This window comes from Pimephales promelas, chromosome 3, assembly GCF_988280905.1.
Source record: "Pimephales promelas chromosome 3, fPimPro1.hap1.1, whole genome shotgun sequence".
In the NCBI taxonomy this organism is placed as follows: Eukaryota; Metazoa; Chordata; class Actinopteri; order Cypriniformes; family Leuciscidae; genus Pimephales; species Pimephales promelas.
Genome location: NC_142771.1, coordinates 40,002,521 through 40,290,878, shown reverse-complemented (window position 1 = coordinate 40,290,878; position 288,358 = coordinate 40,002,521). Strand labels below are relative to the sequence as shown.

Here is a 288,358-nt window from a genome sequence, read left to right as displayed (position 1 = left end):
GCGTATCTCCGCCAGATTGCGTTCGTTACTAGGCAACATATAGACGAATCCGGCGAAACTACCGGAAGTAAGCGGGCGCCATTACTGAGCTGTTGCTGGGTAGCGTTGCGCCATTGCCTCCTATTGTTTTAGTTGCAACTTGCGTCCACTGGAATAAACAGCCCGCGATTTACGACTGTCACTAACGTTACAACGTTACCCCTTGTATAATATCGAGTGGGTAAACAGTTTCCGGTATAAATTGTTTCAATGGTGGCAGTAAAATTTAAATTTTGAAGAGAAAACATTGTGAATACCCCGGGTCGACTGCCCCTGTCTGGAGCCATACGGTTTACAGATTTCCTGGGCGAGTACAAGACGTGGACATTCGCGTATAATAACAATTATTTAATGACATAAGTAAAAAAAATATAATAAATATGTGATATAGTGATCAGCAAAATCTCCTCTCTTGCCATTTGTTCTATTCAATTAACATGCTATGGTCATTAAATGGCTTTCCTGAGCTAAATGTAACGTTATGTGACATAATTGTTTTCCTGCTGTTATATTGACCTCTTCCCATGGTTTAAAAACACTAATTGGTCGATATTATGTATACTTTCTAGCTGTAACGTTACCTTACCCTTGCCTGTTGCAATGTGAAAATGAGATAAATAATGGACACAAATGAAAAACATGAATTTGTTTATTTGATTTCATTCATTTATTTATTTATTGTTGCCAAATGGACAGATCTTTTTATAGTTTCCTCGTTAGCAAATAGCCTAGCTAGCTTGCCAAGCTATTTTCATAAATAACGTTAATCTGTAAGATCGTTTGTACCTTCATCTGTGACTGGAGGCCACTGCAGTCACAGATCAAACCAACAAGTCATTCTGCCTGGCTGTAGCTGTCATCGAGGGTGAGTTCGCGTTATCACCGAGGTTTGTTTACACACCGGTGCACATGTCAGTAATGGCGTCGCCACAAGATGGCAGCCTACACAGAACGCTCGTCGGATTCGTCTATATGCGCGCTGCGTGCACCACTGATCTGTATGACATGTCATTCAGTAGCGCGAACACACAGAAATGGACGGAACATCCTCGGCCACCGTACTAGGTAACCAACAACATCGCGCGAACACATGTGTCGTGATGGAGAAGAAGGTAAGTTGGAAGAAGCTCGTCTAACATATTTAGGCTAGAACATTTAATATGTAGCCCATCGTACATTATTATTGATGCAGTCAAAAACTCTAAAACTACTTTGCAACCAGGCTCAGTTTGGCTATCTTACGTTATCTGAAACTAAGAGAAATGTTAGTGGGTATGGAAAGGAATGAAGATTTACTGATTTTATTTTAAATTATATTATACTGTAATATTAATAGTCTTTCTAGTTACATTAAGGATGTATTACATCAGATTGCTCTGGGTAATATTTAATCATTGTCATAATGTTGCATTTGAATTTTTCAAAGATGTCAGGAAAAAAGCAGAAAGATATTTTGTCATTTTGGGCACCAAAGGGTAAGCCCCCTAAAAAGGTTGCCAGATTAGAGGAGGAGACAGTGGAGATTTGATGTGATTAATTGCTCTGTCATTTATCAGATTTACTAATTGTTATAATTTTAATTTGTTCTGGTTAATTATGAACAATGGGTAAAATTGGGGGGCGGGGATGGGTGGGGCGGGGCTTCATTATGGCTCCTCCCCTAACCGCGTGTGATCTCACTCCAAGCTTTTGCTCAAACTTGAGAACCCTGATTCAATCTCTTACAAAAGAATAAACTCAAACACAATCTCTAACATCATCATAACACTGACAAAAACAGAGAGAGAAAGAAGCACTCAGGATTTCAATACATGAAACTAACAAAGGGAACTAATGATATAACAGGTGAACACAATGACCAATGAAACAATCTGAGAAATGAGTTCTGCTAAGGCTGTGTTTACACGGAAACGATTCTGAAGAGAAAACAGATGGTGACGCAAAAGTGTGTGAAATTCAATGTAGTATGCACTTCAGGCGACTAGGAGTGCATACTATAACAACACCAAGTCCACGCGCCTGTGTACCAAGTGTACAACCTTCACTGTCAAGCAGACTTTTGCGTTTTTACCGTTTACACAGGAACGGAAGATTTCCACTCTGGAGGGTGGTTTCACTTTTTTGCGTTTTTAAGCCTCAAAAATGCCGTCGCCGTGTAAACGAAAGGCACATCCGATAAATTATTTTTACGTTTTCACCCGCGAGCATTCTTGTGTAAACAGGGCCTAAAAATCATATTTTATCGGATGTGGACACTGCTATTAATGAAAGAGAGCAAAATCCCCAAAATAAAAACATAAAACTTCTACCTGCGTTGAGTTGGCCCCCCACCCAACGCAAAACGTCTTCCAAATATGCTCAATTGTTTGTGCTGTAAAAAGTTTTGTTTGTGCTGCTTCTGTTTTTTAGATATTAAAAGTTTTTTTAGGTAAATCTGAGGTTATTTATTAAAGTGTAATTTATGTCTGTGATCAAACCGGAATTTTCAGCATCAAAGGAGACGATGAATCACGGCATCACAGATGAAGTTGACTTGACTTAAAGTGTAATAATATTTGACAATATCAGTGGTATATAAAAAACATCATCCTTGGTATAAGCTTGATATCTTTAAAATAGTCATTATAATAATTAAAGCTGCAAGCAGCATTTAACGGTGTTCAAGCAGTTAAAGGTGCCCTCTGGGATTTAAAATCAAATCATACAACATATTCCATACCAGATGGGGGCAGTATACCTCCAGAAATACCTCCACGGCCACGCGCTCTCTCATGTCTTCAAACAACATGGGCGAGTGCTGTGTTGCTCTGTCTCCCTCGCGCATATTAATCAAATCAATTGACACGATAGTAAAAGGTTGGAAGACCGCAATTTTACGTGCAGCATTTTTAGAGATTTTTACAGATGGAGATTTTTACAGATTAGAGAGTGAGACTAAATGAACAACATCTCAATACTAAATTATAAGGTCCATCTCATAGACAAGCCGGTGCATTTCGACGATATGGGAAAATGAAAGCCCAGGCTATTATTTCTACTTTTATAATATTCGATTTGTTTATATTACATTTTTATCATTAGTTTTAATTAATTTCACAGACAGCATTCCCTGATGTGGACCAAGCTAGCGCCTTTCAGAGCTGCCAACTCTCCCAACACTTTTCACACACTCTCACGCCACACATCAATTCTGTCATGCACAGAAAAGGACACGGAGACCGATGTCAGCTCTCAGATTCTGTTCATTTTATTACGCAATTCAAACAATAAATACAGTTTTGGCGCTTTACACGACAGATCCCTAACACACGTGAACCGATCATCTCTACTAGCTAATGGTAAAAGAACACGAACACTGTTGAAAGATACAGTATGCTACAACTTACCAAAATGTATTCCTCATGCATAATATCGACCAATCATTTTTTTTAACTCTTCCCTGAACTGAAATGTAGTAGTGGGCTGTATTTTCCACACGACTGACGTCAGGTTCAAGTACACACACAAGCTGGCGCGAGCGTGACTTACTCGTGTACTGCAGTTTGGCTGGTGGTAATGTTGCCCGTCCGCATACCGCCTCCCATGGCCGGAACTGGTATTACGACACCTGCCGGGCCGGGGCTAGTAATTTGGCATGCTAATTCAGGTTAATATCTCGGCAGCACTATTACTTGTCAGTTTTTTAATGACATCATCAACCTTATTTCTTCTCAATCTTTTGATGCGTGTAGCTCATTTTTGGGATATTTTAACCTCAATTTTTACAGATGGCACCTTTAAGCCCTTTTAGCACATAAGCATTAAAGGCATTTAGCAAGTATGTAACCACTGACATAATAGATGAAAACCCGTTTACGATTTACCATGATATTAGCATGATTTACCATAGTTTTACCATGTTCCAGTATGATTTACCACAAATCTAGCATGATTTACCATAATTTTACCATTATTTTCCATGCTCTATGCTTTACATGATTTACCCTTGTTCTAGCATTATATACATTTACCATGATTAACCCTAGTTTACCATGATTTACGCTCTGGTATGGTTTACCATGCATCTAGCATGATTTACCATAGTTTACCATGATTTGGGCTGCACAATGCGTTTCAGGGGATTTTTTTATTTTATTTATTTTTTTTATCCTAACAATTACAATAGGTTTTCAGCACTTCGTGCTTGAACACCTAATAACAATGAGACCTTTTTGACGGTTAGAGCGCCACCTATGGTCCGATCTTCACGAAACTTTGCATGCTTCCAAACCATGTTAGGACACATATTCGCATCAATCTTTGTGAAGTTCTTACTTTTCCTTTAGGATTTATTGGATTTTGACTGTATTTTTCCACGGACCACATTCTAAATGACCCTGTTGTAGCCAACTAAATGCAAACTTTTTTGATAATTATTGATTAAGAGAGTCCACAGAATTGTCCTAGACTGGTCTAGTTCCAATCAGACGAAAAACCAGGGACAACACCATCTCACGACCAATTCGTGCGAATTCGACGCATGATTAAAAAGTGGCTAATTCGTACTAATTCGTACGACCTCATTCGTACGATTTGTCTAAACCCACGTGATGGTTAGGTTTAGGGGCGGGGTAAGGGGTAGGTCATTCGTACGAATTCATAAGAATTGGCCAATTCGTAAAATATGTACGATTTAGCAAAATCGTATTAATTCGTACGAGTGAGGTCGTATGAATTGTTACGAATCAGCCACTTTTTAATCATTCGTCGAATTCGTACGACTTGGTCGTGAGATCTGGTTGCCAGGGACTAGTTCTCAAAAGGCCTTACGGCACGATGCGTTTTAGGGGATTTCTTTTTTTTTTTTTAAATACTAACAATTACAGTAGGTTTTAGGTTGCACATGACATATGTTATGTGCCGACACGGCCGCATCGAGACATTATGCATCTACTCAAATCTATGATCGAACTTTCACTGTAAACAGGGAGCGGCGCTTTTGTAAGGGCTGCAAAATGTGTGCCAACCGGGAATGAACAATTCACAAATTAGGTTATTTATATGAATCACTGAGTTGCGGCCACCCCGCAACGTCCGCGTGCCCCGCTCTCACGAGTCTGATTTAGCTTCCGCCGCCCCTCAGCGCCGCGAGGACGAGACCCAGCTCTCACGAGTCATGAATGATTTAGCTTCCGCCGCCCCGCAGCGCCGCAATCGGGCGAGACCGAGGCGCTGCTCTCGCGAGTCATGAGTAGGAAGTTCATTTTAGAGATTTTCTGAGTCATTCGAGTCATTTCGTTTATTTAAGTGGCTTAATGTTATCATTTTAACAGAAATTCCCCGATCACATCCACCTACGCAATGTTGATCATATTCTGAATTAAGAAATCATAATGCAGTAAAAATGATTTACAGGGAACATAAATAATCACTTTACCTTCCGAGTCTTACGTTCATTTGTCACGTGACATACACAATGAACAGATCGTCACATATCTGGGACTAATGCAGCAGGATGTCGAAATAAAATATGGTGGATTATTATTATGATAATAATAATATGATAATAAGAGCGCACCAGGAGCGTTCGCAGCCGAGGAGACCGACTTTCTTGTCATGGCCGTAAAAGACGGAGAACTGACGTTGAATGGGGGTAAGTTATGTCCTTATAGTTATGCATATAGTTATGGCCAAACAGGTCTGATCCATCATTACTACAATTAGCCTGAAAAAATTGGGTAGCCTAAATGCCTAAGCTTGAAGTGTTAATATTTTTCCTTGTTATAATGATTTGCAAAAATAAAAACGGCTGCATCTGTGTTGATGAGAGAATCAAAAGTGTATGCGCGTTGTGCAAGCTACATAATGGCCAAGCATGCTGGTTTTTGTCGGTATACGTTGCAAATCGAGGGGCAGCGAAATTGTTTTTCGCCTAGAGCGGCAGAAGTGCACGCGCCGGTCCTAGCTGTAAACACTGATGATGCGAGCGAAATACTGGAGTGAACATGGCTATAAACGACTTTTGCTTCAGTTTGAAAAAACCCGGAATGTTCTCCGTAACAGAGCGAATTGCATCCCGTGTCTTGTATCCCATTTCTGCGCGGTTGTTTCGATTAACCTACAATGTAAACTCGGCCAGACTCGGCTCGGCTAAGCGTCTACGTCACGGCTCTCAGCCCGCCCTCTGTTCGTTGATTGGCCGGCTGTTTTCAGGCCGGTGGAAAACTGAAATATAGGCCGCTATCTCAGACTGACTACAGGAGCGAAATGAAATTAGCGGAAGTAGGAAGTCTGACGTAGTCAGGTTAAGACTATACTGTATTGGCCTATAAACATACCTATAACATACCTATAACCTATAAACATACACACACAGCCTATGTATAAACACTGCATTATGGTGCTAGTATTTATGACAATATTCATATTAAGTTATTAACAAAACAATATACAGACAAACGATTGAGCCTTTTTGGGGTGAATTTGGAGCAGGTGGGGGGCTTCACCATGGTGAAGTCACAGCCTATAATTCTCTTTCATTCAGTATCTGATATTTTAAACCTGACCCCAGAATGACCTACAAATATTATTTTAAAGGGGTGGTTGACTGCTTTTTTTCTTTGCATGATTGTGTTTATGGGTTGCAATATACCCTGTATTCATGTTTTTTCTTTTAAAAAAGTCTTATTTTTCATAAACTTCACCTTTATTGTAAGCCGCTTTCTCCTCTGTCCCCTGAACGACCGGTCGACTTCCTGAGTCTATGAAACCACTCCCTCAGAAACAGGCAGTGGGCTCAGATTGGCTAGTTTGGGCCAGTGTGTTGGGATTGGCTAAACTGCATAGTGCAACATGACATCATGACTTTTGCGTAAACATATACGCCACTTTCGAGTCAGGTGGCGTGTTATCTCCACGCATTTTCTGCTATCCGCGTGTATCCGCGTGTATGCGTATATGTCTACGCCATTAACGTCCGCGTCATTCCGCGTGTCCGAACACGCAGTCAAATCTCCAGTCATAAATGCCATTAACCCCAGTGACGGTTAAGTTTAGGGATGGGGTTGAGGTAAGTCATATCTTTTTTTTACCTAGGATGGTAAGGGAACAGTCATAAATGCCATTTACCCCAGTGACGGTTAGGTTTAGGGACGGGGTTGAGGTAAGTCATATATTTATATAACGTTAAGTCAACGGCGTTCATAAACACGCTGAAAGGCGATTATGCGTCTTGATAGCACGCCAAAAATGGAAATACGAATTGGCGTGTCATACACACGCTACTTCATGAGATCAGTCTGGCATAGTGCACGTTGTCTGGAAACTTCACGCCCATTACCTTTACGGGTGAATGTTGCATGTGCTGTTCCTGTCAAATGTACATAATGGTGTTGATACTGCTGTATCAGTATGAGCCAGAATCAGACCCAGAACGCGGCGATGAAGAGTCAACCAGAACCTCCCTAAACACTGATCACACTAAACGTTTCTGAATGGTAATTTGCCTATTTTTTTTTTTTACTTTATGCACGTTTGTTTTACACAATAGCATCGACCTGAATGGCTACTAACGTTATACACACAAACAGCGTTGGCACTGGTTTACGTTCTTGATCAAATCGAAAAATAACACCATAAGGTATATACATATACAGTATATATACATGAAAAATACAACAAATTCAGGTCCAAAATGTTTGTACGCGTTTGTCGTAGACACAAATTACTAAGTGGCTATAAAGCCAGCGCTGACATTTGATAAAACTAAAACTTTACGTCTGAAATTATACATACAAATACATTTAAAATGAATAAGTCTTAGCCTATTGTGGCCCAACAACTGCTGCCTCTGGTTTTAAAGTTGGAACTGCTTCATGTTTTAGTAACATTTTCTTGAATCCGGCATTGAATTCGTGGAGATTCTGGAAGCTGTCTTCCGTAAATGTGCAGCACAGAGAGCTAGATTACGATCGTCATTTTCAGGAACATAATCAAACATAAATTGTATCCATTGTTGACGAAGTACAGCGTCCGTGGGAAGCTCGAACACAGAAGACCTGACAGCTGCGTGAACAACACACTCGACGAGCTGGAGCTGCTGAAATATGGCCATGCCCTTTTTTGCATATTCCGGGGGGAGGGTTGATGTAAATGTGTGGGTTAGTGACGTATAAAACCCGCTGTAGTCCCATTCGAGTCGTTTTTGTAGGCATTAAACTTCCTGATTTTTAAAAGACAATATCTCTGCTTACATTGAACTTTCAACGCTGCAACTTTGCAGATACTGTTCATGCACCAACAGCAACATTACACACTATTTAAAATAAAAAAAAGTGAAATCGCAATCAACCACCCATTTAATGTCTAAAAAACTGAAGCAGCACAAACAAAGCAAAACAAAACCATTTTTTAATTTTTTTTTTTTTTTAATTTTTTTATTTACTTTTTTTTATAGTGCTATGGACCATTTTATATGTATGTCCTGAATAAAGATGTGATTGATTGATTGATTGATTGATTGAAAGCTTTTTACAGCCCAAACGATTGAACATATTTCGGCCAACTTCACTCAGGTAAAAGACCTGACACGTAATTTTATACCTTTCTACAATTCCAATGTCTGGAGTCCATAACCTATCTTTTGGCGCTGCTAGTGTCATTATTCCACAATATTTCTCTTGATCCCAGTCCATATTCTCATTTTCCCAAGCCTGGAAGAATACAAAGTTCAAATTTATTCAAAGGACATTATTATGCTTTATATATATATACTGTATATATATATTCATGATAATCAGTTAAAACCTTGTGAAAGAAGGACATTTGGCTTTGAAAACACTTACACTCATCATTTTGACTTGTGTCGAGAAGCTCTGGTCTTTTTCATTCTGTAGATAAAAAAGGTGTTGAGTGATTCTACACCTGCTGGACATTCGTAATGAACCAAATGAGAAGAAAAATCATGCTGGACTCATACCACATCTATGATGGAGGTCACATATAGGTCCACATAAACATAGGTAACAGGGCCCCAGTGCAAAGGCCGCATGCGGGTCGTCTGGACGTTCATATCCAAGCCGAGATGCTCAAAAAGTGCCTTATAAGCTGTAACATGTTCTACATCACTGCAGTTTTCCGCAGCAGAAACCCACACTGTGCAAATGAGACTTTCTGTTACATGCCAGAATACTTTCACCAAGAAACAGTGGCTATTTTTACATGCAATTAAAGGATTAGTTCACTTTTGAAAAAACTTTTGCTGATAATTTACTCACCCCCATGTCATCCAAGATGTCCATGTCTTTCTTTCCTCAGTCGAAAAGAAATTTAGGTTTTTGATGAAAACATTCCAGGTTTTTTCTCCATATAATGGACTTCAATGGGAACCAGACGGTTCAAGGTCCAAAAGATAGTGTTATAACTGTTTCAGATGCAGCTTCAAATGTCTTTAAACGATATCAGACGATGAATAAGGGTCTTATCATGCGAAACGATCGGTTATTTCAAAACTTATTGCAAAAATGTAACTTTTCTAAGGACAAATGCTAGCCTTGCTCTATTCTGTGAGGCGTGTTTGCAACGTCATGTATTACGTAATTACGTTCAAAAGGTCACGGGCGACGTAGCCGAAAGTACAGAGTCAGTGTTTACAAGTTGAACGCATAGGTTGAACGTGCAAACCAACTTAAACGCCGTTTACAAAAAAAGGAATTAAAAGGAAAAACAACGATGTCGGACGATTTTGATTCTGTACTTCCGGCTACGTCGCCCGTGACCTTTTGAACGTAATTACGTATTACGTGACGTTGCAAACGCGCCTCAGAGAATATAGCAAGGCTAGCATTTGTCCTTAGAAAAGTTACATTTTTGGAATAAGTTTTGAAATAACCGATCGTTTCGCATGATAAGACCCTTATTCATCGTCTGGTGTCGTTTAAAGACATTTGAAGCTGCATCTGAAACAGTTATTAACTGTCTTTTGGACCTTGAACCATCCGGTTCCCATTGAAGTCCATTATATGGAGAAAATCCTGGAATGTTTTCATCAAAAACCTTAATTTCTTTTCGACTGAGGAAAGAAAGACATGGACATCTTGGATGACATGGGGGTGAGTAAATTATCAGCAAAAGTTTTTTCAAAAGTGAACTAATCCTTTAAGCTCTGTCTAGGCTCTGTCCCATAGGCTATGGTTTGTGTTGAGCCATTTATTAGTCTGGCTGTTTGATAAGAAAGAGATTTAATGTAGTTCTAATAATCTCTGTGTAGCCGGGTGGTGTTTGAACTTGTAAAAAAGTACTTCCCCTTTAAGAAAAGCGAGCCCCTGATGATGACGTGTTAATAGCGCGCAATGCAGAGAGAAACGGCAAACAGCAGTGCATGAGATTAATCCATCCGTGTGTCGAGTATCATCCTTGATTTAATTGATGCTCTATGTGAGTAAATGTGATGATAATCATTTAATCTAGTGTCATAGGATGTGTTTGTTTCATCTTGTGCATGTGTATTTTGCGGATAGTTCGAGATGATCGAAGATGTTTGATCGCACGTGACTGCATTTTGAAATCTCTATAAAAGAGTTCGGTAAGTCAATTTTCAATGTAAAGTGCATAAGAAATGTGAATAACGTGTATAATATCCTGTGTATGTTATATTTGATTCTTGTGACATGGTGTTTGAAAGCACATGATGAAAATGCTAACAGGGGTTTTGTGTTTGTGTAGGGTGCCACTACCGTGTTTGTGTTTGCTTTGGAAGTGTATTGTTTCACACTGAAAGTGTGCCCTAACATTCGTAAATATTTGACATTGAGAAATTGACACTTTACTAAATTATCTGTTAAGATATTTTTTTGTTAATTATTCATTTTGAGTTTATAGTCTATTTGGTTTAAGCATTACAGTGACCCCGTGTGGGGGATTTGAGTAGTGTGGTTGAGTGATAAATTATCACCTGTGACTTGTTGAACTACTCAGTTTAAAGCATTGAAGATCTTAAAGAACATTTAAACAATTGATTGATTTAATGGAGGAAAAATAAAGCAAGTTGTAAAACGTGGTTCAGTGTCAATTGATTTGTTTTGTTAACTGGCAACAAAATTTGGTACCAGGAGTGGGGTCCTTTTATAAATCTATATTGCCAGTGTCAGTTAAATGTTAGTGGCACACGGGTGAGCAAACACGGTAGTGGTGAAGAGAAGCCTCTGGCGTGGAAGGAGTTTGCGGTCACTGGACGGAGTGTTCGACGCAGAATAGAGACGGTCGTTGGTTTTGGCCAGGACGTGACAGAGCCGACGGAGTGGTGAAGTGCGTTCCCTATCTGATGTAGGCACGGATTGTCCCTTTCAGTTGCCACACTCAAGACTTTGACTTGCAACATGTCTGACTATTCGGAGGGGGAAGAGGACGACATTCGTCTGAAGTTAAGAGAACTGAGTCAAAAGCACGATGAAGCAATGGCCACACTTGAGTCTTTAAAAGGGGGGTGTAATAAGACTTTTGTGTATGTACCCCGAGAACGTCACATCAGCCCATTCACAGGGGACATTGAAAAAGATGGGAGAACAGTAGATGAGTTTATAGATGAGGTTGAGCGTGCTTTAAGAGCCAGAAACATGACACCAAATGATGAGTGTGATTTTGTTATGTCTTTGCTGCGAGGTGCTGCATTAGAAGAGGTTCGATTGCGAAGCAATGTAGACACCGATATATCCACGGATATACTTACTTACCTTAGAGAGGCTTTTACTGATAGGCGCAGCAGTGCCCAACTCCTCCAGGACTTTTATAGTCGTAAGCAGAAAGAGGGGGAGGATGTTCGTGATTTCTCTCATGCACTAGCTCAAGCTCTCAGTCAAATTACCAAGCGTGCACCAGAGGCTGTGGGAGATGAAAAGACGATGTTAAGAGACCAGTTTGTAGAGGGCATCCGAGACCATACCCTCAGACGGGAACTTCGGCGGTATGTAAGAGACAAGCCTGAGTCTTCTATGGTGGAAGTGAGGGAGGAAGCTTATCTATGGGGCTGGGAGGAGCAGTCTGGGAGGGTTCGGACCCCTAAAAGTCGAAGTGCTACATATGGCTCCTACAGTGAGAGTGCACACTGTGCAGAAGTAAAAGCCACGGGCCAAAACCCAGTCACTTTATCCAAAGTAATGGATGTAGTAACTCAACAGGGCAGGCAGATCCTTGAGCTAACCCAGGCAGTTAATAACTTGATGACACAACAACAGGGGGCTGGGGGCCTACGGAATAACACTCGAGCCCAGTTACGATTCACTGAAGATGGTAAGCCCATATGCCTGAAATGTCAAGAAGCCGGGCATATTGCGAGAAATTGTCCCCAGAAACGAAACGCTAAGAGACCTGCATCCCGTTCCATTGAGTCGGGAAATGTGACGCCCGGGTTGCTGTGAGTCGAGCAATCCAGGGCCAACCTGTAGACTCAAGTCAAGAAGAACTGTTGAAGCGGGCAGTGGAGACATGTCCTCAAGTGGATATTAAGGTTCTGGGCGTAGAAGTATCCTGTCTCCTGGACACAGGCAGCCAAGTGAGTACGATATCTGAAAGTTTCTTTCGACAACATTTGGGGGGTGATGATGAAGACATGCTTTCAACTGCTGGATGGCTCAAGCTGACTGCAGCAAACGGGCTGGACATCCCGTACTTAGGATATCTCGAGTTAGAGGTAGAGACGATGGGGAGGAAAATTCCAAATTGCGGCTTCTTAGTAGTAAAGGATCCTCAGCCCTCCTCAAAAGCTGTTTCCTGTATTGTGGGGATGAACATCATTAGTAAGTGCCGGCAAATAGTGCAGTCTGAATTTGAGGCTCCATTTGAAGGGGGGTTAGAGACTGATTGGAGGAACGCGTTCCAGCACACACAGACCTGTGATGTTCCTAAGAGTCGTGTGGCCCGGGTAGCAGGGAGACGTATGGTGCATGTCCCAGCGGGCTCCATATCAACAGTAATGGCAAAAGGGTGGTCGGTGAATGTGAAAGATGAGAGCCAGTGGCTGTTAGAGCCAGCACACTTAGCTTTGCCAGGAGGTGTGCTGGTTATGCCGACTGTGGTAAGCTCCTACAATCACGAGAGCTCAGTCCAAGTTCTTAACCTGTCTAATGAAGATGTGTGGTTGCACCCTAGGACTCGCATCGGTGTTCTGTCTAAAGTGAAGGTGGTGGATAATAACCCAGGACACGAGGTAACATTCCAACGTATTTCTGTGAATGCAGAAGAGATCTCTATGGGGGCCAAATCACCATCAAGGCAAGAGCAGTGGTCTAAAGTGATCTCCCAGCTGGACATTGGAGGTAATTTGGAGCAGCAAGCCGAGTTGAAAGCTTTACTCACCGAATTTGCCGATGTGTTTGCCATAGGGGACGAGGAGCTGGGATTTACAGACAGAGTACAACATGAGATTAACCTGGTGGATGATGTACCGATCAACCTGCCATATCGCAGAGTTCCACCAAACCAGTACAAAGAGGTCAAGGAACACATAGCGCAGCTATTAAGAAAGGGTGTTATTCAGGAGAGTTCAAGCGCCTATGCGTCTCCAGTGGTGCTGGTGAGAAAAACCAACGGCAGTATTAGGTTGTGCGTGGACTACCGCAAACTAAATCTGAAAACCAAACGGGACGCTTTTCCACTGCCAAGAGTGGATGAGAGTTTTGATGTGTTACGAGGTGCCCAGTTTTTCTCAAGCATCGACCTGGCCAGTGGCTATCACCAGGTAGCTGTGGCAGAGAAGGATCGGCCTAAGACAGCCTTTACCACACCATTTGGGCTGTACGAACATCTGAGAATGCCGATGGGGGTGTGCAATGGGCCTGCCACTTTCCAAAGATTAATGCAAACCACCATGAATGATCTCATCTTTCAGATTATGCTGGTATATTTGGATGACATCTTGGTGTTCTCAAAAACGTTTCCTGAGCATTTGGAGAGGTTGCGGACTGTGTTGTCAAGGCTGCAGGAGACCGGACTCAAAGTCAAAGTAGGGAAATGCCACTTTCTACAGTCAACAGTGACGTTCTTGGGACATCAGATATCTGCTGAGGGTATAGCCACTGACCCTAACAAGATCTCTGCTGTGAAGCAGTGGGCAGTGCCCACCACTCTGAAAGCTCTGAGGTCATTCCTCGGTTTCTGCGGGTATTATAGAAGATTTGTCCCGGGCTTCTCAAAAATCGCTGGGCCGCTACATGACTTGGTCAATCAGTGTCTAAATGAAGGACCTCCAGCTAAAGTTAACCAAAAGGTAATCAATGGGTGGAGTCCTGAGTGTCAGGCATCCTTTGATGCTTTGAAGGAAAAACTAACTAGTGCGCCCGTGCTCGGATTTGCTGATTTCTCTGCCCCATTTATCCTTGAGACTGATGCAAGCAATCAGGGCTTAGGAGCCATTCTTCTGCAGCAGCAAGAGGGAAAGAAAAGAGTGATCTCTTATGCGAGCCGAAGGTTGCGGAATGCTGAAAGGAATGACAAAAATTATAGCAGCATGAAGTTGGAGCTGCTTAGCCTCAAGTGGGCAGTTACTGAAAAATTCAGAGGCTACTTGCTGGGTTCCAAATTTACTGTAATCACAGATAATAACCCACTATGTCACCTACACACTGCCAAATTAGGAGCCCTGGAACAGAGATGGGTGGCACAGTTAGCGGCATTTGATTTTGATGTTCAATACCGACCTGGTCGGTGTAATCAAGCTGCAGATGCATTGTCTAGGCAGCCCTTGGCAGGGGAGCCTGTGGTAGACATGGAAGATGCCGAATATGATGACTGTGTGACTATTTGTAGCCTGACACAACGTGGGACTCCTCTTGACGCTGAATTGATTCAAGCTGGAATGGAGAGGTGTGAGGTCCGTCAGATGTGCGCCGTGGAAACACGTGGGTTGGCAAGCACAGAGGCACAGGGGAGTACTGCTATTTGGCCTGGGTATTCTAAGGAGCAGTTGGCCACGTTTCAGACTCAAGATCCAGTTCTGAAGGAGTTCAAGGTCTTTTGGGACCAGAAACGTAAACCTGCAGGCTTGGAAGTAAAAACCCTGTCAAAATCCGTACGCTCGTTGCTGAAGCAGTGGAACCGACTAAGGGAAAAGGAGGGATTGTTGTATCGGGTAGTGGAGGATGTGCGTCACGGAGAGTGTTTCCAACTGTTAGTCCCCGCCTGCTTGAAAACTCAGGTGCTTGAGTCCGTCCATGCTGGTATGGGGCATCAGGGAATTGAAAGGACGCTGCAATTGCTGAAGCCAAGATGTTACTGGGTGGGAATGTATGGGGATGTTGAGCAGTGGATAAAGAATTGTCAGCGCTGTGTTCTCACTAAAATGCCTCAGCCTAGAGTACACCCGCCCATGAAGTCATTCCTTGCTAGCCGGCCTTTAGAAGTCGTGGCCGTGGATTTCACTTTACTGGAGCCAGCCGCTGATGGAAGGGAGAACGTTTTAGTTGTCACTGATGTGTTCACCAAGTTCACGCAAGCTTTTGTAACGCGGGATCAGAAAGCTGACACCACAGCTAAAATTCTTTTGAGGGAGTGGTTCATGAAATTTGGAGTTCCAGAACGGCTACATGCAGATCAGGGGCGCAATTTTGAAAGCGAGGTAATAGCAGAATTGTGCAAGCTGTATGGGGTTAAGAAAAGCCGTACTACTCCCTATCATCCCACTGGAAACGCCCAGTGCGAGCGTTTTAATCGCACTCTACATGAGCTGCTACGAACACTGCCTCCTGAGAGCAAAAGACGGTGGCCTGAACATCTAGCTGAGCTGGTCTATGCATACAACGTAACCCCCCATTCGACAACAGGGTATTCACCTTTCTATCTGTTGTTCGGCGTCGACCCTCATTTGCCTGTGGATGCACTTTTGGGACGAGAATCAGGAGCTAAGCCTACTCATGACTGGTTAGTGGTGCATCAGAGACGGCTGAAGGAGGCTCATGAACGTGCCAAAGTCTATGCTGAGAAAAAAGCAGCAGAGCGAATTGAGCATTCTCAGGATAAAGTGTATTGTCCATCCATTGTGGTTGGCCAGATCGTATACCTGAGGAATCGACCACTGGGAAGGAATAAAATCCAGGACGCTTGGCATTCGACCCAATACCGGGTGATAGAGATTCAAGGGACCACTTATACGGTTGAGCCTGTGGAAGGAGGGCCCATCAAAAGAGTGAATCGGGTGGATCTCAGACCCTGTGTGCATGTCCCTGCTCCAGTTGCCCGCAAGAGGAATGTTGAGTCTAATGTGGAAGTGGATGAAGCTTCAACAATTGATGTGGACGATGAGAGTTTGGAGGAGGGTGTAGTGCTCGTGGAATGTACTGGCCCAAGTGTGGTTGAACGTCTTGTACGGACTGAAACTGAAGCTGAACACGAAATGGAAGCCTCAGAAGTGTCTCCTTCTGATCCTGAGATTCCGGCTGGAATAGAACTTGGGGGAGGGTTTCAGGAGGAAAGTGTTTCTAGTTTGCCCACCCTGCGAAGGAGTACCAGACCTAATGTGGGTCAACATTCAAATCCACACCATGAGCCTAGATCAGCCCTAAATCACAATGTTGTTTCTCAAATGATCGCTAATTTGGGTACCGTATTCTTCAGAGAAGCAGTTAAAGAGCTGAGAAACTCTTACACTGTCACCGAGGCCGTTGACATGTCGGCAGGGGAGAATGTAGCCGGGTGGTGTTTGAACTTGTAAAAAAGTACTTCCCCTTTAAGAAAAGCGAGCCCCTGATGATGACGTGTTAATAGCGCGCAATGCAGAGAGAAACGGCAAACAGCAGTGCATGAGATTAATCCATCCGTGTGTCGAGTATCATCCTTGATTTAATTGATGCTCTATGTGAGTAAATGTGATGATAATCATTTAATCTAGTGTCATAGGATGTGTTTGTTTCATCTTGTGCATGTGTATTTTGCGGATAGTTCGAGATGATCGAAGATGTTTGATCGCACGTGACTGCATTTTGAAATCTCTATAAAAGAGTTCGGTAAGTCAATTTTCAATGTAAAGTGCATAAGAAATGTGAATAACGTGTATAATATCTAGGGATGTCCCGATACCACTTTTTCACTTCCGATACCGATACCGATGCCGCACCTTTGGCTTTTGCCGATACCGATATTAGTCCGATATTTTTTTTTTCGTGGTCCGACGTGCCGTATACGGCCCACAGGGTGGTTTATAGGTTTAACTTTGTGAAAGACAAAACAAAACAAACACAAAAGTAAACATAATACATATCTTTGGAAAGCTGAGAAACTCGTGATTCGAACGACGTAAACCATTTTAAGATACAATCAACACAGCGGGCACAATCTGTCTCTTTGTCAGACCACCAACAGCCAAAACAAACCAACACAAACTGGAAGAAACTCACCAATTAGCCATCTGTTAGTCCACATTCCAACATAAATGGTTTGGTTTCACTGTAAAGCGTCCATACAATCCAATTTGAAGAAGTTTTTAGTCCAAAACAATTGTATATATGAATAAACATCCATGGAATGTAAATAGTAGCATTTCGCGTTAGCCGACAGCGCTATCACAACTTCGACGCACTAATGCTACGTTCACACCGGACGCGAATAGGGCGTCAGGCGCGAATGATTTCAAGTAAGTCAATGCAAGAAAAATTCCTGCGGCGCGAATGAGGCGTGGAGCGCGGCGCGGAAGACGCGAATACGCCTCATTCGCGCGTCAAGTTGGCGCGAATGGCGCGAATTGAGCGTTGTGCATTCACGCGTTTGACGCGAATTCGCGTCTGCCGCCCGAGTTGAAAAATCTGAACTTTGGCGTGAATTCGCGCCGCGTTAACCAATCAGGAGCCTAGCTGCTTGCTCACGTGGTGAAGTGTCTGGATGCTTCAATAAATTATTTTGTTAATATGACTAAATGCATGGTGGGATTATGCACAACAAAGCAAATGTTTCATCACTTAAAACATTATTTCTATATGAAGACATGTTCATTTTGTATTGAATGTTATTCATTCCATATCTAGAAATAGTATTATGTTGTAAAGACAGACATCCCAAGTCTCCCGGAAGTTCCGGGAGTCTCCCGCATATTGATAGCGTCTCCCTGATGCCCGCAAATTAGTTCAAATCTCCCGGAATCTAGAGCGAGACATACTGCGCGCATAACATACATAGCGCGCTATATATATATATATATATCAACATATGTGCATACATTCGTGTCTGGACGTGAGAGAGAGAAAAAAAATCACAGGACAGGTTAATAACTTTTGAAGGCTGGCTCTATTTATTATCAAAACAAAAATAAATGACAGCTAGATTAGATGGATGAGGGGCCGGGCGAGGGTGATCCTCGCTCAGATGCGGCACAACAGGTCATCAAACTGGGCGCGTGACAGGCGGAAGTACCGCTGACAGCGGCCGTCATCCAGCGCAGCTCCTGGAGCGAGCAAATGGTGAAACTCGCCAAACGGTTCGGCTCCGAAGGGTCCGGTGGACACAAATATACGGCGACGATGATCCCCACGCCGCTGTTCTGCTATCCAGAGTAAATACAGAGAGGTAACTCTCTTGATGAATGCTCGGTCGACATAAAAACAATGACCGCCAACGGATTTTGATTCTGACGCGCGTCACGCGCGTAAATTTCGCTTCAAACTTTACGCGCGCCAGTTTCGCTCTCTCTTTGAGTGACAGTTTATCTATCCAGTTGCAATAGAGAATGAAATGACGCTATTTTCTGATAGCCAATGAATTTCTGAAAAGACTGAAATGCAGCTTTTGTGGAATCATCCGATTACATTAGAATCCGTGCGCAAAAGCGAGAGTGATTCTCTGCGCGCGTGTGCTTAAACACAACAATCATCACGTGACAGGCTGCGCCGCTAAACTGGATATCGCTCATATTTTTTTCTCCCCTCCGATCTCCGATCTAGCGTTCTGGGCCGGTATCGGCGCGATACCGATGCCGTGGATCGGATCGGGACATCCCTAATAATATCCTGTGTATGTTATATTTGATTCTTGTGACATGGTGTTTGAAAGCACATGATGAAAATGCTAACAGGGGTTTTGTGTTTGTGTAGGGTGCCACTACCGTGTTTGTGTTTGCTTTGGAAGTGTATTGTTTCACACTGAAAGTGTGCCCTAACATTCGTAAATATTTGACATTGAGAAATTGACACTTTACTAAATTATCTGTTAAGATATTTTTTTGTTAATTATTCATTTTGAGTTTATAGTCTATTTGGTTTAAGCATTACAGTGACCCCGTGTGGGGGATTTGAGTAGTGTGGTTGAGTGATAAATTATCACCTGTGACTTGTTGAACTACTCAGTTTAAAGCATTGAAGATCTTAAAGAACATTTAAACAATTGATTGATTTAATAGAGGAAAAATAAAGCAAGTTGTAAAACGTGGTTCAGTGTCAATTGATTTGTTTTGTTAACTGGCAACATCTGTAATAATCCATACAGCTATATCAGATGACTATTGTTTGGTTTTGCGGAGCTGAGTAAGAACTGATGACGGCACGGCTTGATCTTTGGTTGACCAATCAGCAGAAAGGGGTGTTTTATTCCCATTTAGAAGACAAAAAGAGGCGGGCACTTCAATGATGTATGCTAAGCTATGCTAAAAGCGGTACCGCCAGAACCGGAGATCGGCTGAATGGATTCAAAAACGGTAACTCTGGGGGAGTTGTAAAATTAGCCTATTTCCAAAAAAAGTGGAGTATCCCTTTAAGTATTCTAAGACTGACTGAACACAACACAATTACAGACTATTTCCAACGACTGCAGCAGATTTTAAACACTGACTGTGTGAACTGGACACGACTCGGCGCTCTTGGGCGTGATCAGTCCTAAGTATCAAATTACATTCATAATCAGCCTTACAGTCCCTGGCTTGATCTTTGATCTTTCTTTTTTTTTTTTTTTTTGATAGGGACAATGCTCATTAATCAACAACAATACATGTTGTAAACAAGCCAGAGTTAGCTACTCGTGCTAGTTTTCATCTGCTGTCCCTAGCCAGGTCTTAGCAGGCTGCCTAAAATGCAAAAGTCAGTAAAAAATACATTTAATAAGTACAGTAGTAATATAATAAAATATGAACAGGACATATCAGGATCAATATAAGCCTAAAAAACATAAAGAGCATACACAGGCCATATATAAATATACATACACTCTCTCACCCATACATATACGCAAATAAATGTACACATATACATACGCACATCTCTACATACATTCATACATGTACACAACCCATATACACATACATCCATCCACATATACACATACAAGTGTATTTTAAACCTAAGTATAGGATGTATGCTTACACGTATAAGTGTCCCCAAACCAACACCTATGTTGTTTTTTAAAAGAGAAGAGACTATTACACTCCCTTAACTCTTTGGACAAACTATTCCAGAAAATGGTGGCTCTAATAGAGAAGACTGCATTTCCAAACCTGCTTTGTCTATACTGAACAATGCAGTCCCCTCTATTGACACTTGAGATATTCATATACAGCAAAATCCCCAGTGTTAAATTAAAACTTATGGTGTACATGTAGGTCCAACTACAGGGTGTTACAAATTAAAGGAGTAGTTCATTTTTTTTTTAAACTTTGAAAAGAAATTAAGGTTTTTGATGAAAACGTTCCAGCATTTTTCTCCATATAATGGACTTTACTGGTAGCCAAACGGTTCAAGGTCCAAATAAGAGTTTCAGTGTAAACTGCAAACTGTTCAAAGGGCTTTAAACGACACCAGACGATGAATAAGGGTCTTATCAAGTGAAACGATCGGTTCTTGGTACCCAAAGAAGTCCATTATATGGAGAAAAATCCTGGGTTGTTTTCATCAAAAAACCTTAATTTCTTTTCGACTGAAGAAATAATGTCATGGACATCTTGGATGACATGGGGGTGAGTAAATTATCAGCAAAAGTTTTTTTTTCAAGTGAACTACTCCTTTAACACTGAAGCAGACTTCAAGCCATTACACATTATTGCACTTATTATTACCAGTTTCAAACATTTACACACAGTCTTATTTAGATTTACAGAAGTTTAGATGTTGATGTTTTAAGGAATTTTATTTAATGTCACCATTATGATGATCAGTGTTTCATATAGTTGGACTCTTGACCATTTATTTTGTAATATTAGTTTTTATCTGACTACTCCAACTCTGTGTTCATAAAGCACATTTGTTGTGGCAAGAGAAAATGTGACCTGGGCTGCAATTCCCAAAAGCATTGTGAGCCTAAATTGATTGAACAGACCATTTATTGCTATTATTCTATGATCAAGTTAGGCTTAGGATGCTTTTGAGAAAGGAAGCCCAGGTAATGTTTAGATCAAATCCTTGTAGTGGCCTGATGTATTAAATTAGTATTATAAACTGATTATACAAATGTTTTATTTATATTCATTACATTAGCCAGTTGCAGTAATGCTTTAATGTTGTGAATGATTTAAAATCATACAAGGACATCAATAATCTACATATACATCTCAACAATGGTGACAATCACACAAATGCTTCATGTTGCAGTGCATGATGGGAGCCACTAATACAAATGCACCCACGGCTCACATAATGCATTACAGCATGAATATAATGCAGCTGAATTGTCCTGTAATTTTCATTGTTTTTTCCTGTTTGCTTTTATTTTGCTATTGTTTTGTTAGGGCTTTTTTAGCTTGTTTTGTGATGTTCAGAGTTGATCTGTTTGTCACTTTTTTGTTTATTGTCACCATTGTTGATATTCATATGCTTTGTGTCCAAACACAATAGCTTATGCGCACAAACTATGAGATATGCATTTCTGCACAGTTTCAGGACGTCTCGGTTACGTATGTAACCCTCGTTCCCTGAGTAGGGAACGGAGACGTTACGTCAGAAGTGACGGAGATTGGGGGTTTCGCATAGAAAGCCAATCCTCTTCGAGTATTTAAACACGAGCCAATGGCATGCAATGCCTTGGGGCTGCGGAAATTTGCATAGCGTACTCCGCCCTACTCCGTGAGTATAAAAGGAGGAAGTGAACGCAACCGCAGTATGTCTTCGCTGAGGAGCCAAGACTGAACTCGGCATCTACCCAGCGATACAGCAGAAGTGGCAGGGAGACGTAACGTCTCCGTTCCCTACTCAGGGAACGAGGGTTACATACATAACCGAGACGTTCCCTTTCGTAGTCACTTCGAGTTACGTCAGAAGTGACGGAGATTGGGGGTCTGTGCCATCACGCCAACTTCAGGCTGTCTTCCAGTGCCCTGCGAAAGTCTGAACCCCCGAGCCTTACCTGTTTTCCTTAGGGGATCCGACTTAACACAGGATTACCAAGGTACACTGGGAAACATATCCCGAAGGGGACATGCTACCAGCTGCCTACCGAAGGGAGGACTTACGAATACACATATGGCCACATAGGAACACATATGGAATCACTGGAGCACCAACCGCAGGTGGCTACTAATTTCAGCTCCAGGGGTGGCAGATGGCTTGCCAAGGGAAGACACATGGTCAGAGAGGCTTACAGTGGATAATACACATGAGACGGTTACCAAGGGGGAACCGTACGCATGGAGGCACCTAGCCAGCATCCAGAGCCACAGCAGTGGTGCCCGCATCGTCGGTGCTGGAGGACTCAAGGCTTCAATGGAAGAACTGAGGAAATATCGCACTTATCCAGTCCGGGGAGTGGAGTGGCGAGCAAGCGAAGACACCTGAGCGGATCCAGAACTGGCCGAAACGAGTACGTGAGAGGATACCGGCTCAATTCGCAGATTATAGAATCTGGCGAAGGTGTTGGGTGTCGCCCAGCCTGCAGCTCTGCAGATGTCTGTTAGCGAGGCGCCGTGCGCTAAAGCCCAAGAGGAGGCCACACTCCGAGTGGAATGGGCCGTCACACCAAGGGGGCACGGAAGGCCTTGCTGCTGGTAAGACAAAGCAATGGCATCCACAATCCAGTGGGACAGCCGTTGCTTTGAGAGAGCTCTTCCCTTCTGGCTCCCTCCATGACAGACAAAGAGCTGGTCTGAGGTCCTGAAACACTGCGTTCTGTCGACATAGGTGCGGAGAGCACGTACCGGACAGAGCAGTGCCAAGGCTGGGTCTGCCTCCTCCGGGGGCAGCGCTTGCAGGTTCACCACCTGGTCCCGGAAGGGAGTGGTGGGAACCTTGGGCACATATCCAGGCCGGGGTCTCAGGATCACGTGAGAGTAAGCCGGCCCGAACTCCAGGCACGCTTCGTCAACGGAGAATGCGTGCAGGTCCCCCACCCTCTTGATGGAGGCCAATGCAACCAGGAGCGCTGTCTTCATGGACAGAAACTTTAACTCTACCGATTGCAAAGGCTCAAAGGGATGCCTCTGCAGAGCACTTAAAACTACCGAGAGGTCCCAAGAGGGTACGAGGGGAGGACGAGGCGGATGCAGCCTCCTCGCTCCCCTCAGGAACCTGATGACCAGGTCGTGCTTCCCTAAGGACTTACCTTCCACTGCTTCATGAGAAGCGGCAATGGCCGCGACGTAAACCTTAAGGGTGGAGGGCGACAGCCTGCGCTCCAACCCTTCTTGCAGGAAGGAAAGCACGACACTGATCGAACATCTCCGGGGGTCTTCTCCGCGAGAAGAGCACCAATTGACGAAGAGGTTCCACTTCAACGCATAAAGGTGTCTCGTGGACGACGCTCTTGCGGAAGTGATGGTTGCCGCCACCGCAGGTGGCAGCGAACTCAAACCTGCCTCGTCCCGTCCAGGAGCCACACGTGCAGCCTCCAAAGATCGGGACGAGGGTGCCACAGAGTGCCCCGTCTCTGAGAGAGTAGGTCTGGTCTCAGAGGAATAGGCCAAGGAGGTGCTGTCGCGAGGAGCATGAGATCGGAGAACCACGTCTTGGTGGGCCAGTAGGGGGCTACCAGCAAGACCTGCTCCTCGTCCTCCTTGATCTTGCACAACACCCGTGCAAGGAGGCTCACTGGGGGAAACGCATACTTGCGTGGGCCCCGTGGCCAGCTGTGCGCCAGCGCATCCGAGCCGAGAGTGCCGCGGGTCAGAGAATAAAACTGGGCGCAGTGGGACGAGTCCCGAGAGGCGAACAGGTCTATCTGTGCCTCCCCGAACTCGTCCCAAATCAGCTGGACCGACTGGGGATGGAGTCGCCACTCGCCGGAGATGGGGCGGACCCGGGACAGCTCGTCGGCTGCCCAGTTCCGGTCTCCAGGAATGTAAACTGCACGAAGGGACCTCAGGTGCTTCTGACTCCATATCAAGAGGTGGCGGGCGAGCTGCGACAACTGGCGTGAGCGTAGACCCCCCTGGTGGTTGATGTACGCTACTGCCGTAGTGTTGTCTGAGCGGACAAGCACATGCTGGCCCTTGAGCAACGCTCGGAAGCGGCGAAGGGCGAGCCGTACTGCCAACAGCTCGAGGCAATTGATGTGCATGAGGCGCTGGGCTCCTGTCCAGGAACCGGCGGCTGCATGCCCATTGCACATGGCACCCCAACCCGTGGTAGATGCATCCGTGGAGACAACGAGATGCCTGGAAACTCGCTGAATAGGGACGCCGGTCCGTAAAAAGCTGAGGTTCGACCACGGGAAGAAGGTTCGGCGGCACGCTGGAGTTACTGGAACTCGGAGCGAGCCGCGATGCCATGCCCACCTCGGGACTCGATCGCGAAGCCACAGCTGAAGCGGTCTCATATGAAGCAAACCGAGCGGCGTTGCCGCGGCCGCGGATGCCATATGCCCCAGGAGCCTCTGAAATAGTTTCAGTGGAACCGCACTCTTGCCCTCGAACTGTCGAAGACAAGTCAGCAGTGAGTGCGCGCGCTCGTTCGTGAGCTGCGCGGACATGGCGACCGAGTCTATCTCCATGCCGAGAAAAGAGATCCTCTGCACGGGGCAAAGTTTGCTCTTCTCCCGGTTGACCCGAAGGCCCAAACGGGCTAGGTGCCGGAGCACCAAGTCTCTGTGTTCGCAAAGCTGAGCTCGAGAGTGTGCTAGTATCAGCCAGTCGTCGAGATAATTCAGGATGCGAACCCCGTGTTCGCGAAGGGGAACAAGGGCTGCCTCGACGATCTTCGTGAAGACGCGAGGGGACAGAGCTAACCCGAATGGGAGAACGGCGTACTGATATGCCTGGCCCTCGAAGGCAAACCGAAGAAACGGTCTGTGTCGAGGTAAGATGGACACATGGAAGTACGCGTCCTTCAGGTCGATCGCTGCAAACCAATCCTGATACCGAACACATTCGAAAATGCGTTTGGCCGTGAGCATTTTGAACGGTAGTCGATGGAGAGAATGGTTCAAAATGCGCAGGTCCAGGATCGGTCGTAACCCACCGGTCTTCTTGGGGACAATGAAGTAGGGGCTGTAAAACCCGGACTTCACCTCGGCTGGAGGGACCGTCTCGATTGCACCCTTCGCCAGCAGGGTCGCAATCTCCGCTCTCAGGACTGGGGCATTGCCACCAACTATCGTGGAGCGAACTCCCCTGAAGCGGGGAGGAGACCGTGCGAACTGAATCGCGTAGCCGAATCTGATCGTTCTGATGACCCAGCGGGATATCCCGGGAAGCGCTAGCCAGGCTTCCAGGAAATGAGCCAACGGGGTCATGCGAACCACAGACGTCCCCCCGGAGGGGCAGCGGTGCGGGTCGACTGGCACGCGTGCAGGGGTTACCCCGCTCGGATGCGTCGAAGCCCGCTCCCCGACAGAAGGGACCAGGGAAAGCGGAGCGTTCCACGGGGGTCTGTTCTGCCGGGGGTCTGGCGACAGAGGGGGAAGGGATTGGTGTAGCCCGGGGACGACACACGCACCCTTCCGCGCCCTCAGAGACAGAGAGGAGTGTGTGGGCTGACGCACGGGGGCATCGAGCGCACCCACTCCAGTCTGTGAGCTCAGTGAGGATGTCAAGTCTTTCTTTAACCAGTTCAGGGTGCTGCCCACCCGTGGGTGAGCAGCGGGGAGCTGAGAACAAAAGATTCTCCCCCGGCCCTCCACCGGGGGAAGGAGGGGGCCTGCTACCGCCTCCTGAGAAAGACTCGAGATCGTCACTGAGCGGCCCGTGTCAGGATCTTCGCTTGGCCTGGCGTTTAGCGGGGCGAGCGGCCTGAGGGGGCTGAGACGCCGGCCTGCGGCCTCCTCGACGCCGGGGCCCGGGTGAAGGCTGCTGCTGGGGCCGGGCGGGAGGGAGGGGAGCCGCAGGGGGGCGTCCTCGGCGGCGAGCAGAGGGAGGCACCTGCGCCGATGACTGGGTGGAGGCAGCAGCTGGTCGTCGGGGCAGGATGTGTTTAATGGCCTCCGTCTGCTTCTGGGCGGTGGAGAACTGCTGGGCGAAGTCCTCGACCGCACCGCCGAAAAGGCCAACCTGGGAGAGCGGAGCGTCGAGCAGACGAGTCCGCTCAGCGCTCCGCGTGTCCGCCAGGTTGAGCCAGAGATGGCGCTCCTGAACCACCGAAGTGGCCATCACCTGACCGACGGCGCGAGCGGCCACTTTCGTTGCCCGGAGAGCAAGGTCAGTGGCGGACCGCAGATCTTTAAATGCCGTCGAGTCAGTCCCGCCCTCGTGCATGTCTCTGAGCATCTTCGCTTGGAAGACCTGCAAAGTGCTCATGGCATGCAAAGCGGAAGCCGCCTGTCCCGCCGCTCTATAGGCTCGCGCCGCCATAGCAGACGAGAACCCACAGGCTTTGGATGGGTGCTTAGGAGGACCACGGGTGGAGGCGCTCTGTGGACACAGCTGCATCGCAACAGAGCGCTCCACCGGGGGCATCCCAGTGTACCCACGGGCGGCCCCACCGTCGAGGGGGGGAAAGGCGGGGGAGAGATCGCGCTCTCGAGTGGACAAAGGAGCCCCCCAAGAGCGCGATAACTCCGCATGCAGCTCGGGGAAAAAAGGTATTGGAGTTGGCCGTGGCCTTGCGGCGGCAGCTTTGTCCAGATACCAGTTATCCATCCGCGAGAGATCGGGGCAGGATGGAGGTTTCCATTCTAGCCCGATACTCCCAGCGGCTCGAGACAGCATGGCCGTCAGCTCGGGATCTGACACGGGCAACGCTGGCACTCCCGAAGGGGGCAACGCAGCCGCATCTTCCTCTCCCGAGGACTCAAGCCCGCCTAGTGATGCTGTGATAGACATCACATCATCATCTGGAGCGCTGCTCGAAGCAGCCGGTGCCGCCGAAGAGACAACCGACCGAGTCGCGCTAGCGCTCGCTGGCTCACGCACTGAGGCGGGAGGTGTGGCCCGAGGAATCGTCGGGGCTTTATCCCACACCGTCACCGTTAGATCGCCGGGTCCCCGAGTCGACGGGCCCCCTTCCGTGAAGGAAGCCGATCGAGTAGGGGGGACCGGGGCTCTCACTCTAGTGAGATCATTGAGCCTCGACCTCAGTGTGGAGATGGTCATGCTCCCACAGAAGGAACATGAGTCATCCACGAACGCTGCTGCTGCATGCTGAATGCCCAGGCATACAAAGCAGCGTTCGTGACCATCAGATGACGACAGAAATCTACCACATCCAGAAGGGCACGGGCGAACCATCTTTAAAAAGACGTGCCGCGTGCAGCTCTTTCACTTTCACTTTTATGAGAAAGGAGAAATTCACTCTTTCAGCGCTGAAGCTGCCAGGGAGAAGTGCAAAGTCTGGCAGACCACTGCTCAGATCGCAGGCAATGCAAAATCTCGCTGGGTACCGCCGTCACACCAACACTGAAGAGGACGCTCGTTCTCGAAGAGTCTTGAATCAGCTTTTAGGAGTGAAGAGGTTCTCTTGGCTCCGAAGCGAAAACATACTGCGGTTGCGTTCACTTCCTCCTTTTATACTCACGGAGTAGGGCGGAGTACGCTATGCAAATTTCCGCAGCCCCAAGGCATTGCATGCCATTGGCTCGTGTTTAAATACTCGAAGAGGATTAGCTTTCTATGCGAAACCCCCAATCTCCGTCACTTCTGACGTAACTCGAAGTGACTACGAAAGGGAACCCTAGTTTTCTGTTTGAGCGCTACTTTCTGAACTGGATCACCAGGAACTTTCATTTAACCCCATTTTGCGGCAAAGATCACAGACGGGGCCAGATTATTGTTGTTCGACATTCATCATTCAAATAGAGTTCAAAATAATATTCTTAGAAATGTGATTTGTAAGTTAAATGAGAGATGTGAAACAGTCACCTATATTTGTGTTTTTTTTTTATTTTATAGATTTGTAATGTTGGGCTTTATTATATGTTATATTTAATTTTTTTCAATGCATTTTGCCCAAGTGGAAAAGTTGAAAGATAAAATGTAGGTTTCTTTTAGGATTAACACTCATACGGGTTTAAAAAAAAAGCCTTCTATCACTAAGGGTTAAAACAGCATATAATTAATCACTATTTCCTGGTTATTGCATTGAATTAATCACGTTTGTTGCATTTAAGCAATTCAGATTTCTCTTGGTGTAGTAAAGTTTACTTGAACTTCAATATTTCCAAAATAAAATGTGTTAAAAACATTCAAAAGTTGAGTGCACACATATTGTGTTGTTATGAAAATAATACATTAAGTACTATCAATTTAACCCCACTTGTAATGTCTTTTTTAATTAGAAATTTGTTTGTTTTTAAAAATGTACTTACAGACTGAGGTAGCAGCAAACATTAGGCAGTGTATGTACATGTTCAATATCCCAAGTGTCTCAAATGCTTCTGCTAAATGGTGAGGCTTCACTCTTGAGCCAAGGTTGGCCATATTTAAGCACTGTGAGAAACATGCACGACTTCCCAAAATGGTCAAAATTAAGAATTTTCTATAGAGAATCAATAAGGTTGACATAACACCTGGGGACTCACATCACAGAAAGGAATTATAATGCCTTAAACACATAAAAAGTCAAATATTTGTCTAAATATATGACTATACATAAAACAATCATCTTTGGCGCATTTCTACATGTAACATGAGATGACACTCCTGCAAAAGCTACCGCTCACAGATGACCAAATGACCAAAACTATTATGTGTTGTTTATTCATATTGCTACAGGGCAAAAGACCTGTCAGTTTAATATAATACAGGGGGTTTCAAAGTCAAAGCTCCTTCTGAAATTACACAATGTCCCTCCAGTATTAATTACAAGGGGGTGGCATGAGGACCGTGAGGGGATGGCAACACCAAAGCATTCAATCATTTATACTAAATTTAATATCAAAATATCATCTCTACAAAATCTATGTACTATTATTAAAGACAAAACAGCCACACACAACAATTATCAAGATCCAAATGATCCAGCGATCCAGTAGAAAGTGTCTTCACTGAAAGTATAGGGTTTGGTAAAACAGGCAACAGAAACACGCAAGTGTCAAAATGAACAAATTGATTGAAAAAAGAAAACACTTCCTCTAACTGTTAGATTAAAAGAGCAGTACAAATTGTTTACAAATGTTTTGTGTTGTTAGGCATGTGATCATAATATGTGGGTTTAAAATTGGATTAATGCGTCTCACAGCACTATAGTCTTCATGAAAGGATTATTATGTTACCACAAATCATTAAATATATTACCTTTTATTGAATAACTGCTTTGAAATGGGAATTTTTAAATTGGCGCCACTCTCGCATTGAGACAGGCAGCAGAGACGCAGCAGTGATGATTATATTTATAATACTTTAACATTTAAATCTTTAATAAATTAACAATTATATATATATATATATATATATATATATATATTCGTAAAGGGAAAAGTTACCAACGACCTGTTTGGACAGCCGAACACAACGAATTATGATCCAACCTGTTTCACTTCCCTGTGACTGAAAATTTTCGGTTTTCAATCCAATCAAGTGTTTACATGTCCTTTCAATCAGAATAGAATTTAGAAAAGGTCTAAATCCCGCTATCTGATTTGAAATTCTGATCCCACCCCATTCGAAATTTAGGCCACATTTACACATAGTATTCAAACAAATGTTTCCTTGTCCTACCCTTCGTGTAAACGGGGCATTTCGGATTGAGCTCTATATGAACTCAATAAGGTTTTACATGAAGGCTTTTCAGTTCGATTGGGCAGTCAGTCCGATTACTTGGGTTGGATATCGTTTGAATTTTAACAATTCGATTCTGATTCTACTTATCAATTCCGATTATTAACGATTTCTTATTTCGATTCCAATAAGGCAAAACAATTTTTTTTAAATCATTCACATTTATTTTAAAACTTATCGCAAAACATTTCAATTTAGCTGAATACCATGAACAAAAATCAACAGGTTAAAGAAGACTTGCTCAAGAAACCTTTGTCTATGGTTTGAAAACTCCATATAAAAAAAACAACAACAGCATCCACAACTAATCTGATTATCAACTGCTAAAATAAAAACTAAAAAATCACTTATAATTGGAGTCAGATAAAATTATTCAAATTATTCTGCATTTCCGTAAGGTTTTGGACGAATTTGGTCTGACTATAAGCCTGAAGAAAACGGAAGTTATGTACCAGGAGTTATCAAAAGACACCTATTTAACTATAATCCACGTGTTATTTCAAGTGATTGCAACAATATCCAAGGAGGTGGACCACCGAATTGCCAAAGCCTGTAGCTCCTTCGTAGCCTGGGAAAACCCAGACAACTTCCGGCAAATTTAGATTTGCTCTAAAAGTTAGTCTGACAAAGAGCTCATTCAAACCCATTTCCAGTCTGCAGAAATCACGGCACCAATCAGAAACGTTAGAGCGGGCTTTACACTATGATGACAGCGCTGGGATTTTGAAGCAGATTTTGTAGCCTACATTACAAAGATGGTCGAACCTCACTCGCTCGAATCAGCTATCGCGTCTGTTTTTAAGCGATTTGAATGTTTCCTCTTTGTTAAAAACCGAGCAAAGAACAACACTCGGAGCCGCCGCTCTGAAAACATCATCTCCTTCATCACTCTGATTGGTTTTAGGTCCACCCGCGACGTCCGGTGGTGACGCCCCTCTGGAAATGATTTGTCTATGACGCTTTGCCAGACCATATCTCAGTTACAACTGAGAATGGTCTGGTTTTAACAAGGCTAGCTCCTTCGGCCACCTACAAAAATGTGTCTCTGGAGGAACTGCTCACTGTGCCTGCTAACTAAGATCCAAGTTTACAAGGCAATTGTCCTCTGCACTCTACTGTATGTTTCTGAGTCATGGGTCCAGTCCAGAAAGCACATCCAACTGCTTGAGTCCATCCATCAACGTTGTCTCCATTTCATACATCCTACAATCTCTGACCTTCAAGTAATAAACCATGACCCCATGGGTTTCAACATCAAAAAAGATCAAAAATCGATCAGTTGAAATGGTCATTCAATTTTCATTTTCAGTTTACCAACAACCCCCATTCAACCATATCAGTCCATAGCCCCTGGACTGAGAATTGGGAAATCCCAAATTACCTCACCTCTTGACCCTCTTTTTATTGATGATAAAAATCTCCCTGCCTCCAGTTATCGGTTCCAAAAGAACTTCCGTCAAACAAAAAATCAGTCCTCAACAGTTCCGACATCCCAACCTAGCATTCTCTTTCCACTCCTTAATCATAGGGGCAGGCACCACAGCAGCCCAGAAGGGCCTACCCGAACACCAAATAAATAAAAATGCTTCGACCATTTTGCATCTTACAATGTAGGCTCTCCTGTTTTAATTGCAGAGTGAACTTCCTATTTATACATTTACAAATTGGGGGTCTCTCTCCTTCAAAACGCAGCGGGAGCCCTCCCGGTCGAATTGCATTGTGAGCTTTCCGTTCGGCACTGTGGGGGCTCTTCCTCTCCGAATCACTGTGTGACCGTTCATGTTTTTTACCATCGAGGCTCTCCCATTCGGATTGCAGTGTGGGCCCTCCTACCTGAACAAGCGGACTGGAGGCATCAAGGACTGTCTGTCCCTTGGGCACAGCAGGTCTTCATGTCTTTAAGGGATCTTAACCCCTGTGTCAAAAGGACGGCAGTTCTGCATTTTTTCTATGTACCATAGGCTCCCTCCCAAAAGAAAGAATTGGCTACCCAACGACCCAACCTTTCCTTGCCCCACCTGCTCTAGAGCAAAGGTGGAAAGTCCAGGGGTCAGAAAGTAAAAGTCCAAATCAAAAATCAAAAACTCCAGTGTTAAATGAACTCTCCTGGGAGTATATTTGGATCGAGACTCAAGAGTGTTAAAGTTAATGACATAACTAAGTCTTCGAAGACACCTGATGTTAACAAGCAGAATCACTGAAGGAGAAAATCTATATTTTAGTCACCATTATGGTGATCAGTGTTTGCTTTTGTCGGGCAGTTGACTTTTAAGGAATGATTACCTTAACATTTTGTGCGGCTGTTGTAATTAAATTTTAACAGTCAGATGAACAAAGAGAAAAGGTGATCAGATGTTGTTGGTTATGTTTATTGATGGTGTTATTTTCATTATTATCATTCATTATTGCTATTTTCAAAGCCACGCTGTGTACCTAATGGGGACAGTACATTCTCCACAGATATTTTTGCTCAAAGGCAAAAGGACAAACATGGTTTACAACCTTTTTAACTCCAAGAAATGTCTAAAAAATAATAAAAAAATAATAGTTTTAAAATAAAATAAAACTCTGTCAATACAGCTGTCACCCACCCTATAGTGATGGATCTTTACATAGAATATGACCTGCGAGGAGTCATGTAGTTTGGCCATTCAATGAAGATCTTGCCCTTGAGCGAGACACTTAAGCCCACATTGCTTCAGGGAAATCAATTGTAATCAATTCATGAAAGTTATAAATTGCATTGAATCAACAAACAAATTCCACTTGCCATGGTCATTTGGCAATATATATGAATTATCTAAAATAAATACAAATATGTTCCAACCAAGGAAACATGAAAAATAAATAAATAAATAAATAAATAAAGGTTTGTTTGTTTAGAAACATGTGTGTTTGTAACACACGTTTGATCATCCAGCTGTCAGGTCTTCTGTGTTCGAGCTTCCCAAGGACGCTGTACTTCGTCAACAATGGATACAGTTTATGTTTGATTATGTTCCTAAAAATGATGATGTAATCTAGCTCTCTGTGCTGCGCATTTTACGAAGACCGCTTCCAGAATCTCCACAAGTTCAACACCGGATTCAACAAGAAACTGTTACTACATGAAGCACTTCCAACTTTAAAACCAGAGGCAGCAGTTGTTGGGCCACAACCTGTAAGTAGGCCAAGACTTAATCATTTTAAATGTATTTGCATGTTTAATTTCAGACGTAGCCTTGTGTTTTATTTTTTATCAAATGTCAGCGCTGGCTTTATAGCCACTAGGCTACTAGTTATGCTATTTTGTGTCTACGACAAACGCGTACAAACAATATGGACTAATTTTTTTTATAAGTACTAATTTTGTAAATGTATTTTCATGTATATATGCTTTATGACGTTATTTTCGATTTGATCAAGAACGTAAACCAATGCCAACGCTGTTTGTGTATATAACGTTAGTAGCCAGTCAGTGTAAAACAAACGTGTATAAAGTTTAAAAAAATATAGGCAAATTATCATTCAGAAACGTTTAGTAAGAGCAGTGTGTGGTGAGGTTCTGCTTGCCTCTCTTCATTGCGGCTTTCTCTGTCTGATTCTGCCTCAAACTGATACTGCAGTTCGACACCATTATTTACATCTGGACCGGAGCTCATGACATGCACGTTTCGCCCGTAAAGGTAATGGGCGTTAACCTTCCGGACAATGTGAGCAACAGTTTAGCCAATCACAATACACCGGCCCAAACTAACCAATCTGAGCCCACTGCCTGTTTCTGCGGGAGCGGTTTCATAGAATCAGGAAGTCGACCGCTCGTTCGAGGACAGAGGAGAGCGCGGCTGACAATAAAGGTGAAGTTTATGAAAAATAAGACTTTTAAAAAAAGAAAAAACACAAATACATGTTATATTGCACCCCATAAACACAATCATGCAAAGAATAAAAGCAGTAACCAATTCTCCTATTCCTCTGTCTATCTGATTCCTCTGACCCACGCTGATATAACCTTGTCTGATTGTCCGCAGCCTGCCTCTCGACCTCCTGCCCGTCCCGGATTCTGATTCTCTGCCGCCCACCTCGGCACTAAGGCTGTCCCAGGATACTGAAAGTTCCTGAACCTCCTGCCCGGTTCGACTCACGTCTCAGTCTGCCTCCTATTATTATTATTACCCTGAGTTTACCCTGACTTTTCTGTTTAATAAACTCGTTGCATATGGATCAATCTCGCCCCACTGAGTCATTACAGTTTGCAGTTTTGCAGACTTGGTCTGAAAATTTGTGAATGGTTTTACTGAGTGAGCCTCAAGTTCCACTTTTAGTGTGTAAGCAGTTTAAAAAAAACACTTAGAAATCAAAACAACAAACAAATACATTTTTCACCCTTGCATTTCTATTTATTTTGTAAATATATTTTTTGATTATACACATATTGGTAATTCATCACCATTATTTCTATAGCTTTATACAATACAGATTGTTTTAACAACAGAAACAAATTCAAATTCTACTGAACAGCAGCTACAACAAGCCAAAAGTGTCATTATTCAGCTCAAGTCACAGTGTTGATTCAGTATACACTCTTAGAAGAAAAGGTTCTATATCTATATATTCTATATATTTGGAACCCCTAAAATGCAATGCATGAATGATCACAAAATTCAAGATATGGTGGTTAAAAAATGTAATTAATCAATATCACACAAAGAGTGCCATTTCAGTATTTATCCTCCAAAAATCTGCATGATTAAAATGTGATATTAAGTTACTACAACAGTTTATAATATATATTTATAATAATTTAATAACAACTACAAAATGTTGCAGAATAATGTAATATATGAATGAATAATAGCCTTTAAAGAACCCTTGTGCCAAAAGTGTTCTTTCTTGTCATTATAGAACAATTTTTAGCATAAAATGTCCGTTGGAGTTGAGTAAAGAACCCAATGATACATATATAGAACCCTTTTTTCTAATAACTGAAACATTCATCAATTGTGTGTACATACTGCACAGTGTATTTGTGCACATATATGTACGTGTGACAAACTCCTGTACACCCCACCACATACCAAACAAGCAAAAGACACAAGAGAGCTTTACATTTTTCACAACTGTGTGTATGTGGCAAATCATTTTATGTTTGTGTGTAGAGTTACTGAGCAAAAACATAATTTTTGGATGAATTAAAATAGTTTTAAATTATGTGTTTGCTTTTGCAAGAGATGTATGATGTTTTGCATGTTGTGTGCATGTTTTATAGTTTTGTGTCTGTTTGAAGAAATTTAGCGATAGTTTCAGAAATTGTATATAAGCAATTTGAAAAAGCGATAATATTTTATTGTCTGCTATTTTTCACTTCACTCATTGTGGCCATAACATGGAGAGATCACTGTGAAATCAAAGTGTCGACTGGGTTGTGTGTTATCTCATGTACTGTATTTAATACCATTCCAGAACCCAAAGCTTCCCAAGCACAGACAGAAACACAATAATGGTGATAATGTAAAGAACCAAGGAGGTCACATCTAAGATTCTTGCCACTCTGGTCCAGCTGAAGCTTCTCTGCATCTCGTTCTGATCTATAACTGAGTCTGGAGGGCTCTGCAGGTCTCTCACACCGTCTATGAGAAGAAAAACAAAGCATGACCGTGGATCAATAATTATTGTTGTCAGTATCATCTCATATACAATTCTTCGATTGGGAATTGCTGATAGCTGTGTAGATTCTTACCATCGAATCCAGTAGCAGCTGCTGTGTTTTCTACTGCTGTTCTGCTCTTAGATCCTTTAGCCATCAGATAATTCACAATGATGGTCTCCAAAATGCTGATGCCAATAAGACAGAAAATCCCACTGCAGTAAACCCCTGTGAAGACAGCAAAATACATCATGCCTCTGAAAATACACCCCTGGTACTTTGTTGTTGATGTTCGAATTGTAAGACTTAGGGCCGATCCCAATTCTACCCCTTACCCCTTCACTTTCCCCTTCCCCTCCATTTTGCGCGTCCACGTGAAGGGGTAGGGTTGTCCCAATTCTCTTTTGGTTGGAGGGGGAGGGCTAGGGGGAAGGGCCAGATAGCCCTTCAAACGAAGATTTTTCGGGAGCACACTTCAAACGAAGGGGTATGAGAAGTGTCACTGCTAACCCAGGCTGGCTGCCCAAGCGACAAAGGAGACCCATAAATTTAAGTATTTGTGGCTTTAATAAGTATTGTAACGACAAATAATGATTTGCTTTATGTTACATTCAATATTGTGTTCATATTTACGGTCAGTTTCTTCACAGAAACGTTTGTAAAAAAAATCGCTAAAATTACTGTAGTTTGCTAACGATAGTCCCGCAACATATTTTCGTCGTCTCCGTTTTTTCCTGCGAACTTCACAAGATGCAAGAAAATAGCTGTAACCCACGCGACTGAGATAACTGCAGCTGTCGACGGGATCTTGGAAGTTGTGATAAACATCGGCGCATCTCCTGTGACGTAGGCGCTAGCGACGACTTATAATGACGTTTAACGGAGGCGTAGTGGTGTCCCATTTCTTAGGGGAATATTTTCACCCCTACGCATTGCCACTCTGGGCCAATCCCAATTCTACCCCTTACCCCTTCACTTTCCCCTAGCCCTACCCCTTCGCCTTCCCCTTGACCCTTGAAACAGAGTGGCAATGCGTAGGGGTGAAAATATTCCCCTAAGAAATGGGACACCACTACGCCTCCGTTAAACGTCATTATAAGTCGTCGCTAGAGCGCCTACGTCACAGGAGATGTGCGGATGTTTATGCCGTCGACAGCTGCAGTTCTCAGTCGCGTGGGTTACAGCTATTTTCTTGCATTTATCTTGTGAAGTTCGCAGGAAACAACGGAGACGACGAAAATATGTTGCGGGACTATCGTTAGCAAACTACAGTAATTTTAGCGATTTTTTTACAAACGTTTCTGTGAAGAAAATGTCCGTAAATATGAACACAATATTGAATGTAACATAAAGCAAATCATTATTTGTCGTTACAATACTTATTAAAGCCACAAATACTTAAATTTATCGGTCTCCTTTGTCGCTTGGGCAGCCAGCCTGGGTTAGCAGTGACACTTCTCATACCCCTTCGTTTGAAGTGTGCTCCCGAAAAATCTTCGTTTGAAGGGCTATCTGGCCCTTCCCCCTAGCCCTCCCCCTCCAACCAAAAGAGAATTGGGACAACCCTACCCCTTCACGTGGACGCGCAAAACGGAGGGGAAGGGGAAAGTGAAGGGGTAAGGGGTAGAATTGGGATTGGCCCTCTGTTTCAAGGGTCAAGGGGAAGGTGAAGGGGTAGGGCTAGGGAAAAAGTGAAGGGGTAAGGGGTAGAATTGGGATTGGCCCTTTGTGGGTGTGTATTTTCATCTTACACTGTTAACCCTTTGAACCCCACAGGAAAATCCTGTAGTGTCCACACTAAAAGTAACATTGACGCAGTGTTGCAGCGATATATTTAAGTGAATATGTAAGTGATTGTTGTGATGAATACCTTTAGAACACATTAGTGATGAACAAATTAAAACACATTAGTGTTATCAGCAAAAGTTTTTTTTTTTTTTTAAAGTGAACTACTCCTTTAAATGAAAGACGCCCCACTCTCCCCATACCCAAAGTGCACAGATGGTGTTGTATTTCTTTTGAAGTAGGTTGATGTGCATACTCTTTTTAATAACACAACACAAATATGAAAGGATTTGCGAGCGTTCAACAATAAATCCCTAAATTCACAGATATATTTAAAGGTGGGGTAGGTCGAAATTTTCTTTAAAAAAACAAACTTTTTCCCAAATATGTTAAAACTGTCTATACCAATACATAATTAAAATGTAAGTAGTCTGAAAAAGTCTACCTTTTCTGTCAAAGATACTGGAAAAAGTAGGATCCTCACAACTGTGTTCCTTTCTTGAAAGAAATGATATCTGCGAGAACTTTCAGTCAGGATTTAGACCACATCATAGTACCGAGACAGCTCTCATCAGAGTCACACATGATCTGCTCTTATCATGCGATCATGGTTGTATCTCTCTATTAGTGTTACTCGATCTTAGTGCTGCATTTGACACAATTGACCACAACATTCTTTTAAATAGACTAGAAAACTATGTTGGCATTTGTGGAACTGCATTAGCATGGTTTAAATCATACTTATCTGACCGTTATCAGTTTGTAGCAGTAAATGAAGAGATGTCTTATCGATCACAAGTTCAGTATGGCATACCACAAGGCTCAGACCGCTGCTGTCTCTGTACATGCTACCATTAGGAGATATCATATGCTGATGATACCCAGTTGTATATTTCTTCAAAACCTAACGAAACTTACCAACTCACAAAATTAACGGAATGCATAGCTGATATAAAAAATTGGATGAGTAGTAATTTCATACTACTAAATTCTGAAAAAACAGAGATTCTTCTGAAAAAAAGAAAACTTCCACACGTAACTTACCAACTCTGCAGAACTGTTATCAACAATTGCCTCTGAGTTTGACTGTTTTGCCATTGCTGGAGATTTCAACATTCATATAGATAATGCAGAAAACAATATGGCAAAAGAAATCAAAACTGTTTTAAAAACTTTTGATCTGACTCAGCATGCACACGGTCCCACACACAATCGTGGACACACTCTAGATTTACTTATCAGTACGGGTTTAAACATCTCATCGATTGTGGATTGTTATTAAGGATGTAGCACTGTCTGATCATTTCTGTATTTTCTTTGATATATTGATCTCTCCTGCAGTTGAAGCTAGATCTGTGTCTGTCAAGAAGAGATGCTTAAATGAAAACACTGGTGTGCTATTTATGAAGGCTATATCTTTAAAACCAAGCATATCTGCTGACTCTGTTGATTTTCTCCTTGATTCTTTTAACTCAAAAATTAAGAGTGTAATTGATGATATTGCTCCTGTAAAAGTCAGGAAGAATAGTGGCAGACAAAAAGCACCTTGGAGAAACTCAACAGCAGTGCAAAATATGAAAAGACAATCCAGAAGAGCAGAACGCATGTGGCGGAAGACAAAACTTGTAGTCCATTATAACATCTACAAAGACAGCATCCATGCTTTCAATAGGGAACTAGGCAAAGCTAGACAGACTTTCTTCTCAAATATTATAAACAGCAATATAAACAACACACGCACTCTTTTTGCTACTGTAGAGAGACTGACAACCCCCCCGAGCCAGATTCCCATAGAAATGCTCTCAGAAAGGAAATGCAGTGAGTTTGCTTCTTTATTCTCTGAGAAAATCAATAACATCAGAAAGGTGATCAGCACATCCTTGAGTTGCTCTGGGGTCAGGCAGATCAGACCACAACCTGAGAAAGTAGTTACTATGTCTGATTCCGAAGAAATCGATGGCACAATTTTGGTAGAAACCGTACAGCACCTTAAAACATCCACCTGCGCCCTTGACGCACTTCCCACGTCTTTTTTCAAAAGTGTGTTAAACTGTTTAGAAGCAGATCTCCTAGAACAGAGGTCTCAAACTCGCGGCCCGCGGGCCGCATTTTGTGGCCCCCTACTTGATATTAAAGTTTAATGTTAGTGCGGCCCGCCGTTGCGTTTGCCGCGTTTTTTTATTATTATTATTATTTTTATCCCTTATGGGCTACCATATATAGTCTCGTGACAGCTTACGGTGGGTTTGTTGTCAGTTGTCATAGACAACCACGAAGTACAAATATACTGCGCCTGGAAAAAATGAGCGCGTCGCTTCAATTATGAGCGCGCTCGGCGCTTGATGCGCACCGTATCTGAAACGTACTTGACCGTGCAAAATATGTGAGCGCGATATGTGAACATGCCCAAGGCGAGCTACCACCACCAAATCAGGCCACAGCTAATGATAGCTCGCGAGCGACGTGTTGGATACCCCTGCTCTAAAACAATGTGAGAATAATCATTTTGAGCTTGTAATGTGTTGTGTCTGAAGGCAATGAAAGTTGAACTCGTTCATATTTTGGGCGAACGTGAACTGAACGTAGCGTACTGTATTACTGCCTGATGAACGTTACAGTGAACTTGTTCATTATAGTGTCTGTGAACCGAGGAGCGAGGAGGCGTCGTAAGATCATTTAAAAGGGTTTTATGAGATCGGTGAGGATGGGAAAATCTTACATGTCTGTGCAAACTTTGCCCGTCGATAAAATGATTGTTATCTGTGGTTGTATATGGGCTGTGGCAATAATAATAGCCTATAATAATAAAAAAGAAGCTCGCAGCAACATATGGAAAAAAAGTTAATTTTAACTAGTTCATTTTAAAATTTGTGAACTGAACTTTGAACTAGTTCATGTAATGAACTTGGTCCAACAGGTTGATAAGAAGGTTTGCTTTGATATGTGCAAAGTCAGTAATTTGCCTATACATGTGTAGAAATAATTATTTGTATTTCAAAAGCAATAATTGTTTTTCTAAGTATCATAAAAGGAAATGTGCCTTTTGGAAAAAAAAAACATTTAATATAATAGTGTTGTATAAAGAAAATAAAAAGCAAATTTGACTATCATCACAAAGATGTGTATATGAAAAAGACAAAGTTTGTAAAATTAACTTCAATTGTCAGAAGGACAGCTCATGAAGAACCAATCACGTACAGAAAGGAATGCTCAACTTCAGAGGAACAGTTCAGAAGAAACGTTAATAATAAAGATTGAGAAGATTGGATCAGTTTGGAATACTTAAATACATTTTTTTTTTTTTTGAATACTTGATGCGGCCCGGCCTGACCCAGACTCTATCTCCAGCGGCCCCCAGTTAATTTGAGTTTGAGACCCCTGTCCTAGAAGTAGTAAATGCCTCACTTCGCTCTGGGAGTTTTCCGAACTCCCTGAAAACTGCAGTTGTCAAGCCCCTCCTGAAAAAGAGCAATCTGGATAAGACCATCTTGAGCAATTATAGACCGATCTCAAATCTTCCTTTCATAGGCAAGATCATTGAAAAGGTTGTCTTCAATCAGCTGAACAATTTCTTAAGCTTAAATGGATACTTTGACCATTTTCAATCTGATTTCCAATCGCATCACAGCACAGAGACAGCGCTCATAAAGATAATAAACGATATTCGCTTAAAGCTAGGGTATACGATTTCAAAGATTGTTCATTATTAATATCCTTGTTTAGATGCTGGTTATGGTTATATAGTACAATCCTAACAATATGAATAGAAAAAAGAATTTAAAAAATCCATTCACTCTATTGGCTGTACAGCCGCAGAAAAGTTGACCAATGTAAGCTGTGCAGCCGCACAGCTTATATTGGTCAACTGCTCTCATCCAATCACCAGCTCCACTTGAAACTCCGCTTGGCGCTCACGTCTCCAACCCAACCGCACCCGCCCCCGCCCCCCTCCGTGCGTGAGCAAACAGCTGACAGACTGTCTACGGTAGCTAGCTAGTAGCGTCAGATCAGCAATGCATAAAGCAATGGATAAAAAATATAAACAACAGCAAGCGGCCCCTGCTTGCCTCTACTGTAAAGTTTGGACGAAAGAGAAAGTCTGTGGAGGAAAGATCAGAGATTAAATAGAAATGTGAAGAACGCCGGACTCTAAGTAGGATAAATATAGCGTCCTTCATTGACCATTGGAGAAAGCTTCAGGGAGATCTGGGACTGAAAACGACGCTGACACGGGATGACTTTTTGTTGAGCAGGTAAACATTTATTTATTCTTTTATGGTGTGACGTGTTACGTGGCTTTTTATCAGTTTGACAACTTGCTCATGCTGCCGGTCGGCATTGGAATGTTAGCCGTTTAGCATCGCCTATCACGGGTCAAAGTAATTATATTTCTTGTTCGAGGTTTCTGTTCGAGCCGATCGGAATTTGAACAAGATGCGCTGCGTGCTGCAATAACAATTACTGAAAACCTTAGCAATACTAGTAGTATTATAATGGTGGTGGGGAGTTTAGAACATTTCATGTGTTGCTAATCTTGCGTTGACGTGAACTCAAATGTGACATACGTTAAACCGTGCCCTCAGTTTTTGCAATCTGTACCCACAAATTCATAAACCGTGCCCACGCTTTCGCAATCCGTATGGGTTTGTAATCCGGACTCACGGGTTTGTGGCTCGTCCCCCAGAGTGTGCCGCATGATTCACAACACAGTCTCATGAAGATGCGTATCTCCTGTTTAGATGCGGGATGCATTGCATTGTTTTTAAAATCCTTTTTTAAAATGGATCATTTCTTGCATTTAAAAAAAAAAAAATACATTTAGGATACTTTTATCTTTAAAGTAAATTTTTAGAGGAAAAAGCTCAGTACTATAATAAGCGAAAATAATAATAATAATAATAATAATAATAATAATAATAACACAGTTCAAAAACTGTAAAAGGTTTGGTTATAAGTTATAAATTATTTTATGTTAAATATATTACTGTCGTCGGTTAACTCATTCATAGTAGCCTAGTAATGCAAATAAAAATGCATTTAGGCTACAGGCCTATTTTAGAAGACGCTTTTATCCACAAAAAAGAACAAAGCAATTCGTCAAACGTCAGTCTTAGACAATAATAATAGGCTACGATTCTAACAAACAAACACAGGTTTTAACGTATATCCAACTGTTTGTGTGCATGTCACTGCCGCGGCCGCAAACACTTGCATGTTCCTATCAACAGTGGAACAATTTAAAATAATCTAGCATTTCTGGTCATACGGAAAAAAAATACATAATACATTATTTGCAACTACTTTATTTGTGTAAACTCACAATAACAAGAAAACGTCGTTATTTTTCAGACACATGCCTATAAATCACCTATAAATCATCTCTCACATGCTCTTCTCATTTAGCACTGCGGGCAAAATATAGTTTTTAGAAAGCAAAATCTATTTTTTTTTCATAGTATTAATTTGCGAATATTTTAAATGTTTAATAAAGGCAAAAAGTCAGCCTATGCGTCAAAATCTTGTGTTTAGGCCTATATTTGTGACATTCTCAGCCCTGTTTTATTATTGTCTAACTAGTAGGCCTATTATGACTGACATTTGACGAATTGCTTTGTTTCTTTTTTTTTTTTTTATAAAAGCGTCTTATAAATATGTAGCCTAAATGTAATAATAATAGCATATTATTATTAGGCCTATTATTTGCGTTTATAACTTCAAATGAGTTCAATTAAGACAGGAATATGTAAAACAATTATGAATGTTTTATTTTTATAGACCTATAACTTTGTGTTTGTCTTAGGCTATATTTATTTATTTATTTTTTTTGTAAGTGAAGTCCTTTTAAAAACAATGCATCCCGCATCTAAACAGGAGGCCTGGTTGAATCATGCGGCACATTCTCGGGGACGAGCCACAAATCCGCGAGTCCGGATTACACACCCGTGAGTAGCCTACGGATTGCAAAAGCGTGGACACGGTTTATGAATTTGTGGGTACATATTTCAAAAACTGAGGGCACGGTTTACAAATCTGAGAGCAGGGAATAGGAACTCGTGGCTACGGTTTATTAATCCGTGGGCACGAATTGTTAAACCGAGGGAACAGTTTGAGAATCCAGTGAGTAGCCTACAGTTTATAAATTGAAGGGACGGATTGCAAAAGCTACCTATTTAAGCTTCAAGAACGGTAGGATAAACATAAAAGCTGTCGGCCAACAGCATGTAACGAGGTTCGATCTTGCGTCGTTTGGAGGTACATGAGGTTGAGGATGATGCGTTAACCACACAGCTATCGCTGGACTGCTGATGCGCTGTCGTCTTATACGATTGTAAAGCCTCATTGATGTAGCCTAATATGTTTTGACTGCAATGTTTTAAGGTTTCATTATTTTTTCAATTTAATTTCAGTATTGTGATTCATTAATTAATTTAACTACGTTTCACTTGAATTAATCTGCTACCATTTTTCAATCGCTCTGAAAGAGCCGCGGCGCAGCTGAAGATTACACAAAAAACGGACACTTTTTAAAGTCTGTGATTGTAGCGCCTCTTAGCGGCCAAAGGCAGCAAATACACCTCAACTTTTACCGCCGCGGCAAACCTGCGGCGGTAAAAATCACATTCTGGTTGTCTACCTACTGTAACACACTATAGACTTCCTAAATTCAAAAATAGGCTTCATAGCTTAGACCTGCAACACGTCCTGTAAATCCTGATGTACTTGGTACCTCAAAGAAGGATGGCGTCTACGCTAATATCAGTTTCTCTGTTTATCCTGATGGTGGACCTGCGCCTGGACCCATCCCGACTCATCCTTAAGTGCCGGCCTCATCGAGACGACAGCCATCGGCACTGATCCTCAACATCTCGTCTCCAAACCGGCGTGATTACTTCGACTTCCAAACAGATGGAAATGAACAATTCTCTTAATGTTTCGATCCAATTTGTTTTGTAATCACTGTTCCTTTGTTGGCCAGAGGAGAAGGGGCTCGTTCTTCGTACGTTGCTTAAAACATCCGAGATCAAATGAGAGATCTAAGATGATATCATCGTGCTAATCATGATCCGGCTAATTGGGTTCTTCGAACACACCTGTTGTTTATGATTAGTATCGCTGGATTGAGTTATCTGAGATAACTGCGCGTTCTCGCGTTGGTTTAAAAGGGGACATGTATCGATAGCAGAACCAGTGATCAGCAGCGCTGCTATTGGCTGTTCAGCATGGCCAAAGAACACGCCCAGTTTTTCTCCCAAGCAGAGCAAGCGCTTTTAATGCAAGGTTATGCCGAATTTCAGTCTTTAATTAAAACGCCAGGGAACACCTCAAAGTGTGCAAAAGCCAGGAAAGAGTGCTGGAAAAACTAGAAGACAAATTAAATGCGTTTGTGGTGACCATGTTAGATGTTTTAATAACTTATTATTATTTTATTTTTATTTTCATAATTTCATAATTACTTTGTTCATTGTAATGTCGAGTCACCACACTATAATAATGGACATGGTCAAAGTGAAGTACAAAAATATTCTACTTAATGGTAATTTTAGGCCTTATAGGCCTACTAGTCTCTTTTAAAAAGGCACTGTTAAATAAATGATTGTCTGTTTATAAAAGCAACCAGGAAAAAGGCTGAGAAAAAAATAATAATGATGCTCCTGACCCCCGGCAGAACAGCTGACCCTTGGGTTGAATGTGAATTGCCCTGTTGTGAAGGGCATCCCTGGGTTCAGTTCTTCCAGACCCACATCAGGGACCAGTAGCAGCAACACCTTCATCACTGGGAAATGAGATTTAAATGATCTTTGTACACTATGAAATAATTTGTTGCTGCATTAAATGAAGTAGACCTATAATCCAAATTGGCTGGTTTAGTCATTTCAACTGTTAAATCTTGAGTAATGATAAATTGTGTCTTGTGAAAGTAAAAACTGATAAACTTATGTTAATGTAAAAAATATTTTGCCATGAGCTATCAATCACATTGCACTGGAGAGTGAAGAAAACTTCTCAGATGACTGTCCTTTGGAGGAAGTACTTTAATTTAATTGATGGCTTTAATTGATTTCTACTTGTGCCTATGCCTATTATTTCTGACAGGAGTCCACATGTACAGAAAGGCCTAAGAGTCTGCACACAGCAGTGATACAGGGGTGGGCAGTGTAGAGACAACTTTTGCTTTTTATTTGTTGCATGAGGCATGTGTGTGACACAAACGACACAGGGTTAAATTCGTTCCCTATATGAGTCTTCAACAGAAAATAGAGTATTTTGAAAAAACAAAAATCAGGGGGAGAAACAGAACTTGACTAAGAAAAAATTGCACTAGAAATAGAGTTGCTTCAAAATAAACTTCAGAGTAAAATCACACAGAGTACTATTGCTGACGTTGCATAATATCTTTTAAAAAGATGACTGAATAACTGGCTTTTCTTTACAAAGAACAATTGAAATAAAACTCTAAGCAAATAGAGTTTTGCAAATTTGTCTTGTCTTTTATTTTAGGCTTAATTAAACATTTTTTTTTTCTTTTTCTGATGTTGGCAGTGTTGTGTAATATGGCACATGCAATGTCACAGGCCCTGTCAGGTGCAACCCTCAGGCTTTTTAGACCCTGAAATCTTCCCTTTAGTTGGCCAAAGCTCATGTCATTGTGGCAAAAAAAAAAAAAAAAAACTTAGAGCACTACTTTGTGAATGGCACAACAGAAAGCTTATCAAGTTCTCCGCATCTCCAATAGTGTAAAGGAAGCCACTCGCAAATAATTTTAGGGCAATGCAAACATTTTGTACTGTTGTTGAAGCCCGACATCGAATCAAACATTAATGTGCATTTCCAACAAAATAATAATGTATTTAAACAACACCCTCACGACGATCGTTTCACGAGAAAACTAAAATAAATCTCAGAAATTAGGCTACACTATCGCACTGCGCTGAAGGACTTCCCGTATCAGCCGCGATCTAATCCTGTTTACATGAAATAAGCCTGCTCGCGAGCAGGTTCAAGCTGACGGACTTGTTGCTATGACAGCAAGTCCAGGATGAGTGTCGAAGAACCAAACGATCCAAGATCATGGCAAATCGCCAACAATCAAATCCAGCTAACTGAGTTAGCGACGTACGAAGAACGAGCCCCTGGCCCCGACTGAGCCTGGGTTCTCCCAAGGTTTTTTTTGTCCATTCAATCACCTGATGGAATTTTGGTTCCTTGCCACTGTTGCCTTGTTTTTGGCTTGCTTAGTTGGGGACATTTAATATTCAACAATATTATTGATCTGTGTTGTATTATTTTCATGTTATCACTGTGAAGCTGCTTTGATACAATCTGTATTGTAAAAAGCGCTATTTAAATAAATGTGACTTGACTTGACATAGACTGTTTAAACAAATTTGGGAAAAAGATTTTTAGAAAATTTCTACCTACCCCACCTTTAATTTATTATGAGAATACTGTCGTTTTAATAATGAATACTGTTGTTTTAATTATGAATACTGAGAATACTGTTGTTTTAATGTTTCATATTTCATAAGATGTGTTACCTTGACTTGAGCCTTAGTTATAGGATTGCATTATTAACAAGATGACAATCATGTCTATGTGAGACTCACCAATCAGAGGGATTTTATCAGCTGTAGAGGGCAGTGTGTCACTAAGAATCAGCAGAAACACAGAAATAGACAGCAGTAAAGTCACTTTAAAGCTCAGCTTGTCTGATCCACTTGAGTCAATGAAGAAGGAGGCCACATCCAGCACAAGGAAGAAACATACTGGTAGGATAATGTTGGTAAAATACAGTAGAGGTCTCCTTTTAATTGTGATCTGCCATGAAGAGAAAACACATCAAAATGCACCAATCAAATAAAAAAAAAGAAAATTTACATTTTTACTGCAATCATGAGATTGACTGCACAGTAAAAAAAAAAAATAAATAAAAGGTAACACTTTATTTGAAGGGGTGTGCATAAGATTGACATGACACTGTCATAAACATGACATAACACCTGTCATGAACATGAAGGAGTCTTTCTGAATGTTTATGACTGTTGTCATTAAGTGTCATTCGGTAAATTATGACACTTTTAATACAGAGTTTACATTGTTTAAAATGTCTTTGTTATGACAACTTGACATTAACAAAGACAGAAATGTCTTGATTATGACAACTGTTTGCCAGTTCTGGGCCACAACCCAGCAAACAGAATTTTGTTATAAGAATGTTCTCTAAATATTCAGTGTTGGTTCTGGGAACATGAAAAATGTCCAGTTTTCTTGATGTTGGAGGAACGTGTTTAAAAGGTATGATGTTCCTCAAACGTTCATTAAATTAAATTTTCTATTAAAAATTCAACATGATTTCTAACATTCCAACATAAAAATATCCAGTTTCCTCAAGGTTACTACACAGCCAAAACTCAAGAGTATTAATATATTAATTTGAGTGTTAAATAAACACTGAAGAGTGTTAAAGTTAATGTGCTAATTAAGTTATTGATTGAGTGATGACTGAGCATTATTAAAGACACCTGATAATAACAAGCAGAATCACTGAAGAAGAAAACTCAAATTTTAGTCACCATTATGGTTATCAGTGTTTGGTTTAGTTTGGCAGTTGACCTTTACATGTTTAACTTTACATTTTGTTTGGCTGCAGTACATGAGTTATGACTGCCAGATGAACAAAGTGATCTGATGGTGTTGGTTTTGTTATAACATAATCATTATTTCACAATCTTATGACCTGAATCACTGAACTCAAGTAGTCCTAATCTCTGATTAGAATGTATATTGGTCATTACAGAATCAAAGTGATTTAACTGAGAAGTTCCAGGTTGTTTAATATAAAGTTAATGATTTAGGCACACACAGACATATAGATTCAGTGTATGAATCTCCACAATGGTGACAAAAAGAATATTCGATTAGGAAAAGGAGATTCGTAAGACAATTCAGATCATAATTTATTCATACCGCAATGTATGATGGGAGCTATGAATGAGTTTTGATTTGTGGCACCCAGAATGCACTGCAATATGCTTTATTATTGTCACCATTGTTGATAATCACAGGCTGATTATTGATATCTGTTTACCCAAACAAAATTCCATTTTCAATAACTTTTGATCAAAACAATTTTAAAGAAATCTTTTGGATTATATTGAAAAATCTGGATTTTATGCTATTAAATCAGATTGATTCTGTAATGACTAATATAAATTCTAATCAGAGATTAGGACTGCTTGAGCTAAGTGATTCCAGTCATATGATTGTGAAATAACAATTATATTAGAACATAACCAACACCATCAGATTACTTTTTCTCTTTGTTCATCTGGCAGTCATAACTCATATACGGCAACCAAACAAACTCTAAAGATAAACATGTAAAGGTCAACTGCCCAACTAAACCAAACACTGATCTCCATAATGGTGACTAAAATTTGAGTTTTCTTCTTCAGTGATTCTGCTTGTTATCATCAGGTGTCTTCAATAATGCTCAATCACCACTCAATAACTTAATTAGCACAACACTCAAATTTTAACACTTTAACACTCTTGAGTCTTTAACACTCTTGGGTTTTTGCTGTGGAGTAACATTCAGTAAACTGGACATTTTTATGTTCTTGGAATGTTAGAAATGAACATCACAATCATGTTGAATTTTTAATTGAAAAGTTTAATGAACGTTTGAGGAACATTATACCTTTTAAAACACGTTCCTCTAACATCAAGAAAACTGGACATTTTTCATGTTCCCAGGACCAACACTGAATATTTAGAGAACGTTCTTATAACAAAATTCTGTTAGATGGGTTTAAGCCTGGTAACAAGCAGAATCACTGAAAAAAAAGATGAAGTGCTGAATGAGAAGAGCCATGTCTCTGGAACCTATTAGAGAGAGTATAGGGGGCACAAGCCATCAAACTGAAAGTGACAGGTTTATTGCCCCCCATAAAAATAAGCCCCGCCCCTTTTTACCCCTCCCATTTATGGACTGTACGTACACCGTTGGAAAATTCCCACGGTCTCCCCTCCTCTTTCCGCCCCCACCATCCCTTCACCACCACCCCACTTCTGGACTGGTCACGTGATTGTGGGAAAATTTTCCCACGAACCGGACCCCATCCCATCCGACCAGGGTTCGGCCTGTACAGCGGTTGTACACCTGTCTTGTTCGATGTAAAAATGTACAAAATTTGTGGAAAAACAATACATTTTCAATCTTTAAGGACGACATAAAACAAAGATAGGTTTAGTGATTTTTATTAAAAGAAAAAATCTTTTACACAAACTTGAAGTTGTACAAACAAATATTACAAGTTTCAAATACAATAACGTTGTAATATATTTTAGTGTTCTATTAAAAAAGTTTTCTAAAATACATTTTTAGTGTTTCATTAAAAATACATGGCTTCATATAAATTTTATGTTAAAAACCTTTAAAACAGTTTAAAAATGTATTAAAAAGTCAAAGATCGACCATTTTACAGAAAAAAGTCAAACAAGTGGGTTTTTTCATTACAGAAAACTGTTTTTCTAAACCATTATTTTTAAAAAGACTTACGTTTTACAGTGTTTAAAACCATTTTTAGTCAATTTATATCATTAAGTTCACGAGCAACATTATCATCTAATAAAATTTTTTAAAGGGATTCATCGGAGGAAGTTACGTTTGTCCATTCTGCTTCAAGGCACATAAAGACAAGAGAACACACAAATGCAAATACGTATGTAATATTTGCTGTACAAGCGAATGTCGCACGCATGCCACAAGCTATTAACATTGCCCAGACTGTCTCAGGTATTGTAGAAATATCTTCTGCAACAGAACGCATAAAGAATCGCTCGTAACCAGTGAACAATCTCAATGTCAGTCCTTTAATTATTGCTCAAAATGTCACACTCTTTATAATGTACCAAAAGGAGGTGATAAGTTAAAGTGTCACAAATGCACCCCAAAGCGATGCGTACATTGTCACGAAATTTTGACCAGTGAGGGAAGTCATGATTGTTACATCCAACCTCTAAAGTCTGAAACGTGTGATGAAAAATACATTTATTATGATTTTGAGACAATGTATCAGGATGATAAACACGTGGCTAATTTTGTATGTGCAATGACACAGACAGGCGAGACGTTTGAAGCTGGAGGAACAGATTGCGCGGCACGTCTGATTTAACATTTCAGAAGACCAAAATACAGTGATTACACATTCATAGCTCACAATAGTTCAGGGTTTGATTCTTATATTCTCGCAGACCATCTAACCAACGAGGGGATAACTCCAAAGGTTATCATGCAGGGTTGCCGCATTTTGTACATGTACGATGCGGCGTTTAGACAAAGATACGTGGACAGTTTCCAGTTTTTCCCATTTTCGCTCAAAGCGGCCCCCGAGGCGTTAAACCTGAAGGTAAATGATAAGGGGTATTTTCCGCATCATTTCAACAGATTGGAGAATACCAATTATGTTGGCCCCTACCCCGCAAAAGAGTTTTACGGTTACGAGACGATGAGTCAAGCCGAACGCACTAAATTTAATCACTGGTATGCGAGTGTATCGAACCGTGTCTTTGACTTCAAAAAAGAGCTTGCTTTTTACTGTCGGAATGACGTTGTGATCCTTCGAGAGGCATGTAAGAGATATCGAGAGGAGTTCCTTGAAATCACAAACATTGATCCGTTTAAATCCATTACACTAGCGGGAACATGCATGAAAACATTTAAAACTAATTTTCTCACCCGTGACACCCTGGCCTTGACACATAGTCACGCATACATTAATCAATACAAGACATACTCAAACGCATCAATTCAATGGCTACATTTTCATGCACGTAAGAGCGGCGTACCTGTGCAGCATGCGTTAAACCACGGAGAACAAGCCTTTGGGCCTTATCATGTTGACGGTTATTATGAGTCTGTTGAAGGGGTAAAAACAGCTTTGGAATTCCTGGGCTGTTTTTACCACGGACATGATTGTCGATATAATTCGGAGGAAATTCAACCCCTGTCAAAAGTATCTTTTGGTACCCTCAGAAGGCAATCGGATGAAAAGATAGAAACACTACGTAAAGTGTATTCCTTACGAGTGATTACTATGTGGGAGTGCCGCTGGGAGCACATGAAACAAACAGACCCCGCTGTGATTGAGTTTATGGGTTCTTACGAAGCGCCTGAGAGACTTAGGCCACGAGATGCGTTATACGGAGGCCGCACAAACGCGTATAAACTATATCATGAAACAGCTGATGATGAACGAGTGGCTTATTATGATTTCACATCGCTCTATCCGTACGTACAGGCGAGTAAGACTTATCCTATCGGACATCCGAAGATTATTTTTGAGGGTTTTGAAGAAATAGATCATTATTTCGGATTAATAAAAGCGACAGTTTTACCTCCACGAAAACTCTATCACCCGGTTCTGCCTTACAGATGTCACGGTAAACTAATGTTTCCTCTGTGTAGATCTTGCGCTGAAAATCGCGGCCAGACGACCCAATGCATCCATACAGACAACGAGAGGTCTATTAACGGGACATGGGTCTCCGCGGAATTACAACGAGCTATCCGTCATGGGTATCAGATATTGAAAATTGATGAGGTCGGGCATTTTGATAATACATCGGACACTTTGTTCAGCGGATATGTCAACACTTTTCTCAAATTCAAACAAGAAGCGTCGGGGTTCCCCTCTCATGTAGTGACAGATGCGGACAAACAGGCTTATGTCGATGATTATCTGGATAAACAAGGCGTTCAGTTAGACATCACTAAAATAAAGCATAACCCCGCAAAACAAGCTATAACAAAGCTTATTATGAACAGTCTGTGGGGTCGGTTCTGTCTCAGGACTCATTTGCCGACCACAGAGCTTTTGTCAGATGGAGAGGAGTTCACACAGCGTCTATTTAGCAGAGCGCATGTGATAAAACATTTCTCATTTGTATCTGATTCAGTGGCATTGATTCAGTGGTCCACACCAGAGCAAGATCCGTGCCCAACACGCGGCGTTAATGTGTTTATTGGCGCTTTCACCACAGCTTACGCACGACTCGAGCTGTATAATCTTTTGGATAAATTAGGCGAACGTGTGTTGTACGTGGATACAGATTCTGTGATCTTTGTATCAAAAAACGGCTCGTGGATTCCCGAGACCAGATCTTATCTTGGTCAGCTCACGAGCGAATTAGAACCCAACGATACGATTTCGGTTTTTGTTTCTTCGGGTCCGAAGTCATATGGGATTCAGACGACAAACGGGCAAACGTGTCTCAAAGCGAAAGGTATTACACTCAACGCAAATAATACAGAGATAGTCACATTACAAAGCTTGATAGGACTCGTGTGCACGTACGTAGAGAATGGTGACACGCAGGAGCTGGTGCCACAATCCTCGATCATCACACGTGATAAGAGGCATTTTACGCTGCGTAATAGAACGATCGTGAAGAGGTTAAAGATTGTGTATGACAAAAGAATAATATTACCAGATTATAGGACACTACCCTATGGGTATTAGTGATATTTTGTGAAATATGCATGAATCAAGTGTTTTGACTGCAGACTGCAGCATCCATTTTCAGGAATTGTTAGTGGTCCACAATGACATAAGACTTATTTGTAAAGAGTCTAATGTATAATTCAGGCAAAAATGTGCTCTGTGAAGTTTGATAATTATGTGTATATTTATACATGTTTATACACTTTTTATGTGATGTTCTGTTACATGCTTTTGATAATAAAATTCATTGAAAACACTTCAAAGAAATTGAACGATTCATTACCCACCAGGTAAAAGACCCCCTATTCATTTTTCCACACTAAATCTATCTGAACAATAAGTCTTAAAGCATATTATTTAATAATTTAAAAATCCAAGATAAGCAACAGATAGGTGTTTTGGGTCGCCACATGCCCCCATTTATTGAGACTTACCAGGATGGAACTAGTCTTCCTTTCAGCTACCTACTAATAGATTATAAAACACAGACTCCTGAAAGATTTCGACTCAGAACAGATTTACTGTCTGACTATCCTGTGATCTACGTTCAGAAAGGTGTTTAAAATGAGTTCGAGACTTTCCAGAAATCTTTACCTTTTTAAAGTTATTATACAGGAGCACACCCAAACAACGAAAGGCTATTTTGCATTCGTCAAAATAGACAAAAAGAAAAAAGATCAATATTGCAAGAAAAGACGTATGATTAACCAATGATTATCAGAAGTTTACAATTGTTAAATATCTCCACATATGCCTACGTCCTTTTAAAGTTGTATTAAATATTTCGACCATATTCACTTTTAAATCAGTGACTGTTGCAAGGTGATGTTTTTATTTTATTTTATTTTTTACTGTTGAAAATCTTTATTGAAGAACTCTGTACCCTTATCTGTTTGTAACTTTGCAAGGACATGACACCTCTCTCAAAATAGACGTAAAAGTTTTAACCACAACAGACCTCGTTTTTCCAAAGGTTTGGTCCATATGTAATTGCTGAACACATCAATAACCGTAATAATATATTTTAATACCATAGTTATATTTCCAAAACCCATATCAACTAAGTCTGTTTGAAACTATTGATCTTCCCCCATAAACGACAGCGCTTATATTTTATTGACTGACCAGCCTTTCACTTTATCAGCTAATCTTACCACATGCTGCTGCAGCGTGGTGTGTTTTTAACCCCAGAGTTCGTGGGGTCATAGTAAATCTTTTTTTTTTTTTTTTTCATGTTGATACAGTGATTTTTCAGAGAAGAATGAATCATGTTAAAAAAGTTGTTGAGATTTTTTATTTATTTATATTACAAACATACATGATAAATATATCATTAAACACCGAAATATATTTTTCGTTTTCATACATACTTTTTATTTCAGTTAATTAAAAACACAAGGAATAAAACCACAGAGGTTTTTACAAAACACACACTTTTTAGTTTTACATATGATTTAAAGAAATGTTTGGCAATCCAGGAGCTGCAGCAGTTTCCCATCTTCAAACCGAGGTTTCAGCATCAACGTGTTTCCACTTCTCGACAGCCGTGCAGATATTTTCCTCACAGCTTTCATCGACGAGTTTCTGTCTGATAGACCCCAGATGTTCCACAATGTAGATCTCATCTTTGAGCTCAAACAAAATGGTCTCCACAGCTCCCTGGATAATTTGCAGGTGTGGGGTAGCCCCATACAGATTCAAAGCCTGAGCTAAGATAGTTTTCAGCTCAGGCTTGAGGAGTTTCAGACGGATCTCGTCAAAACAACCGTAAAAATAATACGGTGTAGGCTCAAACAGACACGAGTGTCTTGTTTGGGACGGATGGTCTACGGTACATCCAACGCAATCCTTCTTCATTTGCTTATCAATCAGATATTCCAGTATGATGGCAACAGTTGCTTTAATAATCCTGTGTCCTACATCCCCTATACACACATCCGGTTTGTCCGCTGACGCGTCACCGCTCACGCAGGTTAAAGGGGGTGGATCCGGTGCGAATGCACCTGCTCCGTAACTTGTGAGGAATGCGAGATTGTGAAATCCAAGTTCCGTACAAAATTTATTCAGCCAGTCGATGTTTCTTTGTGTACATCCGCTCGCTACATCCGATAATCCCAAACCCTGTGATAATCCGTTTGACTGATAATGGTTTAGAAAAACAGTTTTCTGTAATGAAAAAACCCACTTGTTTGACTTTTTTCTGTAAAATGGTCGATCTTTGACTTTTTAATACATTTTTAAACTGTTTTAAAGTTTTTTAACATAAAATGTATATGAAGCCATGTATTTTTAATGAAACACTAAAAATGTATTTTAGAAAACTTTTTAATAGAACACTAAAATATATTACAACGTTATTGTATTTGAAACTTGTAATATTTGTTTGTACAACTTCAAGTCTGTGTAAAAGATTTTTTCTTTTAATAAAAATCACTAAACCTATCTTTGTTTTATGTCGTCCTTAAAGATTGAAAATGTATTGTTTTTCCACCAATTTTGTACATTTTTACATCGAACAAGACAGGTGTACAACCGCTGTACAGGCCGAACCCTGGTCGGATGGGATGGGGTCCATTTCGTGGGAAAATTTTCCCACAATCACGTGACCAGTCCAGAAGTGGGGTGGTGGTGAAGGGATGGTGGGGGCGGAAAGAGGAGGGGAGACCGTGGGAATTTTCCAACGGTGTACGTACAGTCCATAAATGGGAGGGGTAAAAAGGGGCGGGGCTTATTTTTATGGGGGGCAATAAACCTGTCACTTTCAGTTTGATGGCTTGTGCCCCCTATACTCTCTCTCCTATTTATAGGTGATTTATAGGCTAATGATTAGGGCTGGGCGATATATCTCACTCACGATATTGTTATGTCCATCTAATCAGTAAAGCCGGTTCCTTGATTAGTAGTAAATCACCTTCACCTGCTTTCAGATGGAGCGGCATTTACTACAAAGAGCCGTAGTTCACTGACAAGCTGAGCCATATCGCATTAATATCGAGGACGTATCTCCAGCGATATTTAATACGATATGGCTCAGCTTCTCAGCTTGTTTAAACTAATTCATCTGAATAAGTTTAATTTTTCAGATCACAACATGATTATGTCAAAACATAACCAACACTACCAGATCACACTTTTATTTGTTCATTTGACTGTTATTAATCAATAACAGCAGACAAACAAAATTTAAAGTGAAAGTATAAGGGTCAAGAGTTCAACTAAAGCAAACACTGATCGCCATAACGGTGGCTTACAATTTGTGATTTTTTCCTTCAGTGATTCTGCTTGTTAACATCAGGTGTCTTCAATAATGCTCAATCATCACTAAATTAATCACTTAATTATCTAATTAACTTTAACACTATTGAGTGTTAATTTAACACTCATATCTGCATCATATCTTCCATCTGAAAGCAGGTGAAGGAGATTTACTACTAATCAAGGAACCGGCTTTACTGACGAGATGCTTATAACAATATCGTGCGATATATCGCCCAGCCCTAATTTTGGCACATATTTTTCTATTTGGTTTGATCATATTCACTTAATGTTTTAAACTGTGCTCTGTACCTGATATGTCAGCTGACTGCTGTTAATCCACAAGAAAGTGTTGTTAGAGGGAGTCGTGTTTATACTGAGGAGCTCCCACTCTCCCTGGGCCTGAAAGGCCTTCTTTGACTCAAGGGTCAGCAGATCAGGCCGCCAATAGCCTGATTCTATTACAAGCTCATTTACTGTGGGAATAGAATTGTATTAATTCAATTAAAGTGAAATTGTTTATAGATCATGTTATCTTACATTTAAGTGTTTGTCAAACTGGTTCATGAGTTTCAGATGTACCTGAATGTGCTGAAGATAGAAGTGTTATATTGCAGCTTTGGATATCAAAGGGAAACCTGTACAAGTTCATCTTACAGGCCGTGGTCAGAGCTAAAACATCAGATGAGATTGTGAAGCCAAAGCAGACCAACTGCACATATGGAGACTCCTTTGTTCCAAACTCTGTCTTAATGCTAAATGGATAAAATAATAATCATTGTACGGTTGTAATATATAGCACAAAAGATGAGGAAGTAACAGTTTCAATTTCAATTTCTTTCAAAACTGGAAGAATAAACTCAAACACAATCTCTAATATCATCATAACACTGACAAAAACACAGAGAGAAGAAGCACTCAGGGTTTCAATACATGAAACTAACAAAGAGAAATAATGATATAACAGGTGAACACAATGACCAATGAAATAATCTGAGAAATTAGTTCTGCTAAATTTGCAGTTTTCAACAGAACAATCAGATACAACAGAGCAGAGAAAGACTAAAGTAAACAAAAAACAAAAAACGTCTGGCAGAAATAAAGTCAATCTGGTTAGTAATAAGTGAAGCTGGCAATGCTGTTTGTGAAGTTGTTCAATCCGATCTTGAGAGGACGATCATTTTCTTTCATTTTAAATTGTATTCAAAACACTGTAAAATTACAAATAATATCTGCAAATTAAAAATGTAGCTGATATTTTATTGTTACATTAAAGACAAATTCCAGTCATTCACATTTTACAGACTATTTTACAGAAATTGATTGTATTTTTCATGCAGTATTTTTTCTGTTTTCTTAAATTACATAAAAATGTATGTAAAATTACAAATAGAATCTGTAATTAAACAGAAACAAACCAGTTAATTGATTACTGTCATGATTCTGCCATCATGTCTTAGATTTTTCCTGGTCTTGTGGCAGGATCATGACAGACCCATGTTTTGTGTCCAAGCGCATGGCCTGTGTGGGCCATGTGCTTGTGTTGTCTCGTTACATAACCCCGCCCTCTTGTTATCCTCGTCTTGTCATTATTGTCTAGTCAGTGTCACCTGTCCTCGTCATTAGTGTTCCCCATTTAATCCCCTTGTGTTTGCTCTCCTGTGTCGATTCATTGTTTGACATGGTCATACTTTGCGTTTGTATCTATCTGTGAGTAACCTGTTGAGCGTCTTGTCTACAAGAAGAGTTAGTTCCTGTCTTAGTTGTTAGTTTATAGTCTGAGTCTAGTGTGTCCTACCCTGTCTTGTTTTGCCCCATCGTGGGTTTTGCTTTCTGTTTTGTCCTTAAATAAATCCTTTGTTCATCATCTGCTGTCTGCGCCTGGGTTCTCTATCCGTCCACATAACAGATTACATGACTGGCAGCTCAAAAAAACTGTATCATTAAAGTAAAACGTCATAAATTAAATAAACTGAAAAACACTGTTATGTAAAGGTCTTTCCTGCATTATTATGATCAAATACCTTTATTGTAGAAAAAAAAGCATTGAAAAATGGTCAAATAACTGGCAGCAAAGGCTGCCAAAAAAAAAAAAAAAACAACATAAAATTAAAGTAAAATATTCCAATTTAAATAAACTGAAAAAACACTGTTATTTCACAGGTTACAAACTTTATTATTTTCCATAAAAAATCAACTTCTAAGCATCTGGTAATTATCAGTAAGAATATTAGTATGCAATAAATAAAGTCTGGATTGTAATAAGTGAGGATGCAGAGATCTTGAGAGTTCTGTTAGTGTTTAATGTTCTGTTGGGATGTAAATTGTTTCTGTATGATGTGTTTTGTTGGTCACCATTGTGTTGAAGAGTAGAGCCTGTGCTTCAGTTCAGGATGAGTAGAATAACACTGATGAAATGCTGCATGTTGCTTTATCTAACTGACAGTAACTGTGTAGTTGCTGATGCAGTGACATATAGTCACAGTAAATCATGCACCACTTACATGTTTCTTATAGCCTGATTTCGTCATACTCATTTTCTAGTCAAAATGTGAGTATGAAACTGCTCCATAGGGCTCTGATTATGAGGCGTGTCTTAACCCTGCTATTAAAGAAAGAGCAAAATCCCCAAAATAAAAACATAAAAGTTCTACCTGCGTTAAGTTACCCTTAGTTCCCTTTCGTAGTCACTTCGAGTTTCGCATAGAAAGCCAATCCTCTTCGAGTATTTAAAAACGAGCCAATGGCATGCAATGCCTTGGGGCTGCGGAATTTTGCATAGCGTACTCCGCCCTACTCCGTGAGTATAAAAGGAGGAAGTGAACGCAACCGCAGTATGTTTTCGCTTCGGAGCCAAGAGATTTCTTCACTCCTGAAAGCCACTCTCACTGATTCAAGACTCTTCGAGACGAGCGTCCTCTTCAGTGTTGGTGTGACGGCGGTACCCAGCGAGATTCTGCAGTGGTCTGCCAGACTTTGCGCTTCTCCCTGGTCGCCTCAGCGCTGAAAGAGTGAATTTCCTCCTCTCTAAGTGAAAGAGCTGCACGCGGCACATCTTTTTAAAGACGACTCGCCCGTGTTCTTCTGGGTGCGGTCGTTTCGCGTCATTTTCTGATGGTCGCGATCGCTGCTCTGTGCGCCTGGGCTTTCAGCATGCAGTAGCAGCGTTCGTGGATGACTCATGTTCCTTCTGAATGGGAACATGAGCATCTCTACACTGTGATCTAGACTCAATGATCTGATAAAGTGAGAGTCCCCGTGTCTGTTACTCGTTCTGCTTCTAAAAATAGAAGCTCTTCGACTCGCGGATAGGGTGATATGACGGTGAATGTGTGGCACAACCCCCGACGCTAGTCCTCAGGCCACACCCACCGCTCCAGTGTTAGAGCCAGTGAGCGCTGTATCGCTTCAGGCGTCTGCCTCTTTGCAGGTACCGTCTGTTTCGTTCAGCGCTCCAGAGGATGATGCGATGACGATCGCAGCATCACAAGGCGGCTTGACTCCTCAGGAAGTGAGGATGCGGCTGCGTTGCCTCCCTCGGGAGAGTCAACGTCGCTGTGTCTGATCCCGCGATGACGGCCATGCTATCTCGGGCCTCCGTGAGCATCGGGTGGGGGTGGAACTCCGCCCTGTCCCGATCTCTCGCGGCTGGATAATTGGTTCTTGGGTAACGCTGCCGCCTTACGGCCACGGCCAACCCCAATTTCCTTTTTCCCCGAGTTGCATGCGGAACTGACACGCGCTTGAAAAAAAAAAAAAAAGCCCGAGTGCGTGCTTCAGTTTCCCCGTCCTTTCCTCCCCTCGGCAACGCGGTTGCCTGTGGGTACGCTGGGACTCCCCCGGTGGAACGCTCTGTGCGATGCAGCTGCGTCCGCAGGGCGCGTCCTCCCGCGGTGTTCCCAGATGCCCATCCAAAGCCTATGGGTTCTCGTCGTCTATGGCGGCGCGATCCGGTAGAGCGGCGGGACAGGCGGCCTCCGCCCTGCATATGATGAGCACCTGCTCAGGAATGTGCACGAGGAGGGGACGGATCAAGCGAGCTGCGAGCCTGCCGCCGACCTCGCTCTCAAACGGGCGACGGAAGCGGCCGCTCGCTCCCTTGGTCAGGTGATGTCCACTACTGTGGTCCAGGAGCATCATAAAAAGATAAATGTTTCGGCGTGCGGTCCGGGACTTCGTCCAGCAGTTCTCGACCGCCTAGGAGCAGACGGAGGCGGGTTTACACTTCTGCCCCGACGGCCAGCTGCTCCCTCCACCCAGCCGTCGGCTCAGACGCCTCCGCTTGCTCGCCGCCGAAGACGCCCCCCTGCGGCTCCCTTCCCTCCCACGCGGCCCCAGCAGCAGCCTTCAGCCGGTTCACATCGTGGAGGAGGCCACAGGTAAGCGTCACAGCCCCCTCAGGCCGCGTGCCCCGCTAACGCCAGGCGAAGCGATGTTCCTGAGACGGGCTGCTCAGTGATAGTGTCACGGTTTTTTCACAGGAGGCGGTAGCAGGGCCCCTCCTTCCCCCGGTGGAGGGCCGGTGGAGAATCTTTTGTTTAGCTAGCTCCTCGCTGCTCACCCACGAGTGAGCAGCGCCTTGAGCTGGTTGAAGAAAAACTGACACTATTATTGAGCACACAGACTGGAATGAGCGTGCACGACGTCCTAGTGCGTCGCCCCGCTCATTCCTCTCTGTCTCTGAGGGTGCGGATGGGAGCATGTGTCGTCTCTCGACAACACCACTCCCCTCCCCCTCTATCGCCAGACCCCCGGAAGAACAGACCCCCGTGGAACGTGCGTCCTTCCCTGGTCTCTTCTGTCGGGGAACGGGGCTCGACTGTGCATCTGCACGGGGTAACTCCTGTGCGCATGCCGGTCTCCCTGTACCGCTGCCCCTCCGGGGGGACGTCTGTGGTTCGCATGACTGGTTCAGTTCCTGGGAGCTTGGCTAGAGCTCCTCGACCTGTCCCGCTGCGTTATCAGAACAATCAGATTCGGCTACGCGACTCAGTTCGCGAGGTCTCCTCCCCGTTTCAGGGGAGTTCGCTCCACGGTGGTCGGTGGTTATGCCCCGATCATGAGAGCGGAGATTGCGACCCTGCTGGCGAAGGGTGCAATCGAGACGGTCCCTCCAGCCGAGGTGAGGTCCGGGTTTACAGCCCATACTTCACTGTCCCCAAGAGGACCGGTGGGTTACGACCGATCCTGGATCTGCGCATTTTGAGCCACCGTTCAGAATGCTCACAGCCAACGCATTTTCGAATGTGTCCGGCCGCAGGATTGGTTTGCAGCGATTGACCTGAAGGATGCGTACTTCATGTCTCCATTTTGCCTCGACACAGACCGCTCTCGGTTTGCCTCGAGGCCAGGCATCAGTACACGGTTCTCCCTTTCGGGTTAGCTCTGTCGCCTCGCGTCTTCACGAAGATCGTCGAGGCAGCCCTTGTTCCCTTCGCGAACACGGGGTTCGCATCCTGAATTATCTCGACGATTGGCTGATACTGGCACACTCTCAAGAACAGCTTTGCAAACACAGAGACCTGGTGCTCCGGCACCTAGCCCGTCTGGGCCTTCGGATCAACCGGGAAAAGAGCAAACTTTGCCCCGTGCAGAGGATCTCTTTTCTCGGCATGGAGATAGACTCGGTCGCCATGTCCGCGCAGCTCGCGAACGAGCGTGCACACTCACTGCTGACTTGTCTTCGACAGTTCGAGGGCAAGAGTGTGGTTCCACTGAAACTTTTCAGAGGCTCCTGGGGCATATGGAGCAACGCCGCTCGGTTTGCTTCATATGAGACCGCTTCAGCTGTGGCTTCGCGATCGAGTCCCGAGGTGGGCATGGCATCGCGGCTCGCTCCGAGTTCCAGTGACTCCAGCGTGCCGCCAAACCTTCCCCGTGGTCGAACCTCAGCTTTTTACGGGCCGGTGCCCTCTTCAGCGAGTTTCCAGGCATCTCGTTGTCTCCACGGATGCTTCTACCACGGGTTGGCGTGCCATGTGCAATGGGCATGCAGCCGCGGGTTCCTGGACAGGACCCCAGCGCCTCATGCACGTCAATTGCCTCGAGCTGCTGGCAGTACGCTGGCCCTGCACCGCTTTCGAGCACTGCTCAGGGGTCAACACGTACTTGTCCCTCCAGACAACACCGCTGCAGTAGCGTACATCCACCTCCGGGATGGTCTACGCTCACGCCGGTTGTCACAGCTCGCCCGCCACCTCCTGATATGGAGTCAGAAGCACCTGAGGTCCCTTCGTGCAGTGTACATTCCAGGAGACCGGAACCTGGCGGCCGTCGAGCGGTCACAGGTCCGCCTTATCTCCAGTGAATGGCGACTCCATCCCCAGTCGGCCCAGCTGATTGGGACCAGTTCGGGGAGGCACAGATACTTCTGCTCGCCTCCCGGGTCTCTCCCCACTGCGCCCAGTTTTTTCCCTGTCCAAGTATGCGTTTTCCCCAGTGAGCCTTCTTGCACGGGTGTTGTGCAAGATCAAGGAGGACGAGGAGCAGGTCTTGCTGGTAGCCCCTATTGGCCCACCAAGACGTGGTTCTCTGAACTCATGTTCCTCGCGACAGCACCTCCTTGGCCTATTCCTCTGAGGCAAGATCTACTCACTCAGAGACGGGGCACTCTATGGCACCCTCGTCCCGGTCTTGGTGGCTACACGTGTGGCTCCTGGACGGGACGGGGCAGGGTTGAGTTCGTTGCCACCTGCGGTGGCGGCAACCATCACTTCCGCTAGAGCGTCGTCCTCGTGACACCTTTACGCGTTGAAGTGTAACCTCTTCGTCAATTGGTGCTCTTCTCGCGGAGAAGACCCCCGGAGATGTTCGATCAGTGACGTGCTTCCTTCCTGCAAGAAGGGTTGGAGCGTAGGCTGTCGCCCTCCACCCTTAGGGTTCATGTCGCGGCCTTTGCCGCGTCTCATGATGCAGTGGAAGGTAAGTATACGGGAAGCATGACCTGGTCACCAGATTCCTGAGGGGATCGTGGAGGCGAAATCCGCCTCACCCTCCCCTCGTGCCCTCTTGGGACCTCTCAGTAGATATAAGTGCTCTGCAGAGGCCTCCCCTAGAGCCTTTGCAATCGGTAGAGTTAAGTTCTGTCCTATGGGCAGTTGGCATTGGCCTCCTTAAGAGGGTGGGGGACCTGCACGCATTCTCCGTTGACGAAGCGTGCCTGGAGTTTTGGGCCGGCTTTCTCTCACGTGATCTTGAGACCCCGGCCTGGATATGTGCCCAAGGTTCCCACCACTCCCTTCCGGGACCAGGTGGTGAACCTGCAAGCGCTGCCCCTGGAGGAGGCAGACCCAGCCTTGGCACTGCTCTGTCCAGTACGTGCACTCCGCACCTATGTCGACAGAACGCGGTGTTCAGGACCTCAGACCAGCTCTTGTCTGTCATGGGGGGAGCCAGAAGGGAAGGGCTCTCTCAAAGCAACGGCTGTCTCACTGGATAGTGGACGCCATTGCTTTGTCTTGCCAGCAGCAAAAAGTTGTGTCAGCATTGCGATTCTTAGTATGCACGTTTAAACACAATTTAAACAATGTAAGTTACTCCACGCATTACAAGTTGCTCAAGCAAGTGGTCAAATATTTCCTATATTAAAATCGCAAATAATTTAAATTAAAACTTGAAATTGACAAAAGCAGCCGACTTGCCTTTTCGTTTGCATCTTAATTTTAAAACAATAGATCTTGCATGTCACAAAACTTATTTTTCCACCTCCACGATCGAGACGAGTTCATTCTGTCGCCTGGTTGAAGTAAATTGTAGTTCCCATTCAGGGAACTTCGAGCTGCGTGTAAATGCCGTGGGAACGCCTCTGCGTGATGAGTCATGAAGCACGTATGAAATCTGTCCAATGGCGAGACGGAACGTCATAGGCGGGGTGACGTATCGACCAGGAAACTATAAAGCATCCCCGAAACACAAGCGCAACAGCTTCTGAGTCTTCAGCAAAGCGCTCTATGTATGAATCATTGTCTGTCTAAGAAAGTTTGTCTTATCTGTAAGAGAAAATATTATGGCGAGTAAACAGCAGCGTTTCAGAAAGTGTGTTCATCCCTGCCCTCGCTACATCACGGGTGGGGATACACAAGATCTGTGTGTTGCCTGTTTGGGAGTACAGCATGCCCAGTCAGCTCTCGAGGGGGCTGGCTGTGAGCATTGCGAGTGTCTGCCCATGAAGACGCTCCGCTCCCGCCGGGCACTCTTCGAGGAGAGTGGTTCGGTTCGCGTTCCCCGCGGCTCGGGTCCCGCTGCTGCCGAGGCACAGCGAAGGCTTGCGTCGTGGGGATCGCAAGTGGATCTATCAGCGGGGATGGAGACGGGCTCTGCCTTTTCTCTGCCCTTACCTGATAGATCCAGCGCCTCAGCTCTCGGTGTGGGGGTCCGCGTTGCGGTTTCTTCTGCCCGGGCTGAGGCTCCATCACTTCAACTATCCAGTTCCGAGGAACTGGATGTTGAAAGTGTGGATTTTGAAAGTGAGATTATGTCTGTGGACTCAGTGGAGATCGGGGACTCGCCATCCCAGTCTCCCGCGAGTATTGAGCTGATGGAGGTTTTGACTCGGGCTGTAGAGAAACTTAGTATTGAGTGGCCAGCCGAAAAACAGGAGTCGAGAGTGAAAAGTAAATTAGATGAGAGATTTTTGTCTTCCCATTCGCAACCTCCACGCCGGTGTTTGCCCTTTTTTCCCGATTTACACACCGAGGTGTGTAGATCGTGGAACAAACCAGTGTCTGCTAGAATACTGACGCATCAGACATCTATGTATTCAAATATTGCTGGGTCTAGGAAACAGGGTTATGGGGCGATGCCGAGGATGGAGGAAGTTTTGGAGAGCCATCTTTCTCCTGAAACGGCGTCGTCCTTTAAAACACCGGCGTTGCCCACCAAACCACTCAGAAATACTTCGGTTCTGGTGGGCAAAGCTTATTCGGCGGCGGGACAGGCAGCATCTTGCTTACACACTATGGCTATACTTCAGGCGTATCAGGCAGATCTGCTAAGAGATATGAGTGAGGGGGAGGTCGTCAGCTCTGACACTATTAAAGAGCTGCGTCAGGCGGCGGATATTTCTCTCCGTGCCACCAAGGAGACGGCCAGATCAGTCGGCCGTTCTATGGCAGCCCTGGTGGCCACGGAGAGACATTTATGGCTAAACCTAGCGAGTATGAAGGAGAAAGATAAGGCGTTTCTCCTGGATGCGCCGCTGTCAACTGATGGTCTTTTCGGTGGTTCAGTAAACGCTGTTATCGAAAGATTTCAGGAAGGCAGAAAGCAGGCGGCGGCGCTCCAAAAATGTCTCCCCCGCCGCTCTCACGTCCCTGGGGCTGCTGGGCAGGAGCAGCCCCACCCGTCGGGCTCTTCATCGCATAGGGCGCAGCAGAAGAAGAGTGTCGCGTCTCGCGCTCCTCCCCAGCAAAACCTGGCTAAGACGCGGCGCTCTCAGGCGAGGTCTTCCCGGGACAGAACCGATCTGAGGACGGTTATTATTGCCAGGAAGGCCTCGTCGAAAAGGTCCTGATGCCACTGGTGTCAGGATGCTGAGGGTGGTCCCCACCGTGAGAGAGAGGTGTTCGCCGCTGGGCATGGCGCCCACTCTCTCACGGTGCCCTCAGGGACCCGTTCTGCTGAACCTGCCTGTGAGGGCGGGCACAGACGGTCCCAGCGAGCGGTTTCCCGAGGGAAGCTCGTTTGCTCCGGGGAGCGATACAGAACAGTCGTTAAACCCTGCCTGTGCGCGGTCACAGGGCGCTGTTTCTGTCTCAAAAATTACTCCAGAGGCCAGTCTCGAGAGACTGGTACCCTTAGTAGAATTTCTGGCAGAATGGGAAAGTCTTCCAAATATATCTCGTTGGGTCCTGCAGACTATCGAACGCGGGTACGCGATCCAGTTCAGGTCGCGTCCACCTCGTTTTCGGGGGGTTTTGCCCACAGTGGTGACCCCCGAGCAGGCTCTGGTTATGGAACAAGAGGTGAAAGCTCTGTTACTGAAAGGGGCGATAGAACGAGTTCTTCCTCCCGACAGAGAGCTGGGGTATTACAGCCGGTACTTCATTGTTCCAAAGAAGGATGGGGGGCTGCGTCCGATTTTAGACCTGCGCCTCTTAAATCGGTCAGTAGGGAAGCTCAAGTTCAAAATGCTAACTCTCAAGCAGATCGTGTCACAGATCAGGTCCAAGGACTGGTTTGTCACGATAGACCTAAAAGACGCGTACTTTCATATCTCCATCCTTCCGCAACATCGGAAGTTCCTGAGGTTCGCTTTTGGGGGCGAAGCGTACCAATATCGGGTCCTTCCATTCGGCCTAGCGTTATCTCCTCGAACCTTCACGAAATGCATGGACGCGGCCTTGGCCCCGCTGCGTCTCCAGGGCATTCGCATTTTAAATTACATCGACGATTGATTGATTCTGGCTCAATCGGAGCATCAGGCGATTCGGCATCGAGATGCCGTCCTCGCCCACATCAGAAGGTTGGGGTTGAGACTCAACACCAAGAAGAGTGTGCTTTCGCCAGTTCAGCGGACCACTTTTCTAGGCGTGGTATGGGATTCGACGACGATGCAGGCACGTCTGTCGCCGGCTCGTATAGCCTCGATTATCTCAACTGTCAAGCAAGTGAAGCTAGGCCAGTCACTCACTGTAAAGGAATTCCAGAGAATTCTGTGTCTGATGGCAGCAGCATCCAACGTGTTACCGTGCGGCCTGCTGTACATGAGACCACTACAGTGGTGGCTCAGGACCAAGGGGTTCTCCCCGAGGGGAAACCCGCTCCACAAGATCAAGGTCACGCGACGTGGTCTCCGTGCCCTGGCTATGTGGAAAGAACCTTGGTTCCTGTCCCTGGGACCCGCGCTGGGAGCCCCGTGTCGCCGGGTAACGGTGACGACGGATGCCTCTCTCACGGGTTGGGGAGCGATCATGAGTGGTCGCTCGGCCCGCGGGCTGTGGCAAGACCATCATCTCCGATGGCATATAAATTGTCTAGAGATGATGGCGGTGTTTCAGGCTCTGAAACACTTTCTCCCAGACCTCAGAGATCATCATGTTCTTGTCCGGTCAGACAACATGTCTGTGGTCTCTTACATAAACCACCAGGGGGGTCTGCGCTCACGTCCATTGTACAAGCTGGCGCGCCAGATCCTGTTGTGGTCCCAGGGGAAACTTCGGTCGCTGAGAGCGATTTATATCCCAGGATACTTAAATCGGGGAGCGGACATCCTGTCGAGGCAGGGGCCGAGGCCCGGGGAGTGGAGACTTCACCCCGAGGTGGTGGAGCTCCTTTGGAGGCACTTCGGTCGGGCCGAAGTGGACCTCTTTGCATCCAGGGAGAATTCACACTGCCCGCTGTGGTTTTCCCTGAGTCCTCCAGCTCCATTGGGGCTGGATGCGTTGGTACAGGAGTGGCCGAGGGCACCCCTGTACGCATTTCCCCCGATTGCTCTGCTCCCAGGGGTTCTGGAAAGGATTCGCCAGGAGGGGGTCAGTGTACTTCTGGTGGCCCCCCATTGTCCAACCAGGGTATGGTTTGCGGACCTGATTTCTCTTCTCGAGGGTCCTCCTCTGGAGATTCCGCTCAGGAGGGACCTTCTGTCTCAAGCAGACGGGGGGATACTCCACCCCCGTCCGGAACTGTGGAGGTTGTGGGCTTGGCCTCTGAGGGGGCCCAGCTCATAGATTCAGGTCTCTCGACTGAGGTCGTGGAGACCATCCTCCAGTCCAGAGCCCCATCCACGAGGAAGTTGTATGCCTTGAGGTGGAAACTGTTCACCTCTTGGTGTGGAGAGCGACAGTTGGATCCAGTTAACTGCCCGTTGCCGGCAGTGCTGGAATTCCTTCAGGAACGCTTCTCCACAGGGTTATCGTACTCCACACTAAAGGTGTACGTGGCGGCCCTATCCGCTTACCATGTCCCTGTGAGTGGAGCTTCTCTTGGGAGACATCCCCTGGTAACCCGTTTCCTTCGTGGTACCCTGAGGCTGAGGCCGGTAGTGCGTACGAGGGTACCGACCTGGGATCTAGCGGTTGTGTTGGAGGGGCTCTGTTTAGCCCCTTTCGAGCCCATTGATGAGGTGCCTGAGAAGTTTGTTACTCTCAAAACCATCTTTCTCCTAGCCATCTCTTCCCTAAAGAGGATTGGAGATATTCAGGCAATGTTGGTTTCCCCCTCGTGCTTGGAATTTGCTCCCGGTATGGCGAAGGCTTTCATCCTCCCTAGACCAGGGTATGTTCCGAAGGTTCCAACTACGGTTGTCAAACCTATAGTGCTACAGGCCTTCTGTCCTCCTCCGTTTCGGACACCAGACCAGGAGAAACTAAATCTGCTCTGCCCGGTGAGGGCCTTAGACGCGTATGTCCACAGAGCTGCCCTGTGGAGGAAATCAGAACAATTATTTGTCTGCTTTGGGCCTCCTAATAAAGGTTCTGCGGCGTCTAAGCAGAGAATGAGTAAGTGGGTGGTCGAGGCCATTTCACTTGCCTATGAGTCCTCCGGTCAGCCTTCTCCCTTGGCTTTCCGGGCTCATTCAACCCGGAGTATGGCTGCCTCTAAGGCATTATTATCAGGAGTTCCCTTGTGTGACATCTGTGAGGCGGCAGGATGGTCTTCACCACACACATTTGTGAAGTTTTACCATCTGGACTTCAGCTCCACCCCAGGGGCGCAGATGCTTTCGTCAGAATGTGCACTCTGATATTCATACAACGGACACCTGCTCGCATGGCGGCGTTGGTATTAGCGTTCCCACGGCGTTTACACGCAGCTCGAAGTTCCCTGAATGGGAACGTCTCTGGTTACGTATGTAACCTTAGTTCCCTGAAGGGAACGAGACGCTGCGTGTCCATGCCATACTCCCAGCATGCCCGTGAGCGCTTGCTTCAGTCCTATCAGAAGCTGTTGCGCTTGTGTTTCGGGGATGCTTTATAGTTTCCTGGTCGAAACGTCACCCCGCCTATGACGTTCCGTCTCGCCATTGGACAGATTTCATACGTGCTTCATGACTCGTCACGCAGAGGCGTTCCTACGGCGTTTACACGCAGCGTCTCGTTCCCTTCAGGGAACTAAGGTTACATACGTAACCAGAGATGTTTTCCTTGATTAAATGTGCATTTATGGTGAGATACATTTTATTTAATTAAACGCATTTATGGTGAAATTACTACATTTTCAGGTCAATCATTTTGACCACCAGCGTTTGCAGCACAGCAGAAATAGATTCGGTGTGGAAACGATCGCTGTGCTGCTGTTATATGAACCACATCAGTGAAAAGTTAAAGCCCTAACCTGTTTACATGGTTCGTTAGGAGACTGCTGTGTGGCACTTTGCTCTGCTTCAAGTCGCTAACAGCCATTTGAGCTTCTACTGCTTCCTGATAAACACCAACCTTCGTGTGCAGTGGCTGCACAAAATAGACATTTTGATCGACGCGCAAAAAATAATAAAAATATTAAGTATGTGTTTGTTGTACAGCCGCGGATCAGTTATTCACTGCAAACGCATCATAATATGTGAACGCACTAACAGCATGCTCCTGCACCGCAACACACACTGCAAACGGGTGTGAAAAGGAGGTTAGATCCACTACAGTTCTTAGAAACTTAGATGTGTTTAAGAACTCTTTTTTTCGTACAACAGCAGCACTCATCTTGTTTGTTTATTAGTGGATGCGGATGACCAGTCGTAGACCGGAAACTGATACGCCAACTTCTGACAAAAGCGGAAATTCGAAACTACGGTTGTGCACATAGCCTATAGGCAGGTGCAGGTGAAGTGAGGTGACGATCAACAAGACAATCCAGAACATCCACGGGGAAACAGACAGGAACAACGAAGGATACTGGAACGCAGAGGGATCTGACACCGGACATCACAAACAACGATCTGACAATGGAGATGAGAAATGGGTGAGATTAAGTAGACTGGAATGATAGGCTGCAGCTGGTGATGAGTGATGATTGAATGAGTGCTGATGAGTGGCACGCCCGTTGAATCAACACACACGCACATACACACATACAACAACAGAAACACGAGACCAGAGAAGACATTTACCAACCGTGACACCGTCTACCCAATCAGAGACTGTTCGCGTCCCGTCTGCCCAGTCAGAGACTGTTCACGTTCCATCTGCCCAGTCAGAGACTGTTCACATCCCGTCTGCCCAGTCAGAGACTGTTCACTTCCCGTCTGCCCAATCAGAGACTATTCACGTCCCATCTGCCCAGTCAGAGACTGTTCACGTTCCATCTGCCCAGTCAGAGACTGTTCACGTCCCGTCTGCCCAGTCAGAGACTATTCACGTCCCGTCTGCCCAGTCAGAGACTGTTCACGTTCCATCTGCCCAGTCAGAGACTGTTCACTTCCCGTCTGCCCAATCAGAGACTGTTCACGTCCTGTCTGCCCAGTCAGAGACTGTTCACGTCCCGTCTGCCCAATCAGAGACTGTTCACGTCCCGTCTGCCCAGTCAGAGACTGTTCACGTTCTGTCTGCCCAGTCAGAGACTGTTCACGTCCCGTCTGCCCAATCAGAGACTGTTCACGTCCCGTCTGCCCAGTCAGAGACTGTTCACTTCCCGTCTGCCCAATCAGAGACTGTTCACGTCCCGTCTGCCCAATCAGAGACTGTTCACTTCCCTTCTGCCCAATCAGAGACTGTTCACGTTCTGTCTGCCCAGTCAGAGACTGTTCACGTCCCGTCTGCCCAATCAGAGACTGTTCATGTCCCGTCTGCCCAGTCAGAGACTGTTCACGTTCCATCTGCCCAGTCAGAGACTGTTCACGTCCCGTCTGCCGAGTCAGAGACTGTTCACTTCCCGTCTGCCCAATCAGAGACTGTTCACGTTCTGTCTGCCCAGTCAGAGACTGTTCACGTCCCGTCTGCCCAGTCAGAGACTGTTCACGTTCCATCTGCCCAGTCAGAGACTGTTCACGTCCCGTCTGCCGAGTCAGAGACTGTTCACTTCCCGTCTGCCCAATCAGAGACTGTTCACGTCCCGTCTGCCCAGTCAGAGACTGTTCACGTTCCATCTGCCCAGTCAGAGACTGTACAATGCCGTCTGCCGAGTCAGAGACTGTTCACGTCCTGTCTGCCCAATCAGAGACTGTTCACGTCCCGTCTGCTCAATCAGAGACTGTTCACGTCCTGTCTGCCCAGTCAGAGACTGTTCACGTCCCGTCTGCTCAATCAGAGACTGTTCACGTCTCGTCTTCCCAGTCAGAAACTGTTCACGTTCCATCTGCCCAGTTAGAGACTGTTCACGTCACGTCTGCCCAGTCAGAGACTGTTCACGTTCTGTCTGCCCAGTCAGAGACTGTTCATGTCCCGTCTGCCCAATCAGAGACTGTTCACGTCCCGTCTGCCCAGTCAGAGACTGTTCACTTCCCGTCTGCCCAATCAGAGACTGTTCACGTCCCGTCTGCCCAGTCAGAGACTGTTCACGTTCCATCTGCCCAGTCAGAGACTGTTCACGTCCCGTCTGCCCAATCAGAGACTGTTCACGTCACGTCTGCCCAGTCAGAGATTGTTCACGTTCCGTCTGCTCAGTCAGAGACTGTTCACATTCCGTCAACCTTCATGGACCTTGACTATCTGGAGCATATGGCTCTGATCCTGGACATGCCCGTGTCTGCTCTTCCAGAGCCGGAGCCAGTGTCTGCTGTTCCAGAGCCGGAGGCAGAGCCAGTGCCCGTTGCTGAGCCGGAGGCAGAGCCAGTGCCCGTTCCTGAGATGGAGGCAGAGCCAGTGCCCGTTCCTGAGATGGAGGCAGAGCCAGTGCCCGTTCCAGAGCCGGAGGCAGAGCCAGTGCCTGTTCCAGAGCTGGAGCCAATGTCTGTTCCAGAGCCAGTGTTTGTTTCTGTGTTTATCTCTGTCCTTTTGACCATTACTGTTCAAGTTGCTGTTCCTGAACCCAGGCCTGTCGCGACAGGACAGGCAAACCAAGCAATTGCTTGGAGCCCCGAGCTGGACGGGGGCCCCAAGACAACGACTGTTTAAGAATTAAATGCAATGACAAACTGTGAGCGCCCCTTTGATAGTCAATGCAGTAAAGTGCAATAACACTGTTATCGGAATCCCCCTCAAGGGGGCCCCCCTCTGTAGTCGCTGACAGCAGCCAACCAACCACGCGATCTCTGCTGCCGGGAAAATACAAACCTCCTCGGCAGTCATCATTAAGCGGAATTATGCTTGAGCAAGCCAGAAAAGAAAGAAGAGAAAGGAAGAGGGGGATAAGAAAAAGACAAGATAGTGGTAAAGTGATAAATTACACTGCATAAAAATAACTCTACTTGTCTTGTACATATGGTGTAATTTTGAAGCAGGTAACGTTAGGCTATAGCAAAAATGTGTTTATGTTAGCCACCTGCCTGACGGCAAATGCTGCTTGTAACGAACAGTTAGTGCAATTCTTTGTCAAACGGACGGAATATGGTTAACATTACATACTGTAATATGTTTTTTAACGGGATAAGGACGACACAGATCTGTTCCAGAATCACTGTTTATCGTATTTAATGACATATCATTGATGTAGCTTTGTAATAGGTTTTGATGGAAGTGGCATAGCATGCTACACTAACTATGATCATATATTTACCAATGGAGTTTAGGAAAACCACACAATAAATTCTGTGCATCAAACATTAGCTTGGGCTGTTTTTAAGCATTGGTAGTGAAAGCAGCATCCCTTCCCTTCTAATATCAAAATATGGAAATGCTAACATATCTTTAAGTTTTCGGCAACACTTTATAACATAACCATCATTAATAGATGGTAAATTGTTAGTTATTTAATCTTTAGTTAATTGTAATTGTTATTTAACTGTTAACAATCAGTCTTTTTACTTAATAAATAGTTTGTAACCTTACCCATCTATAAACACTATTTAACCTGAAAAAATCTTAATGTCACTGTAAACATTTTTTATTTATGCACAATATATGCAACAGCAGTATTTGCAGTGCTTTTATATAAAAAGGGCGGGGGCCTCCATGTCCATTTTGCTTGGGGCCCCCAAATTCCTTCAAACGGCCCTGCCTGAACCGGTGTCTGCTGTTCCTGCGCTCTGCTCCGCCCTGGCCGCCCGCGGGTCTGCTATCCCCTGGCCGCTCGAAGGGTCTTCAATGCCCTGGCCACCTGAGGTGCTTGTACGTTGTTATTGCTACGTGTGTTAGTCGCATGGAGTTCTGTGCCAGTCCTGTCCTGCCATTTCTGTGCTGGATTAAGATCTACCTTTGATTTCTTTTGTTGGTTTGTTTATTTTATGTTTTATGTTTATTAAACCTTTTCATTTCACTCCGCACTTGAGTCCTCTCTTCCATTCTCCACTACCCACCGTGACATTTTAGTACATAAGCAACATGACATGATGACTTTTGCGTAAACATATACACCACTTTCGAGTCAGGTGGCGTGTTATCTCTACGCATTTTGAGCTATCCGCGTGTATGCGTATATGTCTACGCCATTAACGTCTGCGTCATTCCGCGTGTCTGTACACGCAGTCAAATCTCCAGTCATAAATGCCATTAACCCCAGTGACGGTTAGGTTTAGGGACGGGGTTGAGGTAAGTCATATATTTATATAACGTTAAGTCAACGGCGTTCATAAACACGCTGAAAGGCGATTATGTGTCTTGATAGCACGCCAAAAATGGAAATACGAATTGGCGTGTCATACACACGCTACTTCATGAAATCAGTCAGACATAAGCATTAAAGACATTTAGCAAGCATGTAACCACTGACATAGACTGTTAGACCTTACCATGTTTTTTACAGTAAAATTCGGGCAACACTGTTGCCAGTAAGTTACTGTGAATTGTACAGATCTTTACTGTAATCTACAGCAACTGCACTAAATTAAAACTCAAGTTAACTAATTTCACTTGCAGAAACTGACTGCCTTAAAATAGACCAACTGTCATTTAAATGTATCAACTGAATTTATAATATAGTAATAATATGAAAAAAAAGAAAACTGAACTTATTTCATTTGTACATCACTAAAAATAATATTGCACATAAAAAGATTTCCACTAGATCAACAACTACACAGTCACCGAATTTTTAATAAAGCAACACACAGCATTTCATCAGTGTTTCTAGATCTTCTCCTGGACTGAAGCACAGGCTCTACTCTTCAGCACAACGGTGACCCAAAAATGTTTATTTTACAGTAAACTACTGGCAACAGTGTTGCCAGAATAAACCTGTTTTTTAAAGGTCCCGTTCTTTGTAATCCCATGTTTCAAACTTTAGTTAATGTGTAATGTTTGTAAGACTGGAAAACTGGTTAAAGAGAAAATATCTGACCAGTGGCCTCTAAAGACAATGGCATTGCTTGCAGATTAACATTTGACACCCTACCCCGTCCACATCTTCTCTCTTTCTCTCTCTCAGTCAATAACACTGAAAAACTCACTCAAGAATATGGTTTTAATGTGAATGTGATAATCTCTTAGGAGTGTTTGAAATCATTTTCAAAGTCTCTGGGTGACTGGTAATAATGTCTCATTCCCAAAGAAGTAAAGGAAAAGATAATAAGGTTTTAAGAATATAGAAATATCTTGAAAAGATATTGAAGGGTATGTCTTTGAATTAACACCATCTGCCTTGTCGTCTGAATGCAAATTACAACTGAGCAAAAGGTCTGCACCCAATAAACATGTTGGGGGATTCAGTAAATTTCCACTGAAACTTGCATATGAAATGAGGTCTGGTTATAAAGGGAGATGTAACAAGAGTTTGGGGCTGCCTTTCTGCATTCAGATCAGCCCATGATGTTGTGTCTTCAAGGCTCAGCTCATGTAGCCTAATATGTTGGGTAAAGTTCTTTGTTCTGTGAAACATTTGATGGTTTGCTCTGATTATCTTGTGGAATTCTAATAATACATTTACCTGACATAATAAATTGTTATATTTGGCTATTCTAACAGACTTTGACTTTATTTTCATTAGAGTTAAAAGGAATAGTCAAGCATTAACATATTAAATGATGCACAAATATCATTGATAAACCCTTTTCATTTTATGGAGTCAGATGAAACGAGTTAATACATAAGATTAAATGTATTGCATTTAATTAAAATTCACTTTGTCATGGAAAAGACGGAACACGCTTGAGACCTTCACCACAAATCGAACTCCGCGATTTGGGTCGATTTCGTGGCCCTTTTTACATGTTGTTGTTAGAGTATAAATAATATCTGTAAAATTATAAAGCTCAAAGTTTAATGCCAAGCGAGATATTGTATTTAACAGAAGTAGCCTACATTGAACGGCCCATTTGGACTACATCCCTCTACTTCCTTCTTTAATGACGTCAGTAGAACAGTTTTTTTGACTAACGTCCGCCCACAGGAATGCTCCCTCAACTCCCTCAACTCGCACACATCCTATAACTTACTGTGTTTACTCAGCTCTTACGGTGATTTTCTGAAGTAAAACTGACGCTTCATCTTTTGTGTGATGTACAATAAACTTTATTAAACTCATCAGTATATGTTTGATCATCATTCGGACCTGGTCCGAAACAGCAGACTTGTAGGCTATTAATAAATAATGGATACATAAAAGCAGATGACAAATACGTTATAATAACCGTAATTAAACTACTAAACTATACCTGTTCCATCTCTATACAGCACTCTGACTCTGTAGGCATTATTGTCCGACTCCAAATGAACACTGTTACTGAGAGTTTCTGATATTATCATCATTCCGTGAGATGAAATTGTCCTGAGACACTGAACACCAGGGTTGCCAGATGCCAGCAAGGTTTTCCAGCCCAAAACCTCGTCAAAAACCGCGAGAATGCACAAAAAACCGCCCAATTTTTTTGGCTTGTTTCTCGCTATGGTTTCTTGTTTAAACACATTAGAATCATTAACTAGTTTTAAAATGACCCATTGGTCTGTGTACTTTTGCGTCCATTCGTTTTTATAAATAAAAAATAAATATTAATAGCCTATTGTTTATGTTGGCCCTTTATTAAACATTTAAAATATTCACAAATATGATTTTTTTTTTTTCGATTTTACTGGTTTTCTAAGGCCAAACCAGAGAATTTCTAATAGAATGTCCGTAGTAGACAGGCTCTGGCCAAACCCGTAAATTAAATTTTATAATTATATTTTTCCCGCAGTGCTGAATGAGAAGAGCCACTCTGGAGGTGATTTAGGCGCGCTCCTCTCCGCACAAACACGTGTATGTGCGCCAAAATCTTGTATTCATTTGTAATAATCTTAGCTTTGTATTATTATTGTCTAAGTCTAACCTATATTATGACTGACATTTGACAAATTGCTTTGTTCCTTTTTTGGATAAAAGCGTCTTCTAGCCTATATGTAGACTAATAATAATAATGGCATTCATTAAGGAGTTCAGTAGCCTAATAGGCTTGTATCATAAAATAGTTTATTAATGTTTTATTTGTATATAACTTAACATTTTACTGTTTTTTTTAAATGTTTTTGTTTTAGGCTTTCTTTTTATAGGCCTATGTGAAGTTAAATATCTAAGCATTGTAAAGAAAGTTTGTGAATATCGTTTCACCAGTCAATTAAAGAAAGCATGTTCTTCGTTATTCAATTATGAGTTAAAAAGAAGGGAAAAAGAATGGACGCAAAAGTACACCGGCCTTCGACTTCGCCCATCCGATTTCAGAAATCAAATGAACACAAAAGTAGGCTACTATTAAACTAGCTTATTTTATGGAAAATAATGCGAACACCTTAGGCTATCAATAAGTCTGTTTATTGTCAATAAAAGTCGCGAACAAAACCATTCAGTAACATAAAAACATTGAGTGGATATGGACATACAAAATAACCTACTTTAAGATTTAAATTATTTCAATTAGCAACATAAAACATGCATAGGCCTATTTATGAATAACATTAGACAACATGAAAATCGAGTTGATTATAGAACAGGGCTGGGCCGCAGAAAAGAACACAACAACAAACAATTTTGTGTTAACAAATATTCTGAATAACATGTTCAAAGAGATTTTCACAAAATACACGTCGAACTGCCTGAGGTTTCTGAAAATAGCTTTGAACAATTGTTATTAAGAAAAATCTGAATTGATTAACACAAAAGCTCTAGTATGCTATATGAGTCAAACTTCTAAAACAACTGTCCGGGCGGATGGAATGTAGCTGATGCATAGGAGCTGATGTCAAGCCATTACGCGCAACACCTGTGCACACGGGGAGGTGCCGCCGGCGTGCGTGAAGTGAGCTGAAGGGAGGGAGTCTGTTGTGAGTTTAGTGAGTGAGAGTAGTATACAGAGAGTCGCTGAAAGAAGGATCTGAAGTACTGGTGTTTCGGCTATAAAAACCCGCCGAACTGATCCGAAACCAGCCAAATTTTTATCCACCCGCCCAAACCCATTTTTGCCCGCAAAAAAGATTACAAAACCGCCCAATTGGGCGGGAAACCGCCCAATCTGGCAACACTGCTGAGCACGCGTTTATGAAGCTCCGCCCCCTGTGCCGGCAGCAGCAGCTTATTTGCATTTAAAGGGCACACACTAAAACAGTGCATTTTCATTAGTGATGAACACCTGCTGTTAACAAGCAGAATCACAGAAGGAAACAGGAACACACTAACAGAAAATAGTAAAACACAAGATTTACAACTGACTTCCAGCCATCACACATTGTCACACTTATTATCATCCAGTATTACTTTATATCTGTCGTAAATCTATAGATGTTGTTGAGATGTTTAATTAAAAATGTTTGGTTCGAAGTTACCATTATAGAGATCAGTGTTTGCTTTAGTTGACATGCTGACCCTTAACATATTTATTTATAATTTGTCTCCAGTAGCTTGAACTTTCTTGAGGTCAAACTTGTGCACAAATAGTTAACAAGCATGGTTTTTGAATGATTGTGGTTATGTTGATTAACATTACAAATATATTGGTCATTCACATTAGTGATGGGAAGTCCGGTTCTTTTCCGCGAACCGGTTCTTTCGGACAGTTCGTTTTAATGAACCGGTTCAAAAAACCGGTTCACCAGTTCTTTTACGTCATCACGTAATGACGTCAATTCTATCATCCCGGCGGATAAAAATACTTCAAATTTATATCTTCAGTTAAATAATAGTACACATCGTCATAATCATCTTGGATAAGTTTCTTACATTTACATTTTGAAAACAAACCCTGCTGCAGCCTAGGCAATGTGCTAACGCGGATGTTTTACATGTTTTAAATATATAAATGCATAAATAGTCTTCATCATTTTATTTGTTATTAAATAAACTTACATTTCGCCGATTCGCCCTCTCATTTAAGTCTTGGGTTCACCCGTACTACTGCGTGCTCATGTATCAGCACAGGATCAGCCGGCCGAAAGAAAGTTCTGTTCAGAGACGGTGCTATCACGCATGCGCAGTATCTCCAGCTCATCGGTTCTCCGTATCGAACGTGTCCGAAAGAAACAGTTCTTGGTTCTGCACTAGTGATTCAAGAACTGCAACAACCAGTTCTCGACTCGAGCATAGGCCTGTGTGTGCTGAGCTGAAACCTGAATATACAGTCGACAAAACTAAAAAAAATCGATGCATGTCTGTCTCCAATATAGACTTCTGTAGCCATATATACATTATATATACATCATGTTTATAATGTGTTAACATAACAAATTAAACCTATATGTTTAATTCGTTATGTTAACACATTATAAACATTTACTAAGCCAGTGTTTCCCAACCCTGTTCCTGGCGGCACACCAACACTGCGTGTATTCTTTGTCTCCCTTAAGGCGGGCATACACTGTGCGATGTCTGTGCGATTTCAGCAAGGTACCTACTAACACTGAATGAGTAAATCGCATGCGATGCAAAGCCAAAGTTCAGGATTTATGTGCTCACACTGTACGGTCCGATCGTCGAGCTGCGACTTCACTGCTCACACTATACGTGTAATATCTGCGATAACCCCCTGGATTGCGCCTATTTACGTGTATGTATCCAGGAATATTGTCAAAACAAGCATCTGCTAGTATCAAGATAATTTAGCATTTTCAATTTATACATTTAATTATTATGGTATTATTGTATTATCATTATTAGGGGAGGCCTATAGGCTAATTTTATTATTAAATTGATCCGCTATTATAATTAATTTGCCACGCAATATTTTCACAGCACATAACCAACGTGCTGTGAGGATAATAAAATATTACATCATCTTACTCCTCATTAAAAATTGTCTAAAACATTTTGGTCGATTACAATGAATTATAAGCATATAAAATAACTATTAACAGTCTATAATATGTCCGAACATTGCCATAATTAATCATCAATGAAAATTAAAAACAGGTTTATTTCAAAAACATTGTTTGACAAATTAATAAAAGAGGTGTTACATCGCAGGTGGCTTGGAAGACGGTGGGTATATTATCCATTTTGCAGCACGAACTGGAGGTAAGCAACAGTAATTTGTAGCTAGTTTGAACCACAGAACTTAAAGATCTCCCTCTTTTCGTTTTTATTTTACTTTTATTTTTGCTGCAGATGAAATGGTTAAACTTCTGTTTTCGCGCAGGTGCAGTGAGGGAAAAAACACTGAGTTTAGGGCAATCGGTTTGTAGCTTTGCTTCAACTGTGCGATATAGTCACGAGGAGCGACCAAAATTTCTGACATGCCAGAAATTCATCCGACCATCCGATTGTCGATCGTGAGAGGCTAATCGCCTCTCGTTTCTCCCTGTACACTGCACGAACATTGCACGACAAACGACGCACGACAAAGCTGAAAATCGGTCCGACAGGAAAAAGAGTCGCACGAGTCAGAATTCGGCTCAAAATCGGACGAAAATCGCACAGTGTATGCCCGCCTTTATCAAACATACCTGATTCAACCAATCAGCTCATAATCAGGTGGGTTCATGAGCTGATGGGTTGAATCGGGTGTGTTTGATTAGGGAGACAAAGAAAACACGCAGTGTTGGTGTGCCGCCAGGAACAGGGTTGGGAAACACTGTACTAAGCAGTGCACCATTAAAACCTTGGCAAGAGTTTTCGACATCAAAGATTTATATTGTTACTTAGAAATTAAATGAGCTGTTCCTGAAAATATTATTTTAGTATAATAATAAATGACAGTTTTAGAATCCAATCATTGTTTCCAATCGTTAAAATAATACAGTGATAATACAGTAATTATGTGATAAACATGTTTCCAAAATGTTTTATTTTGTTACACTTACTGATGTTCAACTAAAGACATGGAAACGTACATTTCGTCCCTCAGAAAAAAATGCACGCATGCTCAGCTCATCAACTCATCAGTTCTCAGTATGTCGAACGTGTCTGAAAGAAACAGTTCTCGGTTCGGTTATCCGACAGCTGTACCTGTACGTTCGGTAGTACAAGCATGCGCAGTATCAGCTGCTCGTGCTCATCACTTCTCTCAGCACCAACATATGTCTCAGTTCAGTGAACTTTTTGAGTTACTGGAATAAAATGTACTTCTGGATATTGGTTTATTTCGATTCGGAGGGACTGTCAGGCATGTCTGAAAGTGAGTAACCTTAGTAACTTGTGGTTTAGCGCTGACGCAAGACGCGAACTGTTTCGAACGATTCAGTCCGATTTAGTGTACTGGTTCGACCGATTCACTAAAAAGAACCGGTTCAAAAGAACGATTCGTTCACGAACCGGCCATCACTAATTCACATATCTCATTCAGTGTTTAATTCTCTGTCAAAAGTTTTACATTACTGTCAATGTGAAACTACAGTAATGAGATACCATTACATTTTTTAACAAGTTTGCAAAAAAAAAAAAAAAAAACAGAGCTACGATGTCTTGTAAAAACACAGAGATATCAAACATTTCCACATGAATCGCAACAATGGTGGCAATATGTTTTTTATTTATTTATTCATTAATGCAGCAGTGTATGCTGGGAGTTTTATACTATCCTAGAACCCCGAATGCATTGCTACATGAAACATATGTCACCATTGTTGAGATTCATTTGCTGATTGTTGATGTCTGTGTGTGTCTGAGTCAAACAGTTCAAAATGCTTTAATGCACTATATGATTATTCTTCATAGGGTCTGATTACATAAATGTCACTGGATTTAATTTTGAAGATTTACCGATATATGAAATACCCATATACTGTATTTAAAGCTTATACACATGATGAGATCAGAAAGCCAAACATGTCCAAGATGGCATTTTCACAACAGCCTAAAACACCTGAACTATGTCCTCTTGACTCTTTCTTGCCAAAACAAATGAATTTTATAAAATCACAGTTTCAGCAGCCTGAGACAAACTAATAGGTTAAGCCCAAAAAATAGGCCTTTGACTTCAAGTCATGATGCAAAGGTCTCCTTTGGTATGGAAGTACCTTAGGTTTCATACAAATAAATTTATCCTAAGACACAAGTGAGATCACACTTTGTATCAGAAATGAATATGTTTTTTCAAAAATGGCTGCCAATGCGCCGAAAATACTCTAGAGTCCATATCTTTCCTTCTGTTATCGCTATAATGACAAATTTAGTGTCAAAGTGTACATTTTTGGGGTCAAGGAATCCAATGAAATCCAGTTTCAAGTTAAAAAAATAATAATTTTACCCATACCATGACAATTGGGGGTAAATATGCACATTTCACATAAAAATTGTGTCATCAGAGTGACTTTACTTATCTTTTCGTTCAAAAACTTTAATTTTCTATTTAAGCAGTGCAGCTACTTCTGTACATTACTGTGCATTTGTTCTAAGTAGCATGAGATTTCGACCAGTGAGGAGTAACCTATAGCAAATCAGTTCCTGCAACAACACATCCCATCTGCACCAGGAGCTGTGACAGCTGTTGAAGGTCAGAGGTGACAGGTTAACACTTTAAGGTTCGTACGACTATCTTGTTAAATAGAAAAATGTCTTTAATGTTAGATAACTAATAACTAGCAGCAAAGTTCAAACTGCCTGCTCCCGGGAGATTTGGGGGACCCAGCGGGACTCAATCCCAATGCAGTCCTCAACTCTGCGGCAACTGCTGCAACCTATCGAGGGACTGCTCGTGACGTAAGCACCAATTAGGGCGCCGGTGCCCTCAGACGTCACGTCCCGCGCAAATGGACGTGCATGGCTCATGCCTATATAAGCCAGAGCTCGATGGGATGCTCCTTGGTTTTCATCGACTGAAGCGAAACCAGATGGTAGCACAACCAAGTCTTGGTTTGAGGATGACCTTGTAGTCATTAGGCCAAAACTCAAGGCATGACGTGCTAACAGAAAGTGCGTGTAAGTCACCCACTCACTTGACTGAGGCGATAGCCACCAGAAAGGCGGTTTTCAATGAGAGATACGCAAGTTCCACAGACTGTAGAGGTTTGAAAGGGGCACCCTCCATGGCCTCAAGGACCAAGGAAAGGTCCCATATGGGAACCGATTTTGACGGTTCCCAAAAGAGGTGATTTTGCCATGTAAGACATGGTCCTGGATCAACATATTTTGTTGATCCTGGATCAACATTCCTGTCCCAAAATGTAGTCCTTACCCAATCCCTACCCCTAAACCTACCCATAACTTTTCTCTAAAATCAGAAGGTAATGAAAGGTGAATAGCACTGACGTTTAAGTACTTCACCCTGGTTCTAAGCCTAAATTTGACATAAACTGTAAATTTGTCCCTCAGATCTGATTGGTTGATTGGAAAGTTGATCCAGGACCAACAAAGATGTTGATCCAGGAACATGTGGTACTTGGTAAAATCACGTTCGCCAGGGGGGACGAGGAGGTTTCATCCTTCTAGCTCCCCTGAGGAAGCGGACTACAAGGTCGTTCCGACCAAGTGACTGGCCATGCGACTGTTTGACAAGCGCAGCAATAGCCGCCACATATACCTTGAGCATGGATGGGGATCTACCCTTATCCAAGAGCTCTTGTAGGACACTGACCACTGGGAAGCATAAAGCCATCTAGTAGAGGGCGCTCTAGCTTGCACAATCGTGTTTAACACTCCGTCGGGGAGACTGATGGGTACCTGTCTGATGGCAGATGGTCTGAGACTGATGGCCCACACATGCAGAGCCCAAAGCTCGAGTCGTGGGTGCCAAATCGTACCCCGGCCTGTGAGAGGAGATCTCTCCTCAACGGGACAGGCCATGGAGCCAAGCTCTGAAGCTGCATCAGCTCCGGAAACCAAACTTGGTTCTGCCAGAACGGTGCTGCTAGAAGCACAGAGGAGCCATTCTCCCTGAGTGCGTCCTTGTTCTTTGTGAAGCCTATTGGACACTGAACGTTGTCTTGAGACGCAAAGAGGTCGACTTCAGCTGTGACAAAGGTGTCCCACAACAGTTGAACTGTCTGAGAGAGGAGAGACCATTCCCCTGGGGGAACGTTGTCCCTGGACAGCTTGTCTGGACCCACATTGTTGGCCTGGCACATGTGCCGCTCTCAGTGAGAGTAGGTTGCACTGAACACATACAAGGAGGCGTTCTGCCAGTTCATGAAGGTTCCGTGATCTCAGACCGCCCTGGCGATTTATGTAGGAAACCACCGACATGTTGTCCGTTCGGACAAGGTGGCCCTTTAGAAGGAGAAGAAAGAACCAAGAGGCGTTCTCAACTGCCTTCATATCTAGACAGTTTATGTGCAAACTCTTTTCTTGGCTTGACCACAGGCCAAAAGTCGGTCTGCCTTGTCTGCCCTGTCTGATACCGGTCGACCGCCTTACAGGGCTCCAGAGCTGTGATACAGTTCTGAGTTACCGTGAGATGTAAACGACCGGATGCCCTTGCTCGACGCCAGCACTGAAAAGGCGCATGCGAAGCAGAAATTATAAAAGGAATAGTTCACTTAGAAATTAATTTTAGATATGTTTTAGCTTACCTCAAGGGCATCCACGATGTAGGTGTCTTTGTTTCCACAGTATTTTCAATTTTGATATATTTAGGTCAAACCGTTCTTGTCTGTCAGTCATATAATGGAGGTCTATGGGGTCCAACTCAAAGAGCATGCACAGAGAAGGCCAAATTAAACATGATTTAATGACCCGTAAATGTAAGTACACATTGATGGCCTAAGACACGAAACGAGTGGTTTGTGTGAGAAAACAAATTTTCATTTGGACTTCTCTATGTATGCTCTTTGAGGTGGACCCCATAGACCTGCATCATATGACTGACAGACAAGAACGGTTTGACCTAAATATATCAAAATTTAAAATAATGTGGAAACAAAGACACCTACATCTTGAATGCCCTCGAGGTAAGCTAAAACATATCAAAAATTAATTTCAAAGTGAACTATCCCTTTAAGTTGTGAATGGAATGTGTGTTTGGCATGTTTTTTGATAAAAAAAATTGCACACTTCACTTCCAATTGTCATGGTAAGGACATCATTATTGTTTTTTAGTCTTGAAACCAACTTTATTGGACTCCTTGACCACAAAAATGTAGGCCTACACGTTGATAACAAATTTGTCATTATAGCTATAACAGAAGCAAAGATATGGGCCTCTCAAGTATGGTTGGCGGCCATTTTTAAAAAATGTGCGTATATAAGAAACAAAATGTGATCTCACTTGTGTCTTAGATAAATTTATTTCTATGGCCCTAAGGTACTTCCATACCAAAGGGGACCTTTGCATCATGACTTGAAGTCAAAAGTCGCTTAACCTCTCTACTAAACACCCCAAAACGTCCTGCCTCCAGCACAACACAGACTCCAACACAAACTCCACGTAAATATAAAAAACAAAAAAAAAGTTTTATCTGCTGAAGCTCGTCAGGCAAAACGTGAATCTGATCGACTCCAGACGAAAACGCGGATCAACACAGTAAACTCTAGTGAAATAGCAAGGTAAACTATATGAAAAATGACATGAATACAAAAGAATGTTCCAGGATAACAAAAAGTTAGTGCTTTAGGATGTAACTTATTTTATGTACTAGATCTACTGTCTAACTTCACTCATCCACTTCTATCGTATTGTTTATACACATTTTTCCAGACACGTTCAGTACAGTAATGTTAATTCCTACGATCTTACTGTTACACTGAAACTGTTCAGGTTAGTTCACCAACCGTTTTCGTTATCATATTATACATTCACCTATGTTGACATTACTGATTGTGAAAGATACACGAATAGTTAGAGAAATGGCTTATGCTATAAAAAAATCACATGTCGGCTAAATGCAGTTTATTGTAACATTATCATGGTACGAGCACAGAGCATTAGTTCAACGTCAAGCTGATAAAAGTAGACTATTATTGTAACAGCAGTGGGAGTTTACAGTAGTTTCCAGCATGGTGTGTGATGATTTCGCCGTTGCGTTGAAATCCTTTGTGTGGCCAGTAGTGAATGCTCGCTCTTGAGATAAAGCATGCACACGAGCACGAGCGCTCTTGTTGCATTCTGAAACATCACTGCTAGAGGCCGCTAAAAATCGCATAGAGCACCTTTAACTAAATCTCTTAATTCTCAATAAATACATTTGTACATGTATGAAGTAAATAATGTTACACTGGTTTGTAAACTGTTTTCACACTCCGTGTTGCTGGAAGTCAGTTGTAGTTCTTTTTTATCTTTTTTCTGTTCGTGTTTTTCTGTCTTTCAGTGATTCTGCTTATCAGGTGTTTATCGTTTTCTCAATTCACTCAGTCAAGTGGATTATATTAGTGAACTAATGTAGGGAATAGTGAATGAGGGTATATGGTATGATTGTAAACACAGCCTGTCGACTTTGAGTGCTGTTAATTCGCAGTATATCCCTGTAGGCCAAGATGGGCAGTATTTGAATTACAAAATACTCAAAAGTAATTAAATACGTATTTCAAATACATGTAATTTGTCATTTGTAGTTAAATTCTTTGGGGGACTGGGTGATAGGGCTGGGCGATATACCGCATGACATTGTTATGCTCATCTCGTCAGTAAAGCCGGTTCCTTGATTAGTAGTAAATCACCTTCATCTGCTTTCAGATGGAAGACATGATGCAGAAACGAGTGTTAAATTAACATTCAAGAGTGTTAAAGTTAATGAGATGATTAAGTGAATAATTTAGTGATGATTGAGCATTATTGAAGACACCCGATGTTAACAAGCAGAAATACTGAAGGAGAAAATCACAAATTGTAAGCTCTTCACCCTTATACTTTCACTTTAAAATATGTTTGTCTGCTGTTATTGATTTATAACAGTCGAATGAACAAAGAAAAGTTAGATCTGATAGTGTTGATTATGTTGTGGCATAATCTGTGATCTGAAAAATGACACTTAATGAGATAGTTTAGTTTAACTCATTAGCAATAGCTTTGTGATTTTACAGGATATGATTATCATTATTTTTCTTATAATAATAAAAAAATTGAATAAACATTTGTCTGATTTGTCTTCAAATACATTTATTTAGAAACACAGACGTCAATAATCAGCCTGTGAATCTCAACAAAGGTGACAATAATAATCCTTGTTGCAGTGGCTGCCACCAATCACAACTCATTAATGGCTCCCATCATGCATTGCAGTATGAATAAATTATGATCTGAATTGTCTATGTAATTTACTTTTCCTAATTTAATATTCTGCTTGTCACCATTGTTGAGATGCATTGACTGAATCTTGATGTCTGTGTGTGCCTAAAAGAAAGATTTGAAAAAAAAAACTTTTAAGAAATCCTTTATATTATAAAACTCCAGATATTTATGCAGAATCTCAGTTATACTGTAACCAACGACTTAAATCACAAACAAAAAATTCTAATGATGATTGTCATAATATAACCAACTCCATTAGATGACTTTTTTTCTTTGTTCATCTGGCAGTTATAACTTACATACAACAGTCAAACAAAATCTAAAGTTAATAATGTAAGGGTCAATAGCCCAACTAAAGCAAACACTGATCTCCATAACGGTGGCTTTCCATTTGTGATTTCTCCTTCAGTGATTCTGCTTGTTAACATCAGGTGTCTTCAATATAGTTCAATTTAGCATCAGCATAGCATCACTCAATTTTTCACTTAATTATCTCATTAACTTTAACACTGCTTTCATTTAACACTCAGCTCAGAGTTTGATTGGATGGCTTAAAATGACTTCCATGATGTTGGAGTTACATGAACAAATTATGTTTGTTTAACGAAACCAAGTTATGTGAAACCGTTGGAACCTGTTTACAAAAAAAAGTTAAGTAAAGCCAACACATAATTTTTTAAGCAAAGCCAACACATCATTTTTTTAAGCAAACACTGATCACCATAATGGTGACTTAAAATGTGATTTTCTCCAATAGTGATTCTGCTTGTTAACATCAGGTGTCTTCAACAATAGTCAATCATCACTCAATTAATAACATAATTATCGAATTAATTTTAACACTCTTCAGTGTTCATTTAACACTCATATTTGAACACTTTAAGGGGGGGGGGTGACTGTTTTTTTTCTTTGCATGAAATGTGTTTATGGGGTGCAATATAACATGTATTCATGGGTTTTCTTTTTTAAAAAGACTTTATTTTTCATAAACTTCACCTTTATTGTCAGCCACGCTCTCCTCTGTCCTCGAACGAGCGGTCGACTTCTTGATTCTATGAAACCACTCCCTCAGAAACAGGCAGTGGGCTCAGATTGGTTAGTTTGGGCCGGTGTGTTGTGATTGGCTAAAATGTTGCTCACGTTGTCCGGAAGGTTAACGCCCATTACTTTTACGGGCGAAACATGCATGTGCTCCGAACGGTTATTGTAGGAAGTGAAATGTAAGGGTTATGTTCTATGACTATGAATGGAGCCCCGCGAGTTAGAGCGCGGGAGGAAACAGTTGTAGTGGGGTTCAGAGAGAGGAACAGACAAGATGCACTATGTAATCGGCTGCGGCCATTTCACGATGTTGTGATGTTCAATAAACAAGTGTTGTAGTCACCCAGCTCTTTGTCAGTGCCCTCCTAATTGTGGTGATAACAGAGCGAGGCCAAGAACTAACGGAACAGCGCTGGGTAAGAACTATAAGCAGAGGATAACTCATTATTATGGAACATTGTATAATCTTTTATCTCAACAACTTTCCCAAAACATCCTCAAAATGTCACAGTTAAAACGTTATATCTTAGTTTACATTTAACCTTATAGAAACATTGTTTGAAATGAGAAAACATCCTTAAAACATTCTTTGAACATTTCTTTAAAAAATTAACCAAATAGGGAATGTTAGCCAATGTTCTGAGAACGTTCCCTACTAGCTTCTCTTTCATTCAGTGTCTGATATTTTAAAACCTGACCTCAGATTGACCTAAAAATATTCTTTTAATTTCTAAAAAACAGAAGCAGCACAAACAAAGCTTTTTACAGCCCAAACGGAGCTCAAAAGATTTAATATATTTTGGCCAACTTCACTCAGGTAAAAGACCTGACAAATAATTTTATACCTTTCTACAATTCCAAAGTCTGGAGTCCAAAACCTATCTTTTGGGGCTGCTAGTGTCTCTATTCCACAAAAGTCATCTGGATGCCAGTCCATATTCTCATTTGGCCAAAACTGGAAGAATATAAAGTTCAAATTTATTCAAATGATGAGATTATTATGCTTTTTTATAAGTGCTTGATATTTTCATGATAATCATTTAAAACCTTGTGAAATAAGAAGGACATTTGGCTTTGAAAACACTTACACTCATCATTTTGACCTGTGTCGAGAAGCTCTGGTCTTTTTCATTCTGTAGATAAAAAAGGTGTTGAGTGATGCTACACCTGCTGGACATTCGTAATGAACCAAATGAGAAGAAAAATCATGCTGGACTCATACCACATCTATGATGGAGGTCACATACAGGAACACAAAAACATAGGTAACAGGGCCCCAGGAAAAAGGCCGCATGCGGGTCGTCTGGACGTTCATATCCAAGCCGAGATGCTCAAAAAGTGCCTTATAAGCTGTAACATGTTCTTCATCACTGCAATTTTCAGCAGCAGAAACCCACACTGTGCAAATGAGACTTTCTGTTACATACCAGAATACTTTCACCAAGAAACGGTGGCTATTGTTACGTAAGGGTTAATGCCCGACGAGGTGTCCATTGTTAGGTTTTAATGGACGACGGCGAGGTGTAAACCGGCCGACGCGCAGCGGAGCGCAGCTTTGCCTCCGCCGAAGTCCATTAAAACCTGACAATGGACACCTCGGAGGGCATTAACCCGCTTATACCATGGTCACTTGACAAATAAAACATTTTTAAAACATTAGTTTATATTTTAATTAGGCTAAATCTAGTTTTTACAAATAATAACTTGACTGACTGTTTATCTAGCAACCGGAGATATTTATAGTCCGCTTAGCTCGTATCCCTTCAGGTTCACAAATACATTTTTTTTTCATGAAACACAAAGGTAGGCATAGTTTTTTTTTATTACACATAAAACAATTACTCAAACAACAATAAAACAACAATTAGCTCTGAGCTCCAGCGATTTGCGCTTAACGTTATAGAGGGCAATAAATTAATCAGATCAAAGAGAGGGTCATTTGCCTCAGGCTCCTTAGGCTTGAAACGCTGTAACGTTCAGCCTTCTCCTGCCTTGGTTGTCTGGACAGCTGCGTAAAACTCCCGCAGGGTCTCATTCAGGGGTGCGTTTCCCGAAAGCATCGTTATCCAACTATGGTCGCAAGTTACGTCGTTGCCAATAGAGTTCAATGGAGCAGAGCAGCAGCGGTGTAATTTTCTCCGTTGTTGTATTAGGCTATAATATCTAACGTTAGATGATAGAGCATGTGACTGCCTGTTGCTATGGTTACTCACAGCCGTTGTAGGCAGCGCATTTATTTATTAATTTCGAATGGTAAACAGGCAGTTTCACCAGAACTACTTTACTAGGTGAGGTGTCCAATCAGAATCGAGTATTCACCCAGACCATGGTATAAATGCAATTAAGCTCTGTCTAGGCTCTGTTCCATAGGCTGCGGTTTGTGTTGAGCCATTTATTAGTCTGGCTGTTTGACAAAAAGAGATTCAATGTAGTTGCAATAATCTCTGTAATAATGACTATTGTATCAGATGAGTATTATTTTGTTTTGCGGAGCTGAGTAAGAACTGATGACGGCACGGCTTGATCTTTGGTTGACCAATCAGCAGAAAGGGGAGTTTTATTCCCACCCATATAGAGCTCAAATATTCATACTGTTTATCGAATTTTTTTATTAAAATATATGTTAAAATAAAAATAGTTTAGAAAATCGCAAATGTAAATTATATTATTGAATTTGAATTAGCAATAGCATTTTGTTACAAATATTGTAAATTTGGTATGGAAAATATACATTTAAATACAGAAATACATTGGGATTTGAAATTTTGAATTGCCATTTTGCATATTATATTTCAAATTAAATATTCCTATCCATAAGCTCCTGATCAGTCCTAAGTATCAAATTACATTCAAAATCAGCCTTAAAGTCCCTGGCTTGATCTTTGTTGATTTCACCATAGGTATGCAAAATTGATTTTAATGGGCCAATATTCGTAAATATTTACACTTGAGATATTCATATACAGCAAAATCCCCAGTGTTAAATTAATACTTCTGGTGTACATATAGGACCAACTACAGGGTGTTACAAATGAACACTGAAGCAGACTTCAAGCCATTACACATTATTGCACTTTATGTCTATCATACATCCACACACAGTCTTATTTAGATTTACAGAAGTTTAGATGATGATGTTTTAAGGAATATTTTATTTCATGTCACCATTATGGTGATCAGTGTTTGATATAGTTGGACTCTTGACCCTTTATTTGTAACATTATTTTTTTTCTGACTACTCCAACTCTGTGTTCATAAAGCACATTTGTTGTGGCAAGACAAAATGTGACCTGGGCTGCATTTTCCAAAAGAATTGTGAGCCCTAATTGATTCAACAGACCATTTATTGCTATTATTCTATTATCAAGTTAGGCTTAAGATGCTTTTGAGAAAGGAAGCCCAGGTAATGTTTAGATCAAATCCTACAATCCTGTAGTGACCTGATAAATTGAACTAGTAGTATTAACTGATTATACAAATGTTTTATTTATATTCTTTACATTAGCCAATTGCAGTAACCCTTTAATATTGTGAATGATTTAAAATCATACACGGACATCAATAATCTACATATGAATCTCAACAATGGTGACAATCACACAAATGCTTCATGTTGCAGTGCATGATGGGAGCCACTAATCAAAACGCATCCATGGCTCACATAATGCATTACAGCATGAATATAATGCAGCTGAATTGTCCTGTAATTTTCATTGTTTTTCCTGTTTGCTTTTATTTTGCTATTGTTTTGTAAGGACTTTTTTTAGCTTGTTTTGTGATGTTCAGAGTTGATCTGTTTGTCACTTGTTTGTTTATTGTCACCATTGTTGATATTCATATGCTTTGTGTCAAAACGCAATAGCTTATGTGCATAAACTATGAGAAATGCATTTCTGCACTACTGGAGGATTCAGTTTCAGGACCCTAGTTTTCTGTTTCAGCGCTACTTACTGTACTGGATCACCAAGAACTTTCATTTAACCCCATTTTGTGGAAAAGATCACAGACGGTGCCAGATTATTGTTGTTCGACATTCATCATTCATCAAAACAACACATTTGTACTTATTTCATCTGGACAAACTTAGACAGATGTAAGACTCCAGCTTCAATAGTTGACAACTGTTTATAAAACAAATTGGTTTGCAGAGACATTCATTTCTTAATTTATGACAGGAGAGCAAAATTAATTATTGATCTGTAAAGTTTGTTATTTTGAATAGAAATCATCATTCATAAAGCAGTCACTCACGTCTTCTCCGGTTTATTTGTGTTTACATACATGCAATATACACCACCCGCCCGCATCAGTAATGATCTTAGCGCTCTCTCATTCGCTATACAGCTTTCAATCATCTCACGTGGTTCAACTTGACAATAAATCCTGCCTTTCCGCATGACGCGCTCCTGTGCATAGATATCCATAATAATGGCCCCTGTGTATCTGCTGTGTACACTTTCTCAGTCTGGCCTCCATGAAAACAAAGCTAAGACACATCTCTGCACCTGAAACAAACTAATAAATGCACGGTTTCGAGTATATGTGGTTTGTGTGTGATTTTGGATATTTTCATATGAATAAATAATGTTTACAGTATCGCTAAGCAAGGTGTAGCCATTAGCTGCATATAAAATGGTAAATATAATGTATTTCAAAATCTTTTTTTGACTTTAAGTCTGTGACAAAAATATGATACAAATACTCGATTGTGGTTTAAAGTGAGCTTTAAGTAAAAGTGTCAAATTAATATTTAAATTGTGTCATGTAGCTTGATGCTACTTGCTCTAATCCACCTGCTGCTGCAGGATCTTTTCTAGTCCATTATCGTATTTATTAAAATAGATATTTTTTTTTTAATTCTAACAAGACTTAAGATAATAGGTGAATCTTGATACTATGTACAAACTAAACCACCTGGATACTAGAACTGTGGTCCTCAAACCTCATCCAGTAGGTGGCGCTGTCATGAAAAAAAAATAGCTCTGAAACTGCAGCCAAACATACTACGGTTGTGCAGGAACACACTACTGCAAAGTATTTTCAAAATTGTGCATAATGTTCAATATGCATTGCATTTTGCACTTAATTATTTCATTACCTTCAACACTGCTTCAGTGTTGTTTTTTAACACCCTGTAGTTGGACTTATGTACACCAGGAGTGTTAATTTAACACTGGGGATTTGCTGTGAGCGATGATGCATGTCCAGTTTGAAAGTGATTGAAATTTCAATCTTATTTTATTCTCAATTAAATCAATGTAATTTCCAATAGTTCAAAATAATATCCTTAGAAATGTGATATGTAAGTTAACTAAGAAATGTGAAACAGACACCTATATTTGTGGGTTTTTTTTGGGTTTTTTTATAGATTTGTAATGTTGGGCTGTATTATATGTCATATTTATTTATTTTTTTTCAATCATTTTTGGCCAAAAATGTAGGTTAATTTAGGATTAAATTAGGATTAACACTCATACGGGTTTAAAAAAAAAAGCGCAAAGCACATACCTTCTATCACTATAAGGGTTAAAACGGCATATAATTAATCACTAATAACTGGTTATTGCATTGAATTAATAACATTTGTTGCATTTTAAACAATTCAGATTTCTCTTGGTGTAGTAAAGTTTACTTGAACTTCAATCTTTCCAAAATAAAATGTGTTAAAAACATTCAAAAGTTGAGTGCACACATATTGTGTTGTTATGAAAATAATACATTAACTACTATCAACTTGTAAAGTCTTTTCAATTAGAAATTTGATTGTTTTTAAAAATGTACTTACAGACTGAGGTAGCAGCGAACATTAGGCAGTGTATGTACATGTTCAATATCCCAAGTGCCTCAAATGCTTCTGCTAAAGGATAATGCTTCACTTTTGAGCAGAGATTGGCCATTTGGTCATATTTAAGCACTGTGAGAAACATGCACAACCTCCCAAATATTGTACAAATGTATAATTTACTGTAGAGAATCAATAAGGTTGACATGACATCTGGGGACTCACATCACAGAAACGAAATACAATGCCTTAAACTTATAAAAAGTCAAATATTTGTCTAAATTAAACAATCATCTTTGGAGCATTTCTACATGTAACATGAGATGACACTCCTGCAGGGAGAGAAAGGCTACCACTCACAGATGACCAAATTACCAAAACTATTATGTGTATATGTGTGTATATGTTGTGTATTCATATTGCTACAGGGCAACAGACCTGTCAGTTTAATATAATACAGGGGGTTTCAAAGTCAAAGCTCCTTCTGAAATTACACAACACTGTAAAATCTAACATTGTTCTTACTAAGAATTTTTTGTTAACTTTACTTAAAGTCCAATAATTTGTTGAACTTACTTAAAATTTCTTAGTAATCTGTACTGTTTGCATGCTATGCTTTCATTACTCAGAAAAACCTTGTAAACATTACTTGACTGGTTTGAGTACCATCTTGCCCAAAAAAAACCAACAAAAAAACAGGCGGGGCAAATGGTTTATGAGGCGGGGCAATTCTTAATAGACTTTTCACTAATTTCTTCCACTTCTGCAGTCATCATTCTTCTTATTTGCATTCGCTCATTTTCCAGTCATCTTGAGTGTTATTGTCAATACACCTAAATATTTTTGGGAGAACATCAAAATTCTTTAGTTGACTTGTTGATTTCCCTTTTCTCACCATTATTGTGATTGATGTTCCCTTTGGTTGGGCACTTGGAACTTAATTTATATTATTGTAATTCTCTTCCAATTGATTGCAGTGATGCAACATGATGGCAACACTAAAGCATTCAATCATTTATACTAAATCTAATATCATAATATCATCTCTACAAAATCTATATACTATTATTAAAGACAAAACAGTCACATACGGCAATCATTGAGATCCAAATGATCCAGTAGAAATGTGTCTTCACTAAAAGTACCCAGCTAACAGAATTTTCTTTGTAAGAACGTTCTCTAAACATTCAGTGTTGGTTCTGGGAACGTGAAAAATGTCCAGTTTTCTTGACGTTAGAGGAACGTGTTTTAAAAGGTCTAATGTTCCTCAAACTTTAATTAAACGTAATTTTCGATAAAAAATTCAACATGATAGTGAAGTTGATTTCTAACATTCCAAGAACATAAAAATGTCCAGTTTCCTGAATGTTACTACACAGCAAAAACTCAAGAGTGATAAAGACTCAAGAGTGTTAAAGTGTTAAAATTTGAGTGTTAAATAAACACTGAAGAGTGTTAATGTTAATGTGTTATTTAAGTTATTGATTGAGTGATGACTGAGCATTATTGAAGACACCTGATGATAACAAGCAGAATCACTGAAGAAGAAAACTCAAATTTTGGAGATCAGTGTTTGGTTTAGTTGGGCAGTTGACCTTTACATATTTAACTTTAGAGTTTGTTTGGCTGCTGTACATGAGTTATGACAGCCAGATGAACAAAAAGAAAAAGTGATCTCATGGTGTTGGTTATGTTATAACATAATCATTATTTCACAATCATATGACCTGAATCACTGAATTTAAGTAGTATTAATCTCAGATTAGAATGTATATTGGTCATTATTGAATCAAAGTGATTTAATAGCATAAAATCCCAATTTTTCAATGTAATCCAAAAGATTTCTTTAAAATTGTTCTGATCAAAAGTAATTAAAAATGGAATTGTTTTGGACACACAGATATCAATAATCAGCCTGTGATTCTCAACAATGGTGATAATTATAAAGCATGTTGCAGTGCATTCTGGTTGCCACCAATCAAAACTCATTCATAGCTCCCATCATACATTGCGGTATGAATAAATTATGATCTAAATTGTCTTATGAATCTCCTTTTCCTAATCGAATATTCTTTTTGTCACCATTGTGGAGATTCATACATTGAATCTATATGTCTGTGTGCCTGAAAGAAAGATTTTTTTTAATCAGAACAACATTTAAGAAATCATTAAGATTATATTGAGCAACCTGGAACTTATATGGTTAAATAACTTTGATTCTGAAATGACCAATACACATTCTAATCTGAGATTAGTACTACTTAAATTCAGTGATTCAGGTCATATGATTGTGAAATAATGATTATGTTATAACATAACCAACACCATCAGATCACCTTTTCACTTTGTTCATCTGGCTGTTACAACTCATACGGCAGCCAAACAAAATCTAAAGTTAAACATACGATTTTGGGTGGGGGACTGTAGATGCAGGTCTCCGGGTCTGCAGCTTCATACTAATCTTATTTATTCACACAGACTTCAATAATCAGCCTGTGAATCTCAACAATGGCGACAATTATAAAGTATGTTGCACTACATTCTGGTGTGTATCTCAGTGATTAGGCTCTACATGAGGTCAGTGATTCAGGTCAAATGATGATTATGTCAAAACACAACCAACACCTTCAGATCACCTTTTCTCTTTGTTCATCTTGTTATAATTCAGCTACAGCAGCCAAACAAAACATATTGATTAATACATTTTAAGGGTCAAGAGCCCAACTAAAGCAAACACTGATCAACATAATGATGACTCAACATTTGTTTTCTCCTTTGGTGATTCTGCTCGTTAACATCAGGTGTCTTCAATAATGCTCAATCATAACTCAATCACATAATTATTATAACACGCTTCTGTGTTCAACACTCATATTTTAACACTCTTGAGTCTGGAAGCAAATAACGTTTTTGCTGTATAACATTATACTAAAAGAACGTTTGTTCATAACAGAGAACTTGCCAGAATGTTGGTCAAAGTTACACTTTGAGTCTAAAAAATGTTTTAGATGATTAAACTCTCTCTGTCTCTATATTTTTCCATCAGAATGTCTTCATCTGACCGATGTTTGGATATTTTTCTGTTCATCACGGTGTCAGAGTTTCACCAAAGCTGCCCAGGGCGTCTCTGCATTTGTGTTTGAACAGACAAAATACCTTGAAATTTGAGAATATCAGTTGAATTCAATTTATTTCCTCCCATTGTCTGTTTTTTTCCTCTGAACTTGCTGTGAACAACAAACCTTTTGTCATTTACCTTGGAAGGATTATATATTTATTTCTTTAGAATATTTACCAGACCAGGGGCCGTATTCACAAAGAATTTTATCTTACAACTAGGAGTACTCCTAAATCGCACTAAAATATTTTAGCTAGGAGTTTTCTCTTAAAAGTTATTCACAACGCCTTTCAGACCTACTCTTAGTAAGGAAAAATGACAAATCCTAAACTAAGAGTGAGTCTTTGTTGCTATGGATGACGTCAATTTTCATGCACGAGCTTCCTCGCAATGATCACGGTGATTGGTTGTTAGATGACAGGGCCATCATGCGGAACATAACACAGAGGCAACAAATCATGGAATTACGAGATCTAAATATGTCTGTGTCCTACACAAAATAATAATAAGAAAAAAAAGTAATGTCGTCGAAATGCATAGGCTAAATAATGACATGTTTGTGCAGGCCACAGTGAAGTGTAATTCTAAAAAGGCAGAGAGAGAAAAGTCATGAATGAAATTATTCAAGGTAGCCTAAGGGTCTGCAGTGTTCACTTATCGCGTCTTTTGCGCGCTCAAGTACGTTATTTTAAATGTAGGCGCGCGATATGTGCGCCCGTTTTCTCCAAGCCTGTCCTATGGAGCGCACCGTAGGTCACGTGACAAGAACCAACCGAAGCGCAACCCCCGGGAGAATGCGGCGCGACTTGCGTTTTTAGGTGCTATACAGTATGAATAAGTTTTGGCCCCCATGCTAAAGTTGCCTAAAAAGAGGAATAAAAAATCATCTTTTAGATATTGATCTTAATGCCTTAATTAGAAAAATGAGGAAAACTCCAACCTTTAAGGACACAAATTTTCTTTGTGAATGAATAATGTATCATAAATAAATAATTGTTTTTCCTTGAAATACAGGGTGCATAAGTCAGGGCACCCCTATGTTAAATTCCCATAGAGTCAGGCAGATTTTTATTTTTAAAAGCCAGTTATTTCATGGATCCAGGATAATATGCATCCTGATAAAGTTCCCTTGGCCTTTGGAATTAAAATATCCCAACATCATCACACACCTTCCACCACACCTAGAGATTGGCATGGGGTACTTTCCATAAGATCATCTTTCAATGCAAATCAAACCAGCTATTAGGCTAACTGAAGTAAAACCATGCCAATCTCTAGGTGTGTGATGATGTGGGGATATTTTAATTCCAAAGGCCAAGGAAATCAAAACAACAAACAAATACATTTTTCACCCTTGCATTTCTGTTTATTTTGTAAATATATCTTGATTATACACATATTGGTAATTCATCACCATTATTTCTATAGCTTTATACAATACAGATTGTTTTAACAACAGAAACAAATTCAAATTCTACTGAACAGCAGCTACAACAAGCCAAAAGTGTCATTATTCAGCTCAAGTCACAGTGTTGATTCAGTATGAAGAAAAGGTTCTATATAGAACCTTAAAAGGTTCTAAAGCGCTACGTATTTGGAACCCCTAAAATGCAATGCATGAATGATCACAAAATTCAAGATATGGTGGTTAAAAAATGTAATTAATCAATATCACACAAAGAGTTTCATTTCAATATTTATCCTCCAAAAATCTGCATGATTAAAATGTGATATTAATTACTACAACAGTTTAAAATATATATATATATATATATATAATAATTTAATAACAACTACAAAATGTTGCAGAATAATGTAATATATGAATGAATAATAGCCTTTAAAGAACCTTTGTGCCAAAAGTGTTCTTTCTTGTCATTATAGAACCTTTTTTAGCATAAAATGTCCGTTGGAGTTGAGTAAAGAACCCAATGATACATATATAGAACCCTTTTTTCTAAGAGTATATGTATCAGTTGTGCATATACAGTGTATTTGTGCACATACATGTACATGTAACTGCACATCGAACAAGCAAAAGACACAAGAGACTAGAGTAGTCTATACTGTTTTGACATCCGTGTCACGGGTGCATAATCATAATGGCAGGACTTTTACTTTTTGACCCCTGGATTACCAACCTCTGTTTTACATATATGTATGTTTGTATGTATGCAAATATAGATATAGCTACAAAATAGATTTCACAGCAGCTTCACAATAGGAACAAGTTCAATATCTTCTGAGAAGCAGCTCCAACAATCTAATAGTGTCAAAATTCAGCTCAAGTCATTTCAGTGTTGATTCATTTCAGTTTAATAACTGAAACATTCATCAATTGTGTGTACATACTGCACAGTGTATTTGTGCACATATATGTACGTGTGACAAACTCCTGTACAGCAAAAGACACAAGAGAGCTTTACATTTTTCACAACTGTGTGTATGTGGCAAATCATTTTATGTTTGTGTGTAGAGTTACTGAGCAAAAACATCATTTTCTGATGAATTAAAATAGTTTTAAATTATGTGTTTGCTTTTGCAAGAGATGTATGATGTTTTGCATGTCATGTGCATGTTTTATAGTTTTGTGTATGTTTGAAGAAATTTAGTGGTAGTTTCAGAAATTGTATATATTTTATTTTCTGCTATTTTCTGTGACTTTTTAGTCGCTTCACTCATTGTGGCCATAATATGGAGAGATCACTGTGAGATCAAAGTGTCGACTGGGTTGTGTGTTATCTCATGTACTGTATTTAATACGATTCTAGAACCCAAAGCTTCCCAAGCACAGACAGAAACACAATAATGGTGATAATGTAAAGAACCAAGAAGGTCACATCTGTGATTCTTGCCACTCTGGTCCAGCTGAAGCTTCTCTGCATCTCGTTCTGATCTATAACTGAGTCTGGAGGGCTCTGCAGGTCTCTCACACCGTCTATGAGAAGAAAAACAAAGCATGACCGTGGATCAATAATTATTGTTGTCAGTATCATCTCATATACAATTCTTCGATTGGGAATTGCTGATAGCTGTGTAGATTCTTACCATCGCATCCAGTAGCAGCTGCTGTGTTTTCCACTGCTGATCTGCTCTTAGATCCTTTAGCCATCAGATAATTCACAATGATGGTCTCCAAAATGCTGATGCCAATAAGACAGAAAATCCCACTGCAGTAAACCCCTGCGAAGACAGCAAAATCCATGCCTCTGTGTTAAGAAGGTTTCAGCCAATCAGAGAGTCGTTTATTGAATGACGTTAGTCAGTGCCTAGTCAGTAAGAGACGAACGAAATATGAATGCTCTGATGCAGAAGACTAATAGCTCAATCGTTCCTTCAGAAGTGGTTTTATGTGAGTGAGTTAATGACAAAATGTAAGTTGTTTATTTCCTTTTATCTTATGATGCTATATGCGTTTAAAGGGTTAGTTCACCCAAAAATGAAAATTAAGTCATTAATTACTCACCCCCATGCTGTACCAACCCCGTAAGACCTTCGTTCGTCTTCGGAACACAAATGAAGATATTTTTGATTAAATTTGAGAGCTGTATAACTACCACATTGGCTCCTAAGGGACTGCCTCTTGACGGCCCAAAAAGTCAATGAAGAAAATGTTTAAATATCCCAAGTGACTACCGTGGCTCAACTATATGTTTATCAAGCGACGCGAATACTTTTTGTGCGAAAAAACAAACAAAAATAACGAGTTTATTCGACTATTTCTTTTCTTCCTTGTAGGCCAGAACGAGACTTCCTTATAGATTTCCACGACGCATGCGCGAGAAATGCGATCTGAAGTAGTGAAGGCTGGTGTGAGCAGATCGCAAATCTCGCGCATGCGTCGTGGAAATCTAAGGAATTCTCGTTCTGGCCTACAAGGAAGAAAAGAAATAGTCGAATAAACTCGTTATTTTTGTTTGTTTTTTCGCACAAAAAGTATTCGCGTCGCTTGATAAACATATAGTTGAGCCTCGGTAGTCACTTGGGATATTTAAACATTTTCTTCATTGACTTTCTGGGCCGTCAAGAGGCAGTCCTTTAGGAGCCAATGTGGTAGTTATACAGCTCTTAAATTTAATCAAAAATATCTTCATTTGTGTTCCGAAGACGAACGAAGGTCTTACGGGGTTGGTACAGCATGGGGGTGAGTAATTAATGACTTAATTTTCATTTTTGGGTGAACTAACCCTTTAAAGCAGATTTATGTACTTCACTGAGTTATCACGAGCTTGTTTGCGCACCATCGCGGCAGCTCGCGTTAGCGCCTAAGCGCCAAAATTCATCCTTTAAGTTTAAGTAATGCATGAGTACTTTCATAGTGTAAGATATCTGGATGGTGATTTATATGGTTATTTGCTTATATTTGCGTAAATATTGTGTTATGTGCTGTTTCATATACGTTACTGCCCGAAATGACACTGTAATGGCGTCCTACATAACAACTAATTCCATGTGCGTCCCTTGAGCGCCACCTTGCGGATTATCTAGGAACTGCAATAACTTCAATAATGTTACCAGTTCTATTGCCTTGATGAATGTTATTGATTTAGCTGTATCTCTAATATTATTGTTATTCTGTATTATTTTCAGACCACTTACTGTTACCACTCACTGTTCCTATTCAACTTGAATCAAGAGTAAACTACAAACTTTGCTGCAAACTCTGAGTCGTATGTGTTCTTACCGACACACCAGTGCGGATACAAATCCACCTACTCCAGTAATATACAGTCCTTAATTAAACCTCAAAAACATTTGGTTCTTCGAGCCGGATTTGTGTTTACACTGGACTAATGATGTCAGAGGACCAGAATGCAGAGTATCAAGTTGAAGGAGCACGCCCTAGACGTATAGTTCGTCAACCAGCCTACTTACAAGATTTCGAATTACAGTATGCTGGACTGCCTAGAGCTAATGTCCTTCTGCCTCAGTCAACACCGCGACCACATGGGTCATATGACTTTCAAGAGGATGACGAAGACAGAGATATTCCTATGGCCCATCCACAAGCATCTATTTCTTATCATGATCAAAGAGAATGGGATGTTGGATCACCTGATTCGTTAGAAACACCACACTTGGCTTCAGAGGCCTGGTACCTTACCACAGATCATTGGAGTGAGAGAGATGAACACAGCCCTGACCGGTATGGACATTCTTTACCACTTGATATCCAAAGCACAGTGCATGATCTGGAACAAGAGAATAGACGTCTCCGTACTACTCAACTTTCCATGAGGGAAGAGATTAGCCAACTGATAGAGATCCAGAAAAGTATGCAGAAGATGCTGATAAACCAGTCGCAAAGCCAGAGGTCAAGTCCTAGGCCTAAGTCACCATTCCAAGTATTAACCCCTCCAGTTCCTCTGCCTAGAGTTGCAAGCAGACAGCCTTCACCAGCTCCTAGAGCCTTTCCAGTCCCAGCACCACGCCACCTTTCTACATCTAAGAATACAGATTCTTATGCAGATACAGTTAGCCATGCGCAGAATGCTCCTCCAATGCAGCCTTATACAAATGCCATTGTTCCGGATAATGTGGGAGCTCAGATTTCCTCAGGCACGGTTGACAATCACAGAGATGTGTGGAGCACAAGGCAGCCAACAACAGTAAGAAGAACTTCTATTAACTACACACCTCCTTCAGCGTACTCCAGTCAGCCGCTTGTAGCACCAGCTAACTTTCCACTGATCCAGACTAATGCTGCAAGACAGGAGATAGTTTATAGAGGTCCGCAGCCAACCATTCCAGATTTTACCCGTCGAGATCCTGGTGAATTTGCCCGTCTCAAACTTGCCTTGAATAACCTACTACCTGATGAAGCTACAGAGCTATTCAAGTACCAAATTCTGGTAGATCACCTAAAGTTAACAGATGCTCGCCTCATCGCTGATTCCTTTTTAAATTCATCAACTCCCTACTCCGATACCATGGCAGCCCTCACTGAACGGTTCGGTCGACCTCATCAGCTTGCCCTGAGCAAAATTGCTGCCATTATGGATGCATCAGATATTCAGTCTGGCGACACTGTAGGCTTTGAACGCTTCGCTCTTCAGATACAAGCCTTAGTAGGATTCCTTAAGACATTAGGAACAGAAGGAGACATTGAATTGCATTGTGGATCCCATGTGGCTCGACTTTTGTCCAAGCTCCCTCCAGAACAAAGAGCGTCTTTCCGCCGGCACATGAGTTATGAACCTGGCTCAGTGTACACGGTTCTTGATCTAGCTAAATGGCTTAATTTCGAATCCTGGTGCCAGGATCCAGAGAGCTTTGGTGGATATAAGCCTCAGAAAGATAGAGCCCGTTCCCGAGTGGATCAACAGAAGGAAACTAAAGCCAAGGTCAGACAGACTACCATCCTTCATGGCTCAAATGAATTATCTTCCTCAGTACCACCAGTGTCAACCAAGAGTCAAGATAAAACCTTTGCCTTCTGTCCATACTGTGACAGTAAAGAACATTACCTTAGTCAATGTGCCACATTCCAGTCCTTAACCAAAGACCAAGTGATCGACTGGATTAAGACTAATAACAGATGCTGGAAGTGTGGACGCAACCATAGAGCTGCACAGTGTACTCTAAAGAAACTCTGCCATCTGTGCAAGGGAAAGCACCTCCAGATCCTTCACGAGGTCAACTTTAAGCCAATGAAAGAAGGGACATGTTTAGTCAGCTCGACTAGCAAAATGCTGTACCTTGACCGCCCTCAAGGACTCAGCAGTGTCCTTCTGAAAGTGGTCAGAGTCATTCTAAAGCATAAGGGACAAAGCCTAGATACTTACGCTGTGCTTGATGATGGTTCTGAACGGACTATGCTGTTACCAGCAGCAGCCCGGAGACTGGGACTTACTGGCCAGGCAGAGGACTTAGCCTTAAGAACTATAAGGCAAGACATTACTAAGCTTTGCGGTACTTCAGTGTCCTTTCAAATTTCAACTCCATCCCAACCTGGCAGGAGTTATAAAATAACGGGAGCCTTTACAGCAGAACCACTTAGCTTAGCTGAACATTCCTACCCTGTTGCAGACCTTCAACAAAGATACCGGCATTTGAAAGGCTTACCATTACAGCCTATTCACAAAGCCTGTCCCCTGTTACTGATTGGAGCAGATCATCCTCACCTTATTACTCCGATTGAACCAGTCCGTCTCGGTCCACCTGGAGGTCCGGCAGCTGTCAGGACAAGACTGGGTTGGTCTTTACAAGGCCCAGCAAGAGTATTTGGAGATAATGTTGAATCCCAGCAGTGTCTGCACATTGCCACTAATCCCTCAATGACAGAGTTGTTCCAGAATGTTGAGAGACTCTGGCAAGCAGACGTGATTCCCAACAGAAATGAGAAATCTGTCACTCGGTCTAAGCAGGACCAAGCAGCCCTTGACTTGCTTCAGTCACAGACTGTCAGAGTAATGATCGATGGTGTAAGTCGCTATGCCACTCCTCTCCTGCGTAAGAAGGATATGCCCATACTTCATGCTCCTATGGAGGCAGTTCTTCCGAACCTTAGGAACATAGAGAAACGTCTGGAGAAAGACCCCAGTAAAGCAGCCGCCTACCAACAAGAGATACAAAAATTAGAGACCTCAGGCTATGTTGTCAAACTCCCACCTGAAGCAGTTAATTCACAAAGTGAGTCATGGTTCATCCCTCACCACCTCGTGCAGCACAACGGTAAGAACCGTGTGGTTTTTAACTGTTCATTTGACTTTGAAGGCCATAACCTGAATAACTATCTGCTGCCAGGACCAGCCTTGGGTCCATCATTGCTTGGTGTATTCCTGCGCTTTCGTGAGCATCCAGTGGCAATAAGCGGGGATATAAAAGGGATGTTCCACCAAGTTCGTCTCCTCCCTGAAGATAGGCATCTCCTCTGTTTCTTATGGCGAGACATGGACAGATCTAAACCACCAGACATTTACGAATGGCAAGTGCTACCTTTTGGCACTACTTGCAGTCCGTGTTGTGCCATTTATGCTGTCCAGCGACATGTTGCAGATCATTGCACTCCTGATGACAATATCAGAACTACGGTAGAAAGGAATTTCTACGTGGACAATTGCTTGAAGAGCCTACCATCAGCTCAAGAGGCAAGGCCGCTTGTAGACAGACTCTGCACCCTCTTTGCCAGTGGTGGGTTCGAACTTCGCCAGTGGGCAAGTAATGATCCCAGTGTGGTGGACCACCCAATTCCAACAGAAGCGAGATCCAGTAGTACTGAATTGTGGCTATCTCAAGATCGTTCCGATGCTCAAGAATCTGCACTAGGTTTGAGGTGGCACTGCAAATCAGACCTTCTTGGGTATAAAACCTGTCCTGTTAAGCCTGGACCATGTACTCTTCGACATGTTTACAAGGTACTTGCAACCCAGTATGACCCCTTAGGCTTCATACTCCCCTTCACCACCCGAGCCAAGATTTTAGTTCAGAGATTATGGGACAAGCAACGAGACTGGGATGACCCAAACCTACCTGACGACCTTTTGAGATCCTGGAGAGAATGGGAGGCGGAACTTCCTATGGTAGCAAGTATTTCACTACCCCGCTGTGTCACATCTTCAGACATTAATCATTCCCACAACACCAGACAGATTCACATCTTTTGCGACGCTTCCGAGCAAGCTTATGGATCTGTCGCCTACCTACGTACTAATGATGACAGTGGTCATATTCAATTAGCCTTTGTACTAGCAAGGTCCAAGGTTGCCCCAAAACGACGTCTGACAATTCCTCGACTAGAGCTTTGTGCTGCCCTGAATGGTGCCCAATTAGCCAAACTGTTGAAAACTGAGCTCACCCTCGAGATAAATACAGTGACGCTATGGACCGATTCCACCACTGTTCTAGCCTGGCTCAAATCTGAATCATACCGATTCAAGGTGTTTGTTGGAACCAGGATAGCCGAAATTCAAGAGCTGACAACTGAATGTTCCTGGCGATATGTGGATTCCAGCAGTAACCCAGCTGATGACCTGGCCCGAGGTAAAACTCTTCTTCAGCTGTCAGTGCCCAACAGATGGAGCCAAGGACCATCATTCCTGCTTGAGTCTGAGTCAGTATGGCCTGTCTGTCCTTCTATTCAACCACCAGAAATCAAAACAGAGCAGCGCAAAGGAATCTTCTGCGGACTAATGACGGAAGTAGATGTTCCTGACATTCCCGACCCTATCACACACAACACCTGGAGCGAGTTAGTGGAGGCCACAGTTCAAGGTCTAATTGATACAGGACCACCTTCAGCAGTGGACTACCAAACTGCAGAATGGCATATCCTGCAGAAATCTCAAATGGATAGTTTTCCAGATGAATACAAACTCCTAAGAGCTGGTAAATCAGTACCTTCGACTAGTCGACTACTTGCTCTTGCCCCAGAATTCGACGACTCTTGTCAGCTTATAAGAGTTGGTGGTCGTTTACGCCGAGCTGAAGGACTAGAGCTGTCAGTTATACACCCTGTAGTTCTTGACCCACATCACTGGGTTACCAAGTTACTGATCCGAGACTATGATCGTAAACTCTGCCATCCAGGACCTGAAAGAGTCTTCGGAGAGATAAGGAGAAGCTTTTGGATACTGAGAGGACGAGAAGCTATACGGAAACAGCAACATTTGTGCAAAGACTGCCAAACATGGAAGAACAAACCAGTTATTCCCCGAATGGCAGATCTACCTCCAGCTCGACTCAGACTGCTCAAACCCCCATTCTACAGTACAGGCATGGACTGTTTCGGGCCATTCCAAATTAAGATTGGCAGACGATGTGAGAAAAGGTGGGGAATCATCTTTAAGTGCCTCACGACATAAGTGTTCATCTAGACCTTCTTACAGCTATTGATACTGATTCCTTTCTGATGGCTTTGAGGAGGTTTATAGCTCGCCGTGGAACACCTCGTGAGTTATATTCAGACAACGGCACTAACTTTCACGGAGGACAGAAAGAGTTGCAAGACGCCTTTGCATCGCTTGCTCCACAGATCCAGCTGCATTTAGCTAAACAAAAGATTTCTTTCCACTTTAACCCACCTGGAGCCCCACACTTTGGTGGTGTGTGGGAAAGAGAAATTAGGTCAGTCAAGACCGCTCTTCTCGCTTGATCCCCCTTCCTGCATTTACAGATCAAAAGGAACTTGTCTTAGCCCCTCATAGTGATTAATTTATAGAGCTCAAATATGCTTGGCATATTTGGGGGCGGCAATGTTAAGAAGGTTTCAGCCAATCAGAGAGTCGTTTATTGAATGACGTTAGTCAGTGCCTAGTCAGTAAGAGACGAACGAAATATGAATGCTCTGATGCAGAAGACTAATAGCTCAATCGTTCCTTCAGAAGTGGTTTTATGTGAGTGAGTTAATGACAAAATGTAAGTTGTTTATTTCCTTTTATCTTATGATGCTATATGCGTTTAAAGCAGATTTATGTACTTCACTGAGTTATCACGAGCTTGTTTGCGCACCATCGCGGCAGCTCGCGTTAGCGCCTAAGCGCCAAAATTCATCCTTTAAGTTTAAGTAATGCATGAGTACTTTCATAGTGTAAGATATCTGGATGGTGATTTATATGGTTATTTGCTTATATTTGCGTAAATATTGTGTTATGTGCTGTTTCATATACGTTACTGCCCGAAATGACACTGTAATGGCGTCCTACATAACAACTAATTCCATGTGCGTCCCTTGAGCGCCACCTTGCGGATTATCTAGGAACTGCAATAACTTCAATAATGTTACCAGTTCTATTGCCTTGATGAATGTTATTGATTTAGCTGTATCTCTAATATTATTGTTATTCTGTATTATTTTCAGACCACTTACTGTTACCACTCACTGTTCCTATTCAACTTGAATCAAGAGTAAACTACAAACTTTGCTGCAAACTCTGAGTCGTATGTGTTCTTACCGACACACCAGTGCGGATACAAATCCACCTACTCCAGTAATATACAGTCCTTAATTAAACCTCAAAAACACTCTGAAAATACACCCCTGGTACTTTGTTGTTGATGTTCGAATTGTAAGACTTTGTGGGTGTGTCTTTACATCTTACACTGTTAAAGTGAATGTAAGTGATTGTTGCAGTGGTGTAGTCTAGTTTTTTGTAGTAAGTATATTGGGTAACACTTTAAAATAATGGTCCGTAGTTAACAAGTAGCTATGCAGAAAGTAATAGGTAGTACTGCATTAACACCGAAGTTAATACTATTAACTAATATGGACGTAACGCTTGTAGTTAGTTAGGAGTTAACATGTTTTTCACTTTAAAATAATGGGCCACATCACTAGTAGTTCCTGCGGGATGACAAGGTAACGCTTAAGTAGTTATTGAGGAGTTAACATGTTTTTCACAAATGATACAAGTAATTTAATTTTATATTTGACACATACTGTACAGGTTCTGTGAGGCACTAATATTCTAACAAACACTGTAATCTGGAAGATGTGGTTTTGCGCTTATCGTATCATAAATGCAGCCAATTTCTTCATTAAAGATGCTAATTGTTTTTGACAAGTCCTAAAGACAAGTCCTAAAGAGAAGTCCTCCTCAGGCAGCTACTGTAACATAAAGTTGGAGTCTGAGATATACGTGACTGACATTCAATAGAGCTCTCAGTCTTTGGACTGAGAGCTCTATTGTTATTATGTCTTAGTTTACAATTAGTCTTTGGAGTCTTTGGAGTCTGAGATATATGTGACTGACATTCAATAAAGCTCATGATAGTGAACTAATCCAATCATGAGAGTGTCAGCATCACTTCCTAATTATTTAAGGTTTATTTTTAAAAACTGTCATTATTAGTATTACTATTTTATGTTTAAGTTTTAAATAAACTGAGAACATGCGTCCATCCTGGCAAGAGTAGTGGTCACAATCTTAACCTAGCTAATGTATTTGGGGGGATGTATAAACTTCATAAACTGGTTTCCACAAAGAACCCATTTGAGGCACATGCTTCTGAAATGTTATGACCATGTTAAGAGTAAAACCCCACAATTGTTCACTTTTTAGACATGTTACTTTAGTTACATTAGTAATTAATTGGTTATTATTTCTTAGTTCACAAGTAGTTCTCAATGAGGATATATTTCTTTAGTAATAATCAAATGCCTATCAAGGAACTACCTTTGTACTAAATTACCTATTACTTAATGATTAGTTAATATTGCTTCCATATTAGTTAATAGTATTAAGTTCGACGTTAATGCAGTACTACCTATTACTTCCTGCATAGCTACTTGTTAACTACGGACCATTATTTTAAAGTGTTACCGTATATTGTGATATAGTACCAGCAGGACCTTCTAAAAAAAGGTGTAACTTTAGTTTAGGAAAGCTGCTGTTAACAAATAGAATCACTGAAGGAAAGAGGAACAAGAACAGAAAAGAAAAGAGACTAGCAGAAACACAAGAACTACAACTGACCAGCCATTACACATTATTCCACATATTATTAATCAGTATGACTTTTTTTGTCATGCGTCTACAGAAGTTCTTATTGAGATGTTTTATTTAAAATGTTTGGTTTGATGTCACCATTATTGAGATCAGTATTTACTTTAGTTGTGGTCTTGACCCTTCCTTGACTTTTTAACATCAGTTATGTTGACATTGCATTGACACACACACACACACACACATGCACACACACACAGCAAAACAGTAATCAATTGGCCTTATGCACAGCTGCACTACTTCCTGAACTTAAGCCAGCTCCTTGCTTCCTGTCTGCCATTATTGGCCAAATTGATTAATCCAGGTGTACCTGACCTCAGTAGTCACGGCAACAATAATCAGACACACCTGACTTAATCAAGTTCAGCCAATAATGGCAGACAGGAAACAAGGAGCTGGCTTAAGTTCAGGAAGTAGTGCAGCTGTGCATAAGCAGAGCCCGTCTAACGGAGAGCCTTGGCACTTCCTATTAGCCCCGTTGTGTATTATCTTGGTTGCAGTTCCATTAGAATTCCACTGGAGGTGATCGCGGGCGAGAGCAGAATGAATGGGAGTCTATGGGGCTAAACAGCTAAATGTGTCTCTTTCACCTGCTTGTGGTTAAATTAACATAGATTTTATTGTTGATTCCGCAAGTTCAATATAGATTATAGGCCAAAAGTCGAATGAACGAGTACTTATGTCCTTTTGATCTCCTACAGGTTAGGCCGTTGTTGGCCGGAACACGCTAGCATTCTGCTATTGTGTGACGTCATCACAGTTTTGAACGGATTTTTAGAACAGATAAGTGAACTTAAAAATGCAATTTTCAGCTGAGTGTATTATCTTAGCCCTCCCTTTTGAATACAACTTTCAAATTACTTGACAAAAAATTATATCCTGAGAAAAGTGGATTTCTGGGGGTGAAACCCCATTGACTCCCATTCATTCTGCACTCGACCGCGAGCGCCCCCGCATGGACAGAGACGTGTTACTGCAGCCAGTCCAGAACCCGGAAGTAACCAGCCAGTGCCAATTCTCTTCAATTAGACATTCTCTGGCATAAGGTCAATTAAATTAATAATTTCTGTGCCTGTGTTATTACGTTACACTCTTTTGACCACTAGGGGTTATCGTGGAGACGAGTATCGGATTGTTTTGAAAGCCTCGGCACAATTCGGCACATTTGCTTCAACTTTTTCAGTGTTCCATGAAGCCTCGATCTGCCCACCACTAAGTTACAGCAGCAAAATAATAAATAATGATATAAAATCAAGGGTCAAGAGCCAAACTAAAGCAAACACTGATCTCCATCATAGTGACTGCAAACTTTAAAATTTTCAATAAAACATAAATCTACTGTATTCTCAACAAGTACTTTTTTATCCTGGGAAAACCCAGATGATGAGTAAGGGTCTTATCTAGGACCCGTCGAGTCATGACTCGAAAAAAGATTTGTTCATTTTGATAAACGAGTCACGAATGCTCATCACAGAACAGAGCAAGGCGAGCATTTGTGCTAAAACTTAAACTTTGTTATTTATTTATTAAATGACCGATCGTTTCGCTTGATAAGACCCTTATTCATCGTCTGGTGTCGTTTAAAGCACTTTGAAGCTGCACTGAAACTCTCATTTGGACCTTGAACTGTTTGAAGTCCATTTCCCATTGAAGTCCATTATATGGAGAAAATCCTGGAATGTTTTCATCAAAAACCTTAATTTCTTTTCAACTGAAGAAAGAAAGACATGGACATCTTGGATGACATGGGGGTGAGTAAATTATCAGCAAAAGTTTTTTTTAAAGACGCCCCACTATCCCCTACCCAAAGTGCACAGATGGTGTTGTATTTCTTTTGAAGTAAGTTGACGTGCATACTCTTTTAATAACACAACACAAATATGAAAGGATTTGCGAGCGTTCAACAATAAATCCCTAAATTCACCGATATATTTAAAGGTGGGGTAGGTAGAAATTTTCTTTAAAAAAAAAAGAGTGACCATCGCCCAGCCAATTGTTTCGTTCGTCCTGGTTGGAAATAATGAGCTGTGTTTATTGCAGCGCTGAGAGGACTACAGACACTCGATTTGTATACTTTCTTTTTCAGAATACTTACATTTTAATTAGGGCCCAAGCCCTGAAAGGGCGAAGGCCCTATTGTTTTCCTTGGGATTATTATTCTTTAGTATTATTATTATTTTGCTACCTTTTGGGCACTTTTGGGGCCCTTAACGTGCTCGAAAACTCTTGAAACTTTGCACACGGGTCAGAACCCGCGGCCATCAGAGCCGGGCTGAAGATGGTACCCGGGCGTGGCAGGGCAGCTCATCAGCGCCCCCTGGAACGGGGTCCGAACACTTGGTCCATAACTCAAACACGCTTGTATGTAATAATATGAAACTCGGTACACATGTTGATCTCATCGTTTCATCTATACCTCGCGCTCTTACTTTTTACCCCAGCCCAACAGGAATTTGGCTATTGAGGTTTGTTTGTAAAACGCTCGCAATGGAATGTCAAATACTCCTCCTAGAGCTTTGATCCACATTCGACGAAATTCGGTCAGCGTGAAGTCAAGACATTGAGGATGAAAGTTTGCGAGGGGATTTTTTATATCTCGAACGGTTTGTCCGTGGCGAGGAAACGAAATAATGGCGAGAATCGTGAAACAGGAAGTGTGTTATAACTTCAGCATACATTAACTGATCTTGATGAAACTTCAGCAGTGTGTTCGCTGTAAGAGGACGATCACATGGATGTGACTATTGTGAGTCAAAGTTATAGCGCCACCAACTGGCAGCAGGAAGTGTGTCACTTTCAAAATGCTTAGATATCACCCTTATATTTTTACCCGATTTGCTTCAAACTTCATATGTATAATGTAAACATACGGCAGATGTAGACCTGTGAATGGATTCTTGATATCTTTGAAACTGTTGCCGTGGCGACGCATCAAACTTTACCCTTCTTTTAGGATGCTTTTAGGATGCTTTTGAGACCCTTAGCATGCTTCAAATTGCATGAAACTCGACAGACACATCACATTTATTAGCCAGTAGACATGTGCAAAGTTGCAGAAACGGGCGTGGTGAGGGCTCAGTAGCGCCACCTTTTGACAAAAGTGGGGTGGTTAGTTTTAACTACAGTTACAAAAATTGGTATGTATATTGTACTCCTCGAGCCGGACAACTTTCTAATTGACACTTATTAGCTAGGACCCACAGAAAGTCAGATATTTTTGTTTGAATATGGCCACTCTGAGCCTTTGGCTGGCTGGCTGGCTGTCTGTGTGTGTGTGTGTGTGTGTGTGTGCAGGGGGAGGGGGCTTAACCATTTCACTGCTGTGTGTATGACCTGCATAAAGAAAATACATTTCTCAAGCCTGGTATTTTTTAAATAAGTTTTTATTTTTATTTTTTATAAGTAAAGGCATATAACTAGTTTAATTGTAGTGAATTGACAATAGTTTTATATAATTAGTTTATTAATCAGATTAACTTGGTCAATAAACTTGGTCTGAAAATTTGGTCCATAAATCAAACACACTTGCATGTAATAATATGAAACTTGGTACACATATAGATCTCATCGTTTCATATATACTTCACACTCTTACTTTTTACCCCAGCCCAACAGGAAGTTGGCTATTTAGGGTTGTGTTTAAAACACATGCAATGTAATTTAAATTATTGCTCCTAGAGCACTGAACCAAATTCGACAAAACTCGATCAGCGTGAAGTCAAGACATTAAGGATGAAAAAGTGCCACGGGATTTTTGATATCTCGAACGGTTTGGCCGTGGCGAGGAAACGAAATTATGGCGAGAAACATGGAACAGGATGTGTGTTATAACTTCAGCATACATTAACTGATCTTGATGAAACTTCAGCAGTGTTTTCGCTGTAAGAGACCGATCACATGGATGTGACTATTGTGAGTCAAAGTTATAGCGCCACCAACTGGCAGCAGGAAGTGTGTCACTTTCAAAATGCCGTGGCAACGAAACAAACTTTAACATTATTTTTTGATGCTTTTGGGACTCTTAGCTTGCTTGAAATTGCTTGAAACTCAACAGATACATCACATTTATTAGCCAATAGACATGTGCAACTATGGCAAAAGATTAAAGTAATGTCAAAAAAGTAAACACTAAAAGCCTCATATCTTCTAAAAATGTAATTATACATCATTTGTTTCTAAATTAAATTATACAAATATTATAACTTCCCCAATTTTTCCTTTTTTTTCATTTAAGAATTGTGTTTACGTTCAAAAACAGCCAGAATTGTTGTAAAATTCATAAAAAAATAATAATCTGAGTCATACGTAGTGCTATACTGCCCTCTTGTGTTCAATATCAGGTAGGCCTATTGTGTATATTCCCACCGGTTAATCAACGTGTGACTCCGCTGGGACTTGGGAGCTTTTAAATCGCTTACTTAAAACCGAAAGTCAAAATACGGATGTCCGCACAAGACATTAATGGTGTGGAGTAGAGCGAGCATTTTAAATAAATTCCTATTAAGTAGGATTGAACTAAACAGAAAGAATGTTCACTCTGTTCTGCTGGTTCCTCGCTGGTGGATCATATGATTACTTTGTCATAATCTATGACAAAAATGCTATTATAAACCATATTAATAATAGATAATACACATTGCTCTTATTTTTGAAAAATACATTCATGAAAAACAAGATAACAAAAATCATTAAAAAAAAATATAGCCATGGCTGCTATAAAGCAACATATAATTGAAAGGCAATTAATAATCTGTCATTACGTCACTGCATTATGATATTACGGCTCCAATACGGTGCAGCACAAAGCACTTATGTGCATCCCGAGCGGAGAATGATGTGCTTGAAGCCACATGAAGTTACAGCGCATTGAGTCCGTATTGAAAAGTTCAAAGCACAAAGGAAATACATATTTATGAACAGTGTATTATACATTATCTATCTATGCAATAGTTTATTGAGCCTTTTCTTTTAAAGGTTTTAAATTTCAGTTACTGTGTGCGTGAAGAACAATTATAGTGCTCTGACTCTAGTGTTGTGATCTAACCGACAGCGTCCGACACCCGGTAGAAAGTAACACGATTAAGTTACAGCAATAAAGTCCAGCAAGAAAAAGTTTCTTCATTCGAAAATATAGACCTTTAGACCTTTATCTTAAAGATCCAGTATAATAGGATTAACATTGAATCATTGAAGATCATTTCATCATTGACTGTAACCGAATGTGACGTGCTGTTTGAATGCTGAATGGAGAATGACTGACAGGCGCAGAGAGGGAAAAGTTTGTGTTCTTGAATTTAATGACTTAAATATTAATTTCTATATCACATAATAGCTTCAGAACACTAATAATACAGTACACAAAAACTTTATGGTACTTTAGAAAGTTTTTGTGCCTTTGTGCCTAACAGAATAGTATATGCACAATATAGAATTTGAATCAGCCTCGTCAAAGATGGCAGTGTCAGAGCCGATACCGATCCTGAGTATCTAATCGGCGCACTTCTTTTCAACAGTCAAATTGAAATTGAAATTGCTTGAAACTCAACAGATACATCACATTTATTAGCCAGTAGACGTGCAAAGTTTCAGAAACGGGCAATGTGCAAGGACTAAATAGCGCCACCTTTTGACAAAAGTGGGGTTGTTAGTTTTATCTACAGTTACAAAAATCGGTATATACATTGTACTCCTCAAGCCGGACAACTTTCTAATACATAGTCATTAGCTCGGACCAAGAGGAAGTCAGATATTTTGGTTTGAATATGGTGAGCCTCTCTCTGAGCCTACGTCCCTGTATGGCAAGCCCTTTTAACATTTAAAAGCTAAGTTTGCCTGTCCGGAATTAACATTGTAGATATCAACAACGTCTTTCTGTCTATTCGTAATTACATTTTGGATAGTTTGTATTATCATTTAAGACATCTGTAACATAATTGTGACTAGTCGAAATGACAGAGTATGGCAAGCCGTTTTAACATTTAATCATAAAAGGGCCAAAGCCTTCGGCACCGCTACCCGGGTGCCTTTAGGTAACTAAAGGAACCGGGGTTGCGGTGCCACCGGCTTGGGCCCGCCATCGCTGCTCGCAGCTATATTTATGTATTGGTATACATAGACTGTTTAAAAAGATTTTTAGAAAATTTCTACCTACCCCACCTTTAATTTATTATGAGAATACTGTTGTTTTAATGCATATTTCATAAGATGTGTTATCTTGACTTGAGCTTCAGTTATAGGATTGCATTATTAACAAGATGACAATCATGGCAATGTTAGACTCACCCAGGGTGCGATTTGTGAAAAAAACAGAGGGGGGGATGTTTTGGAAAAAAAAAAATCAAAAAAATTCATTAACTTCATCACTGCATTTGCAGGGAAAAAAATTCTTAATAACTCATGAAATATCCTAACTCAATATTTTTAATAGCTTCCCACACATATATGAACTGTGATCATGCACAACGAAAAAACATGCAATAATTAAATCAATAGATTAATAGGGTAGAGGCTAATTTATATCAGCCTCTCCTGAACCAGGGATTGATTGCAAAGTTAAACCACAATAGAAACAGTTTTACTGCTGCTGTTAAGTGAAAGTAATAATGTTAACGTTACATCGCGATGCTGACCTACAGTGAAATGATAGAAAAGACAGATGCATTATCTATGTTTGTTAATTCGCCTCATTTGCGCCGCAGAACCTCTAGACGCGCGTAAACGCGTCTTTACATTGAATTAACATTGAAATCACTCGCGCCAGATGTTCAAGAGTGAGTGACAAAAACCTTTGCTTTAGTCTCAGTTGAGTGAAACACCGGGTCCGTGTGTATAACTTCGGCCATTCTCAGTGACTGGACACTAGCTCTGCTTGTCATCATACACAGAAAATCAGATTGTGATGTTTATTCTGAATAGCTATGCTGCCTTCATTTCTACAAGCAGCTCCATAGCGGAGCGCGAACCTGCAACCGTCTCGCAAGTGTTGATAGGCTATTATCCGAAGTGTAACCAATCAGATAACGCCGTGGGCGGGACATTGAGCAAGTCTGCAGACTCGTGCAGAGCGGCAGAGCCAACCAAAGTAGCGCATTTAAAACTAAAATTAACTTTAATCAAAGCACGGATCCGTGATAAGTTTTCTGATCCGTCTCACCACTAGTGTAGGATCACTGATCACACTGAGGGGGGGATAAATTTATCCCCACCGGGGATAAAAATAATTAAGCAGAGGCAGGGATACATTGACCAGAAAGGGGGAAATCCCACGCATCCCCCCCGGCAAATCGCACCCTGGACTCACCAATCAGAGGGATTTTATCAGCTGTAGAGGGCAGTGTGTCACTAAGAATCAGCAGAAACACAGAAATAGACAGCAGTAAAGTCACTTTAAAGCTCAGCTTGTCTGATCCACTTGCGTCAATGAAGAAGGAGGCCACATCCAGCACAAGGAAGAAACATACTGGTAGGATAATGTTGGTAAAGTACAGTAGAGGTCTCCTTTTAATTGTGATCTGCCATGAAGAGAAAACACATCAAAAAAAAAAAAAAAAAAAAGTAGACATTTTTTTACTGCAATCATGAGATTGACTGCACATTTAAAAAAAAATCTCTGAATAATTTAGAAGTTACACTGTATGTGCAAAACCTTATACTGATAACCCACATAGCAATATTTTGACGTCCCAGATCAGACCCACATCTGGCACATGTGGAATACTGATCTGGCCCGCAGCGTGGAATGACGGCCCTTGGGTAACTTATTGCTGTTTGCCAGATCTGGACCACAACCCAGCGAACAGAATTTTGTTATAAGAACGTTCTCTAAATATTCAGTGTTGGTTCTGGGAACGTGAAAAATGTCCAGTTTTCTTGACGTTGGAGGAACGTGTTTTAAGAGGTATAATGTTCCTCAAATTTTCATTAAACGTTATTTTCCATTAAAAATTCAACATGATAGTGATGTTGATTTCTAACATTCCAAGAACATAAAAATGTCCAGTTTTCTGAAAGCTACTACATAGCAAAAACTCAAGAGTGTTAAAGTGTTAAAATTTGAGTGTTAAATAAACACTGAAGAGTGTTAAAGTTAATGTGCTATTTAAGTTATTGATTGAGTGATGACTGAGCATTTTTGAAGACACCTGATGATAACAAGCAGAATCACTGAAAAAGAAAACTCAAATTTTAGTCACCATTATGGAGATCAGTGTTCGGTTTAGTTTGGCAGTTGACCTTTACATGTTTAACTTTAGATTTTGTTTGGTTGCCGTACATGAGTTATGACAGTCAGATGAACAAAGTGAAAAAGTGATCTCATGGTGTTGGTTTTGTTATAACATAATCGTTATTTCACAATCATATGATCTGAATCCCTGAACTCAAGTAGTCCTAATCTCTGATTTGAATGTATATTAGTCATTACAAAATCAAAGTGATTTAACTGTAAAAGTTCCTGGTTGTTCAATATAAAGTTAATGATTTCTCAAAAGTTGTTCTGATATGATAGAGATTCTTATAGAGATGATATTCCTCAGGGTAACTATGTAAACTTCGAATGAATTAAGCAATTGCTTTGTTTTGCCTTTTTTTATGTGTGTGTGTGTGTGTGTGTGTGTGTTTCATTTAACACCCTGTAATGTGCACACTGAGTAGTGTTCATTTCACATGCGCACACGGCCTACAGCTGTCTTGGCTGGGTTGTGATCGTATTGTTCATGTTGTTTTCAAATAATACGTAAAGACAACAATGTTTAATGTTTAATGCATATTTAATGTCAAATATACTGTGTAATCACACTGTAAACAAATTCAAATAAAATAAAAAAACATTTTTTGATGGTACCTTTTGAACATTCTGTTGACTGTATAAGTAACTTTGCAACTACATGTTAACTTACTTTCATTAGAGAATTTGTCTGTCTGTGTAATATCTGCTAACACTTTGATGCTCCTAACAATCAGATGAACAAAGAGAAAGGGTGATCTGATGGTGTTGGTTGTGTTTTAACAATCATTATTTTACCTAAATCACTGAACTCATATAGAGCATACTTCCTGAGTTAGATTTATTTTATTGATTGTCGCGGCACTGTCCTATTACAGCATGATATTTCTTAAAAGTTTTTCTGATCCACAACCATGATTTTTCATTTATTTATTTGTACACGCAGATATCAAGAATCAGCCTGTGAATCTCAACAATGGTGACAATTATAAAGTATGTTGCACTGCATTCTGGTGTGTATCTCAGTGATTAGGCTCTACATGAGGTCAGTGATTCAGGTCAAATGATGATTGTGTCAAAACACAACCAACACCTTCAGATCACCTTTTCTCTTTGTTCATCTTGTTATAATTCAGCTACAGCAGCCAAACAAAACCTATTGATTAATACATTTTAAGGGTCAAGAGCCTAACTAAAGCAAACACTGATCAACATAATGATGACTCAACATTTGTTTTCTCCTTTGGTGATTCTGCTCGTTAACATCAGGTGTCTTCAATAATGCTCAATCATAACTCAATCACATAATTATTATAACACGCTTCTGTGTTCAACACTCATATTTTAACACTTTAAGGGGACTTTCACACAGGCAGTTTAGTTCGGAACGGGGCACGGTTCGCATGAAAAATAGCTAATGTGAACGCGGTCATTACACCCGGGTGCGCACTGGGGTACCAAACCCGAGACTACCTGGAGGAGGTGGTCTGAGTTCGGTTGCTTCTGAACCGTGCCGAGGTTGTTCATAACAGAGAACTTGCCAGAATGTTGGTCAAAGTTACACTATGAGTCTAAAAAAACGTTTTAGATGATTAAACTCTCTTTGTCTCTATATTTTCCATCAGAATGTCTTCATCTGACCGATGTTTGGATATTTTTCTTTCCTTCACCGTTCCAGAGTTTCACCAAAGTTGCCCAGGGCGTCTCTGCATTTGTGTTTCAACTGACCTTGAAATTTGAGAGTATCAGTTGAATTCAATTTATTTCCTCCCATTGTCTGATTTTTTCCCTCTAAACTTGCTGTGAACAGCAAACCTTTTGTCATTTACCTTGGAAGGATTATATATTTATTTCTATAGAATATTTACCAGACCAGAGCTAGTGGAATATGTTTGTATAACTTTAACACAATGCCAACATCGTGACAGCATCGTGCATTTATTATAGTGCTGATCTCCCTGAAGCAATGCAGATTCTCTTTATCTTCCCTGAACCTGAAAGACCACCAAACCATACATTAGATTAAACTCACTTTAAAAAATTAGCTGCGTATTGAATAAAGCAGAAAATTGCTTAACTTATGATGAGTTAAAACAATGTAAAAACATGTGTTGTCATAACGTATTATTGTTCATATAATTTTCTAGTGTTGATCCTAAAGATATGCTGGGGAACCGGTTGCAAAAGCACTTCCACAAAACATCTATATTTATATGAAATATTTCTTTTTTTTACAGTCGTGGAAACGGAGTGCTTTAAATTCCTCAAGCATGTTTTTTTTTTTTTTTTTTTTTTTCAAAGTTAGTTGTAATGCAAAGACTTGAAAAAACTGTTGGGACAACAATGCAACTTTATTCAACTGAAAATTTGCTACTTTGTGGATATAGGCCTTTATCTGAAATTGAACTGAATCAATACCAATTTTAACTCAACAAAACATCAATTTAATGTACTAAAATAGTTGATAGACATCACTGCAATACAGTCACTGCCTTTTAAATTTAGAAACATGCAGCATATCATGATGAAGGGGTTTGAGATACAGATGTTGTCTTAGTTATATAACTATACAGGTCCTTCTCTAAAAAATTAGCGTATTGTGATAAAGTTCATTATTTTCCATAATGTAATGATAAAAATTAAACTTTAATATATTTTAGATTCATTGCACATCAACTGAAATATTTCAGGTCTTTTATTTTGGCATACAGCTCATCAAAACTCAAAATTCCTATCTCAATTTTTTTTTTTGCATATTTCATTTGACCAATAATAGAAGTATTTTTAATACAAAAAGTCAACCTTAAAATAATTATGTTCAGTTATGCACTCAATACTTGGTCGGGAATCCTCTTGCAGAAATGACTGCTTCAATGCGGTGTGGCATGGAGGCAATCAGCCTGTGGCACTGCTGAAGTGTTATGGAGGCCCAGGATGCTTCGAGCTTCGATAGCGGCCTTAAGGCCCGTACACACCGGGACGAATATTTTATTTATTTATTTATTTATTATATTTATTTAACAGGGACAGTGTATGGCATGCAGCCATACCAGAATTAGCTACAAGCTAAATTTCATCTGTAGTCCCTGGGCAGGAAAGGAAAACATACATCCAACAAACCAGCAACACATATTAAACCATAAAACATCATCATACAAGCTTCATGGAACAATTGACAATCAACAGACACATATATACCATAAAAACATCACATAAATCGCCTCTCAGACAACAAGTTTCACATGATCAATGGGTACATGATTGTATAGATTTTAACCATAATTTCACTTTATATTTAAAACAATACTAATGTCTCTAAACTCCTTTGGGACTAAATTCCAGTGTTTAGAGGCACTGATAGAGAAGGCTGATCTGCCAAACTCAGTACGTCTGTGTTGAATGGCACAGTGACCTCTACTGGATGCCCTAGTTGTTCTCCGGCTATCTGAGAGCAATATTATTAACTCCTCTAATGGGGGCGCAGCCAAATTATTTAATACTCTGTAAACTAAACAAACATTACCAAAAAATGTAAAATCTTCAAAAGTAAAAAAATTATGTTTTTGAATGATATTACAATAGTGATAACTTGATGGTTTTTTATCCAATACTTTAAGTGTTTGTTTATATAGCGTTTGTAATGGAGCAAGTATTGTTTTTCCAGTTTGTGACCAACTTGCAATATGTAAAATGTGGGACAATCATTGAATACATATACAATTTAGCAGCATCTAGAGGTAACTGATTACGAATGTGTCTAAAATTTCTTAAATTAAATTTCACAGTAGTACAAACCTGCTTTATATGTTTCTTAAAAGACAACTGTGAATCAAGAGTAACTCCCAGATATTTAAAATGTGACACAACCCGGATGTTTTCCCCATTTACAACCACATCTGGCTGATTTTCATTTTTCCTTATAGAAAAGTACAAACACACAGTTTTACTGACGTTTAGAGTCATGCAAGACCCAGAAAGCCATGTGGCAATTTTAGCCATTGCTACTGTTAATTTGGTTGCCACTTTGTGTCTGTCTCTTCCATGTGCCAGAATGACTGTGTCATCTGCATACATTAGAGTATCAACTTGAGGACATACTAATGGCAAGTCATTAACATATAGACTAAATAATAAAGGGCCTAAAACTGAGCCTTGTGGGACGCCAACAGTACAGTTACTAAAAGATGACATTTTATTCCCAACCCTGGTACTTTGTCTTCTTATGGTAAGATAGGACTCCATCCATCCATTTCATAGCAGTATCAGAAAAATTTAAATTTGACAACTTAGACAGAAAAACATTATAATTTACTGTATCAAACGCTTTCTTCAAATCTAAAAAAACAATAGGTTACTGTCGTAACCCCGGTTCTCTGAAACATCGAGTGGAGAGATCCACCTATGGGAAGGGCATCCGTACCTGACCTCTGCAGAAGCATCCAATTGCACCAAGTCTGGCTAGACAGACAGAAGCGCGCGGCCAGTGCCCGATGAGGCCACACCCCTCACCCACGGGCATATAACATCTGGGCGCGCTGCTATTCCTCAGTAAGTATATTCGCTTCTCGTGCGGCAAGCGGGGCAAAGCTGGTGGATCTCTCCACTCGATGTTTCAGAGAACCGGGGTTACGACAGTAACCTATTGTTCTCTTTCATCATCTCGTGTTCGAGATCCACCTATGGGAGAGACATGGACAGCTCCCCGATTGCCCAATACACTCACAGTGAGGTTCTGAAGCCAGAGAAGGACGGTCACCTCAGGGAGGCGGTGCCTGACACGTCCCTTAATCATGAGCCTGCGAAGGTGAAACCACACCTAACTAATGTGGACAAGCAGGACATGAAATACGCATGGGACACATGCGAGATAGTAACCCCAACCCACCAAGACATAATGATAGGTGACAGGAATGAACATGGCCAGTCAGCCCATTCACTCTTAATGGTTATATATCCCAACAGGGTTACAGGGAGGGGCTAAGACGACCCCACCCCTAGAACCGAATGTGCTACCGAGGTACTGGTGACATCCAGCCGGTAGTAGCGCACGAAGGTATGAGGAGAAGCCCAACTGGCAGCGGAGCAGATGTCCTGCAGTGACACTCCCCTAAACAGAGCCCAAGAGGTGGCTAAACCTCTTGTGGAATGAGCTCTGATGCCCCTAGGGGGCTGCACTCCCTTTGCTTTGTAAGCCATGGTAATAGCATCCACAACCCAATGTGAGAGGCGTTGCTTCGAAATTGGACTCCCTAAGTGAGGGGCAGCCCATGAAACAAAGAGCTGGTCGCTCTTCCGGAAAGCATTCGTCCTGGTCATATATGCCTGTAAGGCACGGACTGGACACAGAGCGTTCAGCCTCTGATCCTCTAGAGAGGTAAAAGGTGGAGGGTGAAAAGCGGACAGCTCCAACACCTCCGAAGTGAACGCAGGGAAGCACTTCGGCATGAAGGCCGGGTTAGGCTTAAGGAAGACCTTATCTCCACTAAGAGAGAACTTAGAACACGAGGGATGAACCGAGAGTGCATGTAGCTCACTGACACGTTTAGCAGATGCCAAGGCCAAAAGCAAAGCTGTCTTGAGAGACAGCAGCTTAAGGGATATACTATCCAAAGGCTCAAAAGGGTGTTGAGACAGAGCTTCCAGCACCATGGAGAGGTCCCACTCCGGGACAGTTCTCCTGACGACTGGCAAAGAGCGGCGTGCACCCTTCATAAATCTGCGGATTAGAGGGTGCTGACCGACGGTCGAGCCCTCAAAACCCACATGACAGGCTGAAATAGCAGCCAAGTAGACCTTAATGGTGGAAAAGGACCTGCCTTTATCCATGAGGTCTTGAAGGAAACACAAAATATCAGGAACTGAACACTGATAAGATGTGATACCGCGCCCATCACACCACCCCTCGAACACTTGCCACTTACAGCCATATAAGGACCGTGTAGAGAAGGCCCTGGCATTCTGAATAGTGGTAACCACACGCGGCGAAAGCCCAAGTGCGTTCAGGTTCGTCCTCTCACGGGCCAGGCCCAGAGAGCCACCCTGTCCGGGTGGGGGTGGTAAATCTCCCCGTTGGCTTGGGATAATGGATCCGTGCGAACGGGAAGGCACAATGGCTCGGCGTATAACAGAGGGATTATCTCCGCCAGCCACGGTGCTTTGGGCCATCTGGGTGCTATCAGAATGAGAGACAGGCCCTGCTCTCTCACCCTGGCCAATGTGGGAATATCAGGCACAGGGGAGGAAAAGCATACAGGAGCACTCTCGGCCATGGGTGGGCCAGTGCGTCTACCCCGAGGGGCGCGTCCATGTCCCTTAGAGAGAAGAACATAGGACAATGGCAGTTTTCGCGCGAGGCGAATAGATCTACGCTCGCCCGTCCGAATCTCATCCATAGCATTTCCACTATCTGCGGATGAAGACGCCAATCCCGTAGATTGGGTTTCCCCTTGACAGCAGATCTGCGCCGACGTTCAGAATGCCTGGGACGTGAGTCGCGCGTAGCGACAAGAAAACCCGTCTGCTCCACACCAAGAGCTAGTGAGCTAGAAGGTGAAGTTTCGATGAGCGCAAGCCGTCCTGACGGTTGATATATGCCACAGCCGTGGTATTGTCGCACCGTACCAGCACGTGATGTCCCTGCAGGCGAGGCAGAAAATGATTCAGAGCTTTCCAAATGGTAAAAGGCTCTAAATAATTTATATGTGCTGAACGTAGTCTGTTTGGCCACAGACCGTTCACCGTTCTGCCCTCCTGGGTGGCACCCCAGCCTGTTAAGGATGCATCTGTCGTCACCACTTTCCGCATCGTAACCGCCCCGAGAGGGGTTCCCCGTGCATAAAAGTCTGCGTTCTTCCAATGGCGCAGGGCTGCAGTGCACACGCGCGTCACTGTAACCGAGCGGCAAAGGTCGCGAATCGGGCTGAAATGTAGCGACAAAACCCATTTCATGACCTCATGACCCCAAACCTCATCTTCAGGAGTCCTAATGGCACAACTTGGGTGGATGAAGCCATGAGACCCTGCATCCTGAGACATGTGCGATATTGCACTTTCGCCCCTTCTCTGAACTGTGACAGACAGCTCATTAGAGAGCGAACGCGCTCTAGAGAGAGACGCGCTCGCATGGCAACCGAGTTCAACTCCAAACCCAGGAAATTGACATTCTGACTGGGCGTGAGATTGCTCTTGCCCACGTTCACTTGGAACCCGAGCGATGTGATGTGCGCGAGCACACGGCCGGTGTACCTGCAACACCTTCTCCTTCGATTCGGCTATGATGAGCCAATCGTCTATGTAAGTCGGGATTCTCAGACCTGTTATTCTCAGAGGCCTTAAGCCCGCCTCCGCGCACAGACAGAAAGACCGGGGACTCAAACTGAGTCCAAACGGAAGAACTGTGAATTCGTAACATATGCCCTGGTAGGCAAAACGAAGAAAATTCCTGTGCGGAGGATAAATGCTTATGTGAAAGAAAGCATCTTTCAGATCGACTGATGTGAACCAGTCGTTCTGTTTTATGGCACGGGCGAGTGCCCCCTGTGTCAGCATTCTGAAAGTGTATTTCCTCAAATGTTTGTTCAACACTCGAAGGTCCAAGATAGGGCGGAGAGAGCCGCCTTTCTTTGGAACCAGAAAATACCATGAATAAAAACCCTGGTTCATCAGATTGGGGGGTACCACCTGAATCGCTCCCTTGTTTAAGAGAGATGAATGTTCCTCTTCCAGAATGTGAGAAGCTTTCTCTTCCGTGTGAGAAAAGAGAATGCCGTTGAAATGAGGGTTTTTTTCTTTAACTGCGAATTGCAATCTGTAACCCTGCATTATTGTACGCATAACCCACTCGGGAGCCGAAACGGTTCGCCAAGCCGCTTCGTGACTCGCGAGTGTCCCCGCTCGGGACAGAGCAGAGCTGTGTCTTGAGACCAACAGAATTATTTGTGATGCAATGGCGCCATCTCGTGGGTACACTAGAGGCGACATGCGGGGGTTCGGAGGGGTTTCCTCTCTCTGCAGTGAGAAAGAGGTTTTCCCTCCGAAACGAATTTGTTAGATTCGTTATTTATTTGTGTTTTGTGTGTTTTGTGTTGGGCAAACACTGCGCGAACTGGGCAAACATAGTGTGGTGTACACTGTGCTAAATTTTCACCCACAAGGAGCCCCCTGAAATTGGGGGGAAAACACACATCTCCTGAACACATGAACTGGGCAGTCTCAAGTGCAGGCAGAAAATACTATCCATTTTAAGGATATATATGAATAGTTTGTTTAAACGTGTAGTTATGTGTTGGGAACACAATGACCAAAGCCTTCCACACACAACGTGCACTAAGAACACATGGGCTTGCAGCCGCAACTGAGCTGTGCGAGCCCAGCTGGTTGATTTGTGAGGCAATGGCGCCATCTTGAGGGTGGACTCGGGGCGACATGCAAGGGATCAGAGAGATTTGCTCTCTATGTTGACACAGATATAAAAATCTGCACGAATTCATTTGATTCGTTTAATAATAGTTTGTGTTTTGTGTTGGGAAACACTGGTGCTGAAGCCTTTAATAACTGGGTGAGGGAACCAAGTGTGTGCGGTGTGGTAACACTGCTTATGTACTTTCCCTCACAACAGCCCCCCTGTGGCTTGGTAGCCACGAGACGGGATTACCCGACCGTCCGAGGGAGACCCCGTGTCTTTCGGATAAGGGTTCCGGGACCGGGAGAATACGGAGGGCTCGTGGCCCGTGAACGCGGGCTCGAGGCTCCCATGGTGGAACAACAGGCGGGCTGCTAGCGTTCAGGGCCGCCTTCCTAGGAAGGCATAAATACAAACCTCAACACGTAACTCATCAAGGCCCGTGAGACAGTGTTAACAGTCTAGCGGGAGGCTCCAGGCGCGCTTGAGAGCTTCGCGAACACTGGAAAAAACGTTGAAGAGTTGTTTCCTCAGGCTGGGCGGTGGTACCCGCGCTTACCCGTCGTAAATATTCCTATCCTGGTCGGTGGCGCTCTATGGAGCTGGCCACACAATGTTGAGACGAACGGCTGCTCGCTCACAAACTTCCAGGAGGATCGACTGAGGCAAAACCGCGTGAGCGCTAGCTTAAGGAACGTTAGAAAGACCGCGTCATCCTCGTCGCCGGAACCGACCGGTTCGTCAACGAGAGTGAGGTTTTCCCGCAAAGATGTCCTCTTCAGGGAATGCGGATTGGGCTGAATACCGCTCAAATATTTTATCTGTGGTGCTCCGGGAGTCCCCCGGTAGCGCGTCATCATCACCGTGTCCCCCATCCGAGTAAGAAATGCCAAGCACGGTGCGCTGGATAGTGCAACTAAAGCCGGCTTTGTAAAAAGCTACATGGGCAGCAATTACAATGACCGCAATTCTCCGGGTTCTCCAAAGCTTCTTGAGCGTGCTAAGCCCAAGCGGACCGCGCAGATCGAGAGGGTCCTTAGCGGCGATGAGAGCACCACACGCGGCCGGGCTGGCTCGTCGTGATGGACTGTTCCCCGGGGGAAGCGGCTGTTTAGACGGTCACATAGCCATGGGTGGGCCAGCGGTGAAGAACTCGGAAAATACGTGGCGGGCAGCCATGTAAGGAGGAGCAGGTGAAGGACAGTGAGAGCTCGGCGGCTCCGGATGCAACATACACAGCGGATAGGCTGAAGAAAACGACTGTCACTCACGTCTGGCGAAGGCTGATCTGGCGATGTGTCCTCCTGTAGACTCGAAAGTGGGCAGCGTAACGTTAATCCAACCGAACTGTGTCAGTGCAGAGGTCGCGAGAAGCGAATGTCAACTGAGGAATAGCAGCGCGCCCAGATGTTATATGCCCGTGGGTGAGGGGTGTGGCCTCATCGGGCACTGGCCGCGCGCTTCTGTCTGTCTAGCCAGACTTGGTGCAATTGGATGCTTCTGCAGAGGTCAGGTACGGATGCCCTTCCCATAGGTGGATCTCGAACACGAGATGATGAAAGAGAACTGCTCCCACAGCACTCCCATTGTCTAGTTTTAATTTAATTTTTTCAACAAATTAGCAAGTAGCCATTTCAGTCGAATAATTTTTTCTAAAGCCAAACTGCATCGGATGAAGTATTTGTTCAGAATTTAAAAAATCAGTTAACTGCTCAGTTACCACCTTTTCTGTAATTTTTGATATCACCGGCAAAATGCTGATGGGTCTATAATTAGCAACATCAGTTCCCTGCCTTGAAGATCGGAACTAACACTGCATCTTTCCAAGAAGTTGGAAAAATTGATTGTTTTACTGATAAGTTAACTAGGTGTGTAATGGGAGTGCTGAGGGAATGAATATTGTTCTTTAGAAATATATCAGCGCGTGTTATTCGTCAGCGTTTTGCAACGCATTTTTTGTGTTCACACCCAAGCGATTTTCACTGACAATGAGCCGAGTGAACATGCAAATTCGTTTCCTGACATTAGATGGCGCCAATTTGCCATGCAATACCACTCCATAACAGTTTTCTTTTATCAAGATGTTTGTAGTCGCTGTCGCGTTTGTCATATAGTTTTTTATGTTCTAGCACCAACGAGAACAGCAGCTCTACATTCATCTTGCTTTGCCTCTTCCTTGTCTTATTTCTTCCTGGCTGTGTAGTTGACAGCGACATGTATATCTTCTTCACCGTTGCAAATGTGTGCTCGGCAAGACCGTTTTGTGTTTTGAGCACCCCCAAGTTATGTTTTACTGTCTCTCCAGAAGCTCCAAACACGTGAGCAAAAGCGCCAATTTCATTGGTCGGATAGTTTTTGACACGGCGCGCAAACTAAAAGAACGAACCGAAAGCGTTTTTTAAAAAATGACGCTTTTACGCGTGGCGTTTGGCGGTGTGAACACTCACATTGGTGCCCTTTGTTTAGTCACGAGGCGTTAAATGTCGGCGAATAACACGCGCGAAATTTGTCCCGGTGTGAACAGGCCTTTATGCTCATCCAGAGTGTTGGGTCTTGCGTCTCTCAACTTTCTCTTCACAATATCCCACAGATTCTCTATTCACAAGTTTCCGAGGGGCGCTCCTGTAAAAAATAAAGTGGGTGAAACTTCCGGTGAGGCGGCGGAAGTAGCATTCCAATGGTATTTTGTGTGTTAGTTAGCGAAGAGGCTAGCTGTTTTTCGGAGAATTATTTTACTATTTAAAGACACAAATCTTTATGAGAGATGTCGTTACGGAGCTCAGGGACAACATGTGCTGTTCGCGGTTCTATGTATAACCGGAGTAAACTAATTCAGTGGCTTAAACGTGATTGTTTTGAACATAAGCTGAAAACGAAATCAGAGTGATCCTGCCAGAGCCCGTCTCTGATCCTGCCAACGACTGTAGTTTCCATCACCTCCCAAAAGACGACGAATCTTCCTGTGTAAATTTGTTTAAATTCTTAATGTTCTATAAACTCTATCAGCATGTGATTGGCTGTTCGCTACTGATGTTACACCTAAACTCAGGATCAAAGCCTGTGTTGACAGAATACCAAATGTGCCAGTTAATGTATTCAAGTAGCACATTCATTTATAATTTTGAATAAACTCCAAAGCACAATGACTAGCACTAAGTGTGTATTTTTTTATTTTAATTGTTTGTCAGCTCGCACAACTGTCTGTCACCATGCCTTGATGAGTATTGATTATTAATAATGTTATTATAATACTCCCAATCAACTACTGCGGAGGGTAAAGGTGCTGTTATTTCACCCTTTTTAATTTCGTTGAGGTTGTGTTCCCACATCGTTAGCTAGTTTGGATCGCTATAACTTGAATGACTGTCAACTGTTGAATGAACGAGTGTCAAACATGTCAAATCGCGCTTTGTTTACGTCGAACCGGAAGTCGCGCCCACTTTTGACGCAAGGCCTCATGGGGCGTAGGAAACTTGTGGATAGGGTTCAGGTCAGGAGAGTTGGCAGGCCAACTGAGCACAGTAATACCATACTGATGATTTTGGCATACAGCTCATGAAAACCCAAAATTCCTGTTTCAAAAAAATTAGCATATTTCATCTCACCAATAAAAGAAGTGTTTTTAATACAAAAAAAGGTCAACCTTTAAATAATTATGTTCAGTTATGCACTCAATACTTGGTCTGGAATCCCTTTGCAGAAATGACTGCTTCAATGCGGCGTGGCATGGAGGCAATCAGCCTGTGGCACTGCTGAGGTGTTATGGAGGCCCAGGATGCTTCGATAGCGGCCTTAAGCTCATCCAGAGTTTTGGGTCTTGCGTCTCTCAACTTTCTCTTCACAATATCCCACAGATTCTCTATGGGGTTCAGGTCAGGAGAGTTGAGCACAGTAATACCATGGTCAGTAAACCATTTACCAGTGGTTTTGGCACTGTGAGCAGGTGCCAGGTCGTGCTGAAAAATGAAATCTTCATTTCCATAAAGCTTTTCAGCAGATGGAAGCATGAAGTGCTCCAAAATCTCCTGATAGCTAGCTGCATTGACCCTGTCCTTGATAAAACACAGTGGACCAACACCAGCACCCCAGACCATCACACTGCATTTCCTTCTCCCCAGTCTTCCTCCAGACTCTGGCACCTTGATTTCCAAATGACAAGCAACCACTGAGCAACAGTCCAGTGTTGCGTCTCTGTAGCCCAGGTCAGGCGCTTCTGCCGCTGTTTCTGGTTCAAAAGTGGCTTGACCTGGGGAATGCGGCACCTGTAGCCCATTTCCTGCACACGCCTGTGCACGGTGGCTCTGGATGTTTCTACTCCAGACTCAGTCCACTGCTTCTGCAGGTCCCCCAAGGTCTGGAATCGGTCCTTCTCCACTATCTTCCTCAGGGTCCAGTCACCTCTTCTTGTTGTGCAGCGTTTTTTGCCACACTTTTTCCTTCCCACAGACTTCCCACTGAGGTGCCTTGATACAGCACTCTGGGAACAGCCTATTTGTTCAGAAACTTCTTTCTGTGTCTTACCCTCTTGCTTGAGGGTGTCAATGATGGCCTTCTGGACAGCAGTCAGGTCGGCAGTCGTACCCATGATTGTGGTTTTGAGTTATGAAACAGGCTGGGAGTTTTTAAAAGCCTCAGGGGGGTCGCACACCGGACAAGAAGCGCAGTGTCGCGTCGCGCAGCGCCACGTCTCAAACACATTATTCTCTATGAGTGTACACACACCGGCGGCGCCACACCGACGGCTCAGGACCGTGTTCAAAACTCTGCTGTGCCATAGAGCGCCATTTACATAGTTTTATATAAAATTGTTATTATTTTTGTCTCAAATCGTTGCTGATGGATCCTGACTTTGCCCTATGCTGCAATATGCATTTAGTTTTGCATTCATTTACAGAAATCAGCTGCTTGAATGACAATTGCTGATGTTATTGGATTTTTCAGGTGAGATTCTCAATTCATTCAGTGAACGGATGATCTGAGGTAAAGTTTTCAGACTGCAGACTCTGCAACGATTGTATTTAATTGTGCAGTACAATCATAACATAGAACAGACATTATCTTCATGCCATTAAACATTATAATATTGCTGGCCATACACTGATGAGAAAGTGCGCGTCCGGTGTGCGATACCTGGAGTTGTCCTAGACGCGCGCTTCTCGTCCGGCAACCCCCTTCAGGAATCTTTTGCAGGTGTTTAGAGTTAATTAGTTGATTCAGATGATTAGGTTAAAAGCTCATTTAGAGAATCTTTTCATGATATGCTAATTTTTTGAGATTGGAATTTTTGGGTTTTCATGAGCTGTATGCCAAAAGCAACAGTATTAAAACAATAAAACACCTGAAATATTGCAGTTGGTGAGCAATGAATCTAAAATGTATGAGTTTACCTGGAACTATGAAAAAATATAAGTTTAATTTTTATCATTACATTATAGAAAATAATGAACTTTATCACAATATGCATTTTTGAGAAGGACCTGTAGACTGTAAACGCTGGTTATATGGTTATAATGGTTATGAATGAGTGTGAGATGCTGGCGCTGCTCCACTCCTCCAGATCGAGAGGAGTCGCTGATGCCGCATGTTCACACTCGGACTGTCCTCACAGAAGAAGACATGGCGTCACGACTCTTCATAAACACGCAGGTGAAGACGAAATGGACAATTTGAGCTGATTTCAACTCAGACATGTGTTTCGGTAAGATCATGTTGCTGCTGTTTTCACGTGTGTGTCTTTATCGCTTCCAGTGACTTCGCCTTTACTGTCACTCAGCATTCGAGTGAATTATCGGAGGCATTTATTTACCAACTGCATTAACCAGTCAACTCCCCTTACATCACTTTATCAGTGTGTACTTCAACATTTCTGCCTGTTGAACCTCTAATCATCTTTAAATTAATACAGCACCACCATGAATTATTGTATTCCTTTGTATTAATTCAGGAGTAATAAACAAGCGGCTGATCCATGAGCTGAACTGAAGCGACATTTGATGTAATTTGACAGGTTGTTTTTGCACGTCAAAACATTAATCTGCTGTCATTATTATAATATATTTATACCTTAATTTACATATTGAAATATATTTTTATAATACATTTTACATTTAGATATTGGTATATTAGTATCTATTTTTTAGGGCTGGGCAACATTAATCGTATGAAAAATAAAAGTTTGTGTTTACATTAATGTGTGTGTAATAATTCATTTGTTTAAATACACACATACACACATGCATGTATGTATTTAAGAAACATTTTTTATTTGTATATAAGATATTTATATATTAGGTGCGTAGCGATACCCTCATGTCACGATTCAATACATATCACGAGACTGAACTCACAATTATATTATTGCGATACTTTAAGAAATATGATAAAAGATTAAAATGCTACATATAGTTTTACACCGTGGGTGTAAATGTATAGTCTTGGACTTGTTGCTAGAAACTCAAAGCACAGGACAATAGAGACATACCAGAATAACAATATTCATGATTCTGAAGCTGAAAACACTGAATTATTTTAGACGAAAATGCTTGCACTCTTTTACTGAGTAGATATATTTAAAATAATGTTGGCCATTTTTACTGGTAACCGACATTTGACATTATCAGAACCCACAAATATTCCCCCATTTTATTATTATACATTATATGTAACATTATATATAGTAGTAGTTTAATATATCACTGACACTAAACTTGAATTGTTTCTCACACAGTAATTTTTATTTTGGATGAAATATCCTCGATACATATTTTTGCAATGTTGTATTGCGATATATTGTGACATGATATATTGTTAGACCCCTAATATTTATATATAATATAAATTATATATAAATATTAGGGCTGTCAAATGATTAATTGCGATTAATCGCATCCAAAACAAAAGTTTGTGTTCACATAATATATGTGGGTGCACTGTGTATAATTAACACTGTGTATAATATATATATAAATACACACACATGCTTGTATATTTAAGAAAAAATAAATCATTTACATGTAAAATATTTATATTTATATATAATATAAATTATACATAAATCTAAATAAAGTATATGCATGAAAATATTTCTTAAATATATACAAGCATGTGTGTGTATTTATATTAAAAAAAAAAACAATTATACACAGCACACACACACACATATTACGTAAACATAAACTTTTATTTTGGATGAGATTAATCATTGCCCAGTCCTACTATTTCTATAAAATTGGTTGCATTGATAAAATGAACGAATGAACAAGATTTCAGTTTTTTTAGATAATTTGCCCCAATATTTCATTAGCTTTTTGACAGTTCCTATGCCGAAACTAAGAACAAATAGTAGCCTTTCAATTGATATGAAGTCATTATTATACAATTGCTGTAATCACGTTGTTCTCTCTCTGTTGTTCTCTCAGCCTGACGGACCGTTGCGATGGAGATAATGGCAGTGAACCTGCCGTCGAGCGCCAGTCTCCCTGCGTCTCCGTGTGCCGAGGACTCGGGCTTCCCGCTGGCCTCTCTGGACAGCGAAGACTACGTGTTTGTGGAGGCTCGGCATCCCAACAAGGTCCTGGAGGGCTTGAACAGCTTGAGGCTCAATAAGGCCTTCTGTGACGTGACTCTGTGCTGTGGAGGACAGGAGTTCCCCTGTCACCGCATCGTCCTCGCCTCCTTCAGCTCATATTTCCAGGTAATGACAGAGACAAGCTGAGGGCACTGCAAAAAATGCTTTTCTTACGTAGTATTTTTGTCTTGTTTCCAGTCAAAATATCTAAAAATTCTTAAATCAAGATGTATTTACTAGATGAGTGAAATGACATAAGATATTATGTCCTGTTTTACAGGGGAATTAATCAAAATTGATGCTATAGGACGTTCTGCTTGCTTAAACGTACAATTTCTTTACTCAAAAAAATGTATGTGACTGATTACCTCGAATTATTTGAGTTTTGCCAACTTATTCAGGCTTACAGTGTAGAAAACAGTAGGGGTGGGAATCGGCAAAAATGTGACGATTCGAGGGTATTGCGATATTTGGGCCACGATTAAATATTATGGCGATTAATAACAAATTGCGATAAAGCAAGTATTGCGATTCGATTCTGCGATATATTGCGATTCATGTCCCTCATATTATTCAAAGTCATTGCAAAAAAATGAGACTGCTCAACTAACTTATGCTGCGTTCACACCGAACGCGAATAGTGTGTCAAATTCGCGTCTAGTTTGACGTTTGACCACTTTGTGTTAATTCGCGCGTCAAGAGTGAAACTGTGCGTAAATTTCGCTTCAAACTTTTGTTTTTATGCGCGTCAGTTTCACTCTTGACGCGCAAATTAACACAAAGTGGTCAAGCGTCAAACTAGATGCGGTAGACACGTAGAATCGAAATCCGTTGGCGGCCATTTTTTTATGTCGGCCGAGTACGAGTACTCGGGTATTTGTGTCCACCGGACCCTTCCGGGCGGCAGACGCGAATTCGCATCAAACCGGTTTGATAGTGAAGACATTTTTGCTGCTGAATGGACGACAACAAAACATAGCTACTAGCGCCACCTTGTGGATATAATAATACACAAATATAATTAACCTCCCACAAAACCAATACAGAAAACCTGAAAGTAAAACAGATAATTTATAATTAAATATTGCAATACTTTAAATATTGGGCTACTATATCGATATAATTGCGTGTGCAAAATATCGCGATTCTGAACAGAACCGATTTTTCCCCCACCCCTTGAAAACAGTGAAGTTTTCACTATTGGAAAGATATTTAAATCCTAAAGCTGTGTTGTGTTGTCGACACAGGCCATGTTCTCCACCGACCTGATGGAGTCGCGTCAGGAGCGCGTGGCCATCAACGGGGTGGAGCCGCAGATGATCGGGATGCTGGTGAACTACGCCTACACGGCAGAGGTGGTGATCTCCAAGGCTAACGTGCAGGCGCTGCTGGCGGCCGCTAACCTGCTGGACGTGCTGGCGGTGCGCGAGGCCTGCTGCCGCTTCATGGAGCGCCAGATGGACGAGATCAACTGCGTGGGAATCCACTGCTTCGCCGAGGCGCACTCGTGCCGGGAGCTGGAGCGGCGCAGCATGGAGTACATCCAGCAGCACTTCAGCAGCGTCTGCCAACAGGTCACACTTCACACACGCACACTTCTGATCCTGAAGCCATGCACACCTTGGGATAGTTCACCCAAAAATGAAAATTAGCCCATGATTTACTCACCTTGAAGTCATCATATTTGTATATGACGTCCTTCTTTCAGATGTCATACAATCAGTATGTTCTATTAAAAAATGTCCCCCTGGCTCTTCCAAGCTTTATAATGGCAGTGAATGGCTGTTTCTGTTTTGAAGTCGCTCAAAGTGCATCTAACCATCAAAAAAGTGCATCTATTCATGATAAAAGAGCATCTATTCATTATAAAAGTGCATCTATCATGATAAAAGTGCATCTATCCATCATAAGTTTATCTATCCATCATAAAAGTTCATCTAACCATCAAAAAAGTGCATCTATCATGATAAAAGTGCATCTATCCATCATAAGTTTATCTATCCATCATAAAAGTTCATCTAACCATCAAAAAAGTGCATCTATCATGATAAAAGTGCATCTATCCATCATAAGTTTATCTATCCATCATAAAAGTTCATCTAACCATCAAAAAAGTGCATCTATCATGATAAAAGTGCATCTATCTATCATAAAAGTGCATCTATCCATGATAAAAGTGCATCTATCATGATAAAAGTGCATCTAACCATCAAAAAAGTGCAACTTTCCATGATAAAAGTGCATCTATCCATCATAAAAGTGCATCTATCTATCATAAAAGTGCATCTATCCCTCATAAAAGTGCATCTATCCATGATAAAAGTGCATCTGTCCATCATAAAAGTGCATCTATCCCTCATAAAAGTGCATCTATCCATCATAAGTGTATCTATCCATGATAAAAGTGCATTTATCCATGATAAAAGTGCATCTATCATCATAAAAGTGCATCTGTCCATGATAAAAGTGTATCTATCCATCATAAAAGTGCATCTGTCCATCATAAAAGTGTATCTATCCATGATAAAAGTGCATCTATCATGATAAAAGTGCATCTAACCATCAAAAAAGTGCAACTTTCCATGATAAAAGTGCATCTATCCATCATAAAAGTGCATCTATCTATCATAAAAGTGCATCTATCCCTCATAAAAGTTCATCTATCCATGATAAAAGTGCATCTGTCCATCATAAAAGTGCATCTATCCCTCATAAAAGTGCATCTATCCATCATAAGTGTATCTATCCATGATAAAAGTGCATTTATCCATGATAAAAGTGCATCTATCATCATAAAAGTGCATCTGTCCATGATAAAAGTGTATCTATCCATGATAAAAGTGCATCTGTCCATCATAAAAGTGCATCTATCCCTCATAAAAGTGTATCTATCCATGATAAAAGTGCATTTATCCATGATAAAAGTGCATCTATCATCATAAAAGTGCATCTGTCCATGATAAAAGTGCATCTATCCATCATAAAAGTGCATCTGTCCATGATAAAAGTGTATCTATCCATGATAAAAGTGCATCTGTCCATCATAAAAGTGCATCTATCCCTCATAAAAGTGTATCTATCCATGATAAAAGTGCATTTATCCATGATAAAAGTGCATCTATCATCATAAAAGTGCATCTGTCCATGATAAAAGTGTATCTATCCATGATAAAAGTGCATCTGTCCATGATAAAAGTGCATCTATCCCTCATAAAAGTGCATCTATCATCATAAAAGTGCCTCTATCTATGATAAAAGTGCATCTATCCATGATAAAAGTGCATCTATCATCATAAAAGTGCATCTGTCCATGATAAAAGTGTATCTATCCATGATAAAAGTGCATCTGTCCATGATAAAAGTGCATCTATCCCTCATAAAAGTGTATCTATCCATCATAAAAGTGCATCAAATGTATATATATATATATATATATATATATATTTTTTTTCTATAGAAATAACCATAAAAGAATAATCATTATTATTCTTATATTTTTATTTTATATTATTGTTATGATATTCATGTAATTAAAAAAATTCAATACATAGAATGAAAAAAGGACCTCATTACAGGGGAAGGGTTACAATATTATGACAAATAGTTGGTTATTGCCCTTGATATTGTAATAATAATTATTAGTGTCAAATAACTAAGAGTGTGGAGAAACGGCATTTTCTTTTAGTCAAAAACAAACCAAGAACCTTTTAATTATTCATCCAAACGCTTCTGATTGGCCGTTGTATTCATACTCTCAACAGATTTCCAAAAGTTGTGTTTGGTCCAAAAACGCTGCAAAAAACAATGTGTAAAAATAAATCTTTGATGCAACAAACATCAGCAAACCTGTAATTATACATTTTCACAGTATCCTGTAATAGTATTTGCACTATCTGTGTATGTGTAATCTTATTGTAAGTTAAAATATAACCTAGAATGTGTAGAAAACAGTGATGATTACTGAAGTTTACAGTATTAGAAAGATGTGACATGATTTTCAACATTGACTTTCATTTTTAAATCATAAATGTCATAGATATTTTTAGATATGCATTATACATTATACTATGGATATATATATATATATATATATATATATATATATATATATTATATATATATATATATATATATATATATATATATAAATATATATATATATAATATATATATATATATATATATTTATATATATATATATATATATATAATATATATTATATATATATATATATATATATATATATATATATATATAATCTCTCTTTTCTCACCCTACAGGAGGAGTTCCTTTCTCTTTGTGCCGATAAATTGACCGAGATCATTTCCAGTGATGATCTGAACGTGCCGAAAGAGGAGACTGTGTTCGAGGCGGCCATCGTTTGGCTGGAGAAAAGCTCCTCGCGCAGACAAAGCTTCGAGAAGGTCAGTCATAACTCATATTAATATCCTCCGACCAGCGATAGCTCTCCGTGGGCTTTTAGTAATGCCATCACACTCATGGGGCAGTTGCTATAGACTCTTTGAGGATGCTCAATGTCTTTGAACACTCATCTTATTTAAAACATAAATTCAACATTTAACAAATATATAATAATAAATTAAAAATATGGAAATATGCAATTTACGAATATGCAATGCAGCAAAATCACAGGCAATCTGATGATTTCAAAACATTTGATGATAGTTCACTCAAAAGTTCTGTCATCATTCACTCACCCACATCATGAAACACAAATGAAGATATTTTTAATTAAACCTGAAATGTGAAACCACCATAAAGTTCATAAAAACATCATGAAAGTAATCCATATTTATCGTGCATCAGGCAAATACGTTTGAGCTTCTGTTTAGCATGTTTGATGTGCTCATTTGCATTGATCAATGTTTAGGCTACATGTGAATATTAGCCTAGATATAATCTTGTCATTTTAAAGTTTCTCTCAAGAAGACTCGGATTAAACCCGCATGATTCATATGGATTACTTCTGCGATGTGTTTATAACTTCTCAAACTGGGAAAGTTTTGGGAAAATGGACTTCCAATGTAAATGGAATGGGGAAATGTCATGAGCATGTTATTATTGCAGCTGGTTACACTCTTGTATATAGTGTTCTTTATCGGCATCGATGGTTCCATTAAGAACTTTGAACATCAGTGGAACCGTTCCTTTGCACAAAAGATTTTTTTTTATAATGGAATGAGATGTTCTTCACACTAAAAAGAGGTTCTATTAAAGCTGCAATATGATAGATAAACCAACAGACTCGGTCTCAACTCGGACTCGACCCTTCAAAGACTCGGTCTTGACTCGGACTCGACTGTATTTGAAAACCAACAGACTCGGTCTCAACTCGGACTCGACCTTTCAAAGACTCGGTCTTGACTCTTGACTCGACTGTATTTGAAAACCAACGGACTCGGTCTCAACTCGGACTCGACCCTTCAAAGACTCGGTCTTGACTCGGACTCGACTGTATTTGAAAACCAACGGACTCGGTCTCAACTCGGACTCGACCCTTCAAAGACTCGGCCTTGACTCTGACTCGACTGTATTTGAAAACCAACGGACTCGGTCTCAACTCGGACTCGACCCTTCAAAGACTCGGTCTTGACTCGGACTCGACTGTATTTGAAAACCAACGGACTCGGTCTCAACTCGGACTCGACCCTTCAAAGACTCGGTCTTGACTCTGACTCGACTGTATTTGAAAACCAACGGACTCGGTCTCAACTCGGACTCGACCCTTCAAAGACTCGGTCTCGACTCGGACTCGACTGTATTTGAAAACCAACGGACTCGGTCTCAACTCGGACTCGACCCTTCAAAGACTCGGTCTCGACTCGGACTCGACTGTATTTGAAAACCAACAGACTCGGTCTCAACTCGGACTCGACCCTTCAAAGACTCGGTCTTGACTCGGACTCGACTGTATTTGAAAACCAACAGACTCGGTCTCAACTCGGACTCGACCTTTCAAAGACTCGGTCTTGACTCTGACTCGACTGTATTTGAAAACCAACGGACTCGGTCTCAACTCGGACTCGACCCTTCAAAGACTCGGTCTTGACTCGGACTCGACTGTATTTGAAAACCAACGGACTCGGTCTCAACTCGGACTCGACCCTTCAAAGACTCGGTCTTAACTCGGACTCGACTGTATTTGAAAACCAACAGACTCGGTCTCAACTCGGACTCGACCTTTCAAAGACTCGGTCTTGACTCGGACTCGACTGTATTTGAAAACCAACAGACTCGGTCTCAACTCGGACTCGACCTTTCAAAGACTCGGTCTTGACTCTGACTCGACTGTATTTGAAAACCAACGGACTCGGTCTCAACTCGAACTCGACCCTTCAAAGACTCGGTCTTGACTCGGACTCGACTGTATTTGAAAACCAACAGACTCGGTCTCAACTCGGACTCGACCCTTCAAAGACTCGGTCTTGAATCGGACTAAACTGTATTTGAAAACCAACGGACTCGGTCTCAACTCGGACTCGACCCTTCAAAGACTCGGTCTCGACTCAGACTCGACTGTATTTGAAAACCAACGGACTCGGTCTCAACTCAGACTCGACCCTTCAAAGACTCGGTCTTGACTCAGACTCGACTGTATTTGAAAACCAACAGACTCGGTCTCAACTCGGACTCGACCCTTCAAAGACTCGGTCTTGACTCAGACTCGACTGTATTTGAAAACCAACAGACTCGGTCTCAACTCGGACTCGACCCTTCAAAGACTCGGTCTTGAATCGGACTAAACTTTATTTGAAAACAAACAGACTCGGTCTCAACTCGGACTCGACCCTTCAAAGACTCGGTCTTGACTCAGACTGGACTGTATTTGAAAACCAACAGACTCGGTCTCAACTCGGACTCGACCCTTCAAAGACTCGGTCTTGACTCGGACTCGACTGTATTTGAAAACCAACGGACTCGGTCTCGACTCGGACTCGACCCTTCAAAGACTCAGTCTTGACTCGGACTCGACCCTTCAAAGACTCGGTCTTGACTCGGACTCGACTGTATTTGAAAACCAACGGACTCGGTCTCGACTCGGACTCGACCCTTCAAAGACTCGGTCTCGACTCGAACTCGACCCTTCAAAGACTCGGTCTCGACTCGAACTCGACCCTTCAAAGACTCGGTTTTGACTCGGACTCGACTGTATTTGAAAACCAACGGACTCGGTCTCGACTTGGACTCGAGCCTTCAAAGACTCGGTTTTGACTCGGACTCGACTGTATTTGAAAACCAACGGACTCGGTCTCGACTTGGACTCGACCCTTCAAAGACTCGGTTTTGACTCGGACTCGACTGTATTTGAAAACCAACGGACTCGGTCTCGACTCGGACTCGACCCTTAAAAGACTCGGTCTCGACTCGGACTCTGCTTTATTTGAAAACCATCGGACTCGACCCTTCAAAGACTCGGTCTTGACTCGGACTCGACTGTATTTGAAAACCAACGGACTTGGTCTCGACTCGGACTCAACCCTTAAAAGACTCGGTTTTGACTTGGACTCGACCCTTCAAAGACTTGGTCTCGACTCGAACTCGACCCTTCAAAGACTCGGTCTTGACTCGGACTCGACTGTATTTTAAAACCAACAGACTCGGTCTCGACCCTTCAAAGACTTGGTCTCGACTCGAACTCGACCCTTCAAATACTCGGTCTTGACTCGGACTCGACTGTATTTGAAAACCAACGGACTCGGTCTGGACTCGGACTCGACCCTTCTAAGACTCGGTCTCGACTCGGACTTGGCTGTATTTGAAAACCAACGGACTCGGTCTCGACCCTTCAAAGACTTGGTTTTGACTCGAACTCGACCCTTCAAATACTCGGTCTTGACTCGGACTCGACTGTATTTGAAAACCAACGGACTCGGTCTCGACTCGGACTCGACCCTTCAAAGACTCGGTCTTGACTCGGACTCAACCCTTCAAAGACTCGGTCTCGACTCGGACTCGGCTGTATTTGAAAACCAACGGACTTGGTCTCGACTCGGACTCGACCCTTCAAAGACTCGGTCTTGACTCAGACTCGACTGTATTTGAAAACCAACAGACTCGACTTCGACTCGGACTCGACCCTTCAAAGACTCGGTCTTGACTCGGACGCGACTGTATTTAAAAAACCAACAGACTCGACTTCGACTTGGACTCGACCCGTCAAAGACTCGGTCCTGACTCGGACTCAACCCTTCAAAGACTCGACCTCAACTCGGACTCGACCCTTCAAAGACTCTGTCTTGACTCGGACTCGACCCTTCAAAGAATCGGTCTTGACTCGGACTCGACCCTTCAAAGACTCGGTCTTGACTCAGACTCGACTGTATTTGAAAACCAACGGACTCGGTCTCAACTCGGACTCGACCCTTCAAAGACTCGGTCTTAACTCGGACTCGACTGTATTTGAAAACCAACAGACTCGGTCTCAACTCGGACTCGACCTTTCAAAGACTCGGTCTTGACTCGGACTCGACTGTATTTGAAAACCAACAGACTCGGTCTCAACTCGGACTCGACCTTTCAAAGACTCGGTCTTGACTCTGACTCGACTGTATTTGAAAACCAACGGACTCGGTCTCAACTCGAACTCGACCCTTCAAAGACTCGGTCTTGACTCGGACTCGACTGTATTTGAAAACCAACAGACTCGGTCTCAACTCGGACTCGACCCTTCAAAGACTCGGTCTTGAATCGGACTAAACTGTATTTGAAAACCAACGGACTCGGTCTCAACTCGGACTCGACCCTTCAAAGACTCGGTCTCGACTCAGACTCGACTGTATTTGAAAACCAACGGACTCGGTCTCAACTCAGACTCGACCCTTCAAAGACTCGGTCTCGACTCGGACTCGACTGTATTTGAAAACCAACGGACTCGGTCTCAACTCGGACTCGACCCTTCAAAGACTCGGTCTTGACTCAGACTCGACTGTATTTGAAAACCAACAGACTCGGTCTCAACTCGGACTCGACCCTTCAAAGACTCGGTCTTGAATCGGACTAAACTTTATTTGAAAACAAACAGACTCGGTCTCAACTCGGACTCGACCCTTCAAAGACTCGGTCTTGACTCAGACTGGACTGTATTTGAAAACCAACAGACTCGGTCTCAACTCGGACTCGACCCTTCAAAGACTCGGTCTTGACTCGGACTCGACTGTATTTGAAAACCAACGGACTCGGTCTCGACTCGGACTCGACCCTTCAAAGACTCAGTCTTGACTCGGACTCGACCCTTCAAAGACTCGGTCTTGACTCGGACTCGACTGTATTTGAAAACCAACGGACTCGGTCTCGACTCGGACTCGACCCTTCAAAGACTCGGTCTCGACTCGAACTCGACCCTTCAAAGACTCGGTCTCGACTCGAACTCGACCCTTCAAAGACTCGGTTTTGACTCGGACTCGACTGTATTTGAAAACCAACGGACTCGGTCTCGACTTGGACTCGAGCCTTCAAAGACTCGGTTTTGACTCGGACTCGACTGTATTTGAAAACCAACGGACTCGGTCTCGACTTGGACTCGACCCTTCAAAGACTCGGTTTTGACTCGGACTCGACTGTATTTGAAAACCAACGGACTCGGTCTCGACTCGGACTCGACCCTTAAAAGACTCGGTCTCGACTCGGACTCTGCTTTATTTGAAAACCATCGGACTCGACCCTTCAAAGACTCGGTCTTGACTCGGACTCGACTGTATTTGAAAACCAACGGACTTGGTCTCGACTCGGACTCAACCCTTAAAAGACTCGGTTTTGACTTGGACTCGACCCTTCAAAGACTTGGTCTCGACTCGAACTCGACCCTTCAAAGACTCGGTCTTGACTCGGACTCGACTGTATTTTAAAACCAACAGACTCGGTCTCGACCCTTCAAAGACTTGGTCTCGACTCGAACTCGACCCTTCAAATACTCGGTCTTGACTCGGACTCGACTGTATTTGAAAACCAACGGACTCGGTCTGGACTCGGACTCGACCCTTCTAAGACTCGGTCTCGACTCGGACTTGGCTGTATTTGAAAACCAACGGACTCGGTCTCGACCCTTCAAAGACTTGGTTTTGACTCGAACTCGACCCTTCAAATACTCGGTCTTGACTCGGACTCGACTGTATTTGAAAACCAACGGACTCGGTCTCGACTCGGACTCGACCCTTCAAAGACTCGGTCTTGACTCGGACTCAACCCTTCAAAGACTCGGTCTCGACTCGGACTCAGCTGTATTTGAAAACCAACGGACTTGGTCTCGACTCGGACTCGACCCTTCAAAGACTCGGTCTTGACTCAGACTCGACTGTATTTGAAAACCAACAGACTCGACTTCGACTCGGACTCGACCCTTCAAAGACTCGGTCTTGACTCGGACGCGACTGTATTTGAAAACCAACAGACTCGACTTCGACTTGGACTCGACCCTTCAAAGACTCGGTCCTGACTCGGACTCAACCCTTCAAAGACTCGACCTCAACTCGGACTCGACCCTTCAAAGACTCTGTCTTGACTCGGACTCGACCCTTCAAAGAATCGGTCTTGACTCGGACTCGACCCTTCAAAGACTCGGTCTTGACTCAGACTCGACTGTATTTGAAAACCAACGGACTCGGTCTCAACTCGGACTCGACCCTTCAAAGACTCGGTCTCGACTCGGACTCGACCCTTCAAAGACTCTGTCTTGACTCGGACTCGACCCTTCAAAGAATTGGTCTTGACTCGGACTCGACCCTTCAAAGACTCTGTCTTGACTCAGACTCGACCCTTCAAAGACTCGGTCTTGACTCGGACTCGACTGTATTTGAAAACCAACGGACTCGGTCTCGACTCGAACTCGACCCTTCAAAGACTCGGTTTTGACTCGGACTCGACTGTATTTGAAAACCAACGGACTCGGTCTCGACTTGGACTCGACCCTTCAAAGACTCGGTTTTGACTCGGACTCGACTGTATTTGAAAACCAACGGACTCGGTCTCGACTCGGACTCGACCCTTAAAAGACTCGGTCTCGACTCGGACTCTGCTTTATTTGAAAACCATCGGACTCGACCCTTCAAAGACTCGGTCTTGACTCGGACTCGACTGTATTTGAAAACCAACGGACTTGGTCTCGACTCGGACTCGACCCTTAAAAGACTCGGTCTTGACTTGGACTCGACCCTTCAAAGACTTGGTCTCGACTCGAACTCGACCCTTCAAAGACTCGGTCTTGACTCGGACTCGACTGTATTTTAAAACCAACAGACTCGGTCTCGACCCTTCAAAGACTTGGTCTCGACTCGAACTCGACCCTTCAAATACTCGGTCTTGACTCGGACTCGACTGTATTTGAAAACCAACGGACTCGGTCTGGACTCGGACTCGACCCTTCTAAGACTCGGTCTCGACTCGGACTTGGCTGTATTTGAAAACCAACGGACTCGGTCTCGACCCTTCAAAGACTTGGTCTCGACTCGAACTCGACCCTTCAAATACTCGGTCTTGACTCGGACTCGACTGTATTTGAAAACCAACGGACTCGGTCTCGACTCGGACTCGACCCTTCAAAGACTCGGTCTTGACTCGGACTCGACCCTTCAAATACTCGGTCTCGACTCGGACTCGGCTGTATTTGAAAACCAACGGACTTGGTCTCGACTCGGACTCGACCCTTCAAAGACTCGGTCTTGACTCAGACTCGACTTTATTTGAAAACCAACGGACTCGACTTCGACTCGGACTCGACCCTTCAAAGACTCGGTCTTGACTCGGACTCGACTGTATTTGAAAACCAACGGACTCGACTTCGACTCGGACTCGACCCTTCAAAGACTCGGTCCTGACTCGGACTCAACCCTTCAAAGACTCGACCTCAACTCGGACTCGACCCTTCAAAGACTCTGTCTTGACTCGGACTCGACCCTTCAAAGAATCGGTCTTGACTCGGACTCGACCCTTCAAAGACTCGGTCTTGACTCAGACTCGACTGTATTTGAAAACCAACGGACTCGGTCTCGACTCGGACTCGACCCTTCAAAGACTCGGTCTCGACTCGGACTCGACCCTTCAAAGACTCTGTCTCGACTCGGACTCGGCTGTATTTGAAAACCAACGGACTCGGTCTCGACTCGGACTCGACCCTTCAAAGACTCGGTCTCGACTCGGACTCGACCCTTCAAAGACTCTGTCTTGACTCGGACTCGACCCTTCAAAGAATTGGTCTTGACTCGGACTCGACCCTTCAAAGACTCTGTCTTGACTCGGACTCGACCCTTCAAAGACTCGGTCTTGACTCGGACTCGACCCTTCAAAGACTCTGTCTTGACTCGGACTCGACCCTTCAAAGACTCGGTCTTGACTCTTACTCGACTGTATTTGAAAACCAACGGACTCGGTCTCAACTCGGACTCGACCCTTCAAAGACTCGGTCTCGACTCGGACTCGGCATAGGCGGTCCCCATCACTAACGGTTACCATTCACTCCCATTTTAAAGCTTGGAAGAGCCAGGATATTTTTTTAATATAACTCGTGATTGTGTTTGGCTGAAAGAAAAAAGTCATATTCATTTAGGATTGCTTTAGTAAATTATTTTGTTATTTTTAGGCAAGTTTTTTTTTTTTATGTTTGTGTGAACTATTTTGTACTTTACTATTGTAGTGAGCTAGTTGAATTTTGTGTCAACCTGTCTGTGGCCAAATACTGTATATTATAATAACACTAATTAAATAATTTATTTCTTACACAACCTTTTTTTTCATTTTTAAATTGATTTGGTCAAAATAATTGAGAAATTAAGAATTTGGTAAGAAATAAAAAGTAATTCACGCACACAGGAAACACATGACCAGAAGTTTATCTCCATGATCATCTTGCCATGGTCCACAATGTTTGAACGAAACAACAACAGCGTGTTGCTAGACGTTATGCTCTACGCAGTTGTCCACGTCCGTCGCCATGGTTACTATGGCAGTACTACTAGCGGAAACCAGGGATAACGCGGATATTACGTCAGTGACAGGAGTTTCTCTGAAATTAAAAATCTTTGGGAACTTTTGAGATATCGTAAGTGCACAACTGCAGGAAATATATCACACTGTCAATTGATTTTGGGATATATTACAAATATCTTACATATTGTAGCTTTAAGAACTTAAGTCACTGAAAGGTTCTTTAGCAAACCAAAAAATGGTTCTTCTATGGTATAGCTGTGACCCTTTATTTTTATATGTAGGATAAGTTGTTCATATAGGAAATAAACTGGTTGGACAGTGTTTTTGAGACATGTTTCCAGGGGAGCCGGGGGTTTGTGTGTCATGATCTCTGCAGATGTTTGGGATTAGCCGCCTTTGTGTGTTTGATGAACTAAGCCTGTGAAAGGTCACATGCTCTTTACAGGTGGTGATTATGAAGAGAACTGTCTCTTCACAGGACTGTGGGAGAAACGCTAAAATAGCCCTGATTGGATAGGATCGGATAGCTGTGTTTGCATATGGTTGCTATGCAGTTTTTTTAAAGACCTTAGTTGCCGCTCTTGAGAAAAGCTCATTGCAGATCTCATGGGAATGTAAGCCAGTCTGAATCTACAGGAATGTCACAGGAACATCACAATTATCATAATTATCATAATGTGTGGTCATAAAATAATTGTTTGCCCAAAAATGAAAATTCTCTCATCATTTACTCTTCCTGATGTCGTTCCAAAACCCTCCAATTTTTTTTTTACACACAAAATAAGTTTTTATCGAAAACTGTAAGTTTGTTTCGCAGGTTCATCCCTGAACCCGTGTGACTGTGAGTGTGTTTCGCAGGTTCTCGAGCACATCCGTCTGCCGCTCATCAGTCCGTACTACATCCATGACGTGGTGGAGACGCTGGATGTCGTGAAGGAGTCTCTGAAGTGCCAGAAGCTGATCTCTGAAGCCAAGGACTATCTGCTGCTGCAGGACCGCAGAGGAGAGCTGTACGGGCCCCGGGCTCGGCCCCGACGCGCCACAGGTGATCCCACACTGCCTATGAGCATCTAGACCTGTCCTGCGACCACACCTTCTGTGCGCAGAATCCCCACACTTACTGGTTTCTACAGCTACATCCCTGACAATTCCTTTACGATTCAGGAGTTTAGGGGCCAAGCACCAAATTCTTCCTCCAACTTGCAGGAAAGCGGTTTTATGAAATTTGGCACACAAATAGAGGAGAAACTGGTCATTAAAGGCCTCCTGAAATCAAAATTTAAGTTTTTTAGCTTTAAGTATGAATATGTTAGCCCTAAGGTTATGAATAAGCTGGTGTGTGTTTCAAAACAAAATTTGCATTTAGGAGATATAAGCATTCAAAGCTTAGCCTCTCACCTCCGCTAAAACAGATTTTAATGACATCACCGCGGACTTCAGCTTCTCATCACATCTTCTGTCCAAACAAATGCTCTTTAGAATTGTACCGCTTTCCACATTTTGCAATGGTAGTAAAGTCATTGACACTCTGAAATAACACGCATGGACGTATGGGAATTATGCAATGTCCAAAGAAATCCCAAGCTTTGATCTGGAGATGACCGTACTCATGCAGTGGTGTGTGTGTGTGTGTGTTTTAGGCACAGCTGAGGTGATTGTGACAGTAGGAGGAGAGGACGATAAGGTTGTCCTGCGCAGCGTGGAGAGTTTCGACCCGCTCACCAGCCAGTGGAAGAGTCTGGCGTGCCTGCCCTTCGCCGTCAGCAAACACGGCCTCGTCGTCTCCGGTGAGTAGCAGAGGAGAAAGATCCGGCATCGCGATCCTCTCTGCAACCATTCGGGGGCGACTCTGAGCTTAGCTTTTGACATGCGTGATGACGATGTTTGTGCTATAGAAACACACGTATTCTGCTTACTTCCAATCCCTCACACAAAACTCAAACCATCAGTAAAATAATCTTTCATAAAGTTTCGGAGAGGTTGAAGCGAATTCCAAGGACATTTGCGGGCTTTATTGCTTCAAAAACGCGCGCTTTGCTTGTTATGTTACGCTCGCCCGCCTGTATTTTCTGTACAAATGCTCTACGAAAGCATCATTGATATCGTTTGTAATGCAGTGGGATTATACACAGCCAGTCCAAAAAAAAAATAAATGGATTTGATATAAATAGGCAAATGCTTACGAGTCATCATTGCAGTTATTATTATGTTTCTAGCATGTTATATGTTTGGCAACAGTTCTTCTAACTCTAATAGATGGAGTGAAAGAATGGTTGTGAGGAGCGTGAAGAATCATTTTCACACATGAACTGACGACTTCGAGTCCAGATCTTAAACTCATCGAAAGTTTTGGGGATGTGCTGGAGGAGACTTTACAGAGTGCTGGACTCTTGCATTAACAACACAAGATCTTCACCAATTACTGTGCTTTAGTGTTTAAATCAGTGTCAAAAACAGTACTGCTCAATATATATATATATATATATATATATACAGTATATATATACAGTATATATATATATACATAAAATACATTTATTTAAAGGGTTAGTTCACCCAAAAATGAAAATTAAGTCATTAATTACTCACCCCCATGCTGTTCCAACCCCGTAAGACCTTCGTTCATCTTCGGAACACAAATAAAGATATTTTTGATTGAATCTGAGAGCTGGATCAGTCCTACATAGACTGCCTAAGGGACTGGCTCTTGACGGCCCATAAAGTCATAAAGAAAAGGTTTAAATATTCCATGTGCCTAAAGCGGCTCAATTATACGTTCATCAAGCGACGAGACTACTTTTTGTGCGAAAAAAAACATAAATAACGAGTTTATTCCACTATTCCATTACTTCCTTATGGGCGCATGCGCGAGAACTGAGACGAGGACGTTCTCATTCGACCACTTCTTGTTACCGGCTGCTCACCGCTTAGGAGTTTTACCGCCACCTACCGTATAAAATGATGATCCATATATAAGGCGCTCCGGATTATAAGGAACACTGTCGTTTTTTGAGAAGATTAAAGGCTTTTAAGTGCACCTTATAGTGCGGAAAATACGCTAATTGAAAAGCGTATGTACAGCGCGCATCTTCCTCTGCTTGTAAACAGAAAGTTTTGCGCTTCCAGCTATATCAGCACATCATCTTATACGGTAGGGGGCGGTAAAACTCCTAAGCGGTGAGCAGCCGAGCGGTAACAAGAAGTAGACGAATGAGAACGTCCTCGTCTCAGTTCTCGCGCATGCGCCCATAAGGAAGTAATGGAATAGTGGAATAAAGTCGTTATTTATGTTTTTTCCGCACAAAAAGTAGTCTCGTCGCTTGATAAACTTATAATTGAGCCGCTGTAGGCACATGGAATATTTAAACCTCTTCTTTAATGACTTTATGGGCCGTCAAGAGCCAGTCCCTTAGGCAGTCTATGTAGGACTGATCCAGCTCTCAGATTCAATCAAAAATATCTTTATTTGTGTTCCGAAGATGAACGAAGGTCTTACGGGGTTGGAACAGCATTGGGGTGAGTAATTAATGACTTAATTTTCATTTTTGGGTGAACTAACCCTTTAAAGATGAAAAGAATTTATTTATTTGATAAATAGGAAGTTCAAAAGAACCATATTTAAAAAAAAATAAAAATATGTTGTACAAAAATAAATTTTTACTGTCACTTTTAATCAGTTTTGTGGAATAAAAGTACAACTTTCAAAACAAAACCTAATCTCTAATCTCCTATAGTCATGAAGGCTCCTCTTCCTTCATATTTCTGTGTGATGCACAACTAGAAAAAAGAAAAAACTGCTATTTATTTAGAATAATAATCTTTTTTTTGTATTATAACAGTATTAAGACTCGCGTTTGATTAATTTAATGCATCATTGCTGAATTTAAAATTCCTTTTAAAAAACATACTGACCAAAAACACAACTTTTTGTTGGTAGTGAAAATGAGTTGTTGAAGAACTGAGGTGCCAGTTAATTAGTGTGTGTGTGTGTGTGTTCAGGCTCCATGCTGTACCTGGCTGGCGGTGAGTTTCCAGATGGTTCGGCCAGTCGAGAGATGTGGCGCTACGACCCGTGTTTCGACTCCTGGTTAGAGATGGCGCCCATGAACGTGGCTCGATCAGAACTGGGTAACACACACACCACATCTGCACAGACTTCTGCAACAGAGCAGCTCGTGCTGCGTTCCCTTCAGCTCCAGAAATCATGAACGACACGAGGCAAAGGGTCACATGTTTAATCTGGTGCAAAACATGTTTTTCAATGAGAGGATTCTACTATATTTTAGTTTGATGATGTTTTTTTATTGAATATTTTGTGTTTTTAGGGGATTTTATGCTACTAAATTATAATTGCACTGTATTTATAATCCATTTATTCACACTTTGAGCATAGACCTTAAATATCAAACTTAAACTGTCATAAATATTGAATGCTTTAGAGCACAGACTCATTCAAAGACCATTCTTGGGAAATTATTGCTGAAGTGAACAAAAGTTACACAATTTTATGTTTATTGTTATGGAAAATGTACAAAAATACTATTTTAAATATTTATGTGAAATTTACATTTTCCACAAAACAAAAAAAAAGTTTTTACTTACTCTAAACAAGTTGTTTCAAATTTGAGCGTGATATCTCAAAAAACGAGTTGTTTGGCTGCAGTACCAAAAGTTTCCACTAGGTAACATTCGTCTCCCATTCATTTCCAATGCGGACATTTTTGACCGTGAGGCGCACAAGTGACTTTTCTTTTCCAGTACTATTCAACCTTTTTGAATCATACTCATAATTTGTTTTGTGTGTTCACATAGCAAGTGCCAAAACCTTTACAAAGTTTCGTACCATTCCGATAAAGTAAAGTAAAAAAAAAAAGAAAAACTTAAATTTTTCAGTCCAAAAATGACCATAGAGCACCATTTTGAGAGGGTTAAAAGCGGTTCATACTTCCAGCGACCACAGTCGTCTGTATGGATAAACACACACCTTCCAGACCATCTGTGTTTTTGATTGTACACCTGCAAAGATCATTGTAGCGTTGCCCTTCTTCTTTTTCTTCCCATTTTCAAAAATATCAGGCAATTAAATGCTTTCATGATCTGATGACCAGTAGAAATATCCCACATCCAACTTGCAATGGAACACACACACACACACACACATATATATATATATATATAGACCCTCTTGTTTGCTAACTGAGGTGTTGTTCTCCAGGGCTGGTGATGCTGGACGGGTATGTGTTTGCTGTGGGCGGCTGGGAGGGCCGTTCTCGCCTGGACTCGGTCGAGTGCTATAACCCTCACACAAACACATGGCAGTTCATGGAGTCGGTGAAGATGGCGGTCACCAGTCCGGCTGTGGTGGCGCTGGATGGGTTGCTCTATGTGACAGGTAGCAGGTTTCCTCCGACACAAGCTCCAGGCACAGTCGTACAGTGAACATTTGAGTAAAACACGACTGAAAATAAATGTCTACAAGGCGATCAAACCATTTCAGAAGTGTGTTTTTGAAGGAGTAGTTCAATTCTGAATTAAAATTCACTCCCCCACGTCATCCTAGATGTTTCTCTTCTATGGTTGCGCCCCTACTGATAGCGTTTCCCTTAAAATCACACAGGAGGAGCTGTTTTAGAAGATGGCGACGGCACAGACTTGGCGCAGGTGTATAACCCTAAGAGCTGCGTGTGGGCGGAGGTGGCGCCCATGCAGATCGCCCGCTCGGGATCGGCCGCCTGTATCCTGAAGGGCAAGATCTACGTCATCGGTGAATATGGAGAGCTTGAGCTGAGTCACAAGTCTCGTCCTGTGCACTTTCTCTCAGTCCAGACGGCAAACATTTCTGAAATCAAGATGCATTCACTAAAGTAGGACTAAAGTCTTGTTTTCTGGGGATATAAATCAAAATGAAGTGAGTTTTTGCATAAAACAAGCAAAATTATCAGCCAATGGGGTGAGAGAAATAATCTCGTTTCTGTTAGAATTACTTTTTTTTTAGGGCTTAAACGATTAATTGCGATTAATCGCATCCAACATAAAAGTTTGTGTTTACATAATATATGTGGGTGCACTGTGTATAATTATTTTATATATATAAATACACACACATGCTTGTATATATTTAAGAATTATTTTAATGTATATAATGTATATAGGTTTATTGCAAACACAAACTTTTATTTCGGATGCGATTAATCGCGATTAATCGTTTGACAGCCCTAGTTTTTTTTTCTTTTTTACCCCATTGGCAGATAATTTATCCGTTTTAAGCACAAACTCACTTCATTTTGATTAATTCCCCTGTAAAACAAGACATAATATCCTCTATTAAATCTTTAAATAATAATCTTTTAAGTATTTGGACTGGGAAGCAGACATAGATAGTGAGTTAGAGCATTGTTTGCAGTGTGTCTGACAGATGTTCCCCTGCAGGCGGCTGGCACGCGTCCACCGAGAACACGGATAAGGTCGAGTGCTACGACCCCAAGACCAACCAGTGGACCATGTGCGCGCCCATGAAGGAGCGGCGCTACCGGCCCGGCGTGGCCGTGGTGGACGGCAAGATCTACGTTTTAGGAGGAGAGGAGGGATGGGACAGGTGAGGGATGATGCTACACTCGTCCTGGGAAATTCTCGAACTTTCCCACCACATTTGGCAATGTTTTCACACCTATATGTCTCTTTTTATTTATTTTTATTTGACTGAAAACAGTTTTTAAAAGAAACCCCACTACTGAAGGTCGACTTCGCCTCGGGCCGCTACAGACTTAATGTGTCAAACCGAGATCCGGATCTTTAAAGGGATAGTTCAGACAAAAATGTAATTTCTGTCAGTAATTACTCACCCTGATGTCGTTCCAAACCCATAATACCTTTGTTCATCTTCGTAACACAAATGAAGATATTGGTGTTGAAATTCGAGAGCTTTCTGACCCTCCATAGACTGCAATGTAATCACAACTTTCAAGGCCCAGAAAGGTAGTAAAGACATCGTTAAAATAGTCCATTTGACTCCAGTGCTTCAACCATAATGTTATGAAGCGATGAGAATACTTTTTATGCACATAAAAACAAAACACAAATACAGACTTTAAATTTAAATGGGGAATTGATTCACCCTCTTGTGAAATTCCCATCCGCAGGGATTCCTATTGAAATGACTGGATTTTGCTCGTGAATATTTGCCGAAAAAAATGTGACTATAGGAGGGGTTCTCAAGTCTGGCCCTCGAAGTCCACTTTCCCTGATCTCACACACACCTGAACAAGCCAATCAAGGCTTCAGGACCACTAGAAAGCAGCAGGCGGCGGATTAGCCTATCCAGTACAGCGCGGTGCGTTGGCAATTTAAAGAAAAAAACTGGTGGATAAACGCTTCCGGCTGACGTAACCTCGCTGCAGATCAAGTGGACCGTCTGGCGTTTTAGACGAGCCTTATGTAGATAGGGCTGGGTACCGAGTTCGGTACTTTTAGGTACCGACCGAATTGCCTCGGTACTACCGAGTATCGAAACATGTCTTGTTTTTCGGTACCAAATTTCGGTACCTAAGTCGTTAATCTCGTCTCGATGCCAGAAGCACGCGATGCCATATTTTCGACAAGATAATTGCCGCCAAGACCGGTAACACGCTAAATCTGATGAGCGCACAGACACTTGAGAGTAGAAAGTTTATCTGTCTTCGACTGCAAGAACTGGAGCGCGGCACAAATGAAGCGAAACTCAGCATATATGAGATGAGAAATAGGCCAATAGACGGTCAAAATATGTCTACTTTTAAACGAAACTTAGGGCTGTAGTCAACCAAAGAAATCCTTAGTCGACCAAAAAAAAAAAGTGTTTTGATTAAACATTTTTTAAACAATTGTCATTGAGCATTTATAAAACAACAACGAAAAAAACATCACAAATAAATAAAACTATAAGAATAATACAATTCTCTGAAAATTAAGAGATTTTTAAACTGCAAAGTGAGGAGGTCTGTGCTTGGTCTATAGTAACAGTCACCTGACCACACCACACGCTGCAAAAAATGTAACTGCTATCTGCAACATAATGAAAAATCCCAACAAAAGCTCTCGTTTATACAGGCTTTATATTCTTCTTTACTTTCAAAGCTATGGGTTAACTTTCGCCCTGACGATCAAGGCGTTTTAAAACAACACACAAAAAACCCAAATAGCCTAAAAACAATCCTAATAATAGGCTGTATTATAGGACCGCGTATAGGTTTATTTTCGTTTTGTTGCATTGTTTAGGCTATTTTCAAATGCTTCAAGTGTACAAATAAAAACAAATTAAGGTTTTTGATGAAAACATTCCAGGATTTTTCTCCATATAATGGACTTCAATGGGAACCAAACGGTTCAAGGTCCAAAAGACAGTTATAACAGTTTCAGATGCAGCTTCAAATGTCTTTAAACGACACCAGACGATGAATAAGGGTCTTATCATGCGAAACGATCGGTTATTTCAAAACTTATTCCAAAAATGTAACTTTTCTAAGGACAAATGCTAGCCTTGCTCTATTCTGTGAGGCGCGTTTGCAACGTCACGTAGTACGTAATTACGTTCAAAAGGTCACGGGCGACGTAGCCGAAAGTACAGAGTCAGTGTTTACAAGTTGAACGCATAGGTTGAACGTGCAAACTAGCTCAAACGCCGTCTACAAAAAAGGAATTAAAAGGTAAAACAACGATGTCGGACGATTTTGATTCTGTACTTTCGGCTACGTCGCCCGTGACCTTTTGAACGTAATTACGTATTACGTGACGTTACAAACGCGCCTCACAGAATGGAGCAAGGCTAGCATTTGTCCTTAGAAAAGTTACATTTTTGGAATAAGCTTTGAAATAACCGATCGTTTCGCATGATAAGACCCTTATTCATCGTCTGGTGTCGTTTAAAGACATTTGAAGCTGCATCTGAAACAGTTATAACACTATCTTTTGGACCTTGAACCATCCGATTCCCATTGAAGTCCATTATATGGAGAAAAATCCTGGAATGTTTTCATCAAAAGCCTTAATTTCTTTTCGACTGAAGAAAGAAAGACACGGACATCTTGGATGACATGGGGGTGAGTAAATTATCAGCAAAAGTTTTTTCAAAAGTGAACTAATCCTTTAAGATAAGGCAGAAACAATGAGCGTAAATAATACATGTTGTTAAATTATTAGGAAACATAGAAAGCGTTAGCATTGGTGCTTTTTTACATACTCAAAATATGAGTGTGAAAAAGTCAACAACCTGAAAAAAAAGGTAATATTATATTGTTAAAGCTGGTTACATAAAATTGGTATCGAAAAAAGTATCGTTCAGGAACCGGTATCGAAATCAAGGTATCGGTATTGAACGTTTTGTTACGATATCCAGCCCTATATGTAGATGTGCAGTGAGTGGATGTGGTGTTTTCTCAGGTTACTGATGCTCTTACACAGTTTTATGCACTTTTGTAACCTTGTTTTTCCTTGTATGGACATTTTTGAACGAAATTACAGGAAATATATTTTATATAACATTTACATTAATTTAGCTGACGCTTTCATCCAAAGCGACTTACAATTGCTATATATGTCCGAAGTCGCACGCCTCTGGAGCAGCTAGGGGTTAAGGTCTTGCTCTGGGACACATTGGTGTCTCACAGTGGATTCGAACCTGGGTCTCTCACACCAAAGGCATGTGTCTTATCCACTGCGCCATCACAAATGTTTCAAAAACGAATGAACGTTAAAAAGTGAATGTCATTTAATTTCAATAGAGGATGTGATGTTACTTTGATTTGGGTTATATTTGCCTGTTGCGCCCTCTTGTGGACATACGAGACAACACAGTCCTTTTTCCCTGTAAGGTTACATTTTACTTTCAGAATTCGAGTGCGATTCGAATTTTGCTAATATTAAGGAAAGAAATAAGACATTTTGACAGCCCTTCTGACTTCCCTCCCCACACACACACAGGTATCACGACACTATCGAGCGGTACTGCGAGGACTCGGACAGCTGGGAGCTCGTGGGGGAGATGCCCACCAGCCGAAGCTGGCTCAGCTGTGTGTCGCTGCGGCTCCTGAAGGACACACACACGCACACCCGTCCCGGGACCGCCCTGGAGACCGAGTTCCCCGTGGACTGAGAGCAACGGGACCACACCGGCAGCAGAAGCGGCCCGGGACCGACGGCTTCCGGCTCTCAGAGCGAACGCTTCCGTGTGAGCGGAGACGGCCTGACCCGAGCACTTCAGAAAACACTCATGTCATAAGCTACAGCCTCCAGCGCGACCCAACGTGAGGCTGGGTCGACGGATCGATGGTATCTGTGGTGATCGTAAGTGTGTTTGTGTGTTTCAGAGTCTCCACAGTATCAGTTTAATGTGACGTTACGCCGCGCACCTCACGATTGTGACTTGTAATCAAGTACTGATTTGTTTTCTAATGAAGTATTGTGGTGTAAATGTTTTGTACTTTTTTTGTATGGTGATTTTTGTGTGTATTTATTATGGGATGTTTTCTGTTGTACCGAGTAACTAGCACAGATACACTGAAACATGTCGACTGACATTCATCCGAACCGTGAATAGTCTGCGTATTGTGCACAGTGTGTGATTTATTTCATTATGTATACCCACATGACCTACTACTTTTGCCAAAATCTGCAGCAGGGTACAGCGACTGAGTGCTGTATCCCACAATGCACCGTGTGTAACTTGATTGTCCACTGTATGATGAATGAACCTGAATTACAGCTTCGATTTTTACCATCTTTTCTCGTCTCATTATTTGTTTGGATTTCTGGAAGTTAGAGTAGTTTACATTAAAAAAAAAAAAATGTTTGCTGATGATTTACTCACCCTCATGTTATCCAAGATATCCATGTCTTTCTTTCTTCAGTCGAAAATGAATTACGAATCAAAATGAACAAATCTTTTTTTATTTGTTGAATGAAAGAAATGACTCGAAGAAAAGATTTGTTCATTTTGATGAACGAGTTCGAACAGGAGAGTCACACAGAACAGAGCAAGGCGAGCATTTGAGCTAATAAAACTTAAACTTTGTTATGTATTTATTAAATGAGTGATCGTTTCGCTTGATAAGACCCTTATTCATCGTCTGGAATCATTTAAAGCACTTTGAACAGTTTGCAGTTTGCACTGAAACTATCTTTTGGACCTTGAACCGTTTGGTTCCCATTGAAGTCCATTATATGGAGAAAATCCTGGAATGTTTTCATCAAAAACCTTAATTTCTTTTCGACTGAAGAAAGAAAGACATGGACATCTTGGATGACATGGGGGTGAGTAAATTATCAGCAAAAGTTTTTTTACTAAGATCTTTCAATTATCTATTGAAAGTTTGAAACCCACAATAATATTTAAGATTTATAGCTTTATAAATATACAATCATAATTTATGGGGTACTTTCAATTAGGAGGTGGCTGTCCCAAACCCTAACACATAAATTTCAACTTGTAAAAATATTGAAAAGAATTTGGCAAATTGTTCCATTGTTGTAATATATATATATATATATATATATATATATATATATATATATATGTATATATGTATATATATATATATATATATATATATATATATATTAGGGCTGTCAAATGATTAATCGTGATTAATCACATCCAAAATAAAAGTTTGTGTTTACATAATAAATGTGGGTGTACTGTCTATAATCATTTTGTATATATATAAATACACACATGCATGTATATGTAAAATATTTATATATAATATAAATTATATATAAATCTATATACAGTACATGAAAATATTATATTACCCACATATATTATGTAAACACAAACTTTTATTTTGGATGCAATTAATCGTGAGTAATGGTTTGACAGCCCAATTATACTGTATATATATATATATATATATATATGAAGAGTTCAGATGCAAAAGCCTCTAAATACCATTTGAAATTTTCTTCTTTAATGATGATTTTTATCAAACTTGTATATTTACGTTCAGTAATTTCACTTGTTATTTGAGTGAAATTACTGAACTTAAATATACAAGTTTGATAAAAATCATCATTAAAGAAGAAAATTTCAAATGGTATTTAGGCTTTTGCATCTGAACTCTTCATATATATATACTTTATCTTAAATATCCTATATAAGAGTGTATATATAGAATATCCTTTATCGTATATCCTGGATCAGGAGGTGAGGTGAAATAACAGAATCAGACTGCAATAGCCTGAACTTCAGACCCAACAACTAATCAATTAATACAACACTTCAGTTGCTTATATTATTTGGCTTTGGCTGTATTACCCTATAGTTTATTTGTATTCTTTTTACAAATGTAATCAAGATTTTCGTATGTACTAGATGTGTTGGGATATTTAACATGCCATTTTAATTATATTATGCTGAAATGAACGAAATGATTCAAAAAAAAATTGTTTCGTTCATTTTGCTGAACGAGACCATACGAGACTCAAAGATCCGAGTCAGTAAAATGATCCGAACTACTTGGTTCCGGTGTGTCCATATATGGCGTACGGCTGCGGCGCAGTGTATTGTGGGTAGGTCCTCGGGTCGGCCATAGCATTAGCAGTGTTTCCCCGCGGCTAAAGGAGAGGACAGAGTCATGACGGGATTCAGAGGTTTCGCTCATCTCTCCGTGAGTCCTCCTTCTCTCACACTGCACGGTTTGCTCCCCGCTGTTTAAATGTCTTGTTTTAAACACATACGCGCTGTTTAGGGTCACCACAAGCGTACCGCTGCAGTGTTGCGGGCTAATGCTGCTAGTGTCGTTGATGAGCCGGTGTTTGGCCGCTGGAAACTTTCCTCTCTTTATTAAACACCCGAACACTCCGATCACGGACCCGGCAGATCCCGGTGTCCTGATAGTGCTGCTTTATTGTGAATCTGCTGCTGTTTCTGCGATGAAGGTCACCGTGACACTGACACACACTGATACTGTACTTTCAGTCACATGTGACCTTTGACCCGGTCATCATCATCGTCCAGGATCACGATGAGACCTTTAGACCAAAAACAATATGATGATGGAGTCTGGGTTCATAGGAAAACCGAGGGACATCAGGGCTTCAATTTAAATGTGTGATTTCTGGGTTTGATAAAATATAGAAAATTGACAAATAAAAAAATAAACGTTTGGGTAAATGTTCTACACTGATAAGGCCTTTTGATTTCACTCTTTTTTTTTTCTCTTTAAAAAAAAAAATATATATATTTATATATTTATTAAGGCATGTGGTTTGCGCAACATTTCTTAAAGGGACAGTTCACCTAAAACCGTAAACGTTGCCATCATTTATTCACCCTTATCTTCTTCCTACAGAGTTTCTTTCTTCCATTGAACACAAAAGAAGATATTTTGAAGAATGTCAGAAACCAAACAGTTAACTTTTTATTTACTATGGGCTTTTTATTTACCATCCATCAACTGTTTGGTTTCCGACATTCTCCAGAATATCTTCTTCTGTGTTCGACGGAAGAAACTCAAAGAGGTTTAAAACAACATGATGACAGTTTATTATATTTTTGGGTGAAGTATCACTTTAATTAGTTATTTTAGTTGAAGTCAGTCAATGTTTTTATGTATGTCGACTCCTATTGATCAGATTTTGTATTCGAGTTGTTAGCGTTTGACTCGTATTGCTTTTTAGTCTTAAAGTCAACATCAAATCAAAATTGACAATTGTTATTTATGGAATATTGCTGTATTTATTATAAATGATATCTTATCACTTCCTCTCCCTCTTGCAGCAACATTTCTTCTCTGAATGATATAATTATACATTTATTACAATAGAAAATAATTACTAATTTTTAGTAAAGAAATACATTACTCTTGTACAGTGGAATTTAGATACCTCTCAATGTAATAATAACACTATTAATAAAAAATATGAAATTATCAAATCTTTATTTTTCAGTAATAATCACAATTTTTCTTCCATGTTTTTATTTTAACAGTATAAAGCTCAGATTTGTGCATTATGTTGTTTGACAAAAACGTTTGTTTCATATATATGAATTGAATTAATGTTTTCTATCTTCATTTGATTATGAGAAAATTTGTGGGGGTATATTTTATTTCATAGAAATATTTTTTATGTTTTATGAATTCAATTATTCAGACATTCTTTTTGATTAGCCTATTATTTGTTAAAATATTAAAAAAGAGAAAAAAAAGCGGATTCCAGAAAAAAATAAAACGCAATTTCTGAGAATTTTATTTTATTTTATTTTTTTGTGAATTTTTTTTTTTTTTTTTTTTTTTTTTTTGCGTTTTGGATTCCATTTTAATGTTTTAATTAAATTGTAATAATCAAAAAGAATGTCTAATTAATTGAAATCATTAACGCAACCAATTTTAATAATACAATTTAATAATAATAATTTTTAAAAAAATATCTACGAAATGTTTTTTCCCCCACAAATCCTGTGGTAATCTTCACGAAGTGGTGTTCTGGTGTACTGACAGCGAGTGTTTCCCCAGAGACGCTGTTACGCCTCCGCTAGGAGGAGCGAGGCGCTGACCGAACCTCTGCTGACCCGAAAGCCCGCCGCTCCACCAGCCCTCACGCCACAGGACGTCCAGGTGAAGTGTGTGTGTGTGTGGGGTTCTCTCAGGTCACATGACCCCTCCTGGTCTTCTGACGCTGTGGTCTGGTGCAGGTGTCCAAGCTTCCCAGCGGCCTCCTGGTGGCCTCTCTGGAGAACTACTCCCCCGTCTCTAAAGTCGGCGTGTTTGTGAAAGCCGGGAGTCGATATGAGACCGTGGAAAACCTGGGAGCCACTCACATGCTGCGGTTAGCGGGCAATCTGGTGCGTTCACACACACCAGCAATGGATACATAGCAGTATATGTGACCCTGAGTCACATACTTATACTTTCTTGTCACTAGTCGTGTTTTATGGCGCGTGAGATCCAAACAAGAAGCTTCCAGTCCATTTATCGGCTTTATATTTAGCATGTCCACATACGATCCTGACACGGTCAAAAATAGTTTGCTTCCCTCATTAGTTACACCTGACTTCCTATATACCTATTTAAACCCACACTCCACCCAGTGGCCAACAGTGGAACTACACCACATTATATATTGAGTACACTGGCGCGCAGGGGATGTTTCTGTATGTTTGAAGTGTGTTGTGTGTTTCAGACCACTAAAGGTGCGTCAGCATTCAGGATCTGTCGGGGGCTGGAGGCAGCGGGAGCCAGTTTGAGGTCAGCTTCTTCTTATTTATCCATGAACACTTTCTGTATCGCACGCTGTCGTTCCTCTAACTGTCCGGTTTCACTTGCTGGTGTTTAGCGTGACGTCTTCGAGGGAACACATGGTGTATTCTCTGGACTGTCTGCGGGATGATTTGTGAGTATCTCGCAGGAAATGTGTATGTGTGTGAAATAGGGCTGTGCCATATCATACCGTCCACGATAATACCGGTATAAAATTTTACATGATAAAAAATTGTCATATCGCGATATTGATGATATGATGACGTATGGCGTATTTACGTTACTTAGCGCGCGCACAACAACAACACAGCAACATGTCAGCCTCCGGATCAGGTCAAGATTTAGTTCCTAAAAAGGGCGCTACTTCAATAGTATGGAAGTTGTTTGAGTACAAGAGGTCAGATCTCCAACAACACAATTATTTATTTATTTTTGTCAAATATGCATGAAAACTCATTTCACCACTTCCCTACTAGCGTACATTTTGCATTCGCCTAATCTTCCTTCAGAGTTTCCGCAGTTCGGGTACAACAGTCAACACGATTAAACTCTTTCTAAGTTGATTCAATGTTACTATTATTATATTTGTAAATAAAAGGTCTATGGTTTCGCATAACACAACTTTATCTTGCTGGACTTTATTGCTGTAACTAAATCATCATGTTACTTTCTACCGGCCGGGTGTCTGTTAGAGCACAACACTAGAGTCAGAGCACTATTGTTCATCACGCGCACAGTAACTGAAATGTAAAACTGTTAAAAGAAAGGACTCGATAAACGATTGCATAGCTAGATGCTGTATATTATACACGACGCTACGCATCAATATTTATTTCCTTTGTGCTTTGAACTGTTCAGTGCGGAGTATTCGACGCGCTGCGCGTGCGCGCTGTGACTCCGTGTTGCTTCAAGCGCATCATTCAGCGCTCGGGATGCGCATAAGCGCTGTGCGATATATTGAAGCCTTTCATATCATAATACTTTTGCGCAATGAAAGATTATTAATAGCCTTTGTTCTGTCCTGTATCGATCATATGTTGCTGCCTCATTAAACAGCTGTGCTATACATTTTAAACATGCCTCAATTTTATAGTAGACTATGCTATATAATAATTAATCCTTTTGATTTGTTACCTTGTTTTTTTTTCATGAATGTACAATACAAAGAGCAATGTGTAAAGTTTTACCAGATTTAGTGTTACAATTGTCTCTTATTTATTCCCCACTAAATGTTTTTTTCCCTAAATGTTCCGATTTTATACAATTATTGTATAAATTAGGTATTGTATACCTCATTTGATGCTAATCCAAAAACTATGCAAGGCAACTGTTACATTTTGAAGGTTTGTTTGGATTGCCGCTGTTTGTTTAAATTTTTGTACTTCAAAGTTTAGGTCAATTTTATTAGGTGACAATATTGTGCAGGCTTCTGAAGTTATTGTTAATATTGTTAATGTATTACTGTAGTTATTGTTAAAATAAAATGATAAGGAGTTATGTTATACTTTTTTTTTGCACTAATGCTGCTGCCAGCCAGCTGCAATCACCAATAAAACATTGTTTTATATATATTTTTTCTATATCGTGATAAATATCATTATCGCAAATATTCTTGAAATATCGTGATATAATTTTTAGGCTATATCGCCCACCCCTAGTGTGAAAGCGTAGATATAGCTTTAAAAACCACACCAAATTTTACGAGAACGGCACAGAGAAACAATATTGTTAGAATCATTTTCGGCTGCACTTTTGTGATGGATAGATGCACTTTTATGATGGATAGAGGCACTTTAATGATGGAGAGATGCACTTTAATGATGGAGAGATGCAATTTAATGATGGATAGATGCACTTTTATCATGAAAAGATGCACTTTTATGATGATAGATGCACATTCATGATGATAGAGGCACTTTTGTGATGGATAGATGCACTTTTATGATGGATAGATGCACTTTTATGATGGAGAGATGCACTTTTGTGATGGATAGATGCACTTTTATGATGGATAGATGCACTTTTATGATGGATAGAGGCACTTTTATGATGGATAGATGCACTTTTATGATGGATAGAGGCACTTTTATGATGGAGAGATGCACTTTTATGATGGAGAGATGCACTTTTATGATGGAGAGATGCACTTTTATGATGGATAGAGGCACTTTTATGATGGATAGATGCACTTTTATGATGGATAGATGCACTTTTGTGATGGATAGATGCACTTTTATGATGGATAGAGGCACTTTAATGATGGAGAGATGCACTTTTATGATGGATAGAGGCACTTTAATGATGGAGAGATGGACTTTAATGATGGATAGAGGCACTTTTATGATGGAGAGATGCAATTTAATGATGGATAGATGCACTTTTATAATGGAAAGATGCACTTTTATGATGATAGATGCACTTTTATGATGGAGAGATGCACTTTAATGATGGAGAGATGCACTTTAATGATGATAGAGGCACTTTTGTGATGGATGGATGCACTTTTATGATGGATAGATGCACTTTTATGATGGAGAGATGCACTTTTATGATGGAGAGATGCACTTTAATGATGGAGAGATGCACTTTAATGATGATAGATGCACTTTTATGATGGATGGATGCACTTTTATGATGGAGAGATGCACTTTTATGATGGATAGAGGCACTTTTATGATGGATAGATGCACTTTTATGATGGATAGATGCACTTTTATGATGGATAGAGGCACTTATAATGAATAGATGCATTATAATTAGGGGTGCACGATTCAGAAAATGTCACGATTCGATTCGATACCGATTTTTTTGTCTCGAGATTCGATTCAAAATCGATTTTCGATTCAAAAACGATTCTCGATTCAAAAAACGATTCGCAGGTCTACATAAATGAGAGAGAGAAAAAACTATACGAGTGCGGTTTAGAACCCGTAACCTCTGACACGCTTGGCAAAGGATCTACAGAACTCAAACATAAGATCTGCGGATCGATGCATTTATTTACGGGTTGAGCAGAGTGGCTGCACAGTTTGACCAGCGGGCGGCAAGAACTTGCAATAACTATTTATCAGACCGGCCCTCGCAGCCTCGAAACCATAGAAACACTACCGGACCACCGGTAAAAGTCCCGACTTACCCGATTGCCACTCCGCCCCTGCACGCCATTAAAAAATATTGCCTATGAATCGATTTTTGGAATTCTATTAATCGATTCTGAATCGGTAAAGATTGAATCGCGATTCAAATGTGAATCGATTTTTTTGCACACCCCTAATTTTTATCATGAATAGATGGACTTTTTTGATGGAAAGATGCACTTTTATGATTTTAGATGTACTTTTATGATGGATGGATGTGCTTTTATGATGGATGGATGCACTTTTATGATGGATGGATGCATTTTTATGATGGACAGATGCACTTTTATGATGGACGGATGTGCTTTTATCATGGATAGATGCACTTTTATGATGGATAGATGCACTTTTATGATGGAAAGATGCACTTTTATGATGGAGAGATGCACTTTTATGAAGGATAGATGCACTTTTATGATGGACAGATGCACTTTTATGATGATAGATGCACTTTTATGATGATAGATGCACTTTTATGATGGATAGAGGCACTTATAATGAATAGATGCATTTTTATCATGAATAGATGCGCTTTTTTGATGGAAAGATGCACTTTTATGATGGATGGATGTGCTTTTATGATGGGGAGATGCACTTTTATGATGAACAGATGCACTTTTATGATGGATAGAGGCACTTTTATGCCATTCACTGCCATTATAAAGCTTGGAAGATCCAGGACATGTTTTAATATAACTCTGACAGTATTCGTCTGAACGAAGAATCTCATAAACACATAGCATTACTTTAGGGAGAGTAAATCATGGGATTATTTTCATTTTTGAGGGTGAACTTATGGATATAAGGTGTTGTGTCAGTAAAGGAAAAAAAAATTTGTGTAATAACGACTTGAATCTTTTATTATCCCTGACCCTGTTGGGTCGAGGAGTCTGAGTCGACTCTGAAAAACCTTAAATCAAACACTATTGTACACGAGTCTTCTGAAGCCATATTGTAGTTGTTAAAAACAGATTCAAATGTATAGTTTTATTCAGCTATTTATTTGTTTTAAGTTAAAATCAACTGCCAACTTTAATCTCTAACTAAGTAAATCAGTAGTTTTATCATGATTACAGTATTTTGTGTCTTTTACTCAAATCCATTGTGTGAGATTCGCTATATCAGAAGTCAACAACCTTAGGCACAGTTTGTCAGTATTCAGTGATCTATCACCTCATCATGTCTACTTAGCATCAAGAATCGCTGATGTTTTATTTGTTACTCTGGCAATTGGTAAACAATAGCAGATATTGCACTTGCAAAATAATCTAAAAGATTGGATTTGAAAACTAACTGTGTGTGTGTGTTTGTGTGTGTGTTCAGTGAGGGCATGATCGAGTACCTGATCAATGTGACCACTGCTCCGGACTTCAGACCCTGGGAGTTGTCGGACCTCTCGCCGCGGATCCAGATCGACAAGGCCGTTGCAGACCAGAGCCCTCAGATCGGTACCACACACACCGATACCAATAGTGACGTTATCTGAGGACACACGGAGTCTGACACTGATGTGTGTTTTCCCTGCGCAGGTGTTATTGAGAAGCTGCATGAAGCGGCGTATAAGAACGCGTTATCCAACTCGCTGTACTGTCCAGACCACATGGTGGGGAGGATCGGCGTTGATCATGTGAGTGGCTGACCGCAGCTCTTCATCTGTGGTGTTTCCTGAGCCGTTTGCTAACTCTTCTCCTTCTGCTCTTCAATTCCAGCTGCAGAAGTTCTTCGCTGATAACTACACCAGTGCCAGGATGGCTCTTGTTGGATTAGGTAAGACTTTCTCTTGAATGCAAGTTTGTCAAAATTGTGGTTTTGGTTGCTCTTATACATAAAATACATTTTTATTTCATGGCTTTTTCGGATATTGCCTTTCATGTGGTGTGTGATGTAGCTGCTAATGTAAAAGGTCTGCTAAGATCAAAGTGCAGGATAAATTGAGTTTTTGTCTCCTAAAAGAAAGAACTGTCTGAAACAAGTCATCAGAAATTCGCCCTGAACTTACATAGGTTTGTTACAAATTTGCATAATGCCGACCAATCTGAACAGAGTAGACCAATCTCAACAGACTGGGCCATCTGACCAATCAGAGGAGAGTAGACCAATCACAACAGACTGGGTCATCTGACCAATCAGAGCAGAGTAGACCAATCTCAACAGACTGGGTCATCAGACCAATCAGAGGAGAGTAGACCAGTCACAACAGACTGGGTCATCTGACCAATCAGAGCAGAGTTGACCAATCACAACAGACTGGGTCATCAGACCAATCAGAGGAGAGTAGACCAGTCACAACAGACTGGGTCATCAGACCAATCAGAGCAGAGTTGACCAATCACAACAGACTGGGTCATCAGACCAATCAGAGGAGAGTAGACCAGTCACAACAGACTGGGTCATCTGACCAATCAGAGCAGAGTAGACCAGTCACAACAGACTGGGTCATCTGACCAATCAGAGCAGAGTTGACCAATCACAACAGACTGGGTCATCAGACCAATCAGAGGAGAGTAGACCAGTCACAACAGACTGGGTCATCAGACCAATCAGAGGAGAGTAGACCAGTCACAACAGACTGGGTCATCTGACCAATCAGAGCAGAGTTGACCAATCACAACAGACTGGGTCATCAGACCAATCAGAGGAGAGTAGACCAATCACAACAGACTGGGCCATCTGACCAATCAGAGTAGACCAATCACAACAGACTGGGCCATCTGACCAATCAGAGCAGAGTAGACCAATCACAACAGACTGGGTCATCTGACCAATCAGAGCAGAGTAGACCAATCACAACAGACTGGGTCATCTGACCAATCAGAGGAGAGTAGATGAAAGACCGAACGTTTTATCGAACCAGTTCACACACTGTTTAAGAGCTGATGCTGCAGTTCTGAGATAAAGATCTTTTCGGTCTTTGATGGATATAAACATGTTGTAGGAGACCTCAAAACAAATAAGTAGCCTTTAAAACACCAAAATAGAGTCAAAAAGACAAATACTGTTTTGTAGCTTCTACTAAGTAGCCCAGACCTTGTGATAATTGTATGTTTTTGATGATGGTTGTGTGTAGGAGTGAGTCATGCTGCTCTGAGGAAGGTGGGAGAGCAGTTCAGCGGACTCTCAGGGGCCGGAGCACCAGGAGCCGCAGCCGTTTACCGTGGCGGTGAGTGAGAACATGCGTCTCCCTGCAGTGATGACCGTGTGTGTGGGACTGATGAGTGAGCGCTGGTGTTCTGCAGGAGAGCTGCGTGTGCAGAATGGAGGAGGGCTGGTCCACGCGCTGATGGCCTGTGAGGGGGCCATGACGGGCTCCGCCGAGGCCAACGCCTTCAGTGTCCTGCAAAGGCTTCTGGGAGCCGGACCACACGTCAAGAGAGGGTCTAACGTCACCAGCAGACTCAGCCAGGGCATCGCCAAGGCCACCGCTCAGCCCTTCGATGTGAGGAACGCTCTTGTGTCTTCACTGCTCTGAAGTACACATGCTTACACAAGCGCTTGCTTAGTGCTGGGCGGTCTGAGCGAAACATTATATCACAGCATTTTTCAAACAGATACTGCTTTCATGGTATGACGTTTTTTTTAAACATGACTGGGTGATTGAGAGAGGAAATACTGCAGTAGATCGACTTATAATGCCCTATTTTACTGTCATGAGTGAATATTGACGACAAAATCCACACTAATATTAATACAAGTTTGCAGAGTTTACACAGAGGCGCTTTAGGGGCGTCAGAAACAGCGGTTTCCCCGGTAACAGCTGTACACAAAGCGGTTTCCCTAGTAACGGTTGTACACAAAGCGATTTCCCTGGTTACGGCTGTACACAAAATGGTTTCCCTGGCAACAGCTGTACACAAAGTGGTTTCCCCGGTAACGGCTGTACACAAAGCGGTTTCCCCGGTAACGGCTGTACGCAAAGCGTTTTCCTTGGTAACAGCTGTACACAAATCAGTTTCCTCGGTAACGGCTGTACACAAAGCGGTTTCCCTGGTAACGGCTGTACACAAAGCGGTTTCCCCGGTAACGGCTGTACACAAAGCGGTTTCCCCGGTAACGGCTGTACACAAAACGGTTTCCCTGGTAACAGCTGTACACAAAGTGGTTTCCCCGGTAACGGCTGTACACAAAGCGGTTTCCCCGGTAATGGCTGTACACAAAGCGGTTTCCCCGGTAACGGCTGTACACAAAGCGGTTTCCCCGGTAACGGCTGTACACAAAGCGGTTTCCCCGGTAACGGCTGTACACAAAGCTGTTTCCCCGGTAACGGCTGTACACAAAACGGTTTCCCCGGTAACAGTTGTATGCAAAGCAGTTTCCCCGGTAACAGCTGTACACAAACCGGTTTCCCTGGTAACAGCTGTACACAAACCGGTTTCCCTGGTAACAGCTGTACACAAAGCGGTTTCCCTGGTAACGGCTGTACACAAAGCGGTTTCCCTGGCAACGGCTGTACGCAAAGCGTTTTCCTTGGTAACAGCTGTACACAAATCGGTTTCCTCGGTAACGGCTGTACACAAAGCGGTTTCCCTGGTAACGGCTGTACACAAAGCAGTTTCCCCAGCAACGGCTTTACACAAAGCGGTTTCCCCGGCAACAGTTGTACACAAAACGGTTTCCCTGGTAACGGTTGTACACAAAGCGGTTTCCTCAGTAACGACTGTACACAGAGCGGTTTCCCTGTTAACGGCTGTACGCAAAGCGTTTTCCCTGTTAACGGCTGTACACAAAGCGGTTTCCCTGGTAACGGCTGTACACAAAGCGTTTTCCTTGGTAACGGCTGCACACAAAGTGGTTTCCCTGTTAACGGCTGTACGCAAAGCGTTTTCCTTGGTAACGGCTGCACACAAAGTGGTTTCCCCAGCAACGGCTGCACACAAAGCGGTTTCCCCGTTAACGGTTGTACGCAAAGCGTTTTCCTTGGTAACCGCAGTACGCTAAGCGTTTTCCTTGGTAACGGCTGTACACAAAACGGTTTCCCCGGTAACAGCTGTACACAAAGCAGAGCACCGCTCATAAACGCTGCTTTATCATGAAAGATTTGATGAAAATAACATCAAAACTTTTCTAAAGTCCGTCAGTTCACTTCAGATACATTCATATAAATACACCCGTGCCGCGTTTTGACTTTGAAACGTGCAGTGTTCGTGTTTATTCAACTATCAAGGCTTTTGGTAAATCTATTTGTGGCGGGCAGTGTTGACATGTTGATATTGTGAACCAATGTATGGGAAACACTGTAATATAATATGAAAGCTATCAATCAAAGTTTACCATATTCATCTCCACCGTCACGTATAGTAACACACACAGATGTGCACTGCCAGTGAAAACACCCTCTCAAACAGTGTAACTGTGTTCCCAACATTGGTAAAGCGATATACACAAGTATTGCTATATATTAAAAATTCATGTCATAACAAAAACATACACTAGTATTCGGTATGAACCGGTATAGCGCCCAGCACTGCTCTTGCTGCAGTTGAGATTCTTCTGGTGTGTTTTCTGCGCAGGCCACGGCTTTCAGCTCCACGTACTCCGACTCTGGGCTCTTCGGGGTGTACATCATCTCTCAGGCAGACTCGGCCCGCGAGGTGAGTGTGTTCAACAAACCCTTCCTTACTACACACACAACACCTATAGGCTGTATCTCCGCAATGTTTTGAAACATTGACACCAATGTTTTGTTATTGTCACCTCACTCTGACCACAACACATCAGTTTGGTAAAGCGTGTTAACAGTAAATGTTCAATTCTCTCTCTCTGCAGGTGATCAATGCAGCCGTGGCACAGGTGACGGCTGTGGCTGAAGGTAAACTCACCGAGGAGGATCTCACCAGAGCAAAGTGAGTCAGCTGACTAAATCACCAGTCTTTGCATTGGCAAAGCTTTTACACCCATAATGCACTGCAGAATACTCAGTGCCTTCTGAACTAATGCAACTGAAATGCTTGTAGTTACATTACAAATTTCTATAAAAACAACAGGCTTTCATAAATCTGCTGTGGTCGAGTTCAGAGTTGGTGTGTGTGTGTGTGTGTAGGACCCAGCTGAAGGCGGATTACCTGATGTCCCTGGAGAGTTCGGAGGGTCTTCTGGAGGAGATGGGTGTTCAGGTGATCAGCAGCGGCTCCTACAGCTCACCAGAGTCTGTCGCGCAGGCCATCGACTCCCTCACCGCCAGCGACGTGCTCAAAGTAAGACTCTTAACCGTCCGGTTCTCTCGTGAAGCCAACACGCATGTGACCTAAACTGCAGTTCATCGACTGGCCACTAGAGACAGGCTCCAATCCCATAGACCCCAATGTTAAAGCTACACTGTGTAACTCTTTTAGTTTATTATTAGCTAAAAAGACAATATATGTGCTCTTAATGTACATTTGCTTCGTTCAAGTAAGAAAGTATTCTCGTGAGTGTATAATATGCCATTGAAAATACATACGGGTAAGGGGTTCGCCATGTTGCCCCTCCATCTTGAAAGTACATTAGCCAAAGAGGGACATACGCGTTAATTCAAGCTTCGCTTTTCGCGTTTACATTTGAGTTAACACTCATGGACGAGGTCGAACTGGAAGCCATGTTAATCTTGGACTACATTGGCCACCGTAGGAGTTAAAACGAAATCGGAATTGAGAGGAACAGAAACTAATATTCACTGGATGGTCATATACCTTTTCACCACTAGATGGGAGTAAAAATCACACAGTGTAGCTTTAAAATGCCCAACTTAACAGCTGAGAAGAATGTGTTTTCAGCCTGGTGCAAAAAGTGGTTTTGGTCTATAAAGCTAATTTTGCCCTTCATGAAAACTGTGAGGGGGTGAATTTGTTAAGAACTAATCAGTTTTAATTTAATTGAGCCTTAAAGTTCTGCATAATTAAGGGCGTGGCCACTTGAGTGACAGGTGGATTGTTGCTGAAGCCACTACTAGCCGTCAAATTTGCTCAAAAATGAATTTTCGAATAGTCCCTCTAAAAAAAACATGTTTTCGAACATTGTGACGATGCGCATTACGTCAATAACAGGACAATTTAATTTAACGAGACATAACTACTTGTAGGGATGGGACGATAACCGGGATAAAATGTACTGACGGTTAGTATTATCGTTTAAAATTTAATTATCATTAAAACCGTGTTTAATTATCGCGATTTTAATAACTCACTGAATACTGTCGGCCAGTCTGACGCAGCCGCGCAGCACGCAATATTTTTTTAATTACTATTCGAGAAGGAATGGCGGAAGGCAGTGACCGTGCTCAGGAGATTTTTTTAGCCTTTTAAGAGGACCAAATCTGAGGTGAGGTCATATTTTGGGTTTTACAAAAGTCCTGAGGGAAACTTGATCGAGGATGGTCACCTTGTCTGCCGAACAAAAAGTCACTGCAATAGAAACACTTCAAATCTGCCGAGTCGTCTTGTGTGATCATCACCCGAACGCAAGGCAAGTTAACTTTGACCTCAATACCAAAACTACGTCTGGGAAACAATTGGGCACGAAATGTTGTTTTGAGTTGAAACATTTTATGTCACTCACTTGAAATAGACGTGAAGCTTCCGCGAAGAAAAGTTCGTAGCGAGTGGATTTGAGCCAAAGACGAACGAACAACTTCAAACAAGACTGTTATTCAGAGTGATGTTTTAAGGGATAGTAAAGTATAGATACATCACGTATTAAACCGATTTTATTTTTACCACATAATTACGGGAACATATTGAATTGATAATGAGATTAGCTAATGTTTTAAATCTTACCTGTTTATGAATTCATTTTGTAAAGCAATCGTCCAGACGAGATATATCACACCAATATTATCAAACTCTGTAAGCAATAAATCAACTCAGATTTCATTTCATTTTTGCAATACAATCAAAAACCGGAGACGCAAGACGGCAAGTTGTATTTGAATGAAACAAGAGCGCGCGTCCGTTGTGATATGGATGTGCGCTGTGTAATAATGCGTTGCTATTGACGACGGGCATTATAAAGAAGGAAATGCCATAGAATAGAATCTTGCCTAAAAAACTGCATAGAGAGGCTTGTTTTATTTGTTGTTTGTTGATTTTCAATTATAAAACTTGTTGACATGTTTTCAGTGTGAGCATCAGTTCTTTTTGAGCACTTTCATAAATTTAACAAAACCGTGATAATATTGATAATCACGATTATTTTGGACACTATAATCGTGATATGAAATTTTCATACCGTCCCATCCCTAACTACTTGATAGTTTATTTAAGTTTAAACATATTTGACAACGTATTGCCTACACAAAAACAAGCAAATCAACTAACTAACGGCCAAGACTGCAGATCTCACTCTCGCTCGCTCACTCACACTCTCTCTCGCCCTCTGCGCATAATAACGGTTTAAACGAACAACAACAATAAACAAATGCTGAGTGCTGATCAAGAGCATGAAACGGCTGTATCTAACCTACCGTATTCATGCAGTATCTATTTAGCCTACACTTTAGTGATTTCCCTCTGATTACATTCGAATAGTTTTAAAAATCGGAATTTCGAAGCTGAAAATTTTTCGATTTTTAAAACTATTCGAATTTAGGGTATCCGTTGACAGCCCTAGCATCACGTCACCTCAGCTAATCCGCCTCTTTGTCCATTTTATCGTTTATCCGGGAGTGACGCGATGGCAAGATGGCGACGGCCGGCTCCGCCCACTACAGGTCAAACCTACGGGTGATGTCACGCACACTATACGCTAGTGTTGTCAAAAAACTCGGTACTTCGGTACCAAGTCGGTACTAAAAAAAAAAAAATGTTACGGTACCAGCTTTTCTAGGTACCGAATACCAGGTTAATCCAGTTCTGTTCTAGACGCGCTGTCTGAAAGGTGCACAGTTGCGTCCTCTTCATAACGCTGATATGGCTCTCTCTCTCTGAATCCACTTGTTGAAACGAAAGGAGGAAAGAGCCACATATGGAAATATTTTGGATTAGGCTAATAATGTCACGTTGCCATAAGAGGCCGATTACATGCAAATTCGCAATTTCAAATATAGGCGCGATTCAAGCGCGCTCATAATAAAAACTCGTTAGCGTTGCATAGCAACGACAGACGCCGCGTGAGAGCAAGCGCTTTGGAGAGAATAAGCACGCGCAAAAATATAATTAAAAAACACGCGCGATATGTGAACGGCCTCTAAAGTGCTTTCGGGGTAGTTTTACGAGTACATGAGCACAGTAGTATCTACCCGACACCAGAGTACTGGTATTAGTATTGTCATTTAATGTCAGTGCCAGTTCTAGGCGTATTCTTGCCTTTATAACTCAGCAGGTTTAAAAAGCCTTTTTAAAATTAAATATGAATGCAGTTTTAGATTAATAAAAGGACAGTCAAGTCAAATAAAACATGTTTTATGGTAATGCTACAAAGATACCATTCATCAACATTACTTAGTTATCAACACATTGAGTGAACAATATATTTTTACATTAACATTAATTAATGTTTGAAAATGTTATTTATTACAAACACTTGATTGTTCATGTTTGTTCACTTCATTCATTGTGCATTAAATAAATAATGGATTAAGACTTTACAAACAACTTTAAAAATGTGTTAGTGTATACTATTGTTTATTTTAGGTCATTTTATCTAATTTTTTTCTAAAGTGTTTATAATACAAATGTACAGTTTCCATACTTGTAACCGTGATAAACACTTAAATATATGTAAATTTAAACTAAGCTTTGGTACCGAAATTGGTACCGAGAACCGTGAATTTTAACTGGTATTGGTACCGAATACTGAAATTTGGTACCGTGACAACACTACTATATGCCCATATTTTTATACAGTCTATGCTTTTAACTCATGGCAAGCCAAGATCTCGTTAATCTACTGAGCTCTTTGCACTGGGGGAAGCACCAAGCGTCGCAACACCAGTTATTGGGACAGAAAGCTCAGAAACCGAGAAGGCAGCCTGAGCGAGACTGTCACCAGAGCCGTCAATACCTTCATCAAATGTCCAAAATGCTTCTTTTTTTTTTTTTCAGCAAATATGTAGTAAATATTTAGTCTGTAGGCCTTAGGGTCTGTTCACATATCGAATCTTTTGCACGCTCAAGTTCGTTATTTCAAGTTCGTTATGTCAGACCCATCATAAACTACACTACTGTTCAAAAGTTTGTGAGTCGGAAAGATTTTTACGTTAACTTTGTATATTAGTATATTAGTGACCTAAATAAACTATTCTCGTGACTAATGATATAGGCTAATAGCTCACACTGTGGTTTCGCCAGTGGCTCGACTTGCGCATGAAATGGTTAAAGCAGTGAAAAAGCAACTTTTCTTTTTTCTCTACAGGCTGCAAAGAAGTTTGTTGAAGGCAAGAAGACCATGTCAAGTTGTGGACATCTGGCCAACACACCATTTGTTGATGAATTGTGAGGGGAAAGTCCTAGTATAAAGTGCACACATTGTGCTGCTGCTTCCTCAAGTGTAAAAATAATCCTGATTACTGTTGACGGTTGTATTTTTTTTGGTCTGTTCATCATGAAGTCTGGTCTTTAGTAACGGTGTACTGAGAACACAGCCATCCTTTTCACTGTATATGTGCTGTACATTCATTAAAGCAAGTCTATTGGTCATAAACTGCTCGTCTGCTTCATAATTTGTAAGTATTTCTTTCATAAATGTCTATCTGTGTGTCAGTTCTTCCAGTGGCCTGAGGAGGGAGACAATGAGGAGATAAACGTGTGTTTTTTTTTTTTTTTGGGGGGGGGGGGGGCGGGTGTAACTAAAAGTAAGACAACAACAAAAAAATTTTTGTTTTGGCTGCATTTAAAAAATAATTTCACAAACCTTTTTTCACTAGAATCAGGTCATGCACGATTAATGCTTTTTTGTAATTAAACCATTACCAGGCATGTTTTAATTTAGTCAAAGATGTAGCATAAATGAGTTAAAAATATGTATTTTATATATATATACACAGTAAGTTATATATACTTAAACTAACTTATATCGTTTTAAACTAGTCAAAGATCAGTCAATAAAAATAAAAACAAATTTCAAAATACTTGTCTCCTAGCTAAACACAGTATTGAATATTTGTCATAAGGTTACTGAAGTATGAACACTAGCTTACTTTTTGGCTATTTCCATAATATGTAAATCAATTATGATCATCCTTCCACTTTTCAAGTGTCTATCTTCATATCTGTATGCTTAATATTATTATTTTTCAACATTATCCTTTTTTAGTTATTATTTATTCATTTATATTGTAAACATAAGCTGAGATTAGTGCCCGAATGCGCAACTAAAAGCATTTTTATGGCGATCTCATGCTTTTTGGACCCCGCTGCTCGTCATTCATAATACAAACACGTCATTGTCCCTTTGTCCTCCGTCCATAACGCATATTGTTCATGAAATATATTTTGAGATTCCTGCCTGCATTAAGTGGGTAATTACAAAAGTGCTGACAGATGTTGATGCCCACACACACACACTTGCTCACACACAGAACTGACCTCCTCTGGTCACGCGGAGGAGTCTCGCGAGAGTATAGGCGACGGCGAGATCTCGCGGGCCTGTTGTGTCTGACGACAGACGCTGCGTGGGGGTTTTCGCTTGATGTCATAAGGAAAGACGCGAGAGAGGAGCGTTTACACCGCCGCTTCTCATGCTTCTGCGGCTTTCTTCACGAATCCACCCAGTTTAACGATCTTTCTCCGCATATTTCGGCGAGTTTTTCGGGCACGAAGGTGATGCGGTGCTGCCGTGCTCGCGCTCGGCGTCCGTGAAGCTGCGCGCGCAGCTGAGCTGAAAGATGGACCACAACACCGTCGACCAAAACGGCCGCTAATTCGTTACTTTCACGCCCTTTTCTGCTGTTAAATCCGGCGATCGAGACTTTATTTGAGATGGATACGTGGACGTCGAGTGAAAGAAGGCCCTCCGGGGCAAACAAACCGTGTGGAGGATCTGTAGCCTGTTAGCAAGTAACGAAGAAGAAGCCCGCAGTGTGTGATGATGATGATGATGATGATGGAGCATCAACTGTCAGGAGGAAGATCAGAAACACAACCTGGTCTTTAGGGATCGTGTGTTTCCTTCTATTCATCTGCTGAACTTCTAGCCATATCATTTCATAACACACACACCACACACACACACACACACACACACACATATATATCAGCGCATATCATGCGGGCGGACTCGAGCAGTGCTGTTGTTCACTGATATATCTGTAGTGTAGAGAGACTAGCTCAGTTGTTCACTCCTGAATCTGAGCCCAGGACACCTGAGATGGATAAACTCACCATTATTTCAGGATGTCTCTTTCTGGCTGCGGATATATTTGCCATAGCGAGCATTGCCAACCCGGACTGGATCAACACTGGCGAGTCAGCAGGTGAGAAACCACATCTGATCAATACCCAGTGTGTGTGTGTGTGTGTGTGTCTTTAAAGAGATGTGTAACGTTACATGCCTGCTTCGTCCTCATCTGTTCCGATAATAATGAAGTTCTGGCTCAGATTACATTATAAAGATAGACATCTTAACAGCGTGCATTAATGACGTTTACTTTAAAGCATGATTACTGCCAATTGCTTCTTCTATCTTTGTACACAATCGCATTTGAATGTGCATTACTTGAGCTGATAAGCATTTACTATTATAATGTTTGTTTAATTCAATCTAATTCAGCAGAGCTGGCCTGTGTATTGAGACCAAATGAACGATTTGATTCGCAAGCTTGCGATTCGGTTCTGATCTCGATACTTTTGGATGTATATCAGCCACAGCCGTTTAATATTAAAAGTATATCGCTTATAAATCATAACATACATTTTAAATAATAATTTTCACAGGGACAGCAGATGCAAAAATTGCCTTTTGGCTTATTCTGGCACACTATACATTTATTTATGTATTATTAGTGTGCATCGTCTCTGTTTAATGCATCTGAAATAAATACATTTTTATAATAAACAGTACAGACTAAAACATCAAATCTTTGGATTTAAAGAGATAGTTCACCCACAAATTAAAAGTTCCAAACCCGTAACATTTTTGGTGAAATCTGAGAGATTACTGTCCCTCCATTTACAAACTACGCAACTACCATTTATCACCATTAAATGGCTGGTGAAATGCCATTTTCACAAGATGTAAAATACATCTCTGATGTCCCCAGAGTGTGTAGCACAAAATACCCCACAGATATTTTTATATAGCATGTTAAAGTCACTTTTTTAGGGTTTGCAAAAAAGCACCGTTTTGTGCCTGGCCCTTTAAATACAAATGAGCTGCTGCAGAGGGTGGGGTTTCAAAAGCTGCTGGTTCAGATTATACAATTTTATTTGTCTGTTACAATAGTCACTGTGTCAGATTACGCGATTTTGACTCGTAAAATCTTGTCGTGTCGTGGACAAGACACATGTCAGACTACACGTTGCTTCCTGACCAGTCATCGCATGCCGTCTTTAACGGCGTGATGTCATCGAGAAGGCGAAACTAGTAGCGAGTGACTTCCGGGAACGAACGTAAACAAACGATGGAAGAAGCGGTGGGTGTTGTATTGGCTGTCCTGTGTTCAGAAAAAAGTAAAAAAGAAAGAAAACCCGACAATTGACACGTTCCTGGATTGCTCGAAGGGGACAGTATGGGCTGTCAATCCTCCAAAGAGAACTTGAGGTAAAATATTGTTTTCTTATATATTTTTACTTTTAGTTTTAACATTAGCGCCATCGTTTCTCTTTCGTTTCGCCATTTTTGAAAGTTGTGTACGGAAAAGCTTCTGTGCTCCTATTGGTCAACCTCATACATGTGACCGAACCGTCGTGGGCGACCGACCGTAAAAAAATAAACATGCTAGTCTTTTTGTCGTGATGAAGCATCGACATAGGTTGTCGCCCACTATGACGCACTATAAGAGATGATACGATCGAATCTTGTCCCGACGCCCGTTGTCGTTTACGAATCCCCACGACACCCTACGTCAAACGGATCGTGCCAAAATCGGGCTAAAATCGTGTAATCTGAACCAGGCATTAGCAGCTGCGATTTCCTCACGCAGACGCACTAAAATGATAGAAACTGTTAGTGTTTTCCCTTTAATGTTAAAACGGAGTCAGTCAAAGATGGAGAGACTAAGAAGAAGTGACGCAACAGGACGTCTCTGAATGTTAGTTGATGAATTTATGTTGCTGATGTGGAGTCAACTATCTTCAATTAGCATATTCTGTCATGTAATCTATAAATCGCTCATATAGGAAATGTTGTGAGATGCACACGGATGTGTAAAGTTTGAGCTGACTCACAAATGTGCTCTTAAACAACCACTCTTCCTCTTCTCAACATGGACTGTGTGTTCCCGGGGGCGGGGTTTATGTACATATTAGGGTTGGTGATGTCACTAATCTGGGAGGAATGTTGTGTAGTCCCTACCAGCTGTTTGTTGTAGTCCTTTTCTTTAAAAGCAAATATCTTCCTTTGCTTTGAACTTTGAGCGTTGTAACTTTGATAATGTCATTTATGCTCAAACGGCAACATTTCACACCAACTAAAGTTAGAAAAGTGAGATTTTAACCACCCCTTTAAAAATACCTTTGTGTTGATAACGGATGAACAGCATTTTCATTTCAGTGAACTAACCTTTTAAGAATCAATATATGTTATCAAAACGAAAATCTATTAAACCAAATATCGATATTTTCAACCCAGTCCTAATATTTCCCACAGGTTTCCATGATCACTGCTATATCAGTTAGGGCTGGGTATTGAGACAAATTTCACAATTCGATTCGATTTCGATTCACAAGCTTGCAATTCGATTCGATTTCGATTCAATATTGATTATTTTGGATATCAGTTACAATAAATGGCCATTTTTCTCAAGGGAATCAAATCTCTTAACTAATGCTGTAAACTATGGTCTATAGTCTAGTTGTAGCCTATAGGCTTCATTAGCCTAATATGAAGGTAATAATGTAGCTATACAAACACTTAAATTACACTTTTATTTATTTTTATAATAAGAAGATTATATGAAATATAAACATTTAAATGGTGGCTGTCATAAAAACTTGCCAGATTTATTCAAATATGCATTAAATATTGAAGAACATTATATGTAATATGGTGTTTATATTTAGCAAAATGCTCCTCTCTGGAGTTATTTTTTTCCAGCTGACTAACGAGTTTATGTGGGTTTCTGAGGTAAATATGACGATGACATTGATTAAGCTGTTTAACTGACGTCTTTCCATGGTTGAAACGCTGATTGAGCGAATCAATGTGACATGATACGGATTTCGATAAGTTGTACTCTATCTTTAACACACTTTCATGTTTATTTGGCGCTGTGACTGGTATTATTAAGCCGGAAGAGAGATCAGCGCTGCTGCTTCTCCAGAGTGATCTCACGCCACAGCGCCAAAACGCTATTTATGTTTTTGAATTTCTAAAGAAAATGGACGTAATTTGAAAATTGAGACTTTGTTTCATATCAATAGTAACAAAGGACAAAGATTATTGCGATTTGTTGGATGCGCGCAGCCGCGATACAATGTCTCATTCACTCAAACGAAACAGGATGACTAATCGATTCTTGAGATTTAAGAATCGATATTGGTACGTAAAAATGAGAATCGATTAATATCGAGAAATCGATATTTATTACCCAGCCCTACTATCAGTGAACTTTAGCGTAGTCATTTTCAGGCCTTGAAAGTTTGCAGATCAAAAATATTGTTTAGTTTGTAATTAAATGTGAAAACACTCATTTAAAGACGCGTATACAATTGATTGTTTTCCATCAGGGGCGATTCTAGGGTCGGAGCTTTAGGGGTGCTGAGCACCCAATGAGCCCCACTGCCACCACCCACATTTTACACCCATATACGCTCCCCCTCTCTCTTCATTTTATTCATTTAATTAGTTATTTGTAAGGGGGGCAGTGTACACATTAATCAACATTAGAACAATGAAAATGTACCCGAGTTAGCTAAAAGAGCTAATTTTCATCAGTAGTTCCCCAGCCAGCAGTAAAAAAGGCAACCTTAAAGATATTAACAAATTTGTTAAACTATGTTGGGTGGACTATGTTCCTCTAGGGGGGTTGGGGGGCATGCTCCCCCGTTAGAAAATTTTGTACATTTTAAGGTTAAATGCATCAATCTCGTGCTCTTTGAGAGATCAAAATTAAGAGCTTCAACCCATGAACTGCTCGTTGAACAAAGAAAAAGCATTGATTTGTACCAGGACAACATAGAGGGCTCAAACATCTTTTTAGTTGAGTCTCAGTCTACATTACATTATCAATGGTGTTTTAAGATCCCAAACAAATATTATAATAATGTAATAATGATTTATATAATTATTCCTATGATGTAAAATCCATATAGCCTATAAATGTACTATATAATGAAAATTAATATTTCAAAAGTATATTTTAGTCAACATTACACTTAGGAAAATTAAAATACTTTTATCATATTTCTACACTTGCAAGAAATAAACCCGTAAGCTTTTATTTAGGAGAAAATACCAGATATATAACCATGCTGAACGCGTGAGCAAAGTGCACACTTTTCTTTAAATCACCCAGCAAAATGTGTGCTGTTTTATATAGGCAAAAAGCCATATCATGGATTCGATTTTAGTTTGTTGGCAAAATATAACACTAGAGCTCTTTATGTTAGGTTATACATTTTACATGATACATTTTACATCTCATGTGTTGGGAAAAGAGAGAAGAGAGAGTTAGGCAAAAGGTAGATTCGAACTCAGGTCGAGCGCATCTAACTTCACTCACGCCCTACGACCTACGCCACTGTAGTACTCCGTGACGTGCATCTATTTACTAGAAAGACAGGCACTTCTCCGTTAGACAGGCAAAGCTCCGTTAATCGAAAATGCAAAAAAAAAAAAAAAAATTTTTCTTTCTTCCCCTCGCTTGGGCGCATGGCGAACTTGCAATGTATAAATTTTATCAGATCGGCCCTCGCGACCTCGAAACACTACCGGCTCACCGGGAAAACTCCCGACTCTCCCGATTGCCACTCCGCTAATGTTACTCTACAGCGGAGGCGACCCGCTAGATTAAAACAGTCCGAAAATAAACACTTATTATAGGTGTACCAATGATTCAGGATACTGACTCCAGTACTCACCGATATGGTTTCGGAATCGGAACAACTGAAAGGAAAAAAGTGTGTGAGACAGCTCTGGAGCGTCTCCGTTGATTCACAAAACTACCTAACGGCCCGGATTCTCACAACGCGTGTGTTTCGCGCTGGATGATGGCCGTGCTGAGCGGTGCAGGTATAAAGAAGTAACGTTAGAAGAAGAGAAATGTTTTCTTTTTCATTTCATTTTAAACCACAAACTACTAAGTATGTTTTGGACATTATTTAACCGTGTCAAAGACGAACAAAAATTTTAGAATAACAACATTTCTTGCTCCAAGTTTTAGGGGTGCTGAGCTCCTCTTTAGGGGTGCTGAAGCACCCCTAAAAAGGGGCTAGCCTCGCCCATGTTTTCCATTATGACGTAATATCATCTATTAAACATTTTGGTAATCAGTAATACAAAAAAAAGCCATATAAGCATGTTTAAAATCATGATCCAGTAATCAGGAGTGACTGAAAAGGTCACAGATTGCACCATGATTCTTTATTAATATTTAACCGTAGATATTGTAATGATCTGACCGCTTCTTCACACGCATATGAGCTTACGATGATTTTACCCGAGTCATTCATTCAGCTGGCCTGTTTCAGTCATTGTCGGGTGTTATTTATTAGACGCTGTTGTTATTATAGATGTCAAGTGTGTGTGTGTGTGTGTGTGTGTGTGTGTATAAACAGCTGCTCTTTGTTCAGCACTCATGACTGCTCAATAAGTGGGTCAGCAGGGGTTCAAGCTCAATCCTCCGCCTCCACTGCGAGTCACTGGCCTCTCACACACACACACACACAGTCTCGCGCTGCAGTGCTGAATCAGGTGTCAGAAAACACACTGCCATGTCAAGATATTCCTTTGTGTCCGCTTCAGCACACGATGTCCAGCACACGCTTCCTATCGGGTTCATTCAGCTCACATGACTGTGTGCGGTCGTGGTGTTGTCCCACAGTTATGATGAAACCTGTGGCCAGAAGTTAGAATAGGTGAATGTCACACACACACACACACACACACAACTTAGCCTATGTTTTTCAGTAAGTACAGTGTTTTTGTGATTATAATGATCCACAGCATTATTTGATATTATGTAATTAACACTTACGCACATTAACCAAACCCACAGCCCAATTCTGTAATGTGTCCAGGGGTCTGGTGTACTTTCTCAGTTAGCAATTAAAACACAAGTTACTCAAAACCAGTCTCATTTTATAGTCCTTTTTTATAGTGGTCAACCGATGATAAGTTCACTTTAAGTTCAATGAAATGGAAAAAAATAGTTAATACAATGAAGGAGATTAATTTAATCACCAAAAATTCAAAATATTATGTTATCTGAACTACATAAAGTAAGTTGATTTGACATAAGAAAAAAAATGTTGGGATTACAAATCATGAATTTTTTTTTTGTGTATATATATATATAATGATAAATAATATATAATAATAATAATATATATATATATATATATATATATTTTTTTTTTTTTTTCTTATGTCAAATCAACTTACTTTATGTAGTTCAGATAACATAATATTTTGAGTTTTTGGTGATTAAATAAATCTCCTTCATTGTATTAACTAATTTTTTCCATTTCATTGAACTTAAAGTTTTAAAGCAATCAGGTTACCCAAAGTTAAACCAACAATATTTTTATATATATTGATGGCCGATATCTTAGAGAAGCAGGACAGCCCATAAAGCCTATATATATTAATTTATTTTATGTTTTATTTGCACACACTAGTAAACAAATATCAAAAATGATATCTGGTCTCTCCATAATGTTTGGTTTGACTGTATTAGAGTCAAAGGTTTTTACAGAGGGATTTTGGTTCTCTTTTCATCACTCCACAAATAATAATAATCTTTTTTTTTTTTTTTTTTGCAATAACAATGTTGTATAAAATCAGGAAAATTATATATGAACAAAGCCATGTGTAAAAACCTTCCGAATATAGATAATAAAACTGTAAAGAGCTGCTGAAGTGGAGATGTGGGAGGAAAAACTCATTTTGAGAAAACCACCTTTTAAAGGTATATACTGTAATTGAAATGTACAGACACAAATAGATAAAGTGCTCTAAAACAGGGGTTCTCAAACATTTTGGTGCCAGGGACCCCTTTCAGGGGAAAAAAAATTCCAAGGACCCCCCTCATATTTATAACAGTTATTGAGCACAAAGTTAATGTGTGAGCGGCAAATGAAATATTTTTGCACAAAATGAATGGTCTCCACCCAGGGTACTATGCAGGAATTTCTAAATAGCCTACTGAGGTAACGAAAGTGATCTTGCTAGGAATCACTTAGGATCCCTCACTTAGGAATTTTTGATGTTCTTGATCTACACATGTGCATTTTAAGGTGTTTTAAGGCCCCACAATTGGATAACTATAGATTTAGTAGAAGCATGTCAGTCAGTGGCATACTTTTTTTTTTTGTCAAGATGTCACGAAACACAATCACATATTCCAATCAGGAATGGCCTTAAAAGAGAAATGTTTCAATAATTAGGCCTATTCTGCACACAAATAAAGCCCATAAGCCTATAAATACAATGATAATGGCATTATGTTTAATAGGTGCGTGCGTTAATTTGAGCTACTGTAATTAGCTAAAAAAAACATACAGTATATGTTAAATATATGAATCCATAATGTTAATCTCATGGGCACAGTGTTTCTATTGACCTGCTTTTTCCTTTGTTAAAGTTGAGCTTGATTAATACTTTGCAAACTGATTGTTTCAGTCCTTTTTTAAAACTTTTATCTAAAACAGCTGTTTAGTTTATGTTAATTAAGGCCTACATCTTATCTCGCACTTTATGACCGTTGACTGAAACGTCGTGCGGGGAACTTTGAGTTCACTCCGACTCAAACATTTTGACATTGACGAGCTATCGTTGTTAGTCTGCTGAAGCACCTCAGACGAGAAGGTCAGTATCGCGATGTGCATCCTTGCAACCTCAGTTGTGGGTACGGCCCTGTCACTATGCACTTTTATTTTGATAATGATCAGACTTCTAATGTCAAATCTGTAGCAGTGCTAGAACTGACTATTGTGCGCGCACGCGAGACGCCGGCGCGCAATTACATGGGAATTTTTCCTCAGCAGTGGAAACAGGAATACTCTTATTTATGGTCATAGATAAGACAAGAGTGCATCATCCGAAACGGTAAAGTGTCCATTTTTTATTTGTGTATAGGCTACATTATAAATGACTACAAAATGTCATGCCTTTTAAAAATACAGAAAAGAACCGGATGCGGGTTCATGCCGTCTCTCTGTCTCCTTTCTGGCGCACGTCCCGCAAAATCAACAGCAGCGAATAGTCTACTTGACGCAAAGACATAGATTATCTATCTATAGAAAACTTTAAGTGTCTACTTTGTATTGCTTTATGTTAAATGCTTTATATAAGTTACTTAGGAATAAACAGCATGTTTTCAGATGATAAAGAAAACATGACTTATAGCATGGAAAAAAACGTTAGGTTGTAAATTATTTCGCGGACCCCCTGGCTTTAGCTCGCGGACCCCCAGGGGTCCGCGGACCCCACTTTGAGAACCACTGCTCTAAAAGATACGGTTAAACGTGCAATTTGGAAGTTTTCTTTCCACTAGTCTTAAAAAAATAATATAAATAGAAACTTTATGAAAAGGCAAAATTGACATGCATTTTTGCCTGTAGTGTCTGTAGTGTAAGTGTGCTGTATAATCTTAAAAAATAAAATAACATGCACTTAGTCATATGTGTGTATTTGTGTGATTTTGTTTAGGTTTACAATGTGTGTGTGCCTAAAGTTTACCTTGCAGGATTGCATTTTTAGTCACACACTTTCATAAAAACACTAATCAAATAATATAGTCTACAAATAAAACTAAACGTGTTTCTTAAAAAAGAAAAAAGAAAGAAAAGTCCTCTCTGTCATTACCACTGAAACAAGTGCTATTGGTTGTTTCACCTGTTTTGATCATGATTGTTTGATCTGGCTGTCATCTATGTAACTGGCCAAATAAGTCAAAGTAAAACGATATATCTGGTGTCTGAATGATTTGGTGTTTGACTGTATCTAATGAAGAAAAAACCCTGCAGATTAACTCTAAATCAGCCAAAGCAGTGGTTTGACGGGAACAGTCCCGGGATGCGTGGTTTGCGTCGGACTGTCCCTCAGACGAGCGCTTCTCATGGATGTCCTGTGTGATGATCAGTGAATGGGCTCTTTGTGAGCCGGTGTCAGACGGTGTGCTTCCTGTGAAGGGTAAATCATGAGTGTTTGTCCTGTTCTGTGTGTGAGGTGGTCTGAGGCCGGAGTGAGCTGATTGGCTGATGATCACGTATTGTTTCGGCTCTTGCAGGAAATGGTGTCTTTGATCCACTTCTAGACGTCTCGACTAACGGCTGCACTGAAGCTGAGTTGGCGCTGTTTGAATGGGGATTTTTAGTGGTGTCTGATACCATTGTTTGACTTTTTCAACTGAAGTTATGTGAAACATTTTACTCTTTACTTTAATGCAATTATGGAAGCTTGTTTTGCCGCAGAGTAAAACATTTTAAAAGATAATTTCGACTTTTTATCTCACTATTGCGAGTTTATCTCACATCTAGCAAATCTGACTGTTTTTCACTCAGAGTTGTGAGATATAAACTTTTATAACGCAATTGCGATTTTATTTCATGCAATTCTGACTTTTTATTTCACAATTACGTATTATAAAGAGGTCTTAACATGCGATTTTGAGAAAAAAAATAGTCTGAAATGAGATAACCCACAATTGTGTTATAAAGTCAGATTTGTGAGATCTAAACCCACAATTGTGTTATAAAGTCAGAATTGAGAGATCTAAACCCACAGTTGAGAGATATAAGCCCACAACTGTGTTAAAGTCAGAATTGCACAATATAAAGCCTCGACTGTGTTATAAAGTCAGAATTGCACAATATAAAGCCTCGACTGTGTTATAAAGTCAGAATTGCACAATATAAAGCCTCGACTGTGTTATAAAGTCAGAATTGAGAGATAAACCCACAACTGAGAGATATAAACCTACAACTGAGAGATATAAACCCACAATTGTGTTATAAAGTCATAATTGAGAGAGATTAACCCAACTGAGAGATATAAACCCAAAATTGAGAGATATAAACCCACAATTGTGTTATAAAGTCATAATTGAGAGAGATGAACCCAATTGAGAGATATAAACCCACAAGTGTGTTAAAAAGTCAGAATTGAGAGAGATAAACCCAACTGAGAGATATAAACCCACAAGTGTGTTAAAAAGTTAGAATTGAGAGATAAACCTACAACTGAGAGATATAAAGCCACAATTGTGTTATAAAGTCATAATTGAGAGAGATAAACCCAACTGAGAGATATAAACCCAAAATTGAGAGATATAAACCCACAATTGTGTTATAAAGTCATAATTGAGAGAGATAAACCCACAATTGTGTTATAAAGTCATAATTGAGAGAGATAAACCCAACTGAGAGATATAAACCCACAATTGAGGTATAAAGTCAGAATTGAGAGAGATAAACCCAACTGAGAGATATAAACCCACAATTGAGGTATAAAGTCAGAATTGAGAGAGATAAACCCAACTGAGAGATATAAACCCACAATTGAGTTAAAAAGTCAGAATTGAGAGAGATAAACCCAACTGAGAGATATAAACCCACAATTGAGTTAAAAAGTCAGAATTGAGAGAGATAAACCCAACTGAGAGATATAAACCCACAAGTGTGTTAAAAAGTTAGAATTGAGAGATAAACCCACAACTGAGAGATATAAACCCACGATTGTGTTATAAAGTCATAATTGAGAGAGATAAACCCAACTGAGAGATATAAACCCAACTGAGAGATATTGAGTTATAAAGTCAGAATTGAGAGAGATCAATCCACAATTGTGTTATAAAGTCATAATTGAGAGAGATTAACCCAACTGAGAGATATAAACCCACAATTGAGAGATATAAACCCACAATTGTGTTATAAAGATATAATATAATAGAGCGTGAAGTAGGGCTGCACGATTCTTGCTAAAATGTGAATCACGATTTTTCTCCATGGGAATTGAGATCTCGATTCTCTTACACGATTCTCTTTTTTTTTTCCATCCAAAATGTATTGCACTCAAGTAAAAAAAAAAAAACAAAAAAAAACAAGACCGTCTAATAAAGTGCAGTAACAAAAAAAATCTAAATTGTTTAAGCTGGTTCTTTGGGGCTAGCCTATGTAGCTGTCTGTGTAGTCATGAACTAAAAGTAAGTGTAGGCTATATTTAATATTTTCTGGCTAGTTTACTATAGCTTTTTTTAGAATCAGACATCACACTTTCACCCAAACTGAATAATTACAAACAAGTTTAAATGGGTAGCCTAAATCTTCTATAAATATTTGAGTCTTCATATCTAAAACTCTCCAAAATGCTCTATGTGAAACTGCGGTCTTCCAAACTTTCGTGTTGTTTGAAGACCTCTCTCTCTCTCTCTCTCTCTCTCTCCGCCCTTTCAAGCGCAGCAGTTTCTATTCTACATCATCACTCGCCGATCAAACTAGGCTTTGGCGGGACTAATATGTGCTAAAGCGGCCTCCAAAAAGCAGACGATCTGACGGTTTTAGAAGATTAACAAACCGAAATTAAAAAACAGACCCGCCCTATTTGAGACGAGCTTTTATTTACCCAAACCTGCAGCCACACAGGCGTGTAAAAGATACAGGCGTCTATGGGACTCGGCTATTATTTTTATATAAGTTTTAAGGTACTTCAGTTCTTGTTAAAACTGACTAGACATTGTGTGAAACTACTTTTTGAGTGAAATCATTAATTTTGTCCCTCAAAAGTGTGCTTCACTTTAATTGAGCGCGCGTTTCACTGCTGCTCACGCGCTGCCCCTGCTCCCGGTGAATACTTTGATTAACATGCAAGCCCAAAAAAAATATGCGCTGCTCACGTGCAACAACTTTAATTTAGACATTCCCTGATGAAACGTCCGCATGATTGATTTGTGAATTATTGTTTTGTTTTTGTGTGAGTGTGACCAATATAACGCGTGAATGCAGCATGATCTGAATGCAGGGAAATACACGGAAGTGAATCGCCATCATTAAGAAAGGAGATCGCATTTATGTTTGAATCGAGATCGTGATTTTTTTCGATTAATCGTGCAGCCCTAGCGTGAAGAATCCCTATCATGTCGGCCTACTAGTATCGCATTAAGCATGTGCTCTGTCTCAGGCCTGTCATCTAAACCTCATTGCTCTCCGACTCCTCGTGTAGTTGGACAGGAGTGTGTTCATCCATCCGCTCTCAAACACTGGGACCTGTTGGAGTGGTTTCACTGCTCTGTGATGTTGTGTCCGTTGGCTTTTCCAAAGGGAAGGACAGGAGATTCTGCAGAGGAGAGTGAGAGCCGAGCGCTCGCGGGCACAAAACACGGGTGGTCGTGACATTTACAGAGCGATAAAGCCCTGCGAGCCTTTTGTTCCCAGAGACAGTGAGAGGAATGATGAATGTGTCGTACAGCGCTGGTGTCTCTCTCACCGCAGGATCTTACACTCAACACACTATATTCAGGAGTGTGTTTTAAACCGATGGTTGTTTTCAAGTCATTGAACTATGTTGTTAATTCAGTCAGCTATTTTTGTAGTTATTCTGAGTCTTCGTCTAAATCTACATGAATCCGGCTAGATTTAAAAACTTTCATTTCAAAAGTTTTCATTTCAAAACCATCTTCGTCCACCAAACAAAAAGGCAAAAAAAGAAAAAAAGAAAGGAATGAAAAAAATGAAAACGTGTTAGTGTGGACAAGGCCTTCTTCCTGTGCCAAATGTACTTTTTAGTTTCGATCACATTTAGCCAACCTGGTCGGCTTTTTGTTTAGTCATGTTTTAGTCGACACATGCTCGGTTTCACAGACGAGGCTTAAGATAGTCCCGCACTAAACTGCACGTTTGAGCTGTTTTATCGAATCTTAGAATATCTCAGTGTCACTGTTTTGTAGGGTTGGGTATCGTTTGAATTTGAACGATTCTGATTCCTTGTTTCGATTCCGGTTCCTAACGATTCTCGATTCCGATTCTTTTAAGAGGCAGGGTCAAAAAAGTTTAGCTAACCTTGCTAACCAACGGCCTTTCTGAAGGAAATACTCCTTCTGTAAAAATACTCCTTTTGTCACAAATTTTGCATTTTGCCGAGATTTCTTTATTTTTAGAAAAGTGAAGCCACACTTTGGATCGCCGACGTAAGGTACTCATGTTCGACTCGCGTGGTTATGCCAACACTTCCGGTAGACGCTTCTTCGTTGGTGTTGTTCAGCGGTTTCGTCTTCCGCTCGGCGGACTGTGAATATCGAAACTAGGAATCGAAATTTTAACTTTTGAACGATTCCGGGAAAAACGAAAAGTTAGTCTCGGTTCCAATCGATACTCGATTCTCGATACCCAACCCTACTGTTTTGTCTCAAGATGCACACCAGTTAGGGCTGGATGATGAATCGAAAAATAATCGAGCCTAAAACCGACGTAATTTTACATTGTCGGTTATTTCGGGGTTTTTTTTTTTTTATCCTATTAATATTCCCGCCCACTGTGTGTTATGTACTTTCCCCTTAAAGGGTTAGTTCATCCAAAAATGAAAATTCTGTCAGTATTTACTCGCCCTCATGTTGTTCCAACCCCGTAAGACCTTCGTTCATCTTCGGGACACAAATTAAGATATTTAAGATATTAAGATCGCTCCTGCATACTAGTCCATAGGCTTCTTGAGGGAATGACACTTGCTGGCATCTAAAAGTCATTAAAGACATCGTTAAAATAGTCCAAGTGACTACAGTGGCTCAATTTTAACTTTATCAAGTGACGAGAATACTTTTTGTGCGCAAAAACAAACAAAAATAACGACTTTATTTTAACCACGGTTATTTTCTTAGTATATGTATACGTGGTATATGTATATGGACATGGCTCTTATGGTTCATATAGTGCTCCACATTTTCAATGGCGAATAATGATGATAATCAGATTGCAGAGTTTCCTATGGTTGGTTGAATGTGAGTTAGGTTTATACCGTTTCTTTAAAGCTACTGAAAATTATTCCGGATGCGATTAATCGTTTCGCAGCTCTAATAAAATCGTGTGCTTCCATCGGTACATTATCCTGATGTTTACTGTGGGTCCACCGCGGGCACAGGATCTGTGTGTGTGTGTGTGTGTGTGTGTCTGAGAGGCATCAGTGCAGTAAAACAGAGCAAGCCTGCAGGTGTGTGTTCGGCCTCCGCTTTCCTCCCACTAGGGTTCATAGGGCTGTTTGACTCATCTATACAGTACTCATGTCTCCGGAGCGGGACTAATGAGAGGATGGCCATGATCAGGAAGCGTTTACGCTTGTTTCTCACACAGGCTGGGAACAGCATAGAGTGTCTGAACGTGTCAAGCCGCTGTTGAAATGGGAGTCTCCCAAAGATTACTGGTGTTTATCTGCCAGTGAACTGCCAACAGAGCCCACTCGTTGTGAGAGAGAAGCATGTAGCTTTTGAGTAGTTGTCAGTTAACGGTGCACTTTGTAAGAATGACTAGTGGTCGAAATGGGTACTGAAGTCGAATTAAAAATCAGGTCGTTTCTTTTATTCCTCAGACGGGGCGGCGCTCACACGGGTCGCCAGTATGAGCACACGCAACAGTAACGAGCGCAACGGACAATGGAAATTGGCAGTGTTCAGTATCACAGACCAAAATTAGTAAACATCCCAGCCTGGAAACGCACATTTCACAGTAAAATAACCGGCTGTAGAAGTGCTTTTCAGAGAATACAGTGTGTGAACTACTTAGCATGTTTCCTCAATATATGCAAACATATTAAGGTATTTTTAGGGCTATCAAACGATAAATCGCACCCAAAATAAAAGTTTGTGTTTATATGTGGGTGCACTGTGTATAATTAGTTTGTATATATATAAATACACACACATTAGGGGTGTAACGGTACACAAAAATCACGGTTCGGTACGTACCTCGGTTTTAAAGTCACGGTTCGGTACGTTTTCGATACAGCAAAAAGAAAGAAATGCCAGAGAAATTTCCTATTTTTTTAAAGAAAAAATATTTTTAAATAAGTGTGAGTTTTCCTAGATCTTGAAACTTTCAGGTTTATAAATGGGGGTCATCTTTGAAGGATGAACAAATAATGTTTTGGTCATCACATTAAAAATAACTTTTAAATATATATTTATTTATATAATATTTGAATTTTGAAGTGCTGGAAAAAGATGTGTGAAGTACTTGAAAGCATTTCACCATTTCAGCCAAACTGGTTCCAGTTAGTGTTAGTATATTAAATCCATGGTGAATGTTGCTGGTCTGTGGACGAAAGTATTACTAGTTCATTCACGGCACAATGTTTCTCCTGGTTTCCATGACAGCGCTGTTTGATCTAATAGAGATCTACGGTTAATAACGGAGAAATGTGAATGCTTCTCACTGACTAGATCTCGCAGCGATGTTATTACCTCAATGACGAATTCAAATGTTTTCTTTACCGGATCTCTTAGCGCGGTGTGGTAACAGTGTTGCTTGATCGAGATCGGCTCGCGCTGCACAGATGTTGCTGGTCCGAACTGATAAACGATGCGTGAAGCACATAACGAGTAGCGCAGTTTCGTTCCGCTTTCATTACGCTTGCCATTTGATGTTGTGCAACGTTGTGTTGGCCGCGTCAGCACGAATTTTGCCGGCAGGAAAAATGGTCCAAGCAATCGTTCGGTTTGTATGCGTACCGAACCGGGAGCCTCGAACCGAAACGGTTCAATACGAATACATGTACCGTTACACCCCTAACACACATGCATGTATATTTAAGAAAAAAGTATTGTTTATATATAAAATATTTATCTTTATATATAATATAAATTATATTTAAATCTATAATATACAGTACATGAAAATATTTCTTAAATATATACTGCATATGTGTTTATTTATATAAAATAATTCTACACAGTGCACCCACATATATTATGTAAACACAAACTTTTATTTTGGATGCGATTAATCGTTTGACTGTCTAGATATTTTTATGCTTTAGTGAAAAAGTAAAGTACCGCACCTTTAATTAAACAATGCGTCAAAAAAGAACTGAAAAACGTTTAGCAATCAGAGGCCATTTATTACCGTTGCTATTTCTTTTACACTCTCAATTCTGCTTCAAGTGCACTTGATAAAACTTGTATCTTTGAGTTGAGCATTTTTCTTCTAGACCTTTATATTATACTGTCTACCGCAGTCAAATAAGAAAAGTAACACAAAACAGTAAATTACAATCAAATCTATGCACATCTAATCGAAATCGAATCATGACCTCAAGAAGTGAATCGTGAACACCAAAAGTTTCCCACCGCTATTAATTACTGTTAAATTATTAGCGACAGACACTGATGTCTATGTATAGGTTATTGCTATATCGTCTATATTATAGATAAGTGTTTGTTTAATTTAACACTCCCCTTCATAGTCACAACTCGCTAGCTCTTGTGTCGTCTAGAATTACGAGTTTCCCACAAAGTAAACATGACTTTGCTTAATCATTCTTGATCTCAGAACTTCACGCTATTTCCGACCAACTTGAAGGCTAAAATGCACATCAACTTTGACAAAAACATATATATATATATATATTTGTAGTTTTGAGTTTACATTTCATTTTACATTTGCACTGACAAGGATTTTGACCTCTAAATGCTTTCGACACACGACACAAAAGCAACTTACCTGTGAGCACAATTATAACTTTGACATTTCTGAAATTACTGGAACAATCCTTTTAAAATTGTAAAATGTGAGTTCTGGATTTGCTAAATATTCATGACCACATTTACTGAATTTGATTGCGGAAACATTTGGTTGTGTGTATCGATTAAGGACACCTGGTCTGTGTGATAATCGCAACCAGAAGTTTCAGTCAACAACACAATCTGCTGAATGGTGTGTTTCTTCTTGGGAATTTGGCCGAGCTCCAGCTTGTTCAGGGTTTATTTATCCAGATGTGATGTTGTAAATGACGTTCTTCTTGTGTGTGTTTGGTACAAGGACATAGTGGGTTTGTGCCCTACGAGTGTCTAAACTGTAGTTGTGGGTGCGCTTCAGACTTGTGTGTTTGTTTTTAGTGTACCGTAGCGTGCCAGCTGGTTGTAATGATGGTGTTAGACATTGAAGTTGTGAATCAGCGGGGGATTGGTGGGTGCTGGGGGAAATGTTTACCGGATGCAGACACTAGTCTTTATCAAGCTCTTTAAAGGCTTTCTTCCCACCAAGACAAAATGCTTCTTTCCCATCATCAAACTCAGGCTTAAACTCAGATCTGTTTTACATTTGCAACTCTGTAACGGATGGATCGTGGTGATAAAGCTTGAGGTTTCTCGCATTGTACAATGTGAAATCCTCTAGAGCCTGTAATGCAAATGAGTTTTTTGTTGCCCGAAGCAGAATGAGTACATCTGTTTTCTGAACTAATTGATTTCATAGTGCCGTCTATGCCGAGCATAATTCACTTTTTACCTTTTTATTTAACTGAAAGATAGGTAGTTTTTCTCAACTGGAAAAAGTAAATAAAGCTAGTGTCTGTTGCTATTTTACGGTATAAAAATACTCGAATAACCAAATTTACGGTAACATACAAAATGATGGCATTTAAAAAGTGCTGTTGATAAAGGTCATCTAACACCATGTCCTAACTACACGCGACGCGATAAAATTCCAGCGACAGCAAGTGTGTCTGTCCAAACTAGACGCGACGCGACTGTGAGACGCCACACATTCAGAACAGCGCGTGAGCAGAGTCTCTCTGTGAAAGCGCACTGCTGGCCTGCACTCGCATTGGAAATGGGTAAGGACATAATCAAATCAAGAAATAACATTAGTAAAAATCAAAACATTAACAAAATATACTTGACTAATTTTGTTTTGAAGTACAGTCGTATGTTTGCATATTATTCATTTTGAACGCTATATTACATGCTTTCAAAATCTGAGGTAAATTATCCGTTATCGCTTTTGTCACAGTGACCTATTTTTAACTGAAAATATGTGTACTCATAACCAGTGTAATTTCTTCATTCTGTCAGCCGCGATGTCGCAGAAATAGGAACCGTTTCTAAATTAGAAACTTCACGTGTCGCCGTTGTGTCTGGTTAGGACAAAAACTCTGATTAACATGGAAAAGAAACCTTTTATCGCGTGTCGCGGCATAGCGTCGCGTGTAGTTAGGACACGGTGTAACAGAAAACTCAAAAATTTCGGAAATCCTCTTTCAACCATGGAAAAACATTAGCGCGAATAAACGAAAGGAACCCAAAAGTAAGTTATTTTAATATGTAAATTTTTTTTTTTTTTTGCCAAGTGAATCTGAATCTTTGAATCGCAAGTATATTTGGGTCGTCTTGGTATACACTAAGGATGCTCCGATCGATCGACCGCAGATCGGTATCGGCCGATAATCTTGCTCTATGACTCAATCGGTAGTCACGAAATTTTGCCGATCGCAATTTAATCATACAAAACCTTAAAAAGTCGCGCCAACATGCATGTGAACAGTGTGAGGAAGCGTTAGCGACATGTCCTGGTTTACGCAAAATATTAACAAGCCATAGTAAATTGCACATCTTCATTCAGAGCGGGTTGTCTCGATTCAAACGAGCCCACGCACAACATAACGTGATGCGTAGGATCGCGCAGTTTTTTCCAACGTCATTTGAAAGTTTGACCAATAGAAACGGTTTGATTTGGCTTGGATTGGTTTGATCGCCCAGATTGACAGGTCTTGGTTTACCATGCGCCATAGAATAGGAGAACCTTAGATAAAGTTATAAAAATACAGTGGTTGCCCCGGTTACTACGGAACACATCACACTAGCACAACGTTCTATTGTGTTACTGAAAAACGCCAAATACAAGAGAGCCGGTGTTCTGACGATTCATGCTACCCATCAAGATTTGCTACTTACCGGTTATGCGCATGTGCAGACTCACAGATTTTTTTGTTTTTTGTTTTTTTTACAAAAGTTCCATTTTCCTGTTATGTATAATTTCCCTTTAAAAAATGCTTACTACCATCCATATGAAAATTTGTACGGTCTGAAAAAGAATAACTGAAAGTTTCAGTTACTATGAGGAAAGGTGTACTTTGACAAGTCAAAGATGAATATTTTATGATAATTTTTACTTTTCACACCGTTTTAAAAATAAAAACAGTCGTCTACAGTATACAGTAGCTACTCATAACTTAGAATTGTATTATTGTATATCACATGACTTTAATCGGCATTCTGTGATCAATTCGCGCTACGGTAGCATTTTTCGACAAGGCAGCAAAAATCGTCAGAACACCGGTTCCAGATTGTTCCTCTTATATTGACTGTCAATTAGTAAAAAAGTGGCAGCAAGTTGTAGTTTTTAATTTATAATTTCACTGCACAAAGCTAAATGTGGCCGCACCTTCAAAACTGTCCATAACGAAATAAGAAGTAGCAGTCTTTCATAAACTAGTGGTATCTGCTGGCTTTTTTCAACTTGTGCTGTCTGACTGACAGATTGCTTTTAAATGCTGTATGTACACACACATATCTAGTGAAACTGCCGTTTGGACTTTGAGCCGAGCGGATAAACAGTCTGAGAGGCGCGCGCGATTCAAATGAGTTTCGTTCCACTTTTGGCACATAAACATTATCGAACATTTATCAAACTCTTGATATCGTTATATTGAGAAAAATTCTATTGCGATTAACTATCATTATCGTTTCATTATTTATCAATATCGTTATCATTATCGCTCAGTCATACTGACAAATATTTCTATTGAAACGGCACTAATCTTGATGCAATCAGAGCATCTAAACGGGCCGTATGGACCACTTTTGTCAGTGTAGCTGAAGGGCGTTGTGTAACTGGGATAGATGCCGAGTTGTTATCATTTTCTCTGTATGTGGAGTGAAGGGCAGGATTTCCTCCGTTCTTCCATGTCCAGGATGTTTTCCTGGTGGATTCTCCACAGTCCGCTGCCTATTTTCCAGGGCGTAATGTGAATTCCTCCTGTATGTGACCTCTAGTTCAGTGATGTGCTTTAAGAGCACTTACAGCTCCTCTAGACCTGCTCTTGGCCTTCACAGACGTACAATGTGAGCTTGCTGTTGTGTGTATAAAGGACATGCTGTCTCCGAACTCAACGTCATCTTCCTCTTCCCAGAACTGGCTCCTAGCGGACTCGTTTAAGGCGTAGTGGAGATCACGCCTTTTCGGTTGCGCCTCCTACACTTTGAAATGCCTTGCCGTTCATTAAGTCTTCGTCAACTATGGATATGTTAAAAGGGGGCTTAAAGGATTATTTATTTTATCAGACTTTTGGTGTTTGATTGGGTCGGATTAATGCAAGTGATTTCGCTGTATGATTTATATTGGTGTCATTCTGATGTTTTTAATTAAGGGTGCTCTGATTGATCGGTCACCGATCATAATCGGCCGATAATTGCTTTGGGATGTGTGATCGGCGGTCTCTATAAAGGCCAATCCAGAAAAGCCGATCAAATGATGCAAAACTCGCGAGACAATTTTTTATGCCGTGGTAAAAAAAATTTTTGCCGCACTCTATTGGAGTCTTTCATAATCGTATAACATAATACTTTTGCGCAATGAAAGATTATTAATAGCATGTTTTGTTCTGATCTGTCCTATCTATCATAAGTTGCTGCCTCATTAAAAAGCTGTGCTATACATTTGTGCTATATTTATTTTCTTAATTTTATAGTAGACTATAAATTGGGCCCCCCCGGACCCCCCAGAGGGGTAATATCCTTCTAACCTTTTTCACCCCTGACCCGTTTTCATGTCTGATAAATACACGGGTGTAAATTCATGATACATTGTCTTCTCTTAAATGTAATAATTAATGTACATTGTTGTTAAATATAGTTTAATAATAATGCTACTTGATAAATAGAAGGCTTCAAATAGACTCTGTGATCGGTATCGGGTGATACAGCTTCCAGTAATCGGTGATCGGCCCCAAAAATCCTGATTGGAGCACCCCTATTTTTAATGGTTTTATTTGCGTCTGTATGGCACTTTTGGTCCATTCTTATGATTTGAAAGTGCTTTATAAATAAATGTTGAGTTCAATGTTGATGGCAAAAAACAAAACCAAAAAAAATTACAATTATATTATTATGCTATATGGCCTGATGATCATTTAAACAATATTATACACATGGAATACTACTAATTTAGAATGCCAAAAATGATTAATTATACATAATAATGCACAGTATGTAAATATATTCCCTCCAAAATCTGTGGCAGAAAAGGTAGACTGTTTGAATGAGGAAAAAATAAATGCAATCGTAAAGGGGAAATCTCTGGGATGCTGTTTAGAGAGTTATATGCAATGTATTTAATTGATTGGTTGTGTAAAAAAAAAAAAAATGTTGATGGCATGTTTCATGTACATTAGGCTATGTTCTCAAAACCTTCAGCCTAGTATGTAGACATAATGGTGTCTTCAGTAGCCTTTACAGAGGGGATTTTTGACCTAAAATGTCTATATCCTTTCCTTTGGGCATGAATGAGGAATTAACTCTCAATTGTTTGATTTTGATGTTTAACAATGTTAATTTGTTGATTTACACACACACACACACATATAAATCTGATATAAGAATCATGTAATCGTTATGTACTTCAGCGTCAAATTATGTGTTGTGTAGATATGGTTCTTTTTGTCATATTCAATAATGGGAATGAGAATATGTTGAGATTTTTTTAATTTTCAAACCTTTGAATAGATGTAGTAGTTGTGATATACAATTATGTAGACTGTTTATGTAAATATTTTTCTATGGGATAGTCAGATTTTGCTATATTACATTGATAACAGTAATAATCTTGTGAATTACTGCCGGTGTACGCTTGGAAACACATGGCACTGATGAAGGGATGCATTTTAGTTGTGGGTTGTGGCCTCTGAATCTGGACGATAAAACCTTGTGAGCTTTTTGACCAATTTTCGTGTGTGAATGTTGTTTTATACTTGAAGCTTTTTTGGGGGATCTAAGAAGTTATTTCATTCATCATTCTTCATAAAACATAAACATGCGAGCGTGTGTTGCAACGGCTGAGCATCTCCTCAGCAAGATATTTGTACACAATATTCATTGAATCATAATATCATATTTATATTCATTTTACGGAGACACAGTTATGTTGCCAATGCTTGGTGTAATTGACAATCCAATCAGTAACTTTTTAATGCAAGATGTAACATATGCTACTCTATGTAAAAAGTTGTGTTGTAACTTTTAAGTTACATTAAGCAATACAATAATACAATCCCTGAATCTGAAACCAGTTCCATCAAACTTATTCTCATCAGGATTTATTTTTAAATAAAAAAAATATAATAATGTTTAACATGTTTTCTGCCAGGTTTGTGTTGTAATCGACCTAAACATAGAGTTCAACACAAATGATATAGGGCTGAATTAACAATCATGACTTGAATGTTCAAGCATGACTAACATACCATACGTGTTTAGACCGGCTCACACTGTGTCCACCACACGCAAGTGTCTTCACGTGTAGTTGATTGCCTCTGAAAGAAGGCAGTTGAAATGGTTGTGAATGAAACGGTTTTTCATAGACAAGAATCTTTATATTAATATGCCATTATTGCTAAAGCAATGAATGCATGAACTTGTTGTGTGAATGTTTGTACAGTAGAGCAGTGCCTATGCTATTTTTACACATTTATGATCCATAGTGTAGGAAAATGCAAGCTTTCAGGACATCAATTTTCTTTGTGAATGAATGATGTATTGTAAATAAATGTTTTCTTCCTTAAAACAAGTCAGGACACTGTGTTAAATTCCCACAGAGAGGCAGATTTATCTTTTTAAAGGCCAGTTATTTCATGGACCCAGGATACTATGCATCCCTATAACGTTCCCGTGGCCTTTGGGATTTAAACACATACTCCGAGATTGGCATGGGGTACTTTCCATAAGATCAACTCTCAATGCTAATCAAAAGTTAACTGAAATAAAAGGGTATGGTGAAGGGTGTGTGATGATGCGGGGCTGTTTCATTCCCAAAGGCCAAGGTGTATGTGCTTTCTGCTTTTTTCTCTTTAACCAAAATGCTACAAAATCACAATTCACAATTATTTCTGCTCAGTTGTTTGACCAGTTACCATGGAAGGGAAATGGTATAAATTGGGGAAACCAAATGCTCAAACAGTTTGAGTTTAAAAATGTATTTATAATACTGATAGTACTGCAAACTTGCGTTGAATATAAAATGAATATCTCTTAATATAAAACTGTGAATTAATTAAAACCCACTGTTGACATTAACGCAGACTCGACAAACACCAATGGACCCCTTTTACAGACTAGGGAGGGCAAATTTGGCTTTTTTTTCCTTCTCCCTCTCTCTCTACTTCTGACTCCGTAGTCAATCCTTCTCTAGATAGTTTTTCTCCTTTTAGAAAGTCATGGGAACGGTATCAGGGTTTGTGTCTGTTGCTGTTGGAGCAAGTGGAGCCTCTCTTTCACCACTATAGAAGTTACCCGTGGACTGACGACTTCTAACCTGGAGATGTTAAAGGAGTCCATTGAATATTCAGTCTACGAAAACTGGGTTAACGCGCTGAATCGCTGATTCACCAAAACCCAGCAGCGGTTGTTGGTGTTGGGTCAGTGTGACGTCAGCTGGGACTCTCCCTGGTTGATCGGTCTTTGGCAATATATTGCCCCTACAATCATGAGATTGTTGAGAAATTGAGATGTTAATATTGGCTATATAAAAAAGCTATCACATCTACATGCACAACTGGAATGATATATATAAATATAGGTAGGCATGATATATATATTTTAATATTTTTTGTATAACTGTTATTATTATACTTTTTTTATTAAATACAAGAATTTAATAAATCTGTATTTTAGTAAAAAAAATATAGTAAAATTGGACAGAAAATAGGCCTATATTAAAATATAGAGTATAAATATCTGCATTTTTTTTGTTATTTTTTCCTTTCGGCCTAAAAAAACGACAATTTTCCGATAAACTGTTAATTTTTGGTGGGTGAAATTTCGGTACATCCCTCAAAAATAGTTCATGGTGATAATCCTTTGGATACAGATTATTTTTATAGTGGGATTTCTGGTCCCAACACATTAAACCTGGCGTATGGTCTTAACTGGATTGGGTGGCTAAGCCTACAGGTTAACACAGTCTCTCTCAGGTTAATCTGTGTGTGATTGGCTGTAAAGCTGGTGTATTGCCGTAAGGATCTGGCCAGCTGGGAAGACAGATCTCGAGTGTAATGTAGGGTTGCATAGTATACCAGCACTTAAACTGTGGTACTAAAATTTTAACGATACCGACGTATACTATCGTTGTTCTGCTTATTTCAGTACTAGTCCAGACAACAATGTGTGTTCAGCGCTTTTCAGCACTTCAGGCAGTGAAATGTATTATAAATCCATGTAAATGTCAGCCTTGAAAGTGCCGTGTGCTTGAGCACCGCCTCGTTGGTCTGCGTCTCCTTGACTGGTGCAGTGTGTGTTTTTCTGCACAAAACAATCTTTGAACTTTTGTACTCTCGATGGATATGTTCCTGTTGTATTTCTCTCGTGTGCCGTGTTATAGTTTAGTCCCTAAGCACTAGTGCTGGGGGTATGACCAAAAATCCACATTTTAACACATCCACGGTAAATGGCGGTATTTTTTCAAGCATGACTGGTTGTTAGCCACATTTTCTGCTGATTAAGAGAGGAAATACTGCAGTAGATTGACTTACGCCGCCTTCACACTGGCAGTTGAAACCAGCTCCGATGCGGCTGCGAAACGACCGGAAGTCATTCATTTCCTATGGAGATTCGCAGACCGCATGCGAATGGGTCCGAAACGGGTCCGACCGAGTGCGGTGCGAAGAAAATCGTGTCCGTTGGTCATCCGGATGCGTTCAAAAATTTGAACTCGTGCGAAAAGCTACGGACGGTTCCTATCCGACAATTCCAGCGGAAGTTGAGCGTTGCTATGGTACTGATAAACAAACCTGAATTATTAACTTTTAATAAAATAAATAATGATTTTATAACGATAAATTGTCATGTCATTTTTTATTTTCATGACTTTCTAACGTTTATAAGGGCAGTTAATACAATTAAATTGAAGGTAGACATTGAACTATTGACCACTATATCACATTTTTTAGCCGACCTGACATGTCAACGTCCTGAGCAACTTTCCTCACGCAGCATAACCCTCATCAGAGAGATCATACAGAACTGACAGAATCAAACTTTAATCTCTCCGCCATTTTTGTTCTACCCGCGTCCGACACTTTTCACTGTGTAGTACGACGTCCGTTGGGAACGTATTGCGTATTACGGAGCTGATTTCCACTGCCAGTGTGAAGGCAGCGTTAGAATGCCCTATTTCACTGTCATGAGTGAATATTGACGACAAAATCCACACTAATATTAATACAGGTTTGCACTAAGTCTGTTTACAAAGAGACGATTTAGGAGCGGCAGAAACAGCGGTTTCCCCGGTAACGGCTGTACACAAAGCGGTTTCCCCGGTTACGGCTGTATACAAAGCAGTGCAGCGCTCCTAAACGCTGCTGTATCATGAAAGATTCAATGAAAATAACTTCGAAACTTTTCTAAAGTCCGTCAGTTCACTTCAGATACATTCACATAAAAACAACCGTGCCGCGTTTTGACTTTGAAACGTGCAGTGCTCGTGTTTATTCAACATCAATCCCAACCACATATAGATTTTCCAAAAGGCAGTGTTGATATTGTGAACCAATGTATGGGAAACACTGTAACATAATTTGACAGCTATCTATCATAGTTTTAACCAATCCATCTCCACTTTCATGCTTAGTAACCGTGTTCCTAACGTTATTTAAGCGACAAACACCAGTATTACATATTACAAATTTATATCATTACAAAAATAAACACTGGTATTTCTGTATGAACCAGTATAGGGCATTTCAGAATGTTTGTAAACAATAGGCACCGCGATACTTCCGGGTGGCAGAACGCGAGCGGCTTCTATTGACTAACTGAAGAGATCCAGCTGGCAACTGAACAGTTAAAATCATTGTTGTTGATCAAAGTTGAATCTATGGTGAAAATATGTTGTGTTTGGGGTTGCGCCACCAGATATACAGCAGGTGTAGGTTTTTTTTTATCGATTTCCTTCATAAAAAAGTAAATCTATCCAGCAGAACCTGTGGGTGAGGAGGTTAAAGCGAGTGGACGTCGTCAAAAGTGCATGTCGTCTTCTAATTATCAGCCTGAGCCCGATTTAAACCCAACCATTTTAATACGTGGGTCGTTATATAACTGACGTTCTCAACTAACTTAGTTATTTCTATTACTTTCTATGTGACTTTCTTTTGAGCGGTGAGTAAATGCTTCTTCATCGTAAATGCTTCTGATTGGCCAATGCGTTCAATAAATCAACACGTATGTCTGTGATTGGCTACATCGCTCATCGCTGCAGTCACGTTATAAAATGAAACTCTGCCATGTAAGTCATTTCTATTTTGTTTTAGTTGTTCTTGTTGCTTTTCTGCAACAGATAAATACAAATGTGTTAGTTTTTATTTGTTTTATTCATAGATATTTCTAGTTTGCGGGAGTCCCGCGAATCGTTTTATTCTCGTGCAATCCGCACACACAGAGTGCATTACCGCCCGCACTCGGCCATCAGATCTAGTCCCACGCCGCGGTCTAGTGCGTTGGGAGTGCACGTCTCTATATCAAAGAATCTAAGCTTTAAAGATCATTAGGGTTGGGTATCGAGAATCGAATATCGATTGGAACCGAGACTAACTTTTCGTTTTTCCCGGAATCGTTCAAAAGTTAAAATTTCGATTCCTAGTTTCGATATTCACAGTCCGCCGAGCGGAAGAAGAAACCGCTGAACAACACCAACGAAGAAGCATCTACCGGAAGTGTTCGAGTCGCGCGAGTCAAACATGAGTAGCTTACGTCGGCGATCCAAAGTGTGGCTTCACTTTTCTAAAAATAACGAAATCTCGGCAAAATGCAAAATTTGTGACAAAAGGAGTATTTTTACAGAAGGATTATTTCCTTCAGAAAGGATTATTTTCTTCAGAAAGGCCGTTGGTTAGCAAGGTTAGCTAAACTTTTTTGACCCTGCCTCTTAAAAGAATCGGAATCGAGAATCGTTAGGAACCGGAATCGAAACAAGGAATCGGAATCGGAATCAGAATCATTCAAATTCAAACGATACCCAACCCTAATGATCATGTTAACCATGTCTGAATTTCCACCACGTCTGTTTTTGAATCAACTGTTGAAATGTAGATTAGGCTTCTGCCGGCGGTGTGTCTCCCTCCATGCAATTTACTAGTGTTGCCATAGGGACGCTTCGGCTTTTGCCACCCGGAAGAACGTCTATTATTGTTGTGACGTCATGGTGAATTGTCGTATACCGCCCAGCACTACTAAACACCCTGATAAAGAGTGATCTTCATGGTTGAATGTGCACGTGATTGACACTGTGTGTGTGATTGCAGGAGCTCTTACGGTGGGACTGGTGCGTCAGTGTCAGACGATCCACGGCCGGGACCGAACCTGCATCCCTCCCCGACTGCCCCCGGAGTGGGTCACCACGCTCTTCTTCATCATCATGGGCATCATCTCCCTCACCGTCACCTGTGGCCTGCTCGTGGCCTCGCACTGGCGGCGGGAAGCCACCAAATACGCCAGGTGGATCGCCTTCACGGGAAGTGAGTGACGCGTCTCATGTTCCAGACGGCTAGCGCGTTTCTGACCCGCACACCACAGATGAGGTGTCGGTGATTAGAGCTGGGATATCGGATATTAGCTTTATCATCACGATAATTGAATAGTCAATGTTAAATGACAGAATATTGAAAAATCAGGGTTTGATTTGGGTTCTAGACAAAAAAAGGTGGGGTAGGGGGAGGAGAAAGAAATAAAAACACTACGTCACAGCTTATTTTGTATATTTTAAAGGATTTCATAGCTTTCATTCAATTCTTATTCAAACTAAATCCTGTCATCCAGCAATCTCTTCCCTTGAATCTCTTCTTCGTGTTTTAGATACGTGGAAAAAAAATATGATGTTGGAAAATAAAAATGTTTTCTTCTGTTAGCCAAATGCTTTTAATCTTCACTATTGCTTCAATGCAAATTAATAAGCGCGCCATTATTAGTTGCGTAGTGACGTGTGTGTTCAAGTAAGCCAGATATGTGCAGATTCTGTGCAATGCACTGTATTTTATATAGCCTAAAACCTGATGACTCCTGAGTCCAGTATTTGCACTAAATCTGCACCGATTTGATTTGCGTAAACTCAATATTGTTATTAATTAAGATTAAAGTGCCAAAGACGCCACCAATATACCTTTTTTTATCCTCCTGAAAAACTAGCTAAGAAGTGCTTTACAGCTTTTCACTGTCTGAAAGAGTTTTTAGACTTGTTTCTTATCTGAAAACTTGCATAATCTACCCCAGTTGCACAAGTGTAAAATGTAGTCTGTGAATTATACTGCACCTTTTGCACTCTTTCTTTTTCATATTGTTACATTTACATCTTAATTTAATAAAAGTGGAAAAAGTGGTACAGCTTTCACAGGGCAATGGGAAATTCATCTTTTTTTAAATTATTCTAGAGCAAATGCAAAAATACTGAGTTTGTGGCCAAAAGTGGCGTTCAGTCTTGGAAAATTTACATTGTCACCCTTCATTAAAATATAATTACAAATTTGCAAGCCTGCTTTTATGTTTTCTGCTTGCAGGACTCCCTGGTAGAAGAGATATTTTAGACCTTACTGGTTAAATAAATAATAATAAAAAAAGAAAATAGTTTTTGGTCGCTATAGCTTGAAGTCAATTGATTTATTTGTGATTCATTGAAACTGTGCGGACACACATTTTGGCCAGGCTGTCATACAAACAAATTATGAACGCAGGTAATGTAAAACGAGAAAACCAACTAAATATTGATAGGCTATGCTGCGGTCAATCTATGCTTTTTTTTTCCTGTGAGCTTTTCGATATTTATTTATTTATTCATTTATTTATTTGCATAGTGAAATAAAACCTTCAGCCAAATGCCAATATTTTGCCAAATAATGTTGTCAGATAAGCAACTTAACCAAGTTTAGCCTCATATTTAAAATATAAAAAACACACACAAAAAAAGCAAGTTCGATTAAAGTTTGGAAAATCCTCATATTTTTATACTTTAATTAGGGCTGTCAAATGATTAATCGCATCCCAAATAAAAGTTTGTGTATACATAATATATGTGGGTGCACTGTGTATAATTATTATATATATATATATATATATATATATATATATAAAATACACACACATGCATGTATATTTAAGAAAAAAAAAATTATTTATATATAAAATATTTATATTTTTATATAATATAAATTATACATAAATCTATATACAGTATATACATGAAAATATTTCTTAAATCTACAAGCGTGTGTGTGTGTATTTGTGTATATATAAAATAATTATGCACAGTGCACCCACAAATATTATGTAAACACAAACTTTTATTTTGGATGCGATTAATCGTTTGACAGCCCTAACTTTAATTGAACTTGTAAGGTCAATAAAAAACAAACATCCCCTATTGACATTACTTTTGCCCATTACTGTTTATCGATTTATCATATTTTAGGTACATCACCAGTGATATTCAACTAACACTTTCCAATATTGATGTGTCTAGCTGCTCAAACCCATTGCAGTTCTGTTTGCCACCTCTAGGGCTTTAGAAACCACAAAAATGGCAGCTTTTAAGACCTACACATACTATACACAATATGAACCATTTTTAAATAATACAAATGTATTATTATTGACGAATATATAGACGAATATAAGCAATTTTGTACGACAAACCTGCGCCTCTGCAGTGAAAATAATGGCTACATCTGTTTTACTAGGTTTACTCAAGTTCAAATTAAATACCTGAAATGTCCATTTTGTTGGGAATTGATTGTCGTATCACTTCTTAAACCCACAGTACACTTAATTGTTGTAATGGAAAGAGTGAAAATGTAGACTTTCCATTGAAAAGTGGGGGTTATTTCACAGACATGACTGTTTCCAAGCTGGAGCTACACATGCGCCTGACAAAATATTAGTTTTACCCCGTTAAATGAGGTGTTGGTTCCCAGTTGTGGGTAATAAGAGTAACAGCGAGCGGTTCACAGTCGCGCACACAAGCAGGCAGTCAGTGAGATAGATGATCTCTGTGGTTTGGGCTCGAGGTGTTGTGTGTCTGTCCGGCATATGTGGAGCATCTGTTGTGTTCGCTCACTGGAGACACTATTAACTTTCTTCTCTCTGTTCTTCAAGCTGGTTTACAGATCCCGTGTGTATCCTTTAAAGAAACCCTTCAATTTAGACTTCCTCTCAGGAAACGAGGCGTTCAAGGGTAAAGTGGGAAATGGCTATAGTTAGATTCATCACCGTAATATAATGTCGACTCGGAGTATCGCTGTCGCTAAGGTGTTCTGAGGGGGTTTTAGAACATGTGGTCACTAGGGTGTTGGCAGGGGTTTTGCTAGGTGGTTGCTAGGGCGTATCTAGGTAGTTGCTTATAGTGTAACATTTAGGTTCTATAAGTCAAAACTACATTAATGTTCTTCATAGAGATTTTTTTTTTTTTAACTATAACTACTTATTAAACTTTTTAAGACAGACCTTCTATGAGTTTTAGGTTATTAATCAATGGTATATGCTTTTGTTGAAGTTATCCGTTCACTTTATTTCAACTTATTTTTTAGAATAATTGTTTAACGCTTTAGAAACTGAAGCTAAAATAAAATTGTAGTCAAAAAAAGATTTTAAAAAAAGTGAAAAAACCAATATCAATGTGCAAGATGTCTTTTTTTTTTTTTCTTGAAAACAAATGGCTTTCAAAAAATTAGTTGACCGTTATTGGTTGGGGAGTTTGCAAATAGAATTTGTATAGACAAAAAAAAAAAAAAATAAATAAATGTACAGATTTTTATTTAGATTTTTTTTTTTTTACCGTAGTAAGCCGTATTTTGCTGAAAAGTACAATTTTTGAATAATTTTTATGTGCAAATGTTTGAAGAGTTACTGTAACATGAATAAAGCTTGGCTGGATGTGTCTGTGAGACTGAATTAATGGTGAAAAAACAAATTACCATAAAATAAATAAATTACCTATAATAATACTGTACAGAACAGTCAATCAGAGTCAAGCGAGCAAGTTGCACCAAAATAGCTGTTTAGCTCCGCCCACTCCCATGATGCACTGCAAATTACATAACCGAGTCGGTCTAGCGATGATACTTTAATTGATGTATATCTTGCAATGAACTTAAAATATATTGTTTCTATAGATATGATCAACAACTTTAAATGAATTGGGGGTTTTCTTCACCATCTTTTTAAATTCAATTATGTCATTTGAAGTGATTCAAGGGATTGTAGTTCTTTCCCTCAGCAAAGTTCACATAGTATTTTTAAATGCATTGTGCTTTAGAGTTGATTATGTTGTAGCTTATGGCTTACAACAATGTCTTTTTTTCTTTTTTCCTTTAAATGCCTATTGGGAAAATTCAAGGAAAACCTATCATTCGAGATACACGCTCCGGTTGCTCCTTCAGTCCAAGTCTATAAAATTTTGATGGCCATTTAATTGCCCACCAAATTAAGAAAACCGAATCCATCTGAGGTAGAAATTAAGCATCAAGAACCACCCCGGACGGGGTATTAAGCTATTTTTAATTGGCCGCAAAACTTCAGATTAGCTCCTGATTATCTCTGTCGTCTCTATTGTGCAATCAAAAAGCCCAAAATGTATGACCGGCTCTCTAGTGTGTCACAATAGCCAAGTACAGTGTGATTATGATCTGGTATTTGGCAGAGAGAGATGCTGTTGAAAGTCGTTTTCGCTGAGATTCGCATGCGTAGTGGCATGGTTGCCGTGGTAACAGGAGAGAAATAGTCCCAATTGTCCAGGCTCCGTTTACCGTCTCTGAACCTCGGTGAGTCACTTGTCTTTTTGTATCAGTGTGTGTGTGTGGGCGGTAGTTACGGCGTTTAAAAGAGCAACAGCTCCTTAATTAGAACAGCTCCGCAGGCTGAGATCATAACCTCCTCCATCGGGGTCACGTTTGAAGACCCACGGTTTAGCTGAATACCGCAATACACAGATATTTTATAATGGTGTTCATGGTTGAAAACACTCCAGATAGGTCGTTCTTTTTTTTTTCTTTTTCTCATGAGTGTTTAAAATGCTGATATTTCTGTAATTTTATTGATTTTAAAGTGAGACAAATTCCACCAAACCTGAGAAATCATCAGTTCACACCAAAAAATAATGTCACTTCCTGAAAGAAGGAACTTGACTGTTGATATTTTAAAGGGATTTTAAAGACAAACGGGATGTGATATTGAGCACATATTCCCAAAATTCCCAGTTTGAAACAATTGGCTTTATGCCCAGCTCCACTACTTCCTGAACTTCAGCCAGCTCCTTGTTTCCTGTTTATAAGCTCAAATGGTCGCCTTGCTCTGTTCTGTGATGAGCGTTCGTGACTCTCCTGTTCAAACTCGTTCATCAAAATGAACAAATCTTTTTTAGAGTCATGACTCGAAGGGTCCTAGACCCTTATTCATCGTCTGGTGTCGTTTAAAGCCCTTTGAAGCTGCTCTGAAACTCTCATTTGGACCTTGAACCGTTTGGTTCCCAATGAAGTCCATTATATGGAGAAAAATCCTGGAATGTTTTCATCAAAAACCTAAATTTCTTATCGACTGAAGAAAGAATGACATGGATATCTTGAATGACATGGGGGTGAGTAAATTATCAGCAAAAGTTTTTTTTTTTTTTTTTTTAAAGTGAACTACTCCTGTAAATAACCACTACTAGTACACTGGAAAAATCTTTAGTTGGGCGGGGCGGCCTTATATTATATTAAGACATTTATGTTGTAAGTGGGATTTGCAAATATGCATGTCAAAAATAACCTGCAAATATTTAAATGAAAACTTGTTTTAGATCTGATGTGCGTTCACGTTGTGTCCACATCCACGCTGCAGTGTTGGAAGGCCTGCGTTTAAAGCTCATTGCAGGAGTGTTTGGGCTCCAGGTGGGGTTAACACAGGTGTCTGGGCTAAAGCTGCCACTGGCCTCAAGCCGCCCGACCCCTGAAAGAGCAGCTCTGTGTGACGAACACAAGCCCCCTGTGTCCCGCGCGCCACGCCCCGCTCCACCAGGTTACGCCCGCGGCCCGGCGTCTGCTGTCAGGCCCACAGCTGCGGCTTCAGCATATGGCAGACGTAAACATTAGCTGCTGTCTGCTCCGACTCCTGGCCTGACCAGCATGCACTGCTGGACAACATTAAAGAAAAAGAAATTAAAACAGAGGGAGCCTTCATAACATGAAAAAATATCATGCTTTGAGGTTGTTGATGTAGCATTGGTTCATTTGGAGTTTCAAAACTGGCGTACTGTTAGCATGAGAGTGTATTAAATTACGTGCAAAATTATATGAATTGTATATTATTTCAATCAGTTATTGGCTGTAATGTAAAAAAAAATGGTAACACGTCACAATAAAGTTCATTAGTTAACTACCGTAGCTAACGATAACTAAGAATGAACAATACTTCAGCATTTATTTATCTTAGTTAATATTAATTTTAACATTTACTAATAGGCTACGTTATTTAAATCAAAGGTTGTATTTGTTAACAGTAGTTAATGCACGGTGAACTAACATGAACAATGCAGACTGATCTCATGAAGTAGCGTGTGTATGACACGCCAATTCGTATTTCCATTTTTGGCGTGCTATCAAGACGCACAGTCGCCTTTCAGCGTGTTTATGAACGCCGTTGACTTAACGTTATATAAATTTATAAAACGGTTAGTTCCAATCCTTGATTCTGATTGGTCAAGAGCTGTGCTTTATTCACGATAAAACACGGCAATGACCGCTTCACCCAACGGTTCTAGTTATCACTGCGCCCTTAGCAACACCCTTAGCAACCACACATATACCAATGTGCAGTGAAATGCTTCGGTGACTGGTGTAGTGAAAACGGTTGCAGCATATTTTAAACAAATCACCAAGACGGAACTCAACGCACCATCCGTGACTTCTACGGAACTGTCACGCCGGTTTCACACCGCACGCGTTAGCAAAGCGTTAATTTGGCCATGATCAATGCAATGTTACTTTAATTCAGCATAAGCCGCACGGCAAAAATAGAAAGAACGCCGAAACGATCGCGGCACTGCTGCTCCTGCTCTGCTCCTGCTACGCGATGCCGCGCCGCCTCTGCGTGCGGTGTGAATGCTCTAATCTAATCTAATAAACATGGGCGCCGAAAAAAATACGCGCTGCTGACGCTCTGCTAACGCGTGCGGTGTGAAACCGGCGTCAGAAGCTCCACAGGAGAAAAATATGGGATCATTAGCTAGCTATGTAGCGTTACGCGCGGGTCTGAACAGATTCCTGAATGATCCACCTTTGAGTTTGTCCTGGTGTCTGAAGAGACATAGCGAATTCACCTCATCCAATAATGTTTTCGGTGGAGTCGTAAAGACAATAAGAAGAGAGGGTCGTGATGAAACACACACCGATTTCTACTAAAGATTTCAGCACCATAAACTGTCCGATGCGCTTAATCCCAACCTGTCACTATACCAGTCACCGAAGCATTTCACTGCCCTTTGGGTTTGCTGCACGGTATTTTTTTCGTTACGAGTCTTCTCGAATGTATTACATTTCAGCACTTCAGCATGACAGTTCGTATTTGTAGAAGTCTCTCCAAATTGTTCCTCAAACCACTTATCCATCGTCATGCCACCTATATAAATCGAAATTTACTTTAAACATTTTAGCCTTTTTAAATTATGTCTGTGAGTGGACATAAGTGTAAAAGTAAAGTGGAGGCCAAACTTAAAACAAAGAAAGCACTGGAGTGACATTCAACAGAAAACACCGCTGACAGCGCTGAGCCCCAACTAAAGAGGAGGCACCACAGCGGAGTCGATTGAAATTAGTCAAATATTTAATGCGTGCACAATAAACGGAGATGTTCAAATAAATTTAAAAAAACAACAATAAATAAAGTATCTCTTGTTAGGCAGCATTTAAGCAACTAAATTAATAACTAGATTAAAGACCTAACTGTTATCTATCAAAATATGTGCCCTTGTGTTTTTTATTATTATTTTATTTGTTAGTTTGCTGAGAGATAAGCTATGCCTATTTGTGTGAGGAAATTTCACAAATTTTGTGTTGTAAAAAAATAAAAAGAATGAGACAAAGTTTGAGAATGGTTTTGTTGTTTTTATTTGAGCTTTCCTGCATATTACACATTGGAACGTTGTTGTTCACAGCCAGGGACTATATTTTTCTAGCGGAAGGAATGTTTTTATTGATTAAACTACATTAAAAAGTTGCACTAATACATTGTTTTTTATTGTAATATTGTGTGGCAACCGTTTTATAAAAGCAATAAGGTACTCGAGGCAAGTGCTGTATCGTGAATAAGTAACGGCTGAAGGGGTTGCAGGCACTCCGCTTCGCGTCGTGCCTAACAACGCCCTTCAGCCGTTACTTATTCACGATACAGCACTTGCCTCGAGTACCTTATTGCTTACATATGACTTACCTCAACCCCGTCCCTAAACCTAACCGTCACTGGGGTTAATGGCATTTATGACTGGAGATTTGACTGCGTGTACAGACGCGCGGAATGACGCGGATGTTAATGGCGTTGACATACACGCATACACGCGGATACACGCGGATAGCTCAAAATGCGTAGAGATAACACGCCACCTGACTCGAAAGTGGCGTGTATGTTTACGCAAAAGTCATGATGTCATGTTGATCAATGAACAGCTGTTTTTCTATTATTATTAACTAACATTAACAATGATTAATAAATAAGTTAATAGATTAATTTTAACTAATGAACCAAAATAATGTTCAGCTATTGGTAGTGACAAAGTCTTTTCTTTTTTGTTCATGTATGTTAGCTCAAAACTAATACTTAGGGGCACCAAGTATTTTGTGTATGAGTGTATTATGATATATTACTTGAAAAATTATATATGAATAGTATATTATTTCAATCAGTTATTGGCTGTAATGTAAAAAGAAAATGTTTAGCTATCGGGTAAAATTTCTAATTGTGCGTATCGCATCTAAAAAAGTTAATTTTTTGTTCACGTGTGAGTTAATTGTACACAGTATAGCTCAAAACTAACACTTAGGGGTTGTTAACACGACACCGTTTTCAACTAAAAACGTAAAACTTTATGCGTTTTAGCCGTTCGTTTACACAACAACGGCGCTTTGAGCGCCTGAAAACGCTAACTTTGGAAAACGTGGTTCAAATTGTAAGTTTTAAAAACGGCCTGTGTAAACAACAAAAACGTGAATATCTGACGTCATGTACGCGTATATTGTGTTAAGTCTATAGTGTTTCATCACCATATACCATCTAGCATTTTTAGCCGTTTTCCCCAATCCGTGTGAATGGGGATAATTTTGACAATATAGACCCCTTTTGCGCCGACGTCACAGTTATGTCACGGTGCTAGCTGGAGTTCAAAACAAAGTGAAAACTGGAGGCGGCCAATGCAAACCAGCACAGATTCGGCTACATAATAAGGAGCTTAAATTACTTTTATGTCATCTTATTGTGTTGTTTGGTGCAAGTATGAAAAATGAATATCCTGTATCTGGATTTTTTATTTCTAGAAAATATTCACATGATTAAAATCGCACCGTAATGACACTCTTTACATTGTCGTGGTCTCTGCGCTGGCTCGGCAGAACTGCGGATCGTACACACAAGTCTTGTACAGGACCATATAGGCATCTAAAGATTTATATGCCTCAGTTTCTCTTTACGATCGGTTTTCTATAAGGTAGGTGTAGAAGTCAACCGAGGTAACGTACGTTAATCCTGTCAGATCGTCCATGCATTGAGTGAGCGTGTAGGCGGCTACGGGTCGGCCAATCTGGTTCTGTCCATTAAAAATAACTTTTGGAAATAACAATCGCGGTCCTGGACACTGAGTGACCTTACACATTAAGATAATATCTTATTTTCTCCAGTCATTGTTAAAAAAACAAGCTAACAATCCTTGCTAATTAGCGTTAGTGAAGCGGCCAGAGGGATCTTTCTGCCTCCACCTAAGCTCCGCCCACAAAAAAACATCACCATGTTTACCAACTGTAAAAGGGTCTATAAACTCAAAGGAAAGCTTCTCAGTTTTAAGCGTATCGTTGTCATGTAAATGTACTCTTAGAATACGAATGATGAATCATTAAGATTGTAGATTTACCAAATGCATTTCTGTATCCGTCAATCCATCCAACAGAAATAGACTCTCAGACAGGTCTGAGGGCAGCATAAATGTGTCAGGGCAGAGATGTTTCTATTTCCACTCCATTCATTCAATTAGTTTTTTCTTCATTGTGCTCTAAAAAGCACCTCAACTCTTTTCAAGGAACATGTTATTTTTATTTTAAACAGAAAAGTAGTTTGGCATTTACCACAGCAGGAAGTGTCTTTTTTAATCTTTGCTGAGGGCATGACCTTTTGTCCACAGCCTAGTTACCATTCATCTCCTTAACCCACTCCTTTGTGTGCGTCTAAGAGCTGAGACCGACTAAAGTGATTTATGCGGTAAGTGTTCAAAGGCAGAAGCTTAATGCTGACACGCACAGCCTCAGTCAGATCAGTGCACTTCTTCTCTCAGGGCCGGCGTGTTTAATTGCAGCGCTGCATTCTGCGGAAAGATGCCATTATCTTGCTTATATGAGCACCAAGATTGAGCCGAGACTGCACTCAGGCATCTATTAGCAGTGTCTGTTTTTATCTCGCTAAAAGCCTTTCTGCCAGGCCAACATGAACCCATGCTGAGTGTGATCACTCCGGTCAGGGGGAGGTCTGTTTTAAACGTGACAGGCCAGAGGGTTTTTGAAGGGTTGATGGTTGGGAATAGACATTACAGGGCTTCGTTTTTTTTTTTTTGTTTGTTTTTTAAATTAGGGGCCGAGCATCCGTACGGTTGAGAGTTTAGCCAGGGTTTATCATTGGGTGGGCGATATGCAAAATAATTAAAAAAAATCTCTTATTGATAGTTTTCCATATTGAACCAAGCGGGTTCATTGATTACATTTTAGAATATAGGAAATTTACAAAAAAATTGAATAACAGTGTTAACTTTTTACATGCCTTAAAATAATAGCAGTTAGGTTCCCTTTCAACTTATTTAAATAGGTTAGAGATAAGGGGTCAAAAAAAGGTCACTGTTAGATCAAATAAAGTTATAAACTATGCAATGGGGATGGGCATGATTAATCGACAATTGCTAATTGATCATTAAGAATTTCGTAGATCACGTTAATTTGTTAACGATTAAACTAATCCTGGTTGTGTTGCGTAGTGTGAGTCTTGAAGCAGTGCAATGAATTTCACTGTGTGGCAGAAATCAGTTGATTGGTGCAGAAGTTGTATGTGAGTCACTAGTTGTAGTTTTTTTTATGAGGCTTCGTTAAGTAACCCAAGTAATTATGTTGGCTAATTTCTCTCACCGTCTTTCTCGACTCGTGCCTTGGATAGTTTTGAGTTACATTTGGACAAAACCTTGTCAGATCGAAGTATTATTATGTTTTTGGTTAAGTTATTTATTATTTTGGAACAAATGAGGGCCGGCTCGCATCTGCAGGTTCTGCTGCTTTACAACACCGTAGCACATATATCTTCAAGTTTAGCCTAGCCGAACGTCAAGTTTAACTGCCACAAGTTGATCTTCTTCTAATAAAGGTCTCATCGTGGAAAAACATCCTATGTTTTTGTATTTACATTGCATTTTTAATGTGTAATGAATTTTAATATAGAAATATGAATGATTAATCAATAGTCGATCGTTAATTCTCCCAACGAACGAAAGTTTAATCGAATGCCCATCCCTACTATGCATTGGTTTTACATCTAGAGGTTGAAGTTTGAGTAAAAAGTGCAAAATGTGAACTTATTGTGCCACACAGATTAAAAAGGGACCGCATTTTCATGCTCTCAGTGTTGTCGCAGGGATGGAAAATGTTGTTTGTCCATTTCACCATTTCACCTGAACCAGTTCCTTATAATTGACGTTGTTACCTTTTTTTGAACAATTTCCTCCTATTTGGAGCCAGGGATCAGTTTTGCTGTCGTTTCCCTCGCCAGCTCCCCTACACCGACTAGCTGCTGTGTTTATTTCTGCTGTGTGACAGACTGTTGGGGTAATTCATATCAGGTCCAGAGCTTATCATTGTGATCAATTTAACTGGTTTATCACCCAGCCCCAGTTTATCATTCATGGGGCCACTTTTGGGGAGGGGATCAACCACCAACCATACAAATTTTCATGTCACAATATCACATTTCACAGCACTTTCATTCAGTGTGGAGAGACAAATTGCTTCTTGTTGGAAACTCATAGTATACCACCTAATTAGTGCATGGTGTTACGCCTAACTAGTTTTTTCTCTCAGTGGATTTTAGTGAAAATGTTTTTTGCTTTGTCCTCCTACATATTTTGGCCAGTCTTAAAATGTGGATTTTGGTAATCTTCAAATCAAACCTCAAAAAAAAAAATATCAAATGGATTTTTGTTAATCTACTATTAAAGTTAACTAGGGCTACAACTAATCCATAAAATTGATTATTGTCAATAGTGAAAATAATCGACAATGAATTTGAATATTGATTAGTCATGTCGCTTTACAGAAGTAAATAACCCATGTCTAAGGACAAACACATGGAAAATAGCAGAAGACACAGTTCATGTACCTTTCTGAAGCAGTTCACTCTAAGTTGTTTGAACCATATGAATGCTTTATAATTATAAGTATTTCTAACAAAAGCTTAAGTGTTTACCACATCTTGCATTGACAGATGCGTGTGTGGTTAATGCAGGAAGATGAAATCAGAAACAATTAACATTTCTTAATGTTCTTACACTTGCAATTCCTGAAACACAGAAGGAACATGAAAGAATTGAGTCTTTAGGAAACTTGAAGGCTTAATACAAAACACTGAAATCGTTGTGACATTCACCATCTTCCCTAATTTTTACCGGGAATAAAATAGTTGTGAATTAGGCATACTGCTTTGATGAATTATGCCCTGTGGTTTTTAGGGGAAATATTGATTTTTCCTATGGGAAAATTAGAGAATTGTTCTATGGGAAAAATTTGTCTATTTTAGCCATTGTTGTCTTTTCCCTTGTGATTGCTGCTTTTTTTTTAACCACCCCACCTTAATATGTCCTTATTATATTTGTAAATTCATCTTTTTGTCCTGATAATAACACTTGCTTTTTGTATCTTTTACAGTGATCTTGTTTTGTATGGCCGCCCTCATATTCCCAATAGGATTCTACATTAATGAAGTAGGAGGACAACCGTACAAATTACCCAACAACACAGTGGTGGGCTCCTCTTATGTACTGTTCGTGCTCTCAATCTTCTTCACAATAGTGGGGCTCCTGTTTGCGGGAAAAGTCTGTCTTCCTGGCTGAGGGGACGGTCCCAGCTGGGACAGCTGGGGTATTCAATGTGAAACGGAAAGAATCGGCACTCATCGAGAAGGGGCGATGACAAGGCAAGGTGTTATATGATATAATAACTCATTAAACTGCAAAACTAATAAGACGATTACCGCGCGCACTACAAACGAGTGCGCCCGACCACATGCTCCCCTTCGCCCAACCTGTGCTTAGTTAAACCTGTGCTGTCTTTATGTTGCACCTACCCAAAGGATTGGGGGCGTTGAAGTACACCGGCCCGCCTGGAAAGGACTGAGTGCATCCACAGCGGCTGCTTCCAGTACTACTTTACTTTGGAATATAGTTCCGTTATCTTTGGTTCGTTTAAGTTTTGTAGCGCTTCACGCACATGTATGGCCTCTGCCTTTGTGTGGGGAAAAAAAATACAAATATTGGTGGAGAATGCGGGCACAGACACATTGGGCCGGACGCTCAGTCCAACGGGAGGGGACTCCCCACATTCTCTCTAGCGGCCCAAGAGCTCTCCAGGACGCTGCACTGTTACAAAAGAGGGAAAACGGTAAAGGGAACAGTATTAAGAACTTTTTTGCTCTGGCAGTATACGAGGCAAGCGCTCCAGGACTGCCGGTCAGGACCCTGCAAGGCTGTGCCTCGCTGTTAAACCAAGCTCCGATATTTCTCTGAATCTGACATCATACCAAAAGAAAGTCCTCGCTCGACTACGGGGCGAGAGGCGGATTGTGTTTGTGCTTTGACTTTATACCTGTTCATCTCTTCTTTGTTTTGATCTCTGGATTTGCAGAGCCCTTTACTTGTTTTGGTTTGATTTGCTAATGTGCCATAAACCTGTTTGTGTTGAATGAATGCGAAGGGCATGAGTTCAGTTTCAGAGGAGCACTGTGCAGTATAGCCATTTCAGTAGGTAAAGCACTACACAAACGAACTCCTTACCTCATTATTTTGCGATATTTTTGTTTTATTTTTTTTTTCCTCACCATGACGAAATGTGTGCCCTGTAAGTTATGTTCTGCCTTGATCACGGACGTTTCATTAAAATGCTGTGATTTATTTATCTGACACTGAATAAAAGGAGCTTAAGAATGTGTGCTTGTTACATCAACCCTGTTTTTTGTTCTTTTTTTGAAGTGATCCCCATTTTCAGAAAGCAAATGTACCGTGTACGAGTGTCTTTACAGTGGAACGAAAACAGAACTGTGTTTTATTTATGATGGATGTGTGATATGAAGGTTACATTTTGCCCACATGTTGTTAATGTTTGTTTTTTTATGAATTCCCCTCTGTGTGTGTGTGTGTGTTTCGGTTTTATTTGAATGTGCTTTTCTGTTCAATCCAATTATTGAAAGGTCATATGCTCACAGTCGCCTTTACATTCTTTACTAAATTAATTTCATTAATGCTTCGAAAGACTGCACTTTCCTTGGAAACATTCACATTCATTTTAGGGATGGTAAACAGATGAGATATATTTATTCCAATTTTTGACGGTTCTCGTAAATATATGGGGTAAGAACTTAAACTCTTGGATCGATGAATTGATAAAAATGTTTTTAAGATAAACTCCCACCTGCATTCAGGCAAGATGTGTACAATTGCTTTTGGCAAAAGACGTATCGCACTGGGACCTAAATTAATGTGAACTGCAAGAACGACGGTGGACGCCATCACCTCCGCGCTAAAGACTGCTTCTGCTCTGGATATTTTTGGAAACCCATTATAAAATGGAAAAAGAAAAAAAGTATGGGGTAATGACCATCAATGACATATAGGATAATGAAAAGCTATTTATGATTTCAAAAGGGAAGGAAACAAATGTATGAGTAACAGTGTTATCTATCAAAGGATGTTAGCAGTCCTTGTGCACAGTTACTGTTAACACATTCATGTTACTGGCAACACAACTGTTTTCTCTGCTACTCTTTGTTTCAGTATCTCACTGTATACAATAAAAAGGCATAAAAGAAGGTCAACTGCTCGAGTTCAGTTCATCATTGCTTTATTGGGAATCCAGTTGTAACTATTGCTCTACTTTCTGTTCTAACTTTTCATGCATGAAGAGTCTGTGGCTAATTGCGTTTAGAGTAATTTTTGCAAGCATTGGATGTATGGTTGCCTAGCAACAAGCCATTACATTTGCAATATTTAAAGCATCAGCCCACTACAGTTTTTGAGCATTGACATTAAGTCAAACCTATTAAAAAGGTTATTTTCTTAGGAATTGCCATCATATAATGTCTTTATTTATTTGTTTATTTTTACTTTTGCGAGTTTGGGAAATTGAAATAGGTTTGTTAAATTCAAATGTGAGAATGCAATGTTAAAGGGTGCTCTGTTTCAGGTTTGCTGACCGGTCCTGGTCTAATTTAACTCATAAGTCATCACTCATATACTATATTATGTTAGATCCCAGGGGTTTTAGTTTAAATTGATGTTAATAACTAAATATGAACACCCTAGCAACCTCATAGCAACACCTTATCAACCACCCACTGCATCGTTGCAATCAATGAGAGGAAAAAAGAAAACCAGACACGAAAGCAAAAAAAAAAAAAAAAACGAATAAAAAATAACAAAAGCTTAAAATTACAAATACTTTAATATATATATAAATTAATATAAAGTATTAATAAAAACTTTAATAAATATTTATTAATAAAATATAATTAAAACTAAATTCTCAATGTCGTTAAATTAAAACTGAATGATATTAATCATGATTTGTTTCATTTACATCCCTGTGTTTAACATCAAAAAATAAGCAAACTTGCATACAGATAGGGCCTCAAATGAACATTTATTGTAATGTATTGTTTTATTTATTTTAGAGCTTGTAATGGGATACCATATAAAATATACCACCCAATTATTTTCATAAACACAAACTTCCCTCCACCCGGGTTCTATTCTATCCAATTACATTTTAACACACATTGTGTGTTAAAAAAAATATACACAACGTGTCAAAATACCATCAACACATGCCGTGTGTTTTTTTTTTTTTTTTTTTTTTTTTTTTTTACACAACTCTTTTTAGAGTGGTTATTTCAGATATTTCGTTTCAATTAACCGGTACAAAAAAAAAAAAAAACGATTAACATAAACACACAATGATGTCACATGCGCAGTTATATTATTAAAGCACCTAATAATGGCGTGAAATGCGGATATTTTACAGAAGCATACTGTCAATTTTTGTGAACTGGTTTAGACAGTTTACTCAAAAGAACGACTCGTTCGCAAACTGAACATCAGTGAAAAGTGCCATCCGTGTATGTCCATATCCTATATTAATTAGCAAATTGTAGCACTGATCATCAACATGAGCTCGTGCTGAATTGCTAAGTTTGTTGCTATGGAGACGCCTAACACAGCAGCTGTCAGTCACTGAAGAGTTTCAACCGCACAAGGACGTCTTCTGATTTCTGCGCGAGGATCATAATAATAGTGTACGCGCACGAGCTTCAGGACAAACTCATGACGTGAAGGTAAACATTATTAATAAGCTCGCCATGATTTTTCCGGCTGAAAACCATTACTGCATGCTTGGGTCGTTGTTGCTACGGTAAAATCATGAGACAGTTATGTAGAATCTCCTTTCAGGATCTATCTTTACTTTAATTAACATCGTAGGCCTATTAAAATGCACGAGATGGAGATATTAGCGTCGTGATAAAACTGTTCTAATACTAATAATAATAATAATGCTTAGAGCCAGTGCTCAAGGCACTTTAAAAAACATAATATAAGAACAAACACAATATTGTTCACACTGTTGGGGTCTGGTAGATTTTTTATGTATTTATTTTTTAAACATACTGTAAAATTGTGAATTATTCAAATTCAAAATAACTGTTTTCTATTTATAATGCAAATTAGCCTATTGCTGTGATCAAAAGCTGAATTTTTCAGCATCATTACTCCAGTCTTCAGTGTCACATGATCCTTCAGAAATCACTTTAATATGATGATTTGATGCTGGAGAAAACATTAGTTATTCTTTTTTTTTCTTTTTTTTCCTCAGAATTCTTCAATGACTAGACTATCTCCGTATGGAGCAGAAGACGACAGGACCCCTCGATTGGTGAACGCATACAACAGATCCAGTTTCTATGTTCATCTGTGCTTGATATGCAGATTATAACGAGTCATTTTCCCCTGTCTTGTTGAAATGGTCTTTAGGACAGAGGGCAGTGAGTCTCACATGGAGACGAGTGATCAGTCCACCATCTTCAGACTAAACCAAACTTCAGATGTACTGGTGACTTCATTCAGTTATTACCCTAATCACTAGCATCACTGGTGTATGAAGTGATGAAGATGTTGTTGCAGGATCGCAGTGAAGTGTACGAGAGCTCAGAGCGATGGCTGGAGAACTGTGGACTGACTGTCTCTCGCCCTTTCTCTCTCTGCAACACTCGTCCTGTGTGAGTTTACTACTACTCTTACACACCCCGTCTACACGCCCCTAACTGAGCTAAGGTACCTTCAAACTTTGGTTCATTATTCAAACATTATTCAGACACCATGTTGAAGGTGTCTGAATAAAGTTCGGTTTGACTGTGAGTGTGTGAACAGATCACAGATTAATTTTTTTGGCACCGGTTATGCCATCAAAAAAATTCCCCACACAATATCAGTTCAGCAATCGTTTCGAACATGTTAGTTCGGGTTTTAGAAACCAGGTGGTAGAATTGTAATTACCTGCTGTTCTCAAAACAAGGACACATGAGTTATGCTTATTCTAGGGCTGTCAACCGATTAATCGCGATTAATCGCATCCAAAATAAAAGTTTGTGTTTACATAATATTATGTGGGTGCACTGTGTATTATTATTTTGCATATATATATATATATATATATATATATATATATAAATACACACACATATGATTGTGTATTTAAGAAAAAAAAAATTATTTATATATTTATGTAAAATATTTATATTTATATATAATATAAATTATATATAAATCTATATACAGTGTATACATGAAAATATTTCTTAAATATATACAAGCATGTGTGTGTGTATTTATATATATAAAATAATTATACACAGTGCACCCACATATATTATGTGAACACAAACTTTTATTTTGGATGTGATTAATCGCGATTAATCGTTTGACAGCCCTAGAAAATACAAAAGAGTTTCTGGAATTAATGTGTAGCCTTATTTTTACAATGAGAAAAGCATAACCTTGTGAAAAGAAGTGCGCTTAGTTGAATTGAATATGCACTTTTAGAGCATTTTTACTTGCATATAACATAATATTCATGCAATTAAGTGTACTTAAAGAGAGTTCACTTTTTATGATTTAAGTACACACTTAAGTACACTTAAAAAGTGCACTGCAATAGTCAAATAGAAGAGTAAAAGTAGCTACAATTTAAATCATCATGTTTTAATAATCTTTTGTCGTGCTTTAATGTACACTTATTTTGATGTGTTGGCTAACATACTAAAAGCACATACTTGATTTTAACTGTACTGGTATTTGATGTTAAAGTCCCCATGAATTCAACATTGAAGTCGTAATGGCTTTTAGGATGAATAGGTTAGCCTTTCTGTTATCTACAAAATAATGACAGTTCAAAACTAACAGTCTCTCACTTCCGCCAATATTGATCAATGGTTTTGATGACATCACTGCACTTCAGCTTCTCATCAGATTTTCTGTCCAATCAAATGCTCTCTTGAATCTGAAGCTCCGCCCCCTACATTATAATTAGATGCAGCTGAAGTCAGTCACTTGTTCTCACATTTGCTGTTTTCTATGTGGTGAGTGGCTCATAGTGCACTATAGTAAAATGATTCAGAGTCAGTGTAAATGAGCTTTATCAGCGAGAAAGAAGTCTGGTTTTTACATAACTAATAATTAGACTGCATTAAATTGCAACTTTATCATTACAAATGTGTTATATAGAATCAATTATTATTAACATATATTATTGTCAGTAAACTTCAGCCACGTTCAGTTGTTTCATTTCTCGTTATTACCCGTGTTTCTTGGTTACCAAGTATATTTTCATTGGCTGTCATGGCTATTGATTTCACACACCTGCTCCCTCTTGCACTCAGTTCAGTTTGCTCATTGTCTGGTGTTGTTAACTGCATTCTAGCACACTGTTTCTGTTGACTGCTTACTCTTTTGTTTTGTTTTAATACAGCTTATGCTGCTATTCGATCTGCTTTATTCGGTCTTCTTCCTCGTCCTGATTGTGACAATTGTGAAATTACATATACAGTAAATATGTACTTTGGTACTTAAAGCTGCAGTCCGTAACTTTTTTGGTTTAAAAATTATCCCAAATATTTTTTTTTTTTTGAGAAAATACATAACCAGCCAGTGTTCAAAACTCTCTGCTTGCTTTAACTCGATTCAAAGCGGTAAGCTTGTAATAGTGTTTTTAATTCCAGTGGTACTGGTGTATTTCTGCGGGAGATTCGAGCATGTCTTTGCGTCATTACCTCACATCTGTACACATAAACGAGTCTCGGCTAGATTGAGTGTGAGGATGTTGGAGGTGGAGATTTATAGCCTTTTCTCACAGCACTTGATATAATTAAACATCGATTTATTAATGCAAAAAACTTTGGACTGAGAGTTTGGAAAAAGAGACTGCAACCGGGCATGCAAAAACAAGGATAAGTATCTAAAGCACAAATGCTGACGTTGTTAACATTAACAATTTGAGAACAAAATATAATTTGCACGGTTTTACGTGATATGATAAGCGAAGAGAATTATTCGTTAAAATGAATCAGCACGATTTACTGCAGTGCTTTTTCCCCTTAGTTGGTCAGAACAAACATGGATGTTACTTGTTCAGACATTTTAGGGTCAAAATTCTTTTTTTGGTCACACTTCCAAAAAGTATAATTTGTGATTGTGAATGCCAGTATCCACACCGGCACACTCTTCTCAAAACATTGTGTTCATCCACGGTGTGCCATGCCGAGGCACAACTCACGTAAAGTTGATAATTCCGCGAATGACTGCAATTGCAGATTTCGAACAGAGATGACGACATTTTTCTTTATTTCAAACTAATTTTTTTTAGGTGAATTGTGACTGAGATTTTTTTTAAACCTTAAATTATTCTCTCTCTCTCTCTCTCTCAGATCTGAAAGAGAAGATGGGTTGAACAAACAGATGCACGTCGGCAGTGTGTCACTGGCTGACTTTCAGGAACAGCTTTACATGTGAGAATATTCTCCACTACTTGTTTACAGTCGCCATGAGGATTCTTTATCATTCTCTGAATACAGTACATGTTTGTAACTCACAGCTTTAGGTACAGGGTCAAAATGTCCCAGTGAGGCAGCATTCATTTAAGATCATATGTACTACACTCGCCTAAAGGATTATTAGGAACACCTGTTCAATGTCTCATAATGCAATTATCTAATCAACCAATCACATGGCAGTTGCTTCAATGTATTTAGGGGTGTGGTCCTGGTCAAGACAATCTCCTGAACTCCAAACTGAATGTCAGAATGGGAAAGAAAGGTGATTTAAGCAATTTTGAGCGTGGCATGGTTGTTGGTGTCTGAGTGTTTCACAATCTTCTCAGTTACTGGGATTTTCACACACAACCATTTCTAGGGTTTACAAAGAACGGTGTGAAAAGGGAAAAACATCCAGTATGCGGCAGTCTTGTGGGAGAAAATGCCTTGTTGATGCTAGAGGTCAGAGGAGAATGGGCCGACTGATTCAAGCTGATAGAAGAGCAACTTTGACTGAAATAACCACTCGTTACAACCGAGGTATGCAGCAAAGCACTTGTGAAGCCACAACACACACAACCTTGAGGCGGATGGGCTATAAAAGCAGAAGACCCCACCGGGTACCACTCATCTCCTCTACAAATAGGACAAAGAGGCTACAATTTGCAAAAGCTCACCAAAATTGGACAGTTGAAGACTGGAAAAATGTTGCCTGGTCTGATGAGTCTCGATTTCAGATGGTAGAGTCAGAATTTGGCATAAACAGAATGAGAACATGATCCATCATGCCTTGTTCCCACTGTGCAGGCTGCTGGTGGTGTAATGGTGTGGGGGATGTTTTCTTGGCATACTTTAGGCCCCTTAGTGCCAATTGGGCATCGTTTAAATGCCACGGCCTACCTGAGCATTGTTTCTGACCATGTCCATCCCTTTATGGCCACCATGTCCCCATCCTCTGATGTCTACTTCCAGCAGGATAATGCACCATGTCACAAAGCTCGAATCATTTCAAATTGGTTTCTTGAACATGACAATGAGTTGACTGTACTAAAATGGCCCCACAGTCACCAGATCTCAACCCAATAGAGCATCTTTGGGATGTGGTGGAACGGGAGCTTCGTGCCCTGGATGTGCATCCCACAAATCTCCATCAACTGCAAGATGCTATCCTATCAATATGGGCCAACATTTCTAAAGAATGCTTTCAGCACCTTGTTGAATCAATGCCACGTAGAATTAAGGCAGTTCTGAAGGCGAAAGGGGGTCAAACTGTATATCTACACCTAGTGCAAAGAAAATTCTGCTGTTTGCAAATAGCCTCTACCTAATATGAATCTGATGGTTGATGGCTTCGCTAGTGTTAAATTCAGATGTTTTGATCTGTTTCATTGTAGTGCCATTGAGATGTTCCACGACCGAATTAAGTGGCTCAGTCAAGAAAACCGAAAGGTAACCTGGAGATCTATGCACTGCATGAATCTGGTTCATGCAGATGAGCTTTGTTACCCAGTGTTGGTTTGGTTTGATCTGTCAGGTGTTCGGGGTGGTGAACGGATCCCGAGTCGGAGTGCTTGTCGACACTTCTGATTTCAACGCCTCTACGGAGAGACTAGCAGATCTACAGCGGGAGCTCTTAGTAGGATCCCAACGTGCTTCATACTTTATTTAGCTAATTGAATCAATTACACGGCTCATTTTCGTGGTTTTTCTTCTTATTTGCTCATGTTACACCAACAAAGACTCTCATTGAGGAGCAACTGTGCTTCAAAAACCAGCTGTATCTACTGTCCTACGGCTCGGAGGTCAGCAGCCTTTGGGACAAACCACTAGATATCAGCCCACTAAGGTGAGAGAGACTGTTTGTGTGGATATCTCATTTGCATAGTGTTATTTTCATGATTCATACAGACAGTGATCCTGTAAGCCGCGCTTCGGGTTGTAGAAACAGCTCTGCCTGGCCATTATTTTAATTAGTTTCTGTTTAGAGTGACTCCTTGTTTTATTTTAGGTTGTCATGAGGGATGAGTGGGGACATGTGAGAACAGTTTGTACTTGTATTAGATGCCAAGAAATCACTAGAGAGGAGGGGATGGAAGGACAAGAGAGATGAGATAATGAGAGAAGAGGAGAAAGGCCATGGTTCTGACACAAATTAAAACTGATTTTGGCCTCTCGTCATTCAAAATGAATCATTCTTCAAGACATTTGGATTTGAAACGTGGTGATGATAATGAAATGAGACACTCATAGGCAACAGCCTTACTGAAACAGAACGTCATTTGGCTTATTTGAAACACTCACACACGCAGCAACTGGGAGACTGACCTTACAGTGTATTTATATAGAGTTTACATTAGCGTGTGTTGCTAAGTCTGAGGTGTAATTGTAGATATCCACACTTCAACACATCCACTATCTTTATCATCACTCATCATTTGTTTAGCCATAGTTGTAATAAACACAGATGAAGAACCAATAATCATTTTGATTTACCATATGCATCTAACTTATTAATAAACCCAGTCCTGTGAGTATCAGCTGCTAAAGACTCATACAGATATAGAAATGAATAAGTTGCAGACGCATTCATCCTGCTCTCGGGTGTTCACGGAACAACTTTGATTGTGTCTTTGCCGACATTCGTTTTTAACGACAAAAGAGGGTTTGCGCTGACGCAAGATGTTAGTAAATCTGGCCCTATGTTTCCACAAAGGATGTAGAGAATATGACGTCTAAAATAAGACATATTGTGCAGCATAATTAAGATACCTACCTTTTGAGCAGCTTTCATGTGGGGAGCTCGTCCATGACTCATTACACAGCAAATTCCCCAGTGTCAAATTAACACAACACTGAAGCAGCGTTGAAGTTAATTAGAAAATTAAAGGGATACTCCACTTTTTTTTTTTGGAAATAGGCTCATTTTCCAACTCCCCCAGAGTTAAACAGTTGAGTTTTACCGTTTTTGAATCCATTCAGCCGATTTTCTCATATTTAGAAGAATATCATTAAACAGACAGTTTCTGGTCTCATTGACTTCCATAGTAGGATACTATGGAAGTCAATGAGACCAGAAATTGTCTGTTTACTAATATTCTTCTAAATATCAGAAAACCGTCTGAATACATTCGAAAACGGTAAAACTCAACTGTTTAACTCTGGGGGAGTGGTAAAATGAGCCTATTTCCAAAAAAAGTGCACAAGTGTGGACACAAATGAGAAGTGGTAATTTAACACTGGGTGTTTTGCAAATTCAGCTACATTATCACTTTTGTTTTTGCTACACATAAACAATGTGAATGAAAGTCTGCAGCAGGAGGCTCTTTCTTAATGTCCCGTCTCAGGCTCAGGGAGTGTTATGCGTGGGTCATGCAGCTTCGTGCGAGTGGAGGCTGTGATCTCCTTCAAGCGATACAGAGGGCACTGACCCACTCACAGCTGGACACGCTGCTCATCATCCAGGGCGATCGGTGAGAGTTTTTCTTGCTATGATGAATCACTCTTTCTTAAAGGCCTGCAGTCATTTCATTTCCTTTGACCTTTTAAAAAAATTTGCGGTCAATTGTCCTAAAATAGTTTGAGGTCTATAATTGGTCATATCTGAGAAGAAGGTTTTAAAATAGCAGTCAAGGCCTAAGGAAATATAACAGTCTGAGCCTGACCAATCAGAGCAGAGTAGACCAATCACAACAGACTGGGCCATCTGGCCAATCAGAGCAGAGTAGACCAATCACAACAGACTGGGCCATCTGACCAATCAGAGCAGAGTAGACCAATCACGACAGACTGGGTCATCTGACCAATCAAAGCAGAGTAGACCAATCACAACAGACTGGGCCATCTGACCAATCAGAGCAGAGTAGACCAATCACAACAGACTGGGTCATCTGACCAATCAAAGCAGAGTAGACCAATCACAACAGACTGGGCCATCTGACCAATCAGAGCAGAGTAGACCAATCATGACAGACTGGGCCATCTGACCAATCAGAGCAGAGTAGACCAATCACAAAAGACTGGACCATCTGACCAATCAGAGCAGAGTAGACCAATCACAACAGACTGGGTCATCTGACCAATCAAAGCAGAGTAGACCAATCACAACAGACTGGGTCATCTGACCAATCAAAGCAGAGTAGACCAATCACAACAGACTGGGCCATCTGACCAATCAAAGCAGAGTAGACCAATCACAACAGTCTGAGTCATCTGACCAATCAGAGCAGAGTAGACCAATCACAACAGACCGGGTCATCTGACCAATCAAAGCAGAGTAGACCAATCACAACAGACTGGGCCATCTGACCAATCAGAGCAGAGTAGACCAATCATGACAGACTGGGCCATCTGACCAATCAGAGCAGAGTAGACCAATCACAAAAGACTGGACCATCTAACCAATCAGAGCAGAGTAGACCAATCACAACAGACTGGGTCATCTGACCAATCAAAGCAGAGTAGACCAATCACAACAGACTGGGTCATCTGACCAATCAAAGCAGAGTAGACCAATCACAACAGACTGGGCCATCTGACCAATCAGAGCAGAGTAGACCAATCACAACAGTCTGAGTCATCTGACCAATCAGAGCAGAGTAGACCAATCACAACAGTCTGAGTCATCTGACCAATCAGAGCAGAGTAGACCAATCACAACAGACTGGGTCATCTGACCAATCAGAGCAGAGTAGACCAATCACAACAGACTGGGCCATCTGACCAATCAGAGCAGAGTAGACCAATCATGACAGACTGGGCCATCTGACCAATCAGAGCAGAGTAGACCAATCACAACAGACTGGGTCATCTGACCAATCAGAGCAGAGTAGACCAATCATGACAGACTGGGCCATCTGACCAATCAGAGCAGAGTAGACCAATCACAAAAGAATGGGTCATCTGACCAATCAGAGAAGAGTAGACCAATCACAACAGACTGGGCCATCTGACCAATACGCTGCAATGTGTATTATGAGAGAGTTACAGTGTTTTTTATATTTTTATTTTGGATGCATGTAAACCTATAGTAGAAGACTCCAAAACAAAATTATGAGCCTTTTTTAGCATAATGGGCATAATAGCATATAGGGGCACTTTAAGTTATATTGGCTTAGAACTCTATATTGTGGTAGCCTGACTTCGCCATACTCATATTCAAGAGAGAATATGAGTCTGAAACCGCTCTATTAGACTTTGATTATGAGGCGTGTCGTAACCGAACCAGGAAAAAAAAAACCTCTGCACTCAATTGGATAGTCGGTAGACCTACAACCAATCAGAGCAATGCAGTAAGCCAATTCCTTTGAATAGTGCAGTTTTCAAATACAGAACGTAGTGTAACTTTATTTATTTTAGAAGTTAAAGGGTTAGTTCACCCAAAAATGAAAGTCATTAATTTCCACGACGCATGCGCGAGAATTGCGATCTCCTTACACTACTTCAGATCGCAATTCTCGCGCATGCGTCGTGGAAATCTAAGGAAATCTCGATTCTGGCCTACAAGGAAGAAAAGAAATAGTCGAATAAACTCGTTATTTTTGTTTGTTTTTTCGCACAAATAGTATTCGCGTCGCTTGATAAACATATAGTTGAGCCACGGTAGTCACTTGGGATATTTAAACATTTTCTTCATTGACTTTCTGGGCCGTCAAGAGGCAGTCCCTTAGGAGCCAATGTGGTAGTTATACAGCTCTCAAATTTAATCAAAAATATCTTCATTTGTGTTCCGAAGATGAACGAAGGTCTTACGGGGTTGGTACAGCATGGGGGTGAGTAATTAATGACTTAATTTTCATTTTTGGGTGAACTAACCCTTTAAATAACGAGTGTTGCTTCTTTTACTTGGTCCTCCATGAGTGCCACCAAAGGAGAAACCACAACGACCACAGGCTTTCCATTACGTCCCATCTTCTTAACGACCGTCAGAGCCAGCTGATAAGTTACACTTTCCCAAATCATGTAGGAAGGATGCCAAAAATATCTTTCCGATCGACAAATGCCTTGATTGCAGTTCTCTGTTTGTCTATTAAAATGAATGCGCTGTCGATTAATTTTACAAAAGACTATACATCTCAATTCTCCAGCTGCAGTCATCTTTGACAAGCGCTCTTTGATAACGTGATGATTACGTCTCTGCAGATCATCTGTCCATCATCGTATAAAGCCCGCCCTGGCAATCTGATTGGCCCGATCATTTCTTCCCTGATCATGATTACTCCTCAATGGATCGAGTCCAGACCGAACTTCCCGACCAAAAAATGTTGTGGGCGGAGTTCGGGCTGGCATCCAGGCTAATATTGTGGATGTTCATGGTGGAAATAAATGGGACAAATGCTTTTGAATCAAGGCAGCTGAACAAATGGGTGGTCAATGTTCGCACACTGTTATATAATGATTATTAAATGCATTTTTTTTTTCAGGCCTGATCAGACGGTGGAGGTTATATGTGATTGTTTAGCTGTGAAGCGAACGGCCTGTGTTCATGCGGTCGCCTACAACTGTAGCAGTCCCGCCGCCATCGTGAGGATTGACTCCTCTTTATTTAATATGCAGAGGCACATTCTCCACCTCACTGACTGATGTGTCCTCTCGTAGGAGACTGTGAAGCGAATGGCAGACGTTTCTGGAGGGAGATATCACCTGTTTTCTGCTGCACTGGTAATCTGTAAAAAAAAAATCAAAACGAACGTGAAAATATTCACAATTATCTCTGAAATTACATACAGTGGCGCCAAAAAGTATTTGGACACTTAAAGGGTTAGTTCCACCAAAAATGAAAATTCTGTCAGTATTTACTCACCCTCATGTTGTTCCAACCCCGTAAGACCTTCGTTCATCTTCGGAACACAAATTAAGATATTTAAGATATTAAGATCGCTCCTGCATACAGTCCATAGGCTTCTTGAGGGACTGGCTCTTGCTGTCCTCGAAAAGTCATTAAAGACATCGTTAAAATAGTCCAAGTGACTACAGGGGCTCAATCTTAAGTTTATCAAACGACGAGAACACTTTTGTGCGCAAAAAAACAACAAAAATAACGACTTTATTTCAACTATTCGTTTATTTCTCCCTCTGCGCGAGTCAGGTTACTAGTTTAATAGCGTAAGCTTCTGTTATTGTACGTCACACGCATCACACACACATGACCAGCGTCGGCCAATAGTGAGCCTACGTGTGACGTAGCTTTACGCAATCACACTACGTTAACTGACTACAGGCCCATGGAGAAGGAAGTGAATAGTTGAAATAAAGTCGTTATTTTTGTTGTTTTTTTGCGCACAAAAGTGTTCTCGTCGTTTGATAAACTTAAGATTGAGCCACTGTAGTCACTTGGACTATTTTAACGATGTCTTTAATGACTTTTCGGGGACAGCAAGAGCCAGTCCCTCAAGAAGTCTATGGACTCTATGCAGGAGCGAACTTAATATCTTAAATATCTTAATTTGTGTTCCGAAGATGAACGAAGGTCTTACGGGGTTGGAACAACATGAGGGTGAGTAAATACTGACAGAATTTTCATTTTTGGGTGAACTAACCCTTTAAGCCTATATTCGTACTATTAGGTAACATTTCATTATTTTGTCAAACACACAATTTAAGCAAAAAAAAAAAAAATCACAAAATTATGTTGTTGTTTTTTAGGATTGGATTTATAATAGATATAATGTATAAAATGACCACTAAAAGTATTTGGAAACTTGTTATTGTCAAATGTTAGTGGGTCATGTTCATACTTGAAGGAATAGTTCACAAAAAAATGAAAATTTGTTTCAAAATGAACTTTCATTCATCTTCGAAACACAAATGGAGATATTTTCCAGTGAAAGCGGATTTCTGTCCCTCCATTGAAAGTCATTTCTACCGAAAGCTTTAATGCTTCAAAAGAAAAAGTTTAACACATCTATATGAATGGACCAGTTTAATACAAGAGACTCGTTCAGCTTAAACACACAATGACGTTTGTTCTCACATGTAAATATTGACCATATTTAAAGTGATCTATGTAAATGCATGTTCAATTTATATGTGAATAAAAGCCCAAATTAAGCCTGTTCATCATAAAAAGTGGCCATGTCTCTTTAGAAGATTAAATGGCTCCATTCATGTGGATTTTACAATTACAATGTCTTATCACTGTGAACTCATTGAAGATAAGAACATGCTAATTGCTTATTCTTTCAATGGATTAAGAGTAATTATGATTTAAGAATATCAAAAATGTCTTTATGTTCCAAAGATGAATGAAAGCCTTACAGGTTTGATTCAACATGAGGGTCCAGTCAATGATGACAGAATTAAACATTTTGGGTGAACTATCCCTTTAACCCTCCTGTTATCCTCAAATCTGATAACACTTTTTACCCTCTGGGGTCAATTTGACCCCAGTAATTTAAACCTCCACAATATGTTTATTTTTTTTACAAAGGTTTGTCTCAGTTAATGTATGTCTTTGTTGATTACTTAAGTAACGTTTTAAGTTGACATCCACCCACCACCCCTCTCCCCACCCCACCTAACCCCACCTAACCCCTTATACATCCAGAATACCCATTGCACGACTATGGACAAATTTACAAATCAACATAAAATCTTACTGATTTGACCTAAAATTGGAAAAGTATAAATACATCTGGGGCTTTATTTGTTTTATAATGTTTCTAAGTATAGATTTATGCAATCTATGACATTTGGAAAGAAAAACTATTTATTTTATCAAGGATAGTAACACGAGTTATGTTTGGGGTCAATCTCACAAAAATTATGTTTTCTCCTCCCCCATGGCATGGGAAACATCAAATTTCTCACAAAAATGATGTTTTCCCCTCCCCAATACACAGGAAAGAATTATTAGTTATCTTGAGAATTATGTCACATGTCATGTGAACTACTAGTAGTTCTCGCAATATTACAGATATGGTTATGTTTGGTTAGAGCCCTAAAACAGAGGGACGTTTTTTGAAAATGATATTGAATATGTAAAATTACAATGAACATTATAAATTCAAATTATAACATGTTATAATGACCTCAATATAACAACCAAAACAAATGTGTGTGAAATTTTAATATTTCTTCTGTTTTATTATACAACTAAAAGAGCCTGGGGTCAAATTGACCCCAAGGAACACCGATGCTACAAAATTTGTACAGGACTTTGAAAAAAATATTAGCAGGTTAATTTTATGTTTACAGAGTTGTCCCCATTAAATTAGGAAAAGTCATTCAATTTGAAGCAAAAAAATAAAAAATAAATTATGTTTTTACAGACGTTAAACATTGAATGGGGTCAAATTGACCCCAAGGATAAGAGGAGGGTTAATGTGATTGGACATGTGGGAACTTGAGAAGAACTGATTCACACAGCCACTAAAAATCCCCAAAACAGGAGCTGATTAAAAGTCACTAGCCCCTCTTCCACCAAAGCATTTTGAGAGCCGGTTCGGAGCCGGTGCCTGCGCGCGAACCAGTTCTTTGTGTTTCGACAGCCAAAGAACCGGTTCGCGGCTGGGAAAACTGGTTCCAAAGCGGCACCAACACTTTTCTGGACTAGAACCGCTCTTTTACCACGTCATGCTTACGTCGGGGGCTAGGCCGGGTTTAGATGTGCTCTGAACATCTTTTCTGACCATAATAAAGGATCACAAAGCCAAGAGAAACATTTGCAGAAACACGATGGAGTCCGCCTTTGTACTTGTTATGCTTGAAGTTGGCGCAAGCGTTTCTATTTTTGAAATGTTTTTTTTATTGAAGACATTATAAGCAAAGAAAACAGTCACAATATAGAACAAATAAATGGAAAGAAAAAAAGACACAAGACAGGGGTACATAACTTATCAGAAAAGATTACATATTAAACGAAAAGATTAAAAGACTTACATATTTCAATTGTTTTTTAAACCCTTCTTGGTACACGAGTTAGAGATAATCCCAAAGTAATGTTGTATTTGCAAGCGTTTCTAGCTAAGACATATGGCGACGTACACAGTGACGTAATGACGTCGTTCCCTGGTCAGTGGGAAAACAAACAGGTTCTGAAGTGGTTTGCAAGTAGAACCAACTCCAAACCAACTTTGAACCAGCACCAGTTCCGAACCAGTTCTTTTTTTGGTGGAAAAGGGGTAACTGAGAAGAAATGATGAAGAAAGGTGAAATTAGTGAGGAGAAAAGCTCCTGCACCATTTCCCCAGTCCCCATGGATGATAATTGCTTTGATATTTCGTTCCAATGACATGTTTGTGTGTCAGTGTATCCAAAAACTTTTTTGGTACCGCTTTATCTTATAAATGGTAAAGGGATATGTGTGTGTGTGTGTGTGTGTGTGTCTCCCAGGGCGTGGTGGATAGCAGTACAGATGTAGATCTGCTGTGGGAGGAGATTAAAGCAGCTCGGGATGTTCTTACCCAGATTCAGGACATGCGTCAAGGTCGAGTTGGAGACACCGCTGTTGAGTCAGAGGTGAACAGTGTCACTGTTATGAAACTCCCTGAAACGCCTCCATTGTAGACTTGAGTTTCTTCTGGGAACGAACAAATCACAATATTCCTCATTTAAAAAATGAATATGCTAAATAAATGGGCGGACCTGGCTGAGTTAGTTAGTAGTGTGTCGATTGTGTGTATTGTAAGAGGCGGGACAATTCCCAAACACGCTTGAAACGCTTGACCAATCACAACACACTGATCCAGCCGACCAATCAGAGCACATTGTGCTTTCCAGAGGGAGGGGCTTCATAGAGACTTTTCACTGAGGCCCGCACAGTGGACACCAACACTACCTATCATGGCATATATCATGGCATTGATATGATATCATGTTAGCACCATGGCACTTTTTGTTATTGAAATGTTTGTGTTTTCTACCAGTCTCTCGTATGATGCCTGAGGAAACATTTTCAGATTGAACCTTTGCCTCCCCAGATCTCCAGGGGTTTGGACAGTCTCACTGTGTCTGAGTCCAGTCCTGTCAGTTGTGCTCTCGCTGGTCCGCTGCGCATCAAACCCGCGGGTCGAGTGCCCAGCAGCTCCAGAGAATGGCTGAAGACCCACGGCCTCAAGGGTATCTCACACACCCCGCCTTTACAAACTCTTCAGTTTAATCTACTACGCATTTTACTTCTGAAACGTTACAGACATTCTGACGCATGACATATGACAAATATGACATATTTCCAAGTGAAAGAACTTTCACCAATTGCAATTTTAATGTTGCCCGTAAATATAATTTTTTGTTTTTCTAGTTAAGCCTAGTTCACACTACGTGATTTTAAGCCCGATTTAAGCCCGATTTGCAAATCGTTAAGTCGCCGACAAGCCAGGGTGTTATCGCGTGCAAATCGCGGGCGATTAGCGGACGATTAACGCTCGCCAATCCGTTAGTGTGAAAGAGCCAACAACGCACCAAAGACAGCTCACAGACACCTCGCAGACAGGTCACCGAGCTCAGAAAAATATCTAGCATGCTAGATATCTCGAGCAGTCGCGCGACTCAATCTCAGTGATGTCATGAGTACAGCCAATCATAGCAACGCATGGGTTGAGGACACCAGGTTTTTCTTTTCTTTTTTTGCATTTTTTTTTTTCTCAGAGCAGATCGTCGAGCAAACAGTGTGCAGCACTAGTTTCTGTCTGACGTCCATATTCGCGTGTTGTGTTCTTCTCTGCAGTTTCGCGTCATTTCTGGTTCGTTTCATTGCGTGGTTTCTCGTGACAAAACATGGTTTCTAGACCAGATAGAATCGTGTTGTTGTCAACTCGTTATTTGTTTGATTATTTTCAGGATTTAGACCGTACTATAGTACTGAAACAGCTCTCATTGAGTCACAAATGATATGCTCTTATCATCCGATCGCGGTTGTATCTCTATGTAGTGCGTTGTCAACTCGTGTAGTGAGTTACCTCCTGTTGTGGATCAATCACGTTGTGTTGTGTGATGTGAACAGCTAAACAACTTGAACACTCCTGATTTCACTGAGAGCAAGTCATTTAGTGTGAACTGCACAGTTCAGCCCGACGTTTTAAAATCATGTAGTGTGAACTAGGCATAATGTGGCATGAAACAGAAGTCAAGCTAGTCTGTTCTTCCCTATTGTGACGTATTTAAAAGAGAGAAACGGCTTCTCAAACTAAAAATCCGTAAAATTTATGGTAATAAAACGGTAGCTGTGGTTGCCAGAAATTTACCGGAAAAAATACTGTAGCAACATTTTAGGTTTACAGACTGATATTTAAATTAATTTAAAATTTTCATTGTCTGATTTAAATGTTAATTTACCAATCTATCAAAGTATTAACATCTCTATTGAACAATTAAAATACACTGACAACCACCAACCACAGTGGTGATGAGAGTCACATGATGAGTCAAAGCTCATCAGAAGCAGCTTTTCCACAAAAAAATCAATACCAATATAGAGAAGGTCCTCACTGCAGAACACGAAATCCAGGGGGAGGAGTTGAATCCAGATCTAACTCCTCCCACCTAACATATACCTAAACCTTCCTATATCTGCCCCCTGATCCCAAACCCCACCCCTAATCCTACCCATCTCCGCCCCTGATTCCAAACTCCACCCCTAATCCTACCCATCTCCGCCCCTGATTCCAAACTCCACGCCTAATCCTACCCATCTCCGCCCCTGATTCCAAACTCCACCCCTAATCTTACCCATCTCCGCCCCCTGATTCCAAACTCCACCCCTAATCCTACCCATCTCCGCCCCCTGATTCCAAACTCCACCCCTAATCCTACCCATCTCCGCCCCTGATTCCAAACTCCACCCCTAATCCTACCTATCTCTGCCCCCTGATTCCAAACTCCACCCCTAATCATACCCATCTCCGCCCCTGATTCCAAACTCCACCCCTAATCCTTCCTATATCTGCCCCCTGATCCCAAACCCCACCCCTAATCCTACCCATCTCCGCCCCTGATTCCAAACTCCACGCCTAATCCTACCCATCTCCGCCCCTGATTCCAAACTCCACCCCTAATCTTACCCATCTCCGCCCCCTGATTCCAAACTCCACCCCTAATCCTACCCATCTCCGCCCCCTGATTCCAAACTCCACCCCTAATCCTACCCATCTCCGCCCCTGATTCCAAACTCCACCCCTAATCCTACCTATCTCTGCCCCCTGATTCCAAACTCCACCCCTAATCATACCCATCTCCGCCCCTGATTCCAAACTCCACCCCTAATCCTACCTATCTCTGCCCCCTGATTCCAAACCCCACGCCTAATCCTACCCATTTCCGCCCCTGATTCCAAACTCCACCCTAATCCCTCCCCCGCCTGATTCCTAACTCCACCCCTAATCCTACCCATCTCTGCCCCTGATTCCAAAACCCACCCGTAATCCTACCTATCTCTGCCCCCTGATTCCAAACCCCACCCCTAATCCTATCCATCTCCGCACCTGATTCCAAACCCCACCCCTAATCCCTCCGCCCCTGATCCCTAACCCCACCCCTAATCCTACCATCTCCACACCCTGATTTCAAACCCCACCCCTAAACCTACTCATCTCCGCCCCCTGATTCCAAACCCCACCCCTAATCCTACCCATCTCCGCCCCCTGATTTTACTGTAAAATTACATTAAATGTACGGTTAGATCTATCACAGTTATTTACAGTTTAGTACTGAAACTTTATGTTAACCAATTACCGTTAAAATCATGATAATTTTTCCCAGTTGGTGGGGCTTAATTTTGTCCATGGAGATTTGATTGGATGGTTGTGGTCTGCTATTGGTGGATTGCTATTGGACAGATTGCCCTGCCCTCACACCAAATAAATACATCATCAAAGAAGAGATGAGATGATGTCATTTCGATTCAATAGTCATTTTCTGAAATGCATAACTTGGACACAGTTACCTCTGGTAACAGATCCCTCTAAATTATAATGTGGGCTTATAATTTTAATGTGCAATATTCCATTTAAAAACTAAAAATAATTTGTAGTTTCTTGATGATTTTATGATGGTCTAAATAGTGGAGCAGTGTAACCACAGAAAAGCACAGTCTGACAGTCTTCCAGTGGTATTAGTGCAGCATGTGTGTGTTCAGTCGCGAGTGTGTTTCTTGAGTCCTGATTGTCTTGGCTCACAGTTGTGTGTTCCTGCAGCTCAGAAGCTGGATCTCTATCAGCTGCTGGCTCGCGACGCCTATTCTCCGCAAGAGACGTTTGTGCCAATCTTGGGAAAGACTGTTTCCTCTACCGTTCACGAGGTGATGAACATGTCCTGCTGCATTTAAGAGTCCAGTTTGAGTGCCATCTGTTCACCTGTGCCGCAGGACTAACTCGAACTGTGTGTGTTTGCAGCGGGTCATGGTTCAGTGTGAGTGGCATGATGGATCAGTGAAGAATCTGCATGTTGATCTTCCATCACTGCAAAAATATCAGGTACGTTTTATTTTACCCACAAACTCCATATGATGAACTTGGACCAACTTGAAACCATGTAAAACCAGTTGCAACCTAACTAGAGCCATAAGCAATGTTAGCTGCAAAAAAAAAACAGTTTTTTGTCCAACTATGCAGAATCTTTCAGTATTTTTCTCTTCATTTGGTGTTTCGTGTGCAGAAGCGTCTGATGGAGGCTGTGGGTCTGTTTGAGAGGAGAGTAGAGTGGCTGAACGGGACGGCCAGCCGGAAGATTTGGGGAACCGTGTGTGAGCAGAGGTGAGAACAGCCTTGAGACGGGGGTGTCCAAATCGTTTCAGTAGCACCCTACCCAGGGCACATCACAGATCATAGGCAGCATATGCTCTGAAGGGCACTGCGGAGGGCATAGAGAACCATATTCATTGACACTTCAAGTTAAGAGTACTTATTACAATATACTTTAAAAGAATATAAGTGTGAACTGAATGTAATATTTCCAACACGTACAAATGTTATTTACAGTTAAATGAATATGTATTATAGTTTAAATATATATTAAATGCACTTAAGAGGGATTTTTTACCCACTTAAAAGGACTTAAGTACATCTGTAATTTCATACACTGCAAAAAATATATATTCTTACTTAGTATTTTTGTCTTGTTTCCAGTCCAAATATCTAAAAATGATCAAATCAAGAAGCATTTACTAGATAAGTAAAATTACATAATAAATTATATCTTGTTTAAGTGAGTTTTTGCTTAAAACTAGCACAATTATCTGCCAATTTGGTAAGAAAAATAATCTTGATTCAAATGGCAGATAATTTTACTAGTTTTAAGCAAAAACTTTTTTTTATAGATAAAATAAGATATAATTTCTTTTATTAATCTAGTAAATGCTTCTTAATTTAAGATTTTTTGATATTTGGACTGGAAATACAACAAAAATACGTTTTTAAGTAAGTAAGAAAAGCATTTTTCTAAATATCTTTATATTTCTTACTTTAAAATGTCTTACATATTTTAATCTTTAAAATATGTTTTAACATTTGTGAAAAGCATTTATGCTAAAGAAAATTATACTTTAATGTAATTTCTACTGAAACTTACTTAAATAAATATATATATGTATGTATCTGTGTATATTAAATAACACTACAGTTAAAATTATAATCAAGTACTTTATGTGCTTTATTTAGTATGTTAGTCAACAAGTACACTTTAAAGCATGAGAAAAGATTATTGAAACAATCAAAATAATTTTAATGTTTTAAACTTTTAATCTTAAAGTGCACTTTTATGTGTATTTAAAGTGGTCTTTTGTTTAATTTATATATTATCTGCAAGTACAGATTATTTTTTAAATACACTACAAGTGCTCATTTTAAGTGCACTTCTTTTTCACGCTGGATATCATGGAGGTTTACGCATGTCGTCCTACAGAAACTACAGTTTTATCAGCAGACATGCGGTGTGCCACGTTTAGGGTTCCCGACGCTTGTAGTTTTTCACTGGATTTACTTGAGGACTTCAAAACTTTGTACAACTGTACAAAAGTAAATAAAAATAACCTTAAAATCGATGATAGAAATGTAATAATCCCATGAACGGCACAGACTCAACAATATACAAAACAACAACCGCCAACGTGCACTTTACAGTCTTGATGGTTTGAGTGCTTTTTAATTGCTCTCAGCAGCCAATGATGGAAGAACAGCCTCGTTGCGGTCGGCACAAACAATGTTTATCCCTGTAAGATGACCTTGAGTATTAGTGCGTATTGATCCTAGTTTGCCTTTAAGCTGTGTGTAACTCCATTACAGGAGGAAGTGGAGTGTGTTTGTGTGTCTCAGTCTCTCTGTGTTTCCCTGTACAGGGTCCAGGTTGTTCTAGACATGTCTGGGATGAACACACACTACCAGCTGCACATCCAGTTCGCTCTCCGGATACTCCTAGAGGAGCAGCTGGCTGATACACACAGCTTCAATGTCACTGTGTAGGTCACACACACTGTCGGCGGGTTTCACTTATTTATAGTGTGACAGATTAAGATCTGCTTTGTCATTTGGTCCCAAAGTCTCCCTAGAATTGGTTTTATAAAACTATTTTTCTCTCTATATAACCAATACAGTCAAAAGTTTGAACATGGCCAACTGAAAACCTTTTAATATAAAGATGCTTAATTGCTTAAAGTTGTACAGTTCTGTATACAAATATAACATTACTGTTTGTGTCAAAATTCACCTTCATTGAAAGTCTATGCAACCAAAGAACATTCAAGCTTCAAAAAGTTTATAAAGACTAAAAGAATCGCAAAATAATCGAGTGGATTCATAAAGACACAATTATGTTTGTACACGTCAAGCAAGTACAGTTGAGCTGACAGATGGACCATTTAACCCTTGTGCATCCTTATGGACATTTTTGTCCTTTTCAGTTTTGTTTTTTTGATCACTTTGCCTGTGTTAAAGCTAACTGCAAAAAACTTGGCACAGGTGTGTATTTTTATTGGAATTTTACTATTTCACCGTCATTTTCTTAAAAAAATATTTTTTGCATTAGGTACACAAAATACTCCCTCTCAGCACCTTTGGACAAAAATGTCCCCATTGAAACCCATTAAAACTGCCATTTTTAATCCCCGGTTCAGTTAACTATAAAATTATGCAATCTTTGTTAAGAGGCTTTTATTCTGATGGCAAGGCTTCAAAATTTTATTTTTTACTATTTTTTATCAAATGGTTGCATTTTTTTTAAGTTTGGCCTATAAAACAAATGTCGCTTTATTCCTGTTTTCTGGTTCGGCATACTATAGAGTCAACTGGATAAATTATGCAACAATATTTGTGTGGGTGTGTTGGTATGGATGTCAGAGTGTGGTTAGTATGTGTGTTATAAAAAAAATATGTGTGTGTGTGCTGTGTGCGCATGTGTGTGTTTGTCAGACTGAGAGAGAAAAACTGCAAATTCAAATCCAATCACTGTGAGCACCAGTGGGGTTTTGCTGGGACCCAATGGGGAAAATATGTTACTACGCCCAAACAAATTGTTACCGAAAGCTCATTTTTTTGAGATATCATCCTCAAATTTGGAACACAACCTATTTAGATTTATGGCTTTGATTTTGTTGTAGTTTTGAGTTAAGTTAAGGTAGTTTTATAAATAATTTTCATAAACTTATAACTTTTTTGGGGATTTACTTATTATTATTTTTTTACTTCAGCAATAATCTGCAAAGGGTCTTCTTTAAAATGATACCAAACTTAAGTCTGTGCTCCAAAGCGTCACATTTTTATGACAGTTTTTTGACATGGACATTTTTGTCCTCTTTTTACCTATGTGTAACTTTTTTTAATTGATGCACAAGGGTTAATAAATCTTTTTTAAAAATAGTTAAATCTGTTGTAAAGAGATCGTGTCTCTTTCGAAGACTTGGTTCAAACCGCTCTAGACAACGGGTGGACATGGCTTTAATTAAAAGGGGTCCTCTTTCACTTTTTCAGCTTTAGTTAGTGTGTAATGTCGCTGTTTGACCATAGAAAAGATTAGCAAAGTTACAAAATGTCCACTCACAAGGCAGATATTTTATTTAACAGAATCCACTTTTCAAGAACTACAACGAACTACAACTCTGAAACGTCCTGTGAAATCCATGCTTGAAATTCGTTCAACACGATGCTCTTGTTCATTAAACATTGTCAGGGTCTGAATCGGGCTTGAAATTGACGCCAATGCTTAGTTCTGCCAATAACAACACACTGGGTCGGCTAACCAATCACAGCACATTTCGTGTTTCGGAAGGAGGGGCTTCATCGAAAATTATAAGAGAATAATGTATAATGTAAAATATGTAAAAAAAAAAATAAAAAAAAAAACAATGTATTTTTTGAACAATCAAGCATGAAAACCCAAATACAAATTCAAGACTTCGTAAAAGCGCATATTAGGAGACCTTTAACTATTTTTAAGTCGTTACACAATTCCCTTTGTGTCGTTTCATAGTTTTAATGGTGCCATTATTCAAAAACGTGGACAATAACGAAACTAAAGAATTAGCAGGTGTGTCCAAACATTTGCCTGGTAGTCTTGAGTTAAGAATTCCTCATTTTTAATTACCAAAACCGATAGTACGCATCAAGATGTTAAAGAAATGCCTGCAGGAGCAATATATATATATAAATAGATAATAATAAAAAGCACAAATATGAACATTTGCATCTAGACCAGGAGTGTCCAATCCTGCACCTGGAGGACCACTGTCCTGTAGAGTTTAGCTTCACATCTGAACCAGCTAATCAAGCATTTATTTCCCATATATCCATATATTATTTCCCATATCTTAATAGACGTACTGGAAACTTCCACATCGTGTGTCGAGGCAAGCTGGAGCTGAACTCTGCAGGACACTGTGGTCTATACTTTAAATTGGCATGATATATTAATAAGATGTGTTTGTAAATCTAGTGCAGAACAGCTCACAGGAGTGCATTTGGTGCATAAATGCAAATGTGCACTTTTCAGCTGAATAAATGTGTCTGTGCGTGACACAATTGTGCCGGAGCAGCAGAACTGAGGTACAGATGCACGCAGGAACGGGCTGGCGCTGGGACTTTTCTCTGTGGGCGCTTGGCCGACTTGTGCTCCAGCTGTCGATCCCCAATTTAGATGCCAAGTACATAAACAAAGGTTTTAATAGGAGAAAAATACATTCTGACATCGTTTGGCCAGCCTAAGGGCCAATCCCAATTCTACCCCTTACCCCTTCACTTTCCCCTTCCCCTCCGTTTTGCGCGTCCACGTGAAGGGGTAGGGTTGTCCCAATTCTCTTTTGGTTGGAGGGGGAGGGCTAGGGGGAAGGGCCAGATAGCCCTTCAAACGAAGATTTTTCGGGAGCACACTTCAAACGAAGGGGTATGAGAAGTGTCACTGCTAACCCAGGCTGGCTGCCCAAGTGACAAAGGAGACCCATAAATTTAAGTATTTGTGGCTTTAATAAGTATTGTAACGACAAATAATGATTTGCTTTATGTTACATTCAATATTGTGTTCATATTTACGGTCAGTTTCTTCACAGAAACGTTTGTAAAAAAAATCGCTAAAATTACTGTAGTTTGCTAACGATAGTCCCGCAACATATTTTCGTCGTCTCCGTTGTTTCCTGCGAACTTCACAAGATAAATGCAAGAAAATAGCTGTAACCCACGCGACTGAGATAACTGCAGCTGTCGACGGCATAAACATCCGCGCATCTCCTGTGACGTAGGCGCTAGCGACGACTTATAATGACGTTTAACGGAGGCGTAGTGGTGTCCCATTTCTTAGGGGAATATTTTCACCCCTATGCATTGCCACTCTGTTTCAAGGGTCAAGGGGAAGGCGAAGGGGTAGGGCTAGGGGAAAGTGAAGGGGTAAGGGGTAGAATTGGGATTGGCCCTTAAGCTGCGGTGGTAAATCCTGACAACATAGTCAACAGTTCTGAAAATATGTACTAATATATATATATTCATTAGACTGGTAAAAGTGTGTGGTAAAACTCTTACACACTGTACGTTTCAAATGCTCTTTATAATGGAAAAAGATGATTAAAAATCTTCACGCTAAGAACAGTTGATTATTTTAAGGTCTGACAGATTCCCAAGCCAGGGAACGCTCTCATGACTTGAAACTTCATAACTGACTAATGTTCTTATACAGTGTTGTAGTCGAGACCACCTCACTCCAGTTGAACCAGAGAGAGTCGAGTCCGAGTCAAGACCGAGTCCATAGAGAGTCGAGTCCGAGACCAGAGACGGTGGAGTCCAAGTTGAGACCGAGACCAGTGAGGGTTGATTACCTAATTTACTTTTATTTACTTAGAGAAATCCCTTTTTTTATATTTTTTTTACTGAATTTACTTAGAGTTTAAAAAATATGATCAGTTTAGGGTAAAAAGGCCACATAGTAGGTGGTGTTAAAAGCAATTTTATTACAATTTGTCATGCGCAGTTGCGCACTAGAAAATCACCAATCACTGGGCGTGTCAATCAATTTAAAGAAATATTCTATTAACATACATTAATAATCATGAAAAATATTTTGAATTGAACATGAGTGGACTCGGGAATAAGTCCGAGTCCTAAAAAAAAAATGTTCGAGTACGAGTCAATTCCGAGTCCAAATGCACACGAGTCCATGACAAGACCAAGACCATTAAAATATGGTCTCGAGACCGAGTCCGAGACGAGTCCGAGTCTCGAGTACTACAACACTGTTCTTATAAGGTTCTCTCAAAGAATGTTCAGAGAACGTTCAAAAGTAACATTCTCATAATGTTTGCAAAGTTCTAAAATGGAATGTTTTTCTTAACATTCATTTAACCAAGAAAATGTTTTTAAAATAAAAAAAAATCTATTTTTAAATGTCAAGATACATTAACAAATAGCGTTTTCAAACGTTTTTAGACCATATTTTTGTTAGCTGGGTCTTTGAGGAAACTGAAATGCTTCTTGTGTGACACTGGAACCTTTTAGTATCCTACCTTAAAAAGTGTAATTTATAAGGGTGGACTATATTGAAATGTTCTCTGGTGTGTGCACGTTTACCTCACATTCATAAATCACTTGTCATGACTCAGTTGCTGCACAGAATCACACTTCCACAGAGGAAATCATGGGGCATAAAGCCTCCTTAGCATTTATCTCCGGCGGTTAGTTGTCTGCTCCTGTTTTAGCGCAGTCATGAGCGCTCTACTTTAGTCTGGCATGAACAGAAGTCTAGTTACACACTCCTGCTCCTAATACTGAGCATCATGTCACATGACTCAGGCCTTACCTTCAGGAACAGCGTCACTCGCTTATTTAATGAACCCACACTCCGTATCTTCATGGTGGAGCCACTTTTACATTCATGGCTTGTGTTGTGGATCCGTCATGTTTTTTCAAGTTTTAACGCTCGCTGTTCTCTCACATTATGGGAGTAAATCGGTGCCAGACAGAAGCTGATGTGACTGTCACTGTAAACTTCATTGTTAAAGTTGAAATTTAAGTATTTCCATAACTTGATTGTTTATATGGCAAATAAATGCCCAACAGGATTTGAAGTTAAAGCCGTTGACAGTTGCAGTTACGTGAGATTTCTTTATCCAATAGAGCGCTGCAGAGATGACGATTTTTTTAGGCCAACACGTAATTTACATAGACAATAAAAGAAATGGACACAGCGACCCCATTGATTTCAACGGAGAAGACTGAAGCCGATTATTGCACTTCTTGTCTGATGTCTGAGCGACTGCGCAGGCTCAAACTGAGCGTGACGACAGTCTGACAGTTGTAAATCTTCTAGTAGCTGTGCCAAGACAAATCTGAATCAATTCCTCAAAAACGTTGAAATATTTTGTCCCGTTGCTTTTATGGACTCTCTATTTATGTGCTTCTACTTCGACTTTGTGCCTTCATGTCCCCCCGATTGCCTCATAGACAGTAAAAGATTGCCTTGAGCTTCTCCTCCTGTCTATACGGTAATGTCCCCAGATAGCAAACTGACATTGAATCAACGTGGAAATATGACATCGAAACAACGTTGATCTGACATTGTTTTGCTCATCAAATTAACGTTGAACCAACGTCAGACGCGTCATTCTTTCAAAACTAACGGAAAATCAACTTGTAATCAACGCGTTGTTTCAACGTTATGAAAGCAAACCAATTTTCGATTTTCATTTAGCTTTGAAGAATGCCGCATCTGACGTTGGTTCAACATTAATTCGATGAGCAAATCAACGTTGTTTCAATGTCATGAGAGACGTCGTTTCCACGTTGATTCAATGTCAGTTTGCTGTCTGGGTCTCTATTGTGCGACAGAAAGTCCCGTGGTTATGACGCAATCTTTAGCCTATTTTTACAAAAACTGCTTCTACGGGGCTGTCACGTAAGATACAAAGTAATGGAGCATTTTATACATTGTCGTGTTTCTTTAGAAATAAATAATGGACAAATGAAGTCTTTGGACGCCTCAGATATAAAGTTATTCGCTGTCAAAGTGACGCCAAAATGAATGGGAGTCAATGGGATGCTAATGCTAACAGCAGGTGAAGTTCTGCTACAATGGCGGCTCCCGCGAGGCTTCGACTTCCGGCTGATGGATTACCCCCTTTGGTAATTTAGCGTCACCATCTTTGACCAACCTGAGAAAAATATGTTAAGGGGGAAAAAAAAAACGCTTTTCACACAGAAAGTGTTATTGCTGTTAAAAACACGAGAACGAGAAAAAAAGCGCAAGGTCTAGAGACGCTTAAAAAAATATTTTAAAAGTTGAACTTCTTTTAACTTGAGCGTCTTTTAAAAGACACGAGACGCGAGCGCAACGGTTAAAGGCCGATTCCATCTAGACTAGCGCGTTTACATTGAAGAACAATGCAGAGGACTGGAAAAACACGTTGTGTGTGTGTGAACCGCCCCCTATAACAATGTTCTGGTATAGCGTTCCCATTATTCTCTGAACATTCAAAACATCCGGTTTGTTAAATGTAAAAAAAAAAAAAAACATTATACCTTTGAACAAACAGTCCATTAACGTCTCTGGAAGAACTAGCTAACGTTTTGAGGAGCATCTCTGTTAAACTTTGTTTCATTTCCCATGAAAGTTAGAGTTAAAATAGTTTGTAAGAGTGCGATTATAAACACAACGAGTCTGTGAAAGTGATTCATGAGTTTATCTGTGATGACGTTTAATGACAACCTCACATTGGGACAATCTAAAACGTGGTTAATAACTACGCTAGGGATGTGGGATGAAGGTAATGTCCCGTGTGTTGCTGCATTCCCTCTTCTGTGTGTTCCTCAGGTTCGGATCGGATGTGAAGTCGTGGCAGGAGAAGATGGTTCCCTCCACCCATGAAAACCTCCAGGCTGTTTGGCAGTAAGACCAGAGGATGTGCTGTCGTGTCTCTCTCACGTTCATTAGTGTTTGCTATTGATATTACCCATACTGCACTGCAAGACACTTGATCAAACTCAGTAAAATATAATGAAATCATCCATCAGGTCTTCAAAAAACATTACTGCATTTTGCCTCAGTCGTTTCATTCTGTGTTCACTTCTCACTGCGTTTCAGTGCCTGTATTTGAGCCTAGCACCTGTTTTTGTTCCCCCATTCAGTTTAAGTTCATCTCATCTCTAAACCAATAAAATATGTGTGTGTGTTCAGGTGGGTTCAGGCGTTAGAGTGTGTGGGGGGTCGTGATACTCCGGCTGCTCTCCGGCGCGCTCTAGAGGAGGAACGGCAGGAAGAAGAGGACGCGTCTCTGACTCGGGGCGTTTACCTCTTCACCACCGGCACGCCTGATCAACACTCGGTTAGTCGGATCATCCACGCTTCTGTTTCATCTCAAATGTTTTTTCGACTGTTATTCAAACATAGAAAAGGAAATCAGTCCATCAGTGTTTTCAAGTCCTCCTGTAGTCAATCATTATATCCCTTAAACTCAGCTTTGAGAACCAAAAGCGTTTTTTCCATTTAATCAAATTTCTTCATGGATTAAATATCTTGAATCGTACCCAAGGTGTAACTCGACACCCTTGAATCATTTAGTATGCGCAGCTCTATGAATATGCAAATGAGCCCCGCCTCCACTCACTCACAGAAGCTCAGAGATCCACTGGTTGATCAGGGGTGTGTTTCCCGTAACTCGCTGCTTCACTACTATAGTACGATGCTTTGTTGAAGAAATCAATTAGCCAGTCACGACTGTTTCCCGAAACCATATCGTCGCAAAGTGGTCGTTCTCGCGCGCTGGTTAATGACGTCATAACTCTAACTATTAGAGTTATAGAGTTACTATTAAAGAGTAATAACTCTTTTTAATGAATGTGTTTGAGATCGAATTAATGCTAAATGTTTTGCTATACATTACAGACATGGCATCTGACGACTATCTCTAATTTTTCTCAGTTATTTCACTTTATTTCCAGATTTAATCATAGGCACTTTAAATCTCTTGACAAACTCAAAGACGTAAATGACTTTAGTATGTTTTCTAAATTAATGACACAGGTTGCACTGAATGTCAGCTTGCTTATTTATAAGGGTTTGTTAAGTTCATATGACGTGCAATTTAGAAACTCTGCTTCTAACCACAGCTCGACACGACTCTGCGATGCTGTTTACGAATGTTCGTTTGAACGATGGTTTCCGGATACACGACTCGTTAAACTGCTGATAATGCCAGAACTTGCTTCTTAACGATGCTTTTAGGAAACACACCCCTGATTGGGTACAATGTAGTTTGTGACGTCAGAAACACCAGCGATTTCAAACCGTGTTTTTGGGTCACTGCAGTTTCAAGGTGTCGAATGAATTTACACATGGTTTTTCTTAATTAAAAACACCACATAGAAATATACACAACAGTATCTGATCCTCAGGACTCTTTCACGGATTATGTGTCTGAGCGCTGCAGCGTTTCAAACCTGAAGCTCCACGTGTGCCTGTTCACCGGAGAAGAGGAAAGCGTTCGCTGTCAAACGCCGCGTCACGCCACACGGGCCGAAACCACACGGGCCCTGAGCCGCCTGGCACACGCGGGCCACGGGCGCTTCCTCTGGACCACCGAGACTGGTGAGGAACAGGGTGTTTATTGAGTTTTTCAAGGATGACGAGTTTAGGTACTAAAAACAAGTTTAATTTAACCCTCATCATTCCCTTGGGTCATTTTGAGCCTGAATTTTTTATTTTAGAGTGTTCATCGGAGGTGTTCAAGACCCCCATGGCTTTTGTCACACTTGAACCACTAATACACACAAAAAAAATTAAACAATTGAATGGTTCGAGAAGTTTTGTGGTTGAAATTTTAAAATGTAGCAAATCGGGTCAAATTGACCCATTTAGGAATGAGTGGGATGTGGGGAAAAAACTAAAATTGCTCACAATTCAAACTAAAAATGCTAAAACTTTACCAAAAAATAGTATTTTATAATGTATACATGTGTAGGACCCAGCAGAAACAGCTCATTTGCTCCATATAGAGATATCAGGCCATCTAGTGGCAAGAGTCATGAAATATCATGTTATATTATTATTTTTCCACAAGAGGTCGACAAAGACACCCAATGTAAGTGTGTATTCTGAGCTGAATTAAAAGGTTTAGGCATGAAATTGAATTTAAGTTGAACGAATGTGAGGAATGTGCTTCTAAATGACTATTTATCTATTATTTATTCATTAAATATAATAATTTAAAGGTAAAAAAAATCTAACACAAATAGAAACAATATTATCAAAATGAAATAAAGTAAGCTTTGTGGACAAATGTGAAAAAAGATAATAATTTTAGGGCTTCGGGTCATTTTGACCCATGAGGGAAGGACTCTGTATAAAACACGAGGGAAGGATGTTGAGATGTACAGACAATCCTTCAGTTTTGTTTTTCATCTTTTGAGGCTGTTATGAGGTCATGTGTCAAACTCGAACAGAACTGCTGTTTACTTTACTTTGCTGCTTTCCTCTCGGTCATATGTGCAGCACATGGTGCCTGAACCCAGTGCGCCCTGCTATGGGGAATCTTGTGTTTGTGTGCGTGTTTGTATTTATGTGTGTGTGTGTGTGTGTGTGCAGTGGAAAATATGAGCCTCTTCCTCGTGTTTCTCTGCAGGCATCGTGGAGAGTGATGACATCAGTGTCCTAATTGGAGAAATGGAGACAGCCGCTAATTATTGTCAGAAGGTGAGTTTCTCACATGACCTGAGCTTGACCCGTGTCGGCGATGCTTAAATCATTCATGGGAAACTGAAGAAAAGTGTGAAGCACACCTGCAAGAAATGATCAGTTGTTTATCGAGGATCGTCCTGGTCTTGTGTTTGCTCACAAACAGCTGGATTTGTGGGAGATGTTTCATCTTCAGAGCTGCGTCCTCTTCCTCAAGTTCGTTAAGTCACACTAGCTGTGTTTTCATTACAGATTTGTGCAAAACTTTTGCGATATTTTCTAAATGTTGATAATAAACTATTGCGAAATGACGGCGTTTCCATTAACCGATGTGAGTAAAATGTAATTTTTCCTCCATTTGCGACAGATTTTGGTAGGTTTATGTATATATGGATGTGCACTCACATAAAGGATTATTAGCGACACCTGTTCAATGTCTCATTAATGCAATTATCTAATCAACCAATCATATGGCAGTTGCTTCAATGCATTTATGGGTGTGGTCCTGGTCAAGACAATCTCCTGAACTCCAAACTGAATGTCAGAATGGGAAAGAAAGGTGATTTAAGCAATTTTGAGCGTGGCATGGTTGATGGTGCCAGATGGGCATTTCACAATCTGATCTCAGTTACTGGGATTTTCTTGCACAACCATTTCTAGGGTTTACAAAGAATGGTGTGAAAAGGGAAAAACTTCCAGTATGTGGCAGTCCTGTGGGCGAAAATGCCTTGTTGATACTAAAGTTTAGAGGAGAATGGGCCGACTGATTTAAGCTGATAGAAGAGCAACTTTGCAGCAAAGCATTTGTGAAGCCACAACACGCACAACCTTGAGGCGGATGGGCCACAACAGCAGAAGACCCCACCGGGTACCACTCATCTACACTACAAATAGGAAAAAGAGGCGACAATTTGCAAGAGCTCACCAAAATTGGACCGTTGAAGACTGGAAAAATGTTGCCTGGTCTGATGAGTCTCGATTTCAGATGGTAGAGTCAGAATTTGGCGTAAACAGAATGAGAACATGGATCCATCATGCCTTGTTCCCACTGTGCAGGCTGGTGGTGGTGGTGTAATGGTGTGGGGGATGTTTTCTTGGCACATTTTAGGCCCCTTAGTGCCAATTGGGCATCGTTTAAATGCCACGGCCTACCTGAGCATTGTTTCTGACCATGTCCATCCCTTTATGGCCACCATGTCCCCATCCTCTGATGGCTACTTCCAGCAGGATAATGCACCATGTCACAAAACTCGAATCATTTCAAATTGGTTTCTTGAACATGTCAATGAGTTGACTGTACTAAAATGGCCTCCACAGTCACCAGATCTCAACCCAATAGAGCATCTTTGGGATGTGGTGGAACGGGAGCTTCGTGCCCTGGATGTGCATCCCACAAATCTCCATCAACTGCAAGATGCTATCCTATCAATATGGGCCAACATTTCTAAAGAATGCTTTCAGCACCTTGTTGAATCAATGCCATGTAGGATTAAGGCAGTTCTGAAGGCGAAAGGGGGTCAAACACAGTATTAGTGTGGTGTTCCTAATAATCCTTTAGGAAAGTGTACGTATATCGTATGTTGAGTTTTTGTGAAATTGACATGTTTCCATTGAGCTTATTTACAATTTGCACAAATTGAAAAGTAATGGAAATGCGGCTGTGAGTTGTTGCTGATTATTGTAACGCCTCATATATGTTTTCCTGCAGTGCTGTGAGTTAATGGACTCTCTGATCCAGAAGGGCTCCGGCAGAGATTCAGGAGAAGCGAGTTCCCCATCCCTCAAACCCCAGGCCTGGACCCGCACCGCAAAACTGCCGTGTCCCAGACCCACGACACTCAGCCTGGCTAGACTGGTCAGATCACGGCCCTCATCATGACTCATGATCTGTAATACCGTCAGTTTGACATGCTGTGCTGAAAACAAGAGCACTTCTGATCACATCACGCTTCATAACTAGCATATCGTACGATCTTGCCCTCACCACTTACGCTATGCTTGCATTAATCTGGATAGATTTCAAAACGTCTCCGTCCACACGAGCGTTTCCAAGCGTTTTCATCCACTCTGAAACGTCGAAAAATGCTAACTTCGCCTTACAGCACATTAGTGTGGACAAGGCCTTATAATTCACCAGTGATTCGTTTCCTAGTCTAGTCTTGCGTAGCCAGAGCTTCAGAAGGGCTGGACTCCATCACAGCTTTCATTGGCCAAGGACTAACCAGAGCCCATTTGACTGACATCCAATCACAGTTGGTGTTGCTCTCCATCATGTTTAGGGGCGTGAAAATGTAACGTCGATGTGCCTACAATAACAGACTGTTGTGTTAAACTCTTGGGCGTATTTAAAGAGGCTATGCCGTGAACTTCACATGTGTCACATACTTTTTTATCCAGCGTTTAGTTGATCCTGGTAAGAGCTCATTGTCAGAGTTGTAAACACGGCGGCGTTCTTTCTCCATGAGGAGGTTTGGCTTCACGGCAGGCAGACCGTTTAAAAACGCGACACACTCGTCTCCCGGTTCAACCAATGAGATTGTGACTTTGAAAATCCCAAAGTATTTCCCATTTTGTGTGCCTTATGCATCAGATGGTTTGAGACTACACACAGCCTGTCCTGTTAAACTTATTTCCCACCTAGAACTATGACAGAAAGAGACATGTTTTGTTGTTATGTGCTGTTTAGTGTAGCTTTATATTTATTTATTCATTTATTCAAGGATATCTCATTTTCAAGAGGGTCCTAAAAGAACTACGGGTTTATATGAAGTTGTTGATATCACAGATTATGTGAACCATCTGAAATCATGCAGGTGATGGTCTTTTCAGTAGGACACTTCAGTAGGTTCATTGAAAAATGTCAATTCTGTGATTTATTAACCCTCATGTCGTTTTAAACCCGTAGATCTTCCTTCGGAGGAACACAAAAGAAGATATTTTGATCAATGTTGGTAACCAAACAAATATGAACATCATTAACTTCCATTCCACAAGTGACGCTGAGATATTTCTCAAAATTTCTTCTATTGTGTTCCACAGATGAAAGAAAGTCACAGAGGTTTGAACTGGCATGAGTTTATTATGACAGGATTTGTTTAATGATCTCTTTAAGGGACTCATTAAATGATGTTTCCACTATGAAGGTGTTTTGATCATGATGTATGATGTATGATGTGAACAGGAAAGCAGGCAGATGAGCAGGTCGGCACAGAACGGGTCGGCTTGGAGGCCGAACAGCTCTAAAGCAGAAATCCCAGCAGGTTTGACGTCTTCCCAACATCCTGACTGCAATTATTAGAGATCATATACCAAATGATCTCGATTCACAATCTGAACTGTTTGTTTTAGCTCTCTCTCTCTCTCTCTCTCTCTCTCTCTCTCTCTCTATATATATATATATATATATATATATATAATTTACTTTTTGCTTCATCTTGCTCCATATAAAGCAACTCATTCTGTGCACGTCTGATTCTGAAAGCATGTCAGTGTCTATAATTGTCTCAGTCTAAAACATCCTCTGATTTCCTCTCAGACTAAACGCTGGGCTATTTATGTGAATCATGGTGCATTCATTTTTTTTTTTCAGAGTATTTATTTTTAGTCTTTTACATTTTTCCAGTGCAGTCAGCTGATTTCAGGACTCCAGCTGCTGATCAGAGGAGATCCATTGTGTCTCAGTCGGTCTTCTTCATGGAAGACGGCAACTTCGGTTTGTGGAAATGGATTTTCCATGTTTGTCTTGTCATAGCCAGAAACATGTAAACATGTCATATATCCATTATCCATATCTCATATCCATTTCTGCTTCATGTTGTGTCATAGAGCATTGATTGTCTTATCTAGGTGTTGTCTTCAAGAAATATCCCAAACCCAAGAGTGTGCGTAAGTCTATCAACACCATTAAACTGCCGAAACATGAAGACATCTGTTCAACTAAACAGGTACTGAACTAGATGAACCATCCTGTTATTTTTCAATATAAAAATGCCAATTTTTTATTCTTAGCTAACAAAATAATTTCTAAAAACGTTTCGCTAACATTCCCATTAGATTATGATAACAATATTGTTCTCTGAATATTCAAAACAATTTTTTTCCTTGTTTTTAAAGTTCTTTTTTTTATTGATTATATGAAAGTTAAAGGAAACATTCCATGAACATTCACAATAATTAAATCATGCAAATATTATGGGAACGTTATTTTTTAATGTTCTCTGAACATTCTGAAATGCATAACATTTAAAAAAACTAAAACATCCAGAAAAAAAATGTCCCATGACCGTTGTGTAAATAATGTTCGTGCCCTAAAGTTTTGAGCACATTATTAAAGACCGGAAAACTTTGAAGGAAAGTTATATTAATGTCACTGGAAGAAAGTTTGTTCATAACTTTAAGAGAACCTTTCGGGAACTTTAGCAAAAGTTCTGAGACCGTTCCCTGTTAGCTGGGGTCCTGTTCTGACCTAGTAGCTAACTTTTCATATAGAAGATGGTCAAATGTTTCATCTGTCTCTCTTTCTTTCTATATCGCCTTAATAACTGCCGAGCAACACCTTAGAAATCACTCTAAACTGTTTAGCAAACCAATTAGAAACCTACTAGAGATCAGAAACCTCATAGCAAACACTCTGAACGTCTTGCAGATGTGACAAGAAAGTGTTTTAATGTCCGTACAAAATTACACACCGGATATATTATGCCCTTTTACAAAGTCTTGATTTTGTTTTTAGGTTGTACTAGAATAGTTTTTATTTTTATTTATTTATTTATTTTAGGTTTAAAAACATAATTTTTCTCATTTTCTCCATTATTGCAGCGCCTCTCTTCCCAGTCTGTCAGTAACGGTCTGTTTAGTGCCTGTCTCTATAAAGCTCCTCCTTCTGAAAAGCACAATGTGCTCTGATTGGTTGTGACTGGTTGGATCAGTGTGTTGTGATTGGTCAAGTGCCTCCAGCGTGTTTGGGAAATGTCACACTGCTTACCATAAACGCTAGTTTCAACACACTATAACTCAATCAGCTCATTACACACTAAAAACTGTTAGATTAATCGTTATTAAAGCAGTATTTTTGTGTTTCTGTGTGTGTGTGTGTGTGTGCTCTTTAAGTGGCTGAAAAGGTTTGGTATAAAGCATCTGAAGTTGGATCTTCACAAACTGGTATCTGGGCCTGAATGCTGCCATCACAACAAACTGGTGCGGTCCGTCCAGAAGCGAGTGTCTGCTAAATACTGCGGCATATTCCCGAGTGTCGTCCTCAATGTGAGGCCAGTGCTGTGTAACACCAGTCATACTGAGCACATGTGTGTGTTCTGCATGTTTAGTGTAATGTTTGTCTTGATGTTGATCACAGGGGGCTGTGAAACACCTGCATCTGACTCCTGGAGAGTTAAAGCACTACCTCAGTCAGACGGACAAACTGATGCAGCGATACAGCAGAAGACTGGAGTGGTTACTGACAGGTACAGTACAGCTGGTCAGCACACACACAACTAGCACTCTTATTTATGTCAAATATGATCGTGTGTTTGCTTTTATATGAAATATTTGCGAGATCCCTTGCGTTATTTAACTTTCCCTCGCAGGTCAAAAAGACCTGAAAAAAAATCTCCAGAAAGCTTTTTTTTAATTTAATTTTGATTATATTTTTTTCAATTTTTAATGCAATTTTTTACCTTTAAATTACTAGATTTGATCAGTAAATAATAAATAAATAGTCATTTAAGCACATTCCTCACATTCTTTCAACTTCAATTCAAAATAACTCATAATTTCATGCATGAATCAATTCAGCTCAGAATTACATTGGGTGTCTTTGTCGACCTCTTGTGGAAAAATAATAATATAACATGACATTTCATGACTCTTGCCACTAGATGGCCTTATATCTCTATATGGAGCAAATGAGCTGTTTCTGTCAGTTTCTTTTCATTATTCTTTCATTTATATTGTACAAATTAAAATCAAGGCCATATGCCTAACATAGTTTTGGTTCGCTAAATAGATTAAAAGTGCCATTTGCATAACCCACTGTCCAGTTATGAAATGCTATTCACGGGTGTTTTGAATGATAGCTAATTTATAATGATTACTTAGATCAGCCTTTCTCAAAGTGGGTGCCGCGGCACACTGGGGTGCCCCCTAGCTGTGTCAGGGGTGCCGCCAAAAAATTACGTAGGCTAAAAAAAATTTGAAAAAAAAAAAAACCCCAGAAAAAAAAAAAACAGCTGACATTTCATATATAAATATATTTGAATTTACATTCTTCTTTTTAAACATATGAACATATTAATAAAATTGTAAATGAATTTTAGATAAACATATAAAATTAATCATAAAAAAATCCGTCTCACAAGACCGAAGCAAGACACACACAACTTGACGCAAGTGACGCAATCCATAGCAACGCGTTATAGCAACACCTCAGACTGACAGAAACGTAAAAATAAACGTGAATTTAGGCCACTTTAGTTACAGCATTATGGATCGTTTTTTGAAAAGAAAATCCCCACAAGAGCCGGGGATTTTTATTTTATTTTATCTGCATCCTGCACATCATTTGAGTTCTCCTGGTCTGGATTTGTTATTGGGTTCTTGTATTGGGCGGTCCACCTCTTACGGTTTTATGGCATTTGTGTCTCTGATTAACTTTGCAAACCTGTGTTTTTAAAGGTGCTATAAAGTTTTTATTATTATTGTTATTTACAGTTCATATTATGCTCTGTTCATTACTGTTCTGTCTAACTAAACAAGACATTTGCATTTAAATTTGGGTTATGCAGTGTTTTTAAATTATATTTTACACTGGGGTGCCTTGAGATTTTATGCACTTTTGAAAGGTGCCCTGACTGAAAAAAGTTTGAGAAAGGCTGACTTAGATAACTATAAATAACTGAGGATGGTGTGTTTCTCTCTTTGAAGATCAGTACTAAACACAAAACTTAGAGTTCGGCTCTGTTCCAGAACGTAGTGCTCTTTTGCACTGGCAGTATTTTTAGGGCTCAAAGGCTGTTCCTGATGTGTGTATCTCTCATGTGTGAGCAGGCAGCAGGCGAATGTTCGGATCCGTGCTGGAGAAGGACGTGTGTGTTCTGCTGGATGTGTCCGGATCAATGGCCTCGTTCCTGCCTGAACTCCAGAAGGGACTGACCACACTGATCTGGGATCAGCTGCATGCCAACAGCGTCAGGTGAGGGAACTCCTTTTGCTCTATAGAGAATTTATTGAAGACACCTGATAATAACAAGCAGAATCACTGAAGGATAAAACTCAAACTTTCTTTCAGGCACATAGACATATAGATTCAGTGTATGGATCTCCACAATGGTGACAAAAAAATATTCAATTAGGAAAAGGAGATTCGTAAGACAATTTAGATCATAATTTATTCATACCGCAATGTATGATGGGAGCTATGAATAAGTTTTGATTGGTGGCACCCAGAATCCACTGCAACATGCTTTATTATTGTCACCATTGTTGAGAATCACAGGTTAATTATTGATATCTGTGTATCAATATACACTGATCTGTCCAAAAACAATTCCATTTTCAATGACTTTTGATCAGAACAACTCTAAAGAAATCTTTTGGATTACATTGAAAAACTGTTTTATGCTGTTAAATCACTTTGATTCTGTAATGACCAATATACATTCTTATCAGAGATTAGTACTACTTAAATTCAGTGATTCAGATCATATGATTGTGAAATAACGATTACGTTAGAACATAACCAACAACATCAGATCACTTTTTCTCTTTGTTCATCTGGCTGTCATAACTCATGTACAGCAGCCAAACAAACTCTAAAGATAAACATGTAAAGGTCAACTGCCCAACTAAACCAAACACTGATCTCTATAATGGTGACTAAAATTTAAGTTTTCTTCTTCAGTGATTCTGCTTGTTTTCATCAGGTGTCTTCAATAATGCTCAATCATCATTCAATCAATAACTTAATTAGCACATTAACTTTAACACTCTTGAGTCTTTGCTGTGTAGTAACATTCAGGAAACTGGACATTTTTATGTTCTTGGAATGTTAGAAATCAATATTACTATCATGTTGAATTTTTAATCGAAAATAACGTTTAATGAACGTTTGAGGAACATTATGCCTTATAAAACACGTTCCTCACGTTCCCAGAAACAACACTGAATATTTAGAGAACGTTCTTATAACAAAATTCTGTTAGCTGGGCAGTCACCATTAATTATTTGGTGTAAATCGCGACTGCTCTCATGTTTTGTCAAAGGACAGCAAATGCGAGTGAATTTTCTGAAATCTTTGCAGGACTGTGATATGAAGAGTGTGCAAAGAAACATATATTTAGCAACAGTGTGACAGTGAATAGCACATAACAGGCACAATAGCAGTATAAACATGAATATCTATTGGTACAACATGCGTCACATGACTAAACTTACATCATCGTTTTTAAAACCTCCGTTTCACAGTCCACACTACAACAGGAGAACAGTGTTTTCAAACTAAAACGCATTAGTGTGGACAAGGCCTGTGATGACACATTTCCTCAGTTCACCACACTAGAAATGTGAAAAGGGTCCATCATGGGTGAAAGTTTCCTATCATGGTCAGCAGTGGCGGCGCCAGGGGGGGTCTTGGGGGGTCTTAAGACCCTCCCAAAAAACGCTGTGACCCCCCATTCGACCCCCCACCCACTTCCTGATTAAAAAATATATTTATGCAGGATAAAGATTTAAAAATGTTTCTCTTCAAACTAGGCAGAACAATAATCATAAATAATTTATTCGACATATAAAAAATATAAACACAAGAATCAATGCCACGCCCCATGAACGTCGCTGCTACACCTTGCGTCATTGTGTTCAAGGCGCTACCGCGAGCCCGTGCGAGCTGCAACGAAGCTAAAAATGGATCGCTTTATATCATACCTAAAAAAATGAGAGCTGACGGAAATTATAGCAATAGGAGTGAAAATATACCTGTTGCCGTGGAGGGCGAGGCCTGCTTGATGGAGACGGGAGGAGAGAAGAAGACACATGAGGGGAGTGGAGACTTAAAAGGGTTAGTTCGGTATTTAGATCGTTTATTTAGGTATTTAGATCTTGTTTTTTAGATCGTTGCTGATGAAATAGAATACAAAATCATAATAAAATCGCTGTAAAAGATGCTTTCCATGGTTTTATCGTAGTTTTGTCCCAAGTCAAGTCAATGTAGTTGTACAAAAACTATGATAAAACCTTTTGGAAAGCATGTTTTGCAGCGATTTTTGCGTGAGAATTTCAGTGAACACCCCAGACCACTCGGTGAGTTTCACGCCTTTGTAAACGAAAGTTTTATGCGTTTTATGAATGATTGTTCAAGTGCTAACACAAGTTCTCGGGACAGCAGTAGCTAATTTGACCAAATTTCAATCTTAACCGTTCTATTTCATCAGAAACTATCTTAAAACAGGGCTTTAAGTGTAAAATACCGAATAACTAACCCTTTAAGAGCAGCAGAGAAGAGGACATGAGGAGACTGGACAAAAGAGCTGTCAATATTGGTTAGTGAAGTAATTGAGGTGAATCTCTTCATATTGTATTGCTGTTTTTATCATAAATACGATCCTATTCATGTGTTGCAGTAAATAACACATGTGGAGACTGAAGAGAGCAGAGAAAATGCCAGGAGGAGACTGGACTATAGATGAGCAGAGAAGATGCCAGGGTCCAATTGGACAGAAGTAGGGCAATCAAAAGGTGGTGAGAGTATGAGAATAGATACTATTTTGTGTTTTGTTCATTGTTGTGCTTGAAATAAACTGCATATTTTTAATGAACATTTTCTCTGTTGCTTTATTCATCCACGTTCGTATTTATCAACCCCCAGCCACCACTACTGACTCCCTCTGAAATTACAACCAATCATCACATTTTGTAAATATGTTTTCTGTAATGGGTGTGGTGTGGCTATGGCAATTAAAGTTCGAGCATATTGTTTGCAAACTGAAATTAATTAAAAACAAAGTTATAGTTGATATGCTGTGTTGTTTTTGTTGTTAAGTAGCAGTAATATGCAGTTATTAGCCGTGTCAAATGTATTTTTTTGTTGGTTTTCATGAGACCCCCCCTTGAAATGACCAGGACCCCCCATTGCCCCCCCAATCAAAATTGTCTGGAGCCGCCACTGATGGTCAGTGAGTTTGCTGTCCGGTGTGTGTGTGTCAGGTTTACGATGCTGGCGTTCTCTGGAGGGGTGTGTATGTGGCGGCCGGCGCCGGTGGAGTCCAGTGAGGATCAGTGTGTGGAGGCAGTGCAGTGGTTGAGTCGACTCACTTCACACGGGCCGTCACACACACTGCAGGCGCTGCAGGTACGCTCACAATCACTGCCTTTATACACACTGTTATCACATGGCTTTCTGGAAAACATCATCGGGATTGCTCAATGGCTGCAGTGTGTGCTCAACTCGGCTTACTAATTTTTGTCATAAGAACATTTCCATATTTTTCAGTTTTGGTTATGGAAACTCCACGTTTCCATGTTTAACGCTCTTCTCCTGCAGGTCTCCTGTTTACAGCTGGTGTTAAGATGCGTTTTGCTGGATCGGATCACAAGCAGACGAGAGAGACACATTCCCGTTCACGTCTTGTGTTTTAATTCGTCACTTTTGTCCACTTTCAACCACTTCTGCTCTGATTTCTTCAAGAGGAGGGTCTACGGGCGGGAAATGGATGTGTTTTTCAGATCTTTTCATCTAATGGATGAAATAAACTCACGCAATTTACATATGAACGTGACCAGAGATGACTGGACTACTTGAAACTTTTTCATCTTTAAACCAAACTTGACATAGTTTAAACCCGTCTGGCTCGAGCTCTTCTCATAATGTTTAGCATTAGTCCAGTAGATACATTCGACCACGAGTGTTTACACTACGAAAGCAATCCGGTCGAGTGTGTATTCAACTCCCTCTGGAAGTGTTTGAAAGTGGACACGCTCAAAATATTGTAAACAAAAATAAGTAACCTGGTTGCCTTCAAATTTGAAGTTCATTGAAATGGAAAAATTGAGTTAATTCAATGAAGGAGATCGATTTAATCACCAGAAACTCAAAATATTATGTTATCTGAACTACATCAATTATTTAAGTTGATTTGACAAAAGAAAAAATGTTGTGATTACAAATCATGAAGATGTTTTATTTACAGTGTATTTAGTGTCGTCCACTTGTGATGCGATCGACTAAAGCGCTTCTTAACTGCAGCTGTAAAGCGGGCCTCAGTTGTTCTGGTGTGTGTGAGTGTAAGTGTGACTGTATTTGCTCAGGCCGGCTGTGGTTTGTCAGATGATGTTGGTCTGTATCTGATCTGTGATGGAGGGAGTGACTCGAGCCACAGTCTAATACTGAGAGAGATCGAGACCCTGAGACGAGAGAAGAGCTTCACCGTCCACACCGTCACACTCAACCCTCACGACAGGTCAACTACAAACACCCGTTCACACCAGCGACAATAACTATACACATATAGATCTGAAAATCATTCTCAATATTAAAGAGTTGCAGAGTTCAGACCTTGACATAGCGATAACGGCACAGAGAAACAAAATACAATTCAATTCAACATAGCACTTTTCACAATTCATGTTGTTTGAAAGCAGCTTTACAGAAAGTGCATTTCAGAAATGTACATAGAAAAAATACAGTTTATTAATTTAGGGCATAACATAAGCCAATACTGTTGAAATCACTTTCAGAACGATTTAATCCAGATGATGAACGATAAAATCACTAACAGCCAATCAGAATCCATCCAGCTGTGGAGTTTGAGCATTTAAAGTGACATAAAAACATGTGCTTTGATAAACAGAAGGATACAGTCCGCTGGTGAGGACACTAATATATCATCTTTATAGTTATCGGTTTCTTTGTATTGATCCTTGGTCAAGATTCAGGACATTTTTTTGTCCGCTTTCATCACAGAAAATGTTACTTTGGCAACAGATTTTGTGTTTTATGAAGAAATGTTTTTATTAGATTGTGTCAGCGAGTCATAAAAACTAAAATTATTACCATTCTCACTGATGCTCTTGAGACTATCACAACATCCTTGCAATGGGCTCTATGCACGGCGGTATTTCCGGTGAAGCATTAGGGATGCTCGATAACTTCCGCCGATCATAGAGTCCAATGCAATACCGAGAATTTATATTGAATTTTATACTCCATGGTTATACTAATGAAACGTTAGTCACAAAAACAGATAAAACAGACACCCCTCGTTGTGTTTATGCTTCTTTTTAAAATTATATTAAATAAACATAACTATATATAAAATTACATCTAAACGTATGTACGTTTCGTTTCAAAGACGGGAGGACAATAAATATTGAAGACTCTGCCATAATCCCGTTTTCTCCGGTTTTCCTCCGCTTTAATCTACACAACCGGAAATGGACGAGCATCCTTACGTCAAATGCGGAACTTATGCGTGCATATAGCCCATTGCAGAGAAAGCTACTGTTATAAAAAAAAAATCGTTTTAATTACACAGTATATTTGCCCTGACATTTAAGTGTTATTGCAATTCAATGGTATAAGGTAAGTACTAATTACCACATGGTACGGTCTAAATTAAAATCATAGCACAAACAAATTATTTTGACTTAACATTAAGTAATCTAGTAAGAAAAGCCAATAAATGTAATTTTTATCATAGTATATATATATATATATATATATATATATAACCCCCAGATGTCAAAATTACCCTGTAACATTGCACAAGAACATATTTTTCCAGAAATGTGATACATTTTATAAACAACAGACGTACAATTTTTGCCTGGAATATATTAACAGAATAGGTACCTGTTATTTTTTTAACTAATTAAATAATTTGCTTGTATTTGCTTGTGTTACCCCAATTTATTACCCCAAACTTAACATATTGTTCCCTATACTTACACGGAAGTACACTATAATTACAGAAACGTACACCGTAATTTCAGTGTACTTACGAAGTTATTTGCAGGATCTGTTTGTTACCCCTTTATTACCCCAAACTTAACATATTGTTCCCTTGTACTTACACGGAAGTACACTATAATTACAGAAACGTATACCGTAATTTTAGTGTACTTACACAGTTGTTTGCGGGTCGTAAAATAAAGTGTTACCTATTATCTTTATAGTTTTCGTTCTTGGTTTGAACAAGCCTGCTGTCTTTGTATTGATCCTTGGTCAAGATCCGGGACATTTTTTTGTCTGCTTTCATCACAGAAAATGTTACTTTGGCAACAGATTTTGTGTTTTATGAAGAAATGTTTTTATTAGATTGTGTCAGCGAGTCATAAAAACTAAAATTATTACCATTCTCACTGATGCTCCTGAGACTATCACAACATCCCTGCAATTTAAACAAGTCCTCATCTATCAGATGTTACCCAGATAGCAAACTGACATTGAATCAACGTGGAAATATGACATCGAAACAACGTTGATCTGACATTGTTTTGCTCATCGAATTAACGTTGAACCAACGTCAGACGCGTCATTCTTTCAAAACTAACGGAAAATCAACTTGAAATCAACGCTGTTTCAACGTTATGAAAGCAAACCAATTTTCGATTTTCATTTAGCTTTGAAGAATGCCGCGTCTGACGTTGGTTCAACGTTAATTCGATGAGCAAATCAACGTTGTTTCAATGTCATGAGAGACGTCGTTTCCACGTTGATTCAATGTCAGTTTGCTGTCTGGGTACCTATCGTCATCTTTTTAAAAATCCAATTTTAGGGGACATTTTCGATTAAAAACAGACAAAACGATATTTATACAACAACAGCCTTTTTGTGAATTTGTGTTTGTGAAACTGTGACGTGATGCACATGTTATTATGTGTTGAGTCTATAGTTGTGAAGTGTTTCTTTATAAAGTGACATCGCCATCTACTGGTCTGGCATGAGTAATACAGCGTTTTCAGTCGTATTTACAGATCCATGTGAATGGGAATCATTTGGACAACGTTGTCGTCTGTTCTTAAAAAGTTTCACAGCACAAAGCACAAACCTTTATCATTATTACACTGTAGTCGTGTAAATGTGTCCTTAGATGGGTTTCAAGCCACAGATCTTATGCAGTTTAAACTTAATCGGTTTCTATGAGATTTAAAATGAGATTCAGAGCTTACACTGAAGACTATTGAAGTAAAGTGTGTTTAACTAATGTTGCTCATGTCGTAGTGTGTGTGATAGTGTGATGTTTGTGACCAGATCGGGCAGTGAGTTTCTGAAGTGTCTGGCCCATAAAACCCGAGGCCGATTCCATCAGGCTCCTGAAAACACGGATCCGGATCTGATCTGGAAACTGCTGTCAGACGCAGTGTGTATATGTGCTCAACACTTCTGTTATATCACCGTTCTGCAGGAGTGTGTGCTGTTCAACACCATCAAACACATCTCTGCAGATTCTTTGTTTTAAATGTGTTGATTCTTGTATTTCCACAATCAAAGGACCCAGTGCTTCCGACATTTGAGGGGGACGATCTGAGGAAACTGTCAGAAGAGATGGAGAAGCTGAGACTGTTCCAGAAACAAGCGAAAGCTTTCAGGTGTGTGTTCATTCTTGTGTAATGATTGATGGTGTTGTGGACTTTAATATGCGGACTCTCCTTTTGTTTCTTAGAGAAGCTGTTCTGGGCTCGAGGAACCTGGAGGGAACGTAGACGCTGATCTCCATGCCTGTTCAAAACACTTTATCTATTCACTATAAACCTGGAGTAAATATAGTGTTTCACTCACTCAAACATCTAGAAATCATTTAATAAGACCTAATGTAAGAATATTTAGTACACTTTATTTTACAGTGTCCTCGTTACACATTTTACATATAGTTACTGTAGTAATAATTATAAATTATGGATAATTACACGCAACTAATCCTCAAACAAATCACTAACCCTATAGTAAGTACATAATACATATAGTTCATTATTATAACTCAGCACTTAATGAAATACACATGGACACCTTAAAATAAAGTGTAACCAAGTATTTGTTAATAATTAAAGTTATGGCTAAGAATAATATTTTGGAAACATTATTTATTGCTGTCAGTTATAAAAAGCATGGTTGAATGAAATGATTTCTACATTAAAAAAGACGACGCAAACATTTGTGATTTTTCTGGCTTTCGGTGTCGTTCACTTTCAGTTATTTTACCTGTTCAAAAAAATAAACGAGTCTATATTGCAAACTGGTAACATAATCATAAACACTGGTTTTATCGTTTACCAATAGTGGTTAATAAGTGGACGTCTAGCACATTCTTAGGAAACTCCGCTTGCAGAATAATATGGATATGACATCACGAGTATTGAGAGCGACTCAATCGTCGTGACCTGATTGGCTAATCCCAGTGATCCCGACCTCTCTAATCCTGTAAAGGGGCTCTCTCAGACTGCACGATTTTCAAAGTAGTCAAATGATATAGTTGATTCTATAAACAACTACATAAGAGATCATTTTCGTCTTTCTCCGGCGTGGTGAAGAGATGAGTCCTGTGGTAAGCGAAACCGGAAGTGTCCGACCGGCCGCACACACTCACGGATCAGAAATCCAAAATGGCGGCCACGTGCAACTAGCGCTCCACTGATGATGGACTGGTTTGCTACTGTTATATCTTTTTTGCAGGTAAGATTACTTGTGTCTATTATAAGTCAAATGGGTCCACGAACAGTGATGTTTAGTTTTTGAGTATTTAGGATTTATGTTAAGTAACGTAAGTTTTGAGCACGAAATTGTTATCACCCGTGGATAGAGCGTGATCAGAAACAATGCGGCAATGAAACTTCGTATGTGAAACGATAATTGGTATTATGCAATGGAGATAGAAAGACAGTATGCACAGTACTGTTATTTAGAGGTTGTGTGATATTGATGGGTAAAATAATAGTTTAAGTGACGCGAGTTCAGTAACACACGTGGAGTTCGCGGGTGTCCGCCATTTTGCGCAAGTTGCATGTAGCGGGGACATTAGAGTTAAAGGGCAACTCCACCCATTTGCATTAATCTTTCCATTTTTTTTTTTTTTTATTAAATCTTAACAATACAAACAGTAAGACACACATATAGTCATTAATACAGAAAACACATATTAATCTTTCCATTGTAGAAACCCAGTGGTTTCACGACGCGTCATCAAACTGGAAGTCGGCCATTTTGGAGGCACTCCGCATCACAATAACGCCCGTTTCACACATACTCCGTTTGCAGTGCGTATGCGGTCCGTATTTTTTTCCGTACCCATGTTAACAGGTTAGAGCTTTCACACTGCACGCGGATGCAGTCCGTCGATCCGTTCCAGTTGCGGTGCGTATACAGCAGTGCAGAGATCGTTTCCGTACCGAGTCTATTTCTGCTGTGCTGCAAACGCAGAAATAAAGTGACAGCGCACGGTTCGTGGTCAAAATGAACTCAGATTGACCTCGAAATGTAGTAGTTTCACCATAAATGCATTTAATTCAATAAAATGTGGTAATCTCTCCATAAAGGTATTTAATTGTTTCATATTTTTACTTTAAGACATCTTAATATACAAGTAATGCATGGAATTGTATGCATTCGTTGTTTAAATCGTGTTTAAACGAGCATGCGTCCATTCAAGTTTGTAAAAGAGAATCGCAAAGCCATGGCAAAACTTTTATTTTAATAAAAGTTGCTGCATATGGTGAACATATTTTGATTACCAAAAACCAGGACACATGGCCCAGAAAACAAATGATACTCGAAGTTTACTCAAAGATGCCTTATTAATTTCAATACAATTAAAATAGGCTATGCCCCCTCTGTGGATAGAACATTGTTGTATTAAGACACCAAAAAAAGAGAGGCTTCTCAGAGGATACTCAACATGTTTTATTATGACAGGTTGGTTTAAAAAATAACGAATGAAATAATGATTAAAAAATAATCTCTCTTCTGTATTAGAAAAATAAATAAATCAATATTAATTAACTAAAAGAAACACCTTCAAATTGAACAAAAATACCTCTCACAAACGTACAAAAACGAACTAGTTTCCTTCCTCTTTATCCTGTTTTTCCTCCTCATCCTCCTTGTCTGCTCATCTCCTATATTTTGCTATAAAGCTGATCTTTTCCAGCGTTTTTTTTTTTTTTTTTTTTGAAAACCAGGACATCACTTTATAAAAAACGGCCAGGAAGGACGTGAAAACAGGACTGGGATAACAGGACTGTTGGTCACTGGTCACGCTATTGCTGCATAACTTCTGATTTTGAAATAAAAATACCGAGTGTTTGTGGTACAGCTCACGCAATGCAAACGCAGCATATGTGAAAGCACTTTAGCGCGTGCGGCTCCTGTACCGGATACGCACCGCAACACTCACCGCATACGCACTGCAAACGGAGTATGTGTGAAACGGGCGTTACGCACCGAGCTATATCTCGAACGTCGTCAAGGAAAATGTTTAATTATTGCCGTGTTTCAGGTTGTACCAATAGGAAAAACCAAGAAAAACATTTGGAATATTATCGACTTCCAAAATGTATTAAAAACCAAGGAAAGGAATGCCAGAAGTTATCAGAGGAAAGGATGCGCTTGTGGTTGGCAAAGCACAACAGAACACAGATTTATTAAAGAAAAAAGACTTTTATCAGGACACTTTACACTACTATAAATTATACAGTGTAATATAGTACAATACACTAGGGATGCGCGGTATACCGGTATTGCAAAAATACTGGTATATAATAAATTTAAAACGGTACAATATCATCATTTTGTTAAATTCGGTATTTGATGAGCTGCTGTTCCGAAGTTCTCCACTAGGCGGCAGTGCGCTACCGAAACTGACGCGAGTCACGCGAAACCGGCAAACGAAGGAACATGGTGGAAATGAAGCTTACACGCCTGAAATTATTAAATAGAGAGAGCAAAATTAGTGAAATAAGGCATTACTTTGCCTACTAAAGTAATGAGAATAGTGTAGATACAGAACTCAATGCACCATTCTGCAATCTTTGCTTTCAATAATGTGTTGCCATCGAAGGCAACACATCAAATCTGCCGAAGCGCTCGTCAGTTGGTCATCCGGACTTGTTCAAGAGATCGACTGGTGAGTTCATCATTCAACTGATTTAATTTAGACTTTTATTGAACGCTGAACAGCGCACATACCTAAGAGCTTATCAATCAAATATGATAGGTAAGTTAAACACGAAAGCTCGAATCTTCTTGCATGACACGCTACAACCAACTCAGTTTACGTCTGAATGATCTCAGTTTACGTCTCATGATCTCATTTTTGCAATTTATTTCAAAAAAATATATTCATTTAATTTAAATTAATAAAGCATAAAAGTGATAAATGAATGGCATTACTGGGGCTGTGGCGATAGAGAGAGAGAGAGAGAGAGAGAGAGATATGGTAATATAAATATTAATAATATTAGCCTACAATTAAGCTACATTTGTCAACATTCATTAAGGAACCTGGCCTAACAATATAGCATTGGTTAATCTAGATCAATCAGTAATAAAATGACCTAAAAATGTATGTTTAGCATCATAACATTACTTTTTGCAATGCATTATATGCATAATATGAACCCAAACACAAACAGTAACCAAACCAAGATGAATAAATGCAATAAATGTTGATAATTCTCTGTTGATGCATGACAGCTAATGGTTTACATCATTTCATTATTCTATTATCTTAATCTATTATATTAACCCATTTTAATTGTGTAATATCAGTGGGTTTTTTCCCAAATCAAAATTTTACCTATGCATAATTTGTTTATTTTTTAAATTTTGATATGTTTTTTTTGGGATACTTTTCTTTGCACATATGGTAGTTGAGAGTTTCAAGCAGTGTTTAATAAAATTGTTTCAATTCACTTAAATTTAGACTCTTTTTTCCGACTGTGGTATCGATTTAGTATCGATACCGAGGTATTAGGTTCTGGTATCGTACCGAAGCCAAAATTGTGGTATCGACCCAGATAGCAAACTGACATTGAATCAACGTGGAAATATGACATCGAAACAACGTTGATCTGACATTGTTTTGCTCATCGAATTAACGTTGAACCAACGTCAGACGCGTCATTCTTTCAAAACTAACGGAAAATCAACTTGAAATCAACGCGTTGTTTCAACGTTATGAAAGCAAACCAATTTTCGATTTTATTTAGCTTTGAAGAATGCCGCGTCTGACGTTGGTTCAACGTTAATTCGATGAGCAAATCAACGTTGTTTCAATGTCATGAGAGACGTCGTTTCCATGTTGATTCAATGTCAGTTTGCTGTCTGGGGAGCCATCCCTACAATACACTAACTGTAAACACAATTTTGTATGTAACTTGAGTATAACTTTTATTTGTCAAAATAGCTTTACAAAAATATCACCAACTAAAAAACAAATGCCAAAAATATTTAAAGAACATTTCACAATTACAGAAAAGGTGCACAATTCAATATATCAGGATATGCAACTGAAGGAAGAATCACCGGGTTGTCATGGATCTAAGAAGAGGGAGCTAACTCGTAGGGATCTGCACCGCCAATAAATCGTAATTTCTCAAAATATCGCGCCTTTTCTTGTGGCCCAAGTCCTTCCCTATATGCCTTTGCATCTTGGACGCGTTTTGGTGAGCTTTTCAGTTGTTTAGACATGGCTATAATTCACTTAAAGTATCCAAAGCGCACAATACTCCATTGTGCTCCATTCAGTTGTTTACACCGAGTACCTCCAAAATGGCCGCGCATCCGGGTTACCGCCCAGAACGTGACGTCGGTGAAACCCCTCTATACTATTGAATGGTCGTGCAACACTTTCTCATTTTCCCCTGAGACGAGAGAAATCTGCTATTGACCTTTTTCACTTCCTCCTACAATGATGCAAAAATAGTCATTTTATGTCATAGTAGGAGGAAGTATAAGCACAAGCACAAGATCTCACCCTTTCAAACCCACCCATAGGGGGTTGGCCCTAATGTGCTAACAGACCTATCACAGATCAGTGCCAGTGCGTCTGATTTCACCGCAGAAATGTTTTGAAAATATGGACGAAGGTACTGAATACGCAGACGGATGCATTATGTAGGATTGGCATTACACATCTTTTTTGGAAGCTAAGCTAGCAGGCTGTTGTCCTGTGGAGAAACCTGAGTTATAGCTTTAGGTGTTACCATTAGGGTTGTGCCGATAGACGATAGTATCGTGTATCGACGATAGTCTGACATATCGCCGATGGCAGATGCCTTTGACGATATCAATACGATAATTGGCTCGTTTTACCATGTATTAAATTATTATTATTAGGCCTATTATTATTGTTATAAAGCTAGTATTGTTATTAAATGAATATTAGGAACTACAATTAATTTGCCTTGCCTAAATTTACAACGACATCACCTCATAACAATTGCAACAACACACGCGCTAATGAGGACTCCTCTAAGAGAATGTTTTTAAAACAGACTAAAAAACATCCCACATCAAAATTCAATCGCAAGGTGATCCATTCACAAATTATCAAGTGTGCTCGTTTTAACAGACGCAAAATTCAATTTCCTACAGATCCAAGATGAAAACGGCATCGTTGTTCTTCTTGTTTCCGTAACACATTAACAAAACGTTTAATGACACTAACACTAAAAACAATACAATTACTAAATAGTATTAATAATAATATCACTAAAATAGTATATAGTTACCGTAATCATCGTCGTCTCTGAGGGAACGCGGCGTTAATGCAGATGCCGAAAGCAGTCCGTTTTTACTTTCACTTTTTAGAGATTGAGCGCGTTTACATGCGACGACGTTCTTAACCTGATTATGTTAAATAAACTTGACAATGCATGTGGTCATGTAAACGTTTCCTTTATCAGAGTCAAGTCATAAGTATAAGTATAAACCGATCAACTCAGCTAGACGTTTGGCCCTTGCTCTTGTTTCTATCGGCATTTAAAACACATTAACCCGCGTACTTCGTGCTTACTGAAGTGCGCAGAGAGCGCACAGGGGGGCACATATCGCAAACTCCGACTCTTTCTGACCCAAGAAATTATTAAAACGTGTTTTCATCTCGTGCAGAAATAGACCAAAATGCTGCATGTAACGGCATGAGGATAGGCTAATGTGTCCGTAAATTTCCCGTTGACAAACAAAAGGATTAGGATCTCTTTTTTTTTACTTCACTATACCAGGAAATAACCTGATCCTATTAATAAACACTCCACCTTTGCTAGCAAAATAGAAAAAAGATTCTCGTATATACAACGAAGTAGGCTAATAAAACAAGCAAATTAATGAGTAGGCTAAATAATCAAGTTAATAATCAAATAAGTTAGCCCCGCCCCCTCACGATAATATCGTGTATCGCCGATCTCACAGGCTGACGATAGGACGATATGAAAATGGAGCATATCGCCCAACACTAGTTACCATCCTCTTTTTCCCGGATATGTCCGGCCATCGATGTCCGGGATTCAGCTTTTGCTTTCTGTAGTTACAGCTTTTGTTTTAATCTAACTGAATTCATTCTGATTGCTGAATCTGAATGTAGTGTTTACATGAACGCTAAACAAGTGATCGGTTGATGTGGGTTTTAACATTGCTAAGAAAATTCCCGCTCCTCCGTGAGCGATACAAGACCAGTAACTTACGTCTCAGTTGCCGCTCATCGGTAATCACGCCACCGGCCTCGCGTCGTTCTCCACACAGCTCTCACTTGTCCCGCTCGCCACAGTAAACATGGTGAATGACGACTGTACAACGCAAAAGCCGAATCCCGGGAATATTGGGCGATCTCGAAACGCATTTTCAGGCAGACGCATCACAGAGACTCACTAGCCTAGACTTGTTGTTTACCTTGTAAGGGAAATTTTAAACTGAATATTAAGCTAACCATTTTTTGACATTTGACCTCATTTAAACAGCTGAGTATCTGAGACAATGTACTAAGGCATTCTGTACTTCAGATGAATGTGTGTGTGTCAAATAGGGTTGCAACGGTATGAGATTTTCACGGTATGATAATCGTCTCAGAAAATATCACGGTTTCACGGTTTCACGGTATACGATATTAAACTATCATTATTATAATCAGCATCAGCTACAATGGCCCTTAAATGAATAAAAACAGATATTGTTTTTGGTTGAACATGGTTTATTGTAACAAAGTTTTTTCAATAGAGTCTTTATGAAATGTATATTTATTTCCTCAGAAATTCTGGGTTGTCTGAAATAACTGGTCTGGATTCTGTGATTGAATACAAAATGTATTTTTGAGAATGCAATCAGATAAAATGTAACAACTTTAGTTTGTCTACACAAGAGAAGTTTAATAAATTAAAACATGGACAAAAAAACTATACACAACAGTAATATGTTTTAGTCATAGGCTAAACCAAACTTTTTTTTTCCAGGTTGTAGGGGAGAGCGGGGCACAACCTAACGCTTTTTGCTTTTGGCTCAATTAATTAAAAAATAATTAGGTTAGATTAATACTTTTTTTACACAAGCAACATGCACATCTCTGCTACAAATGAACACTTAAAGTTTTTTTCTAGGACCTACCATTTTTGTACAGTTGCACTGAAAGTGACAGAAGTGCAAATGTTACAACTTACCCCATATGCGGGGTTAATTGTAACAGAGAGAGGGGTTAGTTGTAACACTTGTGTGTAACACACATAATTCAGTACTATTTTATTTGTATAGTTTGATATTGTTTGTGCATCTGTATAGACAGATATCCATACATATCCCTCATCCAATCATCCTTCTATTATGGATCAATATCATGGATAGAGACATAGAAAAGGGCTGCATAGTTTTGCAATAAATAATAATAAATAAAATTATAAATATTGTAATTTCAATTAAATTAGATTTGTGTGTGGCAGCTGCATGATGTACAATTATTATTATTATTATTATTATTATTAATAACAGTAATGATAATACAAATTAGCTTAAAATAAAAATTTAAAGGGTTTATTGCATTAATAACAGGCCATATTTTTAATAAATAAACAAGTTATCATTCATAGAACACTAAATTTTAAACATTTTAAATCCCAACATCCCAACATGTTTGTGAACGTCTAACAAAGTTAAATGTATACTCAAACCTGAAAAGTTGTGTGGCTCCGTTTTCATTTGATTATCATTGTACACTTGGAGGCTTAGTTGTACCATCTGTTAGAATTAACCCCGCTGTGTATTACATATTTTAAACCTAGCTAACAGTCGCTAGGAATTGCTGACATGTTTCAAAACGGTGCTACTGTATGTTTGAGCCAACAAGACGGTGATAAGGCAATATAAAGTTAGATTTGGAAACGTATACACCCAACTTAGAAACCGAAAAAAAACTATGATGGAAAAAATTATTTTCATGGTGTCAAAACACTCTGTCCAGTATCTTCACGAAATATAATCAAAACTTTCCGCAAATTCGCGGGAGACCGTATTCTGGCAGCAAGAGAAAAATAGCGGAAAGACAGCCTGCTTGATCCTGACGAACTGTGTAAACGGTCCGTGTTACATTTAACCCCGCGTTAACACCTAATGAACACCTATGAGTTTCAGTCAGTGTATTTGATGATTATTCTTTAAAAAAATAATTATAAAGTGCACATTAAGTGTTCTTTGTCTAGATATGTTCATGCGTACTTGAGTGTGTACTAGATCTACTAGACGAAACGGCGCTGCTCATTCAGAGACACGCTGAATATAGAAGTGGCTTGCACACCAGTCTTTTTGCGTTGTATATTCACAGACACGCACATCGCGATTTGATTTAGGCTACTGCATAGCTATATTTTGCTTTATTTATCCATCTATCTTTTTAAATCGCACATTTTACGTGGCATCTGTTTTGTAACGCAAAAAGACGCATGTGTGCGTCTTTTTGACAGACCAGGATTCCCTCAGCATGACAGAAATAATATGGCCTTAAGTTATAAAAGTTATGAATAACCTTTATCTTCACGGAGGGATGGTGTTCCTGAATATGGGAGAAATGTTCGACGTGTTTACTCCTTTTGCAGCCACTCTTCGTCCACATATCTTGCAAACTGCATATCCATCTTCAAGGACAACATCACGATCGTTTTTCGGATATAAGTTACAAAATATTCCCATACTGCAGATTTTATTTATTTTTTTGGCGAGAGATAGAGATTCGCAGCCTCTGTCTCGGACATTTTCAGCGCTGTACGGATATGGAGTAAGCAGTCAAGCTGAAAGAAGTTGCATGCGGCAGTGCAGGTGAAATCTGTTTTTTTTTTTTTTTTTTAACCGCGGATAAGCAAATGTGCACGATATGATAATCGTACATGTCAATATCGCGATAAACCGTCATACCGGTATACCGTTACAACCCTAGTGTCAAACACCTGATTGTGTGTATAAATAACAAATATGAGAAATGGAACCAGACAGATGACTAAGTTCGAACCTGACATCTATGAAGTAATCATTTAAAGAAAGTTTCCTCTACCTAGTAACAGAAGAGGCAGTAAGTGAAGAACCAATCATATTATCTTTCATTGCATCTTATTTTTTATGTATCTTTTCTTTTTGAACATATGCTTGTGTGTTTTATAAGCATAGATGTTTTCTTATTTTAGACAGAGATGATTTATACAATAGATGTGCATTTTCAGTAAATGTTGTGTCGGGGAAATTGCAAATAGGACAGCCAGGCCAGGTAAAAAGGACATAAGATTCTGCCCGGTGACAATAACTAACTTAGGGTGCGTTAGGCACAAGACAAAGAGCGAGAAATGTGTGATTAAGGGGAATTGAAACTGTGTACGAAGAGGAGGGGGTACATCTTGGAGGGTGATATTTTGTATATAAACTCTGTAAAATGGGAAGCTCGTTGCCCTTCTCATATCAGACCCTGTCTGTGTGGGAACTGCCTTTCTTGCAAGAAATAAACATGTGTACTTATGACTTTCGAGATCTTCATTGTACTTTAATTATTTTTTAAGATCTAGGTACAAAAATTTCCATAACAACCTACTGTGCGTTTACCGATAGGCGTGGCCTCCAGCGAAGCAAGTGCATTCTGGGAGTTGTTGTTTTTCATCCACATAAGGCAAAAATACATTTTCTGTCTTTTCTCAGTCTAGAAAGCTCTAAATTCAAAAATAATTCCACATTTCTTCCACATAAATTACCCATTTTAAATACACATGAATCTTTCCAGAGGTGGAATGACCCTTTAAGGGAAACTCAAACGAAGTGATTTGCTCGATAATGGTATAAAAGAGTCGTGAAATGTGACATAAGAGAGCGTTAAAGTGTAATGTGTTATTTAGAGTTAACAAGTCATGCTGAGAAAGAGAATGTATGTACTTTGGAAAGTATTTAACAGACAAAGGGAAATGTATAGGTTCAAATTAAGTTTAACAAGGGTTATTTGTTATTTTTGATATGGGGCGAGATATACTGTATGTTCACATGTTTGATTTGCAAACTGAAGTGAATGTTAATTTAGGTTAGTGAGCAACAGGGAATGTTATAATGAGCAATTATAAAATGTCATACTGAATGTGAGAATGCGCACAATATAGCAGTTAATGCAGAGACGAGCAGATAACACACCAAATTGAGATGCTCCACTGATGATTGACTGTGTACTGTTAAATCTGTCTTGCAGGATTGCATGCAAAGCCCCCTTTCTAGATGTGTAACATAGTTGTAGAAAATGAACTATTGATATCGGCGAATTACGATGTTTGATAAAGATGGGTTTGATTATTCTTTATGTTCCTGCAATTTTACTGTATCATTTGAGAAATAATATTTTAACATTAGACCACTTTTATTCTTTCAGTATACAGTCTGTAACAATCTGTTTCTAGCAGCAAAATGTCAGTGCCATTGTTTGGTCTCAAGATGCACATTAGTAATGTTTTTTAAAGGACCACACTTGCGGTCTTTGCACTTGTTGTGTACTTGCACGATGTAGGTATTTCCTGCATTTAGCCCAAGTGTTCAAGTAGGTGTGATGACTAGATTACCCAATGGGACACACTTATAGTGACACAAAAATGCAAGTGTTTACAGAGCTTTATTTAAATTTTCGGTCCCACTTTATATTAAGTGGCTTTAAGTACTATGTACTTACATCGAAAAATAAGTACAATGTACTTATTTTGTTCAGATTGTATTGTAAAACACTTTTGTTGCTATTGAGGTGTGATACGGGTAAGGTTAGGGTTAGGTGTGGTTGTATAGGTCGGTTTAAGGGTGGGTTAAGGTGTAAGGGAAGGGTCAACTGTGTAATTACAAATGTAATTACATTTATTAATTACAGCTGTAATTACATGCAGGTATTTTCAAAATATAAGTACAATGTAAAAACATGTATGTACACAATAAGTCCATTGTATCAAATTATTAATTTCAATGTAAGTACATAGTACTTAAAGCCACTTAATATAAAGTGGGACCACCTTTTCAATTCTTTGCATTTTAAAATCAACAATGTCTGGTTAGTAGTCCCAATGTAACAAAAGGCATAATTAAAAAATATGGTGCTTTTAATTAAGTGATGCAAATGTGCAAAATACACATACCATACTCATCTTTGCAACATTATAATGACACTTTAACAATGTGTTTTTCTACCAAATTACATGTAAAATGTTATTACAGTGGAATGTTTTCCTCATCATCTTGTGATTTCAGTGCATGTGAGTTCCCGCACCTAATGCATGATGGGATACGCTCCAATGCGGTATTCAAGATAGTGTACATTTAGTGCGTGTTCAGGGCGTTGCGCGGATAGTAACAATCGGTTTTGAGTGTAGTTCACCCAAAATGAAAATTACTGTATGCAAAAAAATTCAAGTTTATAGAGTTTTAGTGTCGGTGGTACTACATTAAACTACTGTATTATGTTGAGTATAATAAAGCAATGAGGGGATATTTGATAATTGATAATGCCAAATGTCCTATGTTACCAATAAAATATAAATCTAAATATAATTCTGTATTTTCAGCTTCAGAATCATGAATTCTTTTTATTCCGGTGTCTGTGGTCCTGTGCATTGGTTTCCCAGCACCAAGTCCAAACCTTTTCATTTCCACTCCCAATGTAATACCAAATTTAGCATTTTAATCAACAGTAATTTCTTTGTTTACCTTTTACCATATGTCTTGCAGTATCGCAATATCATTCGATATTCGGAGTTCACTATTATGATATATATCGAATCCTAACATGAGGGTATCGTTACACCCCTAGCCCAAAAGCTACTTAAATGCCCTAATTGAACAAAGGCCTATTCCTGGCTTAATCCAATCCCTGTCTGTGAAATCAGACCTTTGAGATTAATTAACTTAAAAGTTACTTTAGATAGAAAAGGTGGGCATAAACATTTAAAATGTGTAAATTAATATAAAAACAAACTCAGTATGTGTTTTCTAATTGATTTTGTCAGATCTCCTCCTTCAGTGATGCTCCTCCTCCTCCTCCAGTGAAGCTCCTCCTTCAGTGAAGCTCCTCCCACTGCAGTTCACCAATAAACGGAATATTCCCCTCAGCTACAAGTGAAGACGAGCATCAAACCATCAGGAAGAGCTAACACAAACACAGAGTTTATTGAAGGACACTGAGAACATGAGATCCAGAACACTGCAGAATGAAACATACTGAAGAACAAAGAGGTTGGTGTTAATTCTTGATTCTGTATTAAAGGCACAGTATGTAAGTTTCGCCACTAGAAGTCGCTTATTCTAAACAAAGGCATAGCTTGATGATGCCGTGAATGAGCGTGGAATAATTGGAGGTCTCCAACCGACCACCGCTTCGTCAGGGCGACTGGCCCCCCACCCACTGACCGGTCCCCACGAACCCACTATTTGTCCAATAACCCACTATATTTACCAAACGTCCCGTTACCACTCCCGGGCCATGCCCCCGTCCCACAAACCCACTATTTGTCCAATAACCCACTGTATTTTTAAAAAATTTTCCACAGTTCATTCAATATGCTGCAATTGGACGCGATCCCACCGGCAAGCTATTGAATGGGGATTTGGGGGAGTATTTTTGATAGACATTTTAATTAAAGTTTCTGTCGTGATAACTATTTTCCCGCACTCAGGAGACCACCCCGGGGTCCGTACCACCAAGCGCCATCCCAGAATCCACTGTCCGCGAACCCACTATTTGTCCAATAACCCACTATTCTTAAATGTACTAACCCCGGCCTTCATGCAATAAGCTGCAATTGGACAGAATCCCGCCTGCAATCTATTGAATGGGGATTTCGGTAGTGTTTTTTTTTTTTTGGACATTTTAATTAAAGTTCCTGTCATGATAAAAACTATTTTACTGCACTCAGCTAGGGCCCCTGAGTCCGTAGCACCAAGCGCCGTCCCATAATTCCACCGTCCACGAACCCAATGGCATAACTGCTACGTGGGATCTCAATATCCCAGCTCTGGAAGGGTCTAGAGCCTTCATTTTTGCACTCAGGTCTAAGTCCCATGGCCCTCTATCAGAATCCAGAGTTTCAAGAAGATTGGAGAAACTTATTTTTTCGCACCGAAAAAAAAAAACGACAGGGGTACCACTGTCGTTTTTTTTTTTTGAGTCGAAATTTTGAGTTTCTCTGATCTTCTTGAAACTCTGGATTCTGATAGAGGGCCATGGGACTTAGACCTGAGTGCAAAAATGGAGGCTCTAGACCCTTCCAGAGCTGAAATATTGAGATATTTATAATGGCATAAATGCTACGTGGGATCTCAATATCTCAGCTCTGGAAGGGTCTAGAGCCTTCATTTTTGCACTCAGGTCTAAGTCCCATGGCCCTCTATCAGAATCCAGAGTTTCAAGAAGATTGGAGAAACTTATTTTTTCGCACCGAAAAAAAAAAAAAAACGACAGGGGTACCACCATTAACCGTTTTATACCTCGACGGTTTATTTGCCAGGAGTTATTGTTCGGCTTAAGCAAAATGTGGGTTTCTATTATACTCCAGCGGCAAAGCACAGCTAAAGCCTTTAATATCCATTTATGAAGATATTCATTTCATATTCAGCGAAATTCATGAGGTGGAAAATGTTATTATAGAGCCCATGAAAGCCAAAATGAGCCAATTGAGAAAGAAAGTTTGCATGTGCCTTCTGTGAGCACCGTCTCTCCAACCAAATGCCAAAAGTATTTTTTTCCAAAAGGAAGTCCACTGTTTTCATGACCATTGTCTTTTCACACAAAATGACTTGATTATCAGAAAACCTGATTAGCAAAGCCCAACTCATGCCATAGGTTGCAGTGTAGGGCTGCATTTTCATACCTGTAGGTCATTTTCTTTGTTCTGAAGCACGGATTTAATTTTTTACTCGTTCGGTTTGCTTTCACAAGGCAACATTTCAAAGCGTACCAAAATGTGTTTATGCAAGCCACGTGTATAAAACGATCCTCTTATTGGTCAGAGTTCAACCAAAGAGTTTAGAAGAACAAGAAGCAAAACTCTAGGTGGCGCTTCAGGAGCACGGCCGCCATTTTGGGGTGAAAATTCCAACTGGAGTTACTGGACAACAGCATAGATAACAGTTTTTTGAGGTAGTTTTTTCTTCTAATGTTTCCCAAGCGGCAAAATTCTAATCTGAAAAATGAAGCCTACCCGGAAGTGGGAAAAACTGCAATACATCGAAAATCCGCTAGAGGCCGGTCCCAAAAGGGGGTGAATATCCATAGACCTCACATTAAAATGTCCGTTTTCACAGCATCAATTCATATGTTTACAGTTTGACTTTTATTGTATTTTTCGATAGGTTCTGAGTGCCTGACAACTGTGAGGTGAGTGAATTTTTTTCTGACTCGCTAGTTTAGATCGTATTTGGATATAAAATGTATGAAAAATAAGGGCGGTTAACTTTGATTGACAGCTGATAACGGGCTGCGCCGAGTGGAATTGGACGTCTTGGCCATGATCTGACACGACGCATCTCTGTATCCTTTCTGAAACATTTGTATTTCTGAACATTTGTATTTTGTATTTCTCAAGATTTTCTAATATGGCGCCGCCCATACCCCCCATAAACAGCCTCAAACCTGTTCTTCAGAAAGTCTATGAGTGACGTCACAGACGCTTTGTCCATTTTTTTTTACAGTCTGTGGTATTTCCATTGTATGCAACTTTACACATTTACTACTTATATTAGTTACCAACTCCATTAGGCCTGAAATATATTTTGTACGTTTTAATCCCCTGGATCATGCTACAAACATGATGATCATTGATGCGCTGTGTTCGTTATCCTATAACTTTAATTGCCACTTTGAACAGTGGCTGTTTTTTTTGTTTACATAGTTTTGTTTTAACGGTCATTAATATAAGATAATACTGCAAAATACTTGTGTTGCAATGAGGCGTTCACTTTTTGTCAATATACGTTCTTTGGTTCAACCGTTTTCATTCCTCAAGATGGACAGAGATAATCGCTCCGCTGGCTTTGTTTATTCGAATGTAGCCTTAATTCCTGCTCTGACTGATAAATTAAATATTAAAAAATATATTACATTTATGAAGCAAGTTAGGCTTCGTCAAGACAGCATTCTTGCAGCACGGAATCCTGCACACGTTTCTCTTATGAACTGTGAGATTCATTCTTTGGTAACACTTTACTTGAAGGGGTATGCATAAGACTAACATGATGTACGTTATGAATATGAAGGAAGGTTTATGCATGTTTGTGACAACTGTCATTAAGTGTCTTTTGCTCAGTTATGAAAGTTTTAATGCAAATATGACATTGTTTGAGATGTCTTTGTTATGACACCTTGACATTACCAAGCAGGGATGGAAATCAACTCTTTTGTCCACCGGCGGCCACTGTGGATTTCAAAATCGACCAGCCACTCGACGTTTTTACTAGCCACTTTCTTGTTTTTAACTGACAATGTGTAACTGGTAACACTTTACAATAAGGTTCATTGGTTAATGTATTTACTAACGTGCACTAACCATGAGCAATACATTTGTTACTGCATTTGTTCATCTTTGTTAATGTTAGTTCATGAAAACACAGCTGTTCATTGTTTGTTCATGTTAGTTCACGGTGCATTAACTAATGTTAACAAGATTTTAATCAAGTATTAGTAAATGTTGAAAATAACATTAACAAAGATTAACAAATGCTGTATATGTGCTATTCATTATTAGTTCATATTAACTAATGTAGTTAACTAATGTTAACTAACGAACCTTATTGTAAAGTGTTACCGTGTAACTGCATGTGAAAGTTAATGTGTATCTACATGTGAGTTAATGTGTAACTGCATGTGAGAGTTAATGTGTAACTGCATGTGAGAGTTAATGTGTAACTGCATGTGAAAGTTAATGAGTAACTGTATGTGAGAGTTAATGTGTAACTGCATGTGAAAGTTAATGAGTAACTGCATGTGAAAGTTAATGTGTAACTGCATGCGAAAGTTATTTAGTAACTGCTGTGAAAGTCGATGTGTAACTGCAGTGAAAGTATGTGTAACTACAGGTGAAAGTCGGTGAGTAAAGTGCATGTTACTGTGATGAGTATCTGCAGATGAAGTTTATGAGTAGCTGCAAGTGGAAGTTAATGTGTAACTGCTGGTGAAAGTTATTGAGTAAATGCTTGCGAAAGTCATATGTGTAACTGCGTGTGATAATTAATGTGTAACTGCAGGTGAAAGTACGAGTAACTTGAGGTGAAAGTATGAGTAACTTGCAAGCGAAGTTAACGTGTAACTGCAGTGAAATGGTGAGTAGCTGTACGTGAAGTTAATGAGTAACTTGCAAGCGAAGTTAATGAGTAGCTGCATGCGAAAGGCAACGAGTAACTGCAGTGAAAGTTAATGTGTAACTGCATGCGAAAGCTAATGTGTAACTGCAGTGAAAATCGATATGTAACTGCATCGGAAAATGTCCAGTAGCTGCATGCGAAAGGTAACGAGTAGCTGCATGTGAAAGATATGAGTACTTGCATGTGAAAGACGAGTAGCAAGCATGTGAAAGATAATGAGTAACTGCAAGCGAAGTTAACCGGTAACTGCATGTGAAAGTCTATGTGTAACTGCATGAGAAAGTTGATGTGGAACTGCATCTGAAAGTTGATGAGTAATTTGTAAGCGAAGTTTATGAGTAGCTGCATGTGAAATGATAAGTAACTGCACGTGAAGTTAATGAGTAACTTGCAAGCGAAGTTAATGAGTAACGGGCATGCGAAAGGCGACGAGTAACTGCTTGTGAAAGTTAATGTGTAACTGCATGTGAAAGCTAATGTGTAACTGCTGGTGAAAATCGATATGTAACTGCGTGAGAAAGTTGTTGAGTAATTGCAAGCGAAAGTTAACGAGTAGCTTCATGTGATGGTTAATGAGTACCTGCCTGTGAAAAATGATGAGTACCTGCATGTGAAATGACGAGTAACAGCATGCGAACGATAATGAGTAACTGTATGTGAAAGTTAATGTGTAACTGCATGTGAAAGTTAATGAGTAACTTTATGTGACGGTTAATGTGTAACTGCATGTGAAAGTTAATACTGGTAGGTTGGTTTATGTGTAACTATGTGAAAGTTAATACTGATAGGTTGGTTTATGTGTAACTATGTGAAAGTTAATACTGATAGGTAGGTCAATGTGTAACTGTATGTGAAAGTTAATACTGGTAGGTAGGTTAATGTGTAACTGTAAGTGAACGTTAATACTGGTAGGTAGGTAGGTAGGTAGGTAGGTTAATGTGTAACTGCATGTGAAAGTTAATACTGGTAGGTAGGTAGGTTAATGTGTAACTGCATGTGAAAGTTAATACTGGTAGGTAGGTAGGTTAATGTGTAACTGCATGTGAAAGTTAATACTGGTAGGTAGGTAGGTTAATGTGTAACTGTATGTGAAAGTTAATACTGGTAGGTTGGTTAATGTGTAACTGCATGTGAAAGTTAATACTGGTAGGTAGGTAGGTAGGTAGGTTAATGTGTAACTGCATGTGAAAGTTAATACTGGTAGGTAGGTAGGTAGGTAGGTAGGTAGGTAGGTTAATGTGTAACTGCATGTGAAAGTTAATACTGGTAGGTAGGTAGGTTAATGTGTAACTGCATGTGAAAGTTAATACTGGTAGGTAGGTTAATGTGTAACTGTATGTGAAAGTTAATACTTGTAGGTAGGTAGGTTAATGTGTAACTGCATGTGAAAGTTAATACTTGTAGGTAGGTTAATGTGTAACTGCATGTGAAAGTTAATACTTGTATAGGTAGGTAGGTAGGTAGGTTAATGTGTAACTGCATGTGAAAGTTAATACTGGTAGGTTGGTTAATGTGTAACTGCATGTGAAAGTTAATACTGGTAGGTAGGTTAATGTGTAACTGTATGTGAAAGTTAATAATTGTAGGTAGGTAGGTTAATGTGTAACTGCATGTGAAAGTTAATACTTGTAGGTAGGTTAATGTGTAACTGCATGTGAAAGTTAATACTGGTAGGTAGGTAGGTTAATGTGTAACTGGATGTGAAAGTTAATACTTGTAGGGAGGTAGGTTAATGTGTAACTGTATGTGAAAGTTAATACTGGTAGGTAGGTAGGTTAATGTGTAACTGCATGTGAAAGTTAGTACTGGTAGGTAGGTAGGTTAATGTGTAACTGGATGTGAAAGTTAATACTGGTAGGTAGGTAAATGTGTAACTGTATGTGAAAGTTAATACTGGTAGGTAGGTAGGTAGGTTAATGTGTAACTGTATGTGAAAGTTAATACTGGTAGGTAGGTAGGTAGGTTAATGTGTAACTGGATGTGAAAGTTAATACTGGTAGGTTGGTTAATGTGTAACTGTATGTGAAAGTTAATACTGGTAGGTTGGTTAATGTGTAACTGCATGTGAAAGTTAATACTGGTAGGTTGGTTAATGTATAACTGCATGTGAAAGTTAATACTGGTAGGTTGGTTAATGTGTAACTGTATGTGAAAGTTAATACTGGTAGGTAGGTAGGTTAATGTGTAACTGCATGTGAAAGTTAATACTGGTAGGTTGGTTAATGTGTAACTGCATGTGAAAGTTAATACTGGTAGGTTGGTTAATGTGTAACTGTATGTGAAAGTTAATACTGGTAGGTAGGTAGGTTAATGTGTAACTGCATGTGAAAGTTAATACTGGTAGGTTGGTTAATGTGTAACTGCATGTGAAAGTTAATACTGGTAGGTTGGTTAATGTGTAACTGCATGAGAAAGTTAATACTGGTAGGTAGGTTAATGTGTAACTGTATGTGAAAGTTAATACTTGTAGGTAGGTAGGTTGGTTAATGTGTAACTGCATGTGAAAGTTAATACTGGTAGGTTGGTTTATGTGTAACTATGTGAAAGTTAATACTGGTTGCTAGGTATGTTTGTTAATGTGTAATGTGGGATCACATTATAAAATAAATGTTTTTCTCCAAAACACGTTGGCCACAATTACTCATACCCTTTTATTAAATACCTTTTTGCAATCTCTTTTTGCCAAGATAACTGCTCTGAGTTTTCTGTAATAATGCCTGATGTGTTTGCACAACACCTGACCTGAGATCAGAGACCATTCCTCCATACAGACTCTCCAGATCCTTCAGATTCCCAGATCCATGTTTGTGCTTCTCTTCAGTTCGGACCACTCATTTTCTATAGGGTTCTGGGACGGTCATGGGCCATGGCAGAAGCTTCATTTTGTGCTCCCTAACAAATTTTTGTGTTGATTTTGATGTTTGTCTTGGATCGTTGTCCAGATGGCAGATCCAACCATGGCCCATAATAAGATTTCTAGCAGAAGGTGTCAGGTTTTGATTTTTTATCTGTTGATGTTTAATAGAATCCACAATGCCATGTATCTGAATAAGAAGTCCAGGACCTCCTGCAGAAAAATAGGTCCCCAACATTAAAGATCCAATGGTTTATTAAATTGTACACATGGGGTACTTTTTATCCTCATGTCCACCAAACTATCTAGTGTGCTTACTGCCAAAAAGCTCTTTTTTTAGTCTCATCTGACCACAGAACCCTGTGCCGTTTGAAGATCCAGTCGTGTCTGACACCTGAATATGCTGGAGTTTGTTTTTGGAGGAGTGAGGAGGATCTTTCTTGAAACCCTCTCAAACAACATGTGGGGTTGTTTGATAATTTTTTTTTTTATTTAATACTGGTAGGTAGGTAGGTAGGTAGGTTAATGTGTAACTGCATGTGAAAGTTAATACTGGTAGGTAGGTAAGGCAAGTTTATTTATATAGCATATTTCATACACAATGGCAATTCAAAGTGCTTTACATAGAAAACATTAAATAATCAAAAGTAATCAGAATAATTAGAACAGTTTAGAATAAAACATGAAAAATAAAAATTATTATAAAAATAAAATACAGTAAATAATTAAAACAATTTAGAATCAAAAATAAAACGTAGTACGCAGTAACAGTCGGACGAAAAGTGGCAAAATGCACAGCTAAACAGATGTGTTTTGAGCCTGGATTTAAATGTGACTACTGTAAGAGCTCACCTGATCTCTTCTGGAAGCTGGTTCCAGTGGCGGCTGTTGGCATAGCTAAAAGCAGACTCTCCATGCTTAGAGTGAACCCTTGGTGTTTCTAGCTGATGTGAGTGATCTAGGTAGGTAGGTTTGAATAAGCATCAAAAAATGATTTGTGCACTATCAACATTTCCATTAGTTTTTTTTAAAGTGCCTACTAGGCTGTTTTTATTTTGCAGCTCTCCTACAACAGGTTTACATTAACCCAATGTCAAAAGCACTATTTTACTCATGCTGCACATCACTTCATTTCTCAAAGCAGACTGATCTCATGAAGTAGCGTGTGTATGACACGCCAATTCGTATTTCCATTTTTTGGCATGCTATCAGTAAGGTTTAATGCCCGACGAGGTGTCTATTGTCAGGTTTTAATGGACGACGGCGAGGCGTGAACCGGCCGAAGTGCAGCGGAGGACGAAGTCCATTAAAACCTAACAATGGACACCTCGGAGGGCATTAACCCGCTTATACCATGGTCACTTGCCAAATAAAACATTTTTAAAACATTAGTTTATATTTTAATTAGGCTAAATCTAGTTTTTACAAATAATAACTTGCCTGACGGTTTATTTAGCAACCGGAGATATTTATAGTCCGCTCAGCTTGTAGAACCCTTAGGTTCAAAAATGCATTTTTTTTTCATGAAACACAGGTAGGCATAGTTATTTTTTTATTACACATAAAACAATTAATCAAACAAAAATCAGAAAAACACACAAACAAACAAACAATTGGTTCTGAGCACCAGCGATTTGCGCTTATATATGGCAATACATTAATCAGATCAAAGAGAGGGTCATTTGCCTAGCTACATTCTAGCTTTTTTATTTACAATTAATTTCAACGTTTCCATTTATAGTGCAATTTGAAAAAGTCGGCCAGTCAGAAGGATCCACAAAAGCTGGGTAACGTTACTGCTGCCCATGATGGGCACTTGATGCACACAGTACGTTGCTCCAGCTTCGTCTCTCACGGAGAGACGGAGCCGCCCGCAGACTGCTCTCGCATCGATGGCCTGTCACCGACATTATTTGACCTGCTCTCCAGTCCAGCATCGGAGAGTCCACCTACAGCATACCAGTCGTCAAAGTTGCCATATTCTCCATAAATGTTAAAAGAAATAACGAAGTCGCTCGTTGTTGTATTAGGCTATAGAATCTAACGTTAGATGTTTGTTTTGATAGAGCGTTTGACTGCCTGTTGCTATGGTTACTCACAGCTGTTGTATGCAGCGCATTTATTTATTTATTTCGAATAGTAAACAGGCAGTTTCACCAGAACTACTTTACTAGGTGTCCTCTATCACTTTTTAACGGACACCCTGCAGCCAATCAGAATCGAGTATTCACCCAGACCATGGTATAAAGATGCATAATCGCCTTTCAGCGTGTTTATAAACGCCGTTGACATAACGTTATATAAATATATGACTTACCTCAACCCCGTCCCTAAACCTAACTGTCACTGGGGTTAATGGCATTTATGACTGTTCCCTTACCATCCTCCTAGGTAAAAACAAGATACGACTTACCTCAACCCCATCCCTAAACTTAACCGTCACTGGGGTTAATGGCATTTATGACTGGAGATTTGACTGCGTGTACAGACACGCGGAATGACGCGGACGTTAATGGCGTAGGCATACACGCAGATAGCTCAAAATGCGTAGAGATGACACGCCACCTGACTCGAAAGTGGCGTGTAAAAGTCATGATGTCATGTTGCTCAAAGAATCTGAAAACATTTGGACCCTCCCAAAAGGGATGAAAATTATAGTTTGGGGGGTTAGTAAAAATAATAATTAGTAATTGAGTTGGCTACACAGATTTGTGTTCACTTCAGTCGTGATAATTCAGTGCGTTCATCTGAGTCTCACTGATCTGTCACTGCTCATCAATGTCAGAATATTTGCGATGACCAATCAAAGTAGGCTGCTTTATGTTTTCAAAAGCATGCAAATTGTTGAGTTGCCAGCATGTTTCGTGATGCTTTCTCCGGTGTGTGTAAAGTCTCAGTGTGGCCGTGTACCATGAGTGATCGCTCTT

The 288,358-nt window shown here is 40.3% G+C and overlaps 6 protein-coding genes and 1 long non-coding RNA gene across 18 annotated transcripts in view; 5 read left to right on the top strand and 2 right to left on the bottom strand.

Annotated features, from left to right (window-relative positions):
* The window catches only part of LOC148982094 (5-hydroxytryptamine receptor 3A-like), an 18,491-nt gene extending 7,096 nt beyond the window's left edge, over nucleotides 1-11,395 (bottom strand). Inside the window, exons 1-4 of the mRNA XM_089128052.1 lie at nucleotides 11,185-11,395; nucleotides 8,996-9,171; nucleotides 8,862-8,906; nucleotides 8,620-8,729 (exon numbers count right to left, since the gene is read on the bottom strand). Coding sequence (XP_088984178.1) covers nucleotides 8,620-8,729; nucleotides 8,862-8,906; nucleotides 8,996-9,171; nucleotides 11,185-11,395 — 542 coding nt within the window. The remainder of the gene's footprint in view (nucleotides 1-8,619; nucleotides 8,730-8,861; nucleotides 8,907-8,995; nucleotides 9,172-11,184) is intronic.
* A 24,084-nt stretch (nucleotides 11,396-35,479) lies between these two features.
* LOC120462985 (5-hydroxytryptamine receptor 3A) lies at nucleotides 35,480-89,357 on the bottom strand. The gene is made up of 9 exons (XM_089128051.1): nucleotides 89,312-89,357; nucleotides 89,005-89,180; nucleotides 88,871-88,915; nucleotides 88,628-88,737; nucleotides 56,804-56,976; nucleotides 56,534-56,697; nucleotides 47,069-47,279; nucleotides 35,772-35,906; nucleotides 35,480-35,661 (listed from the first exon to the last, which is right to left on the bottom strand). The coding sequence occupies exons 1-9, from the start codon at nucleotides 89,355-89,357 to the stop codon at nucleotides 35,480-35,482; spliced, it is 1,242 nt and encodes a 413-aa protein (XP_088984177.1).
* A 41,953-nt stretch (nucleotides 89,358-131,310) lies between these two features.
* LOC120462961 (kelch-like protein 24) lies at nucleotides 131,311-157,009 on the top strand. Its single transcript, XM_039651699.2, has 11 exons — nucleotides 131,311-131,448; nucleotides 133,169-133,443; nucleotides 134,565-134,891; nucleotides 137,599-137,742; nucleotides 147,116-147,302; nucleotides 147,898-148,044; nucleotides 150,257-150,385; nucleotides 151,473-151,649; nucleotides 151,875-152,021; nucleotides 152,687-152,852; nucleotides 156,212-157,009. The coding sequence occupies exons 2-11, from the start codon at nucleotides 133,186-133,188 to the stop codon at nucleotides 156,381-156,383; spliced, it is 1,854 nt and encodes a 617-aa protein (XP_039507633.1). The 5' UTR covers nucleotides 131,311-131,448; nucleotides 133,169-133,185; the 3' UTR covers nucleotides 156,384-157,009.
* Nucleotides 157,010-158,749: 1,740 nt separating this feature from the next.
* uqcrc2a (ubiquinol-cytochrome c reductase core protein 2a) lies at nucleotides 158,750-175,235 on the top strand. Of its 2 annotated transcripts, none has more exons than XM_039651713.2 (14): nucleotides 158,750-158,895; nucleotides 160,744-160,845; nucleotides 160,923-161,072; nucleotides 161,411-161,475; nucleotides 161,564-161,620; nucleotides 165,948-166,072; nucleotides 166,154-166,251; nucleotides 166,334-166,391; nucleotides 167,692-167,784; nucleotides 167,861-168,060; nucleotides 170,132-170,212; nucleotides 170,388-170,464; nucleotides 170,662-170,815; nucleotides 174,948-175,235. In XM_039651713.2, exons 1-14 carry the CDS (start codon nucleotides 158,863-158,865, stop codon nucleotides 175,029-175,031), a joined length of 1,377 nt encoding a protein of 458 aa, XP_039507647.2. In that variant the 5' UTR covers nucleotides 158,750-158,862; the 3' UTR covers nucleotides 175,032-175,235. The 2 variants fall into 2 exon arrangements, with proteins under 2 accessions (XP_039507647.2, XP_088985011.1); XM_089128885.1 differs by having other exon boundaries at nucleotides 158,806-158,895; nucleotides 160,729-160,845.
* A 916-nt stretch (nucleotides 175,236-176,151) lies between these two features.
* mosmoa (modulator of smoothened a) lies at nucleotides 176,152-217,883 on the top strand. The gene is made up of 3 exons (XM_039651757.2): nucleotides 176,152-177,006; nucleotides 204,402-204,614; nucleotides 217,275-217,883. The coding sequence occupies exons 1-3, from the start codon at nucleotides 176,901-176,903 to the stop codon at nucleotides 217,457-217,459; spliced, it is 504 nt and encodes a 167-aa protein (XP_039507691.1). The 5' UTR covers nucleotides 176,152-176,900; the 3' UTR covers nucleotides 217,460-217,883.
* A 2,931-nt stretch (nucleotides 217,884-220,814) lies between these two features.
* On the top strand, nucleotides 220,815-265,495 carry vwa3a (von Willebrand factor A domain containing 3A). 4 transcript variants are annotated; one of them, XM_089128875.1, is made up of 33 exons: nucleotides 220,815-220,950; nucleotides 221,487-221,546; nucleotides 221,645-221,717; nucleotides 221,795-221,889; nucleotides 224,593-224,673; nucleotides 226,092-226,146; nucleotides 226,232-226,333; nucleotides 226,437-226,543; nucleotides 228,042-228,167; nucleotides 231,117-231,216; nucleotides 231,292-231,354; nucleotides 235,027-235,152; nucleotides 235,614-235,752; nucleotides 238,824-238,927; nucleotides 239,022-239,102; nucleotides 239,284-239,381; nucleotides 240,962-241,081; nucleotides 247,906-247,980; nucleotides 248,269-248,416; nucleotides 249,486-249,678; nucleotides 250,712-250,782; nucleotides 252,473-252,619; nucleotides 253,946-254,024; nucleotides 254,387-254,476; nucleotides 254,611-254,708; nucleotides 255,874-256,026; nucleotides 256,118-256,226; nucleotides 257,809-257,953; nucleotides 260,962-261,106; nucleotides 262,063-262,214; nucleotides 265,007-265,115; nucleotides 265,247-265,344; nucleotides 265,419-265,495. In XM_089128875.1, exons 2-33 carry the CDS (start codon nucleotides 221,515-221,517, stop codon nucleotides 265,456-265,458), a joined length of 3,354 nt encoding a protein of 1,117 aa, XP_088985001.1. In that variant the 5' UTR covers nucleotides 220,815-220,950; nucleotides 221,487-221,514; the 3' UTR covers nucleotides 265,459-265,495. The 4 variants fall into 4 exon arrangements, 3 of the variants coding, with proteins under 3 accessions (XP_088985001.1, XP_039507606.2, XP_039507607.2); XR_005618452.2 differs by lacking the exon at nucleotides 265,007-265,115; XM_039651672.2 differs by lacking the exons at nucleotides 262,063-262,214; nucleotides 265,007-265,115.
* Nucleotides 265,496-266,265: 770 nt separating this feature from the next.
* On the top strand, nucleotides 266,266-285,200 carry LOC148982093 (uncharacterized). Of its 8 annotated transcripts, none has more exons than XR_016155216.1 (7): nucleotides 266,266-266,425; nucleotides 278,230-278,455; nucleotides 280,571-280,595; nucleotides 280,685-280,748; nucleotides 281,597-283,851; nucleotides 284,260-284,351; nucleotides 284,394-285,200. It is a non-coding gene; the product is annotated as an uncharacterized LOC148982093 (long non-coding RNA). The 8 variants fall into 8 exon arrangements; XR_016155218.1 differs by having other exon boundaries at nucleotides 281,594-283,735; nucleotides 283,856-284,351; XR_016155219.1 differs by having other exon boundaries at nucleotides 281,594-283,785.
* Nucleotides 285,201-288,358: the final 3,158 nt, after the last annotated feature.

What these genes read in the sequence shown, in the direction of transcription:
- vwa3a (XM_089128875.1), top strand. Translation starts at nt 221,515, where the DNA reads ATGGAGCAGAAGACGACAGGACCCCTCGATTG. An exon ending in CACAGCTTCAATGTCACTGT is followed by an intron (nt 241,082 to 247,905) that starts GTAGGTCACACA and finishes TGTGTTCCTCAG; the next exon opens with GTTCGGATCGGATGTGAAGT. An exon ending in ACATCTGTTCAACTAAACAG is followed by an intron (nt 254,709 to 255,873) that starts GTACTGAACTAG and finishes GTGCTCTTTAAG; the next exon opens with TGGCTGAAAAGGTTTGGTAT.
- uqcrc2a (XM_089128885.1), top strand. Translation starts at nt 158,863, where the DNA reads ATGACGGGATTCAGAGGTTTCGCTCATCTCTCC. An exon ending in CGCAGCCGTTTACCGTGGCG is followed by an intron (nt 167,785 to 167,860) that starts GTGAGTGAGAAC and finishes GGTGTTCTGCAG; the next exon opens with GAGAGCTGCGTGTGCAGAAT. An exon ending in AGGCAGACTCGGCCCGCGAG is followed by an intron (nt 170,213 to 170,387) that starts GTGAGTGTGTTC and finishes CTCTCTCTGCAG; the next exon opens with GTGATCAATGCAGCCGTGGC.
- mosmoa (XM_039651757.2), top strand. Translation starts at nt 176,901, where the DNA reads ATGGATAAACTCACCATTATTTCAGGATGTCTCTTTCTGGCTGCGGAT. An exon ending in CAACACTGGCGAGTCAGCAG is followed by an intron (nt 177,007 to 204,401) that starts GTGAGAAACCAC and finishes GTGTGATTGCAG; the next exon opens with GAGCTCTTACGGTGGGACTG. An exon ending in GTGGATCGCCTTCACGGGAA is followed by an intron (nt 204,615 to 217,274) that starts GTGAGTGACGCG and finishes TATCTTTTACAG; the next exon opens with TGATCTTGTTTTGTATGGCC.
- LOC120462985 (XM_089128051.1), bottom strand. Translation starts at nt 89,357, where the DNA reads ATGGACTTCGGCGGAGGCAAAGCTGCGCTCCGCTGCGCGTCGGCCG. An exon ending in TCTATCTTCAGCACATTCAG is followed by an intron (nt 56,698 to 56,803) that starts GTACATCTGAAA and finishes CTATTCCCACAG; the next exon opens with TAAATGAGCTTGTAATAGAA. An exon ending in GCAGTCAGCTGACATATCAG is followed by an intron (nt 47,280 to 56,533) that starts GTACAGAGCACA and finishes TCTTCATGGCAG; the next exon opens with ATCACAATTAAAAGGAGACC.
- LOC120462961 (XM_039651699.2), top strand. Translation starts at nt 133,186, where the DNA reads ATGGAGATAATGGCAGTGAACCTGCCGTCGAGCGCCAGTCTCCCTGCG. An exon ending in CCTTCAGCTCATATTTCCAG is followed by an intron (nt 133,444 to 134,564) that starts GTAATGACAGAG and finishes TTGTCGACACAG; the next exon opens with GCCATGTTCTCCACCGACCT. An exon ending in CGTGGCTCGATCAGAACTGG is followed by an intron (nt 150,386 to 151,472) that starts GTAACACACACA and finishes GTTGTTCTCCAG; the next exon opens with GGCTGGTGATGCTGGACGGG.